The sequence below is a fragment of the Patella vulgata genome, chromosome 8 (assembly GCF_932274485.2).
Source record: "Patella vulgata chromosome 8, xgPatVulg1.2, whole genome shotgun sequence".
NCBI classification, from domain to species: Eukaryota; Metazoa; Mollusca; class Gastropoda; family Patellidae; genus Patella; species Patella vulgata.
Genome location: NC_065886.2, coordinates 48,670,881 through 48,959,238, shown reverse-complemented (window position 1 = coordinate 48,959,238; position 288,358 = coordinate 48,670,881). Strand labels below are relative to the sequence as shown.

The 288,358-nt window shown below is 36.5% G+C and overlaps 7 protein-coding genes across 14 annotated transcripts; 2 read left to right on the top strand and 5 right to left on the bottom strand.

Annotated features, from left to right (window-relative positions):
* Nucleotides 1-1,633: 1,633 nt before the first annotated feature.
* On the bottom strand, nt 1,634-19,957 carry LOC126829636 (monocarboxylate transporter 12-B). 3 transcript variants are annotated; one of them, XM_050559622.2, is made up of 7 exons: nt 19,779-19,953; nt 8,498-8,824; nt 7,033-7,176; nt 6,052-6,831; nt 4,748-5,017; nt 3,685-3,810; nt 1,634-2,896 (listed from the first exon to the last, which is right to left on the bottom strand). In XM_050559622.2, exons 2-7 carry the CDS (start codon nt 8,733-8,735, stop codon nt 2,733-2,735), a joined length of 1,722 nt encoding a protein of 573 aa, XP_050415579.1. In that variant the 5' UTR covers nt 8,736-8,824; nt 19,779-19,953; the 3' UTR covers nt 1,634-2,732. The 3 variants fall into 3 exon arrangements, with proteins under 3 accessions (XP_050415579.1, XP_050415582.1, XP_050415581.1); XM_050559625.2 differs by having other exon boundaries at nt 6,667-6,831; nt 19,779-19,950; XM_050559624.2 differs by lacking the exons at nt 1,634-2,896; nt 3,685-3,810 and adding an exon at nt 5,371-5,420 and having other exon boundaries at nt 4,880-5,017; nt 19,779-19,957.
* Nucleotides 19,958-23,996: 4,039 nt separating this feature from the next.
* On the bottom strand, nt 23,997-41,148 carry LOC126829634 (monocarboxylate transporter 12). The gene is made up of 7 exons (XM_050559617.2): nt 40,971-41,148; nt 37,770-38,022; nt 35,501-35,644; nt 33,663-34,457; nt 32,903-33,172; nt 25,467-25,592; nt 23,997-24,634 (listed from the first exon to the last, which is right to left on the bottom strand). Exons 2-7 carry the CDS (start codon nt 38,020-38,022, stop codon nt 24,444-24,446), a joined length of 1,779 nt encoding a protein of 592 aa, XP_050415574.1. The 5' UTR covers nt 40,971-41,148; the 3' UTR covers nt 23,997-24,443.
* A 14,023-nt stretch (nt 41,149-55,171) lies between these two features.
* On the bottom strand, nt 55,172-69,851 carry LOC126829631 (monocarboxylate transporter 2). 2 transcript variants are annotated; one of them, XM_050559614.2, is made up of 7 exons: nt 69,747-69,851; nt 62,637-62,989; nt 62,208-62,351; nt 59,149-60,126; nt 58,191-58,370; nt 57,455-57,580; nt 55,172-56,987 (listed from the first exon to the last, which is right to left on the bottom strand). In XM_050559614.2, exons 2-7 carry the CDS (start codon nt 62,905-62,907, stop codon nt 56,788-56,790), a joined length of 1,899 nt encoding a protein of 632 aa, XP_050415571.1. In that variant the 5' UTR covers nt 62,908-62,989; nt 69,747-69,851; the 3' UTR covers nt 55,172-56,787. The 2 variants fall into 2 exon arrangements, with proteins under 2 accessions (XP_050415571.1, XP_050415570.1); XM_050559613.2 differs by lacking the exon at nt 69,747-69,851 and adding an exon at nt 63,638-63,732.
* An 11,787-nt stretch (nt 69,852-81,638) lies between these two features.
* On the bottom strand, nt 81,639-101,299 carry LOC126829627 (monocarboxylate transporter 14). Its single transcript, XM_050559606.2, has 7 exons — nt 101,164-101,299; nt 89,481-89,841; nt 87,496-87,639; nt 84,618-86,003; nt 84,343-84,522; nt 83,651-83,776; nt 81,639-83,292 (listed from the first exon to the last, which is right to left on the bottom strand). The coding sequence occupies exons 2-7, from the start codon at nt 89,740-89,742 to the stop codon at nt 83,060-83,062; spliced, it is 2,331 nt and encodes a 776-aa protein (XP_050415563.1). The 5' UTR covers nt 89,743-89,841; nt 101,164-101,299; the 3' UTR covers nt 81,639-83,059.
* Nucleotides 101,300-104,426: 3,127 nt separating this feature from the next.
* On the bottom strand, nt 104,427-111,271 carry LOC126829643 (uncharacterized). Of its 5 annotated transcripts, none has more exons than XM_050559646.2 (3): nt 110,675-111,271; nt 107,616-107,715; nt 104,427-106,945 (listed from the first exon to the last, which is right to left on the bottom strand). In XM_050559646.2, exons 1-3 carry the CDS (start codon nt 110,745-110,747, stop codon nt 106,186-106,188), a joined length of 933 nt encoding a protein of 310 aa, XP_050415603.1. In that variant the 5' UTR covers nt 110,748-111,271; the 3' UTR covers nt 104,427-106,185. The 5 variants fall into 5 exon arrangements, with proteins under 5 accessions (XP_050415603.1, XP_050415605.1, XP_050415606.1 ...); XM_050559648.2 differs by lacking the exon at nt 110,675-111,271 and adding an exon at nt 110,292-110,414; XM_050559649.2 differs by lacking the exon at nt 107,616-107,715 and having other exon boundaries at nt 110,675-111,270.
* Nucleotides 111,272-111,756: 485 nt separating this feature from the next.
* Nucleotides 111,757-181,844, top strand: LOC126829628 (myotubularin-related protein 6). Its single transcript, XM_050559608.2, has 14 exons — nt 111,757-112,139; nt 113,342-113,458; nt 125,336-125,498; nt 141,878-142,032; nt 146,000-146,128; nt 147,047-147,181; nt 148,066-148,198; nt 149,580-149,689; nt 156,072-156,194; nt 157,364-157,617; nt 174,168-174,302; nt 174,750-174,876; nt 177,966-178,382; nt 181,054-181,844. The coding sequence occupies exons 1-14, from the start codon at nt 112,110-112,112 to the stop codon at nt 181,192-181,194; spliced, it is 2,169 nt and encodes a 722-aa protein (XP_050415565.2). The 5' UTR covers nt 111,757-112,109; the 3' UTR covers nt 181,195-181,844.
* Nucleotides 181,845-196,241: 14,397 nt separating this feature from the next.
* LOC126829635 (serine/threonine-protein phosphatase 2A 65 kDa regulatory subunit A alpha isoform) lies at nt 196,242-277,064 on the top strand. The gene is made up of 16 exons (XM_050559621.1): nt 196,242-196,378; nt 207,888-207,978; nt 219,423-219,523; nt 233,987-234,128; nt 235,849-235,939; nt 237,852-237,999; nt 241,978-242,133; nt 242,465-242,579; nt 248,320-248,476; nt 250,709-250,931; nt 251,556-251,616; nt 253,435-253,589; nt 255,738-255,880; nt 265,355-265,446; nt 269,198-269,223; nt 276,837-277,064. The coding sequence occupies exons 1-15, from the start codon at nt 196,298-196,300 to the stop codon at nt 269,215-269,217; spliced, it is 1,776 nt and encodes a 591-aa protein (XP_050415578.1). The 5' UTR covers nt 196,242-196,297; the 3' UTR covers nt 269,218-269,223; nt 276,837-277,064.
* The last annotated feature ends 11,294 nt before the right edge of the window (nt 277,065-288,358 follow it).

Below are 288,358 nucleotides of genomic sequence, written 5' to 3'. Positions count from 1 at the left end.
CATACTTATTAATAAATACCGAAAATACGAAAGCATTGCTTTAATAGTTTTACTGGTTACTTAAACTAAGGCAAAAGTACTAAATCCATCACCAGAAGGCGCCGTGCAGAGTATAATTGATAAACCTAATTGTCCATGGTTTAATGGTGAGGAAACAAAGATGCAAGGCAGAAAAATTGTGAAAGAAAATATTTAATGAAGAAAGCCAATTTCGAACCGCAATCTCCTAAAACAAAACTACAAACCCGTGGGTAATCTATGCTATGTCTCGAAGTTCCTAAAGGAGTGTGTTCTTCTTCAACTATACATCATCATAATATGTCGATCAACAGTCTAGAAAATATTTGAATCTTTGCATGATTTGATAATTTTTAGTTCGGAACTTTCTTTATTCGATCCCTCTTCGATTGCAATGCACTTTCACAAGACCGCCTCTTCTCTTTAGATTTGAATATATTTCTCAGATTGTGCTTTTTTGTTTAGTTATTAATACTGACCTAATGTTTCATTTACACAATTTCCTTTGAGTCTGGCTGTGTAATTGTCTTTGGTATAGATCTGTTTTTCGAATTTCCTTGTTTCGTTATCCACATTCCGCTACTATTTTCGTCTTGTAATTGTATATCAGTGAAAGATTGGGAGTAATTTATGGCGGGTGTTAACTATATCCTGCATTATAATCGTCTGCATTCGATGACGTATTTTCAATCTTTCGTGTATTTGTAAAATGGGCGGGTGTGTGTGGGGGGGGGGGGGGTAGATGGCCGAATGGTTAGCGCGCTGTATTATAAGGTCTGTCATTGAGTCAATGGGATGGTTTCGATTCCCCGGTTGTACGTGACAAGGAGTAGGGTCGCCTGTTGAACCTCGCGGATTTTCTCCGGGTCCACTGATAAAAGACCACTACGCGCAAGCAAATTATTGAAATAAAATTGAACCATATGTTAGTCCCGAAATGACCCCTCTCTCTTCTCTTATTTTTCTTTATTTCAAAACACGGTAAACCGCCCCTTTAAATTAACACGCGCTATCACTATATATTGCGATTCTCCGTGGCATAAGGGGAGTAACTCTAGTTAATTAAACGGATGCAGACCACCATTAATTTCCCCATTGACGTCAATGTTAATTCTAGCCTCTTTGCCCACCTCCAACTTTTTCCCAAATTTTTGTTGGGCTGAATGCTTTTCACTACAGACAGAGGAACAAATGGTCATATCTTTGCACTAAAATTTGTATGAGGTTGACAACCAAAATTTTGAGATACACAAACTTGAAGAAGCATACTACTGTAGTTGCCGTACATATCACCGTAGCCAACCTGATAACCCCGTTATCCTTCCGCCTCAAAATCATGAATATTTACCATGTGAATTCTGATAATCTGTGTATTTTGTAAAACGGTATCTGGTTGTGTTGGACAAGTGTCGACAAGTATGAAAACTGAACGTCTGACTGTGTATACATAGCTAATTGAAACGTGTTAGGGGACATAACCGGTGGCGTAAGAAGGATGATTGAGCCCAGGGGTTGACAGGTTGATCTGCTTGTTTGGACTCCCAGTGTTTTCAATTTCATTATGCTTTTTGTGACTTAGTGGGACGATAGTCAGTAAATAAATCATTTAACATAATAACAGAAATATCTTTTTTTATTAATTATGTAACTTTTTATATATGCATTGAACATCAACAATCATGGATAATTATTATGCGCTAAAACCGTAAGTACAGTCAACGGACCATTGCCCAAGCTGACTGATTGAATCACTTGGAACAGTTTGACCAAATTTGGTATATATCTGGAACAGAAAGTCAACGGGTTTTATCCTCCACGGTCCCAATGCTTCCCACCAAATTAGAAAATCATAAAAGGTTTGATCTCCGGCTGAAAATCAGTGGGGTTCTCCTTTCGTGACCCAAATGCTTTACACCAAATTTGAAAAATTCCGTTAAGAACTGAAGCCTCTTTTGCGTTCGCAGAGTTTTCCGATAAGGGGGCGTAATCGATAGGGTTCATCCCTTCATGATCTACGATAATATACGACCATATCAACATTCAAAGGAATGTTTTATGTTAACATAAAATCACAAACTGTCGCCATTTAAATATAATTATGCTCCTTGTAAAGTATTTAGAAACAAATTTGTACAAATATGAAAGTCATTTATGAACAATTATGAACATATATACACGATAAAATAATGAATAACTGATTTAATATGTGTTCAAATAAGCATGCCATTACACCCAAATCATGGTCAGTTGATTGTAAATAAAATATTTACTATGGAAAGTGAATAAAGTACATTGTAGAAAACTACAACATTGAGTTCACATTATTGTTCAAGAAAGATCACTTCTGGTTATGACATGGCTTTATTTCCTACAATTCTACTGTTACTAGTTATGACGGCGCATTATGTATATAAGCTTACTATGAACGTTTGGTGGCGTCAATAAAGTTCAGCCAAACCTGGTGTTGACTCAGCTTATCTGTTAACACGTACATTGTAAGCTCAAGCTACATTAATCACATGTTACACGTTGGTTAATCTGCATAGATCGTGAGTTATTCTATATGTCACAGAGAACCAACGAACATCTATTAATTCTTCACCAAATATAAAGTATGTAGCATTATCAAACGCAATAATGTATCACATGACCAAACGCAATAATTTATCACATGACCAAACGCAATAACAAACTTTCTACGATGAATGAACGTTTCAAATCCAATTCTCCTTCTCCTTATCTAATACGTTCTGGTGTTTTGTGTTTTTTTGTCTCTGAACAACAATAACAACTAAACACACTGTGGCACAGATGAAATATATATTAGCTACTAGAAAGAATGGCGACATGTAAGTACCAGTTACATCCATTAATTTACCTACAAAAAACAACAACATTTATACCTTACAACATGTGTAAACAAACCAACAGTGAGGTTGATAACGCATATTATTTTATTACACGTTTATCTTATTGTAAAGTACGAGCAAGCTAATGCTCATTCAATTTGAATCAAAGTTATCAACCAATCAAAAATGCAAATCATCGAAGTCAGTGAAGACATTCATCTAATGAACATCTATACCACCTTTGAGCAGTCTACAGTAGAGGTATTGTGTTCCAAAGTCTTGACCAATCAAATTGCTCATCGTTAATTAGCTTAAACAGAAAAAGATCATGATTGAAGTGTGTCAAGGTATTGACGTAATGAAACTGCACATCACTTTAAACCAAATTGTTTATCTCTGCTTCTACTTAAAAAAAAAATTCCACAAATAAACACCAATACCTGGCTCAATTAGAAGCAGGTTATTTTGTGACCAGCAAAAACTGGATGAGGGGGTGGGGGTGGGGGGTGGATGTTATAACATTACTAAGATCAGTTTTAAACCATTATAACCTACATTTGTAATGTGTGTGAATAGACTATACTTAATCAGTCTGGAAATAAGGCACCTGTCACAGACAATGTCAGGCACAGATTCAGGCTTTGTCAGGCACAAAACTTCTGGTGCCTGTCATTTTGTTCGGCACTGATTTGTCTTTTTCATTGATATTATTAATACATGTCCTGCACAAAGTTGAAAATGTCAGGTACATCTAAAACCGTTATTTCCAGGCCTGCCAGTCAGTTTAAATGAAATATAAAAATAAATCAATACATACCGGCTAAAGGCGGGCTTATAATAAATGCAACTCCCTGAAACAAAGCTATAATACCAAACGATTGCGTCAGACGTTCTATTTTCATTAGATCTGCTATAACTATAGATCTCATTGAAACCGCTACAGCTGTAAGAGAAATGATGGAAAATACATACATGTTTTAGCATTGCTTTTATATACTGTGGTTGAGGCTGTGGTGAGGAATCAAACTTTTTTCTGAATTCTAAAATCACACTGGGGATTAACTTACAGCGGAAAGTTCAACCTTGAAGTAGCTAAGTATCAACTTTGGTATCTACTTTATTAAATTTTGAATATAATCTACCATTTCAGAATACAACCCCATGGAGATTTGTATGCAAAGCTTTTCGGTTTTGTGCTATGACATAAAGTATTTATAATTTTAAATGTATTTTCTGCGTCTAGATCGTGCATCTAGAACGTGTTGCCATTTTTCAATGAAGTTTGGCCTGTTGAACTTTGCTTTTATCTGACTATCATAAATACCTTTTGAATTTATGTTATGAGGCTGGGTATTATGTCTTTAGCAAAACATGGAAACATCCCCCCACACAACAGCTTTGTCTGTATAAATCGATAGCTTTATACAACAGCTAATCCGAAAGACAATAATTGGATGTTAACAAAATTTGATAAGGTATACAAGGCTTTCAAGAAATCGTGTTCACACAAGCTTGTAAAGAATCCGTTAAAGACTCTATCCTCTATCGCGTTCTCAAGATTTTGGCAAAAGTGGGAATAACTCTGGAACGGATGGTCAGGGAATGTTGAAATTCGATAGGATTCTTCCAGTCATGACCCCAAATGCTTCACGACAAATTTGAAATAAAATAATCCGTTAAAAACTATTGCCTCTATCCGGTTCAAAGAGCTATTTGAAAAGGGAACATAACTCTTGAACGCTGAATATCGATAGGGTATGTTCTCTCATGAACCCCACTACTTTATTAACTTGAGCCTCTAATGCTTCAAATTAAATTTGTATAAAAAAAAACAAGAAAAAAATACGGAAGGTCGCGGAATGCTGAATGTTTATACTTACCCATACATAGACCGAATCCAGCTGTAGTGACGATTAATGTTGGAAAGGTTACACAAAATGGAAAAACAAAATTAACCACTGCACCAATACAGAACGCCACAAAATATAAAACTATGCTTTTTACGTTTAGAACGTCATTGGTAAAGCCTGCTACAACACGCCCGATGGTGTTTGAAATACCCACGATAGAAATGAGAAGAGCTGCATTAGAACGGCTTATTCCATGAGTGACAGCCAACCCTGGTAAATATGTTATTGGAATTGATTGAACTGAAATATTGTAAAAAGAAATAACGATTATAAGACTAGGAAACATTGTTGGAAAGAAAAGGGAAGAAAATCTGTGAAAAAAAAGAGAAATTAAACATTAGTGGGTTTTGTATCGAAGTTTTGTGCAGTGAATTGCCAGTTTTAAGTAAAGGAAAGCAAAACTGAAAAGAAACAAAGAACTGTCATAACTAATAATTGTTTTTATATTTAATCAACATTGCTGTCTGGATGTATTGTATTTATATTTTTTAAAGAAAGGCCTTTAATCACCGACAAAACGACGATACGTTACATCATAATATATAAATATACGATCAAAATAACAGTACTTAATGCCTTTAACCAATACATACACTACAAATCCACACATTGGTTCGGGTTCATTTCAGAGTCTTCAAAGGCCCTGAAAAAATGTTAAAAAGACCCGTAGAAAGTACAGGCAAGGGGTTGTTAGATTTTACAACCTGATACTATAGTGTGCATTTCACTATACGTTTTACGTCGATATTCAAAAATCTTGATTTCATTGTGTAAATCCCTCTACTAGATTTTGTTTGTTCATGGGTTTCTCGCAAGTTATTTATCATTAAATATTATTAATGTTCCCCTCCATTTTTGCCCAAATTTCTGAGAAAACCAATCTCCTGCGTTTAGCTGATGGTGTTTGTATGTCATACGTTACGCGTATACCACCTTTAAGATTTAATCGAACGGTCAGTAGAGAAGTGTAATAAAAGAAAAGTACATTAATATTATTCAAATACAAATTTATTTTAAACTGGAAATAAAAAGGTGAAGACAAAATGTTAGTGATATTCTACTTCAGTTAGAAGAATTACAATAAACCATCGTGTTTTAAAAGTAAATAATCCTATTAAAGTGATATAACCAGAAGTTCAAATCTTATTTCTCTGGTGTTCATAATATTCATGTACGTATTATACAAAAAAAGAATATAGTAATTCAAGTTAAGATTTTTTATAGTTATCTTTTCTAAACAAATTCTTGTAATTTTATTGTATCGGTTATCTTACCTGTCCAAAATGTGCAAACCATTAAAACGGCCCAAAATATTCTGTCTTTAAATAATGACAGATCGTAGAGCGATTTCAACCTGGATTTACTCTGTGAAATATGAGATTCACTACATTCACAGACAGATTGGTCTTGCGTCATTTTTGCTAGGAAAGAACTTAGGCTACCACCACAAGTATCGTAATCGGGTAAATGGTTGACGCTGCCGCTATAAAAAATGTCTTTCCTTAACATCGGATGTAGTAGACCAAAAGCTATCCGGTCTGTTTTTGTATCGGGGTTTAATTTACAAACAGCAACAGCGCTGACGTGAAGTCTTGGGTCAACTTGTTTTACACTCAGAAAGGACAAATCTTCCGCACTTTTAAATTTTAGACCACGAGGACGGTATTTGTCTTTATGCAACTTAATAGAAACATGGTTTGTTTCAGTATCCGAATCAGACTCGTGATCCAGATCATCTGGTTCTTCACTGGAACCTCCATATCCACTAGAACCAGAGCATGACATATCTTCAAACTGTTCTTCTTTGAAAGTGTGTGGTCTGATTGGTCGAAATAAAGCACCACATACTACACAGTTTAACATGAGTCCTGACAAAATGATAACTGTACCTTTCCAGTCGTAGACACCTAACAGATAATCAGTTAAATATCCATATACAAATACACCTACACCAGCACCGCTTGTAGCAATACCTGTAGCAATGGCTCTTTTCTTGGTAAAGTATAAACCAACTACTATGATAGATGTCAAATATACTAAACATATTCCTGCACCTAGAATAAGAAAGTTGTTTTATTAATGGTGGACACTGGCCTTAGTTTTGGTTATTTCAAAATTTAAAATAAATATACAATTTTTTAATCATTATTAATTTGATTAGGTATGTTTTCTGATGCAAGTTAAATTAGTTTATTATTTTCGTTTCGTTTTCGTAGAAGTTGTTTATTGTGTTATAATAAGTGATGAGTACATACCAGATAATACACCAAAGGTTAATATCATCAACTCAATATTAGGTGAAAAAATACTGACACCCATCCATACTGAGGCAATCAATCCACCAACAATAGTAACTTGTCTACATGTATATTTTTTCAGCAGCATACTAACAACTGGTCCTGTAATAATAATAATAATAATAAAATAATAATGTACGTAATAATATGCTCCAACAATTTGTTGGTTTAATTATTTCTTAAATCATTTATAATTCGATTTTATTTGTAAAGTAAACTATATTATAAATGAAATCGATTTAACTACTTTCATCAAAAACCTAATATCAGCACATCAAAATCCAGCACCTCTATCCCCTACGCCTTGCTACATAGCTTTAAAGTGTCGTTTCCAACACCTCTATCCCCCACACGCCTTGCTACATATATAGCTTTAAAGTGACCTTTCCGGCAACCCTATCTCTCACACGTTTGCTCTGGCGCTGGAAATGAAATGAAATGAAATGGGGTTCAACATCCTACTGTTCTGCTCCGAACTGGGTTATGAAGACGGTCATACCCCAAACAATGTGCTCTGAGGGAAATTATGCCCGGACAGCGGCACTACGGCCTACTCTTATATCAAATTCCAACTGTCAAGGGATCTTTTACGTGCACGCCAATGTGTACACGGGACCTCGGTTTTATGTCCCATCCGAACCACGCCGGAAAATCTGGATGAACTTTCTCGGCCAATGCAGGGATCGAGCACCCGACCTCTAGGCTAGCGAGCCACGTGATCCCCCCTGGCGCTGGATCTTAAAGACTAGGTGTGATTTCAACGTTATAGGAATCCTCGTGAACGTTGGATCTCTAATAAGGATATCAGTCCAAACATGGTTATTTCCTTTCAGTATTTACAACGATATGGCGAATTGAAAATTACATCGATCTATGCAGTTGCCTATGTAACGAGCCCACCTCCATCTTTAGTTGCCGTGAACCAAATTGGCGGGCCTGTGTAATCCGATTGAATTCAAGGCAGATAATCTTAATGAAATGTTAAATAATCAATCTGAGTACATATTAAGATATAAGCTTGGATTAAGCTATGGAAAATAAGATATTTTCCGAAAAATGCACACCAAGCATCTCTACTTTAATAATGTCTTTTAAAAATTAAATTTTGACACAAGATATATTTTTCTAAAAATATGTATGGAAAAGATACTGGCTGTTTATTATAATGAATTAATCAATATGTTTGCCTTAATGTATAACGTTAGATATCTATTACATATACTTGAACCTAAAACTTCAATGTTTAATATTCGCTGAATTTCGGTAAATTGTTTTGCTTTTTAATACACATATTAAGAACAGGTTTTGTCTTTACCATGTTCTACTCTAGATTATATACCCTTTTTAAAAACCTTACCCGAATGAAAGGTTGAGTGCATATGATTACTGATTTGGACAAAGGTACAACAAAATCATAACATACCCATCATCATGCTGAGTCCCAATTGACTGGATCCAACAATTGCAGTCTTGAATTTAGAATCTTTGAAGTAATCCAGAAGTTCCAGGAATAAAATTCCAAATGAAAACATTGTGCCATCTGCTATAAAGTTTATCATAAAGGCTCCAAAGCAAACCACCCAGCCCCAACCACCATCAGGAGCAAGGTCGACGGCATGATTCACCTGATTATTTTTTTTATTTTTGGTTGAACTATGCATTGCTTGTATTAAATTTAACTAATATGTTGACTACGTGTTATTGGCATATACAAATTACTAACACTACAGCTTGTTTACATCTTTGATACCTGAAACAATGAAATATGAAAATAAAATATACTGACATAATAGGCCATGTATAATATAATTACAATAAATAATTTGGCTTACAGATCACCAATTGTTTCTACATGGAAACTAAAAACACCGGCAAAAGCATTTATTTTGTCAATAGCGCCCAAAGTACTGCAAAAAGTGGTCGATAAGGAAAATTCTTCAAAATTTGAATGATTTCATAATGTTTACAAAGATGTGGATAATTGAAATTTTGAAAAAATTGTCCTCCGAATCACCAACAAGGGCGTTTGTTTGGGTTTTTGTCAATTTCACTTATCCATAATTTTGTCTATTTTTATTTTTGTGAAATCATCTAAATTTTGGATAACTTTTCTTGTCGGTCACATTTTGCAATACTTGGGGGATATTAACAAAATAACGCTCTTATCCGTGATTTGAAGAACCCACTAATGTACTAGTCATTTGCATAAATGTGACCTTTTATGTAATATGCTGGAATGAAACATTTCTTTACATTGATATAAGAGCATTTTAAAAACAGGTATTATCTGTATAGGTACACATATAACTACAATGTGAAAACGGATTTAGACAATCATGATTTTATGTTAAACAATCATAAATGCACAATTAAAAATAGATAAATAAAATTTAAAAATATCCCACCTCATCTTAAAACCCAGTATAGTATTCCCCGTTACACAGTAAAACAAATTCTATCTGTCCAAACTTATACACGCGACTCCAAACGAAACACCCGCACTACTAATACGAACAACAGTCAGGACTATTCTAACCCGTTCATCAGCTGAGAACCATATTATATTACACAGTGTGACCTATATGGCCACATGGGAAATATTAACACGTTTACCTAGCGTGGAACTTTTGCATTTTTTTTACGTATTACATTTGTACTATATCTTAAAAAGTATCGAATTATCATAGAAATCCAGGTACTTTTCCCTTCTTGTCGATGAACGGTAAATTTCCCCATAATGTAACTGTATTAACAGCACACTGATCCGCAGTGAATATTCGCTAGGCCGCTCCAATAGTAATTCTCTGTGAAACAGATTGTATTAACAGCTGTTGGAGATTTTTTCCATTCTAGAGACTCGATGTGAATCAGTAATTGTCTCGTATCTATACATAATATAACAATCGAATTCCCCTTATCCTTGAATATATTTAATAGGTTGCTATTTCATAAAGCGTAGCAAGGTTCTTCGCTACGCCATTAGATCAAGGCTGTAGATAAACACTAGTCATTCATGTATGAAATAATGTTTCTATGCGTGTGTAAGGCGAAGAACCTATAGTTCATTTTTTTGATGGCGACGTGTGTATTAAACATAGCCGTAGGAGGTGGTGGTGGGGAATGGGGGTCAATCTCAGTTGGGGATGGGCGGGTGGGGGGGGGATGAGGATATTTGCCCGAAAATTTTCTTTGTCACCCGAATTTTCAGAATGAATCAATCATTAACTAAAACGAGTTTTCCACAAAGCTCCACTTAGGTAATACAGTATTTAAAACGTAAACCGCGAGCGATTTCATTTTACAATTATACAATTACATTTCTATGATATTATATGGTCTCATTCTCTGATGGTTGTACCCGAATAAAAATGGACGGTTCGCCGAATCCAGGGAATATATGATAGTAAATAAAAAATAATGTTGTCTGACCCGTTGTTTAGCCTTCGGAATTATTATGATTACTGTTAAAGCACTATTTAAATATTAGGGAAGATTATGATTACTGTACGCGATATTTCGCAAACTAGGAAGTCACAGGTTCGATTCCGGTGTTGGGCGAGAAAGTTCGTCGGGATATTCCAAGGTGGTTTCCTCCGGTCAGTATGGTGCAGTACTGAGGGCCTTGCAAGGGACAGCGTGTAGTCGTTCGGATAGGATTAAAAACCGACATTTCATGTACATGTTGGCCCTCACGTTTTGCAATAATTTGGAAGCTGTTAACCCAAAAACGCTCTTGTCGGTCCTTGCCGGTGATTAGTAGGTCCTGCTAATTTAGATAGAGACTGATCCGAGATGTTTAGCGAGTTTTGGGTGGACGTTGCCCTGTCTGTACTGTGAGAGACTGATCCGAGATGTTTAGCGAGTTTTGGGTGGACGTTGCCCTGTCTGTGCTGTGAGAGACTGATCCGAGATGTTGAGCGAGTTTTGGATGGACGTTGCCCTGTCTGTACTGTGAGTAATTGATCTCTGAAATGGCGTGTCTTTAGCTGTCAAAGGTAATTGTGACAATCGCACTTGGCCATGAACAAAGTTCAAGTGTCAAAGTTATTTAATCTGATTTAGAAGTTATCTTATTTATGATTAACTAAATATGTGTAGACTTATAACAAACACTGTCTCGTGTTCAACTAACATCTTTAGTATAAGTACTGGCAGCCGCCAAGATATTAATATATAACAGATTTGATTACCTTGTACTTACAATTAATCTGAGAGATCGACTTTGGTCTACATTCAGCCAATATCCAGAGTTAGGTAATATATAGGTAAAGGTGGTTGATAGTATGTATTATATTATATTCTATAGTAAACTTATGTTGATAAGATAATCAGTGGTCAACGTTATTTTATGTACAGCTAACCTACATTATTTTATTACTGGCATAGTATCTCGGTCACCCAGAACCCCCTAGTCTCCAGAAAACCATTAGAATTTGTTTGGTTTTTATAAAGTTCTTCCCCATGCTAACGTTTTGTATACAAAACTTTTAATACTGTATCATGGATTTAGCTGTTCCAAGTCATAAAAAATCATTGAAAATCAATATACTTGTTCGTCTCAAGATCTTAAACTCTGTGTATCAATCTGAAGTCAATCGGATATTAACTTTGGCCTCTAGAGCGTCCACAAGATTTTTCAAATTGATCAAGGGCCATAACTTTGGCAGTAATTATCAGAAATCTTTGAATATCAATAGGGTTCTTCGCCTCGTGACCTCAAACACTGTATATAAATTTAAAGTCAATCAGATATTAACTTTAGCCTTTAGAGCATCCACAAGGTTTTTTGAAGTGATCAAGGGCCATAACTCTGGCAGTAATTATCGAAAATCACTGAAAATGAATAGACTTCTTCGTCTCATGACCTTAAACACTGTGTATAAATTTAAAGTCAATCGGATATTAACTTTGGCCTCTAGAGCGTCCACAAGATTTTTTGAAGTGATCAAGGGCCATAACTCTGGCAGTAATTATCGGAAATCGCTGAAAATCAATAGACTTCTTCGTCTCATGACCTTAAACACTGTGTATAAATTTAAAGTCAATCGGCTATTAACTTTGGCCTCTAGAGCGGACGGACGGACCGACGGACGGACGGGCGACGACAATATACGACCACATTTCAATGTGGGCGTATAAAAACTAAAGCGAAACCTGTTCTAATTAATAATAGGAACATTTAAAATTTATCTTTAGGTGGTCTTAGCACCGAACTTTTACTTTGGAACGTCGAAAATGATCTTGCATAACAGAACCAAAACGCTTCGGAGCCCGTTTCAAAAATACGTAAAATCTGTTAAATAAAAATCTCCCCGAATTAGTTTTACAACGAATGCTATACATAATGATACTAGTTGTCTGGAAAAAAAAACAATTAAATAGTTCCATGGCTAGACTCCAGCCTGCAGGCCGCGTCACAAAGCCTGCCAAAATTTTCCAATACGACATATAAATCCTGTGAACTACTATGTACAATGCATTCGTCGGTTTTATCTGCGTCCATGTTACAGTAAAATTCATAAAAACTCATAAAATATTTGCAAACTTTTAATCTCGTCGTCAGATACGTGTTTTCCCTTCACAGATTAACGTCGGTTTTCGTAGACTGGGATTCTCGGAAATCCACGGGGCCTGTAGGCTGGAGTCCAACTCTGAAACTATTCAATTGTTTTTCAGATAACTAGTATCATTATGTATAACAATCGTTGTGAAAATAAATAGAAGAGATTTCGATTTGACTGTTTTTACGTATTTTTGAAACATGTTTCAAAGTGTGTTGGTTCTGTTATGCAAGATCATTTTCGACGTTCCAAAGTAAAAGTTCGGTGCTAAGACCACCTAAAGATGAATTTTAAATGTTCCTATTATTAATTAGAACAGGTTTCGCTTTAGTTTTTATATTTTACGTTGACATTTTATTGCTTTAAATCTTCCTAGTGCAAAAACGGTAAATTTCACCTTTTGACCTCCATGGTCACTAAGACTAAAGATGAATTTAGCAAGTTTACATTTTTATTGAAAGTGTGATTACTTTCGATCATTTTCAGCTTTTTTTCATAATACAAGAATGAATGCGCATTCACTTTCAGTGCAAATGGACTCATCTGACCAATGACCCCGAATATCTCGAAAACGCCCCAACGGCGGACTGATTACCACTCGGCATCGTATTCTACGCAAAATTTTACTCTAGAAAAGTTGGGTCTGGTTTTGTGCCCATTTGATGGACACCCCCCGCCCCCCGCGCTGAGCCTCCGGTCTATAGCGTTTATCGCAGATATGGCGGGCGTTGTCTACTCCACTCAATATCTTAGTCATCCGATGATCTTAATAGTTGATTATTGGCTTTTCATTTAAAGTACTAATTTATATAAAACTTAAAGCCAGACAAACAAATTTAGCTCTCACAAAATGCCAGTAAAATCGTGTAATGTTTCGCTGTATATTCTGATGATTAGGCCATCAACTATAAATAACGGAGCAATTTTCGAAAGTTTTTTGATATTACTCTGTGAACTAAACGGTCGACGACATAAGCGCTATATTTGTATTGTGTGCCTATAGCTACCGTTCAGATTGTGTATCTAACCTTTATTGTTTCGAAATTGGGTCATTTTTTTTAGCATCGCCCCATATACTCTATCCAATCTCGGAGCCACGGTGGCTCAGTGGGTGAGACGTTAGCTTGCTAACCAGTAGGTCCGGTGTTCGATTCCTGCGTTGGCCGAGAAAGTTCATCGGGATTTTCCGGCGTGGTTTCCCCTTGTCAGTGGTGCAGGACGGAGAGCCTGACAAGGACAGCCGCCTAGTCGTTCGGGTGAGACAAGAAACCGAGGTCCCGTGTAGACATTGGCACGTACGTATAAAATCCCTTGGCAGTTGGAATTCGATATAAGAGTAGACCATAGCGCCAAGGCCTGGGCCCAGTCAGAGCAGAACAGTAGGACGTTAAACCCCATTTCATTTCATTCTCCTTTCTATGTAACTTGAATACGTCTTTAGAAGAGAAGTGGCTTGTAACGGCAATTAATTTGTTTTGATTTACATGCTATATTTTGCGTCGTATTATGTTATTATTCCCCAGCAGAAATAGTTAATGCATGGTTAGCATTAGGACAGAATAAGTAAGTTTTGGGAATAATGAGAACTAGAAGATAGGCAACGAAAAATACTTGAAAGTGAAACAAGGGTCATAACTCTAGAAGTAATTAATGTTTGAAATTCAACAGGATTCTATTGGATAATGGATCTAAATTTCATACAGATTGTTCCATAACCATGGCAGATAGAGCGTTTACAAGAATTTACAAAGAGAACCAAGGGCCATAACTCTAAAAGTAATTGGTGTAATTCGATAGGCTTCTTCGTTTCATATACACTTTTAAAAAGATGGGATGCTAATAAATGTAGTCAGCAGGTTGCACAAGAAATTGTGCGCGACAGGCGGACCAACAGATGGACGTAGTGACGGAGAGGCTACGACAATATACGACCATATAAAATGAGATAATGGTATATTCTCGCCAATATATATGCCCAGATTTCAGTGTGGCGTATTATGTCGTCACCTGTGTCCTTCGGGTCGTCAATAATTGACTCGTAAACACGATTAAACGATTTGGCGTCATGCATTGAGAACACTAGAGGACAAACCGTATCGATATTCAGCGTTCCGTGACCCCCTTCCGTTTTAGAATTATAACCTATACCCCCCCCCCCCCCCAACCCGCGCCTTTTAATACGCTCACACAGCAGCTATCGTTGGAATGCAGCTTCTCCAAAAAGTTGGATGTTGACCAAATCTGATACGGATCTAGGATTTCCATGGCACAGGCTAGCTAGGCCATGGCCCAGGGCAACACGTAATCATTCTGTTTCCTTAAACTCTCGCTTCGTTCAATGCACCCTCTCATTAATCTGCTGGTACAGTTGGGCCCTGGTATAAGAAACGGGTCGAGAGAAAGATTGAAACTGCTTATTAGTTATTTTATGGGTTTTCGTGGTAAATAAAGTGAAACTTAGTGAAACTTTTATATATAGTATGGAAGGTTAAATAGACCTATACTTTGCCGTGTTTCTTTTATTAAAGATACTTTAGTTAAGAGTTTAATAAAGAGTTGGTCATTCTTGCTATAATAAAGAAAAAAGAAAGACAAAAAAAGAAAATATTGAAAATTTCAGGTAAGTTACTTAATTTTGAGCCAAATTATCACTGTTTATTGTTTTGACAAGATGTGTGCATAGTGGTTACTAGCGCACTGGTATATTCGCGACATAGCCTCGCTTTCCCATTTTTAAATTAAATTTTTAAATGGCGAACCGTTCTAATCTAGTTAAAATCGCGAGTATCCGATGCCATCGGGAGTTGATTATGGTCTAATTTTGCTAATAAATGTGTAATTAATAGTTTAAATAACATTTCAGGCCTACAGAAAGACCTGCAATAGGCAGATTTACCTCTTGCATAATGTATGTTTAAGTAGAATTTACAGTACAGGAGTGTCATCAAGGCGGATGGGATTGCAGACTCTTTTCCTAATGTGGACATTGCTTTGCGGATTTATTTGACATTATCGGTAGCCAACAAAGAAGGTGAACGACCCTTTTCTGTGCTCAAACGTGTGAAGAACCAGCTTCGTTCAACTGTCGGACAAGAGACGTTAAATGTGACTTATCGCAGTTGCATTTGACTAAGACTTGACCAGGGCATAGACCTTGAAGTCATCATTACAAACTTCGCAAAGCTCAAATCTAGAAAAAGATAGGTTGCCAGAAAACGAAACATACGCCCACGTCAGCTAAATTGTCCCTCTGTCGATAAGGATTGACGCATATTTATTCTTTTGTAGGTAATTGGGGGCATTTACAAGACAATTTCATACAGATCAGATTATAATTTTCATTGTTTGAGGGTTTACAAGGTTCGACAAACTGAAACAAGGGCCTTAACTCTGGAAGTAATTTATTTACAGAAATTGTTGAAGTTTGACAGACTTTTTCCTTTTTTAAATTTTAATAATGCATTTAAATTTTTAAATTTCATACAGATCGGATGATAACTTGTTATTCGAACGTTCACAGGGTTCACAAATCAAACAAGAGCCATCAATCTAGAAGTAATTGACGGAAATTGCTGAAATTAAATAGGCTTCGTCGTGTCACGAATCTAAATGATGCATATAAATTTCATACAGATCGGATGATAATTTTTGATGTTAGAAATAACTCTAGACGTAATAAACGAAAATGGCTGAAATTCAATAGGTTTATTCGTTTCACTAATCTAAATAAAGCATATAAATTTCACAAAGATCGGATGATAACTTTTGGCGTTAGAAAGTTCACATGGTGCAACAAAGTGAAACAAGGGTCATGACTCTAGGCGTAATATACAAAAATTGCTGACATTCAACAGGACTCTTCTTTTTACTAATTTAAATGATGCATATATAAATTACATACAGATCGGCATATAACTTTTGATGTTAGAGCGTTCACGAGGTGCAACAAGTGAAACAAGGGCCATAACTCTCGAAATAATTAACGGAAATTGCTGAAATTCAATAAGCTTCTTCACTAATTTAAATAATGCATATAAATTTCACAAAGATCGGACGATAACTTTTAGCGTTTTAAGCGTTCACAATGTTCAATAAAGTGAAACGAGGGCCATAACATGTAATTAACGGAAATAGCTAAAAATTTAATAAGATTCTTGTTTTCACTAATTTAAATGACGCATATAAATTTCATACAGTAAGCTGTGAACCAATTCACAACACAGGGCTAATTGTTTACATCAAGTGGTTTGTTTGACACCCGGCAAGTGAGAGATATTTCGTCAGCTTGAATGTTTTTGTGCGTGCTGAGTCTGCAAACAGTGTTTGAATTTATTTCAACATTTCAACGGACTTTTGGAACCTATATGCACATAAATATATAAATTTCCAAAGTATGTAAACGTCAGACATCAACGTATAGCTTCTATAGGTCTACAGTAATGCTGTACAGATTTGAGCCCTGTCATTCTCAAGAGGAAATGGAAGAAAAAAAGGAAAAGCCGTTCACGTCGACATTATGTGCCAAAATGCACTATATTATATGTCTCACGTGCCCATAATTTTGGTCTGTTACTGTTAATGTTGAAAAAACACAGTCAGCAAGCACAAAAACATCGAAGCAGGCGAAATAAATGTCACTTGCAAGCTGTCAAACAAACCACGTGATGTAAGTAAACAATTAGCCATGGAGCCTGAATTGTGCCACAGCCTACTGTTCGGTATGATTAAATTAACGCGACGGCTTTGTGTACTAAACGTTAAAAAAGCATAAATTCGTGTTTATAATATCCTAATAAACAGCCCATTTTATCAGTTTTTTGGCCAAAGGACGATACATGAACAAAATACAGCAGTAAACGTGTGCTTACCACAGAGACCAGTGAACGTTTTGAACCAACTACATCACTTCCGCTTACAAAAAACATATTTGCTTGTTTAATAGAAGGGATTATATACGAATATATATTTAAGATTTATGGAAACCTTGTTGAAAATCGTTGGTCTTTCCCTTTAATTCTCGTCTCTTAGACCGGCTCCAACTTTTTCACAAATTTTCGTTGGGTATATCGCTTTCTACCAGATGGAGCAACCTGTGGCAACCTTTTGCCATAGAAAACATAAGATACACAAACTAGAAGTAAAGACTACTAAACATGCAATTTTCCGCCCTACATTTCAACCTAACCAACCTCTCAACGCTCCATGTGAGGCTATAAAAAAATGTCTCATTAATGTAAACACTGTAACACTGTATATCAATTTCAAATCAATGGGAAGATAACCATAGGCGTACGATCCCCGGGGGGGGGGGGCAGAGGGGGCAATCTGAATTTACCTGACTTTTCGGGCAGATGGGTAAGGTGAGAAAAAATAAAGTGTCTGATATCTATTAAAACACTAATTTTACTTTTCTTTTAATTGAATACAACGAATTTGTACTAAATTGACCATGGATTAAAACATTTTGTCTGGACCACTTTTCCACTGGACATTTTTCGGGCATCAATTATTATTTGTGAATTTAGCAGATTCGGTGGTTGGAATTCAAATCGGGATTTCGGTTGCAAAACGATTAGAAACTTTGAAGTTACTGCTATTCCACCCCCAATACCCCGCGACGATTGATTGTTTAGGATTCGGGTCAGCCACCTAAACTGGGCTGTATTTAAAGCCTGCAATAGCAGGAAATGCGTTTGCGGCACTTCAATTTCAAAATTTTCTCAAAATCAGCCACCTAACTTAGGCTATATTAGACAACTTGGAAGTTGCTGTATTTACGGACTAGAATCTGCAGGACAACGCGTTTGGGAGAGAGAGGGGTGGGGGTACACGGCAAGCTCCGCCCCTTCGCCTCTCGCAGACGACGGGCGCCGCCGTCGCGTTTGGGAGAGAGAGGGGTGGGGGTACACGGCAAGCTCCGCCCCTTCGCCTCTCGCAGACGACGGGCGCCGCCGTCGGTAGCCCGATTTTTTGTTTTTCGGTCATTTTAGATTCTGCATCCCTAACATTTATCGAGCTCGTACGCCTATGATGATAACTTTAAAATCAATCGGATATTAACTTTAGCCTCTTGAACGTCCACAGCCAATCGTGGACGGACGGACGGACGGACGGGGGTGACGACAATATGCGACCACATTTCAATGCGGGCGTATAAAAAGGAACAGATGTATAATATTATAGAATGTACAATCGTTGAGAGCTATTAATCATAGGAATAAACAGTTCACTGTCCTCCAGTGTTAATAATTGGCGTACGGATCATAACATCCATTTTGACCAAGTCAATCAGAACTCACTTTACATAAAACTCATTTTCTAGCCATATTGGTTTATAATTTGACCTTGTTGTAAATGTCGATGACCGTATCAATACCAAAACTGATAAGTAGGCTTATTCAGCACACTTCAAAGATATAGTATTGTAACACACGTAAAAATAGCCCATATTATTTCGATTATTTCATACAAGTTATCCGCCAAAATCTGGTTCTTACTGCTCTTACTGGTTTAAAACAAGATCCAGTCAGCACAGGAAAAAGTCACCGCTTTCAATTTAATTTGCGTCTTGTTTAACAAAGACCCATTTACATAGCCATATCCATTCATTTCTATGATGTATCTGTGACCGAGACTAAATAATTCATTATTTATGGGTTTAGTTGTTTTTTATACATGGAGTCATTGTGTATGTATAGATTTATTCATGCTGGACGTGTTTATTAGGGAAAAGACAAAACAACACCAAAATATTATATACAATGTGTAGTTTACTTGTGAGTGGTCCATTAATAATGACCTACGTACAGCTATGATTACTGTACATAAATATAAACACAAACCTACCTGCTACGATTAAAGCTAAAATCGATAATTAATATTTATATATGAAGATAAGCTGTTATTAATGTAGATTATAGATATGGTGGACACTGGTTATTTTCAATCAGAAATAATGATTTTACTGCCGAGTTAGAAAAGACGTGCTATATATGCTTTATACCGTCTTTGGTTGATTCTTCCTATGCATGTATATGGTTTATAAAAGGCAATAGTGCAAGACGATGGCTATACCGTGCTGGAAATGTCAAGTATATTCCAGAAACATTTTGATTTGTAGACCTTACCAAAAGAGACACTTACCTTAATATACATCGAAAAGGTATTCTGCACACAAATAAACGTCAATTGCGTTTATATATAAGATAAATTAAAATGGTGTTTTCTCCAGATTTAAATAGCTAACTCTATTTGGTGTGGATGTATAGCGTGATTCAAAACATCTGACTTGGAGCAGCAGACGACAAAACAATACGTATGGCACGCGCAGATGTGTGTCGTGACGTATAGATCCATGTGGGTTATTCGGGGTAGTAGAGAGTGGATCAATAAAGATACGAGTATGATACAGGACGGTGTTTATTTACGATCATTACGTAAAGGTGCTTCAAACTTGTGAATATTGAATTTACTGTAATATAACCATTTATAAAAGAAAGAAAAGTTGTGTACTCATGATACAAAAATCAAAGCTGTTAGCTACATGACGCGGCGCTATAACGTTTTGAAAAACAGGCAACAAAACATACGTAACTGATGAGTCCCATGCGCAAGGAGCCTAACCAAACCGAGACACTGAAAAACAGGAACACATTCTATCAAGGCTTAATATGCCCATTCCCTCCTTAGCACCTAATCCCCCTGTGAAAGCTGACCACAATCTATGTACAGCATAAACAGCAAGGGCATGATACGTCCACATTTCTGCTTTGTTTCTAATTGTAGTTTATTATGGACACCATGGGGGTGGGGTGGGTATTAAAAAGGCATTTGCAACAGCTTTGGTGTCGATATTCTATTATCTCTATGTGCCCGAGATGACACAGAGCAATAAACATTTGGTGTCGATATTCTATTAACTCTATGTGCCCGAGATGACAGAGAGCAATTAAAACAATAGATGAAAATCCCAATAAATGACTGAAATAAAATATTTAGGAAATAATGAAGCAAGACTGCATAGCTGCAATAGTTGTAGCCGTGATCATTCTTATTTACGGCTACAATTGATACACTATTCGAGGCTTTGGGCAAGTAAAATTATGTTCAATTGCAAAATTTTTAACACATATCATCACAGTATGCATGGAATTAAGTAATTATGTTACAAATAGTGAAGAGCGGAACACTGAAATCTTAATCTTATCTTACCGAACAGTTTTTTTTCTGTATTTTCGAATGACATAAAATCATGCGATACTTATTCCGGCCGCTATTTTAAAATGAAAAAAGATTTCGCATAGCAGTTGGGTTTATATAATATATAATCATATAATTATGCGGTAAGGTTCGCCTTTATTTAAATGGGAATCCGTTTATTATATGTTAAGTTATATATAGTACAGTTTGGAGTCGTCAGTGTTATTAGAAATTAAGGGAGTTATAGGCCAGTAACTTTTTTGTAGTCAAATGACTACAAAACTTGCTCAAATGAAGGCCTTAGGACGTCCCACTACTGTGGCTGGAGCAAGCTTTACGAATCAAAACACAAGAAAATCAAACTGGCCTAAAAGATGTCCAGATAAACAAAATCCACCCGCCAAGAAATATTATCACAATTGAGTTATAGGTTTTCCCAGTTTTTCCAATATTTTGTAAACAATAAGCAATTTTGTTTCATGGACTACTTTAACCGCAGATGTATGGTACACTACTTGGCTATTGAATTCTTCTCATGATGGGGGATACATCAAACAGCTAATTTGACTGAATTGTCACAATTTGACAACATTTTGTTATTTTTGATATGAAACAATTTCATACGCATTCGGTCAGAGATTAGCTAATTCTGGCCAACTTCGAAATTGTTGACATTTGGAGACCGAATCACACCTACCGAATGCTCTGCGGCAAATCGCAATAGTAGACGTCATGACCAATTACATGTCATAACAATTTATAAAAAATACTGAATTAATTTTTACTGATAAGTGTTACATAATATGTCACATAAAATAGCAAATTATAAACTTGACATAAATACTCGAACGCGGAGTAATGCCCGTAAAAGATGATGGTCGTTTAGATTGTTAGTGGATGTTTGAATCTAATCACTGATGAAAACAGAAATTCATTGGTTAGTCTTACAATTATATGTAAATAATTTATTTCACTTGATTTCTATTGCATCAGGATATTGGCGATTTTTCGTTCTTTAGTGAAACGTCAACCGAGGGTCCCTGGATTAGCGTTAGAAGTATTGTCACTCAAAAAGTTCAAATAATTCTCGTAGGTGTAGCCGCGTATGGTAGACATTTTGTAAAATTATCACCATGAATTTACACCCAAGTGATCGCAAGATGAGTTTAAAGGGACACCGGCAGTAATAAAATGAAATGGGGTTTAAAGTCCAACAGTTCTGCTCCGACTGGGTTAACGAAGACGGGCATATGCCATGCAGTGTGCTGTTTGGCCTACTACTATATCGAATTCCACCTCCCAAGGATATTTTATGTGCACGACAATATGTACACGGGACCTCGGTTTTTGGTACCATCCGAACGACTATACGTTGTCCCTTGTCAGACCTATTGTCCGGCACCACTGACAAAGGGGGAACCACGCCGGAAAATCCCGTTAAACTTTCAGGGATCGAACACGGGACCTCCAGGTTAGCTAGCCAACGTCTTTTTATCGAAGGGACATTATTCTGGGGTTTTGAAATATTGTTTCATCTTTTCAGGTGCTGTGACAAAATTGTGTCGCTTTACTTGGCCATAAAATGAAGATAATGAAATACGAAATGGTAGCAATGACTGTAATATGGCAACCGTGGGGGTCAAAAAAAACCAAAATCAATAAATCAATAGGCCCCATCCTCCATTTGAAATGAATATTCAAGTCCGTGTGAACAAAATCTGTTATTCGCATTTATTATTTCTTGCCTTCTTGTCTTTACGCTGTTATCTTATCGTGAAGCGATTTCACCTGATCAAAACAATGGTACCCCCACCCCCGCCTTGTGTAATCTCATAAATTATCTGCGCTGAAACATCAAGGTTTCGGTTTACTTTATTCTAGGTGCAACTTATCGAATGTCTGACCGATTTTAATCATTTTTTTATTTTCTTTAAGACCAGTATAATAACGTATATTTCTTTATTTCCCGGAGTGTGTTTTTAAAAAAACTTAATTTTCTCGGACGTTGCAAGGGAGACACATCGTGTAAGCAGCGTCAAAATTTGTATTAATTATCTCCCATGTAAGTGTCTCGAGCCGGTTGAATGTTTTTCTAAAAGTAAATTTTCAAATTTTTGACGGAGTTTAATTAAAGATACATTATGTAAGATTTAGATAAAGAACTAGCCATTCTTGCTATAATAGTTCGAAAGTAGATGATGTAAAATGGATAATTTGAAAATTTCATTCAAATTACTCTATTGCAAGCGAAGATCTTAGCCTTTGAAGGTTTGACAGACGTGTGCAATAATTTCAACCACCGTACTGGTTGATCGAAGCTAAGTCTCGATCCTCCATATTTGATTAAATCAAAGTATCGCTGAACCATTCTAATCTATTTAATATCGGAGAAATCTGATGCCATCGAGAGTTGATTAAGGCCTGGATCAGTTAATTAATGTCTAATTAATACTTTAGAAAACATTTCAGGCCTCAAGAAAGACCTGCAATAGGCAGATTTAGCTCTTGCATAATGCATGTTTAATAATTCCTTTTGCTTTAAGATTTTTGACAAAATTCTTCATTAATTCATCGGAAGTGACGATAAATATGAAATCTTTCATATCTGCATGGCAAATCTTTTTTTAAATTTATTTTCCTGTCTGTGATGGGCAGGGCATGATACTCTCCACCCTAATTTTTAATCCTCTGTTTTCAGTCAACATCAAAAGAATTTGACGCTGTATTTAAAGTTTTCTGTTCTAACCCTTAGACTTTAATCCAAATGATGTTTGAGATCGTAGTCTCTTCGCAAATAATGGCCGATATTAGAAAACCCATTGATTTGATAAATTTGGTGTGTTAAATCGGGGATGACGATAGTGTATATTATATCCATGTCTCTATGTAAGAATTTTGTTATTTCCCGCATTGTCTAGATGTGCAGTGCTTCATAATTACTGCAAATCAGGTCGACTTCGGATTTGTTAGATAGCACAGAACAAGCCCAGATCGATCTCTTTTTACGAACAAAACCAAATGAAACTAAATAATTTTTCTTTTATGTGCTTTAATATATATTTCTATAAACCTCTTAATGAACTAACGTATTGAGCGCACCTACGACTACCTTGAGTCGGCGCCTCGCTGAGGTAGCCAATACGTTTCGGTTATTTAGTCGCGTGGTACCCAGGGGGCGGTAACAAACATGGCTGACAAGTGCAATGAGGCCATTTTGAAGGTTATCACGTGTCAGTAATGTGATCAGCTGTGGCCCCGATTCTGCAATTGACACCAGGCGACATGAAGGCGCTTACGACTATGATTAATTGATTGCTTCGTGGTTGTGTCCAGTCGTGGATAAATTCAGTTGTAGCGACATCAGCTGTTAGTTGCTATGAGTCGCCGTCAGTTTTATCGCGTCGTTGGGTGACATAAGCTAGGCTTTAGCCTACTGTTCCAACTGTGCACACAGAAAATAATAATAACAAAAATATAGAGGGACGCCAAGGGGTTATAAATGAATGGAAGTATAATATAGAATATAATATAAAATATAATTCTGAGAATTCGTATTACATTTATGTTTACAAATTTACAAAATTCATTCGTAATAAAAAGTAAAATGTTTTAATCATTCAAACTGGTTTTTATCTCGGCATTTGATATCATGGGTGTAATTTCACCTTCACTGTACTTTTTCTCATCTTCCCATGAAGCAATTCTACGAAGTGGTAGACATATAATTCCAGCCATGGCAAGGACAGATCCCGCCATATAAAATGCCGCATCGTAATTGCCTGTAGAGTCGGATATTGCACCTTTTAACAAACATAAAACAACAAGTAAATATATAAAATCAATACATTTGGGATAAACCTCCATCAATATCCAATTATAATCACTTATCACATTTCGTTTTCGATTTTAAATGATAGGTGGCCTGACAACAAAACGTCTGAGGAGTTCACAAAGGATATAGCATATCTTTTATGGTTAATGGAAACGGATTAAGAGTAATTACAATCAATAATCAACACTTGATTTGGCCTCTAGTTCTTCCTAGTGCTAACATTTATTACACAAAGCAAGTATCCGTCATCAGATGGTAACCTTAGCTGTTAGGGTTATCGTTAATTGTTGAAAATCAATAGGATTCTTGGTCTCATGCTCATAGACTGTGTATAAATTTCTTATCAACCAGATAATCAATTTAACCACAAACGGGCCCACAAGATCTTAATAGTATCATCGGACCATAAACATGCAAACTGCGTTGAAATGTCAAGTAAATGAGATAATACCTTTAGCATCTAGAGCGTCCACATCATTTTTCAGCGTGATCAAGGGCCACCAAACAGCAATTATTGGAAATCAATGAAAATTGTTTTGTCTCATGAATTTCAAGACTTCGTTGACTCATGATCATATCAAAAGTACTTTGTGAAAATTGTAAGTCAATCGGATGATAATGTAAGCCTATAGAGCACCCACAAGCAATAATGGACGACGGGCGGACAGGAGCTACGACAGTATGCGACCACATTTTAAGGTAGGCGTATACAAAGATTAACAACAATGAAAACATAACTTAATATCCAAGTCGTCTGTGTGAAATTCTTGTGAAATGAAAAAATTTCGACCAATACTAACCAGCTATCGGAGCACCGATAAATGAAGAAAGACCTTGACACATTATTACCAGGCCAAACGCACTTGTGAGTTTCTCTAACCCCATCAATTCGACCATAATAATTGATCTTAATGACACAAAAACAGCTGAAAACAAAAGACATACATCCATTAATAATGATCAGATTCACTGTAAAGAACAATTATACTCCATCAACTTAAAAACCACACTAACTTCACTTTACTTCAACATACGCGTAGGTTACAGATGACTTATCTTAAACAATGATGTTTGAGGTCATAATAATTTGTGTAAATAGGAACCAAATCTCTATTCTTTGGAATTATAGACCAGTGAATTTATGATTTTACTCCGCAAAGATTGCAAGAAAAAGGGTTTTTTTTGCATTTGTGTAATATCCCAAAAGTTTATCAAATTTCGCTGATCGGAAAGCGGTAGAAATTGGTAAAATCCAAGAAGGCCGACATTCGCCTAATCAATATACAAGAAAATCCTAAACGGTTGGTTTAAGACCTTATAATATGTTTTATGTGATATCAAAATGACATATAAGGTCAACTCTTGACGACCGGCACATCTATGTTTTAAAATATTTTAAATTTTTGGCTTTAATCCCTATAAATGTATTTTGAGATTATCGGAACATGACATTGAAAGGTCTTTAGAGCATAAAACTTACTCCCAACATTACAATGACGCAATACGGTATGTTTATGCTGTACTATTACCCCATGTTTTTCTGTAAAATATTATCATGATAGTTTATGAAAACAGTTCCTTTGAGGACGAGAGGAAGATGCTTCTAGGGCATCATGATCATTCCCAACTACAAGATGGCGATCACAGAAAGACATAAACGATCTATATTGCTTATACTGTTATTATTACAGGATCTCCTTTAATAAGCTTTTGGAACATTGATTTTCATTTTCAATGCTACGGGTCCTGGATGTGCTATCATAGCTGGTAAACGCACGAAGAAACAAGATTTGGGAACATACTCTAGATCCTAGAAGTTTTTAGAGACAGTCTATATCATACACTTATTTGGCGCCCTGTTTGTCGGAACGAAAATAAAGTCTTTTTGCACGGGTGTTTACATTATATAGCAGCAGTATCAGAAGATCTGTGTCCTCCCCAATATCAACATCGTGGAATGCAACTCTACCACTTCAGTAGCGGCCTTTACTATGTCGACATCCGCATTAATAATAATTAATATATATAGCGCCGACAATTCAACTTACACAAGTACAACCTTTAAAAAAAAGCAAAAAAAGCACAACAATGATCAAACATTAATCCATAAACAAGAGCAAACACTACCGTTGCAATACACGTCCACGTTCATGCTTTGATTGATATGGTATGTTTTAAAATGAAGAGAATGAAGTATGAAATGGCTCCAACGACTGTAAAATGACAAGAGGCAAAGAAGGCTATGTGTTGTGTTTGTTTTGCCAAAATTTACAGACTAATTATTAACAAAAACGTGGGATCGGTGCATGTACCAAAATAAATAGTTACTGTTTTGACGGTATAAGGAATAAATATGCCAAGTTCCAAGATGATCCATTCAGAATTGCAGCCTGCAGACGATAAACACAAAAATTGGGCGTGGCTCTGCCCCTGGGGATTGGAGATGGAACAATATTAATAGGTACAACCTTGTTATTGAAATGATTGATATGCTGAATTTGAACAAAATCTGTATTTACAGACAAAAAATTAATAAAAAAAAAGTGTGACACAAACCCTGGGTGTTGGGACATGCACCAAAATAATAGTTTCTGTCTTTACGGTAAAGGAAATAATTATGCTAAGTTCCAAGATGATCCATTCAGAATTGGCCTGTATACGATAAACACAAACATTGGGCGTGGCTCTTCCCCTGGGAGTCGACACATGCACCAAAATCAATAGTTACCGCCCTTAGGCGATAAGGAATATAAACGCCAAGTTCCAAGACTCTCCATTAAGAATTGTGGCCTGTAGGCAGCACATAGACACACAAAGAAATATGGATAAGATGGATAAGGCTCTGCCCTAGAGTGTGTGGGGGGGGGGGGATTCACAAAAAAACAATAGGGATCATCCTTAGGGTATAAGGAATAAGTATGGTCAGAATTGCGACGGCTCTGTCCAAGGGGGTTGGGCATGCATCAAGAATAATAGAGGTCATCCTTTGGGTATAAGAGATAAGTATGAAAAGTTTTCAAGACGATCGATTAAGAATTGCGGCATGTAGGCAACACACAGACACACAGAAAGAAAATGGGCGTAAATCTGCCCCTTGATGATCCTTAGGCTATAAGGAAGAAGTATGCAAAGTTTCAAGTGGATCCGTTAAGAAATGCGGCCTGTAGACGGCAAACAAACAAATACAAAATAAATGGTCGTGGCTCTGCCCCTGGGGGTCGGGCATGCACCAAAAACAAAAGAGATCGTCCTTAGGGTATAAGGAATAAGTATTTAAAGTTTTAAGACGATCAGTTAGGAATTGCGGCCTGTAGACGACACATAGACACACACTCACATACATAGAGAGGTTGGATGGCAGAAAGGTTAGCGCGTGCGCGTTGTATCATAAAGTCAGTCATTGATTCAAATGGCGTGGTTTCGATTGCCCGGTTCTACATGACAAGGAGTAGGGTCGCGTGTCCAACCTCGCGGGTTTTTTCTCGGGTCCACCGGTTTCCTCCGACTGTTAAAGACCCCTACGCGCAAGTGAATTATTGAAATAAAATTGAGCCATATGCTAGTCCCTAAATGACCTAGTTTGTGTCAAGTGGACGTTAAACCCCATTTCTCTCTCACATACATACATACACACAGACAGGAACGACGGCAATATTCATAATGTGGACGTATAAAAAGACATGATAGTTAAAAACACAGAGAACATGATTTAGTACACGTGATAAACGTTTTACCCAAAGACAGCTAGAACCGTATTGAATCAGTTGTATATATGATTAAAAAGTTCGGTCTGGAGATACATTTTAAAATTTTTAAAAACTTTACCAAAGACGCTGTACAAGAGTACTCTAGCCACGCCCTAGCATGGGGCCAAGAATTCTTACGACAAGCGACTTCAGGATAGTGTGAAGGCAAAGACAGAGTACCACCGCCCCCTGTCCACTCTTCCTAAAGCTGTCACCCCTCCTCCCTCACCCATGCAAATCACACACAACCTTCTCTCCAGGACACACCAAAACGAAACACACAAGAGAACATTGTCACCTGGAGAAGACACATACATTAAAGCGAGAATTTCAAATTTTCTAAGAAAGTCAAAACATAATTATTTCTATGTCTTTTGCTCAATAGGTTATTAAATCACTATTATACGATCATGGGCATTATTTCCCACCCTTAAAAATCTATGACACAGGAAATAACAACACAATTACCTCCCCTGTTTTGCTATTGACAACATGGGGCAGCCATTTTCCAACGTTGGAATTTGAAGTTAAAAATGATATTTTTGCCAATTCCTCAGCTGGCAATAGCGAATTATAGGATTAATATGATTATTCTTTAACAAGGTAGGACTGTTTATGGATACCATCTATTTTAAGGCTTTATTTTAATACATTTTAAAAATATAACTTGAAAATTTGCAATTGCAACTTTAACACACCCCCGAGACGTGCAGCTAGGCCAACCAGTCCGCCCCAGGTTTTGTCTAGCTCACCTCCGTCCTCGGGTTCCATATCTTCACTGAACGTTCTCATTGACTGTCTGTCCCCTAGATCGCCCACCATTCCTATCCTTGAAACCACTTCCAAGCCTTCTACCAGCTGGAGACGATCAATTAGACTTTCAACGTAGAGACCATACAGCTACAAAGGTAAAGATGAGAAGTATTCTTTGTCGGAGGCTGGGAGATCCATAGCTATTCTGGAGCCAAGATCTGCCACATCAAACATACCCTACAGAAATAGATGGGACCTGAACACGAGGAAATGGTTATACACGTCGGACTCAACAACAGGGAGGAAGTTGGACCAAGGATACATGAGCAGATACTAGATCTGCCCGCGGTGGCTAGAGCAGTTTTCTCAACAGCCAAGATATTCATCACACAGATCCCCACTCCTTCCCGATTCCAACTAGACAGCCAGATCGCCTACCAAAACATCAACAGCTATAACCAATTGATCTCCGCTGTACCTTTACCAAACGCCACCACACTACCAAACATCAAGGTCAAATTAGAATTGAAAGGAAACGACGCCATCCATTGGAGCCCAGACACGACGAGGTTGATAATCAACTGCTGGATGGGGAATTTAAACTAGAATCAGAGAAAAGGAATGAGAAGCCGTCTTTAGGACAAACAGTTGTCAATTTGAGCGACAGACTTCTCAGCCTTCTAAAACTTAGCATACTTGATAAAAGCCTTAAGTTTATTCCAACCCCACGATAATATCAATAGACCCCATTTTCAGGCAATCATAAAACGTATCACAATATATAGACCATTACCCCTAGCATGCCAACACGCTTCCTACCTGAGCGTACCATCTTTATATCTATCGACGTACAGAGCATGTACACGAACATCGATAATAACACAAGAGTTGAAGCAGTTATGGAAGCATTTCTTAGGAACGTGCAAGCATCCAGACCGGACGAAGAAATCCTCAAATTACTCGACATCTGTCAGTGGAGGCATGACTTCATCTTCAACGACCAAGTATACTTCCAGTCTTCCGGAACTGCGATTGCAAATCTCTTCATGGCGGAGTGGGAAAGGGAAGTTCTGCCACTCTGCCCATTAAACCAGATTTCTATGGACGTTTTCTAGATGACGTTTTCATAGTCATAACAGCATAGATTTCCTTGACACCACCATTTTTAAAAGTAACAACATCAAAAACTGAAGTATTTTTCAAAGAAACCGACACATATCAATTACTGTTCAAAAGCTCCTTTCACCAAAAACATATCTTCTCTGGCATCATAAATAGAGGATATTTGTCGTTTTAGAGTGAATAACATATTTTATTTCATCGAGAAGCAAGAAAACTTATATTTTCACTGATAAAACGCGGTATTCCACTACTGATCATAAAATAAAATCTCATATTCTCCGTTTCCATAAGATATGTACTCAGACGGCCGACTTTGAGTCAGCATGTACGCCGGTATTTAGCAACCTAAGAGAAAGGAGATACTCCAAACGCTATCTCCGACGCGTAAAAGAAGCAAACAATATGCAATTAGCATTTAAAACCAAAACTTGTGACCATCCCAGATATTAAACATGCAAAATCATTAACATATCCGACCAGTTCCATTACAAAACATCTGGCACAAAATTCCCAATATTAGACCAACTTTCATGCAGCAGTTCAAACATAATTTATCTAATTTCATGTAGACAGACAATGTGACAAACAATAGGTAGGAGAGACCGAAAATGCACTTCGGGGAGAATTAACGGTCACCGATCAGACATAGTCACCAAAACAGACAAACTGGTCTGAAATCACTTCAAACAACCAAATCATGACATTTCTGATCTCGTTGTCACGCCAACAGAAAAGACCAAGAGCGACTTTGAAACTCCAGAAGGAATTAAACGTTTAGGCTAACAAGAGAAACATTATGGATTGACAAATTGAAAACAACAGCAGCCCACCCCTCCCCTCCCCCAGGTTTGAATATTCAAACACGTGTACACAATACACTTTTGTTACCAAAGAGTTATGCCCACTTCAATCACATTGCCAGAAATATTCAGCATAAACCTCGCGGACAGCATAAATCAGCATAAACCTCACGGACATCAGAATTTTCCAGAGGATTCATAGAACGATCGATCTTGACAAAATCGCTGATCAGTGGTCAGACTTGACTAAGTGCGAACGCTTGATGAAAATATGAGGATATAGTCATACCTTTGCTAATTTATGTATATTCACCACAACAATATATCGAAGATATAGGTCCGTGTAAATGATGTCTTTATTATCACTTTCATAAGTTGTCACAGATTCACAGTACTTTGTACTTTCTTGCAAAATTCCTAATAAATAACACGAATTCCCATGCGTAGTACTCGGTTTTACTCATGTGTTTTCTGACTATTAGAATTCTGCAACATCTTCCCCCAAAGTCCAGAAAATGGCATTTCAGAGAGTCTAGATTCCCAAGGACCCCCTCCCCCACCCCTACTTAGAAATCTCACATCTGTGGTGCTCTGCTCGTGGCAGCGTCACTCGTAATAGGGGTCTGTGCAACAGTAATTTCATTTTTACAAAACACCCCTCCAAGTAAAATCTATATGTACGGCCCTAGTCTGCAGTTCATCTTATAATATCTTCGTCTTCACATAAATTATCAGTGAGCTGAATGTCGTATGTTAGTTGTTCAAATCGTTATTACGGATCAAGTAAGGCAAGTTTATTTGGAAATGGAAATGAAATGAAATGGAGTTTAACGTCCTACTGTTTTGATCCGACTGGGCTAATGAAGACGGGCATACGCCATGCAGTGTACTATGAGGGGTCTTTTACATGCATGCCAATATATACACGGGCATGCCAATATATACACGGGACCTCGGTTTTTCGTCTCATGCGAATGACTAAACAGCAGTGATCGAACACGCGACATCCAGACTAGCGAGCCAGCGTCTTACCCACTTAGCCACCGTGGCTACGGGAAGGATTTTTGGATTAAATTATAGTTGGAATATTTAACCATTTGTATCACATGTAAAACATTGCCATTATGTTAAATATCAGTACTTATTAAAGGAGCTCAATCGCTAATATTTGGGACACGAATAATACTATAATAATGTAATATGAATGTATATAAACCGATTTACATTCAATCGTTTCTGTTTTTACTGTAATTTCTAATCAATTGTGTTCGGCGAAATACGCCAGAATCTCATTCGAATGGCAATTTCTAGCGTCTGGTTATTCCAGCCTACACTGAAAGTATTTATTGTGCATGCTCTCCAGATAAGAATATGCCGTCACTGCTTTGCCATGACTTGTGGAAATAACTAGCCTCGTTCTTCAAGTTCCTTGTTACAAACGGTGCTGAAACGCATTATGGTACACGATAAGATCACAACATCAATGTTGATTTAAACTGACCAATAATTTGTGTTTTCAATGTCGCGGACTTTGGATGATACTGAGTTACAGACTTAGCTACTTTAAGTACAGTTGGTCCTAACTCTTAGTCAAAATCCACCCCTTGTGTGGAGAGAAGTCGTGATGGCGCACTCTTAAGGCATTTCAGCAGTAAACCAGAAACTCATATTACTTTACTATATTCCCTTGCATGAATGCATTAAACCCTTGACTAACATGTAAAAGGTCGGGAATAAGATCTCCTTCACGAAACAGACGTTCAGTAGAATTTGTAAGAGAATCACGACGACAACTTATGAATGTATGGTACTCACCTATACTCAAACCAAATACACAGCAATACGCAGCAAGAATACCAAAATTAGTATAAAAAGGCACTAGAATGGTAGCAATTCCACCTATAATAAGGGCTATGTTATTTATTAGAAGACAATCAGCCCAGACTTGATCGGATATATAACCAGTTAGCACACGCCCTACTGTATTTACAATACCAATGATTGATATAAGGAAGGCGGCCTTCTGGGCTGATATACCTAGATCTTGTGCTAGGGGTGGTATATACATAAAAGGAACAAAAAAACCTGAAAAAATTAAAGAAAATACTATTAATGAGCTGTAATTTGACACGTTTTGTAGGCTTTACCTATATATGGGAACGTCATTTTCACGGAATTTTATGGTATTGTATGGGGTGGCTTTCTTGCTCAAATGAGTCAAACTGGCGCGGATTCAAAGGTGAGTGCGTTCGATTCCATTATGTCACCATTCTTCTACTCCTTTGTGATCTTTATTTCTCATCACTATCATATTAACGGTTATATAGTGAAGTGCCCAGTTAGTAGTACCACTAGTACGTGGGTCGTGGGGCGACAGACTGTACAAATGTTCTGTCCACTCTCACAAAACAAACAGAACTGGCAAGCAGATCTCGAGATTCTGCCCCTAGATTTGCCCCCCCCCCCCCATCTAGATCCGCTACTGAAGTCAAATGAACCATTACACTTTAATGGCGATGTCACACTATTGCTTATGAGAGAAAGGTATGAGTTAGGTTATAACAAAGGGTCTCACCTGCCATACATAAAAAACATGAAGTACCATACACTAAAAATTTGGGACTTGATAGTAGAGATAAGTCGACGTGTTTTTTAAGAAACCCACACGTTCCACGATCACCACCTTCGCTTTCATTTGAAAGCCTGCCTTTGGATTGTTCTTCATTTAATTTGTTAATATAATTCTGTGATAATTTAACATTTTGGTGCATTTTCAAGTTAGATATACTACCACTGTAAAATATATCCTTTCTCTGCAGTGGATTGTAATATTCCAATTTCACTTTTTTATCGGCAATGTCATGGTGACTGTGTGCCATTCGACTTATTTCCATATTTAAGCGATCGCTATCGTTATTAGCGATTTTTGTATTAATTGTTGGAATATCTACTGACTTACATCTATACACAGGGCTATTTGTTAGTTCCCAGGGGTGCATTCTGCATGCTTTAAGTGATTCCGCATCGGGATTCATCACAGGAAAACACTTTGCGTTAACGAGATAAAATTCATCAGTATCGCAAGTGTTTTCCGAGTTAACTCCCTTTCGCTCCAAAACGTCCTTGTTTAGATTACTAACCGGTCGGTAAAACGCGCTAAATATTAAACCATTTAACACAATAGCTGACAATATCCACGTGGCACCTTGCCAGTTATATTCTTCTAAAAGAAATTCACAAAGGGGAGCAAACACAAACGCTCCAATTCCTGAACCACAACAGGCTATACCAGTTGCTAAAGCTCTTCGTTTTTCGAAATAATATCCAACCATAACAATTGCTGGAAGATACATGAAACCAAGCCCAGTACCTGTAATGTAACAAAGCGGTAAAAAATTACCGATTCCTACACAACGTAATTTATAATTTTTAATACATACTACTTGTTATAATAAATAGTCCGATTGTTACCGATCCTTGGTGTTGGTTGGTTTAGTGATCTAACGCGTGCGATTTTTATCATAAGTTCAAGTGACGTAGTCTCGATTTCCAGCTCGTGCTGTCAAAGGGTCGGCTGTGAAACCTCGTAGGTTTTCTCCGTTTTCCTTCCACTACAAAAGAACCCTACGCGGAAACGAATTATTGAAATACAAGAGCATCGCTAACGCTGCAATATACGTCCACATTCCTGCTTTGATTGATATCGTACTTTTTAAAATGAGGAGAACGAAATATAAAATGGCTGTAATATGACAAGAGGCAAAAAGGCTAGGCGTTGAGTTTGTTTTGCCAAATTTACAAACAAAATATTAATTTTAAAAAATGGGTGTGACACTGCCCCAGTGGGTTGGGGCATGCACCAAAACCAATAAGGATCATCCTTAGGGTATAAGGAATTCATATGAAAAATGTTTTGAGACGATCGATTAAGAATTGTGGCCTGTATGCGACACACAAAAAGAAAATGGGCGTGGCTCTGTCCATGGGGGTTGGGCATGCACCCCAAACAGAATAAGTATGCAAAATTTAAAGATGATACGTTAAGAAATGCGGCCTGTAGACGACAAACAAACAAATACAAGAAATGGGCGTGGCTCTGCCCCTTGGGGTCGGGCATGCACCAAAAACAATAAGGATCATCCCTAGGGTATCAGGAATAAGTATGTAAAGTTTCAAGATGATCACTTAAGAATTGTGGCCTGTATGCGACACACAGACACAAACACACCCATATATACACAGACAGGGGCGACGGCAATATTCGTCCACATTATGAATGTGGACGTATAAAAATTGAACCATAGGTTAGTCCCAAAATGACCTAGTTTGTTTCGAGTAGGCATTAAACCCCATTTCTCTTTCTTCCACTATTATCGATCCGCTACTGTTATATGACAATAAATTAGTTATTACCTCCCATCAGACCATAGGTGACAGTAAGAACCTCAATGTTTGGTGAAAAGGAACTGATAAAGAATGAAGTAGCAGCAATTATAGCTCCAACCAAGGCCACGTTCCTACAACCAAATTTTGTTACTAAAGAACCGACAATAGGCCCTGAAAAAGACATAATAAATGATAAACATGTGTGTTCAGGTGACGAAACATATGCTGTATTCGTTACCGCTTGGAAATATCGTGTTTCACATTAGAAAATAGTAAATACCACACTTGTCGTGTTCGGGTGCACAACATGGCTGTCATTATCCCTTCAAGGATTCTTAAAACCTTTAACCAACATTTGTAAAATTTAAATCGCTAAAAGGAATATCAGTCCAAAGACGTTTCAGTTCGGTTCAGTATTTACAAAGATATGATAAATTGAAAATTTATCATCGTTCGGCATCTAATGCAAACGACATAAACAAGCCAGTATAACCCTTAAATATTGGTCAATCTTTTGATGGGCATCTTTTAAATCTAATTAAATTCAAGCTAGAAAACATCTACATATTCCGTTGGTCTATTTTGGTTTAGTTTTTTTTAATTAAATGTTAAATAATCAATCTAAGAACAATTTATCGTACATTAAGCCGTGAAAAATTAGATAAAGTCTATTGTCGATTAGCTTCACGATCAATTAGCTTAGCATATGCCTACTGGTAATATCTACGGTATGTAGACATTTTAAATTTCAAAGAAACGTAGTACGTTAATCCCGAAAAGACCTAGTTTGTGCCGATTGTGCGTTAAACCACAGTTACTGAAACTGTTGATATAGACCGTACCGTCCTAAAACCTGAACTGCCGTACGGCACAACAACAAGTTAGTACAAAATAGAATTTTTCCCGTTTTCTGTTTAATGTGTTTTTTGTCATTGTTCAGAAAATGTATCCCAATATGTAAAATTCTATAAATCACGTATTCAGATCGATATGCACATCCACAACAAACATATTATATAACTACAAAAATAGTAATTTACCGTTCAAAACTTTCAACTTTGTAATTTTGGCTGCCATCTTGTTACGTCATATGTCGTAAACTCGATATAATTTTAGCTACCCCAGTTCTCCAGTAGAAATCACGACTTCCGATCCAGTTTTCGTAGTTACGAACGCATTGCTGTTCTTTCACTGATAAGTGGACCATGACACTAAAAGTGATCATGAGCAGTAATCCATAAATCGTAACAATTTCATAGGCAATTTGCAAATGTAAACAACGCATATAAAATTCTACAAATAGCAGATGACAACTTCATCAGCTGGGCCGATTGTCAGAATTTTCAATGTAAACAAGGGCAATAATTCTGACAGTAATTATCGAAAATCAATTGACTTACTCATCTTATGAGCTAATGTGATCCAGGGCAATATTCCTGAACGGAAATCGGTAAAATTCAGTCATAACTTTAGTTCTTGGCATGTGTGATAATGAGTAATGAAAACTTATCATGCTCAATTGCGAACTTTAATCAGAAATGACATTGGAATTCTCGACGCACTCATTAAGATGATTAAGTGGCCAGTTGTTCATGAATCAGAAAGTCCTATATTTTAATGAGATAATAAAAACGAATGATCCTATGGGCGATCAGAAACTTATTACAAGTTGTCGTGCGCGTAAAACAATCATTGACAGTTGAAATCCGATAAAGAGTAACACATTGAATGGCGCATTGCGCACGTAACAATAGAAATAAATATGTTATTTTCTCATAATGGCGTTAATCAAACGTAAGTTAAACCCCTTTCAATTCTATTCCATGTTCCAAAGTGTGATGTTGCAAATTCAATATAAGGTGCACGAAATGGGACCCTTGACGCTTGTAATTCGAAGAAAAGTAGCGAATTATCGGTGTTTGAACTTTTAACTAAATAGTCGCGGTTGTCAAGTAACTCTGCTACGATATAAACCAAGTCTCGATTATTCATTTTTAGATTAAATTATTAAATAGCGATCGTCTTTTAATCCATTAAAAGTCACGGCCATCCGAAATACTAGTGAGTTGATTATGTGCTTGGCATGTGAATAAATGTCTAAAATCTATATACTATTTGAAGCCTCAAGGAAGATCTAAAACAGGCAGATTCAGCTCTTACATTATGCATCTTTAAATAATAATTTAATTATAAATATGCTTGCTATAATAAGTAGAGTTTGTGGGGGTAATCCGAGTTCCGGTTTACACATGGATACTGCATTTGGAAGATATAATTATTGAGAAGATATACTGACCCAGTACCAAGTAAGTTCCATTCAAAACGGATCCAACCCAAGATGTCTTCATTTTAGATTCTTGGAAATAGTCCATAAATTTCGTAAAAAATATTCCAAAACTGAAACACACGCCATCGACTAAAACGCTGACCATGAATGAGCTAAAAGTTACAACCCAACCCCAACCACCATCTGGTGGAACGGGAAATTCATCATCCACTGTGCTTTTCTGTACTCTTTTAGGGGAGTTCGTTTTCTTCGAGTCAGTCATCTGGAATGTAAATAAAATAATTCAAGTAATAACGTCAGTATTACTAACTTTAAAATTGATCAAATTCGGCCTGGGCTGCTAGAAATTAGTAAAAACACTAAACAGCATTAGCAAACAATGGTATACAGAATAGACCCCAAAGCAATGGTCGTGAAAGCGTAAAATGGAAATTCATCGATAGAAAAAAATCGGGTTTTTTTTAGCTTGTTCTCTGTCTATCCCTTACAAACTGTTAGCGTATCTTGCATGGCAATCGCTTGTTCAATTTATGCCAACTTCAGAATTGTTAGTATAACTATAGCATTTACTTGACAATTATGACGATTTTTCTTGGAAGTCTCTGATTTGTGTTCCTGGTGTTATAAGCTTTCTAAAATGTATTGTTTGTTTAGATGGGAGTTGCGAAATTGTGTTTCTAAGCAAGCTAGAAATTCTAGCTGCAGGCCTAAATGCTTCACAACTAATTTGAAAAATATCCATTAAAAACTGTAGTCTAAATTACTTTTACAAGCTTTTCGGAAAAGGGGGAGGAGAGGTATTATTGTTTGAATGACCCGTCCTTTGTCACACAAAGAAATTCGAGTAGGTCTTCCAGCGAATTTAAAAAAACCAAAACAAAACAAAATTAATTAACTTTCGACATACCCATCCCAAAAGCCTTCCAAATTTGACCAAATTTTAGTTGGAAGTAAAAAAATAGAATTTGTTTACATCGTTGCGAACGTAAACAGATGTCAACCATCTTGGATCAGCATTAACTATCAAATGGTTTGTTGACAAATTTTTTAAGGAATATTGTATCAACGGAATTCTGTAAAAGGTCACTGGGGTGAACTAGGGGTCAGTAGGGTCAACTAGTAGGGTACCGGGTAAAGTTCCAGTAGAGGTCAGTGAGATCACTAAAGGTCACTAAAGTCAAATAGAGGTAAAGTTAGAAAATATTGTATAAATGAAATCCTGAATGTCAAAGAAGGACATTGATATCAACTAGGAATAACTGTGGGGTCAGCTAGGTCAAGTTAGGAATTGTTGTAAAAAATGTTTTGAATGTTTTGGTGAGGTCAAAAATGTCTCCGAGGTCAAATAGGTGTCAAGTAAAATATGCTGCGTCAATGAAATCTTTTGGGTAAGGTCAGTGGGGTCAACTAGGGGTCATTCGGGCCAACTAGGGGTCAGTGGGGTCAACTAGACGTCAGTGGGGCCAACTAGGGGTCAAGTTAGAAATTTTTACAAAAGTTAGATTTGTGAGTTCCAAAAAGATCAACTAAATGTGGGTGACAAAGGAAATATTGCATAAGTGAAACCCTGAAAGTCAATGGGGGTCGTCAACTAGAGATCAATGGAGTCAACATTTGACTGAGTCTAGATAGGAACTGTTGCAACAAATAGGTCATTGGGATCCAATAGGTGGCCGGGGTCAAATATGGGCCAATAGGGGTAAATTAAGAAATGTTGCAAAAAAAAAAAAAAAAGGTTAGTAGGTGGGGGTGGGGGAATCTCGGAGATCAAACACGGGCCAAACAAAGACAAAGGCCAACGAGGAATCAATGGAGCAAAAAATGGGGACAGTTACGTCAAAAAGGTCATTAAGAACAAACAGTAATGACAAGATGCATGTAAAAAAATTTACATAGAAAAACAGGAACTGGGATCAACTAGGAATCACTGGGATCATGTTAGAAAATCTTGCAAAAAACTGCCAGTTGGGGCAATTAGTAAATTAAGGGTCATTTAAGGAAATGCTACATACATAACGTCCGTAAGTTCAAAAAAGGCCATTGGTAACGAAGGATTGAACTAGGGATCAGTCGAGCCATGTTCCGAAATACTGGAAGTGGTGACATATAAGATCTGGGAGGTCAGCTAAGGTAAGCGAAATTAGATTAACGAGGTCATGTAAACTAAGGATCAATTGTGTTTAAAATGTGCCAGTATGGTTAGGTAATGTTTATTCAGGCCAAGTAATTGACCTTGAGCTTAGCTAGATGTAAGTTATGCCATGTATCCAAAATGAAATCAGTACGGTTTCTGGATTTTCAACTCAGGTAGGAAGGGAGTAATTTCAAACTGCATTCACTGTGGTCTAGGATTCTTGAGTGTAAAATGAATTCACTGCTGTGAGTAGTTAGGGTGAGAACGGGGAGTGATATTAAACTGCGCATCCGGGTAGCTATGTTTATAGAGGAACTAAGGGAGACTGCTTGGTTACAAAAAGGGTCGAATTTTTTAACAGACGTATTTTCTCAGAAATTTGATAGTTTTTTTTTTTAATTCCGGAATTAAGGTTTGATTGACAGCCCAATCAAAGTTTTTTATGACTAAATACCAAATCTCTAGAAAATTGTTTGTTGTTAAACAAAGTCATGTTATGATGTCCACGGTCAACCAGATAAACACCACACAACAAAATTTGACATCACATTTAATGATTTGAGAAAGTCACAACAGGCTATATCAAGCCCGATATTTAAAAAACAAATTCACCGCAGCATAAAGACTCCCGGGTCTATATTATCTATGTTTATCAGAAGGTTAAAACTGATAGACGATAATAAAAGTAACACTGGATTTAAGTTACCAGGTAGCAATCAGTGCAGAAATGTCAATCGTATGGGTATCGAGGTGTGGATATCATCTTTGTTTTAATATTTGTGGTGCTGTACCATTTACAATAGTTTTGGTTGATTGCTGTTAGACATGACCCGAGTATATTTTCCAGCAAATAAATTGTTCTAGAATATTTGATTGGTAAATAATAAATTCAATCTCATGGAGGGGAGGGGGTCTACTTATACATTCTTCACTATTTGAGTATAACGTGGTAGCCATTGAAGTAATATATATGCTGTATACTATATTAAATGTCAACTTAACATATGTTTAAACATTATCTCTTTAGTTTAGAGTGTATCTATATAGTTCACTAATAAATTATCTTCATTTCTTACCTTCACAAAAGTCCAAAGTCACTTCTTCTACCAGTAAACTATATTTATAAAAGCATATCTTATAAAAGGATTATCGCGCCGTTTCATAATATTGAGTCTAAAATAAATTCATCCGAACAGTTAGAGGTTTGGTTTATGCGTTGACTGCCGCCTGAAAGTCATTTTAAATATGAATAATTACGAGTCATAATGTTCATATACTGATAGCCATATATGTGTATATGATATCAGCTGTTAATGGCATGGGCATAGGGGCTGGGTTCAAGGTTATTGACATATTATATATCAACATATAGACACAACCATGTACATACACCTACAATAATAAATGAGACATCATTAACTATAATAACCTCAATACATGTAATACACTGTAGGTTCAGCCTGTCGAATTGTTTCATAAATTATATTTCAATACGCACAACTGGAACTTAATGGTGTGCCTATAAAATTATATAAAGCACAATCTATCCATAATAAAGACCAATTACTCTTTAAAAAATATATGAATTCTTTGAAAATCATTGATAGGGTTCCTCTTGTTTGTCTTATCAATCTGAACAACATTATGCATATCAATATCAAGCAAAACGCATAACATAATCCTTATAAGACATATAGAGGTAGATTTCACAAATTAAAAACACCTATATGGATATACTACTTCTGAATTTATTAGCATGCTACGTTTCGATAAACATACAGATATCGTTATCAAGCAAATAATCATTTATAGCATCGTTCGTTCTTCAAAAATGTGGTGCAATATATAGTTAACAATTTGAACCCTGTAACAGATTAATCATTAATTAAGAATTAACAAGATGAGAGAAGTAAGAATATGGATAAACAATTACAAAGGATTAACAAATTAAAAGATTGTAATGTATTGATAACCATTAGAAATTATTTGAATTTAGCAGATCAAACTAATAATTATAAGAGATTAACAATTAAACTCTAATTAGCAGGTGAAACCATAACTACAAGATGAAAAGGGTTAACCGCACAGGCAAGAAATCGAAAATTAGGGGAACGAAGCCATAATGTATTGAAAACAATTAGAATTTATTTGAATTTAGCAGATCAAAGTAATAATTATAAGAGATTGACGAGATGAGAGATAATAATATATTGATAACAATTAAACACTAATTAGCAGGTGAAACCATAACTACAAGATGAAAAGGGTTAACCGCATAGGCAAGAAATCGAAAACTTGGCGAAGGAAAACATACAAAAAAAAACCACACATTAATCGGGATTAAATAAATCCACCCAAAGATTTGGGAGAAAATGTCCCGAGTCCCTATTAGATGACGCCCCAAATTAAAACCCCCAAGAACAAAAAAACCCTCAAAACCCCAGTAAACAAAACTCTTTGTTACTATTTTATATATTACCATATGATTCAAGTATAAATTATGCTATTTTCAAATAATTAATAAAAAAAATCTAAACTCACTTCATATTTAATGTAAAAAATATCTTTGTAGGCCTACAATTGATTAAAATGAGAGAGAGATAGAGAGAGAGAGAGAGATATGGGGTTTAACGTCCACTAGACACACACTAGGTCATTTCGGGTGTAACACATGGTTCAATTTTATTTGAATAATTCGCTTTCGTGTAGGGGTCTTTAGTAGTGGGAGGAACCGGAGAAAACACACGAGGTTAGACGGGCGACCCTACTCCCTGTCACGTACAACTGGACAATCGAAACCCCGTCAGTCCTATAATACTAGATACGCCATATCAAAGTATTAATTATGGTTTTGGGGTTATGATGATTTATATAGGAGCAAAGGGTATTTTTTTTGTGAAATAAGGAGTGTGGCACTTTGACATTTTCAAATTATTATTGAAAGGCTCCATGACACTGACATTTCAAAACTAGGCATCGGGACATTGGTTATTTCGTGTATTAGTTTAAAAGTTATTTAAAATTCGACAATACTTTAGTCTAGATTAATCGTTTGAGTCAGAAATATCACATGTTTGTGACCATTTCTCAATAGTTTCTGTTATCCAAAATACCATAAAACTACGAAATTCAAGCCATTTAGTTTATCGATACGCATTATTCCCATTGAAACCTGCGAGTAAATACAATGCCAATGTCACGAAAGCGACATCCAAGTTCAAGGCCAACCAACTGATTCATTTCAAAACAAATAACACGCAATAAACTTATTTATTTCATCTCTCTACGACTGTCTGGCCACGTGCAGGCACTGTTACAGCGTATGAAACTCTCCTCGTTGGTATTGTAACGGTTAGTTCAACCTGGTAACAGTTTTCAGTTTCGAAGCGTGTATGCTTACACCCTAAGTGCCCTCACTGGAATTGTGCACTCCGCGAGCGCAAGCAATTTTAACTAAAATCTATTAAAATTGCATTTTAAGTTACAATAGATCTTCGTGAAACGCATAAAATTTAAAATTTCAGTTTGATTTTAGTTAAAATCTATTTTAGTGATTTTAGTTCAAATCTATTTTAGTGATTTTAGTTCAAATCTATTTTAGTGATTTTAGTTCAAATCTATTTTAGTGATTTTAGTTTAAAGGAGCTAAATCGCTAATATTTTGGACCTAGAAATTGGCACAAATGGGTCGCAACACATATAATAATGTAATATGAATTTATATAAACTGTTTTACATTCAATCGTGTCCGTTTTACTGTGAATTGTAATCAGTTATGTTCGGCGAAATACGCCAGAAGTCTCAACCGCAAGTCAGTTTCTAGCGTCTGGTTATTCCAGTCAACACCGATATTATTTATTGCGCAATGCTCTCCAAATAAGAACATGATATCACCGTTTGACATGACTTGTGGAATATGTCTAACCCCATCCTTTGAGCACCTTGTTACAAATGGCGCTGAAACGCATTATGGTACACGATTCGTCTACCAATAGTAAAATGTTTATTTTGTCTTAAATATTGGATATCAGAAGCCCATCTTTTCCAGGTAAGATCACAACACCAATGCTGATTTAAATTGCAAAAAAAATCGTGTTTTCAATGTCGAAGATTTGGGATGATAATGAGTTACGGACTTAGCTACTTTAAGTTTTTGTGAAACAGGGCCCAGGTCGGCAAAAAGTGGGATTTCGGTTGCAAACCGACTGGAAGTGTTTTTGGGGAGCGCAAGGCCCCCATACCCAGCAGCAATTGATTGGTTGTTTGGGATTTGGGATTCAGGTAAGTCACTTAAGGTGGGCTATATTGGATGACATTGAACTTGCTGTATTCACGGGCTGGAATAACAGGGAAACGCGTTTGCGACAGTTAAATTTGGCTATATATTAGACCACTTTGAACTTGCTGTATTCGCGGTCTGGAATAGCAGGAAAACGCGTTTGCGTCCGTCAAATTTTCCAAATTCTCTTGGGGGGGGGGGGGGGGCGGGGGTCTTACACGATTTATCTTGGTAAGAGGGCGCCGGTGAAACATGTATAAATAATGAATTACACCAACCATATATTTTATATCATGTATTATTATTTGCATACTTATTCAACAAGGCAGTTACTCAAATATCTATTTTATTTTTACGCGTGTGATGGCAGTGAGGTGTTAAGTTATATTTAAAGCACGGCTTTCATGAGTTAACAAGTTCTCTATATGATTTCTACTAAAACTAGTGTAAACCAGCAAAAGAGTGCAATAACATTGAACATGTCTAGTTAATGCACGGTTAAGCTCCATCCAATCTACTTGAGGGAGAACAATCTGATTATACAACGAAAAGAACAAAGGAAGATTTCCCGTCCATGTTACAAGATAGAAATAGAATATATTTTACGTCCGTATTAATGCTAGCTGTTCCCGCTATCACGATTTGCGTCAGGGAAACGCGTTTCAGGGCGTCAAATTTTCTAAATTCCCTTTGGCGGTGGTGGTGGGGGGGGGGGGGGCTACACGGTAAGCTCCGCCGCTTCGGCTCTCACAGACTTCCGGCACGGCCGTCTGTAACCCGAATGTTTTAGGGCATTTCAGGTTCTGCCCACCTAACATTCATCAAGCTCGTGTATATGCTTATGTGCGCGTTGCATCATAAGGTCTGTCATTGAGTTAAGTGGCGTGGTTTCGATTCCCAGCTTGTACAGTACGTGACAAGGAATAGGGTCGCCTGTCCAACCTCGTGGGTTTTATCTGGGGCCTCCGGTTTCCTTCCACGCGCAAGCGAAATATTGAAATAAAATTGAACCATCAAATGCTTGTCACGAAATGACTGACCTGGTTTGTGCCGAGTGAACGTTAAGCTCATTTCTCTCTCTCCTTAGCCCAGTAGAGTGTTAAATCCCCATTCCATCCCCCCAGCTTTGTCCCCTTTTGCATGGCCATGTTTGTGGATTTTTGGTCTTGAATCGAAGAAGAGGGTTTGAATTTACATTTTTTGTCAGGTTTTGGTAAATATTCATGGTTAAAATACAGAAGGATAACAGAGTTAAGAAGGTACGGTGATATGAAAGGTGTACAGTTACATGGTTATAGTATGCTATTTCAAAAATTGTATAGTGATCAACCTCACACCAACTTTGGAAATTAGTGATGGTCTGCCTCATATGTGAAATGAGCCGAGCAGGAGATGAACAGGCCTACGTTGTGAGAAAATGGGACATATGACTTTCTGAATAAAAATGAAATGGTAAAACTTCAAAAACATTTTCCAAATGTGTGACGGAAAACTTTGGAGATTTAATTGAACCTATGTTTGCCCTAAATTAGCAGTAATTGGAATTTATGCTTGAATTAGCCTATCACCGGGAAGTTTATTTCGCACCTGTAACTACATGGAATCCTGTGACATTTCATCCTAGTCCACACCCCAAAATTGATGTGTTGTAGTTTTGGGTTTTTTTTTTCAGTTTGGTTTTCTACATGAAATGGTAAAACTTCAAAAACATTTTCCAAATGTGTGACGGAAAACTTTGGAGATTTAATTGAACCTATGTTTGCCCTAAATTAGCAGTAATTGGAATTTATGCTTGAATTAGCCTATCACCGGGAAGGTTATTTCGCACCTGTAACTACATAGAATCCTGTGACATTTCATCCTAGTCCACACCCCAAAATTGATGTGTTGTAGTTTTGGGGGTTTTTTTTCAGTTTGGTTTTCTACATTTTAGGTGTAAATCTGTTATTAGAGGTGTTTTTTTAATATGAGGCAGTTACAGAGCAATACCATATTAAACATGCATTATGCAAGAGCTAAATCGGCCTATTGCACGTCTTTCTTTAGGCCTGAAATGTTATATAAAATATTAATTAGACATTAATTAACTTACGAAGACCATAATCAACCCTTGATGCCATCCGATGCCTGGGATATTTAATAGATTTAAATACGTTTTGTGGTGGATGTGGTTACCGTAAAACTGGATAATCGAGATATTGTTTATTGTCGTAACAACGGTAGTAATGGCGATCAAGGCTAGCCTGTAGGCTAACATCTATAGGCGCATAGTAAAGTAATTTGACTGAAATTTTCAACATATTCTCTTTTCATTACCTATTTTTTAAACTATTATAGCGAGAACTGTCACCTCTTTATCTAATGCCCTTTTATTAATCTCCTTTTCATGTCCGTTTTATGCCGTGAACTCTGCCATAACCTCTTTTTTTCCAATTCATTTTGTCAATAAACTGGTGTAAAGTTTAAAACAAGGTGAAGGTGAATATCCATGGGGCTCGATCATCAGGAAGTAAACAGACAACCCTAATAAGTGCAGGAGACCGTACCAAACATAAGAGAGAAAGAGAGAGAAATGGGGTTTAACGTCCACTCGACACAAACTAGGTCATTTCGGGACTAACATATGGTTTAATTTTATTTCAATAATTCGCTTGCGCGTAGGGTCTTTAGCGGTGGGAGGAAACCGGAGGACCCGGAGAAAACCCACGAGGTTGGACAGACGACCCTACTGCTTGTCACGTAGAACCGGGGATTCGAAACCACGCCAGTTGACTCAATGGCAGGTCTTATGATACAGCACGCATGTGCTAACCATTCGGCCATCTACCCCCCAGTACCAAACATAAACAACAGAAACCAATACGAAATGAAATGAGGTTTAACGTCTTGCTGTTCTGCTGAAACCAAAAAGACACATAACACATGGATAGTGTAAGCTATAAACAACAAAAGTACTATCAAAGCAAGTAAATAGACTGCACCGTCCAGCGGTAGTCTACCCAATGACGTCATTCAATTAGAACGTCAAAAACCCTAGCTAGGTTAGCGATAATTAGGTTAGAATTTCAATTAGAACGTCAAAAACCCTAGTTAGTTTAGCGATAATGAGGTTAGAATTTCAGAAACACCTATAATGGTTATACTTAAAGATATATTATGGGAGATTAGACAAAGTTAAAAACTAGATCAAATTGATCCACTCTGAACCGAGAATTTAGCGATAGAATTTTAGATCTAGCCTCGATCATCATTACTAAAGTCGGTACGATGAAAAACATAGTCTTGATTATCCATAGTCTCGATTTAGCTCTTGCATAATGTATGTTTAACAATTAGGGAATCAAATTGAAAGGCAAAAAAAAAAGATTGTATTATTCAACCGCAGTTTGTCATTCTGTGGGTGACAACAACGGTTGCTCAGTGAGTAAGACGCTGACTCGCTAACCAGGAAATCTCAGGTTCGCTCCCAGTGTTGGCCGAGAAAGTTCCTCGGATTTTTCCGGTGCGGTGTTACCTTGTCAGTGGTGTAGGGCGGAGGGCCTCGCAAGGATAGTGTCTAGTCGTTCGGATGGGAAGAAAAATTCAAATTTTATGAATAATATACCTACCTGACATATGTACATATGGATTTCCTTTTTGTGCTATTTATAACTCGCACTTTCCGGTAATAGACTAAACAAGTCTACCGGAAGTTAAAAACGTGTGTACTACGTCATCATAATGTGACTTCCTGCATACGTGATATAATATGTCAATTTCAACGAGGCGCGTGTGAAAACGCCTGTGTTTAACTGATCTTGGTATATGGGGTAGGATGGGTGGGTTCGTACATATGTCAGGTAGGTATATATTATTCATAAAATTTGAATTTTTATCAAATTTTTGAATTTTATTTCATAAAAGCTACCTGACATATGTACATATGGATTAATCCTAGATTCCCCAAGCAGTACCATTAGATCAGTTCATTTACCTAAACTTTTAAGAACCATCTTATAGTTGTTCATACTAAATACAGCAGTTAAGAAAAAACATACCTTCCGGAAAAACTCGCCGGGAATTAAACAAATAACCATTCGACTTTAGCCGAAATTTCAGCCAAACACTTCACTAACCCGTTATTGTGTTTGTAAAAAATTTACATTAACATCATGTAAATAAAAATCAATAAACGTGGAGGCTTGAGTCCAATCCGCACTTTTCATGGATGCCCCTTTATACAGAGCCCAAGATGCTCCTACCGCTCTAGTTGAATGTCCCCGCACAACTGGCTCCACATCACCTGTGTAGGCCATTTAACCGTATTAACAATCCACCTAGACACTGTCTGTGCCGTTACCGGACGATGAGGTTTCTTAATACCCAAGAAGACGTTTGTTTGATCTTGCTCATTCTGTTGACAAAAATCTCTGTTTTCTTCAAATATATAGAAAAGGCTCTTTTTGGGTCCAATAATTTACAGCCTGAAAAACATGGAATAAAAATAGTTGGATTCATATGAAATGCTCTGTCCTGTTTCGAAAGACCTTGACGAATAAAAGTTACCCCACGTGAGTCTATATTAATATTACCTTCCCCTAATTTTAGAGACTGAAGATCTCCACACCTTCTGAAAGTTTAAATGGCAAACAAGAAAACTGTTTTCAAATTTACATATTTTAACTTAGATTTTCTCATTGGCTCAAAGGGTGCCTTTTTCAAAAGTTCCAAAACTCGTGGAAGATCCCATTCTGGCAAAAGTTTATGAACGGGTGGTCTAGAGTTGAACACACCCCGCAGCAAACGAATTATATATGGATGCTGTCCCACTGGTACCCCATTAATAGGTTGTAATGCTGTTAATAACATAGATCAATACCCAGTAATTGTTCTATATTTAAGACCGCTATCGTCGGATCCGACAAGAAATCAGCACAGTTGCTTAAAGTTGAAGCATAGTGATCAATTTCCCGTTCACTACACCAACCAACATATGGTCTGAATTTTGACGTATAATCTTTGTTCCCGACCGCCAGGAGGCTGCCAGTAATTTTCTAGTGTTCGCAGAAAATCCCTTTGTCTCGAGACGTTTGTCGACAACCTCCATGCAGTCAACTGAAACATTGTTGAGTTTGGGTGAAATATTTTTGGATTGCTCTGCTCCAGCAATATCTCTAAATTTGGCAGCTTCAGAGGAGGGGCTACAAGTAGTCGTAACAATTGAGGATACTATGGTGGCTGATTGGTATCATGTCGTAATGTCGTGATGTCGCCTTTCATAACGCGACAACCCGACATCACGACATTTCTACCCGACAACACGACAACCCGACATCACGACATTTCTACCCGACATCATGACATTTTTACCCGACATTACGACACTAAAAATGTCGTGATGTCGGGTAAAAATGTCGTGGTGTCGGCATCGCCCCCCCCCCCCCAAATATTTTCATGAAAAAAAATAGAAATCTGAAAAGAGCTCAGAATTGTGAGATCGGTCATTAGCCGAGGAGTTTTTGAAAATGGGGTGGGGGTCGGGGTATGCCCTTGTCGGGGAAGGCTATGGTCTAGTCGGGAATGAATGCTCAGTTTGTCGGGAAGGCTCGCGCCGTCTGTCGGGTTTTGAATATTTTTAATAATATGGAAGCGGAAAGAAAGCAGTCCAGTCAATGATGAACACGTACGCCATCTGAATAGAACTAGCACGTACACATGGCCTTTCTCAGTTCTTGAGTGCTGTGTTCCTGTATACTGGCATCCAACTCCATGCACCGGACGAGTCCAGTGATAGAAGTAAGCAGCTGAAAAGCAGTATAAACCCTCTGTTTATGCCTTCCCTGATAAAAAATGTGAAGTCTCATAAAATGAAAAATGTGGCCAAAGTAAATCGTTCGACTTGTTCTTTGTTTTCGTAGTAATAGAGCTTGTATTTTAAAGATGACTTTTTACCAGTTTTTATGCTGAAACTGACATAATTTACTACCCACTCCAAATTACTAGAAAGTATTCGAAATGCCTGGAAATCGCGTCTACGGCGTCTTAGCGCCTCCGTCGCTCGCGGGAAAATATGCTGCCCCCCCCCCCAAACTAGTTCGGCCACGTACGCCTATGACACTCATAGTGCAGTTTGAGTTGCATTCGTATTCATTTGTATACGTCCACATTCATAATGTGAACCGTCTTCATTAGCTCAGTCGGAGCAGAACAGTGGGACGTTAAACCCCATTTCATTTCATAATGTGAACATATTATGAAGCCGCCCTTGTCTGTGTGTCTGTCATTGAGTCAAGTGGTGTGGTTTCCAGCCCAAGCTTGTACATGACAAAGAGTAGGGTCGTCTGTCTAACCTCGTGGGTTTTCTCCGGGTCCTCCGATTTCCTCCCACTGCTGAAGAACCCTACGCGCAAGCGAATTATTGAAATAAAATTGAACCATATGTTAGTCCCGAAATGACCTTGTTTGTGTCGAGTGGACGTTAAACCTCAACTCTCTCTCTCTCTCTCTCTCTCTCTCTCTCTCTCTCTCTCATGATCAAACTCAGAATTAGCTAGAATCAAGGTTATTGTGTCCCAAAACATCGACCAATCAAATTGCTTATCTCAGCTTAGCCTTAGGAAAATCATAAATAAACAAGATTATGAACATGTTAACGATTGTATACAGAGTCAGTTAAAAGCCTGATTAAATAAATGTGTTTTAAGTTGTTTTTTAAACGAATATAGAGGTGTACAACATGGTCAAGATATAACGCGACAACCCGACATCAAGACAACCCGACAACCCGACATCACGACAACCCGACAACCCGACATCACGACAACCCGACAACCCGACACCACGACATTTTTAGTGTCGTAATGTCGGGTAAAAATGTCGTGATGTCGGGTAAAAATGTCGTGGTGTCGGGTTGTCGTGAGGTCGGGTGGAAATGTCGTGATGTCGGGTTGTCGGGTTGTCGCGTTATGAAAGGCGACATCACGACATTACGACATGATACCAATCAGCCACCATAGGATACCAAGGTTGTCGTGGCCAACACGTTGCTATCACTGACAATTTTGAATGTGTCGTAACACTAACGGAATCAAACTTATTGGTGGGTAAGCATACCCGAACATGTTTGTCCACGGAATGGACAGAGAATCTATTGCATGGGCCAGAGGATGCTGGATCCACGAACAAAAGATCAGAGTCTTGCGATTTTAGGCAGTCGCGAATAAATCTATGGTCGGATATCCCCACCTCCGAAAAATGATGTTGACTAATTCTTGATTCAGTGACCATTCTGTTGATAGAATTTTGCTAAAGTATTGTTTACCCCCGCTATATGAGCTGCCTGTATAGCCATGTTGGTCTTGAACACTAAATTCCACACTTCCATCATTTCCTGACAGAGTTGTGCAGATTTTGTTCCCCCTTGTTTGTTTAGATATTGCACCACTGTAGTGTTGTCTGAACGAACTAGTATATCTCTGTTCACAAGAACTGGAACAAAATGTTTGATTGTTAAGTATACTGCTTTCAATTCCAGAAAATTGATATGCCGTGTTCTCAGAGTTTTCGACCAAACTCCTTGAACAAAGAGATGGTTGACATGACCTCCCCAGCCGTTCAATGAGGCATCTGTGGTTATCGTTATTGAAGGGTGAATGTGACATAATGAGCGACCCTTCAAAATGTTTGCTTCCTGTAACCACCACTGCAGATGTGATCTTAGACTTGAGGAAACAGGCACCTTCAAATTTAAACTCATTGTTGCCGGTTTCCAAACACCTAAAAGGTGAAATTGAATAGGTCTCATTGCTAGTCTTGAATTTGGAATTAACTCTAAACAAGACGCTATTATTCCCAAGAGACGTAGATAATGCCTTGCTGTGCATTGATCTTTGAGTAGACTTTGAACAGATAAAAACAGATTTTTCACCCTCTCTGACGTGGGATAAACTAAGCCCTGGTCTAGACGAAACAGGGCGCCTATATAAACGATTTGTTGGGATGGTGCCAGTTGTGACTTTTTTAGATTGATTATAAAACCTAGTCGAATCAGATGATCTACAATCTTTTCTCGATTTATTAAAAGATTCTCCCTCTGACTGTCTATCAATAGAAGGTCGTCAAAGTAAAACGCCATTCTGATATTTTGAATGCGAAGATTTTCGGCTACAACCGACAGAAGTTTTGTAAAGACACGAGGTGCCGATGTTGGGCCGAAACATAACACTTTGAATTAATACACCTTGTTTCTACACAAAAACGAAGATATTTCCGGTGGTCTGGGAAAATAGGAATATGGAGGTATGCATCTTTTAAATCGATTGAGATTGCCCAATCGTTTGATTCGACTAAATTCAAAACTTTCCGTAGAGTATCCATTTTGAAATGAGTTTTCTTGAGATACCTGTTCAAGAGACGTAGGTTGATGACCGGTCTCAGCTCCCTGTTCTTTGTGGGAACCAAGAAAAGTGTACTGTAAAAACCTACATTTTCTCCCTCTCTGGAACAATCTCTATGGCATTCTTTTGCAAAAGAGAAGAAATTTCTTGTTTTATAAGTTTTAAATTGTCCACACCCATAATAGTGTGCTTTACTCCTAAGAAAGGAGGTAACTGAAGGAATTCCAGTTTGTAACCCTCTTTTATGGTTGATAAAACCCACTTGTCTGTAGTTATCTCTTGCCATTGTTCCAGAAAATGAGAAAGACGGCCCCCAACAGGTACTTCTGGGCACCTCATTAAAACACTCACCTCGTCATTGTTATGTTGTGCCTTTTCTATGAGAGCCGACCGTAAAGGAAGGTTTGCGGGTATTATGGTAGCCTTTGTTAGGATATGATCCCTTTCTTTCAAAAGGCCTACTTGTAAACTTCTGTGCTGGGGCGCGAAAAGACCCTGTATTAAATTGCATTTTCCTACTAGTAGATGGGTGGAAAGATGCGCTCCGTTTAGCTGGGAAAGACTCACTAACGAACGCCCCTTACGCTTTCGCTCTCGACGATGAACATCGGGTAACAGGTCTTGAACGGCTTTCTTTTGGTCCTTTTTCTCCGAACACACCATCTCCTGTAAGAGGCAAAATAGATACAATCTTTGAATTTTCAACTTCTAAAAGAGACGTGTTAGTCATGGCTACCGAACGTCTCATAATATGGTGGAAAGCCCCCACTCTACCTATCTGATCTAAAAATATTTTGCTGACATAGCAAAAAAATTCTGTATTTGCTGTACTAATTTCTCTTTTATAGAGTTCAGATCCTGACTTTCCAAAAATTGCTGCATGAGTTCACCCAAAGCCTGCTGGATATAAAGGTGAATACTGATATCCATAAAAGCTGCCTGCTGTCCCCTATATGCCACTTTCTCTACCGCTCTGTAAGGTTGTTTATATAATGAGCGACCAGATTTAGCAAAAGATGTATTCGGACCATGCTTTTGAATTAAGCAGGCTTCTATCATATCATCCATTGATGGAACTTGTAAAAATGTTCTTGTTTCCTCATCAATGGGAAACACTTCCAAATTTCCTTCGAGAGGCAGAAATGCTAGAAGGATTTACCGAAAACAAACTAAAGTTCACACAAAAAACATGGGCGATTTCCACGCGCCGAGAAAGGAAACTGACATATTATATTACGTGTGCAGAAAGTCACATTATGATGACGTAGTACACACGTTTTTAACTTCCGGTAGACTTGTTAAGTCCACTACCGGAAAGAGCAAGTTATAAATGGCGCAAAAAGGAAATCCAGATGTACATATGTCAGGTAGGTTTTATGACATAAAATCGGGGGCCTCCGTATACGTTGGCAAGCGCGTAAAAGAACCCTTGTCAGTTGAAATTTGAAATAAGTAGGCCGTAGCACCGCTGTCCGGGTAGAATTTGCCTCATAGCGTACACTGTATGGCGTATGACGGTCTTCATTAGCGCTATCCAAGTTGAATTTCCCTCATAGAACACTGTATGGTGATGACGTATCCCCGTCTTAATTAGCCCAGTCGGTCCATTAATGCTGTGGATTCGTCGGTTAACTAATGCAGTGGAGAGTTTACCATTATTGTCGAGATGTCATTCTGTGATTTCGTTGGTTAAATGGTGCAGCAGAGCGTTTACCATTAAAATCGGTGTCATTCTGTGGGATTGCTTCTTTTTAGCGGTAAAGGTAAATGTCGAAGAAATGCGTTATAGTGTCAATACATATTATTTCTTATTCAGTGTAGTACTTTTTTTTTATTTTGGTTTGAAATTCATAAAATATATATGTATCAGTTAGGTTCCGTATGGGTAATGCCAAATGAAAATTTATGTAGAAGTCCCATGAACAGTGAAAAAAGTTTAGTCGGTAGTTAGTTTAACCAGACAGATGAATGAACAGTTTGTGGAAACGGTGTAGTACGGGTAGAATTTCACCCATAGTACACTGTATGGCCGTTCTCATTACTCTGGTGGCAAAACACGACGCTAAAACCCCTTTAGTTTGATTTAAAATATAAAGTCTACCGTTTGATTTATAATATAAAGCCTGCCGTTTGGAGGTCCAAAAATGGTAGGAAACGGTCTTGAAAAGCGACCGATACATTAAAATTCTAATAAAAGCTTTTACTCCCTACATTTATACGCCCAGGGCAAAGTAAATAATGTGATTTTATTCAGCAGACTGGGCTTTACAATTTTGTCACATCGTCCAAAGAAGAACTCGAAATCGTTGCGCATGTAGTGGCGACACCAAACGACATGATAATGATTATTGATACGATGGAACTGTCAAAATTCTAAGGCTACAGTTTTTAACGGTCTGTTTTCAAGCTTGTGAACACGACTGAGATGCGATTGTTTGCAAGCAGTTTGGTCGATATCAACGTTTCCGAGAGGATAAGCTGTTGTCTTTTTAAGTATCAGGTTTTAAAATGACACACAGTCTGATCATGTTACTAAATTCATGTAAAAGCAATAAGTAATTCTGTATTTCCAGCATGTGCTACCATTTTGCACGATATCTTTTGTCGCAGTAATACAGATACATATAATATAGACTTTTATTAGAATATGATAGAAGACAATGGCAACATACTCTTCATTATACAGGGTCAATGTTATTATATACAAATATCTTCTTATATATAAAATCTCTTTGTGTTAAAATATGAAGAGAAGTAGAAAGTTTTAATTAATTGTCATCAATTTTATCACATCAAATAAATTCCCTTGAGACCGGCATTTAACAGATATCATGTCCTGAAACCTTAAAAATTATAACAATAAACAGAAAATAATAAAACATAAGATAGATATTCAATTTCTATTTTACAGTTTTTATAAATATCCATAAAAATATAGAATCATTACAATGTACAAAAGAAACAGTACAGTCTCATATAGTCCTTACATACTTAAACAGTTTAGCATTTAATAACATGTTACTGCATATAGCCAATAATACTGATTTACACGATCGGTGCAAAAACTACTTTTAATGTCATGATAAAATTTGGGTCTTGATAAAATAAAGCCAGGTGAGCTTACATTAATTTGAATACGTTTAAATATTAAATAAAATTCATGAGCTTAATCTTAATAACAAGTTGTCAGTCAACGTAACATACACCCACCAAAAAACAGGTGCCTATAAAGTCCCACGATACTTGAAAGTCGCAATATTCCAGACTCGGAGGCAATTATAGGATTTCGGGAAATGCACAATAAAGAATAGTTTTACTTTTAAAAATGACGAATCCTAACCTAAGTTATTGCCGTGTAAAGTTCACATTACTTTCTACTGATTTCAAGTCATTGTTATCGTCCTTGTCACGGCAGTGGAGTGCTGCATGCTAACTCATATCAGTCCGTGAACATCGAGCTCAATATGGCATCTTGGCCTGGTTTATGTCGCCCAAGTCACTTTTCGTTCTTTCTTTTTGTTAAATATAAATAAGGAAAATATTTTTGACCCGCTAACTTTGAAAAATAATGTTTAATGCGTAAGTTATTTTTGTTAAATTTAAACACGACAACAGTGAGCTTGACGTTGCCACTTTTAAACCCAAAATAAATACATGTAGATGAAACTCATTAATTGTACATTTATCTTTTTAGAAGGCATTGGTTTACTGTTACTCTGTTTAACCTCGGGATAAAAAATGGTATTGATGTTTCAAAACCTTGTTGGTGTTCCAAGTCTCAAAATGTTCATGAACAAAAACTTAGGCATGGTATTTATGCAACGATGAAAGCTTCGCCTTTTCCACCCAGTTAGAATCTAAGTTATGATGTTTCAAAATATCGACAAATCAAATAGCTTATCCCTGATTAGCCTAAACAGAAAATGGTCACCGTCAAAATCAGTCATGACATGAAGATCTACATCAAGTTTCAACATTCTACCTCATTTAGAAGCAGGGTTATCGTGTTCCAAAATTTTGAGAGTAGGGCAGACTGACGAACAGACGGACGAACGAATCATTTAAAATAGTTCTATGGGGTTTTTTTTCGAAAGACGGTGGACAACAACAGGCAAACCGAGATGAATCCACAATATATGGAAATTTTTGTAAATTCGCAGAATGTAAATAACACTATAATAATGGTTGAGCAAATAATATTATGTGTGCTTCATGTTAAAGTGCACAAAAAGAATGGAATTATGGAGATGTAAGATTTCGAGACTCTTCCTCGTCGCTGCCTATACCATTCACTTGATCTAATGCCATATCATTATCAGGAGTAAATCGCTTCATAAAAGGCAGCATTAGAATAAAATGAAACAAGGCCCCACCAACTATCATAGCTCCTCCTAGGAAAAACGATGGGTCAAAGCTTTTGGTACGATCATAAACAGCACCTGTAAGATACATAAGATATAAAATAAAACATAGTAATATGTGATTAACTCACATACATTATCGAGATTACAAATCTCCAATTGTTTGGGTGTACGTCATGTTTAGGATCTCCAACAGTTTGGTTGTACATCTCGTTTGGCATCATGTATCAATAGAATAGGTCGTGTTGGTAAAATAAGGCGTTTTGGTAGAAAAAGGCGTGTTGTGAGTAGTAGATAAGCTAGCTTAACTTCAGCATTTCAAGACTATTCACCAAAACTGGATGTAATTTTATTTTGCATGACCAAGGTGTGTCCAGTAGAATTATATTTACTTGTAGGTGTTACTGAAAAGAATTGCAGTAGGTTGTCACATTCAAAATAGAAAAGTCTCTTCAAACACAAACACTACGAGCAATTTGAAACTAACATATAGTAAGAGGTGAAATTGGCTTTTGGGGTAACATGTTAAACCAATCAATAGATACCTGCAATAGGCGGCCCTGCAGCAGACGACAAACCACGAGCTAATGTTAATAATCCAAAAGCACTGGTTAACTGTTCTAAACCCAGTAAATCACATAATATAATAGATGACAAAGATATATATACACCTGAAATTAAGAAATTAAAATAATTTACGTTACAGAATAAATATTTATGATAAAGTCCGGAATCTAGTATTCCCGAGTCTGAAGTAATATTTAGATTGTTGGTTGTTACAACACCACTAGAAACATCAATGCTGATTGGTTGATCAAATGTCTAACGTCATAAGGTCAAAGCCACTCGTATGACCTTTAACGCGATCTATTACTACAACCGGTCAGATCTTCATGTAGTGTAGGCCATCGAAAGTATATAAAAAAAACGAAACGAAATATAGATCTGTATTTTAATCAGATTGTCATATCTACTTGGTTTTCTAAGATTAAAAAACCTATGTTTCTCTCTAGCTGTACAGAATATAACCCCTAAAAATACTGTAAACACATTTATTGAAATTAAGGGATAAATTAAGCATGTATCCTTTATGTTCATACTAAATGTTTGCAGATGTATTCGACATTATTATAATACCATTTGTTTAATGTAAGAAATACTGGAAAGTGAGCAAATTTTTCTTTTTAGATGCAAAACATCCTTTTTGAATGCACTTGTTACTTCCCCACTTGATAGTTTCTATTGTTATATATCTATATATGTTGTAAACTGTGAACTCACCTACACACAGACCAAATACTGCTGTAAAAATACATAATGTAATATATGTATCACAGAATGGACATAACAGGGTAGAAATACCACACATCAGCATAAATACATTGTTGATTAATAAACTTCGACCTTTAGTAAAATCAGATAAAACACCAGCTAAAACTCTTCCGATTGTGTTAGTTATACCTGTTAAAAAAAATGAATTTTTACCATACCTGATTTGTTTTTATTACGTAAAGGAAGTGCTTTTAGGGCATTTATTTACAATAAAGTATTGCATATTTGGTATAGTAGAGACACCGCAATCTTACTAGAAAAATACTGGATTCCCTGAAAAACACCCATGAAGTGCACACAGGACAAAACTTGAATGGGTTCACTAACCGAGTCTGCTTGAATGAAGTAAGATGTGTTGGTCGAATGGCTAGAGGTTTTGCAGTGAGAGACTTAAACGTACTGCATACTTTGCGATTAAAGAAGTTGGCAGAGGGTAATACAAGAATTTACTTAGAATTCGATATTTATGGTAAATGGACCACAAGTCACGTGACAACACAAGATTGGTTAAAATACTTAAATAGACTTTACAGCTTGGATGTATGTTTTAAGAGGGAATAAAGCAAACCTTTAATAGATAAATTAGTTTGAATATATCATCACACTACACGGTTTGTGTGGGAGGGTGGTTGGACGAATGGTCTGTCAACTGGCGTGGTTTCGATTCCCCGGTTGTGCGTGACAAGGAGTAGAATCGCCTATCCAATCTCGTGGGTTTTCTCCAGGTCCTCTGGTTACCTCCCACAGCTAAAGACCCCTGCGCGTAAGCGAATTCTTGAAATAAAATTGAACCATATGTTAATCCCGAAATGACCTAGTTTGTGTCGAGTGGACGTAAAATCCCATTTCTCTCTCTCACACACACACAGGGCATCTTTAAATACTGTAAATATGATATTATACTAACCTATGATAGAAAGTAAAAACGAGGCCTTATGCGGCTCAATTCCAAGTCCAATGGCACGATCAACAACGTACACAAAAGGTACATAAAACCCAATCATCGCCATTATGTTGCCGAAACAAATTAACAGGAAAGGCACATTTTTCAAAATAGAGACATTTAACATTTGTTCCATGGCGTCTCGAGCCGATGGAGGGAGACATTTGCATAAGAAAAAATGGGACTCGGGTACCTCGCTCTCTACCATGTTTCCGGGAATACTGGTAACACTTTTAATATAAGTTTTCATATCATGTTGGGATCGACTATACTGGGGAATATTCATAATACTTCCACTATAGAAAATATCCTTTCTATACATAGGCCTCGCTAACTCGTCTTTAATTTTATGTATATTAGCATCAGAAATAAAAGTTCGATCGACATTTCGTCTTCTTAGATTTTCTTCTCTTATCTTATCTTCAACGTTGACACAAGCAACCGTTACCAATGGGGACTCTTCTGATTTCTTAGAGCTAGTGCCTTCGGCAACGGTCAAAATTTCTGGTACTTCTTTTTGAATATCCAGATCAGTGTTATCGGTCGTCTGATCAACACGTGTTATAACTATATTTGGGACTGAGGAATACGCTACCGCACCGACATCTTTTTTAGTCTCGATGCTCTTAAATAGGGCTTTTAATCGTTCCTCCTTACTTGTACCATTTGGTATCGAATTGGTGGTATTCAATTGTTTTTTTGTAACTTTCAGAGGACGCATTAACATACCACAAACACACCCATTTAAAACTATTCCCGATAACAACATTAATGCATTGCTCCAATCATATATATCCAGAAGAAATTTGGACAACGGTGCAAACACAAAGGTGCCCACACCAGATCCACATACAGCGATGCCTGTAGCCATTGCTCGTTTTCGATCAAAATAAAAACCAACACTAACAATAGCCGGCAAATACATCATTCCAAATCCAAAACCTATAAAATATAATTTCATGTAATTAAAACAGCCATAACATGATTGCTGCAATATAATGTGAATAATGATGGCCCTCAATTCACAATCAAATATAGGCTGCCTGGCAACGAAACATACGCCCACAGCAGCTAAGTCGTTGTCGAGTGGTCAGCTTCTTCGTCACATGACCTTAAACGCTGTGTATAAACTTTAAGTCAATTCTCTACAGCGCCCACAAGATTTTCAAAAGCGAGCAAGGGCCATAACTCTGGCCTAATTATCGGAAGTCGTTTAAAATCAATAGGAGTCTACGTCTCATGACCTTAAACACTGTTTATAAAGTAAGAGAAAATGGGATATTAACTTAGCCTCTAGTACTGGTGGACTACGGGCGATCACCGACAGTGTTAACGACAACATACGACCACATTTCAATGTGGGCGTATAAAAATTGTAGAGTACTGCATTATTGTAGTAAATGTCAAACCAAAAAGGGTAAATACCTTCACAAATTTCTATTGCAAAATATTTGACCGTGTTTTTGCTTAAAGTAAAACGAAATTTTGAACTATAAAAACGAGACGAAATAGGATCTGTGTTGTAATCAGATTGGTTGTCAGGCGACGAAACATAAACCCATCGAACCTTTGTCGTCCTGACTGTCATTAAATGCGTTGTAGGTAACTGGATCATTCAAATGATACTAAAGATAGGTTCCCAGGTAACGAAACATACGCCCAAAGCAGCTACGTCCTCCATGTTGCTGGCCAACAAATAAACTAAGCCAAGGGGCAAAAATTTTATAATGGCACATGGACATCAACATGGCACATAAATGTCAAGTTAAACGTGTGATAACTTTATACCTAGAACTACCACAAGCTCGGGACAGACGGGAGTGACGACAATATGACCATATTATTATTTCAATATGGGCGTATAAAAGTAACAGGTTAAGATTACTAATTTATAAAGAACAGTGTTGCTGTACATCAATTTTAGAAATGGTTAAACAGATTCCAAATATAATTTTAACATAGAAATCTTTGCCATTGTCATCCAACTATCTGAAGATTCCAAAACTATAAATATCGTTTAAAATGTGATGCACCTACAGTATCTGATTTGATGGCAATCTGTTTATTTGATGAATAGCTGATTTCAAACTGATATCTCCTCACAATATCATACAACAATGTTATATAACAAATCTTTGAGATGAATTATGGGTAACAACAAATGATTTCAATTTCGTGGGTTACTTCCGGGATCTTGATTACGGGTCAGTAATCTACGTTAAAATTGGTGGGAAGTTCAGGCAAGATGACAAAACTCACAAAATATGTAGTAGAAAGGTGGTTCATGCCTTTGCAAGCCGTTATCCCCCCCCCCCCCCGAGAAAAAGAATATCGTAGTATCCCCAATCTGGTTAAAACACAGATCCTATTTCGTTTCGTTTTTATAGTTTAAAATTTCGTTTTACTTGTCTTTACTACACTTGGATCTGGAAGAGTTGTTATTTAACCCGTGTTCTGAATGGTGTCAGGGATAAGCCAATGAAAAGGTCTGTCACGGCGAGCTTCAGGCGTGTTTTGCACTGAACTGTTGGTAATCCACTAGTAACATCAATGCTGATTGGTTAATCAAATGTCTGACATCATAGGGTCATAAATCGGTCTTTTGACCCCTGACGTGACCTATCGCTATAACTTGTCAGATCTTCATGTAGTGTAGGCCATCGAAAGTATAAAAAAACGAAACGAAATATAGATCTGTATTTTAGTCAGATTGTAGTATCCCTTGTATCTTCGCGGTTGTGTACATACACATAGGCGTACGGGGAAATTTTTGACTGGGGGGGGGCGGTTGTGGCTGGTGCCCAAAAAATGTAGTTAGGTTCTTAGTATGTTACATAATAATAATAAATTCGCTGTTAAATTGGACACATTCAAGAACACAATATTTTTTTATACAACTTTTACAAAGTACAAATGTGTGCCCAAATTTTCCCAGCATTTGGTGCCAAAAATGGGGGGGCGGGCGCCCCCCAGCTCGTGCGCCTATGTACATACAAATGCATGTTGTATATATATGTGCTTACCTCCTAGAAGACCATATGTACAAATAAGTATCTCAACGGAAGGTGATAGAGTGGCTAATAAAAATGCTATTGTTGCTATAATACTTCCAACTATTGTGACAGGCCTACATCCAAACCTGTTAGTAAGAGCACTTACAATAGGCCCTGAAAAACATTTCATTGTCGAAAATTAACACTCATAAAATATAGAATAAGTTTTAATTAAAGACACCTCAAACAAAGTGTATGACTGACAGTATGCAAAGCAATAATAATTGAATCGTGAAATGGCGACAAGCTGTGATAACAGACCATTCTTGTGTATCCCTTGAGTGGTTATCTAATACTGGGAGTCAAGAAGACTCAGTAAGTAGGACGCTGGATTGCCAACCAGGAGGTATTGGGTTCGCTTCCGGTGTTAGTCGAGATATGTGTGTTAAAGTTACTTACCTGCACAAAGATACATGCCCGCTTGCAGTGAACCAACAAGCGATATTTTACTTCTTGGTGCATTAAACGCTCGGGTAAACTCGAGTAAGAAAATACCAAACGTGTAGCAAATACCATCAACTATGAAATTGCTAATGAAAGAGGCAAAAACAATAACCCATCCCCATCCTCCATCAGGCGGTGTTGGTATATATCTACTAAGGTCTTCATCACTCGCTATATCGTCAGCCACTGGCCTTTTGATTTCTTTCTTGCTTGCTTTCCTACCCATGATAGACAATGTCCGTCTGTCGTCCAATCTGTATTAATAAATAGATTACACTAGATTTCTACAAACCATCATGCTGCTCGACCTAAATAAAAAAAATGAAAAAAAAAAAAATGATAAAATTAGTAAAATTGCAGGAAAGTGACACATGATGCAAGATTGTTAAGGACCGGTGAAGAATATTAGTGCCGATTGCTTTAACAATATAACTAATAAAAGGTACATAAAAGAAATGTACGGTACCGCTTACTTTAACTAAGTGAAATATGTCAGTTTGGCGTTGGTTCGACAGCCATAGGCACAAGCGTTGTCAATTGTTGGTACTATAACTTCTGATTCGGCTATAATAAAAGCATATGAGCGGCCGAATTGTTCTTACAGAGATTTTTGTAAACACTGATTCAACCTGGTGATATAACTAAACATCATCATATTAAATCAATATTTAAAAGCTAAATTGTTAGAGACAGAATCCTAAACCTTGGGTCACCATATATAGGACTCGCTCTGCTCTCTTAACGCTTTTAGTTATATGTCGGTCATGTCATAACAGGTTTACTACACGTTTTCATAATCGTTTAACTTCATTTCCATAAATTGATGAATATTTCAGTCGAAACACCCGACAATATGTCACGTGTCTGTTACAATTTTGCTAATATATTGAGACAATAATAACTTATCTTTTCTAGATAAGATACTAAATCTTTCTTATCTATATAATATTACTTACGCTGACTTATCAAACACGGCACGATATGATACAGACTATTCTCAGTTACATTTACAATATTGTAATATATTATAGCTTACGGCACAGATATACAATATCTCATACAAAGGATAATAGGTTAACATATTTACGACATATAAGCATACATACGAGTTTTACAACATTTTTCTGCCCAGTGTTGTTAAACTGACACTGAACAAGTATAGTGAACTTTAGCAGTCATACTTGACCGGTCATGCTAACCGACCTCTTTACATAATGAGAAGAAGAGAAATATATCGTAAACAAAAGTCTCAAGTCACTGATTGCAATTTCCATTTTTCGGTCAATGTTAAAATATATTTAGATTGATTCTTTAACATTTTATTAAGAAAATAATACAAAAACATCTCCTGGCTTTCACGTAATCTCATAAAACAGATTACAGTGACTGTTTTGGGTGATGCTAGCTGTTTTTGACCACATTCCACATCGTCTGCAGTTGATGCTGACCACATCCCACATCGTCTGCAGTTGATGCTGACCACATCCCATATCGTCTGCAGTTAATGCTGAATGTTGACGCATTTTGAATTCAACATAACTTTATAAATACTGAATGGAATTGAACCATGTTTGGACCAATATTAACTTCCACAATGTTGTAGATTGCAAGGGATTAGGGGATTAGAGGCTTTATGTTGACTTATTGATTTACATTTACGGGAAACGAATTCATATTCAGATCAAATTATAATCTGTTATCAGTACTGTCATGATTAAAGGCAGTAATTCATAGTTTTGCTGTTTGGGGTTTGTTTCTAAATGCAGATTAAAAACATTGTACAGTGTGGTAAAGGGTATAAATGTCCTGTGATTTTCTTGCATTAGAAAATGGATATCTTTGCAATACTGGGATACTGTAAGATACCACATGTTACTTGATTTTGCCGAATTCGTCCACAGGTCTTCACATTTTGACTACTGATTAAGATCAAATGTGCTTGACATATTTCGCTCAACGCAATATCCAAAGTACAAAGGCCTTATTGGTTTATAGCGGAAGGTTCAGTTCACAGTGTAGTTTTTAAATTGGACTTTTGGAGTATTTATTCTGGGAATATCCAAAAGGTCAATGAACAATACTTCGAATGGGTATATAAAACAATGTCGTTCAAACTTTCTTCATGGCCAGTTAGCAATGAAATGTGGTTTAACGTCCTACTATACACACATAGGTGTAGGTGGCCATTCTCAGTTTAAGGGGGGGGGGGTTATAGCGGGGCTGAGGCTATTTGCCCGAAACATTGTCATTTCACAATTATACAATTATATTTCCGTGATGGTCTCATTCTCTGGTGTGCCCGGAAAACGGAAATACATTGCCCGAAAAAAGTACGGTTCACCGAATCTGGCTCCTACACCTATGATAGGCCTACTGCAGCAACTGTGCTAATGAAGATGGGCATACGCCATGCAGTGTGATATGAGGAGATTTTAACCAGACAGCGGAACTATGGCCCATTCTTATTTCGAATTCCAAGCATCAGGGTTTGCGTTTACGAGCACGCAAACAAGTATACGGGACCTCGGTTTTCCGTCCCGTCCAGACGGCTAAACGCTCATCCCTACCAGGCACTCGAAACTTGCACCACTGAAACGGATAAACCACACCGGAAGATCCCGAGGAACTTTCTCGGATAACACCGGGAGCAAATTTGGAAAGCTCTCTGACTCACTAAAGCAAGAACAGTTGAACAAGCACAGGAAGTTTGAAAAATAATCACAAAAACTATGACGCACACTCGGACCTACGTACAAGAGTGGAGACAATTTAAAAGTACCGATTAAAATCACTTTTGCATCTACAGCGTCATCAAAATTATGTAAAGTCTCCAATGTTAGCAAATTATTCTTAAGATCGGTTACAATTCAATATTCTCTTTGGTTTCCACTAACGCCCATTGTTTCGACACCTATCAGTTAAACGCGCATAGGTTTCACCTCAGCGAATACACCATCATTTCCATTTTTTAAAAGGTGTACTTTTGGCCATGCCGTTTAATACAACACCCAATCTAATCAAAATAAAAAACCAATATTTCGTTTCGTTCCTTTTAATACTTTCGATGGCCTACACTACATGGAGATCTGACAAGTTGTACTGGAAGGTAGTGTCAGGGGTCGTACGGGCGGCTTTTGACCCTATGACGTCAAGCATTGATTAATCAATCGGCGTTGACGTTTCAGACCGTAACAGACCGTTTCATTGGCTAATCCCCCATTTCACCAAAACGCCGGTAATATAACCACTCTTCCAGATCCTAGTGTAGTGAAGACGGGTAAAACGAAATTTTGAACTATAAAAAACGAAACGAAACAGGATATGTCTTTTAATCAGATTGATACAGCACATTTAAAATGGTATACCAGCATTACTTCAAACTAAGTCTACATATTTCTAATAAGGTAACTTTTCTACTTTGACTATGTGTAAGTATTTCCACAAACTGTCCCTAGTTAGCATTCTCAATATAGAAAACGATTATAGTTATACAGACAAGGAATTACGTTCAGTGACTTTATTGAAAATTTAATTTATAAAATTTATTATCTTCCAAAGGAGCCATACATAATCTATAGTAACACCTAAAACCATCTATGTTGGGCAACAGCAATGCAAAACAATATACTGGAACACGAAACAAATTTTTACAATGGTTTGAAAACGGCGACATTATTTCAAATTACGTGTTAAAGTCACCCAATTGTCTATAGCGTGTCAAGTATGTAATACAATCCTAATAAGACACATTATATCAATTATCTCTGATAAACTCGTCTCATAGATAAAATTTGCAAAATTTTCAAGAGCTGTTGTCACACTGTACCGGTCTAGTCGTATCATTCCAAATACACAATTCTTTCTTTTCTTAATCATCTCCAAAATTCGTCTTTAAAGCGACAGTAGATCGTATCAAAGCTTTCCTCAACACACAGAGAGAGAGAGAGAGAGAGGGAGAGAGGGGTGTTTAACGTCCACTCGACACATACTAGGTCATTTCGGGACTAACATATGGTTTTATTTTAATTCAATAATTCGTTTGCGCGTAGGGGTCTTTAGAAGTGGGAGGAAACCGGAGGACCAGGAGAAAACCGACGAGGTTGGACAGGCAACCCTACTTCTTGTCACGTACACCGGGGATTTGAAACCACGACAGTTGACTTAATGACAGGCCTTATGATACAGCGCGCACATGCTAACCATTCGGTCATCCACCCGCCCCCCCCCCTCTTTCCTCAACAACATAGAATATCGTGCGAGGTTTGGTAGTCTGTACTTTGTGTTTTGCCATTTGTTGTAAAGTTGTTGGATGTCAGGTTGAATAATTGTCTATTAGACTGGACCAGTGATTAAAATGATTTGTTCATTCGCCACAGCTTACATTAATGAGCTACATATTTAATAATAAAGGTTGGATTGTGATCGATAGTTGACATCATATACAAAGTTATTATTATCACATGTATATTATCATCCGTGACTCATTATCACAAGATATTATATCTATGTTTTACGCTATAATTCAATGTCCGCTTTCAGTTCACATTGTGTTTTTAAATCTAAACAGCTAGGTAGGTGATTGCTGCTGGTCCCTTCACAGTTATCGGGCAACGTCGCCCCAAATAACTAAACATAGTTGCAAGTCTTGTAGTCGAGATAAGATAATGCTTGCTTTTTCTAGAACAACTGATACCACTTCTTATTTTATTTGGTATATTAACATTGCTGACAAATACTGTATAAGTCCTAAAGTCCCCAGTTCATAATTATTGCATAGTAAAGTTATAAAAATAATAAATAACTGATTGATCGAGTGCGCTGTACATTATACGATCTATATAAGCAAGTCATGGTTTCCATCCCAGCGCTGGTACGTGACAATTTGTAGGATCGCCTGCCTAACGCCCCGGTACTCGGGGTTATTCCCAGTTCTAAAGACCTCAATATAAATATTTAAACAAACCATACTTCATGTTGCTCCCAAAACGACCTAATTGCTGATGCAAAATAACCTGTTACAAAATTGCAAAACTGTCAGTAAGTTGAATGTTTATTTGAACACATTTCAAACCGACACATAATGTCTTCATTATTGATAACTTGTACGCATAGCTTGTGTTTGAGGTTATCTTATCTGGGCGATTATCGCGAATAACCTTACTGAAATGTGCTTAATGGCAGGTACGTTCTTACTTAGAAATTTCTATTCAAAGTGATTTTACAAAGAAAGGGAGGGTGACGGGGTGCATTCCAGTGTCTCTCCACGTCAGTTGAATCGATGATAAGACCTTGTTTTGCGCACTCCCTTATGAAATGACTCCTCGGAGAAAACATATCTGTCGGATACCAAGTCTATCTGTCAAATATCAAGTCTATCTATAATAGTCAAGGTCGCATCTCATTGATAAACTGCATGTTTATTAGAATAATTGAATTCACAATGACTGAATGAATGCCAAAAAATAGATAAACTGTAGTTCAATTGAAGATATGAATTTGTTTTTGTGTTTTAATAGTTGAAACCACTGCTAGAATGTGATAATGTGATACAATTGACAATGTGATACAATGACGCAAGATAATCTTACTTTTGATGGTAAGAAGACCGACAGGAATGGGGTGGCCTTTCTCTTTTGTTGAAATTAATTACTGAGGCGACCATATTTATTTTCAGATATGGTGCGCACATTTGTAGAAATACTGACGTCTGATATGCGACTTTTTATAACTACATTAGCCCTTTAATTTCGGGACTAACATATGCGCGTAGGGGTCTTTAGCAGTGGCAGGAAACCTAGAGAAAACCCACGAGGATGGACGGGGGAACCGAAACCACGCCAGTTGACTCATTGACAGGCCTTATGATACAACGCATTAACGCGCACGCGCTAACCATTCGGACACCCCTCCCCCCCAGCCGAACAAATAATTAAGGCCTTATCATCATCCCTTCAACACAAATCACGCTTTATTTGGTGTTTGTTTTTTGGTGGTTTTTTTCCTAGATGCCAGAGATAATGTTTTGTTTGAATATCATAAAAATACACAGGACACACATGTATGGAAAGTAATTATTGTTTATAATTGAGTTTCAACAAGGATTATCCAGACTTTTTCAATCCCGAAAACACGGGAATCCTGATCGTAACGTCGTTAAACAATAAAGATTTTGTTCTAAGTACACGTATTTCATATATTGACGGGAGGTCATTAGTATATTAGTCATAAGCTAGCTTAGATATACACAGCGTACGATCGATTGTCTTGATTGAAAATAAATTGAGAAACACGTGTATTTGACAGCGGTTGCTATGCACAGGTTATTAACCTCTATCTACTTCCATGATCACTGAAATGACTAATTACAGATTAAATCATATCAATAGAAAACCACCAGTAGCCTTACACGCCTCTTATGTCACAGTGTATAAGTTATAGAAATAGGACAAAGAAATGTGTTTTCAGTCTAGATGAATTACATGTACATATAAAGCCTGCTAAACCAAATCGTACAATCGCTTCAATAATAATAAACAATCATTCTATTTAAGGCACATATCAAGGCACCCTTCGTAGTTCAAGTTTGCAATGGTGCGTGGATCATAATTTCATATTACTTGTTTAGTAGTTTTCTGCTCAGTTGAATCATGGACCTCAAGGTCCATGGTTGAATGTACAGTTCAGATCCTATATATTATATATACAGCTACACACTATCTGCGTATGTAAGAAGTATCAGTTAATACTATATGCGTAATATACATAAAGTTCACCACCCTAGTTCTACCCTTATCTCTTCTTAGGGTATTTTAATTTTAGATGTCAAGGAGGTTGGGTGAGGTGTAGTCGGGGTTAGTAAAGGGAAGGGGTTTCGTTCCTTTTGTTATATGGTTATTGTGTTTGGACGATGTCAGAGGTCAGAGAAGCGAAAGCTATTATTCTTTTACACTCAGCACTGAATCATATGATACTGTTATTAATGCATAATCCTTTATTATCACTTGACAGACTGGAGTACGCCAACGTGTAACTGAAATACATTATAATTAGAAAATGTATACTCACAAGAACTACCTTCGTATCTCACTTCTCTCGTCAACATTCCTTACAATCAGCTGACGCGAGATATATGACCTAGTTTATAACACATCTCAGGTTCCCAGGGTAAATTTACGCATGCGCGAAACAAGATCGCTGTAAATGACCTGAAAATGAATTACGGGTCGAGTAGATATTGTCATATTTCTACAAACTTTCTGATGATAATAACACTACCAGGACACACAATGCTTTTTTAGTGTCATTCATACAAGGGTTTGTAAAATATAACATATCCTCGGAATCAATATTAATCGATGCATTTTTGTCATATACACTTCGAGTGTCTTATATTTATAAGCACTGAAAATAGTAAATAGCGGTTTCGTCCCTTGTAGCGTCCGAGTTGACGAGTCAACCAGTATATCGAAAATACCCACATTTTTTTATCATTATTATTTTTTCGAAGTGCTAGAAATTCTAAATCTGTAAAATAAAGTCGTATTAACACCAATTAATTGCACAGGAACACGCTTAGCTTGATAATAATAATAATAATAAGTCCATTTATATCGCGCTAATTCCACATATAGTCGTGCTCATAGCGCTCCAAAAAAAACCCCACACAATCACTCTTGCAAATATTTTTCAAAAAAGTATGTTTTCAATCTGGATTTAAAGGATTCTAATGATGGACTGGATCGAAGATTTTCAGGTAGCGAGTATCACATATTGGCAGCAACAACACTAAATGAGCGAGCTCCAAGGGGCTTAGCTTAATTTTGGGACGACAAAGGTTGTTTTTATTACCTGATCTTAGATTTTTCGATGGCATGTAAGGTACCACCAGTTCTTTCAGATAAGATGGCATTTCACATTAGGCCTATATGCATTGATATGTGAGAGACATCAATTTAAAGTCGATTCTTGCTTGCACTGGAAGCCAGTGGAGTGACCGTTAACGTCACCTAAATAATATTAGTAGCTGTTTCCCATTTAGTTTTTTTACTCTATCCAGTTAGGCTACTAAATGTCACTAAAAGATTTAACACGTTTTCATTAAACATACATTATGCAAGAACTAAATCTGATTATTGCAAGTCTTTATTTAGGCTTCAGATGTCATATAAATTATAAATTAGATCTTTATTTACACAAAAAGCACAAAATCAACTCTGTAGACCCACGGATGGCTTGGATTCAGCTTGGATTTAAACGGGATTTCGTTGACTGATTTAATTTTATATGGCGTCGTGAGCGGAGATTAACCGTTACGTTGACGTCATACTCCCGGATCGAGGCTAAATGATAGTGTGTACGAAGCGAGGCCGCTGTTGAGCGATGCCTTAACAAATGACATCTAAACTATTTAAAGTGCAATAAACTAAACACAGATAATGACAAATTATACAATTCCTGGTGACCGTGTGATGACTAATACAGACGGACAGGTCTTCTGTCTTAATAATATCAATAAAAATATTTTTATTTCCCCAATAGGCACGACGCCACTGGTGTTTACCTATAGATTTATCATAATTGTATTATAATATTATGTCCTATATTCAATTGATTTAATGCATGCCCAAAATACAAGTAAGAATGAAAATTTACCCTCTCACTCATTTTGTCCAATTGTTATAAAAATCCAAAAAGGTAAAACACAAATTCGGATATGATGATAGCAGAAAAAAGACAGCAGAGATTATGTAGGTGGAGTTAACGCCTGTCAATCAAACGATCGGCCATACTAAGAATCGGTGAAGATGGAATTCAATCCCATTTCTAGTCAAAAATTACACTGGTGATAACTATGTTCAGAATAAAGTAATTGGACTGAAATTTTCAATATATTCTTCTTTCATCGTCTATTTTTGAACTGTTATAGCAAGAATGGCTAACTACTTTTCTCTTTCCTACTGCCAGTATTATAATATTATGGCGGTTTAATTAAAGGATTATACTCGTCAAGGTCATGATTTAAATGCACTTAATGGTGAGGTTTTCATATCTTCCGGTAATTTTTTCCAAAGTCTATTGGTACATGGAAAGAAGCTATTTAAATACAGGTTTGGTTTACATTACGCAGATTATACTAGCAGTTTAAATTCTTTAAAGGAGGCCTTAGATTATTCTTTATTTCATACAAGCAAATTAATTTGTGTTTTGTTCTGCGATTATATCAGTGTTTCCAACCCAAGCTCTTTGAATATGTTTGTTTTACATTAATTTCTTCTAAGGCCAGTTATTATTATACCTGCTTAAGTGTCAATACTTTCGAACAGATCAGAATCTTTCACTGAACAATTATCTCATATATCAGCATATTCTAAAATCGGGCGAATAAAAGCAAGATAATATATTTTATTTGAATGAAATATGGTTTTATTTCAATATACACAAAATATTTAAGCGACCACAAGCTTTCTGATATATATTCGAAATGTGTTTTGACCATATTGCATCACAGTTAAGTGTTCATCCCAAACGACAATCCGTATTTACGTTTTCGACTTTTGTATTTCGGCGCCATGAATCCACTCGAATCTATGAGACTGGAAGTGATATCATGCAGTAATGAAGCTAGTATGGCTGTTAGCTTCATAGAAAAAAAAACGTATTTCAAAAATACGAGTTGGGTAAACCGAAGTACCTTCTGCCAACGTCTGGGGCTTTTGAGAAAAATGTCGTACGTGCTCAAATTCTTTGGAAATCCCGCTTTTGACCTGATCCACCTGCATGGGTTGCTATAGATTATTGGTGGATACGTGAACCTACCCCCTCACATTACCCTTGCTCACGGTGAAGTCCCCACGTAGAAAAGACGCTACTGTTAATCTGACTAACCTTGTGGAAACCAACAGTGCAGATGCTGTATATACATGTAGTAGCCACTTGTCATGCATGTTGGGGTTTCGTCGACTCCAATAATAAATACACAAAGAAGCTTGCTGATACTGAATATAACAAGGAAGATTAAAAGTGGCCCATTTACAGTACTGTTGAAAGATGTATTCAGTACAGTTTGCATATTTGGACAATTCAAATTAAAATTCAAGACTTAAATTGACCCCGTTGGTATTTTATATACACCAACTATGGGTTTATCTAGTAGCATGATGCGAGGATATATTGTAAAAGCCTGGCGAGATGTATGTAATAGTAGGCCACGGTGGCTAAGCGGGTAGGACGTTGGCTCACTAACCTGACGGTCCCGTGTTCGATCCCTGCGTTGACCGAGAAAGTTCATCGGGATTCTCGTATGTGGTTCCCCCTTGTCAGTGGTGCAAGACAGGGGGCCTGCCAAAGGACAACGTATAGTCGTTCGGGTGGGACGAAAAACCGCGGTTCCATGTACGCATCGGAGTGCACGTAAAAGATACCTTGGCAGTTGGAATTCGATATAAGAGTCGTAGTGCCGCTGTCAGGACACAATTTCCCCCATAACACACTGTATGGCGTATGCCCATCTTCATTAGCCGAGTCAGAGCAGAACAGCAGGACGTTAAACCCCATTTAATTTCATTTCATTTATGTAATGTGCATATCTTTTGCTGATAATCATATCAGAAATACATTTAATAGATGGATAAACTCTGATTACGTATATAGACAGTTATTCGGAACCATTATCCCCTGTGCTATGTAAGATATTGACCCCCAAAATAAGAAATTGTGTGATGGTGTCACCTAATTTATATATTCAGAACCTGTGAGTGATGTGACCATATCGTATTGCGTTCACATATCATAGAAACACAGGCACATACATCATGCATATTCACCTAGCTGTAGTCAATAAGCTGAATTCTGGTAATGGCGGACTTAATATTTTGCATATTCTGAAAATTGCTGGTATCACGCAGTTTCTGGTTTTACACATATCAAAGATATAGAAACTGCAAAATAAATAAATAAACCAAAAAAAACCTGTATAGGTACGCAACTGCAAGGCTCGACGCTTTCGCTGCCTTGCCACTATCATAATCAATCATTATCAGCTTTCTCTCATTTCGAAAACATTGTGAACATGATAAATGCTACAGTTTCTAATAAAATGTTTTTCGAATTGTGGTCATTGAGAGGACGAACCATATCGATATTCATAGTTGTGTGACATTCCGCCCAGCAAAATCTCTGTGTTAAAATTGTATTTGGAATGTGTTTAACCAGTTTTGTATTATTTGTTGACATCAACATTGTTATTATTTCATATACAACACATGGCTACTAATTCAGATAAATTACCAGTGCAACATGGCAATTCTAAATATTTGTTCTAAATCAAATAAATTATATTCAATCCTGTGAATATATAAAATATTAATGTCTTCTCTGAATTTTCGAAAGAGAAAAGAGAAAGATTTTTCAAGAATTAGTTGACATTTGTTTTTACAAATCACTTTTAGTAAAATGTCCTTGGAATAAAATTTGGCTCAGTGTGTAAGGCGCTGGCTCTCTAATCAGGTGGTCCGGGTTTCGATCTAAGTATTGGCTGAGAACATTCCCTGGTGCAGGGCGGAATGCCTTACAAGGACAGTGTTTAGCCGTTCGGATAATACGAAAAGCCGAGGTCCCATGCACAGTTGGAATTCGAAATAAGAGTATTTCCCTCACACTGCATGGACGCTCAACCTCATTTCATTTCATGTCATATGTAATTATTTCCAAGACCTTGGGAAAACTATGTTGGTAATTACTATCATATTATTTCGTCAATTCATACACATTTCATGGTGTTGTACTTCTTTATTTACCTAATAATTCATGACATTTACCCCCTCTTTTTTCAATTAATTTTTTAGTATTTTCTTTAACCAATTTCCATTGAAACAAGTCAACAGTGAGGCTGATGCCCCCCGCCGAAATGGCAAAATAAATAGATGACACATATTAATTAAGTTTCATCACTCTCTATAAGATAGAATCAAGATTATCTTGTCCCAAACCATCGACAAATGAAATCGATTAGCTCTGCTTAGTTTTAGCGCGAAATGTTAATTATTGAACTCCGTCAAGGCATTCGCCTAATAAACATCAACATCAAGTTTAAACATTCACCTAATAGACACCTACGCCAAGTTTGAACATTCTACCTCAATTAGAAGGAACGTTTTTGTGTTCCAAAGTCTCGACCAATCAAATTGCTTATCACTCTGCTTACCCTCAGCAGAAAATGCTCATTATCGAACTTAGTCAAGGTATTGATGTAATGAAACTATACACCAAGTTTCATCACTCTCACTTAATTAGAAGTAGAACTAAAGTTATCGTGTCCCAAAGCATCAACCAATCTAATTGCTTATCTCTGCTTACTCTAAGCAGAAAATGCTCATCTTCGAACTCCATCAAGGCATTGACCTAATAAACACCTACACCAAGTTTGAACATTCTAGCTCAATTAGAAAGAGAGTTATTGTGTTCCAAAGTCTCGGCCAATGAAATTGCTTATCGCTCTGCTTACCCTGAGCAGAAAATGCTCATTGTCGAACTTAGTCAAGGTATTGATTTAATAAAACTATACACCAATTTTCATCACTCTCCCTTAAATAGGGGATCACGTGGCTAAGTGGGTAAGACGCTGGCTCGCTGGCCTGGAGGTCGGGTGTTCGATCCCTGCATTGGCCGAGAAAGTTCATCCAGATTTTCCGGTGTGGTTACCCCTTGTCAGTGATGCAGGACGGAGGGCCTGACAAGGACAGCTGTCTAGTCCTTCGGGTGAGACGAAAACCCGAGGTCCCGTGTATACATTGGAATGCACGTAAAAGATCTCTTGGCAGTTGGAATTCGATATAAGAGTAGGCGATAGTGCCGCTGCCCGGGCAAAATTTCCCTCATAGCACACTGTATGGCGTATGCCCGTCTTCATTAGCCCATCATAGGAGCAGAACAGTAGGACGTTAAACCCCATTTCATTTCATTTCTCACTTTTAAAAATAGAACTAAGTTATCGTGTCCCAAAGCATCAACCAATCAAATTGCTTATCTCTGCTTACCCAAAGCAGAAAATGCTCATCTTCGAACTCCATCAAGGCATTGACCTAATAAACACCTACACAAAGTTTGAACATTCTAGCTCAATTAGAAGGTAAGTTATTGTGTCTCAAAGTCTCGGCCAATCGAATAGAAGTAAGTTATCGTGTCCCAAAGCATCAACCAATCAAATTGCTTATCTCTGCTTACCCTAAGCAGAAAATTCTCATCTTCGAACTCCATCAAGGCATTGACCTAATAAACACCTACACAAAGTTTGAACATTCTAGCTCAATGAGAAGGTAAGTTATTGTGTTCCAAAGTCTCGGCCAATCAAATTGCTTCATCGGATCTGCTTACCCTGAGCAGAAAATGCTCATTTTTGAACTTAGTCAAAGTATTGATGTAATGAAACTATACACCAAGTTTCATCACTCTCACTAAATTAGAATTAAAGTTATCGTGTCGTCCCAAAGCATCAACCAATCAAATTGGTTATATCTGCTTACCCTAAGCCAAAAATGCTCATCTTCGAACTCCATCAAGGCATTGGCCGAATAAACATTTTAGCTCAATTAGAAAGAGAGTTATTGTCTCCCAAAAAGTGTGACGGACAGACAGACGGGCGGACAGACAGACGGACGAACCCATTTTAATAGCCCCCTGCTTTCTTCGAAAGGCGAGGGACAATAAATGATATTTGAGTGATTTGATTATATCAATTAAAATTATTTTTATATATATAAGCCTCTGTGGCGTTCACAAGCCAATTGTTGACGGACCGACCCACGCTGAAATGTGGACGTATAAAAATATATTTGAGTGATTATATTATGTAAATATCACCGTACCAGAAAATGAACATAGTTTTCAGCTAATGGTATATAACGCGATATCTGGAATTTGGTACTAATACCCGTATTGTGAGTCTAAATACCCGCCCCGACCCACCAAATCCCATAATATAGTTTTAGTACTAATATCCCCTTCGATCTTTTTTTTTTAGGTACATGTAAATATAAATGTGCAGGAAAATTTATTACGTAGATGAAAATAGAACTGAACCATTTTTACAGTGGTATGTAACATGATATCTGGAATTTCGCATTAAGACCCGTCTTTTGACTTTAACTCTCCACCGCATCCCATCCCGTCAAATTCCACTTAAAATAGTTTAATATCAGTTAACTTTGATCTTTGTTAGTAAAATTTTGTTTTATACTAATTTATTACATAATGACCTTTGAGCTATATCTGTAGGAATTCATTGTATCCTTAATTTTACATCTTATGCGTTATAATGACAAACGATGGCCCCACAGTTGTCTAATTGCATGGTTTGTTTCTAAATATTTCCGCCGTCGTTTTAAGCTGACTCACCTGTATAGCGTCTTTTGGCGACACCAAACGTAATTCCAGATTTCACAGGACACCGTAAATAAAAGTTCATTTAAGTATGTACATCAAACAATAAAATGTGCCATTATATATAGTCTCTTTGCCTTATTTACTAAGTAAAACAAAATGGGTCGTTAAGAAGACAACAAAGCGAGTTCCATTTGTAATTATTGTCTCCTTTCATTATTTCCAGTGGATAACCAAATTTATATCAAACCAGAGGCTGTCATGCAACACACGAATCCATTTTACAAGAGGTGGATAGAGATGGAGCTAAAAAAGAAATGTGATTTTTTGTACGATCAGGGGCCATAATCCACGAAGTAACGGTCCGATATGCACGAATATCGCAAGGAACCGGGATCTTTTGGATATAAAAATATATTTTAAATTTCATCAAAATCGGATAAATATTGTGACTTCTAAAGGATCCACAACATTGGTATTACATAATTTTACACTATTTCAAACTATTTGGTACAGGGAAGAGCCATTTTGTCAGGCAGTCGCGGTCCGATCTTCTAACACCAACCATCATAGGGTGTAACGGTGATACATTGGAAAAATATTGTGACCGCTAGAGTGACCACAACCAGGGGCCATAATTCAGAAAGTTACGGTCTGATATGCGCGAATATCGACAGGAACCGAGATCTTTGGGTTATAAACATACAATTCAAGTTTCATCAAATCAGTTAAAAATTGTGACTTCTTGAGGGTTCACAACCTTGGTATTACATACTCTTACACTATTTGTTTACAAGGAGCGACCATTTTTTCGGGCAGTTTCGGTCGAATTTTCACGAGCGTGTAAAAGTGATATATTTAAACGGTTTTTAAAATTGAATACGAATTCTGACGTCTCGAGGGTCCTGGTCCACAAACTAAAAACGTGATTTTCGAACAATCAGGTGCCATAATCCAGGAATGGTCTGATATCGAAATATCGAAATTAACCAAGATCTTTAGATTATAAACATATATTTCAAGTTTCATCAAAATCGGATAAAAATTGTGACCTCTAGAGTGGCCACGCCACAAGCTAAAAACATGAATTTGCGTACAATCAGGGCCCACAATCCATGAAGTTACAGTCCAATACATGCCAATTTCGAAAGGTACCGAGGTCATTGGGAGATAAACCTAAATACGTCCGGACAGGGGCGACTACGATATACGTACACATGAAAATGTAGGCGTATAAAAATGACACATTACTCATGGACATCTTTACGTAAAATGTATTTTATTACATTAACAAAAGAAGTGGCAGTTTTTATCTGGTGAATTTAGCATATAGGCTTTAAAAATGTATAACATGTGTATGCAATCTAGAAATAGTGACATTAACTATTAAGAATATATTTTTTTTTCTGGAACAAATATATAACAATAACAAATATCTATATATATAAACTTGATCAGAATATAACAAAAAGATAGGTTGCCAGGCAACGAAACATACGCCACAGCAGTAAGTCGTCCGGACAGTCCATAAAGCTTTTCACATTTTATGCTTCTGTTGATATTGGGAGCATTTACAAGACACTGACAAACTAAGGAAAGATGGTTTTTTTTATAATCATCATCAAGTTGATGTTGATTTTGTTAGTAGTAAATCTAAAATGAGTGAGATTTAGACTGAAAAAGGGAGGAAATTGAGATTTGGTTTATTCGATGTTAATATGATTATTTTCTTGAATATCTCGCTGAAACGAAATTCATATTGGGTGTGTGTGTGGTGTGTGTGTGTGGGGGGGGGGCGTAGCGAGCCACAATGGGGTTCCGGGGATTGGTCCACAGGACAATTTATAAACTTATTTGGGTGATTGAAGCCCTGATATCTGTATTGATTTGGATGACTGATGCTCTGATATCTGTATTGATTGGGATGACTGAAACCCTGATATCTGTAATGGTGAAATGGAATGTTGTCATTCTTTTGTTTGGTGATTTGTGTGTGTGTGTGTATCTGTGGCGGAGGGGGGGGGGGGGGCACGGGGATATGTTTCTTGTCTCATGTCAATAAACATCATATATAACTGATCTGTAATTAATAAGCTTCTTCGTCAATCAGGCGATAACTTTAGGCTCTAGAGCATCCACAAGATTTTTCAAAGTGATCAAAGACCATTATCGGAAATCGCGGAAAATCAATAGGATTCTTTATCATATGACCATAAAAACTATGAATAAATTCAAAGTCAATTGGGTAATAATTTTAGCCCCTCCAGTGTCCACAAGATTTTTAGCATCTAAAGTATCCACAAGATTTTTCAGAGTAATTATCGGAAATCGCTGAAAATCAATAGGATTCTTCGGCTCATGACCATAAATACTATGTTGAAATTTAAAGTCAATTGGTTAATAAGTGTAGCCTCTAGAGCGCCCACAAGCAATTGTGGATGCCGGACACCGACGGACGAGGTTAACAACAATATAAGACCACATTTCAATGTGGGCGTATAAAAAATGGGTAACATTGGTATTGGTATCGCAAACAAAAAATATATATACCAGTAAATAAAAACATATAAATATTTCAAAAAATCAATTCCAATACATGTACAGACAGTAGGCAGGGCCGTCTTGAGAATATTTGAGGCCCCCAGATAAACTAATGAACTAATGTACTGTGGTCCCCAAAGCATCAAAAAATAATCTTTTTAGTTGGGAATTTTGCGGTATTTCATTGCAGAAAAGTGTGTTATAAATGGTTGAAAGTTGATCCAAGGTCAGTAAAAAAAATCTCCACTAGACCCGTCTCCGAACTTTATTACAGCACAGACGCAGCTAACCCTTTGTTGTATAGCCAAAACCTTACATAAAGATAGGCTGCCAGGCAACGAAACATACGCCCACAGCAGCTAAATCGTCCGATAGTCGACAAGGGTTGTCGCATATTTGTTCCTTTGTAGGTAATTGGGGGCCTTTACAAGACAGTTCCATACAGATCAGATTATAATTTTTGCCGTTTGAGGGTTCACAAGGTTCTACGAATTGAAACAAGGGTCTCAACTCTGGAAGTAATCTACAAAAATTGTTGCATATAAATTTCATACATATCGGATGATAACTTTCATCAATTGAGCATTAACAAGGTTGCACAAAGTGAAATAAGGGCAACTCTAGAAGTAATAAACGGAAATTGCTGAAATTCAATAGGATTCTTCTCCTTACTAATTTAAATGACGCATGTAAATTTCATACAGATCGGCAGATAACTTTTGATGTTAGAGCGTTCACAAAGTTCAATAAAGTGAAACAAGGGCCATAACTCTAGACGTAATAAACAGAAATTGCTGAAATTCAATAAGCTTCTTCGTTTCACTAATTTAAATAATGCATATAAATTTCAGAAAGATAGAATAACTTTTGGCAATAGAGCGTTCACAAGGTTTAATAAAGTGAAAAAAGGGCCATAACTCTAGACGTAATACACAGAAATTGCTGAAATTCAACAAGCTTCTTCCTTTCATTAATTTAAATAATGCATATAAATTTCAGAAAGATTGGACGATAACTTGTGGGGTTAGAGCGTTGAAAAGGTTAAACAGAGTGAAACAAGGGCCATAACTCTGAAGTAATAAACGGAAATTGCTGAAATGAACCAAAGCCATAACTCTAGACGTAATACACAGAAATTGCTGAAATTCAATAGGTTTCTTCATTTCACTAATCTAAATAATGCATATAATTTTCAGAAAGATAAGATAATAACTTTTGGGGTTAGAGCATTCAAAAGGTTAAATAAAGTGAAACAAGGGCCATAACTCTAGAAGTAATAAACGGAAATTGCTGAAATTCCATAGGCTTCTTTGTTTCCCTAATTTAAATATTGCATATAAATTTCACAAAGATCGGATGTTAACTTTTGGCATTAGAGCGTTCACAGGGTTCAACAATGTGAAACAAGGGCCATAACTCTAGCAGTAATAAACGGAAAATGCTGAAATTCGATAGGCTTCTTCGTTTCACTAATTTAAATAATGCATATAAATTTCAGAAAGATAGGATGATAACTTTTGGGGTTAGAGCGTTCACAAGGTTCAATAAAGTGAAACAAGGGCCATAACTCTAGATGTTAACAACGGAAATTATTGAAATTAAATAGGATTCTTCATCTCACTAATGTAAACAACATATATCAATTTTAAAACAATTGGATGATAACTTTTGGCGTTAGAGCGTTCACAAGAAATTTTGGACGATGGCCGGACGGACCGATGGACGGGGGCGACGGTAATATACGTCCACATTCCTATGTGGGCGTATAAAAATACAAATATACACTGAATTAAATAAATAAAAGTATAAATACTCTCACCTCTTCCCCCTTTAGTAAGAACTCCTATCCTTACCATCGATATCACGGAAATATGTATACTTATTAGTAGTTCACGTATTTGCATAATTTGACATTTTTCCAACAGCTGTTTTTAAACATGGAAACGCAATATGACAAATGATGATAAAGGGAACCATGCCAGCAATCAATATATATATATATATATATATATATATATATATATATATATATGGCATGGATTGATTTAATTTATGACTGGGGTATTGTTTATTACATATTTCATAAATTTTTATCATAGTTAATGTTGTCACCACCTGATTTATTCCTGCACTGGTTGCATGTTAAAAAGATGGCCACGCTAAGCTCACACTTCAGATAGTCATAGACAACATGTTTTTCGAAAGGAAAACCTGAATGTTGACCAAATTTGATAAAGATCCGAAAAGCTTGTGAACAGATAGAGGTCAGATTTCTTGAAGGTAAAAGGATCCATATCAAATGCGGTTAACATCCAAGTTTTACTTTCAGACAAACCACTATCTTGGCTATGCTTTTGTCCCAAACCCAATGCCTAATTAGTTCAAATCCTTCAAGTTGACTGGAATACAAAATGTACCAAGAAGGCCCAGTTACGTGTGTATCTTTTGGAAGGTACAAGCAGGCGGTTGTCCAGAGGGGAGTGGTCCGTTGGTTGCGGAGGGCATATTCTTTTCCTCCTGCATTTATCGAAATAATGCTGAACAAAAAAGCTTTACCGCTGTGTTGGCCTCACTCTAATCCTATACATGGATGTACTTAGATGGGCAGAAATATTCTAATACCTAACGCCAAACTTGACGTGCCTAGCAAACCTCTTTGCTCAAATTCCTGGACACGCCCCTGACAGGGATGGACAGTCAACTTTGTGTCCATAGAAACGTAAAATTATTAAATTCGAGAAAATTTCCAATTATATCCATAACGATATAACCTCCGGAAACGAAGCGATCATGAGGACGGGCGAACAGATGACCTATGACAGACAGATGACCTATGACGAACAGATGACCTATGACAGACAGATGACCTATGACGAACAGATGACCTACGACAGGCAGAAGCTATAGGTTAAAAGGACTAAGGTTAATCGTCTCTTATTATTATTATTACAGCATATTTATAGTGTAGCCTTTCATATAACGTGTTCAGGGCACTTTACAAAATGACAATGTAATCATATAACAAAACCCATAAAACAACAAAATTCAGTATACAGATTCAGTTAAACGCCTGTTTAAATAAATCATATAAAAATACACCCATAAAAGAACAAGCTTGAGTATACAGTCAGTTAAACGTCTGTTTAAATAAATGTGTTTTAAGCTGTTTTAAAAGAACATTGAGATATACAGCATCTTAAACTAAATGGTAGATTATTCCGCAAAACAGGTGCTTGATAACTAAAACTGACCAGAAGAGATTAGTTGAACGGTTTGGGGCTTTAAAAGGAGTTTACCTGTTGTACGTAATGTTAACCAGGTGTATAAAGTTCTAAAAGATCTGAGAGGTAAACAGGAGCGTAAAAATGTTTCAATATGTTAATTATTGATGTTATATTGTATGATGCTAATACTTGTGTGTGCACTATGTACAGAAAACTCCCACTACAAGACGTTGTAATCTATTGACAATTATTTGACACAGCATTAAATGTTTCAACCTTTTCTATTGTTAATGTCTCTGGTTGAGGTCCCTGGTCATTGAATGGAGTGATAGTTTGCTCAAACACATCTTGTTCACTAGTTCTGAAAAAGGGTGTATGTAGAAGCAAATGCAATATAGCCCCTACTGTTACCAAAGCTCCACCCATATAAAAGGATATATCATAACTTTTAGTTGTATCATACGTAAACCCTGAAAAACATAATACCAATTATATCATGTTTATATATTCAGGTTTAAAACTAATCAACGAAAAGTAAAAATAATGTAGAGACAATTTACAATAAGTGGACATGAGAAATGGAAACATATAAAACAAAACCAATGGCATAAGAAAACACCATGCTCTCTCTCTACTAAATATATTATTCCAAATTAATTTCTGCAAAGAGTAAAAACACAATATTTCTGTTTAAGACATGTACACGGTCGTTTACTTTGATTATGAAACAACACATTTCAAAGAAAACTATTACTAATAACGACCAAGACCCGTTCACCCGGTTAATATGTTATATAAGAACAGATTATTTAATAGCAAAATTGTTACCTGCTAAAGGAGGGCCTGCAATAGCTGCGATACCCCTAAACATTGTCATTAATCCAAAAGCATTGGTGAGTTTTTCTATTCCAAGGAGATCACAAATGATGATAGAGGACAGGGATATGAATGCACCTAGAAAATAGAGAAATGCTTATCCAGTAAATTTATGACATGTTCAGCGATGCAATTATCTATCGAGCATAGGTTGGGTGCCTTTTGACATATTCGTATGGACATTTAAATCAAAATTTCATCTAGTGGTTTTTTGGAGAAGATTTTTCAAAATGTTTAAATTTTTAAGATCCGTTTCAGTGCCTCATAAGCCCCCTGTGTTGGTGGTTCGATTGATTAATAATGTGTAAGGAAAATATTTCAGAATGTTTAGACAATTAAATGATAGAATAAAATATATTTATTGTAAGAGAATATGTAATTTAGTACATTCTCGGGATCTGTGTTGGAATATAAATCACTTTTGATTGCCATACAGTGTTTACTTATAGATGACGATATAGTGTCATATTCCATATTGTACATGTATGTGATAAATGATGTTAAAAAAGGAACATCTTAACTTTACGATAACTACCCTAACATAATTCTTCTATAAGTTGAAATGTCATAATAGTATCTTCGTCGTTACAGTATCGTGTGTGGTCAATTTATGAAGGCTATATGAAATATATAATAAGTATTACCTAGTGATAATCCAAAAATTGATGCAGCAATAGTGAGAGTAATATAATCATTACAAAATGGGAAGGCAGCTGTTGTTATACCAGTGATAAGTATAGACACATTATTTACCAATAGACTGCTAACATTGGGGCGATCAGCTAACCACCCAGATAAAAGTCTACCAAAACAGTTTGTAATACCTGTAACATAATAAAATACTGTAAACATCTTGTCAATTCATTGTACTAAATCAAATTATTACGAAAATTGAAAACAAGTAATTTTAATGGTTTACCTATTACAGATACAAGAAAGGCAGCTTTATTTTCTTCTATTCCGCTCAGTTGAGCTTTGTCTACTAAAAATACAAAAGGTACATAGAAGCCCATGAATACAAACACGTTACCAAGACACAACATCATAAAGCCAGCATCTTTCAATAATGATATATCCAGCATCTCTCGCATTGTATCTTTGGCAGATTTAGGTATAGGAAGTAACTTCCAGAAAACAGATTCATTATGTTGCTCTGTAGGTATGGTAGTAATACTCTGAATATAGCTACGCATGTCTACCTGAGAACGAAACTGCGGGATATTTAAAACACTTCCACTATAAAATATATCTTTTTTGTATAAGGGACGTTTGTAATCTTCTTTTGGAACATTTAAATTACGCTGAGAAAGTAAAGTACTTTTTTTGTCTTTTACAACAATACTCTTTGTTCCTCCTGTTGGTTGCATTTTCACCATGATATTTTTGGGATCTGATGCACTGAGTAAGGGTGAACATTCTTGTATCTTATGATGAATATTATTAGGAAGACTTCCATTTGAAAATTTAATAGGTTTGACTGAGGCGATTTGGATCTCAGGGTCACTTTTCCTTTGATTCCTCGGTCTCGAATTGACAGGAGGGTTCTGGTCTACAGGACTGTGGTCGTGTTCTGGAGAACTGGGTGAGCTTATGTCTTGAGGGGATGTTGGTGGGGTAAAGTATTCAGATTGTTCTGTGGTAACTGTTCCCTCAACTGTTGAGTCAGCGGCTATAGATAGCCGTGTAACACTGTCTGGCTTTGGCAAAGCATTATCCTGTACAGTTATCTTTGGGAGGCTTGGACTTTCTGGGAGGCTACTAATATCCCCTCTGTCTGAAGACATCGAGAGTTTATGAATACGAGCGTCTCGACTGTTTTGACGTCCACATCCCTTGACAAAAATGGTGCTTGGTAGAGACGCCAACTCTGATTCGTCGTCTTCTAGTCTTTGTTCTCGTTGCAACTTCGCTTCCATCACCCGCTCTAAGATTAAATTGGTGTGCTGGGGACTGTAAATGTAATTACTACATTCTGATTCAGATCTAAATCTTTTGGATTTTGTTTGCTCTTTAATTCTGTCAATCATGTTTTTGGCTCTTGGGCGTTTAAGCTTCGGTGTTGATGTCACTTCTAAAGGTCGCATAAGCATGCCACATATAGCCGCTTGTAGTATAATACCCGCCAATATCATTATGGCATTATTCCAGTCATAGACATCCAACAGAACTTTTGACAAAGGGGCAAACATGAACGTGCCTACCCCTGATCCACATACAGCTATACCCGTAGCCATTGCTCGTTTTGTTTCAAAGTAATATCCAACACTAACAATAGCCGGTAAGTAAATCATTCCAAAACCAAAACCTGTAAATGATAATGAAAACATTTTTCAGTTGGTATAAACTAGCTCAAAGATTAAAAATGTGATGTTGACTGAGATGGACCAGCTAATTCTATTCAATGAAACATGAAAGAGAGAGAGAAAATGAGGATTAACGTACACTTGACTTAAACTAGGGACTACAATGGTACAATGTCATTTTAATAAGTTGCATGAGCGTATGGTCCTGAGTTGTGGGAGGAAACCTGACTACACGGAGAAATCTACTCCATGTCACTTACAAGCATAGGATCAAACCCCCGCCACTCGACTTAACATCGATAACAGACCAGATGACCTAAAGTATTAGACCATTCGAACTTTCGGTTCTATAGCATTCCAATACGGTGCACCTATTTCGTGTAATCTTTTACCCCCATCACCTTAAAACAGCTTCATCCCTTGAATCTTTTAAAACAAAACTAAAAACTCATCTATTTACCAGTGCATTTCAACTAGAATGGATCGAGATATGTGTGTAAATAGTGACCATAGAGTATATAGTATGCGCCGAGAGTATGCATTTGTGGCTGGATTGGCGCTTTACATATATACATTATTATTATTATGTATTTATTTGTTGGTAATGGCAGGATTCAGAAGACATCAACAACTGATCAACTGTAACAGCCCAAGAAGGAATTATCAGAAATAATTAAAATTTGATTGTTTAACAAAGCGTTATAGTTTAAACATGTATAGGTAATCAGATGGTAACTTTAGCTGAAATCATCTCATGAATAACAACACTGCGTATAAATTCCAAGTCCTTCGGGTGATAACTTTAGCCTCTAGACTTACACAAGATTTTCAACTGATTAAAGGTGATAACGAAAATTGGCTTCTTGGTACAGTGAACATACACACTGTGTATAAATTTCAGATCAATCGGGTGCTAAGTTTGGCTTCTAGAGCGTGACCATACAATTGTCGAGACCGGAAGACGGGGTGGGTGACAACTATACGACCACATTTTAATTTGGGAGTATAAGAATTATTCAGATCTATTGATAATTGAGACTCCTGTGGTCTTACAGGTTTTGCAAAGAAGGGGAATAATTCTGGATATTATAGTAAAACGTCGTTGAATATCAATATCAATTCAGCAAAATAAAAGACCTATTGAAATTGGTAACAAGGTTTTGCATCCACGGGGGATAACTCTCGGAAATCGTCGAAAATAGCTGACGAATTGCTCAAGAGTGACAACAAATATTTATCTGTCTTTAAAGTGAAATCAAAAATAGATATAGAATAAAGAGTTTCCAAGTTCCTTAGAGAGAATAATTAAACAACGAAATTGCGATCAATTTGTAAAGCCTTGAATGAAAACATTCAGACCTGACAAACTTGTCTTTATATTTAGTTTAATTGACTTAATTATTTCGTTTCTAGTCTGTTTTCGGAGCCTCGAGGTGTGGGTGATTGGGGTGGGTGTCAACTGAGCATAATTTAATTTGTAATAAACATCCATACCGCCTATAACGCCATAGGTAAGAGTTAAGATTTCCACATTTGGCGAGAATGTACATAGAACAAAAGCTCCAGTGGACACCAGACTACCAATAACAGCTACTGGTCGACATCCATATCTGTTTACCATTCCGCTAACTATTGGTCCTGTAATCAACATACTATTTAATAAGATAATCACGCCCACAAAGCTGCTTTGTCTCGCAAAAACGACAGTAAAAATAACAGTTTATTCACAACTACATTTTCAAACACGAGTTTATGTATAGGCAGCGGCATATCAAAAAGGAATACTTGAATGTTGACCAAATTTGATAAGGAAGCTTTCAAGAAATCTGATGTCTATCGTGATCACAGGCTTGAAAAAAAACCGTTATAAACTGAAGCCTCTATCGCGTCGGAAGATAACTCTGGAACAGATGTTCGTGGAATGTTAAAATTCAAAATAATGCATTAAAAACTATAGCCACTACAGGATTTTCGGAAAGTTGCGGAACACTGAATATCAATAGGGTTAATCCTGTCCTGACACCAATGAATCACGCCTGATTTGAAATAAATCCATTAAAAAATATATAGCCTCTATCATGTGTACAAGCCAATTATTGACCGACGGACAAAGTGACGACACAATACGCCAACGCTATTGTAACAAGGGACTCGAAGAACGAGGCTTAGCATATCCCACACGTCATCTCAAACGGTGATGGGTTAGATCTATTTGATAAGGCCAACTTCACGAGATGTAAACAGGGCTAGCGCTAATCCCAACCCTAACCCTTTGAACAAACTTGAAGTTGACCTTATCAAATAGATCTAATCGTGACACCATATTCTTATTTGGAGAGCATGCGCAATAAATTTTACCGGTGTAGACTGGAATAATCAGACGCTAGAGATTGCCATTCGATTGAGACTTCTCGCGCATTTCGCCCAACATAACTGATTTGAAATTAAGAGTAAAAACGCAAACGATTTAGCGTAAATCGGTTTATATATACTCTTCAAAAAAAGTAGGGGACATTGAAATGCAAATACCTATGCAAGTAGTGATATGATAAATAGTCATGGACACTTGACATGCTTTGAGAGTATGTTCACAGATGAAGAACTTATCGGCCCCGACAGAACCACTGAGCTGCACATGCGACACACAATAGCGCCATACACGTGGGAGGGGTTCATTGTCAAATTTGACACTTCAAGGAAGGGTTGATGAAAACTGCCGCGTGATGATTTATCTATCCATATTTGCTTTCCTATCGGTTCTTGTATAAGATTTACTGTTTAGTGTGTTACGTTTAATTTGATCGGGGGACGTATTCGTCGACGTCAATGCCAACCGACAACACTGCAAGAATTGGCCGTGGCACTGCAAGAGAAGTGGGTCAGATTGCCCCAAATCGTGATTGGGCGGTTGATTAGGAGCATGCCACGACGAATTGCTGAATGTCTGAGGATTGGTGGAGCAATTACTCATTATTAAGACAAAAATCAAAAACGTCCATTTTCACTTTTGACGGTGTATCTCTTTGCGAGTGAAATGGGGCCGTCGGATAAGCCGCCCATATGAACTGTTTATGTTCATGTGTAGGCAATTGGCCTGTTATTAACATACTCTGGTTACCTCTAATAGAAACAGCAGTGCATTTCTGAATATCCCTTACTTTTTTTGAAGAGTATACATTCATATTACATTATTATATGCGTTGCAACTCATTTGTATCAATTTCTAGGTACCAAATAGTAGCCATTTCGCTCTTTTAATAAGATGATTACTGCGCATCAATGGGTTAGATTGGTGTTTCAAAGTAATAGGTAAGAATGATACGTCAGTGAACGTTTCAATATATTATCGATTAATCAGTCAACTGGATGTGATTTCAGATCTTTGTCGAGATAAATTTCGGTTCGGTCCTCAGTAGAATATGAAAATGATAAATCTCGATTATAAAACTTTAGTAAGTGTATTATACTGAAGAACTTACCTGCAAACAAATACATCCCAACCAAGAGGGACCCAACAAGAGATACCTTACTTTTCGGCTCCTTAAAAAAGTCTACAAATTCCACCAGAAAAACGCCAAAGGAGTATCCAATACCATCCACAATGACATTGCATACGAACGAACATGCGACAATAACCCATCCATAGCCACCATCAGGAGGAGTCGGGATATACTCGTCGCAGCTATCGTCAGATTGGCACGAATTTGTGGAAGGAATTCGATTAGTCTTTCTTGATGGCATAGTAATATATTTTTAGGTATCAGCTTTGGTGTTGGTGGCTCTCTTAGAGATGTGTTACCAGATCAGAACTATGCGATGCCAAACTTCAATCCATTTTACCTTAAAAAAAATAATTAAAAAACGCCGCTGAAGAATCATTCCCAATAAAACCTGAGTATTTACCGCGCAAGAAAAACAAATATCCTTCATCATAGAGGAATCGGCACATTCATCACATAACTTTTGTAATTTTAAAGAGAAATGGCATCCATATTATATACTCTTCAAAAAAGTAGGGGATATTCAGATGCAAATACCTATGCAGGTTGTGATATGATAAATAGTCATGGACACTTGACATGCTTTGAGAGTATGTTCATAGATGGATAACTTATCGCCCCAACAGAACCACTGAGCTGCACATGCGACACGCAATAGCGCCATACACGTGGTTCTTGCATAAGATTTACTGTTTAGCGTATCTTTGCTTTAGTATGTTACGTTTAATTTGCAGTGAGACGTCTTCAACACGATGAACGTCTACGTGCTATTGGCATGCCGCGTGCTGGTTTATCCTATCCATGTTTGCTTTCATATTGGTTCTTGCATAAGATTTACTGTTTAGCGTATCTTTGCTTTAGTGTGTTACGTTTAATTTGCAATGAGACGTCTTCAACATGATGGACGTCTACGTGCTTTTGGCATGCCGCGTGCTGGTTTATCCTATCCATGTTTGCTTTCCTATTGGTTCTTGCATAAGATTTACTGTTTAGCGTATCTTTGTTCTAGTGTGTTACGTTTAATTTGCAATGAGACGTTTTCAACATGATGAACGTCTACGTGCTATTGGCATGCTTCAAATGGGTTCTACACAGCGAGCAGTACCAACAAACACACAATGCTGATGATAGACCTCGTTCATGTCGTCCTAGAGCCACTACACAAGCTCAGGGTTGATACATTCGTACAAAGGTCCTGCGAAATCGAGGACAAACGGCCAATCAGCTTTTTGTAAACTTGTACCAAGTTACAGGAATTCGAGTTATACCCCAAACGATTAGAAATCGGCTACATGCAGCCCATTTCCATGCGCGACGACCGCGTGGTGTGCCTCCATTAACTCGCCAGCACATGGCAAACAGGCGTCAATGGTGTAGGCAGCATAGAAATTGGGGTAATCGTCGATGGGGCGTGTAATGTTCTCAGATGAGTCGAGATTTAATCTGGATTTCACCGATAGTCGTGCTTGCGTTTGGAGGCGTGTAAATGAGCGTCATGCTTACGTTAATTCAGACAGCGTGACAGATTCGCGCGTGGGTCTGTTATGGTGTGGGGAGGAATCACCATGACTGGCAGAACGGACTTGCATATTGTTCAAGGAACGGCCACTGGTGTGTACTAGCGTGACCACATCCTGGCACAGATAGTTCTGCCATTTGCTCAACGTGCAGGTCGACGTTTCATCCTTCAAGATGATAACGCCCGTGCCCACCGCGCTCTTGTCGTGAATGACTACCTCCAGCGTCACCATATTGTCCATATGCCTTGGCCAGCCATGAGTCCTGACCTTTCCCCTATAGAGCATGTCTGGGACATGATCCGGAGACGTGTTGGTCGACGTCAACGTCAAACGACAACACTGGAAGAATTGGCTGTGGCACTGCAAGAGGGGTGGTTCAGATTGCCCTAAATCTTGATTGGACGGTTGATTAGGAGCATGCCACGACGAATTGCTGAATGTCTGAGGATTGGTGGAGCAATTACTCATTATTAAGACAAAAATCAAAAACGTCCATTTTCACTTTTGACATTGTATCCATTGAAATGGTGCCGTCAGATAAGCCGTCCATATGAACTGTTTATGTTCATGTGTAGGCAATTGGCCCGTTATTAACATACACTGGATACCTCTAATAAAAACAGCAGTGCATTTTCGCAGTTTTGTATTTTTTCTGAATATCCCCTACTTTTTTTGAAGAGTATATAATAGAGAAACGTTGTTTGTGTTTGTACAGGAAACCAAACGGTTGAACCAATCAATTTGAAATAACTTCATAATAACAAGGTTTTTCTTACAACATATTTATTTTGTATCTGCGTGTAGTATTTATAGTGATGAATTGACCAATAATGATTATTAACAGTTTTGTCCGGGTACCAGGGTGTTTAATGAATAAATTTCATTTTGCAATAATGGGTCGTGGAAGTTATCCACCGAGAGTTATCGCCCTTCCACAAGATGTTTGCGACCCTGAGACGGATACAAAGCAACTTTAAAATAACCAGCTTTTTACAAGAAATTTTATTTTGTATTGGATCAAAGTAGTAACTGAATTATTATGAATGTTACAAAAATTAAGATTAATAATACCCGATCAACGCCGGGTAAAACATCTAGTAACTGATATTCTCTATTCATACGGAATAAGATATGGAATCATTACCTACCTTCTGTGTCAACCGGTCTCGAGATAACGTCTACCTCACATAAAAAGAAATACAGAAGAGTGGGCCGCCATAGTGCCGCTGCCCGGGCAAAATTTCCCTTCATTAGCCCAGTCGGAGCAGAACAGTAGGACGTTAAACCCCATTTCATTCCATTTTTATACACAGGCCCTCCAATTATCGGATTGATTTGATACACAGTATTTATGAAACGAGGAAGCCTGTTCCGTTAACTCGAACAGCTATATAGATGTACAATTAAATATCTAAAGTTTACATGTTTATTATTGAAAAACCTATAGTCCCTTCCAGTTTCACATGAAACAAATACAGCGCAACATTTTTTTTATTATTGTTATTATTATTATTTTTTACATACTATGATACTTTAAGTTGTATTCAGCTAAGTACGGGTTGTATATATTGTATGTAGTGTATCTACTGCTATTCATTATTAGTATATAATTTGTATTGCAAATAGGGATAGGGGTCTGACATGGGCATTTTGACTGTTCCCCAATTTGCCATTCATTTATAGTGAATAAAATATGTCTTAAAAAGATAAAAACATAAACACTGTCTAGAGTTGGAGGGCTAAAAGACTTTATCAAGGAAAATAACTCAGAAAGTAATTATAAATTTATTCATTTCTTAACAAAAACACTGTGTATACTGTTTAAATTGACTCAGTAACTATCACATCCTCGGTATCCCCAATGGTTTCATTCCGTTCTATTCCACTAACCCCTGGGTTAATCTGTAGGGGGGGGGGGTCAAGTTATCCGCCCTTGATGATTGTGCTATTTTCATCGACCAATCCCATAAATCGTTAATTGCAAAGGAAGTTGGTAAAGGGAAGTTACTCTCATCGGACAAGGTTAGGGGTTAGCCTAAATGAGAGAAGTCCAAATTATTCTAAATGCGTAAAGTTTACATATACATGTATGTAGGTTCAAGAATGTTATTGAGAATCGTTCGTTCGTTCGTTGTCCGGAGTTTTACGTCCACGTGATATCGTAGACAAGTTAGAGATACATTATGGGAGATTAGATAAAGAGCTCGTAGTTCTCACTATTATAGTTAAAAACTAAATAATGTAAAGGGAATTTGCATAAAATTTCAGTCAATTTGATCCACCCTGAACCGAGTATTTAGAGATTGAATTTTGGGCCTAGTCCGTACGAGCGTTGCTTATGGTCTGGAAAGGTTAATTAATGTCTAATTAATAATTTAGATAACATTCCAGATAAAGAAAGACCCGCAATTGACAGATTTACCGCTTGCATAATGCATGTTTGATGAGAATGTGTGTGAAATAGCTGTATTTAACGTGGCAAGTATAAGTTCAATTAGAAATATATACATTATTTAAACATGCATTATGCAAGAGCAAAATCTGCTTATTACAAGTCTTTCTTTAGGCCTGAAATGTTATCTAAATAATCAATTAGACATTAATTAACTTATCCAGACCATAATAAACTCTCGATGTCAAGGCTAGCCTTCGATGTTGGCTGGATTAGATTCCTATATGCCGCTAACGGCCAGTGATAATTAAATTTAGAAAAAGTGGATAATCGAGACTATGCTGTTTATATTAATGATTTTAGTAATGATGACCAAGACTATGCAAACATTTCACCCGCTTCTTTCTCGGCTCATAGTGGATCAATTTGACTGAAATTTTCAGCAAATTACCTTAACACTATCTAGTTTTTAACTATTATAGCGAGACCTGCCATCTCTTTATCTTATCTCCCATAATGTATCTTTAAATAAATCATTCATTTAAAGCGATAATTTCATATTTTCTAAGAAAGTCAAAACATAATTATTTCTATGTCTTTTGCTCAATAGGTTATCAACTCACTATTATACGATCATTGGCATTATTTCCCACCCTTAAAAATCATTGAAATGGGAAATAATAACACAATTACCTCCCTTGTTTTCCTATTACCTCCATGGAATAGCTATGTTCAAACGTTTGAATTTGAAGCTAAAAATGATATTTTTGCCAAATTCTCAGCTGGCAATAGTGAATTATAGGATTAAAAGGATTATTTTTTAACAAGATAGGACTGTTTATGGATACCCTCTATTTAAAGGCTTTATTTTAATAAATTTTAAAAATTTAACTTAAAAATATGAAATTGTAACTTTAATGGACATAAATATGGTTATCTACCCTTATAAAAACTGAGGCGAAACGACTGGGTTGTAAACTGTTTCTTGATTGGTTCGTAGGCTTTAGCTACAATCAAGGCCCCGCTAGATAATTTGAAATCCTGGAAACCCTATGGATTAACCCAGGGTAGAGTGGAGTAGAACGGAATGAGAACACATGGAATACCGAGGATGTAACTTCCCTACATCACTGACAATCAATAGGATTCTTCATCACATGACCTTAAACACTTAGTATAAATTTCTATCAATCAAGTCAATCGAATAATAATTTTTTTTTAAAACATAACTCTTGAAGTAATCTCATGAAAGTAAACACCGTGTATAAATATACAGTCAATCGAGTGGTTTTTTTTCTGTTTTTCTGTAAGTAATCAGATGCCATAACTCAGGCGCATGTCAAAGTGGGGGGGGGGGGGGGCTCTCACAGAAAATCTCTTCTTTTTTTGTCCTATAATCATCAATATAACGTCGAACAAACGTATAACTCTTAACAGTGATCATTGAAAATCAGTAGGCTTCTTCGTCTCATAACCTTAAACACTGTGTATAAATTTAGAGTCAATCGGATATTAACTTTATAGCGTCTAGCTAGAGCGTCCATAAGATTGTGGACACGGACGGACATTTTTGTCGGCGTATAAACAGGAACACGGGGAATATTACTGTGTAATGTCATTCCATGACCGGTGTTTGTACAAATTATGTTATAGTACATTCAAACTTATGTAAAACTTCAAAGTTATATGACTCTAGCATTTTGAAACTGCTATTCTATGATTCGATTTTGGTGTACTGGTTTTATATCTTCTAGTTAGACAATATTCTTCAAATTTGGGGATTTGGAAGAACTGTTTATGAAGATTAATAACCCTCCATCCAGGCCAGTAGCCAGCGGGTGGCAAGGGGGGGGGACTATGCCTGCCTCCATCAGATTTTCCGAACAAGTATTGTCGACTATGCATTTAGTGCCAAAAATCATTACTTGTGAGAAAAAAAAAATGATATTTCGAAACAATGCAGGAATTTTACTACAGTATACCGAAAATCAACAGTGTTCATCATCTCCGATGATTGTATTTCCATATAAACTGTGTTGTGTTTTTAATGTGTTCAATCGCTAAATGCCACTCAAGGATTAGATCCCAATGCTTAACGTCAAATTTGAAAGGTTCATTCCCACATATTCCTAATGCTTCACCCCAAATTGAAATAAACCCGTTAAAAGATGCAGTATCTACCACTAATTATCGATATTGTTTGTCCTCTTATGGCCCGAATGACTCACGCCAAATTTGAAAAAAATGTTAAAGATAGGCTTTAACCGCGCTGTCAACAAAAGTTGTCGACAATAGAAATATTTAGAACACACTAAAATCTAATTAAGAATGACAACCCATGAAGTAATTATCAGAAAATATTAGAATTTGTTTGGCTTCTAGTTCTGCCCCATGCTAATGTTTAATATACAAATCATGTAATATCATAAATTTACGTGTTATTTAACAGAAAGCGTTGAAAATCAAGGGCGATAACTCTGAAAATATTTACCAGAAACCACTGGAAATCAATAGGATTCTTGGTCTCATGACCTTAAATATTGCGTATCAATTTAAAGTTTACTGGATGATAAATTTGGTCTCTAGAGCGTTCACGGGACTTTTCAATGTGATCAAGAGCAATAACTCTGAAAATCAACGAGCTTCCTCGTCTCATGGCCCTTAAGGCTGTGGATAAATTTAAAGTCAATCAGATGATAACTTTGGTTTATAGAGCATTCACTAGATTTTTCTGAGGTCAAGAGCCATAACTCCGGTAGTAATTATAGGAAATCGATGAAAATCAATAGGCTGAAGCGAGGGCAATCAGATATTAACATTAATCTCTTGCGCGTCCACAGGATTTTTCAAAGTGATCAAGGGCCACAACTCAATGCGTGTCATTGTCACATAAAGTAACCAATGCGTATGAATTTGAAGTCAATCAGATATCGACTTTAGCCTCTGGAGCGTACACCAGATTTTTCAAAGTGATCAAGAGTCATACACCTGACAGTAATTATTGGAAATCTTTAAAAATCAGTAGGATTCTTCGTCTCATGACCTTAACCAATATGTATAAATTCAATCGGTTGATAACCTTGGCCTTCAGAGTGTTCACAAGATTTTTCAAAGTGATCAAGAGCCATAACTCTGGCAGTAATTATCAGACATCGCTGAAATCAATAAGCTTCTTTTTCTCATGGCCATAAACACTGTGTATAATAATAAATCGGATAATACTTTAGCCTCTACGGCGCCACAAGATTCAACAAACTTTATCACGAAACGTTGAATATCAACAGGGTTCGCGCTCTTATCAGAGCGAGCAACGGATGTCATTGTTTTATTTCTTCCCAAAATTATTATTGTGCAGGATCAGTTAAATTGAAAAGAAGTTACGTAATTCGATAATTCAAATGAATGTCTTGATAAAAAATGTTGTGAAAGAAGGTACATAACAGAAATCTTTTACTCTCAATTCAATAACCTTTGTAGGCAGCAATAATCTCTCTGGGCAACCTCTAAAACAACTAGGAAATTGGGTCCCCATAGGCGTTGCAGGATATCGATTACGTTATTCTTTAAATGAATAACAAAACAAAATACATATGATATAATCTTTAATGGATTGGTAATTAATAGTAAATGACATCCAATTGTAAAAACGCTTGATCTCACATTTATATTTAATGATAAAATTAATATTATTAACTGTACATCTAGAATTTTATATATACATATTTACGGAAAAAAACTCTTTCAAAAACCCACATCAGTAATTTATAATTATGTAGATATTATATGAAGTGGACTTTGGTAATGGGTTAATTGAAAAGTTGGGACTTTATTTACAATGATTTAATGTTGAACCAGGAACTAGACCCAAGCGTTACTTATCTTCTTGTTATTGTTGTTGTTCTTGGGGCTTAAGGTTTCGCTAATTCCAGTATTGTACAATGACGTCATAATTCCAAGACGTTGCGAAGTTATATAAGTATTTACTCATAGATTAATCCCGCTGCAGCATATGTAATAGTAGTGATATTGAATACATGGAACATTTATTTATATTATGTCATAGTATATGGACGAAGTAGCATCTATTTTATCCTCTTTTTTATTCATCCCGATAACTTTAGCAAAATAAAATAAAACCAAGTACGAACAATCCAACCCATTAGACAAAATTCGAAGTCCTAAAAAAACGGCCTAGGCAAAATGGTGTAACCAGCAAATGGACTATTCACTGTGTACAAAATACACGACAGTGGTAACAGGTGTCCGGAAGAGTAAGCTTACCCTGCCTGGTGCCACACCCGCCATAGCCGCATCCAAACCATTAGACGAAATCTCGGTAAAATAGCGTGATTGGCCAATGGACTATCCGTATGCAAAAGGCGCTAGATGAACAGTGTTAACGATGCAGTGGACATAATCAGGGAGATAGTATACGGGTCAATTAAATATATCTAGAATAATAGCCGAAGGGAGACATGTTATATTTACCAATCAAGTCAATATGACGGCCATAAAACTTTTTAAAGGTTTTTGTAAGTTTAGTGCGCAAGTATCCCCGTAGTTGAAGCTTAGATGACAAATGCCTCGATCTACTTAAAAAATCAGAATAAAAGGAACAAGCTCTCACATAACGAATTAGCTGAGACACAAACACTCCATAAGCTGGTGATATTGGAATGTTACTACAAATGAATGGAAAGGTAACAATCGGAAAGTCAAACTCATCACGTTTATCGAACAATTTAATACTCAATTTATGGCAATTGTCAAATTCGAGACGCAGATCCAGGTAGGAAGCGCAATTGTCACTGTTAGTAGTGTTTTTAATTTCGAGCTCATCGGGATATATGAATTCTAAATAATCACTAAATTTGGGATGATTCAGTGAAAGACACTTTCATAAATGGCTATTATTTAGCTATACATTTTCTGTATGTGTAAGAAAATTAATATCTTAAAGATTATATTAACCACTGTTCGTCTTCTTATTGTTAAGCGCAGTAATTTAGTCGCCAAAACTGTAATGTTCCAAAAAATATTAGAGAGGTTTCGCAGCTTAACAGTTACGCTTACACTTACATTAAGATAAGTGTAAGTGTAACTGCACATTATGACGTTTCGCTAAATTCACATTTACAGTTACACTTAGTAGGTGGCGACACTAAGAATAGCAGACGATAGGCACGAGAACATGAACGCTGACGAAATTTTAAGGTTAGCCTTGGAAAATGATGATGAAGAGACTTCAAACTTGGGTCCCCTCCCCAACATAGTGGGTTTTCTCCAAGTTCTTCGGTTTCCTTCCACTGCAAAAGAGAGTGTGAAGGATAACCAAGTCTTCCCAAGGTAGCCAAAGACTAGGCCAGGTCCATGATATCGATAGGCCTACATAGCACCATAGTCATGGGCAGTTCTAGAGCACATCACGGATAGATCGTTGAATTACTAAAGCACGCATGTTTTGTCTCGGCCTCTTCCTTTTTGTCTAGGAGAAGGTCTTCTCTGTGGATGTAGTTCGTGAAAACCACGATTCGGAGAACAATTATGGACTTGATCATGGAAATTAAACAAGGTTTAGCTAAGTGTTGTGAACTTACATTGGAGTCTGCTACACTCTTATGACGTGCGCTTTACGTCATACGTCATAAAAACCGATGACGTTTTACCGTCTAAATGTAAATGTAAGTGTAAATGTAAAGTTGCGAAACCTCTCTAGTATACAACCATGTTACACATTTAGACTAACTATTACAAAGACGCTTAAATGATATTACGTGTACTTCGTTACCCGCAATATACCGATGTATAAACATCTTCACTCCTAATTAGAAGAGCCGAGTAGAATTGTCCCTTTAGAGATATTCTATTACGTACTTAATTCCCTAATTTTAAAATATATATTTTTTTGTTTTCATTAAAATGATCCTGAAATATTTTCTAATACAAGAGCCTCACAATGGCAAATTTTAAGTCAGATTACCAACTCACTACAGGCACTGTTTAAAATGTATTAAGCTTAATTTAAAACCCTGTTATAATGTGTTGACATGACTTCATTGTAATATATTATGGTGGCTGTAAATATTCTTTCGTAAATAAACATTTATAAAAAAAAATGCCAGTAGCTGAATAACCAGAGGTCCCGGGTTCCATCCCGATGTTATAGTTCCTCGAGATGTTGCCAGTATGGTTTCTCCATTTTGTATATAGTGACATTACAAAAACCAAATGTTTTCAAATTTATTGCCACCCATTGAATTAAACAAACAAGTTATCAATGAAAGTGCATCGTCTAGATTAAACCAGATGAAACAAGTTTAAATTTAACCTACATATGTATATTAGTAATAGAAGCTATAGGGTTGCAAAGGTTAACACTGTGACAGTCTTGGACGGCCTAAATGACGTATATACTGGCCCATATAAAAATACAGTGCGAAAGCGAGTATAATGACTGGCGTTGTTAGCGAATTCGGTGCAATAAAATGAATTGAATAAAATATGACTTAACAGGGCCGGATCCGTGTGGCGGGCTTGTCATTCCTTCTTACCTCCCATCCACCCCACACTTTGCCCCACCCATTGATGTCTACACAAATTTTCAGTCATTTTGAGACTAGCATAATATGGTAATTATTTTTTGTTTGTATTCTATATGGTTTTATAACAAATGTTATTGGGGGAGGGGGGGGGGCGCTTTTGTCAAGACAATGGCGTTTCCGCTTAATCTTCTTCGATTTCCAACTGTCAGACCAAAGCAGAAGAAGGCAAATTTTTGATTTCCTGATACAATTAGATAACAAAATGACCTAAGAGCACTATCATTAGATGAATTTGAGAATTCTAGTACACTTCTTTTCTTGTGTTGTTGGTCAGTCATTTTTTTCATATCTTTTCTTTTTCCTGTCTCTGTCCTGTCCTCTCATTCCTTCTTTCTTTTCTCGCCCCCCCCTCTCCTTTCTTTCTCTATTCTTTTTTCTTTCTCTTTTTTCTTTATAGGCTTAGGCCCACTTTTTTTAATGAGCTTAGGCCCACCGGTTACGGACAGGTGGGCCCAGTCCGGTGGGAGGTATCCTGGGCAACCGGCGAAATAAAGGAGGTTGAAAGGTGACCATTACTCCTGGTCACGTATATGCGGGTATTGAAACTTACACCACCTGGGTCATCAAGTCCAGGGGCAGTAGCGCTACTAGTTTTAGAAGACCATTTCCGTTTATTCTGCGTAAAGAACTCGAAAGGCGTCCTTTCACAATAACACAAAAACTGCAAGCAAACGAGAAATGCTACACCCAAAAGCTTCATGAAAAATAAAGTGTCGAATTGCTCAGATTTTATGTAATTATCATGGGAATCGGGACATGGGGCTTTGAAAAATCAGTGGCTGGTTGAAAACTGGGCGAACAAGTTAACAACGCTGGCCTTTCAACAACCATTTGTATTGAAAATATACCATTGTTACATTGTGTTGACCATGAACAACGTCGAGTTAATTGGCTACATGTGTACGCATACATTACCACTAAGTGCATTGAATAATCGTGTAAACATCGTAAGGAAAAGACGAATTAAACGTTATATATCTCAGTTATTCTATAATAGTATAATTTCACGTTTAAGACTTCAAATTGTAACCGTTCGTACCGGTATGTCTACAGCTCAACAGCTGATCGGGGCTTCCGTTCATGACGGCGATTTTGACAGATGCCTGCTTTTAGTCTAAAATTATGATAAATAATAAAGATTTCTTTACCTTAATCCATCGTAGTCTGCAGCTAGTTGATTTGAACGACAGGTCAAATATTTCCCCCCAAATTTATACGTCGTTTATTTGTTAACAGTCGCAAACTGCAAACAATGAATCGGTATGCAAAAGACTGAAATCAGCTGTTAACCGCTAAAAATAGATAAGTGTCCGGATATCTCAAGAGAACCGAACGGCTCGACGCACAAAAGAAAACAAATTAACCATGGCATTCAAATACAAGGGTATCTGGCTAAATCGTTTGGGTTCAACAGATTTTGAAATATGTATTACTAGTTATCTTTCTATAGATAATTACAATTAGATTTATTCCAACGGTCCATAAGAAGAGCTGAATAGTCCGTTCGAACATCCAACGGGTTTCTAGTTATCACGTGATATGTGCGACCAAGATCGATCGCGATTCACAACCACTGCTCATCCTTGACAACCGTCCATAATCAATCATTGACAGGGGCGGATCAAGTGTGTGTGTGTGTGTGTGTGGGGCTGCTTGGGTACCCCCCCCCCCCGCTACATTTTTTTTTGTAAAACAACAGCTTTTATGAGAAAAGTGTCACGGACGTGTGCTTATCCTTTATCATTAGATGGTCGGATGGGATGTGCATTCAAATGTGATACAACAATCAATGGCAATGCTTTGCATTAATTAAAAATATCCACCCCGCTTATTCCCCCTATTATATTTGGAGTCATAATTGTGCAAAACTGTATTTTAGGCTCTTGTCAAGCTACATAGTTTATGTGATGAAATTTTTTGACATTTTAGTGTTTGACAGTCGGTTTTTGTTTTTCTACTTTGCTTCCTTAAAGTTTTCTGCCATAATTGTACAGAACTGATTTTATTGCATATCAGTTAAAGTAAACCGTAGGGTTGCAGGTACATGTATTTAGTATGTATGTACGTAAAATTCCAGTTTCTGTGTTTTGTCAGAGTGACCTAGCTCAGGGAAAAATGACGATATAGAGACCATGTATTTCTCAAAAATTTTCAATTCTGGAGGGAGAGCCCCCCCCCTCCCCCTGACCCCAAAAGATACATTGGCAAACACCATCACACTAAAATCACTGGACCCGCTCCTGATTGGCGACTATTATGAGATGACGCTGAATGCGAATAGATCTAACACGTCAAATACAACAACACCTATGTGTATGGAACCATGGTGGCTCATAGGGTACTGGATCGTCATTTTGAAGCCCTCAATATTGGCTGAGAAAGTTTCTCAGTTTTCTAGTGAGGATTTCCCTTGTCAGTGGTGCACTGGCCCGCAGGTAAAAGAACCCTTGGCACTTGGAATTAAACTGTCCGGTGCAAGAAATGTGGATGTTAAATCTCACTTCATTTTATTTCCCCCAGTGCACCCCACTCCCTTCACTCTCACAAAATAAACTAACCATTATGAAAACTAATACAGCATTTACGTTTAATTGGCAATATATTGCAATACTCGAAAAACATTAAAGATACATTATGTAAGATTTAAATCAAGAGCTGGCCTTCAAACATAGATAACGCAAAATGAATGTATTGAAAATTTCAATCAAACTACTTTATTCTGAGATAAGTAATCACTTTTTGAAGTTTTGACAAGATGTGGCAGATTGTTTATCACAAATATCGAAGGTAACCAAGATCTTTTGGTTATAAACATGCATTTCAAGTTTCATCAAAATAGGATCAATAATGTCACCTCTAGAGTGTCCACAAGCTAAAAACATGATTTTTTTGTACAATCAGGGGCCATAATCCACAAAGTTATGGTCCAATACATGGCAATATCGAAAGGAACCAAGATCTTTGGGATATAAATCTATAGTCTTAAGTTTCGCCTGATAAGTTTCGCACACAAACAAAATGTGGACAGGGCAAAAACAATATATGTCTACATTAAAAGTGGGCGTATCAAAATTGTGACCTCTAGAGTGTCCAGAAGCTAAAAACATGATTTTTTCGAACAATCAGAAGCCATAATCAATTAAGTTGTGCCAATATCGAAAGGAAACAAAATCTTTGGGATATAAATTTGTATTTTAAGTTTCATTAAAATAAAAATTGTGACCTCTAGAGGGTCCACAACTTTGGCAATATACGCGTTTACACTATTTGCGTAAAGGGGAGTGGCCATTTTGACGGAAAGTTTCTGTCATACACGTTTGCTTGAATGGTTGCTGTTGATGGCCTTCCCAGACGTGGTTCATCGTTAAGGCTCTCTGCACACTTAAATTCCGCAGTCCACTTCTTTAATGTGGAAAAGGAAGGGGCATCATCCCCTGCAGTGGAGACCATGTCAGCATTTATCTGTGTTGGGGTTAGTCCTTTCAGTTGCAGGTACTTGATATCTGCCCCATAGCCATTTTTATCCATTTCTGGTGATTTCAGTGGGTAGGTTCACTAGATGGTATGGTATGAAGACAATAATAACACTACAGTTGCAGTTCTTATGTCTATGATTCATTCAATGATTGTACTTCTTGGTGGCAAAAGTCTGTGACTCAGTGAGTAGGACGTTGGCTCGCTAACCGGGAGGTTCCGCGTTCGATCTCTGCGTTGGCCGAGAAAGTTCTTCCGGATTTTCCGGCGTGGTTCCCCCTTGTCAATAGTGTAGGATGGAGGACCTGGCAAGGGACAACATATTGTTTTTCGGATGGTACGAAAAACTGAGGTCCTGTTTACACATTGGCTTGCACGTAAAAGAACTCTTGACAGTTGGAATCAAAATAAAAGAGTAGGCCATAGTGCTGCTGTCCGGCAAAATTTTGTCAGTCAGTTTCGGTCTGATCTAAACGAAATTTGAACCAAAATGTAATTAGGATGTAACGGTGATATATTTAAACAGTTTTTTAAATCGGATAAAAATTGTGATCTTTAGAGCCAATAAGCTAAAAACACAATTTTTGGTACAATCAGGGGGTCATAATCCAGAAAGTTAAGATCCGATATGTGCTCAAATCGAAAGGAACCAAGATCTATGGGATATGAACTATATTTCAAGTTTCGTCACAATCACAATCGGATAAAAATTGTGAAATGTAGAGTGTCCACAACCTTCGTATTACATACTGTTCATTAATTAGTAATCAAATGCAGTGGAAATATGTCAGTGTGTAATAGAGATGTTTATCTAGGCACGAGGTGGCTGCTAGTCAAGACACATGTCTCAGATTCTACCAGAAAACTGGATATCGATATCAATGAGCCTCAGATATTTGCTTTGAACTAGAACAAAGGGTTGTACAAGGCTTCCATATAGAACTTTTGAGCTTTATTCAATAAAATATATCTGGTACTGCCCTTTTAAATAGCATATACATGGTTTTGCAAAACAAAATTAAGTCTCATCCCATTAATGGAATTAAGAACAATAATAAATTTATTAGTATTGGTCTGTAAGACCAGAAAAATACCGCAACTTCCAGGCAATCGTTTGAAAGTAACAAGCAGTTGCCAGGCAAGATTGCCCATATTCTGCAAGAGATGGATAGAGAACAAGCTAAAAAAGCAATCGGGGGCCATAAATCCAGGAAGTTATGGTCTGATATGCGCGAATATCAAAAGTAACCAAGATCTTTTGGCTATAAACATATCTTTCAGATTTCATCATAATCGGATGAAAAATGGTGACCTCTAGCGGGTCCACAACCTTGGTATTACAGTCTTTTGCGTACGAGGGGTGTCCATTTTGTCCGGCAGTTTTGGTCCGAACTCAACCAACAATAAGGTGTAATGTTTATATATTTGAACGTTTTTTTTTGTTTTTTTTAAATTGGATAAAAATTGTGACCTTATAGGGTACACAACTTTGGTGTAACATACTTTACACTTTATGCGTACTGGGGGCGGCTAGTTTGTCTGGCAGTTTTGGTCCGATTTTCACTAACTCAACCAACATTACGGTGTAACGGTGAAATACTGGGCGGTTAAACGGTTCAAATGTCGACTGCTAAAAAATAATACTATTAATAGCACTCGTCGTAGTCATACGGCAAAGTCAACAGACCTTGTTCTGACTTTTGCTATTGTTAATCCAATCTAAATACTTCTCGGCATTTCTAACTATATTCTACCTTGTTTATTATTTACTTCAAAACGTAACCACCATTCAAAATATAATCATAAAGGCTAGAAAATGACATTATACTAGATTCGTTATGACATTCAACACGTTTCATATCTCGTAATTTCTCGCAAGAATTCTACTTTGGTTTTTAGTTAAATTAACCAATCATAAAAATTCTACTTGCAAGCGAGGATTTATTTTTTTATTGTCCAATCAATAGACGCCTTCCAATTTACTTTATTCTATTCTTAGTAACATTGTGTAATCGTAATATTATCGCCATCTGTCACGTACGAAGGGAAATAGAGTATTGTTTTGTATATTATCGTTATATAGAATTAAAAAATGTTTCAAATGAACCAAGTTAACCAGGTAAATAAATAATTACGGCCTTAGATAGTTTAAATTTTCATTAAAGAATTGTACATGTCTGAAAAAATTCCTGACATTTTTGCGCGTGTAATGCCTTTTAGGCGAGTATAGCGTGTGCACAAGTAATGACTCGCACCTCCTGACAAGCTCTGTTTTATGTTTAAAATTGATACCATGCGGTTAACGGTTACTAACCGATTAATAGCTACGGCTATTCGAATAACAAAAAAGTCCTAACCGTAGGAGCACTACTCTTGAGCGTCCACAATCAATCGTGGACGATGGACGGACCGCAGCGGAGACGACATTATACAATCACATTTCATGGTGGGCGTATACATATTGTGACCCATAGAGTATCCACAAATAAATTGTGGACGGAAAGGGGCGACGACAATATACATCCACATAAAAATGTGGGTGTATAAAAAAGAATGCAAGTTTTTTATTATCACCTGGCAAATTTGTACCAGGTCATTATTTCATTTCTATTTCTATAAGTGCTGTGCATTATTTTTGATGAAAATCATTTGCACGTCAGGCTAAGTCAGTCTGCTGATCTCTGAACAAAAGTTGATCATTTCTTTAAACTGTCCTGAAATACTTTCAAGAATGATGAAAACATGTCCATTTTTTCTCGGTGCATTTTTTCAAGCCTATCTAGCTTGGCTTTATCTTGTCTTTTTCTTTCTTCATTAAACGATTTTATTATAGAGCTAAGTTCTTGTAGATCTGTTTTTGCTTGATTGTTTATGTATTTTTTTTTTCTGTCTGGTTCACATTTATCACAGTCTGATAAAAAGTTTGCATCTCTTTTTATGGTTTTAATTTGTATAATAGTTGGTGTCACCGCATTTGAAGCAGATGATATATTTGTACTTGTTGCAGGAGTGTACTCATATGCCTCAGAAAGTTCTTTATAAAAGGGGCATGTTCTTGGAATCATTTGAGCATTTTTATGGTTATAATTCACCACATCTCGATAGGTTTTTGTCAATGATTTCCATTTATTCTCTACTTGAACCCATGAATAGGAATAACCTAACTCTCTTAAGCGCCTTGCAATCATTTCCCAGACAGACTTCTTCTTGTACTCTGAGCTATGAAAAAAATCATCATGTTCTTGGTGCAGAGATATCAAATCTAAAATAGCCTGTTTAGTCCAGCTGATTGTCAGACTATTTGATGAGGTATAAGGATCCTTTTTTCCGTGGTCTATGGGTAGCTCAAGTATGTGAACAACATTTTGCGTTTTCTCACCAGGTTTATCTATATATGTCCATCTTGTTGAAGAGGCATCAACATGGCTGTCATCATTGTCCATGACTTCAATATTTCTAAAAAAAAAAAAAAAAATTATGGGATTTGATCAGCAAAACATACACATCATTCATTGTCCATGACTTCAATATTTCTTATCAGACTAAAAAAAAAAAAAAATTATGGGATTTGATCAGCAAAACATACACTACATCATTCATTCATTGACTCAACATCAACAAAGAAAAGTGTTTTCAAATCAAAAACATTTTTTATTTTCGAGATAGGTCTTTCATATTGACAAATTACCTAGTGAATAATCTTGCAGTTTTAATTGCACTTCCTGGTAGACCACTTCAGAGTCAAAACTTCCAGGATGAGAGAGTGTGAGAAATGGGGTGAACGTCCACAAACTGGGTCATTTCGTGACAAACATAGGCCATGGTAAAAAAATTGTTTCATAATTTGCTAGTGCATAGGGTTCTTTAGCAGTGAGAGGTAACCCATACTCCTTATCAAATACTAGATCTAAATAATGCCACTTGACTCAATGACAGACTTTATGATCTAAAGCATACAGGTTACCTCCCCTCCCCCCCCCCCCTCAAAACTAGGAATTTGCATCTTCAACTCACCCAATTTTACCACTGCATTTATTAACTAATAATTTTGTTTTAATGTGTTCTGACCAATAAAAGCAAAACTTTTCAATATGAATATGAAATGAAATGGAGTTAAACATCCTACTTTTCTGCAGCAACTGGGCCATGCGGTGTGCTATGAGAAAATTTTGTCAGGACAGAAATGCTGTTGATATAATTCATCTTCTCATGACCCCAATGTTTCACTGTAAGATTGAAAACAAGCCAACAGTGAGGCTGATGTCCGCCGCCGAAATCCCAAAATAAATAGATGACACATATTAATAAATCGCACATTTATTTTTTTCAAATATATCAAGCAATCAAACTGATTATCAACTATACACTAAGTTTCATCAATCTATCAGATAGAATCAAGACATTCACCTAATGAACATCAACATCAAGTTTAAACATTCTACCTCAATTAAAAGCAGAGTTGTTATGTTCCAAAGTCTTGACCAATCAAATTCCTTATCGATCCTTAGCCTAAGCAGAAAATTCTCATCATCAAACTTAGTCATGGTAATTATAAATGAATCTAAACACGGAGTTTCATCACTCTCACTTAATTAAAATCAAAGTTATTGGCCCCAAAGCATCAACCAATCTCTACTTACCATAAGCAGACGATGTTTATCATCGAACTCCATCAAGGCATTTGCCTATTAATAAACACCTACACCAAGTTTGAACCTTCTAGCTCAATTAGAAGGAGAGTTAATGTGTTCCATATTCTCGGCCAATCAAATTGCCTATCGCTCTAAGCAGAAAATGCTCATTATCGAATTTAGTCAAGGTAATGATGTAATGAAACTACGTGTATACACCAAGTTTCATCACTCTCACTTAATCAGAACTAAAGTTATCGTGTCCCAAAGCATCAACCAATCAAATTGCTTATCTCTGCTTACCCTAAGGAGAAAATGCTCATCTTCGAACTCCATCAAGGCATTGGCCTAATAAACATCAAGTTTAAACTCTCAATTAGAGAGTTATTGTGTCCCAAAAAGTGTGATGGACAGACAGACAGGCAGATGAACGAACTCATTTTAATAGTCCCCTGCTTTCTTCGAAAGGCGGGGGACAAAAATCTGTTAAATACTGTAGCCTCTTTCATGTTAAGGTTTTGGAAAGAGGGGTACCTCAAGGGAGGGGAACGTTGAATATCAATAAAGTTTGTCATCTCAAGACACCAATGCTTTACAGCAAATATGAAAAAAATAGCCATGCAATACTTGGAAATACGCCCACACAGCAGCTTTTTCTTGAAAATCATGATTTTCTGGCATGGTTCTCCCATGTCAGTGTCTGGCAAGCATGATTTTCTGGCATGGTTCTCCCATGTCAGTGTCTGGCAAGGGCAAAATTTCCCTCTTAGCACACTGCATAAAAGTAGGATGTTAAACCCCATTTTATCTCTTTTCATTTGTCTTGAATAAAACAACAGCTTTCAATCTGTCAGATTAAAACACAGATCCTATTTCGTTTTGTTTTTTATAGTTCAAAATTTCGTTTTACTTGTCTTTACTACACTAGGATTTGGAAGAATTATGTAACCAGCGTTATCATTGACATGTTCTGGATGATGGGAGGGATTAGCTAAAGAAACAGTCTGTTACGGCGAGTTTTAGGCGTGAGGTGCACTGAACTGTGGGTAGCCCACTAGAAACATCAATGCTGATTGGTTAATCAAATGTCTGATGTCATAGGGTCAAAAACCGCTTGTATGACCTCTGATGCGACCTTCTACTATAAAGTACAACTGGTCAGGACTTCATGTAGTGTATGTAAGCCAACAAAAATATAAAAAAACGAAACGAAATGTAGATCTGTATAGATTGAGCAGCTTTATGTCTTCAAGAAATCCAGGTTCTACTTCAGTCTAGCCAAAATACGCCAATATGGGGGTCCACCCACCACAAATTCCTGTAGGAGGTTTTTTGGTAACAAATGGTAGAGGACCTTTCCCTGTACATCATACTGAAAATCCACCGAAATCCATTAAGGGGTTTAGGAGTTATCAATGTGACAATTTACACCTTAAAATGCTGTGAATCCTCCTGAAAACCCTTGACCAGAAGCGGATATCATGGAGACTAGGATGTTAGAGGTTTATGACGTCACACTGTTCTCATTCTATAGACACCAAGTCCGATTCTTACAGGTGTCCTGTGTTCGTTTATTCATCCACTCCCCCCCCCACCAAAAAAAAACCAGAATGAAATTTCACAAACCAAGGGTACAAAAGCTGACATCATACTCGACAGGGAGCATAATATTAATATTTGAGCACATGGGCCTATTCAATAATGGAATTGATTAAAATCAATCACGTTTCAGCTACAGTCTTGATTTTTGACACAATGAAGAGTTCACATTCCCTTCAGTATCGAGAATAAGAACAACATGACACTCTTAACAATAAGTAGAAAAACCTTTTTTAAGATTGTTATTGCTGTCAGAGAAAATGTATCGAGATTTCTCTAGGTCAATTGTGAGTTAAGTTCTCCTGGAATATAGGGTAACTCAGAAATTTAGAACCTCTGCGATATGAGACAAAACGAAATTTAGGTAAACAGATACAATCTAATTTCTTCAAAAATTCCAATTCTGTTTCCCCTCTTTACCTAAACTTTGTCTTATTTTCTCACTAAAATGTTCATTTAAATTGTACAGGCGTTCACAGGGACTGACAGGCAACCGTTTCGCAGTAATCATTTGTGTGCTTAAAATAAACCAATGCCGACAGCGAGCGAAAAAATCATGATTGGTTACTTACAGTTGCAACAAGTGGTCAAAAATATTAAAACTTTATCACCTCATCTCATCACCAACAGTTTCATGTTTTGATGAACTTTGTCGCAAATACAAGCAAACAGGCTGATTTTTCATTAGAGAACTATGCGTAGGGATATCTAATTTTACCATCATCAATGAACTTTACTTTTCATTTTTCTGGACTGGACTACTGGAGGTTATTTCAAACAGTGCCATAATAAGAACTAGTTCTAAGTTAAATAGTGTTCATTATATACGGGACAAAATTAGTTTATTAATATTATTTATGATGAAGGCTCTGATCTTTCATAACTTTAAACTAGAAGAATGGAACTGGAAGTGGTGTTTGACTATGCCTACGTCATATCATGTTCTTTCACTTACTACGACCACCGCAGTAGGCCCACCTCTTCTTCTTAGTACAAAATGTACTTTGATGTTGATATAAGCGACTCATGCATTCGGAGTCCTTTGGTTGACCGAGTGTTAAAATATGTAAAATAGTTTCAATCAGTTTCACACTGACCACTAGTAAATATAATCAGCAGTGAATATTCGCTAGGCCACTACAATCACTGAGAGGGATGACATCGGTACGGCTGAATGCGCTCGCGTTATTAACTTTTTTCCATCTGCAAATTAAATTCTATAACATTTTTTTGAAGAAAAAAATATCTTTCCTTCCAGTGATTGTAGCCACCGGGTAGAATAATCACCTGTGTAACAGTGTGAGATGGTTCCTGGTGTGTAATTACAGTTTAGCGCATGGGCGGTTTTAATAGTCAGCTCACATCTCCTGATGTTAATACTGTAAATATTGGTAGATAATAGTGTGGAACCCAATTTGACCGTAAGATAATCTTAGGAGAAATCCTATCACGGGGAATCAAAGCACACCGCGTCTATAACGGTGTGTGCTGAATCCTACAACTGCGCAGGGACCATCTCACACTGTCAGTGTCACACCTGTGACCGGTGTGATAGTTTGAGTTGACTCCTGGTGTGTGTTTTCTCCTGGGCACTTGCGCATGTCTGAAACTGATGTTTGCCTTAACAACGAAACTATGTCTACTTCCTGCGGTGCGAGTTGGTTCCTTGCAGTACAGGAAAAAGTATATCATGTACTTGATTAGAGTTTTGTCATTAATAAACATACTTGTTATCGTGATTAGCTGTTGTTTTAGTGATGAGTAGTTACACGATCAACGGATCTAAGTTGATTGGCTTGAAATTGATACTTCTATCGTTCGTGATCGTCAATTTGCATCCTCTCGTGGTGGTAATACTGTAAATATCGGTACATAATTGTCTATATATTGATTTGACCGTAAGAATATCTTAGGGGAAATCCTATCACGAGGAGTCAATGCACACCGCGACTGTAACGGTGTGAGTTGACTCCTACAACTGCGCATGCGCCAAACGGTAATCACACACCAGGAACCATCTGAAACTGCCACACCGGTGTCTTCCCTTTCAATGATAGTAGCGGCCAAGCGAATGTTTACTACTGATCCACCGAGAAATATGTCGCTATATTACTAAAAATTTATTTTATTTATCGACGGCTAAGATAAGCCCATACTCAATAACGTCTATAATCCACATACGATCTATGGCCATACCAAGCACGTGATTTCACTGCAGTCACAGTCATCCAGCGAATTTTCTTATTGTATGACAGGTTGATTTCGGTGTCTTCGTCTAGTGACAATAGTGATCTAGAGAGCAGTCGACAGTGGATTTAAAACACGACAAATAAGGAAGGAGGAAGCCAACAGTCAAACTGAAAGAGAGACCCATCATCTCAACTCAAAATATGGAATACCGGTACATAAAAACCCCAAAGGTATATACTGTCACACTGTGACCTAGAGTTTGACGAGATTTTTTTTCCTTCTAATTCTCATTCTCAATAACATTGCCACTTCTATTCTATTATAATTGCCCTATCCAAAATGAAATAATAAAAGGTTTAACGTCCAACTTTTCTGCTCCCACTGGGCTAATGAAGACAGTTGTAGAGATAGACTGAGCTATGAGAGAGAAATTTTGTATCAAATTCCAACTGTTCAAGGTTCTTTTACGTGCATGCCATCTGTAGGTTACATGGGACATCGGTTTTCCGTCCCATCCATTATGTTTTCCCTTGCCAGATCCTCCGTCATGCATCACTGACAAAGGCAAACCACAACGAAAAACCCAGAGATGATCTTTCTTGGCCCACACAGATGGAACACTGCTGGGCTAGTGAGCCAACAATTCCTCATCATTTTTATACGCCCACATTTTCATGTGTACGTATATTGTTGTCGCCTCTGTCCAACCGTCCACAATTTGTTTGTGTACACTGTACAGTTTCACAATTTTTATCTGATTTTGACAAAACTTGAAATATAGGTTTATCTCCCAAAGATCTCAGTTAATGTTACTACTGATTTGTCAATATATTATATTATATATTACCGGTATATATAAAATGTTATAAAATTTCAAAAGGCACAATCAGCATGTCTGTTATTAATCTTTTAGAGGCATTTAATAACTGGATAAAGCAATAAATTATAACACATAGACTACTGATGGAAGAATAATTACTGATTTATTTAGGCGACGTTTCGAAGAGTACGGTACTTGCTTGAAAACGTTGAGAGAATACTTTTTGTAGCATCGCCTAAATAAATCAGTAATTGTTCTTCCATAAGTATGTGTTATAGTTTAATGTTCGTTATTATATAAAAACATAGATATATATTTGTATATCAAGGTTTAAAGAGCTACACGTAGAAAAAGATTATTTATTGGCTCGGTCCGCTCAAGGTTCTTTTTTTTTCTTGCATGTGTATCTCTGTAGGTGTTTGCAAATATCGGTATAAAAGCAAAACTGCTCTATGGAATTTCAAGTGGTATCAGAAGCTGCTCACATTTATTAAATACAAGAATTAAACAAATGTAGCTTTTTTTTTCTGGAGAATATTTTACATCTTGCAAATGTAACATGGCGAAAAACTTAAGGTGAAAGCTCTTTCTGCAGTATATGATGTGTTTCAGGTAGAAGGTGTAAAGCTTTTAGATAAATTCAATGTGAAAAAACCCACTACAGGTATTCTTTACTTGACCACCACACATCTTATATTTGTGGAAAAGGCAGGAAAGAGAGAAACTTGGGTAAGTATCTTATATTTTCATTGTACCGGGTAGTTAAGTATAATCTCAATGGTCATTTTCGACAAACAATCCACAAATATACAAAAAATGCGGCTATTGATAGGCACTTTAACAATCCTTTTGTTGTTGTTGTTCTTAAATTGTGAATTGATTAGATGTCAAAAACTTTCATAGTGGCATTATTTTTGTCAAGATCATTCTTGACTGAAGCATAAATACAATTTGGCTCTCCTTAATTCAAGAAAATGTAAAATTACTCTTGCAATATAATTAAGAAGAGTTTTTTGTGGGAGCTTTTTTCTCATTTTTATCCACCCACATGTATGTTTTCATTGTCCCTGTCCGTCCATCCACAATTTGTTTGTGGACAGTCTAAAGGTCACAATTTTTATCTAATTATGACGAAACTTGAGATGTGGGTTTGTCTCCCAAAGATCTTGGTTCCTTTCGAGTAGACTGTAGAATATTGATATTATAATCAACATAGTAAAGATGTATATTTTGATAATTGTTCATTGTCACCAATATGGACAAGTCCTTACAACTATACAATAGCCTTAACCAAGGGACAACATTTTTTTTTTAAACTGATCCTATGTCGGCATGTAAATGATTACAGTAAATCTCGAATCATTTTTTTAACCCTTTTTTTTTTTCAAATCCAATGTGAAGCATTGAGACAATTATTGGATGAGCCATTTTTTACAAAATGTAGGCGTAATCTTGCATGGCAACTGCTTTATCCAGTTAGGTGAGAAGCATTAGGTTCATGATTGTACAAAGTCTATTGATACTCTGCATTACGCAGTTGTCCGTTTTGGAGTTACCCCTCTCTCCCGATATTGGGTCATTCCATGTCAAGTGGACCAAATTCTCAAAAATTTGGAAGGTGACCCCCTCAGAAAATTATGAAAAAAATATATGTTATAGTACATGTACATACAGTCTTACATCAACTGCAAATTTATATGACTCTAGCATAAATATTGACTGAGATATGACCATTTGAATTGGGGTACCCTTTGAAACTACTGTTATGATTTGATTTTTGTGATCTGATTTTATTCCTTCTAGTAGGGGGGGGGGGTGTTATTCAACAAATATTCTGGAAGCCTAGGGTACGGCGCTTAAAATATGTGGAGGAGTAACAAAATCCATAATACAGAAAAAAATTTAACCCCTGACCCCCATGTACATACCCCCTGAAAATGGGGTACCTCAAATTAGAGAAAATATCAGTTTTTCTGTCATTTCACCACTAACAAATTTGTTTAGAATGCCTTTCACAGGTTCATATGTAGGTGATTAGACGTAGGACATGCAAAAGCGTCTGTATATCGAAGTAAGATATGCTCGAGATACAATCATATCAGTACCTTAACAAAGTGACAGATTCCGTTTATTAAAGGACCATAAAAAATCGCCAATTTGAAGGCCCATGTAAGCAATCTCAATTGTAAAGCAGATGTAACGATGAGTGATTTGAATTCACTCCGAGATAGCTTAACTTTGCCAAAATAATGATATTATGTAATCGTATTGATGAATATTTCACCACATGATAAATATGTTGTTAGTGGTTTCTTTTTTGTTTGAAATCACCACAAATTCAGATTCTATGCCCTCGAAAACATAGTAGTTGACATATTACAACACTATTTTTGTTCAAAAGGCAAAAAATACATATTTGCGGTGCCATTTTGGCCTTCATATTGGATTGCCGCTATATTGGATTGTCGCGGGTCATTTTAAATTTCACATTCAGACTTGCAGACCACAAAAACCTACATATGAACCTGTGAAAGGCATTCTAAATAAACTTGTTAGTGGTGAAATGACAGAAAAACTGCTATTTTGACTAATTTACGGGTACCCATATTCAGGGGGTATGTACATGGGGGTTAGGGGCGTCGGGGGTCCAAATTTTTTTTTTATTATTAATTTTGATACTTCTCCACAAGTTTTAAATAAACACTGTACCAAAGGAATCGACTATTAGCACAGACCCCTACTTCTAGTCAATTTATATTCTTGAAATTATGGGGTTTCTAACAGAATGTTATATAAATAAGAATTTACCATTACATTTTACAGAAAATGTACCGTCAACTGTGTATGGAGTGCCTGAAGTGCCAAAGTGATACTTGTGCAAAAACCTATCAATATTTTGATACAGTGTAGACATTTTACTACACTGTATTAGAAGTTGTTACTTATCACATGTATAATGTATCAAATGGGTATTGTGTGAACAGACATTATTAAAAGTTGTATCTTCGTTGGTTTCTTGTCAAATTAGCTTTGAAAATCGATTCACACAGGAAAATAGCTTAAATCATTCTTTTTCAAACGATAGCCATATAGAGGAGCCTTCCATGAAAAATATGAAACTTTGGGAAAATGTTGCATGTAAACGTGTCTATCAGTGATGAAAGGTCCATCTTTGATATTTTACTCTCTCATTTTTTTTTTTATTAAATTTGAACAGTAAATTGGGATTTTTTTCATTTTTTGCGGATTTGAATGGATTGCTTGTATACATGTAGTTCTAATTACCTGATCATCATGAAACAAAACCTTATAAGAACATTTTCTGCACACTTAACAATTATGCATCTACAGTAGAATCTGTATGAGCAGCCACTCCTATTCAGCGACATCTCCTTGTAAGCGGTCACGATAAATTCCCCCCGTAGAAATTCTGTTGTTTCATCTCTTTATTCAATGGTCACTCCTCTAACGCGGCCAACGGTCACTATTTTACTAATAAATTCAACAAAACATCGCCCATTCAACGGCCATTGTTGAATGATACCATCTTGTCGTTCTTTGTAACACCCCCGCTAATCCCGTGAGTAGTAGTTAATTAACTGGACCCCCACTGATCAGGTAAAAAGAAATGTAAACATAACAATCAACCCGGGATTATCTGTTAATTAATCTTTTGTTTTATTAAACGACTAACCTGATCATTGTTTTCACGCGTAACGACACATTATTTGATACTGATTGAATAAAATAAAAGTACCGAGTTTTGTCACGATCATCTAGTATCTCTCTTAGCGCCTCCTATAATATTACATACAGAGTTACACCCCTGTAAATAGGAGATAAAATTAGCGATGTTTTTTGTTCATGTGCTTTTTTGATAAAATAAAATGAATTCATCGATTTTCTTCACAAAAATGGATAAATATTATCGAATGCATCACAATGGTAGACAGTAGTATCGAAGGTTGGTACAAAATGACAAGTTTACAGAAGTTATGTCCGAGATTTGAGTAAAGAATTTTCGTCCGGCGCAAGATTCAGCGACGGCCAAATTTACCGCTTCCAATGCATCCAAGCGTAATATTTAATTTATGTCGGCACAAAAAGCAACGAGATTTTATTAAGAGGCCACTCCCGTTAAGTTATGTCCGAGATTTGAGTAAAGAATTTTCGTTTGGCGCAAGATTCAGCGTCGGCCAAATTTACCGCTTCCAATGCATCCAAGCGTAATATTTAATTTATGTCGACACAAAAAGCAACGAGATTTTATTAAGAGGCCACTCCCGTTAAGCGGTCAGTTGTGAAAATTCCCTTGGGTGGCTGCTTAATGCAGATTCTACTGTATATCACATTATCAGAACGGGGGAATACTATTATTTATGATTCAATATCAAAAACACAGAAATTTCAAGATTTTTAACATGTTAATATATTTCTATTAATGCTAGATATAAATTTGCATTTGTACTATAACATATATTTTTTTCATAATTTTCTGAGGGGGTCACTTTACAAGCATTTGTGCAGTTGACATGAAATGACCCTATTTTTTTTATGTGCACATATTTTCATATGGACGTATTATGCCGTCGCCACTGTCCGTCTGGAAGTCTGGACTTCCATCAGTCCACAATTTGTTAGTGGACACTCTGCAGATTACAATATTCAGTTTTGAAGAAACTTGAAGTATAGGTCTATCTACCAAAGATCTTGGTTCCTTTCGATATTGGCATGTATCGGACCATGACTTCATGGATTATGGCCCCTGATTGTACGAAAAATCACGTTTTTAGCTTGTGGACACTCTACAGGTCAAATTTTCATCAGATTTGATGAAACTTGAAGTGCATGTTTATAACCCAAAGATCTTGGTTCCTTTCGATATTTGCACATATCGGATCATAACTTCCTGAATTATGCTCCCTGATTGTACAAAAAATCAGGCTTTAGCTTGTGGTCCCTCTAGAGGACACAATTTTTATCCAATTTCAAAAACTGTTTGAATATATCACGGTCACACCCTAAAAACGGATGAGTTTGTGACAATCCGACCAAAACTGCCGGACAAAATGGCCGCCCCTCGTACGCAAATAATGTAATAAATATGTTATATCAAGGTTTTGGACCCTCTAGAGGCCACAATTTTGATCTGATTTTTATGAAACTTTAAATTTATGTTTATATCGCAAAGATCTTGGTTCCTTTCGTTAATCGTGCATATTCGAATGTAACTTCCTTGAATATGGCTCCTGATTGTTCGAAAAATCAAATTTTTTGCTTGATGTCAAAATCTGTATTCAATTTTTAAAAACGTTTAAATATATCACCGCTACATATCAATGAAGGTTAAGTTCGCATTTCGTAAAAATCTAACCGAATCTGCCGGACAAAATGGCCACTCCTTGTACACAAATAGTGTAAAAGTATGTAATACCAAGGTTGTTGACAGTCGTGAAGTCACAATTTTTATCCAATTTTGATGAAATTTGAAATGTTTGTTTATAATCCCCAAATCTTGGATCCTTTCGATATTTGCGCATGTCGGACCATAACTTCTGGATCATGGCCCCTGATTGTACGAAAAATCATGTTTTTAGCTTGTGGACCCTATAGAGGTCATAATTTTTATCCGATTTAATATAACGTTCAAATATATCACCGTTACACCGTAATTTTGGTTGAGTATGAATTTTGTGAAAATCAGACGAAAATTGCCGGACAAAATGGCCGCCCCTCGTACACAATTAGCCTAAACATCTGGTTGTGGACCCTCTCGAGGTCACAATTTGGATCTGATTTTGATGAAACTTGAAATGCATGTTTATAACCCAAAGATCTTGTATCCTTTTGATATTCGGGCGTAGCGGATGGTAACTTCCTGAATTATGGCCCCTGATTGTATGAAAAATCATGTTTTTAGCTTGTGGTCCCTCTAGAGGTCACAATTATTATCCGATTTAAAAAAAACGGTCGAATTATCACTGTTACACCGTAATGTTCATTGAGATTGAATTTCGTGAAAATCGAGCCAAAATTGCCAGACAAAATGGCCGGCCCTCGTACGCATATAGTGTATAACATCTGGTATATCAAGGTTGTGGACCCTCTAGAGGTCACAATTTTGATCCGATTTTAATGAAACTTGACATACATGTTTATAACCCAAAGATCTTAGTTTCTGTTGATATTTGCGTATGTTGGATCATAACTTCCTGAATTATGACCCCTGATTGTACGAAAAATCGTGTTTTTAGCTTGTGGTCCCTGTAGATATATCACTATTACACACTAAGATCTTGGTTCCTTTTGATAATCGCGCATATCAGAACGTAACTTCCTGGATTATGGCTCCTGATTGTTTGAAAAATCGCATTTTTAGCTTGCACAATTATTTTTTCCGATTTTAAAACCGTTTAAATATATCACCATTCCACCATAATGAAGGTTGAATTCAAATTTCGGGAAAATCGAAATGAAACTGCCTAACAAAATAGCCGCTCTTGGTATGCAAATTGTGTAAAAGTATGCAATATGAAGGTTGTGGACCCTCTAGAGGTCACAATTTTGATCTGATTTTGATGAAACTTATCTTTATATCCCAAAGATCTCTGTCCCTTTTGATATTTGCACATTTTTGGATTATTGCCCCTGATTGTACAAAAAATCCTGTTTGTTTTTAGCTTGTTCTCTATCCATCTCTTGCAAAATGTGGGCGTATCCTGACTGGCACCCGCTGGTTATCAGACTTTGATGAAACTTAAAAGATATGTTTATGTCCCCCAAATATCGGTTCCTGTTGCTATTTGGGCACATCAGACCATCACTTCCTCGATTATGGCCCCTGATTGTACAAAAAAAATCGTGATTTTAGCTTGTGGACCCTCTAGAAGTCTGATGATAGTTGAGACTAAGGTTGCCGCGAAACCCCGGGGATGGTGATATATCGCAATAATTAGGTCAGGTGATAAAATTATCGTCTGGAAATCTCAAATATCGCTTTATCACGATATATCGCGATAATTCTAAAAAATATCGCGATACTTTCATTTTTGATCAAAAGTCACGTTAAATCCGTTCAAAATACTCCAAAAATGAAAAAGAAATCAAATTGTAACAAATGCCAACACTAGATCTATTCCAAATTCCACAACAGACTTTGAGACATTAGTCTCATGTATCAAGTACATTTCACTGAATAATATTAATCGTTATCATACACGTGTTGGCTACGCTTTGATAAAGTCTGGTCCCAAACCCCCATGAAGAAGGCATCCACAATTTTTATTACAATTGATATTATACGGTAAGGATTTTAGGATACCCCTACTCGGAATGATGCAGTTAAACTGCACACGACAATATACGTCGCCATAGTCATGGAAGAGGTGGTTTATCGTTGATTACCCAGTCCGTTGAAAATTACATTGATATTTTACGTTGAAAAATCGTCTGGATAATATTTCTTTTATTCTTTGAATAAAATGGCTTCCGAGCTTGAAACTGTCAATGCCAATCAGAATATTTTTGATGACAGTTCGGCAGACTTCGAAAACACACTGCTGCTGACAGGAAAAAGAGCATTTCTTCTGTCACTCATATGGGGATATTTTAGTTTAAAAAGAACACCCGACAAGTCTGTTAACCAGATATTGAGTTAATGAGTATTTATTCGGTATTCCGGGCATTCCAGCTGATCAGAATAGAATAATCTGAGGTGACGATACCAACAGGAATAATCTTACCCCAGCATATATATAGGTCTCACTTCATCTGACATCTCGCATACATTGCTAAATACCAAATGGATACACCAGATACATTAATCCATTTATACACCTCAAGTTATATAAATTTTATATCAGTAATTATCACGATATTGAATTTTTGAAGCACGATAATTCTAATTATCGCGATAATTTACTCCAGACGATAATCCATGATATCGCGATAATTTATTTTACCAATATCATTAGATATCACGATATTTTTTTTCTGTATCGTTGCAACCTTAGTTGAGACCGGAACTGTCCATGGCTTGAACGCAAATAGTGTAAAAGTATGTAATAAGAAGGTTGTGTAGCCTCTAGAGGTCACATGGTACACCATAACTCTCCTTCTAATTGAGCTAGAATGTGCAAACGTGGTGTAGGTGTTTAACAGGTGAATCCATTGATGAAGTTCAAAGACGAGCATTTTCTGCTCAGGGTAGGCAGAGCAATAAGCAATATGACTGGTCGAAACTTTGGAGCTCGGTTACTTTGATTCTAATTGAATGAGAGTGGTGAAACTTTGTGTATAGTTTCATTACATCAATACCTTGAATACGTTTGATGATAATGCGAAAAAAACAAAATCTAGCGTAGAGAGGCCATTTTGTTCAAGGAAAAAAATCACATTGCACCGTTGTAATAAATTTGACTTGTCTTGTTTTAAATACCAATCGAGCAGATCCTATCTGCCTGTTTGAAATACACGCTCACTTGTTTTTGTCCAATTGTGAGCAAAACATGTGGGGGTTATAGCTTTTAAGAATGTGCAGCATCTATGCGAAACCTGTAGTCTCAATTTTCACGTCAGTTAGCTATCTCGTGTCAACAGTATGGGAGTTTTTAATAATAGTATGCTGTACCTGCCTATTCAGATCAGTAATCGAGACTCAAAGATGACATTTATATTCATTTATAATAACAAAAATTATAGACATTTTACCGAATTCACTATCAGTTCTGAGTCAACATAAGGGCTCTGAATTCAGTTACTGATATGATTGACATAAGCACACTTGCAACTGACCGCAACTAGTTGCTTTGAGTTGCAAAGTCGACATAAGCCCCCTATTCAATAGCCTTGGCCAGTTTTAAAACTGAGCCTTTGTCAGCATGTGTATGACAGACTAAATTATAATGGTAAATCTTGAATAACTGATTTTGATTGACAGTGAGAGGATGAGCCCTCTGATTTTCCCTGTTCTCTGTCCATCTATTGCAAAATGTGGGTGTATCTTGTGACAGATCTTTTCCAATTTAGTGTGAAGCATTGTTTTTCAGCTTTTTTGATTTTTCCGTTTTGGAAATTGCATTGCATTCAGGGCTAGAAATTCGTCATTTTTTGCGAGAATCTAAGAGGATTCTCATATATGGAATCTGCGCGAATCCTCCGACTCTTAATTAATAATACTGTCTAAAAAACAAAATTGTGTTTATTGTGATAATCTAAAACAATGATAAAAAAACCCAATCAGGTGGGATTTTGGTAAACACTTAAATTGTGTCAAAAGTAATATCCAGAAAATGCAGTAGTCAAATTAAGCTGATACAGCACCATGGCATTTCTTCATAGCACAATTTGTAGTCTTTTGTCCATCACGTAACTAGTCACGTAACTTGCAAAGGTTTTTATTCATTCGTCGATGATAGACAAACCGCACAATAATCACGTGACAACCATAACTGAAAATGCTATAAAATAAACTTCTGTACGACTATGATATAGCCTTCAATAATATTTTTAAAATAAAGTCTCTGTCAGCATTTATATGAAATAAAAAATCATAACGGTAAACGCTATTTAGAACTGGTTTATTGACCTAATTCCAATCGGTATGTCACTTGTCATTGGAATTCAACATTCAAGATTCTGTTGGGAAAATATCCACTGTTTCTCTCTCCGTGTATTCGGTATTCTATCAGGGAATTATATTCAATGAAGATTTAAATTTACCTAACAACTGGTCAGTGAATCCATCAATGTATGATCCAGTTATTATTTTAATATCTACCGAAACCTGGAATTCACACGGACGGAGCGCTGAAGATGCGCGATTTGCAAACCATGCTGAGATCATCTTCATTCACCACGTGGCGTATTTTACTGAACCTAGTATGAATTATCAGTTAGCTTGTTTTGTTTTTTTACCGGATTATCAAAATCACCGTATTCGCACTAAGGTATGACTGTTGTTGTAGCCGACACTTCTTCATTAACAAGTAATAATTAACACGTTGTAATATAAGCCAAAAGTAGATTGATTTATCATACCATGTGGCCGATTCATTGTTTTACCAATTGGTTAGATTAAACATCAAACGGCTAAATACCACAAAATACAGCCGATTAAGAAAACTGACCCTGGCTGACATTCAACAATTGGACTTGACAATTCTCCGAGATTTTTTTTTTTTTTTTTTTAAGAAAAATATTACGCGAAATTTCTAGCCCTGTGCATTGACATTGCATTTTTTCATTAACGTAATAGACAATAGTTTAAAGAATCTTTTTTAAAGAGTTAGGTTGATGAGAGGATGAATCATTGCTTGTGGACACTCTAGAGGCTAAAGGTTTAAGGTCATGAGACAAAGAAGCCCAGTGATTTTCAATGATTTCCGATAAATTTTTTTTTTTTTTTAAACTTTATTATAATAATTCAAAAACATTTCGTGATACATAAATTAAATATGTCTAAAAATACATGTGTAGACAATTACTGTTCAAAAAAAGTAGGGGATATTGAAATGCAAATACCTATGCAGGTTGTGATATGATAAATACATGTAGTAATGGACACTTGACATGCTTTGAGAGTATGTTCACAGATGAAGAACTTATCTCCCCAACAGAACCACTGAGCTGCACATGCGACACGCAATAGCGCCATACACATGGGAGAGGTTCATTGTCAAATTTGACACTTCAAGGAAGGGTTGATGAAAACTGCTGTGTGCTGGTTTATCCTATCCATGTTTGCTTTCCTATCGGTTCATGCATAAGATTTACTGTTTAGTGTATCTTTGCTTTAGTGTGTTTACGTTTAATTTGCAATGAGACGTCTTCAACACGATGAACTTTAATGTGCTTTTGGCATGCTTCAACTGGGTTCTACACAGCGAGCAGTAGCCAACATGCTTAATGTGTCACAGTCTGTGATCAGCAGACTGTGGAACCGGTACCAACAAACACACAATGCTGATGATAGAGCCACTACACAAGCCCAAGATCGATACATTCGTACACAGGTCCTGCGAAATCGAGGACAAACGGCCAATCAGCTTCCTGTAAACTTGTACCAAGTTACAGGAATTCGAGTTACACCCCAAACGATTAGAAATCGGCCACATGCAGCCCATTAGCATGCGCGGCAACCGCGTGTTGTGCCTCCATTAACTCGCCAGCACATGGCAAGCATGCGTCAATGGTGTAGGCAGCGTAGAAATTGGGGTAATCGTCAATGGGCGCGTGTAATGTTCTGAGATGAGTCCAGATTTACTCTGGATTTCACCGATAGGCGTGCTCGCGTTTGGAGGCGTGTAAGGTCTTGAGACGAACAAGTATCTTGATTTTCAATGAATTTTGATAACTTGAACAGCTAAATCCATGACATTAAATGTTTCGTATACTAAATGTTAGCATGGGGCAGAACTAAAAGTCGAACAATTTCTAATGATTTTCGAATAATTATTTAAGGAGTTGTTACTCTTTATCAGATTTTAGTGTATTATAAATGTTTCATTACCGACAATAGAAAAAATATACAACAACTCTTGTTGACTGCTCGGACGACTTAGCTGCTGTGGGCGTATGTTTCGTTGCCTGGCAACATATCTTTCTTTCTACATTTTACAACACAAATGTTCATTTTAGGTGTCGGTCAGTTTTTGGTTGTACTTATCCAGACATAATAAATGCATGGAAATATTGGTCATGCATCTGGAAAACGTGTCTTCACTCTTCACTCTAAATGCTTAGTCTGATCGTAATACTCATGATTTTTGATTTTAAATAACTTTTTTTACAATGATCAAAACAATGTTCAAAGTTTGACATATATTGCGTAATTCATCGAAAGCTGTCGCTTTGTAAAACTGAAAATTAGACATCACATGCTTACCGTGGTCTCGTATTCATTGCAACTTCTGCACGATACAATATAATTAAATACTATTGTGAATGTTCAGAACTGAATGAACAAATAGGGCTTTATTTACATGCATTTTCAATTAATTACATGTGATTTTAAGCTCATGTAGGCTATGTAACCAAGGTGGACAAAATTACAGCAAGGTAATTCAGATCACCGGACATCAACATGAAGTTAGAATTCGTTTAGCACACGTAAAGTATCATAAATTATTGGGGTTGAAAATATCATCCACAATACAATTCATGCCGTGCGAGATCAGTATCTTGCAAGTTATGCACAAAATATGAATACAAAACAAATAATATTTTCCAAAATGACTATAACCACCAAATTGGCAAAATTAAATAATCAGAGCTGGCTACCGTAATATAAAAGGGATATCAAGGCAAATAAAAAATAAACTGTTACATTTAATTAATATTGAGTATTAATGATAGATTGTAACTGCACCTCAAATGACCAAAACTGCTAATCAAAAGTTGATTTGATTAGCAAAAATTTATGAAAACTGTTTTGCACTGCTAACCAAATGTCGACAGTTATTTTGTTCCCTGGAATCAATGTGTGACAACCCTTGTGGACTATTTAGACAAAATTATCTACAAACGTAGAAAAACCTATATCCTTTATGTACTGCTTTATTGATGAATATGTTTCATTGATCCACAAAACTATCTTAATATTTTTAGTTGCTGTATATGCATATGGCTACTGTTGAAAAAATGGCTATAACAACTGCTGGCTCACCTCTTCAAATCCACTGCAAAAACTTTATGTGTTTAACATTTCTGATCCCAAGAGAACGAGATTGCCATGATGTTTACATAACTTTATCCGAGTTGTCAAAACCAGGTAATTACCATCATTATCTTTTATAAAGAGGCGGGAGGGGGAACAACAATACTCCCTTAAAAGATTTGCTGAGGCTGTACAGGCCGGTATATATCTGTGTTGTCCTCTATCAGTTAGAGGGTTGAACCTACTTACAGTTGTGTACCTTTAAAAATTTTTTGCAGTTTCTGTATCTTTGAGATGACACCCTGGCGCCTTTGAGCATTTTTCAGAATAAGTCTGCCATTACCAAATTCAGTTTTTCGACTATAGCTCAGTGATAACATAATAATATTGGCATCATGTGTTTCCATGATCTATGAAAACAATAAGCCCATTACACATGCGGTCATGTGAATATGCAAATTGGGTGCCACCAGTACACAATTTCTAATTTTGGGCAATAATTACATAAGAACTGGGACAATGACATTAAAAACCAACATATATAAATACTTTTAAATATATTTCTGATACATGGTTCTTAGCAAAATAAATATGTAAATTACATAAATCAGCTTTTACAGTATCTGTTCCCCAACACTACCTTATTTTGTATTGTGGCAGTTGTGAGGTGACAAATCAATTCGAAAACTCTGGAGTAACCATGGGACAACTTTGAATAATGGCAATACTCTACATCTTTATAACATGACGTCACAATATTACAGTTGCAACAAACAGTTTATAACATTTGAACCAAAATAGATCTGTAACAATTCAAAGTTGAAGCTACATGTATGTATGTACTAACAAAGCTGAAGTTGAGTTCCTATGATATGCATATGATATACAATATACTTTATAAGAGAGTGCCACAGATAAATTCCATCTATCATGTCAGTATAACAAAAGAAATATGACACGAGTCTGACAGATAAACACCTTGACATACTTCTACTACATAACCTAGATCTATACTATGCATATGAATCACTTATTAGCTTTGACAAAAGTAGCGGATATTGATATGCAAATACCTATGCAGGTTGTGATATGATAGATAGTCATGGACACTTGACATGCTTTGAGAGTATGTTCACAGATGAAGAACTTATCGCCCCAACAGAACCACTGAGCTGAACAAATTTGACACTTCAAGGAAGGGTTGATGAAAACTGCCGCTTGCTAGATTATCCTATCCATGTTTGCTTTCCTATCTGTTCTTGCATAATATTTACTGTTTAGTGTATCTTTGCTTTAGTGTGTTACATTTAATTTGATCGGGAGACGTGTTCGTCGACGTCAACCGACAACACTGCAAGAATTGGTCGTGGCACTGCAAGAGGAGTGGGTCAGATTGCCCAAATCGTGACTGGACGGTTGATTAGGAGCATGCCTCGACGAATTGCTGAATGTCTGAGGATTGGTGGAGCAATTACTCATTATTAAGACAAAAATCAAAAACGTCCATTTTCACTATTGAGAGTGTATCTCTTTGCAAGTGAAATGGGGCTGTCGGATAAGCCGCCCATATGAACTGTTTATGTTCATGTGTAGACAATTGGCCTGTTATTAACATACACTGGTTACCTCTAATAAAAACAGCAGTCCGTTTCCGCAGTTTTGTATTGTTTCTGAATATCCCCTACTTTTTTTGAAGAGTATATTAAACATACATTATGCAAGAGCTAAATCTGTCTATTGCAGGTCTTTCTTTAGGCCTGAAATTTTATCTAAATTATTAATTAGACATTAATTAACCTATCCAGACCTTAGTCAACTCTAGATGGCATCGCTAACCTGCGATCTTTAGTGGATTATGAACCGATTTACTGCATAACTTTCCTTCACAATTTAACGATTAAATGGATAATCAAGACTATGCTGTTTATCGTACTGACTTTAGTAATGATGATTGAGGCTAGACGGAAATTTCAATCGCTTAGTTCTCGGTTCTAAGTGGATCAATATGAATGAAATTTTCAGCAAATTGCCTTTACATTATCTAGTTTTTAACTATTATAGTGAAAACTGCCAACTCGTTATCAAATCTCCCATAATGTATCTTTAAAGATGTTAACAAAAACAACTGACAGAAATCTTAATACAATATCATACTGAAATATCAATTGGTTTCACGTTACCACTCAACTCTGTTGTACAGTAACCTAATATGCCATAGAAAAAAAGGGAGGGCAAACAGCAACACTCCCTTAAAACCATAAAAGAGTAACAGAGGCTTGACAGACTGGTAGATCGAAGGATGATTCCGGCTGAGAGAGTAGACATAAATAGATATATACTATTCAAAAAAAGTAGGGGATATTTGATTTTGGGGGCATAATACTAAAATATGCAAATGACTACGAAAAAAGTCACTATAGAACCTAACAGAAGAAACATTTCCAGTTACATGTGACGCCCAAACGCACCAATAGCTACCGCATGGAATGCAGGTGATGCTTGGGATCATCATGGGGGTCCAACCCAAGATTTGCACGACTCTGACTTTGAAAGTTACAGTCATTGTGGCATTGAATTCCAGGGTGGAAACATCAGTTTAATTGTTTTAGTGACCAGAAAACAAATTTTGATATGCGTCGGCTTACCCAAAATGAAAGGTTACGTGCCCTTGGCATGCTACAGATCGGCACAACACAGGCGGTTGTGGCGCGGACGATGAATGTTTCTCAGTCTGTCATAAGCAGGCTATGGTCCAGATACCGTGATACACAATCTGTACAGGACAGACCACGCTCAGGTCGACCAAGGGCGACAACTCAAGCCCAGGATCGATTTATCCGTACCTTGGCCTTGAGAAATCGTGTCATCACAGCAAATCAGATCAGCGCTCGTCTTCAAACAGGCACTGGTGTGAGAGTGAGTGGCCAGACGATTCGGAATCGACTGCATAGGGGTCACCTTCGCGCCCGACGTCCTCGCGTGATCCCTTGTTTGAGAGATCATCACATTCAGGCAAGACGTCGTTGGTGTAGGGATCGCCAACACTGGGATAATCGACGCTGGAGCAATGTGATGTTTTCAGATGAGTCAAGGTTCACTGTTGATTTTTTGGACAGACGTAGTAGGGTGTGGCGTCGTCGAAACGAGCGCTTCCAAGACGTTAACGTCCTCAGACATGATCGATTTGGGGGTGGTTCTGTTATGGTGTGGGGAGGCATCACTGTTGCTGGAAGAACGGCTTTACATGTTGTTGCAGGGCGTGTTACAGGCCAGTACTACCGGGACAACATCTTGGCAGTCCATGTTGTGCCGTTCGCACGACGTCATGGCCGCCGTTTCATCTTCCAGGATGACAACGCAAGATGTCACAGGGCCAGGATCGTTACAGGTTACCTCCAACAACAGAACATCACCACATTACCTTGGCCAGCACTGAGTCCCGACCTCTCCCCCATCGAGCATGTCTGGGACATGCTTGGACAGAGGTTACGTCAACGTCAACAACGTCCTGCCAATGTCCAAGAACTTGCTGCTGCGTTGCAACAGGAATGGGACAATCTGGACCAAAATGACCTTAGACGTCTCATTAGGAGTATGCCACGTCGGATCAATGCTTGTTTGGCAAACAGAGGAGGATTTACCCGTTACTGACTTGGTTGTGATGCTGTGGTAACTTTGCTGTTTGACCCCGGGTATCATTTTACCCTTATAATGGTCAGTCTGTGCCTTACTTAGTCTAACGATCATTTGGAATAAATCGATGAATGTGAACTTCATTTCATTTTGTCATTTGTTTCTTCGTCAGTTTCATTAGGTGACTTTAATAACACTTAAAAATCAAATATCCCCTACTTTTTTTGAATAGTATATAAAAATCCTGCTCAACAGTAGTACAGACAGATTTTAAGTAGAAATGAGAGATGGTTTATTTTTTATAATGTTTCGGGTGATAATGATGAATAATCCTGTGCCGTCTTTATACTAGTGGCGTCACAGGATTTTAAAATTTATATCATGTACAAATAACAGAAGATTATTAAAATAAACAGAATAAACCAATAGAGTAATTTGGATGTTTACAATTTTAGATTAGATTATAAATAATTGAATAAATTATAAACCAGTGGTTCCCAGGCAAGATACACTCACATTTTGCAAGAGATGAACAGAGAACACGCTTAAAATAAAAAGAGATTTAACGTAACGTCAGGGGTCATAATCCAGGAAGTTACGATACGATCCGATATGCGCATGGAGCCACGGTGGCTAGGTGGTTAAGACGCTGACTTGCTAGTCTGGAGGTCGGGTGTTCGACCCCTGCAATGGCCGAGAAAGTTCATCCCGATTTTCCGACGTGGTTTCCCCTTGTCAGTGGTGCAGAACGGAGGGCCTGACAAGGACAGCTGTCTAGTCCTTCGGATGATACAAAAAAACGAGGTCCCGTGTATACATTGGAATGCACGTAAAAGATCCCTTGGCAGTTGGAATTCGATATAAGAGTAGGCGATAGTGCCGCTGCCCGGGCAAAATTTCCCTCATAGCACACTGAATGGCGTATGCCCGTCTTCATTATCCCAGTATAGGAGCAGAACAGTAGGGCGTTAAACCCCATTTTATTTCATTTCCGATACACGCAATTATCAAAAGGAACCCAGTTCTTTGGGATATTAACATATATTTTAAATTTCATTGAAATCGGATAAAAAAGTGTGACTCTACAGAGTCCTCAACCTATTTGCGTACAGAGAGTGGCCATTTTGTCTGGCAGTTTTGGTCCGATTTTCATGAAATTCAAACTCAACTGTCATTATGGTCTAACGGAACAACAAGCTAAAATCATGATTTTTCGTACAATCAGGGACCATAATCCAGGAAGTTACGGTCCGATATGCGTAAATATATCGACAGGGACCAAAATCTTTGGAATATAAACATATATGTGAAGATTCATCAAAATCAGATGAAAATTGTGACCTGTAGAGCGTCCACAACCTTGATACTTTAACATAACTTTCGCACACTTTACAGGTCACAATTTTTCGTACAATCAGGAACCATAATCCTGGAAGTTACGATCCGATATGCGCAAATATCGAAAGGAACCATGATCTTTGGAATATAAATATATATTTGAAGTTTCATCAAAATCAAATAATAATAATAAAGGTAATAATCACCACTTTATTTCAAAAGGGTAGAAAATTAGGCCTGGGGCATTTCTTACATTTTGCCCTTTTAAGAGCGGATCCGCGAGAAAACCATGCAGAAGGTGCTAAGGCTTCAATCACAGATTTTGACCAAATTTGGTTTATAAGTTGGGATAGTCCAAAAACACATAAAACATTTTTCATATGGTGAAATTGCCCAAATCCTTTTTTTCTCAAATACCAACTTTGACAAGTCCTCACACCTTTACTATACGTAGCAAAAACCAAACTCACACAGTTTGCAGATAACCCAGTGCAGTTACCACAAAATTATATTTAGGCGATTCTGGCGAACAAGATCTGTATACAAACCTGATATCAAAGCCTATCTAAATTCCCCATTTTTCGTCACCCAAAGTTTGACGCCCTATAGCTACTTCTTTCATGGGGTGGGTTTCACAAATTTATGCTCAGGTGAACAAGCAACCTCCCGGAATCGACGTTACAAAAACTAGGTAAAGCAAACAATAACCCATGAAATTAACCTGTAATTTCCCCATTTTGGAGATACACATCTCCTTGTAAGCGGTCATGATAAATTCCCCCCGTAAAAATTCTATTGTTTCATCTCTTTATTCAACGGTCACTCCTCTAACGCGGCCAGCGGTCACTATTTTACTATTAAAAACAACAAAACATCGCCCATTCAACGGCCATTGTTGAATGATACCATCTTGTCGTTCATTGTAACACCCCCGCTAATCATCTAGTGTCTCTTTTCCATTGCCACTTTGTTGTAAAACAGACGTTTTAGCACCTCCTATAATATTACATACACAGTTACACCCCCTGTAAATAGGTGATAAAATCAGCGATGGTTTTTTGTTCATGTGCTTTTTTGATAAAATAAAATTTATTCATCGATTTTCTTCACAAAAATGGATAAATGTTATCGAATGCATCACAATGTTAAACAGTATTTTCGAAGGTTGGCACAAAATGACAAGTTTACAGAAGTTATGTCCGAGACGGGAGTAAAGAATTTTCGTTCGGGGCAAGATTCAGCGACGGTCAAATTTACAGATGCAAGTATTGATGTTCGCGTCCAATGCATCCAAGCGTAATATTTGATTACATTCGAGGCAAAACGCACCAAGATGTTATTAAGAGGTCACTCACTCCCTTTAAGCGGTCAGTAGTGAAAATTCCCTTGGGTGGCTGCTTAATGCAGATTCTACTGTAATTAACTGTAGTAGATAAAAAAAAAACTAACAATCTTTGTTACTTTTCATTCATATGGTGTTTACTACCAGCCCTAAAATACATTAGTATCTGTTTTTATACGCCCACATAGAAATGAGGACGTATATTGCCGTCACCCCGTCCGTTCGTCTGTAGGTCCGTTCTCAATTTCTTGTGAACGCTCAAACGCCAAAAGTTATCATCCAGTTGTTTTAAAATTGATATATGTTGAAGAAGCCTATTTAATTTCAATAATTTCCGTTTATTACATCTAGAGTTATGGCCCTTAATTCACTTTGTTGAACCTTGTGAACGCTTTAATGCCAAAGGTTAACATCTGATCTTTGTGAAATTTATATGCAATATTTAAATTAGGGAAACAAAGAAGCCTATTGAATTCCAGCAATTTCCGTTTATTACTTCTAGAGTTATGGCCCTTGTTTCACTTTGTTTAACCTTGTGAACGCTGTAACAACAGTTGTTTTAAAATGATATATGTTGTTTGCATTAGTGAGATAAAGAGTCCTATTTGATTTCAATAATTTCCGTTCATTACATCTAGAGTTATGGCCCTTGTTTCACTTTGTTGAATCTTGTGAATGCTTTAATGCCAAACGTTAACATCTGATCTTTGTGAAATTTATATGCAATATTTGAATTAGGGAAACAAAGAAGCCTATTGAATTCGAGCAATTTCAGTTTATTACTTCTAGAGTTATTGCCCTTGTTTCACTTTGTTTAACCTTGTGAATGCTGTAACAACAGTTGTTTTAAAATGATATATGTTGTTTGCATTAGTGAGATAAAGAGTCCTATTTGATTTCAATAATTTCCGTTCATTACATCTAGAGTTATGGCCCTTGTTTCACTTTATTGAACCTTGTGAACGCTGTAACGCCAAAAGTTATCACCCAATCTTTGTGAAATTTATATGCATGATTTTAATTAGTGAAACAAAGAAGGCTTTTTATTTTAAATAATTTCTGTTCATTACGTCTAGAGTTATGGACCTTGTTTCACTTTATTGAACCATGTGAACGATCTTATGCCAAAAGTTATCATCTGATCTTTCTGAAATTTATATGCATTATTTAAATTAGTGAAAGGAGGAATCCTATGGAATTTCAGCAATTTCTTTTTATTACATCTAGAGTTATGGCCCTTGTTTTACTTTATTGAACCTTGTGAAAGCTCTAACATCGAAAGTTATATGCCGATCTTTATGAAATTTGCATGCGTCATTTAAATTAGTAAAGAGAAGAATCCTATTGAATTTCAGCAATTTCCGTTTATTACTTCTAGAGTTATGGCCCTCGTTTAACTTTGTTCAACCTTGTTAATGCTCGATTGATGAAAGTTATCATCAGATATGTATGAAATTTATATGCATCATTTAAATTTGTGAAACAGAGGTCTATTGAATTTCAGCAATTTCCGTCAATAATTTCTAGAGTTATGGCGGTTGTGAACCTTGTGAACGTTTGAATGACAAAAGTGATCATCTGATCAGTATGAAATTTATATGCTTTATTTAAATTAGTAAAACGAAAAAGCCTGTCAAATTTCAACAATTACTTCCAAAGTTGACCCCCTTATTTCAGTTTGTAGGACGTTGTTAACCCTCAAACGGCAAAAATTATAATCTGATCTGTATGGAACTGTCTTGAAAAGGCCCCCAATTACCTACAAAGGAATAAATATGCGACAACACTTGTCAACCGCTCGGACGATTTACCTGCTGTGGGCGTATGTTTCGTTGCCTGGCAACCTATCTTATAAAAAATACTTTTAAAAAGGCTGTAATCGTTCATGGTTCATCTGGTGCCAACGAGAATTGGCTTCCGCAGTTGTCCACGAGCTTCCATTGGAGTATCGACGTGCTCAATGAAATGATCTTAACAAAACATATTCTTACTCTCAAATAAAATAATCAAAACAAAAATGAAAAATTCACCTAAAAGTGAGATTCGAACCATCAACCGCATGATTGCCCCCGACCCACCCCCTCACCGAGTTGCTTATCCCAGGTCCCAAAGGTCCATGTTGTGGGCCCTGTTCAGGGGGATTGCCTAGGGCCTCTCTTATTGTAAATCTGGCATTGAAGGTGTAGCTGACGGCGCTCGAGAGCCGTTGCTACCATGCTACACTGTTCAACGTCACCCACTTCGATGCAAGGCTGCGTTGCTGTTAAAATTTAAGCTTCCACATTTCTATATTGTAGAAATCAGTGGATTTGTCCAAAAATGAATAGTGAAAATGAATGCTCTGAAATTGAACATTTTGTAGCCATTTTCGATGACCTGTTGGAAAATGAAACCTTAAAGAGACAATACAACAAATATGTTAAAGGGACAATATGACAATACCAAATATACAATAAATACAAATATACACTTATATACAGTACCACATGGTACAAATGATGGATATGATGAAAACATATACAAGTCAAAAGATTTATTCCTCTAATTAAATTTGCAAAAAAATGTATCACAAAATTTTTAGCACTTTTCAATAAGCTCTATATTTTAAGTATGTTGCATTCCAGTCATTTTTTTTTACACCTATTGATACTTAAAAAGGGTGGTAAATACACATGTGAAAACCAAAATTTTACCCAGAAAAGGACTATTTCCAGTACAGTCCTTTATAGCGACATCAGGTTATAGCCACTTTAGCATGTCACTTCTTGCTCCTAGGGGGTGTCATACCATAAGTTTGATCAAAACCCCCCCATCTTAGCACCTTTTGCGATTTTTGCCTGGTCTTCTCGCTGATACACTCTTAACATCAAGCATGCATAAAATATAGAAGAAATGTTTTTCATAAGGATAATAAATATATTAGATGCGGCGGGACGATTTACCCAATACTACCCAATACTACCCAATACCACCTAATACCACCCTAATACAACCTCAATATCACCACATACTACCCAATATTACAACATAATGATGTAAAATGTGCATATCAATTGAATTTTTTTTCAAAAATAATTAGTTATAGCTCGGGAATTGTACTTTAAATGCGATTACCGATCTCTGGCTGTTCCATTTGCCTCCCTATATCAACCAAAACAAGCAAAAACTAACCCAATACTACCAAATACTACCACATACTACCCAATATTATCAATTAACAACCTAATATTGTCAAATAGCAGCATATTAGTATAATTACTGCAACGAATATTCTATAATTTGCAGAAAAATTAAATGTTTGCGCAGTTATCTCCCTTTACAACCGATAAAGAGATTTTAGATTATTCAGATTAATCATCTTCTTTTGCGTTGCAGTTGGTTTCCAAGTCGACGAAACTAAAATAAGAAAACCAAGTATTATATTGTGTATATTTTAATCTATTATATATAATTATATACTGTATTATTATATAAGATGGCCAGCGGTCTATAAATAACAATTTCAACCCTCCATGGGTATCGTCAGGAGGCACGTCCTTTAATAAAAAAAAATGCATATGTTTATATTTTTTCATGTCAACTATTAAGTCATTGCATAATTACTTTCATTTTAAAATGAACGAAATGGCACATGTTTATTGCAAATGTGTAATGCTCTACTCGTATATACATTCCACCTGACTTAACAATTAATCAACGGGTTAAGATTGTTGATTGGGTAATCACGTTCTGTTTTATTTATATTATCTCTCGATGAAACTGCTACCAAATAATAAACTTGAAGATATTCTTTTGTCAATATTGGTTTTAGCCTCTTTCTGTTGTTGTTTATTACAAATACGCCAGCTATGATTATCAATCCGTCTATATGCAGTGTTATCAATGTTAAACATATAGATAACGTCCACCAGTTAATTGTCATTTTGTAAAAGTTCGCTTAATTACTAAATACAGCTTTGATTGTATTAATCATCTAGTGTCAACACTATAATCGGCATGTTTCCGGATATACGATTTAACTCAAAGTCAGTGTATATTCACACATCTCTGGCATCCAATAGAAGTTCCAAAAGCACATTTCTTCACTCTTGTCTAACCTCACACTCTGTGTAAGCGTAGTCATAATTTTATCGAATATTAGTCGATATCACTATGGCCCGTGGTCAACAACAAAAACGGCATTGTGGTAAATGCGCTGTGAAGTGTAAAAATGGAATTATATTTTGTGACACGTGTTTGAAATGGTATCACATAGATTGTGAAGGCATTACTGATGTAGAAGTAAAAGCCCTTTCTGCCAGCCCAGAAACATATATTTGTGAAATATGCAGAAGTTCTGGTGACAAGTTTGATTATCTCCTGGGAATAACACGACTGGAAAAGGTTTGTTTGGTTTTTTTCATGTATCTTATTCAATTTAAAAAATTGCATAAAATATTTATATTTATTTTGTCCAAAATCGTGGATTTTCTCCGAGTGCTCCGGGTCCTCCGACTGCTAAAGACCCCTACGCGCCAGCGAATTATTGAAATAAAATTGAACCACCAGGTCAGTCCCGAAATGACCTAGTTTGTGTCGTGTGAAGGGTAAGCGCTTATTATTATTTTGATTCGCATATGTTTATATTTATTTTTTCATGTCAACTATTACGTTATTGCATATTTACGTAATGGATGATGGTTATTTATAAATTAAACATTAACGAAATTGCACATGTTTATTACAAATGTGTAATGCTCTACTCGTTAATACATTCCACCTGACTTATCACTTAATCAACGGAAATAAGATTAAAATTAAAAACACTTATATGGATATACTACTTCTGAATTTATTAACATGCTACGTTTCGATACACATACAGATATCGTTATCAAGCAAATTTTTATATGTGAAATCTACCTCTATATGTCTTATAAGGATTATGGAAATAAGATTGTTGATTGGCTAATCAAGTTTTGTTGTGCTTGATCATCAAAGAAACCGACAGAGCTGTAAGTGTTTAAGCAGATTAGTGAAAGTAAGGCTTTGTATTTTATTTTCAGGCCGCAAATCACAGTGTTGACAAACTGAGAAGTGTCGCAGAAAGAGAGATGCTAATTCACAAAGAGAGGCGTGTCGATTTATCCCCTACAATAGTACCAACAGAATTCCTGTTGACGAAGTAGCTGACAAATTATTGAGGCAGTATACCAAAGAAACCAATGTCAATGCAGTAAAATCTACGGGCGATGGGGATTGTCTCTTCAATGCAGTCTCAACGCTGCTGATAGGGTGCGAATCTCTTTCAGTAGAGTTGAGATATCGCACTTGTTTGGAGATGGTTCCGAACCACGCAAACATGGGTACCGCCTGACGATACCCATGGAGGGTTGAAATAGTTATTTATAGACTGACGGCCATCTTATATAATAATACAGTAGTTAACTATATATAATGATTAAAATATACACAACAAAATACCTGTTTTTCTTATTTTAACTTCGTCCTCTTGGAAACCCACTGCAAAGCAAAAGAAGATGATTAATCTGGATAGCAATTTATCAGTTGTAAAGGGAGATAACTGCGCAAACATTTCATTTTTCTGCAAATTATAGAATATTCGCTGCAGTAATTATACTAATGTGCTGCTATTTGAAAATATTAGGTTGTTAATTGATAAAATTGGGTAGTATGTGGTAGTATTTGGTAGTATTGGGTTAGTTTTTACTTGTTTTGGTTGATATAGGGAGGCAAATGGAACAGCCAGAGATTGGTAATCGCATTTAAAGTACAATTCCCGCGCTATAACTAATTATTTTTAAAAAAAATTCAATTGATATGCACAGTTTACATCATTATGTTGGAGTATTAGGTAGTATGTGGCTATATTGTAGTGGTATTGGGGTGGTATTGGGGTGGTATTGGGTAGTATTGGGTAAATAGTCCCACCCTATTAGATGTGCTGTTCGATAAATGTGAAAATTATTTACACTATGAGAGGTACATTGTATGAATAAATTATACATAAAAAATATGTATATATATATATATATAAAATATATATTATTATGAACTGTATTTGCTCGAAGATAGGTATGAATAGTATTATACAAAATATATGTACATGGATCAACAAGGAAGCTGATGACATAGATCTATAAAATATGGATGGATAAGAAACATTAAATTAGGAAGCACTTAAACATGCATTATGCAAGATGTAAATCTGGATATTGCAGGTCTTTCTTTAGGCCTGAAATCGTAAAAGATCCCTTGGCAGTTGGAATTCGATATAAGAGTAGGCCGTAGCGCCGCTGCCCGGGCAAAATTTCCCTCATAGCACACTGTATGGCGTATGCCCGTCTTCAATTAGCCCAGGTTAGGTGCAGAAGAGTAGGACGTTAAACCCCATTTCATTTCATTTCATTTTTAGGCCTGAAATGTTTTCTAAAGTATTAATTAGACATTAATTAACTGATCCAGGCCTTAATCAACTCTCAAGGGCATAAGATTTATCCGATATTAAATAGATTAGAATGGTTCAGCGATACTTTGATTTAATTGAATATGGAGGACTGAGACCTAGCTTCGATCAACCAGTACGGTGATTGAAATTATTGCACATGTCTGTCAAACCTTCAAAGGCTAATATCTTCGCTTGCAATAGAGTAATTTGAATGAAATTTTCAAATTATTCATTTTACATCATCTACTATTATAGCAAGAATGGCTAGTTCTTTAGCTAAATCTTACATAATGTATCTTGAAATATCTATAAATATGCTTACGAAACATGTTGATTGAGCTTATATTTTTAATATTATTTGGCAATGAATTCCATAACTGAGATCCACTGAATTTTATACTATTTTTAACAACAGAAAGCTGTGGTCTGAGAACAATTAGTCTGTTATTAATATTACTATAGGGTGTATTATAAAATGGAAGAACATTAGTTAAATACTCCGGGCAACGATGATAAATTATTTTGTGAAGGTAGGAGAACATATTTAATAAATGCCTTTCCTTAATTTTTAATAAGTTGAGATCCGCAATGCCAGGAGATAAATCTTTTGTGTGCTCTATATCTAGAATAAGTTTGAATGCTCGGTTTTGTTGTCGTTGGAGAGTATTAACAGATATAATATCGAAGTTTTCCCATATAGGTGAACAATATTGATCGGAATTTACATGGAATGAATTCTTTCAGTTTACGTAATTGAAATATTTTTTGATTGATAATTTGTTAAATATAATTTGCATGATCGTTCCATTGCAGATGATTATCGACCTGAACACCGAGCAATTTGAAAGTTGGAACATTTTCAATCGCACAGTTGTTAAGGTTTATCAATAAATCTGGTGTTAAGTCGTTTTCTTTTCTGCTTATTAGTTATTAGCATGCATTTAATTTTTAATTCGTTGACCATCATCGAGTTGAGTAAGATATCAGTATCACGTTGTAATTTAATTTGAAGATCATTTAAATTGGTAGCTGACGAATAGACTGTTGTATCATCCGCAAATTAATCACAGAATGACTCTAGATGGAGAGGAGATTTTTTATTAAAATATTAAATAACCCGTCTTTTTGACAGCTGCCAAAAACGAAAAATGGCTCTATTCATTTTCTTTGTTTTGTGGGATGAAGGGATGAAGATCTCATATTATTTTTCATAAACTACATTGACAGAAGCGGCAAAGTCTACTCATTGCTAATTCATAATATTTTGTCTATTTCTTTTACAAATCGCTTTACTGATTATACAAATACGTCTCGATTCGAAAGGACCTTTTTTGTACACCAAGGAAAACGATGAAAAAAATACAAGTTCTACTCAACCGATTTTAACAAACTTGACGTCAAATTGAAGCTTACATGTGGAGGAATATTTCTATGGGACAAATTGTAATTGTATGAAATAGATTTTATTTCAGACCAGTTTACATAACGACCTATCAAATATTTTTATTTTCTGGAATTCTGGCCTTATTATTGGCACCATGAAAAAATACTCCTGTAATTTTATTAGGCACTAGCTTAGCTATATTTGCATGCCAAAAATTATTTAATTCGGATGAGCCAAAACTGAGAACTTTTCAGATTTATGACGGAAATTGATCATTTTTAAGCTGATTTCAAAATTTTAAAATCACAAGAGATATGTGCCCAAACTATGACGTGAATTGCAGCTTCAGATGTCTATTTAAAGATCATACCAATTTATGTAGAGCAGAGTTTAATTATTAATATAAAATTAATTGCAAAGTTACCATAGGTTAGACATGGCAACACCCTTAAGAGATTTATTAACTTCATTAATAGTTATAAAAGGGTGATCAAATTCAGTTGTCACAGGCATATTTAAGTTGATAAGATTACGTAGAATGTTGTCAGTTTCAATATTATTATTTTGCTTATTAGTGTTGGACTTTCATAAATTATTGGCAATATTGGTAAAATATTCATTGAAAGTTTCAGAGTCAATTGGGTAAGATTGAGAAGAATAATTTGGATCATTTACGGAAGTTTTTATGGCAGACCAGATCTGTTTTGGATTACGGCTGTCAGTGACAAGGCTGTTTATATATGAACATTTAGATTTTCATATTAGACTTTTCACAAGATTCCGGTTGCTTTTCTTTTTGTAATAGTATCGATTTTGCATAGTTTTAAGTATTTCATTACTTAACCACGGTGGTTTAATAGCACATTTAACCCGTTTTGATCTCAGTGGAGCATGCTTGTTAATTATAGGGGTTATAATCTGATACCATATATCCAGAGATATATCAGGTTCATCAGAGCTTAAAATATTGTCAAATGGGGCCAACATTAGATCGTTCACATAGTCTGTATGGTTTGAGTGATCGATATTTGATAGATAAATATGTCTAGGTTTTGGAATCTTAATGACGTTTTTACGCCATGTAAAACAGGTTGAGATGAAGAAGCCTGTTGATTTTCAACGATTTCCAACAATTTCAGCACGCGTTTTGACCCTTGATCACTTTACAATATTTTGTGTGTGCTTTAGAGGCTAAAGATATCGATTCCTTTAGATATTGGCATGTATCAGACCATAACTTCATGAATTATGGCCCCTGATTTTACAAAAAACCACTTTATAGCTTGTGAACTCTTTAGAAATCACAATTTTTATCCGATTTTGATGAAACTTGATATCTATATTTATAACCCACCGATCTTGGTTTCTATCGGAACGTAACTTCCTGGAGTATGGCCCCTGATTGTGTGAAAATGGCAGACTCAATTTGCATATTTAGAAAAATGCTCATGGGTGCTCGGAATGCATCACATAGTTTCTGGTTCTACACATCTCGAAAATATAGAAACTGCAAAAATATTCTAATATGCAATTGAAAGGTTCTCCCAAAAATTGCCCTTTTACTAATGCTGCCTGAAGATAAGCTGATGCAGGTAGAGAGAGTAGACAAGAATAGATATTTTGAAATCCCCACTCATCAAATGTGCAAAGAGACTTGATGTAGTGGGTAATAAGATTAAATAACCCTGTACCGTCTTTATCGTAGATGATAGTTTCAGAATAAAACAGGATAATCGTCAATCTTTCTCTTTAATTGGCCTGGAATAGCAGAGTGTCACAAGTGTTATTTTTTGGGGGGCCACTGGAAGTCATCATACTGGTTCTCTAAATCACTAAGCAGGATTTATTATTCTCCACATCTGCTTCTGCTAAGATAATGAGGCATTTCAATTTGTTCTCATATGCCTTTGCCCCATCTTTACAAGAGTATGAATCGTTTATGATATATCCAGTTAAGAATTTACCTCCTAAGTTCATTCAGGAATGGGAAGCTATGGTGACTCAGTCAGTAATGAACTATTAATTTTCCCTGTTCTACATCCATCTATTGCAAAATGTAGGCCAAAACTTGCATGGCCAAAACTTGTATAATAAGGAAGTATTTGGTCATATATCATTTGTCTTGCGAGATCTGTACGATGCATTCTTTTGATTACATTTTGCTATCTGCCATACTCATTATGAAATAAATCTGGGCAGTGTGATATAGCTCTCAAGGTAATCACATTTACTGAATGAACAGGTACATTTCTGTGGACCACTCCACCATTCCTGTACATACTCCACCATTCCTGTACATACTCCACCATACTCATATTCTAGTATAATAAATCTTTCTTTATTGTCAGAGAACATAGAAGATCTCTATGCATTCCATTTCACAGCACCTGGAACTATTCTCAAATCATATGGTTGGAGTAATTTTGATTTACTATCAGAATATTTACGTATGGGAGCTCCAAATGAGCACTGGGTGTTATCTAATCTTAACACAAAATATGAGGTAAGTCAATGTCTACAATATCTACAAAGTTTTAAAGTAGCTAAATCTCTAACTCAATATCATCCAAAGTCTTCAACATTGAAAACGCAAATTATTTGTCAATTTAAATCAACATTGATGGTGTGCTCCTACTAGGAAAAGATGGGCTTCTGATATCCAATATTTAAGACAAAATATCTGGAGAGCATGTGCAATAAATACTATCGGTGTAGACAAGAATAACCAGATTTCTGGCGTATTTCGCCTAACATGACTGATTAGAAATTAAGAGTAAAAATGTAGCGATTGAATGTAAATCAATTTATATACATTCATACATGTATTACATTATTATATGCATTGTGACCCCCATTTGTGTCAATTTCTATGTCCCAAATAGTAACGATTTAGCTCCTTTAGATCTATACTAATATTTGTGACTGTCGTTTGTCTGTCTGTTCGGGGTTGGCGGCTACACTAGGTCTGCCCCGAGTCTGAAATTTGGGGTATAGGGGTAGCTCGGACCGGGGAGTAACATAGGCCAGGTGGCGTTAGTCTACCACTTCCAGTTTTGGAGTTATGACCCCCGAGCGAAGCCGGGCATTTTTCTAGTAACAATATAAAAGAGACTAGACTACAACTACAGTATCATGTTTCTTGTGTATGCTCTAATGCCAAAAGTTATCATCCAGTTGTTTTAAAATTGATATATGTTGTTTGCATTAGTGAGTTGAAGAAGCCTATTTAATTTCAACAATTTCCGTTTATTATGTCTAGAGTTATGGCCCTTGTTTCACTTTGTTGAACCTTGTTACCATCCGATCTTTCTGAAATTTATATGCATTATTTAGATAGGTGAAACGAAGAAGCCTATTGAATTTCAGCAATTTCCGTTTATTACATCTAGAGTTTGGCCGTTGTTTCACTTTGTTGAACCTTGTGAATGCTCTAAAGCCAAAAGTTTCCCTCGTTAAAACATCTAATCTTTGTGAAATTTATATGCAATATTTAAATTAGGGAAACGAAGAAGCCTATTGAATTTCGGCAATTTTCGTTTATTACTTCTAGAGTTATGGCCCTTGTTTCACTTTATTGAACCTTGTGAATGCTCTAACATCAAAAGTTATCTGCCGATCTGTATGAAATTTGCATGCATCATTTAAATTAGTAAAGAGAAGAATCCTGTTGAATTTCAGCAATTCCCAGTTATTACTTCTGGAGTTATGGCCCTTGTTTCACTTGGTTCTACCTTGTTAATGCTCGATTGATGAAAATTATCATCCAATATGTATGAAATTTATATGCATCATTTAAATTTGTGAAACAGGTCTATTGAATTTCAGCAATTTCTGTCAATAATTTCTAGAGTTATGGCGTTTGTGAACCTTGTGACAAAAGTGATTGTCTAATCTGTATGAAATTTATATCCATTATTTAAATTAGTAAAACTAAAAAGCCTGTTAAATTTCAACAATTTCTGTAGATCACTTCCAGAGTTGAGACCCTTTTTATACGCCCACATTGAAATGTGCTCGTAAATTGTCGTCGCCCCTGTCCGTCCGTCCGTCAGTCGGTCCAGCGTCCACAAGCAATTGTGGAGGCTCTAGAGGCTAAAGTTAATATGAGACGAAGAAGCCTATTGATTTTCAGCGATTTCCATAATGCCAGAGTTATGGCCCTTGATCACTTCAAAAAATCTTGTGGGCGCTCTAGAGGCCAAAGTTAATATCTGATTGACTTTAAATTTATACACAGTGTTTAAGGTCACGAGACGAAGAATCCTATTGATTTTCAAAGATTTCTGATAATTACTGCCCTTGAATGCCTTGATCACTTCAAAAAATCTTGTGGATGCTCTAGAGGTTAAAGTTAATATCCGATTGACTTTAAATTTATACACAGTGTTTGAGGTCATGAGGCAAAGAATCCTATTGATTTTCAACGATTTCCGATAATTACTGCCAAAGTTATGGAACTTGATCTCTTTGAAAAATCTTGTGATGCTCTAGAGGCGAAAGTTATCATCTGATTGACTTCAGATTGATAATTACTTCATGAGTTGTTACTCTTAATCAGATTTTAGTGTATTATAAATGTTTCATTACCAAAAAAAGTAAAAAATATGCGACAACACTTGTTGACTGCCCGGACGATTTGCCTGGCAACCTATCTTTAAATTATCCATAAAAAAGCTCTTCTAAAATTACAACAGCTGAAAATTCAGAACAATGTCCAAAAATAAAGTTTATGTATAATTTACCAAGGAAATTTGACAAAAGAAAACAATTTTGTCAAACAAAATGTTTATAAATATAATTTTTAGCGTAAATAAGGTGGGATGTGAGAAAGGAATTCCAAGGGACGCGATTGGTTGTTCTCTCTATTAATAATAGAATAGTGTTATTTACAGGTTTGATATTCAATTTTATACAGATATATTAGAACTTGAATTCTACACATTTCTTAACGACAGGGTCATTGGCCTTTATATTAAATTTAAAGCATGATATCTTACATATATTTTACTTGGAGAAATCCACGTCAATTTGGATTATGGGATTGCATGAATCTTTAGTTAAAGACCGAAAGCTCATTCGGCGATTCATGCAAACTTCTAATCCCGCTGATGTCGAAGAAATAAAACTGTTTTATACTACGATATTAATATGGATTAAAATAAGGACAAAAACAATTTAATCGTGTTTGTGTATTACATGGATATTGTGGGAACTAGAAAATTATAAGTTACAGGTTAATTGCTGAAGCGACATTTCGAGACCTATGTAAATTCTTTTTTTTTTTTTTTAAAAAAAACATTTAGAAAAAAACACACACACTCATTATGCTAGATAGAAAATCGCGTGAGAAGCTCAATACCACTACACACGTGATCAAGCGAAAGGTTTGAAAACTTTTCTGATTGGATATATTTTCTTTCTTTTTCTAAAAGCCCACATTGAAATGTTGTTGTATATTGTCGCCGTCCCAGTCCGACCATCATTCCGTCTGTCCATCATCCGTCTTGGGTCTGCAATTGCTTGTGGACGCTCTAGAGGCTAAAGTTAATATCTGATTGACTTTAAATTTATACACAGTGTTTAAGGTCATGAGACGAAGCCTATTGATATTTAGCGATTTCCGGTAATTACTGGCATAGTTATGACCCTTGATCAATTTGAAAACCTTGTGGACGCTCAAGAGGCTAAAGTTAATATTCAATTGACTTTAAATTTATACACAGTGTTTAGGGTCATGAGAGGAACAAGCCTATTGATTTTTAGCAATTTCCGATAATTACTGCCATGGTTATGGCGGATGGACCTTGATCACTTTAAAAATCTTGTGGATAATAGACATGTCATGTGACTTTATAATACATGTAATCAAAAAAGAAGCGAACGAAGGCATCCACTTTTCAATTGTCGATGATGCTGACAATAATGTAGTAATGCCTCTAGGGTGCTTCTTCTAAGGTATTCTCCATTTATTGATCATGTGAAAACTAAATTAACCATCAGTTGCTGATTTGATTGGATTTAAGCACACTTGCTACTGGTTGAAACAAGTTGTTCCCAGTTGCAAAGTTGACACAAGTCCCACTTAATATCATGTATATTCACTGTTAGTTTAAAATTTTGGATCAAAATCCCAGGGATAAAATGACCACACAAGGGTTCTTTTGAAAATAGTTTATTATCTTTACTAAGGCCAAAGTATAAACCTTGCAAATATACAAATAATACCATAAGTATAATGTATAAAAACAGAATAGATCATACACTATTTAAAAGAAATAATAATATCAAACAATGTGTAGAGTCTAACTTTACTCTTTGCACTTGCATGGTCTATGCTCTACTCCAAAAAGTATGAAATATAGTTATACTAAACTGTTAGTCTAACATGAAAACAAACTTTTTTAATTTGGAATTCATTTGCATTCAGTTGGCATTGCCCTAAATTTTACATCTCATATTCAATGTTTCAGCTTTGTGACACTTACTCAAAAAATGTGTATGTACCTGCAGTTGCTTCAACTCCAGTTCTTTTAGGCAGTTCAAAATTTAGGAGTCGTGGACGATTTCCAGTCTTGTCTTACTTGCACAGAGAAAATCAGGTAGATTCTTTCAGTCTATTTAAAGGGCCAATCTCGATTATATTTTGGAGAATAAAACTGCTTAATTTTGTGGTAAAAGGCCTTAAAAGCCTCTACCTTAGTTCCAAGTAACTAACTCAATATACGTGATACATTTTCAAATAACTTAACCTGTCAGTCTCCATCTGGAAATGGAGACCGGTGTCCCAAACTGAATTATATAGTGTCTGTATAAAACCAGACTTTTATTTTATAAAAATAACATGTAGGTGAAATTTACCTTTCGTTATCAAATACGGCACATGGGTCATGCACTGTATCCGCATCTAACAGAATGGCAATAGATTATCAGGTCAGCCAACAAAAAAATTGACCCAAAATCTATAAAAGGGTGACGTGTCCGGATAAGCGACTCAATATTTTGAGCTGAAATTTTGAGACAAGGTAAATACATCATTCCTCTATATTTTGGCGCTTTAATTTCATACGTACACAGACTTTTATTTCTGAGTCTCTGTTAAAATCAGGATGGTCCCTTTAAGGCGCAATCACCTTTTGGAGGTCCGTTAAGTTTGTGAAAAAAATATGTTCTATTTGAAGTGATTTATAGACCAATAAATCTAGATTTCTACTTGGAATGAATTTGCTTATATCATTACAGGCCCGGGACTATACAGTGCAGTGGCAGCTTATGGCTGATCCATCCACTTAAAGTTGATTTTGATACTTGTATTTTAGTTTATCTTGTCCACAATTTTCACTTATGGGTTATGTTTTGCGTGTAGTGCAGTCCTCCTGCACTTACTATTAAGATATAGGGGTTTTATGATAAAAAAAAAACGATACCTTTTTAAGATCAAACTACAAATGTAGCTATGTAGCAAAAATTAAATTTGATGGATTACTATAGATTCTCATGAAAATAACCAATGATTTCAGGCATCCATAACCAGGTGTAGCCAGCCTTTAGCTGGCTTTAGTGCTAGGTGTGTTGAAGATGAACAAATGTTGCAAGCTGTATTAAGATCCAACCCCAAATCACAGTTCATGTATGTCGTAGATACGCGACCAAAGGTAAGACATAATCAATATGAGCAAACAGTAGTATTAGTAAACAAAAATGTTAGGCAAAATTACTGAAATTTATATTAGCTCACCAAAGTGGGCATAAACTCTGGAACCGAAGTGGAAAGGATTCGTCCTCACATAACTCCAATATTTCACAAGCCAATTGTCGATTGATGGACTTGCTTATTCCACAAAATTATCCAATTTGGCAGTGCTCATGTTCTCTTCGCTAGTAGGATTTTCCATTTTGTATACACTCACATTGTGGGCGTATTATGTTGTCACACTGCAGTCTGTCTATCCTTCACCAATTGGCTTGTAAACACGATAGAGGCTACCGAGTTTGGTTTCATGTGAATACAAAACGGTCAAAACTTGTGTATGTGTTTATTAGGTAAATGCCTTGATGGAGTCTGATGAAGCGCATTTTCCACTAACGTTAACCAATTTGATTAGGTTGAGACTTTGGAACGAGAAAACTTTGATACAAATTGGGTGAGAGAGGTGAAACTCAAAGTATAGTTTCATGACATCAATGAGAATTTTCTGCTTAGGCTAAGTAGTGAAGGGATTTTAATTGAGATTGAATTTTGAAACTGGGTGTATAGATGCTCATTAGGTGAATATCTTGACTGAGCTAAGCAGAGCTAAGCAATTTCATTGGTCAATTATTGGATGAGCCATGGCAACCGCTTTATCCAATTAGGTGAGAAGCATTAGGTTCGTGATCGTACAAAGTCTATTGATACTCAGCGTTACGCAATTGTCCGTTCTGGAGTTACTCCTTTCTCCCGATAGAGGCTGCAGTTTTTATACACCCACCTTTTAATGTGGACGGTAAGATTGAAGGACAAGAATATTAAAATGTTTTAACTGTATCTTCATTTCAGATTAATGCTATGGCTAATAAAGCAGCAGGAAAAGGCTATGAAAATGAAAGCTTTTATTCCAATATGAAATTCCAATTTCTAGGTATAGAAAATATTCATGTTATGAGATCAAGCTTACAGAAACTTTTAGAAGGTAAGGAAATGATGTTTTATATGCCAACATTTCAGTATAGGTGTTTTATGTTCTCTGTCTATCTGTCAACAATTGGATGGTAAAAGTGATAGAGACAAGGTTTTCTATGCCCACATTGGAAATGTAATATATTGTTGTTGTACCTGTCCGTCCGTCATCCAGACTACACTCGACAGACGACATTTATCATCTGATCATTTTGAAATTTATTGTTTACATTACTGAGACGAAGCAGCCTATTTAATTTCACCAATTTCTGTTCATTTCTTCTAGAGTTATGGTCCTTGTTTCACTTTCTAGAACCTTGTGAAAACTCTAACAACTAAAGTTATCTTCAAATCTATATGGAATTTATGTGCATTATTATACTGTACCGTCTAAATGATTTTGTCTAGTGGGCTGCACGGACAAGTTAGTTTGTGGTCAGGCAACCTATTTTTTAAAAGATTTTGGGTTGTGTTCAAGAGAAGGTGAAACTATCGATTTTCAGCATTGTGCAGCATCCCTCGTTTCCACAAACCCTGTTAATGCAATAAAGGTTACAGTTATACACTCACATTTCAGTGTTGGCATATTATGTCGTCACCCATAATGAAGGTTGAATCCGAATTTCGGGAAAATCAAAACATAACTGCCCGACAAAATGTCCGGCCTCTGTATGCAAATTGTGTAAAAGTATGTAATACGAAGGTTGTGGACCCTCTAGAAGTAACAATTTTTATCCGATTTTGATGAAACTTAAAATTTATCTTTATATCCCAAAGATCTCACTTCCTTTCAATATTTGCGCATTTCAAACCATAACTTTCTGGATTATGGCCCCTGATTGTACGAAAAAACGCTTTTGTATTTAGGTTGTTCTCTATCCATCTCTTGCAAAATGTGGGCTTATCTTGCTTGGATACTGCTGGTTATCCAATTTTGATGAAACTTGAAATATAGGTTTATATCCCAAAGATATTGGTCCCTGTTGAGATTGTAACTTCATGGATTATGGACCCTGATTGTACGAATAATCACGTTTTTAGCTTGTGGACCCTATCCATCTCTTGCAAAATGTGGGCTTATCTTGCTTGGATACTGCTGGTTATCCAATTTTGATGAAACTTGAAATATAGGTTTATATCCCAAAGATATTGGTCCCTGTTGAGATTGTAACTTCATGGATTATGGACCCTGATTGTACGAATAATCACGTTTTTAGCTTGTGGACCCTCTAGAGGTCACAATTTTTATCCTATGTTGATGAAACTTAAAAAAATGTATGTTTATATCCCGAAGATCTTGGTTCTGTTTAATATTGGCGCCTATTGGATCCTATCATCCTGGATTACTAGAAATAGCCTACGAATAAATAATCATAAAATACAATTGTTTTCAGTATGTGAATTGAAAAATCCATCTATGAATGCCTTTCTTAGTGGTTTGGAGAATACTGGTTGGTTAAAACATATACGATCTGTATTAGAAACATCAGTATTTATAGCCCAGGTAAGACATTTTCCTTCCTAGTCTGGAGGGGTCAAATTTTGCTAATAGTACTTATGTACAACAGAGTACAAATGTAGATACCCCGGCCCCTATCAATCATTTATATCAGTTAGTTACCTTTTTATGTGGACGCAATAATATTGTCATCGCCCCTGTCCATCCGTCCACAATTTGTTTGTGGACACTCTACAGTTCCCAATTTTTATGTGCCCACATTTTCATTAATAGAATACAATATCAAAAAACCATCGTTTTATCCAACGTTTCGTCAGTAAAAATACTAACATCCCTGAAAAAAGTATTTTTATGCTGAAGAAGTAAGTATTTTTACTGACGAAACATTGAATAAAACAATGGTTTTTATACGCCCACATTGAAATGTGGTCGTATATTGTCGTCACCCCCGTCCGTCCGTCGTTCTGGCATCCACAATTGCTTGTGGAGGCTCTTGAGGCTAAAGTTAATATCCGATTCACTTTAAATTTATACACAGTATTTAAGGTCATGAGACAAAGAAGCCTATTGATTTTCAAGGTCGTGATGAAGAATGCTATTGATTTTCAACGATTTCCGATAATTACTGCCATAGTTATGGCCCTTGATCACTTCAAAAAGAGGCTAAAGTTAATATCTGATTGACTTAAAATTTATACACAGTGTTTAAGGTCATGAGACAAAGAAGTCTATTGATTTTCAGCGATTTCCAATAATTACTGCCAGAGTTATGGCCAGTGATCACTTTGACGCTATAGAGGCTTCTGTTATCATCCGATTGACTTCAGATTGATACACTGAGTTTAAGGTCTTGAAAGAACAAGTATATTGATTTTCAATGAATTTTGATAACTTGAGCAGCTAAATCCATGATATTAAATATTTTGTATAATAAACGTTAGCATGGGGCAGAAATTTATAAAAACCAAACAAATTCTAATGATTTTCTGATAATTACTTAATGAGTTGTTACTCTTAATCAGATTTTAGTGTATTATAAATGATTCATTACTGAAAAAGTAAAAATATGCGACAACTCTTGTTGACTGTCCGGATGATTTAGCTGCTGTGGGCGTATGTTTCGTTGCGTGGCAACCTATCTTTTGATATTGTATTCTATTAACTTATCTGAATATCAAAGGCATCATTTTGACTTAGTCAAAATTGATCCCATCAAACCGTTTGTAATTGGCATATAACTTCATTGATTATGGCTCCTAGAGGTCACAATGTTCATCTGATTTTGATGAAACTTGAAATGCATGTTTATAACTAAAAGATCTTGGTTCCTTTCAATATTTGCGCATATCGGATCGTAACTTCCTGAATTATGGCCCCGGATTGTACGAAAAATCACGGTTTTAGTTTGTGGTCCCTCTAGATGTCACAATTATTATCCAATTTATAAAACCTTTTGAATATATCACCATTACACTGTAATGATGCTTGAGTTTAAATTTCGTGAAAATCGGACCAAATCTGCCAGACAAAATGGTCACCCCTCGTACGCGATTGGTGTAAAAATATGGTATATCAAGGTTGTGGACCCTCTAGATGTCATAATTTTGATCGATTTTCATGAAACTTGAAATTCATGTTTATATCCCAAAGATCTTGGTTTCTTTCAAAATTTGCGCATATTGGATCGTAACTTCCTGAATTATGGCCCTTGATTGTACGAAAGATCATGTTTTTAGCTTGTGGTCACTCTAGAGGTAACAATTTTTATCCGATTTAAAAAAACGTTTGAATATATCACCGTTACACCCAAATGATGGTTGAATTCGAATTTCATGAACAAACGGACAAAAACTGCTGGACAAAATTGCCGCCCCTCGTACGCAAATAGTGTAAATATACATGTATGGTATATCAAGGTTGTGGACCATCTAGAGGCCACAATTTTTATCCGATTTTGATGAAACCTGAAATACATATTTATAACCCACAGATCTTGGTTCCTGTCGATATCTGCGCATATCAGATCGTAACTTCAGGAATTATGTCCCTTGATTATACGAAAAATCATGTTTTTAGCTTCTGGTCCCTCTAGAGATAACAATTTTTATTCGATTTAAAAAAACGTTTGAATATATCACCGCTTTACCCTAATGATGGTAAGAGTTCGAATTTCATGCAAAATCAGACAAAAACTGCCGGACATAATGGCCACCCCTCATACGCCAATGTATTTATGGTATATCAAGGCTGTGGACCCTCTAGAGACCACAATTTTGATCCAATTTGATGAAACTTAAAATACATGTTTATGACCCAAAGATCTTTTCATATTCATGCATATCGGATCTCTCAATTTTCAACGATTTCCAATGATTATGGCAATTGCTATTACTTGGAAATATTTGGTATGCTAAATATTAGAATAGGACACAACTACATGTAGAAGCCAAATGGGTTATTACTCGTAATCAGATTTGAGTGTGTTGTAAATGTTTTCTTTTCTGACAAAAGAAACAAATATGTGACAACCCTTGTCAACTCCACGGATGTTTTAGCTGCTGTGGGCGTATGTTTCATTGCCTGGCAACCTATCTTTATACGATTTATCACCGTTACACCACAATGACAGTTGAGTTCAAGTTTCATGAAAATCGGACTGAAACTGCCTGACAAAATGGCCGCTCAACGTACACAAATAGTGTAAAAGTATGTAATACCAGGTTGTGGACCCTCTTGAGGTCACAATTTTGTTCTGATTTTCATGAATCTTAAAATATATGTTTATATCCAAAAGATCTGGGTTCCTGTCGATACTTGTGGATATTGTACCTTAAAATTCCTGATATAATAACCCCTGATTGAATGAAAAATTGCTTCTTTTTTTTTTAGTTTGTTCTCTATCCATGTCTTGCAAAATGTTTGCGTATCTTGCATAGGAACCGCATGTTAAAAGGAATCATTGATTTTCTTATTTTAATAAACCAGAAAAATGAATAATGGCAACTATATTGAGAGTACCGATAAACTGATTATCAATGTGTCATCGCTATTTAACTTTACTAATGGACACGTTTTGAGACAACACTGATGTTTATAGTTTAATTTAGTGACCGTTTTAACTTGCCCCTTACGATTTTTACTGTTCTGGTGTAGGGGTTTCATTAATTATTACTGTAGGTGGGTAAAATATCAAAGTAAGTGTTCTTTTTCTATGAGCTGCGGTCGCTCAAATTGAGAGCCATGAACGTGAACTAACGATTTTATACCACTTTCAATATAAGGGTAACTTTGTCTTTCAATCTATCGGGTAAACGTAAAGGTAAAACTAGTGAAAAGGATTGAAAACTCAGCAACCGAGCGTGCAATTTAATGCAGGCGTGGAAAACGGATAGATCTAACTGTCAACGATCCCTTTACTTTGGTGTCAGCTAGCTTTGTTATTTTCGCTGACAAGAAATGATCATACTTCGCAGTTTAACGTCAAAGCGCCATCACCTAAATACGAGGAGTTATGCCTCCTCGTACCTTTTTTCAAAAGGAGATACAGAATACCGCCTTTTGCTTGATTGTCACATTATACTTTTTAACTTGTCTATTTTACAGGATACGTGATAAACAGAATTGTCTCCCTTTGAGTAGAAATCATGCTCCTCCATATTTCCTTGATATTTTATCTGAACATAGTATGCTAGTTTCCAGGGTTATCGCCCAGCTCTACATCCTTCTATTTATGTGTCTTTGTTGAATGAGTAGCTCCTTTCAACAAGAGAGGGTAAAAGTTTTTTAGCGAGAAAATATCTTTCGTCCAAGTGGTGGTTGACTGTCATATAATTAAACTGTTTGGTACTAACGCGAACCTAAATATATTAAACCCCTTGGGCGCAATGTTGAATTACACAGTATTAAACATTCCAAAACCCTACTACATCATGGAATCAACGACAAATCTAAACTTTGACACTCCAACCGGGTGTTACAACTTTGGAGTGTGTGAAATAGCTATATAAGAGATAAGTTCATGTGTCATTAGTTAACAAGTATCTTAAATATTTTTCACTTATCTTACATTCAAAATTTACTTATGAATCAATCAAATATATGGTTACTATTATTGTAATGATATTTATCACGCCAATTACAACACTCAAGTTTGTGTACGATTTATTTCTAAGATGAAAATACAGAAGAGTGGAACATCACAAAGGTGATCTAAGAATCAAACTGTTGACTGGAGTAAAAGTGCTAATGGCATCCTACAGTCTGAACCTTCCTATCTTTTAAACGGATTTCTTCGATTATGAACAAACTATGTAACTTTGGATATTATAAACTTACCTGTGTGTTTGAAGTCAACTCCGGTTAAATAAAATCCATTGCACAACTGAATATCCCAATGAATAAGAAAGTTCTCTCTTGAAAAATTTGACGTGTTTACTTATATTTTCGACTGAGTTCAAGACAACACTGCTTTCGTCACGTGTTGGGTGAAACCAATGAGTTTGTTGCGGGGGTGGTTTAACTTGACAGAGAGTTGGACAACCACGTGTTGCAATGAAAACAAACCGCGATTGTTTTGATCGTTTCAGTTTGGGCGACGAAAATTATCAATTGAAGGCAATTACATAGACGATTTATATTGAAACCATTGATGGCCAGTGTACCAAATTTTATTCACAATGAAAATATTAATGATGGCACGAATGCTCGTAAAAATAAAGTCATATATAAACTAAATCTTTCCTACAACATGGGTACAATTTTAAAGCCTGTTAAACGAATGTCATTATTTTTGTGCTCATTTGTGTTCAAAAGAAAATTCTCCCATCTGGCTAATCAAATAATTAAAACAAAATATTTCAAAAGAAAATCTATAAACAGGGATTTTACTAGAATGTAAAAAGATGGTAACAAAATAAAGGGATACGGACAGTTATATGTGTGAACGCCCAAACTCAATACCCAGCTGAGACTGATAGCTTATACCTTCAATTGTAAATGTACCGCAAACCGTTTCGATGTGGCACACTGTCACCCCTTTATACAAAATGATTACCCAATGTCAAAAGCTTGTGAGAGTTCAATTTTTCAAGAGAAATCTTTTTTATTCGTTCGGATATTTAATTGTGCAGTGGATTTTATTTAACAGGAGTTGATTTCAAACACACAGGTAAGTTTATGATAACCAAAGTTAAATATTTTGTGTAAGACTTTTGTAGAATATTTGCTCTTTAAATTAAGGATAGCATTATATTGTATTAATTAATATCTCTGGCAAGTTAGTAGTTTCACATATTTGTACTTAAATCAAGTTAGCGAATGATTGACAGATGGCTACATAAAAAAAAGTCATAATGTGGTAAACATTCAATTCTAGGTTGATAACAGATATCTCATGGGAAGTTTCTCCAGTTCATTTGCACTATCTATATAAGGGTGGGTTCCGACGTCATTTGGCTTAATTAACCAATCTATCTAATTATTTGACCAATTAGATAATTGAAGGTCCAAAACCCAAAGCTACAAAACTATCATACTTGTGAGAATTCATCAGACAGCAGACAGATTCTGGAAGAGAAAAGATGTAGCAATTTCCATCAGCAGAGTCGCCCAAGCGAATCTGGCTGGCTAGGGTTTGAGAATGACTTTAGTATTGTAATCTATACTATGCTTGTATCTATGTATTCAGCTATGATATATAAAATGTAAAAACGAACTGTTGCATTGTTATAATTAACTGGGAAAACAGTAAGAAGTAAATACACAACGTGAAGGGAAAGCAAAGACGATCACAAGGCTACTAAGATATGTATAAAGAAAGATGCATGGGTCGTACGTAGGAAATGGCAACTGGATTGGGTTCCCCGCTCTCCACGTCTGACAGAAGACACATAGTGCTACATTTGTTCATAATCAAAGAAATCCGTTTAAGAAAATAGGAAGGTTCAGACAGTAGCTAGTACAAATATGGACACTAGCACATCAATTTAATCGATCAGTTGTCAAATCTCTGTACAACCCTGGTAAGCGATCTACCGACCCCGCCAAAAGGCCGACCTTGGTAACCCCTCCAATTTGTAACCATTGAAATCCAGTTGGGGTTTCGGAATAGTATCAATAAAAGCCTGCCATGTGAGTCCAGTCAGCCTGAGGAGTTCAATATGAACAAAACTAGTCACTGACACCTCTGACAACCAGTTCTTCCTAGCCACTCTTATCTCTTAACACAATTTACAAAGCCGTGAACAATAACAATGTCTTGACTTACCAGAATGGGAGAGAATAAATGGGTGTTAACTTCCTACTTTTCTCATGGATAGAATAACATCATGTATATATTTTCTTCTGGCTTACACACTATTTATTGGAAAATTACAGTATGTACTATATAAACACAAGCATAAATATTTTTCTCATTCCTGTTTTGTAGGCTGTTCATAATGGAGTGAATGTTTTAGTACATTGTTCTGATGGGTGGGACAGAACAGCTCAGACTTGTTCATTAGCTGGTCTTATGCTGGATCCTTATTATAGAACTATTCAAGGGTTTCAGGTATGTTTAACATGAGAGCTGTGGATGTAGTATGGTGTCGCCCCTGTCCCTTCGGACGTCCTTTTAAAATGAACCCTCCATTTTATGCAAATAGTTGCAAAGCATGAAATACATACCATGGTTATATATAGTCCTAATCTAAAGGCCACAATTTTTGTCCGATTTAGATGAAAGTTAACATATTATGTTAAGGATGAAAAGATCTTGAAAGAGTTCAATTTTGGTCCCTGCATTTTACACAAAATTTGAAATATATACAATGTTTGTGGACCCTCTACAGAGCCAACAGTTTTGTCTGATCAAGATAAAACTTAAGATATATGTTAAAGGTGAGGTAAAGTATCACCATCTTGTTGCAAACTAGTCTCAACACCAACAAGGCTAAACATATTACTTTCCAACACAGAATAGCGACCCTTGGATACAAACGTCCATAATATAATATATTACTCACAATACATTTTTCTGTTGTTAATACCCTGTGTGTTATCATGTGAGCGAAAATTTCAATTTCATCACTTTCTTGCTCAATCAAATTGCGGTTACACCTACAGATAAAACGATAAAAAAGTTAATACTCTAAATCAATGTAATGCAGATTTTCGTTGTGCCTTCCTGTTTATATGCCCACATTGAAATGTGGTCGTACATTGTCGTAACCTCGGTCCGGTATCCACAAGCAAAAGTTAACATCCGATTGACTATAGATTTATACATACTGTTTAAGGTCATGAGATGAAGAAGCTTATTGATTTTCAACAATTTCAAATACTTACTGCCAGAGTTATGGCCCTTAATCGCTTTGAAAAATCTTGTGGACGCTCTAGAGGCTAAATTGAATATCCATTTGACTTGAAATTTATACAAAGTATTTAAGGTCATGAGACGAAGAAGCCTATTGATTTTCAGCGATTTCTAATTATTACCGCCAAAGTTATGGGCCCCTTCACTTTAAATTTATACACAGTGTTTAAGGCCATGAGAAGAGGAAGTTTTTTGATTTTCAGCGATTTCCGATAATTATGGCCCATGATATTAAATGTTTTGTATGCTAATGTTGGTATAGGGCAGAACCAAAAGCCAAATGGATTGTTACTCATAATTAGATTTTAGTGTGTTTTCATTACTGACAAATGTTACTAATTGGATTTAAATTTGTTATTTTGCAGGCATTGATCGAGAAAGAATGGCTTTCTTTTGGTCACAAATTTACAGATCGATGTGGATATCTGAATACTGTTGACAGCAAAGAGATATCTCCAGTTTTTACACAGTTTTTAGAGAGTGTATGGCAACTGTCTCAACAATACCCTTGTGCATTCCAATTTAATGAAAGATTTCTTATAGCTATCCATGATCATGTGTATTCATGTCAGTTTGGAACATTTATTGGCAACTGTGAAAAAGACAGAATAGATTTACGGTACAGTATTTTATTAGGCTTGTCCAAGTAATTAAAGATGCATTATATTATATTTAAAATACATAATGGAAAATGAAAATATTTAAAATTTCAATCAAATTACTTTATTTTGAACAAAGTTAAGAATATTTCAAGTTTGTACGAAAAATCATGTTTTTTTTTTTGTCCAATTTAGATGAAACTTAAAATTTCTGTTAAGAATCATAAGGTCTTGGATGAGTTTGATTTAATGTGCAGCTGACCATCCGTTCTGGGGCTTGCCCTTTGCCTTTTACTCAGAATGCAAAATATCCCCCCCCCCCCTTGTGAACACTCTACAGACTACATTTTAATTTCTTCTACTGTTATGGCCCTTGTTTCACTTTGTTCACACACGCACGCACGCACGCACACACACCCATACGTGTTTATGGTCCTTTTCGAGGACATCGGTATAAATATACCAAATTGAGGACAGCGTTTAAAACAATATTTCGATGAAATGGTTAACAATTTTAGAATATAAATTCAATTCTTTATCCATATTTGCTACACTATATCCCCTCCGACTGTTTTTAAGAATGAGAATTTTTCTTCTATAAGAGAGGACACACAAAGATGATTTTGCGCATGTCACACGTGACTCACGCTCGGAAACCGAGGACCCTTTATCAACACCGTCTATTGAGGACACACACTTGCATTAGATGTCGGCCCCCCTTATTGAGGACCTTTTGTCACACGTGACTCACACTCGGAAACCGAGGACCCTTTATCAACACCGTCTATTGAGGACACACACTTGCATTAGATGTCGGCCCCCCTTATCGAAGACCCTTTGTTTTAAGCATGTAATTTAAGACACCTGATTATGGTCTTCATAATGTAACAGAAACCGATATGTATTTGTTACTGACTATAAGAAACACCATGTACCAATCACTTACATTAACTGTCCTCGATTATGGGGGCCGACACTTAATGATAGTGTGTATGACCAGATAAGTATGAACCTATAAATCGAGGACTCGTGAAGGGAATTTGAATAACTGGTAATGTGAAAATCAATAAATGTTAACAAATATTCATAAATATGTCTATCATCAAACATCTGTATGTGTGAAAGGACCTCAATTGATAGGTGTATGTTTATATGACAGACCTTGATGACACACATGCATTAGGAGTCGGTCCCCATTATCGAGGACCTTTGAATTTAAGTACGTAATTTAAAACCTGATTATACGCTGTCGTCCTTAACAAAAACGGAAATATTTCTTAATGGTAATAAGAAACGCCTTGTATCAATCATTTAGGATAGAACGTGGCGCATACTTTACAGTAACTGTCCTCGATTTTGGGGACCGAAACTTGATGCAAATGTGTATGAGCATATAAGCCTGAGCGTATGAATCGAGGACCTAGACACACGTCTAATAATAGATTGTATTTTGGACATATGAACAAAGAGTTATCGTATGTTATTCAAAAATTTTGCGTAACTTATTGGTGTTTGTACTGTACATTCTAATTGAGTGCAACAATGCGTTGTCTCCCCTTAGACCACAGAATCCTCTCGTTTTGTTTACAAATTATACCAGAATGTTATAACTTAAAATGTAGGAACCAGTCAAATAGAGGACGTGTAAATGTATAATAGTATGTAATCGATGACTTCAAAATTATTTCAAAGAGGGGCATACCTAGGTATACTGTGCATCTGTTTATAAATATCGAAACATGTCTGCATCTGCTATTGACTGTAACTGTGACATGACATGTAACTGTTAAGAATTCTAAGATACTGCTGACAGCCGTTACTGACTGTAAGACCCGTATCTACTTTTGTAACAATTATGCCTTATAAAACAACACGTACCAAAAGTTATACATGTCATGCATCTGTTACTGATGGTACGATAACACATGTATATAATATGTTCCTGTAAGACACCACCACATGTATATGTTCTTGTAGGACACTACATGCATATGTTTCTGAAAGACACCACATGTATCTGTTACTGGCTTTGACGCAAAGCATCTAATGTGTATGCTGCTGATTGTAAGACCACCTGTGTATCTATGAATTACGATGCCCTATGTATCCTTTACTGTAAGCCACCATGTTATATGCTACTAACTTCAAGACACGGCATGTATATATTGATAAGACACCTTGCTTGTGTATCTGTTACTTAAAGACACACGTTTCTGTTACTGACAGTTATACACGATATGTATCTGATTTGTGACGCACCTTGTATCTTACTGTAAGACGCCGTGTGTAACAGTTGCTAACTTTAAAACGCAGTATCCTTCTATTATCAAAACCCAAAACATGTTTATGTTACTGAATGTAAGACACCCCCGTGTATCTGTTATTGACCGCTATAGACGATGTCTGTCTATTACTAGCAGTTATGCACGAGGTGTACATGTATCTATTACTGATCAAAGATACCCTGTGTATCTCTTACTGACAGCTATCTATACACAGGTGTATCTATTACTGATTAACGATCCTCAGTGTATCTGTTATCTATTACTGATTAAAGATATCCCGTGTGCCTGTTACTGACATTAATCTATACACGATGTGAATAAATTACTGATTATTTCAGTGCATCTGTTACTGGAATAGACTGTGTGTAACTGTTACAGACTGTAAGACAAACCGTATTGATAAGCTATCATGTGAGCCTGTTACACTATGTATACTTGTCATTGACACGGCATGTACCTGTTACTAATAATTGTAAGATGGTACCGGAGTTATATGATTGTAAGACACCCTGTGTACTTGTATCCGTTACTATCCATACAACACAACATGTATCTGTTAATAACAGTACGACACAATATGTATCTATTACTAAATGTACGACGCAGCATGCGTCCATTATTAAATGTACGGAATGGCATGATTCAAATCTAAATGTACGACACAACATGTATCTATTACTAAATGCATGACACTATATGTATCTATTACGAAATGTACAACGCAATATGCATCTATTACTAAATGTACAACAAGATATGTATATATTACTAAATGTACAATGCAATATGCATCTATTACTAAATGTACAACACGATATGTATCTATTACTAAATCTATGACATGACATGTATCTGTTACTAAGTGTATGACATGTATCTATTACTAAAAGTACGACATGATATGTATCTATTATTAAATGTATGACACGAAATGTATCCATTAATAAATGTACGAAACAACATGTTTATATCACTAAAGATACGAAACAACATTACATGGACGAAACAAAATGTGTCTGCTGCATTTACGACACATCGCATTTTACTGACTCTTGGACATGGCTAGTGTTTTATTGACTGTAATATGTGACAAATATTTCTAACTGTAAGACACGATTATCGTAACATGTATTTGTTACTGATCATAAGAGACTTTATCAATGAAGTATATTGGAACGTGACATAATGTCCTCGATTATGGGGACCGACACTTAATGCAAGTGTGAATGACCTGATAAGCACGAACCTTTGAATTGAGGACTCAAACACACGTCTATTAATATATTGTATTTTGAACAGTGAAGGGATATTTACCTCAACCAGTGGTGGACAAAGAAAGAAGTATATCTATAAATGTATTAGATAACTGGTATTATGAAATGCGATAAACATTAACAAATGATTTCAATTGCCTATCATTAAATTTATGTGTGTGTCAATGGACCTCGATTGATAGGTTTATGTGTATGAAATAGATCCGGATCACACACATGCATTAGTCGTCGGTCCCCATTATTGAGGACCATTGAATTCAGGTACGTAATTTACAACCGCTGATTATTTTCTATCTTCTATATCAAAAACAGAAATGTTTCTTAATGAGAATTAGATAAAAAGCCATGTATCAATCACTTAAAATGGAAAGTGGCATACACTTTACATTAACTGTCCTCGATTATGGGGACCGACACTTGATGCAAGTGTGTATGGTCATATAAGCCTGAACCTATTGGACCGAGGACGTGAACACACTTCTAATAATAGATTGTTTTTTGTAAAAGGGAGTCATGACATGTATTTGAAAACTTTCTAAAGTTATTGATGTTGGTACTGTACATTCTAATTGAGTGCAACAATGCATTGTCTCCCCTTAGACCACATAATTCTCTCATTTTGTTCACAAATTATATCGGAATGTTATAACTTAAATTGTAGGAATCTGTCAAATAGAGGACGTGTAAATGTATAATAGTATGTAATTGATGACTTAAAATGTATGAACCTGTCAAACAGATGAGGTTTAATTTTATAAAAGCATATATTCGACGACTTCAAAATTCTTTTAAAGAGGTCTATTTTGAATCTATATATTCTTTTAAAGAGGTCTATTTTGAATCTATATATTCGATGACTTCAAAATTCTTTTAAAGAGGTATATTTTGAATCTATTTTGAATTCTTTTAAAGGGGTATACTTTGCATCTTATAAGCCACCGCATGTATCAAAGGATGGTTTGTTTCTGACTTTTAGACAAAACATGCATCTATTACTAAGACCCAAAGCATATATATGTTAGGGATTGTAAGACATAAAGTGTATATGTTACTGACTGTAAGATAATTACACAGGACATGTGTCTATTACTGATTAAGACGTACAGTGTGTCCATTATTCTAAGACGTCGTCTTTATCTGTTACCGACTATAAGACACAGCATGTATCTATTGATAAGACACCCGCGTCTTTGTTATTGACTTTCAGACACGACCCAACACAGCTGTTACTGAATGTAAGACACGGCAGTGTCTATTGATAAAACTTATTGCTGGGTTGAATCTGTTACTGACTTTAAGTCACGCATATGGTTGTTTCTAACACCCATATCCAATACAGTCGACTTAAGCCCCTTTGAAATGTGTATGAGCATGCATCTAGATTGTGATCACCTTAACACGCACATGCATTGAGTATAGGCCCCAAGTATAGACGACATATGAATTTAACTAAACAACGAACAGTGTTTACAGGTTGTTCTTTTAAAATTTATTTTTCAAGTAACCATGATTGATATAATACATTGCATAGGCTATCGTTACTCTAAATAAATCTTGTCTAAACACATTAAGTAATAGTTGGTCATTCACTTATCACTGACTGGTGAGCTACTCTTAGATAATAGCTTTCTGTAAACTAAAAGTTAATTTTTCTATGAACTAAAAGTTAGTCTTTCTATAAACTAAAAGTCAAGTTGTCACTAAATGGTTAAAGTTCACTTATCACTAATTGGTGACCTATTGTGAGATAATAGCTTTCTGTAAACTAAAGTCAAGTTATCACTAATTGAAGATCTACTAACTAAAAGTCAAGTTATCACTTACTGGCGAACAACTGTGAGATAATAGTATTTCTGTAAACTAAGGCCAAGGTATCACTAATTGGTGATCTACGAACTAAAAGTCAAGTTATCACAAACTGGCGAACTACTTGAGATACTGGCTAAGTTCTGTCTTAGCTGTCACAGATGAACATTATTATCGTCCTTTCAAGATCTTAGTTTTGTTGTTTCTACAATAATCTTTAATATTCCTCCAAGATCTCCTCTTCAGTACCGGGTGTCTTTTTTGAACCTCTTCTATGTCCTTCGTCCCTGGTATACGAAGATGTAGGATATTTTTTAAGGAATTAATAGCAATAATTTCATCCTCAGACCAAACTGTTTTCTTGATCGGAAATTTCGATGTTTTAGCAATAGTTCCATTCCCGGGTATTTTAGGTTTCTTGGTCGTAGTGTTTGCTTGATTGGTAGAAGTTTTAGTCTGTAGGATGTCTACATCATTATCGGATTCTTCATCTGAACTAATAATATCATGTTCCTCTATGTCGACGGTGTCGTCTATTTCAAGCTCATCAAGCGATCGCCCTTGATATTTTTCGAGCGTACCCTGTTCCATCGCAATAAACAAACGCGAATTCTTGGTAACACGCAAAACATTGTCTGGGAGTTGATAATATTCACGATGAACTCTCACATCATGGCCCATGTAATTAGCGAGCAGTTCAATCTGGTTTTCTTTTAATGCCAGCATCTGTGCCACAGTTGCTACTTGCTTACGTAACTTAGTTGATCTCATGGTTTCGGGGTTCTTAACTTCAGCCAACAGGGCATGCTTTCTCATAGCGTCACTGCCCCTTATGTGTCCAAGGCTTTGATAACTGGATCGAGGAAACAAAAACTTGTTTTCTGCGGGAATTTCAAGTTCAGATCTTTTATCCAACAGAAGAGATATCCGTTCTATCATCTGAGTCGTTAATAAAACAGGAACTGTTCCACCTCGTTTCCCAACTACTTCCACAACTTCAAACATCTTGCACAAATGCTTTTCAATTTCACTTAAGTGGATGGTATCCCCAATGTTGGTGATCTGTTTTTTATGGAAATCCTCAGTCTTCATCTTGGATACCTCCCCTTGTCTTCTGCGATTAAAAAGTATTATTTGACAGATAGTTATTTCGTTCAGAAGATCCCATGACATCTTTATGTCTTTGTTTTCGGATGAATTATTTAGGCGAGCTTTCTGGTCGTCTCCTGCGGTATCCAAATATTGAGACAGTATAACCACATCCGTACTTGAAGGTAGCACATCAGGATTGTTTCTTTTAGCTTGATAAAGAGTTCTGTGGGCATGTGTCGAAATCTCTATCTCCCATTTCATTTCACATAACTTGTAAAAATTGTCCGCAGTTTCCGCCATATCTTTGTCATTCTTTTCTAGTGCATTAGCTTTAACAATCAATGCACATTTTTTTATAGTGTGTCCAAGTTTTAAAGCCAATGAGGGAATTTTGAAATCATGTGATTCAAAGTCAAAACCAGCAAGATCGTGAACTGATTTTACTATAGTACTGAATTTCTCAGGATCAATGAAGTTTTGTAAACAAACATCGGGCTTTAAAGTGTTCTTTCTCAGCTGCCATAGTAGTCGACCAAGTTCTCGTAGCTTTGATCGAATATAGTTGTGTTGGTCTTCATCGTGGCCGGCTTTCATAAACTCCCGCTTTGCAACTTCTAGAATAAGATCATCACTTTTTACAATCCTACTAATCTCATCGGATTTCATGGGAGCAAGAATTTGATTTAAAGATGCTAAAACACCACATGGCGCAGGTTTTAACAAGATACTCTTAGAAGCCATTCGTTCACGAATCCTTGGGCATTCGCAGTCTATCTTCTTGGTTGTATTTACGTTTTTGAGGTTTTAATGGGCATAGGATTAACACTTCGTTTTGATGGGCGGTATCCGACGATCAATTGTCCACTATTTTTTCGAATGACGTCACAATTGTGTTTGTGGTTGCCCAGATTTCTTAATTTGCATAGCATATTACTCCGTGTTTTAAGGTTTGTTTCTGCTTTAAGTTTAACAACTTCTGGTTCATCTGAGTGGTTTGACATTAAGTGACGTGGTAACTTTGATTGACCCTTCGAGCAAAAGTAACAGTAGTACTTTTTGTCCCATTTACGGACATTACCATCATTATTTGTTGACATAACCGTTATTCTATTAATAAATGCACTGTCACATCCTGTCGTGGAGGAAGGGGTTTGTTCTGCTATTGTTTCGTTTTGATGGATTATTGGGGATTTAGATCTGAAGTTTGACATGGGAACGAGAAGTGATTTCACTGAATTATCGGAATCAGACACAAAATTCTCGTCATCATTTGGATCGTACTCACTTCCCGAAGAAAATTCGCCATCATCAGAATTATCGCATTCATCATTGTCGTAGCTTGAAGAGCTAATGGTTACCGTATTGTCTAAAGAAGCAATTTCTTTATCTAAACGGGGTCTTAGATGTGGCCTATTGACTTGTGCTGACATACGTCCAGGTACAGAAATATCCTCATAATCGTTAGCAAAAGAAGTATCTGGTGAAGGATATTGTATATTATGCCTTTGATAGTCGAAGATGGAGCTGTATCTGTAACGATGTCAATAAATGACAATGGAGCTGGCAATTCGAGTGACAACGGGGTATCGTTAATCCTTGGTGCTGTATTTGTCACTATGTCAAGAGCAGTGGAAGGTGGAGCTGCATCTGTACATATGTCCCTTATAACTGACGATTGAGCTGGCGGCAAATCGACTGGCAACCAGGTATCTTTCTTCGTTGGAGATGTGTCTACCCCCCTGTCAATAGCAGTGGAAGATGGAACTGTATCTGTAAATATGTCGCTAATAACTGACAATGGGGCTGGTGGCATATGGACTAACACCAGGGTATCTTTAATCGTTGGCGATGTATCTGTCAACATGTCAATAGCAGTGGAAGATGAAGCTGTATCTGTAAATATGTCGCTAATAACTGACGATGGAGCTGGTGACATATGGACTAACACCGGGGTATCTTTAATCGTTGGAGATGTGTCTGCCCCCCTGTCAATAGCAGTGGAAGATGGAGCTGTATCTGTAAATATGTCGCTAATAACTGACGATGGAGCTGGTGGCATATGGACTAACACCGGGGTATCTTTAATCGTTGGCGATGTATCTGTTAACATGTCAATAGCAGTGGAAGATGGGGCTGTATCTGTAAATATGTCGCTAATAACTGACGATTGAGCTGGTGACATATCGACTGGCAACGAGGTATCTTTAATCGTTGGCGATGTATCTGTCAACATGTCAATTGCAGCCGAAGATGGAGCTGTATGTGTTAATATGTTGCTAATAACTTGCGATGGAGCTGTAGTAATATCGGGTGTTGTGTTCTCTGGTTTTATTTGATGAGCCAGTAATTTCATTTTGATGTTGTCAACGGTGTACTTCACTGTGTACGTGCACTTATTAACTCTAATTATTTCTGCGTCATACCATATACCATCTTGGGGCCAGATCGCCATTACCGGGTCGCCAATTTTATATACTGTGGATTTTGACTTGTTTAACCTTTTTGTTTTCATTTTATAAAGTTGGCTGTGGTTCTTCACCGTCTGTTATATAAAGACAGCACACAAGAAAACAAAGGAAAATAATGTCTACCATGAAGGTTACAAATAGAAAAAGTTTATAAACTTGTGTAAAATAGCTTGCCAATATTCTGAATGTTAGCGAACATAAAAAGTAAACGATTAGAAAAATATTCTTGTCCATAGCATTTTGACCTGAAAAGACAATAAATATACATTATCTTAACGATCATTGCAAATATGACACCACTCGCCATTAAAAATAATCAAATGAAATAACCTTGCAGATATTATTTATGATGTGAATTTTATTCATAATCATATAGTAATATTATCACATGCCGAGTTTGGGTTTTTATCAAACACAACTATCCATATTCGAGGATATAAATACAATTCAACGCAGGGTTCCATGACATTAAACAGAAATTAGAAACTATCTCCATCCTACAACAATTTGTATTACCGGTATAATGCAGGCCTCGTTGAATTTAGAGACGTACTAGTTATGAGGAACCAAACTATATATGACATAAAAAGAAAGGACATATAGCCAAATGTTTGGATTCAAAATAAGGAGTATTAATTGGCATTGGTGCTTCCTGGTTTAGGAGAAGATCGTTTGAAACAAGGATGGATTTGTGTTAGTTATGTTGATATTGTTTGAGGACGTCCACGTGATGATTAATTTAAATTCGATTTCCTTCGTAATTCATAATTAAATATCACAACCGCAAATAAATTATATGCCCCGTGTCACTGTACAACACATGCGTATACTACAAACTCTAAAATATGATGCATGTTTTCAGAAATAGAACAAAAATACTTTATTTTAACTTACTGTTCAAAATGGAGTTAGCCGCTTTCTTGATTGACTATCACGTGACAATATGTGTGTGCGGTCCATAACAATTAACCGAGGGCATCAAAGTAGGCCTTAACACACGATTTTGTGCCATGAAAGTCACCTTTATAATGTCGGTCCTCTTTGAATTTAAGCACATAATTTAAGACAGATGATCATGTTCTATCTGTAACCAAAACCTGCTTCCAAATTAATATACATATCTGTTACTGATTATATGAAACACCATGTATGAATCAATCATAAGATATACTCTGCGGTAACTGTCCTCGATTATGGGGACCGACACTCAATGCAAGTGTGTATGGCCACATACGTATAACGAGAGATTGCATATTCGATACGTGAATAAAAAGGGAAAGGCGGTAATATAAATATATGAAGAAACTTAATAATGCATATTTGTACTATCCATTCTAATTGCGTGCAATAAGACGTTATCTACCCTTAAGCCACAAAATCCCGTTTTTGTTTATAAATTATACCGGTATGTAAAATCTTAAAATAAAATTTATAAAGACCATGCTCGAAATATGTCTGCATATGTTACTGACTGAAAGACGTGGCATTTTAAACATCCTAGAATACTGTTGGTAACTGACTGTAAGACCTGTATCCGTTACAAATCATATGTCGCGACGTGTAACTATTATGCATTATTATACAACACATGTATCTGTTGCTGACTGCGATACACGACATGTTTATGTTACTCCGTTTATATGTTACTTACTGACGTATCTATTACTAAGACACACCGTGTTCCTGATACGGATTGTAAAACAACTCGTGTATCTGTTGCTGTAAGACAACATGTTTATCTGTTACTGTTAAACACGGCATGTATATATTTATAAGTCACTTCGTGAAAATGTGTCTGTTACTGACTGTAAGACACAGTATTTATTACTAGGAACCAATACATGTATCTGTTGCTGATGTTAAGACACCACATACCACGAATATATCAGTTATTATGTAGTATTCGTTTTCACTTACTATTCAAAGCGGCGTTCGTCACTCTGAGAATTGACTGTCACGTGACCGTGTGTGTGTGGGTGCGTTTGTGGATGGTCCTTATCGAGGACACACATAAGGATTTAAACCTTCTATTTGCGGACATGACCCGAATCGAGGACGTCCTCGATTTGATCGAGGACGTCCTCGATTAGAACTGGCTATCCTGCCATGCTCAGTGGCCCCAACATAGATATATCTGTAAAAATCACTTGATTATAATTCATACCTCGATAAAGCGATTCTGTACCGTTGGGGTGTATCGGTGTGTTTAGCGTTTTTTATCAAGAAAAATTGTCATGTGTATCGGCTAAATTTAAGATGTCCTCGTTTATGCCAATTAATACAAGGTCCTCGGTTAATGGTGACACAACACACACACACACCCACACGCACACGCACACATATTGTGAATGCGATACCGGTAGAGCCTACAGTTTTTATACGCCCATGTGAAATTATGGTGGTATATTGTCGACCAAGTCCGTCCGTACGCCCTGCTGTCGTCCACAATTTCTTGTGAACACTCTACAAACTACATTTTAATTTCTTCTACAGTTATGGCCCTTGTTTCACTTTGTTGACACCCCACCCCGTTAATTACTTCTAGAGTTATGGCCCTTGTTTCACTTATTTGAACCTTTGATATTCGCACATATTGGACCTTAACTTCCTGGATTATGGACCCTGATTGTATAAAAAAATCACATTTTTACCTTGTGGTCCCTCTAGAGGTCACAATTTTTGTCTGATTTGAAAGACCGTTCGATTATACCACCGTTACACCACAATGATGGTTGAGTTTGTATTTCCTGAAAATCGGACCGAAACTGCCAGACAAAACATCCGTTTGCTATATGCAAATAGTGTTAAAGTATGTAATATAAAGGTTGTGGACCATCTGTTACAATTTTGATCTGATTTTGATGAAACTTAAAATTTATGTTTATATCCCAAAGATCCGAGTTCCTTTCAATATTCATGCATTTCAGACCATAACTTCCTGGATTATGGTCCCCGATTGTACGAAAAATCACATTTTTTTAAAGCTTATTCTCTATTCATTTCTTGCAAAATGTGGGCGTATCTTGCATGGCAACTGCTAGTTCTGATTTTCACAAAACTTGAAACAGGTAACCAGACATCTAGACCAACGACCAGTGGAACCAACGGGAAGACCACTCAGACCAAGACAGAAGACCACTCGGACCAAGGTTAGAAGTCCAATTGAACCAAGACATGTTCCGAGACAGAAGACCACTTGGACCAAATAAAAATAAAAGACTACTCAAGATATTGTTATTTATTTTTTTTAAAAGACCACTGGGACTATGACAGGTCCCAAGACAGAAGACCTCTAAGACCAAATTTAAATAAAAAAACTACTCAACATATTGTTATTTATTTATTTCTTTATTGATCATTAAATCACATAAACTTATAGGACCACTTGGACCAATATTTTGGTTAACAATTATTCTCTTTATTATATTTTACGGGTAAATATTTTTGCGTTTTTGAAATAAAAAAATAGCCTATTTGAAATAGGCCAACTCAAGACATATAAGAAATTATTAACATGAAACATGGTTATTAAACCATTAGTGGCACTTATGGTTCTTTGATAATCATAGATTGCCATAGAAGTCATATATTAGAAAAGGAATAATATCCTGATGAATTGATTTAAATGATGAAACGTATACTGAGCTTTGACATGCATTTCACGACAATCTTGCAATAGAAGGCAGTACAAATTGATAAATATAGTACGCACAGAGAATAGTATACCAATTAATAACTACTCAGTTGTTGATGATTTGTGAATTGAGTTTTTATACGCCCACATTGAAATGTGGTTGTATATTTTCGTCCCCGTCCATCCGTCGGTCCAGCGTCCACAATTGCTTGTGGACACTCTATAGGCTAAAGTTAATATCCGATTGACTTTAAATTTATATACAGTGTTTAAGGCCGTGAAACGAAGAAGCCTATTTTTTTTCAGCGATTTCCGATAATTACTGCCAGAGTTATGGCCCTTGATCACTTCAAAAAATCTTGTGAACGCTCTAGAGGCCAAAGTTAATATCCGATTGACTTTGAATTTATACACAGTGCTTAAGGTCATGAGACAAAGAGCCTATTGATTTTCAGCGATTTCAGATAATTACTGCCAGAGTTATGGCCCTTGATCACTTTCAAAAATCTTGTGGACACTCTAGAGGCTAAAGTTAATATCCGATTGACTTTAAATTTATACAGTTTTTAAGGTCATGAGACGATGAAGCCTATTCATTTTCAGTGATTTTTGGTATTTACTGCCAGAGTTATGGCCCTTGATCACTTTGAAAAATCTTGTGGACGCTCTAGAGGCCAAAGTTAATATCCGATTGACTTTGAATTTATACACAGTGCTTAAGGTCATGAGACAAAGAGCCTATTTATTTTCAGCGATTTCAGATAATTACTGCCAGAGTTATGGCCCTTGATCACTTTCAAAAATCTTGTGGACACTCTAGAGGCTAAAGTTAATATCCGATTGACTTTAAATTTATACAGTTTTTAAGGTCATGAGACGATGAAGCCTATTCATTTTCAGTGATTTTTGGTATTTACTGCCAGAGTTATGGCCCTTGATCACTTTGAAAAATCTTGTGGACGCTCTAGAGGCCAAAGTTAATATCCGATTGACTTTGAATTTATACACAGTGCTTAAGGTCATGAGACAAAGAGCCTATTGATTTTCAGCGATTTCAGATAATTACTGCCAGAGTTATGGCCCTTGATCACTTTCAAAAATCTTGTGGACACTCTAGAGGCTAAAGTTAATATCCGATTGACTTTAAATTTATACAGTGTTTAAGGTCATGAGACGATGAAGCCTATTCATTTTCAGTGATTTTTGGTATTTACTGCCAGAGTTATGGCCCTTGATCACTTTGAAAAATCTTGTGGACACTCTAGAGGCTAAAGTCAATATCCAATTGACTTTAAATTTATACACAGTGTTTAAGGTCATGAGACAAAGAAGTCTATTCATTTTGAGTGATTTTCGATAATTACTGTCTCAGTTATGGCCCTTGATCACTTTGAAAAATCTTGTGACGCTCTAAACGCTAAAGTTATCATCCGATTGATACACAGAGTTTAGGAGCTTGAGACGAACAAGTATATTGATTTTCAATGAATTTTTATGACTTGAACAGCTAATTCCATGATATTAAAAGTTTTGTATACTAAATGTTAGCATGGGGCAGAACTTTATAAAAACCAAACAAATTCTAATGGTTTTCTGATAATAACTTCATGAGTTGTTACTCTTAATCAGATTTTAGTGTATTATAAATGTTTCATTACCGAAAGAAGTAAAAATATGCGACAACACTTGTTGACTGCCCGGACGATTTAGCTGCTGTGGGCATATGTTTTGTTGCCTGGCAACCTATCTTTTTTTCTGTGTTTAATGATGAAATAGTAACACGGTATTAAACAAAGACAACAATTTATTAAAACAACAGTTTATTATTACAAAAACATTGGTCCGAGTGGTATATCAACTGGTTGACTGATCTTTGTCCAAGTTGTCATGCATTCTTGAAATATACATTTATATCCCAAAAATCTGTCTCTTTCGATATTTTCATGTATTGGATCGTAACTTTATGGATTATGCCCCCTGATTGTCGGAAAAATCATGTCATTAGCTTGTGGACAATTTTTTATCTCGGTTCCTTTTGATATTGATATGTCGGACAATGACATCCTGGATTATGGCCACTTACTGTATGCTTTTTGTCCCCCACCTTTTGAAGAAAGCAGAAGACTATTGAAATGGGTCAGTCTGTCTGTCTGTCCATCCGTCTGTCTGTCTGTCCCACTTTTTGGGGCACAATAACTCTCCTAATTAATGAAATGAAATGGGGTTTAACTTCCAATTGTTCTGCTCCTATACTGGGCTAACGAAGATGGGCATACGCCATACAGTGTGCTATGAGGGAAATTTTGCCTGGGCAGCGGCACTATCGCCTACTCTTGTATCAAATTCCAACTGCCAGGGGATCTTTTACGTGCATTCCAACATATACACGGGACCTCTGTTTTTCGTCTCATCCGAAGGACTAGACAGCTGTCCTTGTCAGGCCCTCCATCCAGCATCACTGACAAGTGGAAACCACGCCGGAAAATCTGGATGAACTTTCTCGGCCAATGCAGGCATCGAACACCCGACCTCCAGGCTAGCAAGCCAGCGTCTTACCCACTTAGCCACGTGATCCCTCTCCTAATTAAGCTAGAATGTTCAAACTTGGTGTAGGTATTTATTAGGTGAATGCATTGATGGAGTTCAAAGATGAGCATTTTCTGCTTAGGGTAAGCAGAGATAAGCAATTTGATTCGTTGATGCTTTGGGACACTATAACTTTGGTTCTAATTAAGTGAGAGTGATGAAACTTGGTGTATAGTTTCATTACATCAATACCTTGACAAAGTTCGATAATGAGCATTTTCTGCTCAGGTAAGCAGAGCGATAAGCAATTTGATTGGTCAAGACTTTAGAGTTTTATAACTTTGATTCTAATTGAGAGAGAGTGGTGAAACTTTGTGTATAGTTTAATTACATCAATACCGTGTCTAAGTTTGTTGATGAACAATTTCTGCTTAGGCTAAGTAGAGACTTCAATCTGATTGGTCGAGACTTTGGAACACAATAACTTCTAATTGAGGTAGAATGTTGTGGGTGCTTATTAGTTGAATGCTAATTTGATAAGCAATTTGATTTGTTGAGACTTTGGAACATGATAACTTTGGTTCTAATCGGGTGAGAGTGATGAAACTCGAAGTACATATTCATTATACCAACACCATGACTAAGTTTGATGAAGAGAATTTTCTGCTGTAGGGATATGCAATTTGATTGGTCAAGACTTTGGAAGATAACAACTATGTTGTTCAATCCAATTCAGTTTATTGAATAAAATATTGTTTACACTAAAACTCTGCTTTTAATTGTGGTAGAATGGTTAAACTTGGTGTAGATGTTCATTAGGTGAATGTCTTGATTGAGTTCAATTATTAACATTTTCGGTTAAATCACTTTCATCGGTCGATGCTTTGGGATAGATAACTTTGATTTTAACTGATGGAGAGTGATGAAACTTAGTGAATAGCTTCAATACCAGGTGCTTCAAAACCTTGACTGAGTTCGATTGTGAACATTTTATGCTTAGACTTAAGTATAGATAATCAATTTGATCGCTTGATTCTGTTCAAAAAGATAAATATGCAATTAATTAATATGTCTCATCTATTTATTATGGGATGTTTCAGGGCACATCAGCTTGTTTAGCTTGTTCTCTGTCCATCTCTTGCAAAATGTAGGCAAATCTTGCGTGGCAACCGCTTGTTGACGTTTTTATATGCACAATTTTTCATGTGGAAGTATAATGCAGTGGCACCTCCCACTCATTTGTTTGTCGACTCCATCCAATTCTAATGCGACATGTAAATCAATGTTCTGTTTACTTTATTTGCTTCAAAAGATGGTCGTGTTGGTAACCTACCAATGCTAACATTATTTTCGTCCAGTGAGGACTTGGAGAAGAAACATTTGGTTAGAATAAAAAAAAAATAGGTTTGAACTAATCAATGTAGAAATCAACTGTGAATTTGGGCTGACCATTCATCTTTATATTGATATGTTTCTATATTTTAGGTTGTCAGAAAGAACATTTTCTCTGTGGGGATACTTAGCTCAAAACATCAATGAATTCACAAATCCTTTATTTAAAAAAGAATATGAAATAACTCATTCTGTATTGATACCTCAAACAAATCCACAGTTTTTCAAGTAAGACTTTTCTATTTATATATGTCAACATTTTACTTTCGAGTATATGGTTATTTACCATGTCTGTTTGTCTGTTCAACCACAATTTTTAACCCACAGATCTTGTTTCCTTTCAATATTGGCACATATACTTCTGTAACTTCCTTTATTATGGCAGTTGCTCAGATTTTTCTGTGTGTATGTTGTTTGGGTAGCAGTTGTTTAGAATTTGTATGTGTATGTTGCTTGGGAAGCGGTTGTTCAGATTTTATAGGGGGTATGTTACTTGGGTAGTGATTGTTCAGATTTGTGAAGTTGACCAGTCCCATAAAACAAAGTCATAATTTGTGGGACTTATGTAGGCCTTGCAAACAATCCAACCCTATATGGACAACCTTTCTGTGCAGCGTAGATGCCTTAGCCACTAGTATGTTTCACAATAACTTTTCTATTATTTTGGGAGAACAGGTTTTGGAGAGGACTTTATAACCGTTTTGAAAATGGTATTCATCCAAGAGAAAATGATATAGACCTATTGTCAGTCTACAGACAGCACAGTTATTCAATAGAAGATCACATTGCTTTATTAGAAAAGGTAAGTTGACTGATACTTCAGAAGACTTATGGGCTACATCAATCAGTTTTTATTACGCATACATCAACAAAAATTTGTTTCTCATCACCAATGTCTTTCTGTCCGTCCATCTGTCATATGTAAAGGTATCGTTGCCAATATTAAATGCTCTGCTCAAATGTCTTTTCTAGTGATAAAATGTAAAAAGTGAAATGCAAAAAGTCCTAGTACCGATAATGATAATGTCAAAATACCTCCAATAACAAAGTCATATGTACTAGGTCGAATGTAATATGGATAATATATCATTTGATACATTTAACATTTGCGCTTTGTGACATCCCATTTGTCTTTCTCCTAGCAGTTTCTACACAGCATCTTTCTCATAGCAGTAACTTTGATACTTAAAGATACATTATAGATAAAGATTTAGATAAAGAACTAGCCATTCTTGCTATAATAGTTCGAAAGTAGATGATGTAAAATGAATAATTTGAAAATTTCATTCAAATTACTCTATTTCAAGCAAAGATATTAGCCTTTGAAGGTTTGACAGACGTGTGCAATAATTTCAACCACCGTACTGGTTGATTGAAGCTAAGTCTCGGTCCTCCATATTTGATTAAATCAAAGTATCGCTGAACCATTCTAATCTATTTAATATCGGAGAAATCTCATGCCATCGAGAGTTGATTAAGGCCTGGATCACTTAATTAATGTCTAATTAATACTTTAGAAAATATTTCAGGCCTAAAGAAAGACCTGCAATAGGCAGATTTAGCTCTTGCATAATGCATGTTTAATACATATGATTGTCATTTTAGGTATTTTGACATTATCTTTACAGGTCTTAGGTCTTTGTACAATTTAATGTTTAAATTTGCTTACTGGAAAAGACATTTTAGCAGAGTATTTAATATTGGAAGTGATACTCTTCCATACCATCATCCACTATTTCAATATGTTACAGTGTATAAGTTGAGGTGGACTATATAAGATTTTGGAGCCATGGTGACTCAGTGAGAAGGACGTTGGCTCGCTAACCTTAAGATCCTGTACGTGTTCGATCCCGGGTTTTAGGGCGAAGTTCCCCCTTGTCAGTGGTGCAGGACAAAGGACCTGGCTAGGAACGATGTAAAGTCGTTTGGATGAGAGGAAAACCGAGGTCCTGTGTACACATTGTTGTGCACGTCAAAGATCACTTGGCAGTTGGAATTCAATATCAATTTGATTGAAAAATGTCATAAAATTCCAGTAAGAAGTTTCAATAAAATTATTTTTGACAAAAATCTGAGTACGGACCATGAGATGTTGACAGAGGTTTAATTTTAAAAATAGTGTCCTTATTATTGAAGGCTATGGCATAGTTGTATGAAATCTTTCTATATGGCTGTCATGTGATCATGACTGTTGAACAATTTCAGTACATATAGTATAGCTACGGCATTTGGTGCCGTAGTAGAAAATCCTAATTTTGCGGACTGATGTAAGTTTTGCTTTATTCATCAGATGAATGAAAATGGTCTTTATTCAGGATATTATTGCCTTGAACTTGGCCGGTTTGTGAATTAAATATGGAAAGTCTCAATTTTTTATAGTTTATTTTATTAAATTAAAACCATTCCAAGCCTTATCTTGTATGTATTTAAGTTTTCATTTCGGATGAGCTGCTGTCTTTATTGTCCCCCGCCTTTCGAAGAAAGCAGGGGACTATTAAAATGGGTTCGTCCGTCCGTCAGTCTGTCTGTCCGTCACACTTTTTGGGACACAATAACTCTCCTTCTAATTGAGCTAGAATGTTCAAACTTGGTGTATGTGTTTATTAGGGCAATGCCTTGATGGAGTTCGAAGATGAGCATTTTCTGCTTAGGTAAGCAGAGATAAGCATTTTGATTGGTTGATGCTTTGGGACACGATAACTTTAGTTCTAATTAAGATAGAGTGATAAAATTTTGTGTATAGTTTTATTACATCAATACCTTGACTAAGTTCGATAATGAGCATTTTCTGCTCAGGGTAAGCAATTTGATTGGTCGAGACTTTCGAACACAATAACTCTCCTTCTAATTGAGCTAGAACGTTCAATCTTGGTGTAGGTGTTCATTAGGTAAATGCCTTGATGGAGTTGGGAGTTAGAAGATGAAAATTTTCTGCTTAGTGTAAGCAGAGATAAGCAATTTGATTGGTTGATGCTTTGGGACACGATAACTTTAGGTCTGTGATGACACTTGGTGTATAGTTTTATCACATCAATACCTTGACTAAGTTCGATAATGAGCATTTTCTGCTCAGGGTAAGCAATTTGATTGGTCGAGACTTTCGAACACAATAACTCTCATTCTTATTGAGCTAGAATGTTCGCACTTGGCGTAGGGGTTTATTAGGTGAATGCCTTGATGGAGTTGGGAGTTAGAAGATGAAAATTTTCTGCTTAGTGTAAGCAGAGATAAGCAATTTGATTGGTTGATGCTTTGGGACACGATAACTTTAGGTCTGTGATGACACTTGGTGTATAGTTTTATCACATCAATACCATGACTAAGTTCCATATTAAGCATTTTCTGCTTAGGGTAAGCAGAGTGATAACCAATTTGATTGGTCGAGACTTTGGAACACAATAACTCTTCTTCTAGTTGAGGTAAAATGTTCAAACTTGGTGTAGGTGTTTATTAGGTGAATGCCTTGATGGAGTTCGATGATAAACATTGTCTGCTTACGGTAAGCAGAGATAAGGAATCTGATTGGTTGATGCTTTGGGGCCAATAACTTTGGTTTAAATTAAGTGAGAGTGACGAAGCTCTGAGTATAGATTCATTATATCATTACCTTGGAACAAGATAACTTTAATTCTATCTGATAGAGAGTGATGAAACTTATTGTATAGTTGATAATCAGTTTATTGATTGCTTGATACTTTTGAACAAAAATAAATGTGCGATTAATTAATATGTGTCATCTATTTATTTTTTGATTTCAGCGGGGGACATCAGCCTCACTGTTGGCTTGTTTTAATATATAGTTGCTGTGTGGGCATATTTCCACCCATATTTCATCATACTTTCATTGCAGTATTTTGATATTCTTTTATGATGACGCCTCTTGTTTTTCAGAGGGTAATGCAAATTTGTAAATTGTTGGGAAAACCTGATGAAATAATTCAGCTTAAACTGCAAGGCTTCCTGTCAGTTGATTCTCTGGATGGAATATTAGCCGACCATATTGAGAGTAATGAAAATGAATTTCATCACAATGCAGGAATTCTTGATGAGGCTGCTGGTTTTGATTCAATAAGTAATGGTCACATAACAGATACCATAAAACATTCCCACATTGGATGTGATATTGGACCAAGAATTAAGCCCAGGATGGATGAATTAGAGAATTTAGATAATATGATTCTTGATTCTGACTTACTCACCTTAGATCAACTTGTGTCAGAGTTAAGAACAGTGGCCCTGGACTGGAGATCATTCCGTCGAGTATACAATTGCAACTGTTTGACACCATTTGATCACCATGTTAAAAAGGTAATTGTTATTAAGGGTGTTGAGTAGTATAAGATATGCACCAATCTTATTACAACTCTGCATACTTGTTCTATGTGTAAAATAATTTAGAGGACACATAACAGTCTGACAGTTTGATGTGTAATAATGGAGATACAAGCGGAAAGAAAAACAACAATTTATAGTAAACAAGGTTTCCCTTGTCTAGATCAGTTGCAGTTGTATCCCAATTAAGTCACGTGACCAGAAGGAATTCTCCTTATGACGCCATTATCCACATCTACCATCTGGAACTTCGTTGAATTTCTCTTTTTATACGCCCACATTTTCATGTGGACGTATATTGTCGTCGCCCATGTCCGTCCGTCCACAATTGTTTGTGAACAGTCTACAGGTCACAGTTTTTACCCGATTTCAATGAAACTTGAAATATAGGTTTATCATCCTAAGATCTCGGTTCCTTTCGATATTAGCATCTATCGGACCGTAACTTCATGGATTATGGCCCCTGATTGTACGAAAAATCACGTTTTTGGCTTGTGAACACTGTAGAGGTCACAATTTTTATCCGATTTTGTTGAAACTGAAATGTAAGTTTATAACCCAAAGATCTCGGTTCCTTTCGATATTCGTGCATATCCAACTGTAACTTCCTGAATTATGGCCCCTGATTGGACCCTATAGAGGTCATAATTTTTATCCAATTTAAAAATCCGTGTTAATATATCACCATTACACCCTAAGGACGGCTGAGTTCGAATTTCGTGAAAATCGGCCCAAAACTGACAGACAAAATGGCCGCCCTTCGTTCTCAAATAGCGTAAAAATATGGTTGTGGACCCTATAGAGGTCACAATTTTTATCCGATTTTGTTGAATCTTGAAATATAAGTTTATAACCCAAAGATCTTGGTTCCTTTTGATATTCGCGCATATCGGACCGAAACTTCCTGAATTATGGCTCCTGATTGTACGAAAAATCACGTTTTTTGGCTTGTGAACCCTATAGATGTCATAATTTTTACCCGATTTAAAAAAACGTATTATTATATCACCGTTAAACCCTAAGGACGGTTGAGTTCGAAATTCGTGAAAATTGGCCCAAAACTGACAGACAAAATGGCCGCCGTTCGTTCTCAAATAGCGTAAAAATATGGTATATCAAGGTTGTGGACCCTATAGAGGTCATAATTTTTATCCGATTTTGTTGAAACTTGAAATGTGAGTTTATAACCCAAAGATCTCGGTTCCTTTCGATATTCGCACATATCGGACGATAACTTCCTGAATTATGGCCCCTGATTGTACGGAAAATCGCGTTTTTAGCTTGTGGACTCTATAGAGGTCATAATTTTTATCCGATTTAAAAAAACGTATTATTATATCACCGTTACACCCTAAGGACGGACGGCTAAGTTTGAATTTCGTGAAAATCGGCCCAAAACTGACAGACAAAATGGCCGCCCCTCATTCTCAAATAGCTTAAAAATATGGTATATCAAGTTTGTGGACCCTATAGAGGTCACAATTTGTAGGAAAAATCACTTTCTTTTTAGCTTGTTCTCTATCCATCTCTCGAAAATGTGGGCGTATTCTGCCTGGCAGCCGCTGGTTATCCGATTTTGTTGAAACTTGAAATGTAAGTTTATAACCCAAAGATCTTGGTTCCTTTCGATATTTGCGCATATCGAATTGTAATTTCCTGAATTATGGCCCTTGATTGTAGGAAAAATCACTTTCGTTTTAGCTTGTTTTCTATCCATCTCTCGTAAATGTGGGCGTATCCTGCCTGGCAGCCGCTGGTTAATGGTCTGGCGTGGTTTCAATTCCCTGGTTGTACGTGACAAGGAGTAGGGTCGCCTGTCCAACCTCGTGGTTTTCTCCAGGTCCTCCGGTTTCCTCCCACTGCTAAAGACCCCTACACGCAAGCGAATTATTGAAATAAAATTGTACCATATGTTAGTCCTGAAATGACCTGGTTTGTGTCGAGTGGACGTTAAACCCCATTTCTTTCTCTCTTTTTTTTTGATGGTCAAAGACTACCATTTTGTTGGAAGAAAATGGTTTTAAGTGTGGCGGAATAGTTCACTGAAGTAAATATTTACTTTTTATACGCCCCTTTCCATCCACAATTTGTTTTTGGGCACTCTACAGATTACAGTTTTTATCTGATTTTGACAAAACTTGATATATAGGTTTATCCCCCAAAGATCTTGGTTCCCGGAATATGACCCGATTGTACGAAAAATCTTGTTTTTAGCTTGTGGACACTCTATAGGTCTCAATTTTTATCAGATTTATTAAACCGTTCAAGTATATCACCATTATAACATAATGCAGTTGAATTCGAATTTTATGAAAATGGGACCAAAACTGCCGGACAAAATGGGCACTACCCATACACAGATAATGTAAAAGTATGTAATACCAAGCTTATGGACCCTCTAGAGGGTCACAATATTTATTTGCGTATGTGGAGTAAAGTTTTGAATGTGTTTTTCTTTTTTATCAAATTTAGTGTGAAGCATTGACTTGATAAGAGGATGGACACTATCGATATTCAACGTTCCTCAAACATCCGTTCTGGAGTTAACCCCTCCTCAATTTTTAAAGGAATGTTTTTCAAGCTAGTGAACACAATAGAGATCATTTTCTATTTTCACACTTTGCATGGTTATCTTTGTTATTTTCAGTTTCACTGTTGGAAATGTGGTGATGTGTTTTGTAATCGGTGTACCTCACAGACTATTTCATTACAAGGTCATCTTTCCAGTCAACAAGTACCTGTATGTACATCATGTTTCCAGTATGTTCAACAATCACGTAGCAGATAATCATCGACTACCTGTTTCTTACACGATTTTAGATTTGAAAGAAAACAGATTAAATATGAATTTTGTAAGATTTAGATAAAAAAAACTGACATTTCTCAATATATTAGTTTAAAAATAGTTAATAAAAAAGGAATATAATGAAAATTTCAGTCAAATTACTTTATTCTGTCTCGGTTATCCATATTAAGATTAAATTATTAAAATGGCAATCGTGTTTCAATCTGTTAAAAATCACGACCATCCGATGATCTAGAGTATTTATTATATGCTTGTCATGTGAATAAATGTCTGATTAATGATTAATAATTTATGTAACATTTGAGGCCAAAAGAAAGACCTGCAAAATTGGCAGATTTAGCTCTTACATAATGCATGTTTAATGAAGTTGTTTTTACTTGACTTCTTTTGGGAGACATGTATTTTGGATGACTCAGAAGTACACCATATAATGTGCAATAATTTAAATAGTATTCTATGTATATCATTAACATTTCACATGTTGTAAAATATAGGTTTTTGACAACCTCACTCCAGATTTCAGGTCCATAGCTCAAGTATTATTAACACAGTATGAGTTTTAAAAAAGAATGTCAAATCAAGGTTTGGAGTGAGAAGTTAGACATTTTATATAAATAAATGGTCAATATATCCTCTGAGTTGCTCATGGACAAAAGCGCATTTTCCACCCATAAATCAAAGAAGTTTATTGTGTTTACGGTGTTAGTTGGAGGGGCTAACAGACATTCACTTGATTGCTACTAAGACAATCAAGGTTGACTCAAAAATGAATTTGCTTCAAAATAGATTGTTAGTCATTTGATGAAGACTCATTCCAAACAATGACCATGTATTCCAGCAAGATGGGGTGGGAAGAAGGCCAACTCAGACTTTAACCAGAGGCTGCCAGGCAGGATACGCCCACATTTTGCAAGAGATCAAAACAAGCACAATTTTTTGTACAATCAGGGGCTATAATCCAGAAAGTTATGATCTTTGGGATATAAAGATATGCTTTAAGTTTCATCAAAATCCGATAAAAAATTTGACCTCTAGAGAGTCCACAACCTTTATATTACATACTTTTACACAATTTACGTACAAAGAGCGTCCATTTTGTTGGGCAGTTTCATTTCGATTTTCCCAAAATTCAAATTCGACCTTCATTATGGTGGAATGGTGATATATTTAAATGGTTTTTTAAAATCTTAAAAAAAATTGTGACCTCTAGAGAATCCGCAGGCTAAAAATGTGATTTTTCGAACAATCAGGGGCCATAATCCAGGAAGTTAATTTCGGATATGCGAGATTATCAAAAAGAACCAAGATCTTAGTGTGTAACGGTGATATATTCACAGGGACCACAAGCTAAAAACATGATTTTTTGTACAATCAAAGGCCATAATTCAGGAAGTTACGATCCCACATGCACGAATATCGACAAGAACCAGGATCGTTGGGTTATAAACATGCATTTCAAGTTTAATCAAAATCGGATCAAAATTGTGACCTCTAGAGAGTCCACAACTTTGATATACTAGATGTTTACACTATTTGTGTACGAGGGGCGGCCATTTTGTCCGGCAGTTTTGGTCCGATTTTCACGAAATTCGAACTTATACAAAATTACGGTGTAACAGTGATATATTCCTAAATAGACCACAAGCTAATCCATGACCTTATGGTCTGATACATGCCAATATCGAAAGGAACCGCGATCTTTAGGAGATAGACCTATATTTTAAGTATTGTCAAAATCGGATCAAAACTGTGACCTGTAGAGTGTCTACAAACAAATTGTGGACGGACGGACAGGGGCGACGGTATAATACATCCACATGAAAATATGGGCGTATTAGTCCGGTGGCTGAAAGGGGGGGGGGGGGATCGCAAACCCGAGCTGTGAATTTATGAGACCAAGTTTATCTAGACCAGTTTTTTTGCGTAGATTCCGAATCTGGGTGGTGATCAGGCGTTTTCGAGATATAGGGCGTCCAATGTCTACATTGGGAGGCAATGTCATTATGTTGACATAAATGATTATCATGTTATATATTAATAAAACATAAGTTTCTAGGGATGTCCATCTTGATTTGTGGGGAGGTGGGGTGGGGGTAGCAAGTGAGCGTGTATGGAGGGTGGGGGGTAAAATTGGCGGGAAATGATGATTTTCTTAGAGCTTGGTAAAAACATTACTTTTTAATTCCGCTGCACACCTCTATATATTATTATAGCAGCATATTTATAGTGCACCCTTTCATATAACATGTTCAGGGTCACTTTACAAAGTGACAATGTAATCATAAATAAACAAAAAGATTATGGACATGTTAAAAGCCTGATTAAATAAATGTGTTTTAAGTTGTTTTTTTAAAAGAATATAGATATGTTTAACATCTTAAACTAAATGGTAGATTATTCCATTAAACAGGTGCTTGATAACTAAAAGAGCGCTGACCATAAGAGACTTGTTGAACAGTTTTGGACTTTAAAAGTAGTTTATCTGATGTACGCAATGTTCGGCCAGGTGTATAAAGTTGTAATAGATCTGAGAGGTAAACAGGAGCTAAATTATTTAAACATTTAAAAGTAAGTAATAAAATCTTAAAATCAATTCGATATTTAACAGGTAACCCGTGTAAATTATATAAAACAGGATTTATGTGGCCACATTTCTTAGTTAAAGTATTCTGTACTTTTTGTAATTTATCTATAAGCTTTAAAGGTAAACCAACTAAAAGCGATTAAAGTTATCTAATCGAGAAGTGACCAGAGAATTAACAAGTGACTTAGTGGCATCTACAGTTACACATTTACGTATTTTACCTATATTTCTGATATTAAATAGCACAATTTACAAATATTATTTACTTGAGCTCCCATAAGCATAAAACTATCAAAGATTGCGCCAATATTACGAGCAGAATAAGATGAAAATATATCACAATTACCAATTACAACAGGGGGGTTATCATGTGCAAATTTACTTAATTGATGCCTTGAGCCTAATAACAAATATTCGGTTTTATCATCATTCAAGTTTAGAAAGTTCTTTGACATCCATTTTCTAATTTCACTAACACAGTTCTCAAGTTGCAATTTTGATAAATTGAAAGAAGATGGACAATTAGGTGTAAATGAAATAAATAATTGAGTATTATCGGCATAAAAATGAAAGCTGAGACCATATTTTCTTACAATATCACCTAATGGTGACGTATAGAGGGTAAATAAAATCGGACCAAGAACAGAACTTTGGGGAACCCCAGATGACAAAACAGATTCAGACGACGATTTACAATTAACTAAAATACACTGTTTTCTACCCACAAGATAGCTTTCTAAAAGATTTAATGCAGAGCCACCAATACCGAATTTAAATTGAAGTCTACGTAGAAGAATGGAAGGGTCCAGCGTGTCGTAAGCAGCAGATAAATCTAATAGAATTAAAAATGTACATGTTCTATTATCAATTTCCATTTAAAATATCATTTGAAACCCGGGTTAAAGCTGTTTCGTACTGTGAAATTGTTTATAAGCACTTTGAAATGGTTCATACAAGCAGTTATCATCTAGATGGGCCTTTATCTGAGAAGCAATACATTTCTCCAATATTTTAGAAATAAAACTTAAGTAATTTTTAAAAACATTAGGATCCAGTGTAGACTTTTTAATTAAAGGGGTAACAAGAGCTTGTTTGAAAACGTTGGGAATAGTAGAGGATGATATACAAGAATTAATAATATTGGTAAAAACTGGAATAACTTCGTCTAGACAGTCCTTAAGAACAGGAGTCGGAACAGGATCTAATGAACAAGATTTAGGAGCAGACGATTTAATGAGCTTTAAAACAAAAGATTCACTAACCAAGTTAAAATTTTCTAAATAAACAGAATTTTCGAACGTATCAAAATCATGAGCGTTAAAGTCAATAGTTTTATTGATATCATCAAGTTCGGTTTGTATTTTCTGTATTTTTATTTGAAAGAAATCAGAGAACAAATTCGCAAGTTTAGTGTCATTATCATTGTCCGGGAGAATAGTCCGCTCAGCATTATGCTCCAAAAGGGAATTCACAACTTTATACAGGTCTTTTTGTCTGTTTTCACCATTTTCTATTTTATCAGAGTAAAATTTAATTTTAGCGTCTTCAATTAATTTATTCACATTGTTTTTTTTTAAAGATTTATAAATCTGTTTATGGACATGTAGATTTGTTTTCCGCCACAGATGTTCAGCCTGATTAGGTCCCTTTTGGCTTCTAAAATAGAATCATTAAACCCCTGCGTATTGGGACGAATAGTAAATGTTTTTCGTTTGAAGAGGCACAAGTGTAAGATTCCCATTGTATGGGGAGGGGGGGGGGGTGTAATTTTGGGGACAGAAAACACTTGGTTCAAAATTAGCCAATGAAGCGGTCTGTTACGGCGAGTTCTTGGAGTGCTCTGCACGGAACTGGGTAAACCTCCAGAAACGTCAACGCTGATTGATTAATCAATGTCTGACGTCATAGGGTCAAAAGTCGCTCGTATGACTCCTGACGCGACCTCCCAGTACAACTGATCAGATCTTCATGTAATGTAGGCCATCGAAAGTATAAGAAAAACCAAACGAAATATACATTTGTATTTTAACCGGTTTGCTTTTTCGTTCAGTACGAATTTCGTTATTCCAAATATTAAATTATAATTGTACTTTTCAAGAGATCTGGAAATGTACATAAAAACACAGTAAATCAGAGACATGTTTAGATATTAGTTTATTCTTAATCTTCATCAGAAGATTCAAAATCAAAGTTTATAATAGGAGCGGGATAAATATCTTCTGGATGGCTAATCAACAGCTCGCATATATCCTTTGGATATGCTTCAGATACCCATTCACATTGTAAATCTTCATTCCAGCCTTGTATCGCAGAATCATCTTGTTCAATCATTGGTTTTGCAGCCTGTCTCCATATTGTTGCGTTTAATGTGCAGCAAAAGACTACTCAGGCAAGATGGTAATAAAGAAAGAAAGGTTTGATATTTTTCATCACAATTAAAATTCCTCCAGAAAATCTTTCTTCTTGTGTCATCTGCTGACGTAAGTCACCTTTCGGCGTACATGGTACAAATATTTGTTTCTAAACCAGCAATTACGTCACCAGAAACATCATTTGTCTGTCCCAGCTGTTTAAAATTGTTAAAAAGTTGGAAAAAGAAAGACAGATAGTCATTACCACTGAAAGCATGTAGGCCAAGATATTCTTGACACTTCAATACTAATCTTGATTAGATAAAAAAAATATATCAAGATTATTATTGAAAGTGTCAAGAATATCCTAGAACTGACAACAAACCATGAGGACACCAAAATAGCTTAACTACTCCTCTTCACATTGCAAATTAATGGAGGCGCTGAAACAAATTGTATTTTGCGTTCTTGCTTGGGCGAAATAGACATCCCAATCATTCTCCTCGCAAACAATGATCCAAATATACACATTCTGGTCCATAATGAAACGGTCAAAGGTTGACAATATCGGCGACATACATCAGTAGATGACACTAGAAGAAAGATTTTCGGCGTGAAAAAAATAACAGACCTTTCTTTATTACCACCTTGCCGTAGTGGCCTTTTGCTGCATGGCTGAAATGAAGATTTATAATGTGAATTGGTATCTGAAGCATATGCAAAGGATATATGCGAGCTGTTGGTCAGCAAGAAGATATTTATCCCGCTCATATTATGACCCCTGATTTTGAATCTTCTGATGAAGTCTAAGAATGAACTAATATCTAAACATGTCTCTGATTTACTGTGTTTTTTATTTACATTTCCAGATCTCTTGAGAAGTACCTTTATATTTCAATATATTGAATGACGAAATAGGTACGGAACGAAAAGGCTAACGAGAAACCACTTTTAAACTTGTAAGGTCAATTTTGAACCAAACGATTTCTGTCCACAAAAACACATGTTGCCCCCTCCCCCTTCGGGCACCCACCCGGCGCCTAACCCCACACACTGGGAATCTTATAAACATATTTACAGATGTTTCATCATTTAAATCGACGTGAGCTCATTTCCCGCCAATTTTACCCCCCGCCCTCCTCACACGCAAACAGCACTTCGCCACAAATCAAGGCGCTATTGCACTTTCGTACCTCTACCAGTTCCCGTGGTCGTAGGCACTTGAAATTTTCAGAGGATGTTAAGGGGGGCTAGCAATGACCACACACAGATAAAGTTCTCTCTCGTTAGAAATTAAAAGGTCGGTAAAATAAAAAGTTATTGATCGATTCCTCTAATAATTTCAAGTTCCTACGACCACAGGAACTGGTAGAGGTACGAAAGTGCAATAGCGCCCAAATGAAAACGGTTGTCCAGGGGCATCATACACACTTCTTTAGAGAATAGATGGACAGTACTAGAAATTTATGTTTTATTAATATATAACATGATAATCATTTATGTCAAAATAATGACATAAATGATTGTAGACATTGGACCCCCATATATCTCGAAAACGCCACCAGATTCTATAAAAAAAATAGATTACTGCCCGTCACGGTCCCAGAACCAGAATCCATTGGATTACTTCATCTGGAACAGTCTCTTTGAAAAGGTTTATGAAGAAAGCGCTTACCGAAAATGAACTAAAGGATACAATTTGGTCGAAATGGGCAGAAATATACTGAGAAGAAGTACGAAATTCTATTTCAGGATGGAAAAGGAGCTTATATCTAAAAGAAAGAAAGAGGAAATATTGACCAAAGCTGTTTATATAAACAGGGAGGTCCTATGTTCGATCCCGGTGTCGGTTGTGCAGGACAGAGTGCCTGTCAAGGGACAATGTATAGTTGTTGTTGGGATGGGACATTGGTGTGCACGTAAAAGAGCCTTGGCAGTTGGAATTTGATATAAAAGTAGGTAAGAGCGCTCCTGTGCAGGTAAAGTTTTTCTCATAGCGCACTGTATGGCGTATGCTTGCTTGTTTGCATTAGCCAAGTCGAAGCAGAACAGTAGGATGTTAAACCCCCTTTCATTTCATGCATTTTGTATAATTCCACTTTATATAGAGAGAAGAACAAAGTTATTTAAATTCTTCAAGAATACTAAGTCAACATATCTTGCAACATCCTTGTCAGTATGGTCACACCCCAACACTTGTAGGTAGCCGATTGGCTAACGCTCTCGCTAATCAGAGCATGGCCAATCCTCGAATGCAGACTATCCAAGTAGGCCACCCTGCGTGAGCGTGGGGGCAGACTTTTGGTCTGGACATCTGACAAGGGCCTAAGGGTTGAAAAGAAGGGATCAGGACGATAGTTAGAGAGTCAGTAAGTTAAGTTGGGGGCAAGGTCCCAAGTTAAGAAGACCAGAACATGAGGGGCCTGTTTCACGAAATTGTAACTAAGATAAAATCCAAATTTTAGTAATTTGATTGGATAATGTTGGATTGATTTTAGTGGTTAGCCAATAGAAATTGAAGTATCTACTAAAATTTGGATTTTATCTTTAGTTAAGATTTTGAGAAACAGGGCCCTCGCCAGAGCACCAGGGTTCCCTCAAGACAAGCTAACTAAGAAGTCATCAACTAAGGAAACATTAACTAAGGAGTCTTGTACATTATATGGTTGGAAGAATAATAAAAATATTTTTTGAAGTTATACCAGTGTTGTCATCAAGAACTTAAGAACCTATAGTGTAACAGTGGACATCTGTACAATTTTAATACATTCCATTTAGTACTAAGCAAGGATGATTTGAACTGGACACAAACTAGATCATTAACATATATGGTGACACATATGTCTGCATATCTTTACAAAAATAATATATTCCATTCAGTTATTGGCAAGGATGATTTTGACTTGTGGTTTAAGGTCCATTTAACACAAACTAGGTCATTTGGGGACTAACATGTTACAATTTTATTTCAATAATTTGCTTGCCCAAAAAGAGAACATCCACGAGGTTGGACAGACAACACTACACCATGTTACGTACAAGGCTAGGTTAGGATGGAAACCACGTCACTTAACTCAGTGATAGACCTTACGATCTAAAACGCATATGTTAAACCACTTTTGACGTACCATGGGACAGGTTTCATGAAGGTACAGTGCAATTTACAATTAATAAATCTTATATGAATGTGATATAGTAATGTAACGTGAAGTATGATACAGATTCCGAGTAAGCATATTTCACCTCTCAGGTAAATGATCACTACACTGTTAATAGCTGCGGGAGATTCGCAGCAGCATCTCCAATACGTTCTCTTCGCTGGAACTGTTCTATAGAGAACCAGAAAATCGAACCGTGATCACTCACTAGTAGTAGAGAAGCATTACATGTGTTACTTTGCCCGTGACTTGAAGACTTGAAGTGTTTTTGAGATATGTACATGTTCGCTCCTGTAACAGGTTTTCAGGGCGAGGGTATTGTAGATGATCCAGGGTATTGTAGATGATCCAGTGATATTGAGTCGTAGTCGGCAAGGTGACTACACAGCAAGCATAGGATTGGTATGGGTTCGCGTGCCCATCAGCACCAGGGAACCGGCCCGGGCTCCCGTGTCGGAGCGGCCCCTTTTACTAACCGCGGAGCCAGGGCGGGGTGTCCGGGTTGCTCTTCCACGGAAAAATTTTGAAAAATGAACCCCAAATATGCGATTGTTTGCGCTATACAAATTCTGTGTTGATTGATTGATTGATTGATATCTGATTATTATCTGTCAAATAATATATCTCATAAATCGATTAATTTAGGCCAAAACCCCAACCTACAAGTAATTTACAACCATCAACCTGTGAAATTATCATATCGTCATATTATTAATTAACGTATTATCATTGTATCGTCAAGAGTCAAGAGTCAAGAGAATTTAACTGGTTAAAAAATGGGACTAGTTGGGAAAATTTTGACCATTTGATTAACCAGTTGACGGGGTGGGAGCGGACATGTATAGGTGTACGGGACACAATTCATTTTTGAATTTTCGGAAATGGGAGGCCATTTCCCGCAATTTGAGACCATTCCCAACATCCCAATTCTGTAATTTCATGTCTGAAAATAACGAATTAATAAAAATGTCAAGGATTGTTTAACACCAGCCTCAGGAAATCGTTTCGCACTCATATTCAGCCAGCAGACCAGCAATCATCAAATTTTGCTGAGGCCTTAAAATTGAATATTGTTTTGGAGTTACGAACCATCGGCAGACGTTTTCTGGCGTATCCCCACAAACAGGGTGCAGGTGACTTAATAATTAGTAAATTAGCGGGCGACAGCGTCGGGTGAATCCGATGACATTTTCGGATGAAATTCGGAATCTCAATTGCAGGATTCCGAATTCCGGCCCGCACCAAGCACACCCGGCCCTAAAAGTCTATTATACCAGCCCATTCCAGACTCCAGTAATGGCGTGGCGGCCCTTTAAAGCCACCGGCCACATCGCCGGTCCAATACTCCCCCCCCCCATATAATGTTCAACAGAAAAAGGTTTTTTAGACGAATTGGACAAAATTATTTTTTTCATTTTATGTCCGACCGATCCGCCCCTGATCCGCACAATGTCATCTGCCAAAATTGATTGGCCAATTGATCTTTCAAATTAACAATGGATGGAATGTTCATATTTGAGAAAAAACCCATTAAAATTCAATTTTTGGCTAGTACTTTCATCGCGTTAAAACGAATCATCGGGCCGCTGTGGGTGGCTTGAACGTTCCTCGTGCCAATTATATAGGTTATTTTGGACAAAAATATTTTAGGAATCGGACCGCGCGTATTCCCAGCTGTATTTAGGAGCCGATCATCGTACAGTACAATTTGGAAGTGTTCATGGAGAGGCATTGAAAATCAGGAGGCTACTATCATACATTCCATATTGAAATCCCTAAATGAGAAGAGAAGATGACATAGGCCAAAAACAACACCACATAAATGACCTTTGACGGTGGCACCAAAACTGAGGACATAGGAAGGCGGGTCAGAGAATACACTTCTGCTCGAACCTAGGTATATGTAGGTGGTTGGCATGTGCAGTCAGCATTATACTGGAGTGCCATACTGTACATCCTGTTGTGATTTATATGCCATCTTCCCAATCTGAACTTGGACACCGCCAGAGTTGTATGTCTATCCATAAAAACTTCTAAATGTTTCTTCTCGTGGTTCTTTTTAAAGGTGCATGTGGACAATAAATATATCATGCTGTTTAATACAGATCTTAATAACCGTGGTCTCATCCCTGCAAAACTACACACGATTTATAACCCGATTCTCTTCGGCTACCAAGCGATTGTTAAAGTACGATTTTGTCACAAAAATGTTATGATTATTAACCAAAATCACATATTTGGCATGAGACACGTTCAGATAACGAAACATATAGCAGTAATGGTGATGGTCAGTGGTCATTTGAAGATAATCGTTGGTCATTGGTGAAAAGGCGCTGCTTTGGTTGTATTCTGCTGATTTGCAAGCTTGCCATGCCAGCCCATACATTTATACATGTTCCTTCTACTAACTACTGAACAAAGGCGTACGGGCTCGATTACAGTTAGGGGGGCAGAACCCGAAATGCCCGAAAAAATTTCGGGTGTACAGACAGCGGCGCAGATCTTCCTCGAGAGGCGAAGAAGCAGAGCTCCCCTTGTATTGTATCCCCCCCCCTCCCCCCCAAGAAAATTCGTGAATATTTGACGGCTGCAAACATAATTTCCTGCTATTTCGGCCCGTCAACAAAGCAACTTCAAAGTGATCTAATATAGCCTAATTAAGATGGCTGACTCGAATTCCAATCAAAAGATCAATCGTTTACAGTCCACTGAGACGGGACCGTTAGGAGAAAATTTTGAAAATTTAACAGCCGCATACGCGTTTTCCTGCTATTCCAGTCTCTGAATACAGCAACTTCAATTTGGTCCAATATAGCCTACCTGGCTGACCCGAATTTCAAACAACCAATCAATCGTCGCGGGGTATGGGGAGCCTCACCCTCGGGGCCTCACCCTCCCGGAGAACATTTTGAAAATCTAACCACCGCAAATGCGTTTTCGGCTATTCTAGCTCGTGTAAGCAACTCCAAAAGTAGTCAATGGTTTTGTAATCGAAATCCCATTCTAAATTCCAACCATCCAATCAGACTGTTGCAGCTGCATTCACAAATAATAATCGATGCTCGAAAAATGTCGCACAAAGTAGAGTGGCTCCAGAAAAAATGTTTTAATTCATAGTCAAATCAGTACAAATTTGTGGTATTCAATTAAAAGAAAAGTAAAATTAGTGTTTTATTAGGGCTCAATGACAGGGAAGAAAAACTAGAAATGCCCGAAAAAATTTCAGGTTTACAGACAACGGCGCCAGTTTTCTTCGAGAGGTGAAGAAGCAGAACTGACCTTATATGGACCCCCGAAGAAAATTTTGGAATATTTGACGGCCGCAAACGCGTTTTACTGCTATTCCAGCCCGTAAAATTAGTGTTTTATTAGATCTCGGGCACTTTATTTTGCCAAGTAGATGAAATAAAAAATTTTTTTCACTTTACCCTTCTGCCCGAAAAGTCAGCTTGCCCGAAAGTTAGGGGGGCAGCTGCCCCCCCCCCCGCCCCCCTGGCTCGTACGCCTATGCTACTGAATACAGATGAGAATAATCATGGACTGATCCTGCAAAATTATACACCAGTGTTGTCCCCTACAATGACCGTCAACATTATAATTTATCATTTATGTTCAGCTGAATATCCAAAAACTAGAGTTGCTCAGTGGCGCTTTACAAACTCAGTTTGTAGAATAGAAAAAACTAAAATTGACAAATTATATAAGTAATAAAATACACAGGCACTCCGGAAAAGAACGGTTTTATGTCTATTTTGTTTATTTTGAAACGTAGTCTCTATATCATCCAGAACACCAATACCTTGACTAAGGGTAAGCAGAGCGATAAACAATTTGATTGGTCGAGACTTTGGAACACAATAACTCTCCTTCTAATTGAAGTAGGGTGTTCAAACTTGGTGCCTTGATGGAGTTCGATTATAAGCATTGTCTGCTTAAGGTAAGCAGAGATAAGCAATCTGAATGACTGATGCTTTGGGGCACGATAACTTTGGTTATAATTAAGCGAGAGTGATGAAACTTCTTCGAGTATAGATTCATTATACCATTACCTTTACTAAGTTCGATGACGAGAATTTTCTGCTTAGGCCAAGGAGTGATAAGCAATTTGATTGGTCAAGACTTTGGAACATAACAACTCTGCTTTTAATTGAGGTAGAATGTTTAAACTTGATGTAGATGCAGTGTTCATTAGGTGAAATGTCTTGACTGAGTTCAGTGATTAATATTTCGAGCTACTAAGCAGAACTAAGTAATGCCATTGGTCAATGCTTTCGGACAAGATAACTTTGATTCTATCTGATAGAGAGTGATGACACTTTGTGTATAGTTGATAATCAGTTTGATTGCTTGATACTTTTGAAAAAAATAAATGTGCGATTAATTTGGTTGACCCAAAACATTAGCTTTTAGCCTATAGGCCTATAGTGTAGCAACTATTACGTACGCTTATAAAAGCTGGCTGCATCATTTATTAATCCGTTTTCCATTCTTTTTATTGTTTATACATGTCGGAAGATAATAAATACATCCTAATCTGCGAAAACTATCTATCTTTTATTTAGACGAATATTGACTTTGATAATGAATGATGATATAATGATCGTCGCCCGTTACTGCGTTGGTCTTACGTATCCAATTTCTAGTTAGTGTAGGCCTACTAGTAGTTCTACCATTGTAGTACTGATATCCCATTTCTATACTGATTCCCACACCATTGTAGACCCGTAGCGCCATGGAAAACGCATCACTTTTTTTCCCAAATATTTTATTACTAGGTGGTTTTGTATGTATAATATTATGCAATACTATGAACTATTGTTTCACACAATGCTCCCAAACGCAAAAAATATCGGCCCGTGTGCACACAAAAAATTGCACGAGATGCACATGAAAAACCCAATATTCACGTGCAGCATTATGTGTGAGCCCTTTAAAAGCATGTTTTCAACTTAATGTGCAGTACATGAACTGTGAAACGTCAATCTGTCGTAATTTGTTATTGGACGTGTGAAGGAATCGAGCTAGAGATGCCGAGACTTACTGAAAATCAACGGAATGAAGCCATGGGAATGTCCAGGGCTGGCATGTCTACAAGTGCTATTGCCAGTCACTTCAATTGTCACCAGTCCACTATTGTAAGGTTGGTGGAACGTGTTCGAGTTACTGGATCAACACGTGACCTTCAACGTCCTGGACCACAACGCGTTACAATCCAGGCTCAGGACCGCTACATCCGGGTCACTCATCTGCGTGACAGATTCCGCCCAGCGACTCGAACTGGTGCAGCAGTCGTCGGAAGACAAGGACCAGTAAGTGCCATGTGCCAACACCGTAAGACGTCGTCTAAGAGAAGTAGAACTCCGTGCACGACGACCTTACGTTGGAGCTATCCTCAGGGATCATCACCGTCAGCGGCGTTTGATATGGGCTCAATGACATCAGACATGGAGAAAAGTAGACTGGCAAAGTGTGCTCTTCAGTGATGAGAGTCGCTTTCATCTTTATCACGCTGATGGCCGTCAACGTGTGTGGAGACGTCTTGGGGAACGTCTTGCAGACTACTGCGTCTTCGCAACGAATCGATGGAGTGGGGGAAGTGTAATGGTGTGGGGAGGCTTCACATTTCATCACCGTACCGCCCTACACATTTGCAGGGGTCGCGTTAATGCTTTAGCCTACCGCGATGATGTCTTGCAACCAATTGTTGTTCCGATGTTACGAGCGCACCCACAACTTCAGCACTTCCAACAGGATAATGCATATCGCCCGTTTTAGTATGGACTACCTGGCTGCTAACAACATCAATGTCTTGGACTGGCCATCCATGTCTCCGGACATGGCACCGATAGAACATGTCTGGGATGAGATTGGACGCCGTCTGTATCGGAGACCACAGATGCACATCATTGCTGCTTAAGAAGCTGCTCTTGTCCAAGAATGGAACAATTTGCCCAAGGCCCTCTTTCAAACATTGGTAAATTCCATGCGACGTCGCTGCACAGCGTGCGTAAGAGCCCGTGGAGGACACACGCACTACTGACATCTGTGTCGTACTTTTGGCTTTGACCCCTCTGACTTTGTACCGTTGATTACAGATTAAACATCCATAAGTGTACAAATGTGTTGTTATTGATGTGTTCCCATTTGAATTTGTTCACAATAAGAAGCAAAATAAATAAGATATGTTTACAGGATCATTTTGTTATACGAAAAACTAAGTGATGCGTTTTCTTTGGGGCCCAGTATACATGTACTTACTTACTTAAATTAATCTTTTAATTGATTTGTATATATTTTCTTTCCTCTGTTGTAAATTATTGTGATGTGTTGTTTAATTTATTAGCTACATCGTTTGTATTATATTTTCTATGAAGGGCAGGATGTTATAGAAAGGCTATCATAACTTATAATCTTCAACCCTTCTTAAATAAAGTCATTGCCGGTCTTTCGTACAGGACAGTTTGCTGTATATAGGACACAGCACATGAATGTAGGGCGAAAGTTATTTTTAGTCTTTCTCTCCTTTTTCCTTTTCCCCCCCCTTTTTCATGGCGATTTTTGTTGACTTTTTGGTGTAGAATCGAAGAAAAGGGTTTGAAAATATATTTTCTGCCAGGTTTTGGTGAATATTCATGATTTTGAGGCGGAAGGATACAAGAGTTGAGAGGTTGGTTAGGTTGAAATGTAGAGTCCAAAATTGCATGTTTAATTGTCTCTACTTCCAGATTGTGTATCTCAAGTTTCCCATGGTGAACCTTATACGTGCTTTTGGGCAAGAGGTTGCCACATGTTGTTTCATCTATGGTCGAAAGTGTTCTACCCAACGAAAATTTGGGAAAAAGTTAGAGCCGGTCTAAGAGACGAGAATTAACATTATTTATAAAGTCAATGGGGAAAACATCAGTGATCTGTGGCCAAATGACTGACAGTCTTCGCTAATCCAGGCATGCGTACTAGTTAAATTTCCGGTTGAATGTCGAAATTCATTCAAAATGGCGTCGTCTGATACTGGTGATGATTCTCTGTACCCAATTGCAGTGTTAATTGACGAATTAAGAAATGAAGATGTGCAGGTATACATGATATTAATAATTTCACAACGAACTGATCAACCAAAAAATCTCAGTTTAATGAACCGGTTATGACGACAACATCCGAATCTGTCATTAGTCTGAGCCGTCAGGCTATTTATTTAGTCATATTATCATTATCATTATCAAGTCATTTCCCGAATGTCATATTGGTATTTATTTATTAGACCTATACAATTACTAAAATGATTTCTTCCGATCAGGCTGAGTATTCACAGAATACTTAATTATTAATAAATATTTGTGTCCATGTGATGAATTAGACATTACATTTGTGGCCAATTTTGTGGGCGATACGATGTGATGTAGCCTAGCTCTCTGATCAAAACGTAATGAAAGATATTTTCTTAATCTTAGTTAATCTCAAGAGAAGGTTCAGAGCTTTATTATGCTGTATAAGATTAGGAAGACGAAATCTGCATGAAGAATCAAGTAAAACAATGTCATATTTTCTGTATTCCAACAAGTTAGATAAGATGTTACTCTTTGATATTCTGATAATGATATCATAACTGTATAACATCCAAACAATCCAAAGCTCAGACGGCTCAGTGTAAAATTTGATAGCTATCCTACGGGGGTGCGGATGTGGACCCTATAGGGGTCACAATTTTTATCCGATTTTGTTGAAACTTGAAATGAAAGTTTATAACCCAAAGATCTCGGTTCCTTTCGATATTTGTGCATATCGGACCGTAACTTCCTGAATTATGGCCCCTGATTGTACGAAAAATCACGTTTTTAGCTTGTGGACCCTATAGAAGTCATAATTTTTATCCGATTTAAAAAAACGTTCTATTATATCACCGTTACACCCTAAGGATGTGCATAGTGGACCGTAACTTCCTGAATTATGACCCCTGATTGTGCGAAAAATCACGTTTTTAGCTTGTGGACCCTATAGAAGTCATAATTTTTACCCGATTTAAAAAAACGTATTATTATATGACCGTTACACCCTAGGGACGACTGAATTCGAATTTCGTGAAAATCGGCCCAAAATTGACAGACAAAATGGCCGCCGTTCGTTCTCAAATAGCGTAAGAAAATGGTATATCAAGGTTGTGGACCCGACCGATTTTGTTGAAACTTGAAATGTAAGTCTATAACCCAAAGATCTCGGTTCCTTTCAATATTCGCGCATATCGGACCGTAATTTCCTGAATTATGGCCCCTGATTGTACGAAAAATCGCATTTTTAGCTTGTGGACCCTATAGAGGTCATAATTTTTATCTGATTTAAAAAAACGTATTATTATATCACCGTTACACCCTAAGGACGACTGAGTTTGAATTTCATAAAAATCGGCCCAAAATTGACAGACAAAATGGCCGCCGTTCATTCTCAAATAGCGTAAAAATATGGTATATCAAGGTTGTGGACCCTATAGAGGTCACAATTTTTATCCGATTTTGTTGAAACTTGAAATATAAGTTTATAACCCAAAGATCTCGGTTCCTTTCAATATTTGCCCATATCGGACCGTAGCTTCCTGATTTATGGCCCCTGATTGTACGAAAAATCATGTTTTTAGCTTGTGGACCCATTAGAGGTCATAATTTTTATCTGATTTAAAAAAACGTATTATTATATTACCTTTCCACATTAAGGACAGTTGAGTTCGAATTTCGGGAAAATCGGCCCAAAACTGACAGACAAAATGGCCGCCCTTCGTTCTCAAATAGCGTAAAAATATTGTATATCAAGGTTGTGGACCCTATAGAGGTCACAATTTTTATCCGATTTTGTTGAAACTTGAAATATGTTATTTATAAAACAAAGATCTCAGTTCCTTTCGATATTCGCGCATATCGGACCGTGACTTCCTGAATTATGGCCCCTGATTTTACGAAAAATCGCGTTTTTAGCTTGTGGACCCTATAGAGGTCATAATTTTTAACCGATTTAAAAAAAACGTTCTATTATATCACCATTACACCCTAAGGATAGTTGACTTCGAATTTCGTAAATATCGGACTAAAACTGACAGACAAAATGGCCGCCCCTCGTACTCAAATAGTGTATTATTATATCACCGTTACACCCTAAGTATGGCTGTGTTCGAATTTCGTGAAAATCAGCCCAAAACTGACAGACAAAATGGCCGCCTTTCATTCTCAAATTGCGTAAAAATATGGTATATCAAGGTTGTGGACCCTATAGAGGTCACAATTTTTATACGCCCACATTTTCATGTGGACGTATTATGCCGTCGCCCCCGTCCGTCCACAATTGTTTGTGGACTCTCTACAGGTCACAATTCTTATCCGATTTCGACGAAACTTGAAATATAGGTTTATCCCCAAAAGATCTCGGCTGCTTTCGATATTGGCATGTATCGGATCGAAACTTCATGGATTATGACCCCTGTTTGTACGAAAAATCACGTTTTTAGCTTGTGGACCCTATAGAGGTCACAATTTTTATCCGATTTTGTTGAAACTTGAAATGTAAGTCTATAACCCAAAGATCTCGGTTCCTTTCGATATTCGCACATATCGGACCGTAATTTCCTGAATTATGGCCCCTGATTGTACGAAAAATCGCATTTTTAGCTTGTGGACCCTATAGAGGTCATAATTTTTATCTGATTTAAAAAAACGTATTATTATATCACCGTTACACCCTAAGGATGACTGAGTTTGATTTTCATAAAAATCGGCCCAAAATTGACAGACAAAATGGCCGCCGTTCATTCTCAAATAGCGTAAAAATATGGTATATCAAGGTTGTGGACCCTATAGAGGTCACAATTTTTATCCGATTTTGTTGAAACTTGAAATATAAGTTTATAACCCAAAGATCTCGGTTCCTTTCAATATTTGCCCATATCAGACCGTAACTTACTGAATTATGGCCCCTGATTGTACGAAAAATCATGTTTATAGCTTGTGGACCCATTAGAGGTCATAATTTTTATCCGATTTAAAAAACAGTATTATTATATTACCGTTCCACCCTAAGGACAGTTGAGTTTGAATTTTGTGAAAATCGCCCCAAAAATGACAGACAAAATGGCCGCCGTTTGTTCTCAAATAGCGTAAAAATATGGTATATCAAGGTTGTGGACCCTATAGAGGTCACAATTTTTATCCGATTTTGTTGAAACTTGAAATGTAAGTTTATAACACAAAGATCTCAGTTCCTTTCGATATATGCGCATATCGAATTGTAATTTCCTGAATTATGGCCCTTGATTGTAGGAAAAATCACTTTCTTGTTAGCTTGTTCTCTATCCATCTCTCGAAAATGTGGGCGTATCCTGCCTGGCAGCCGCTGGTTATCCAATTTTGTTGAAACTTGAAAAGTAAGTTTATAACCCAAAGATCTCGGTTCCTTTCGATATTTGTGCATATCGAATTGTAATTTCCTGAATTATGGCTCTTGATTGTAGGAAAAATCACTTTCGTTTAAGCTTGTTTTCTATCCATTTCTCGAAAATGTGGGCGTATCCTGCCTGGCAGCCTCTGGTTACTTATTGTTAAATAACTGTTAAACACTTACTTATTGATAAATAAACAACAATGTATAGAATAAATAAGTTTTACTCGTCAATTTTTGTTGATTACCAATCACGACCAAGATTAGTTTGCTGTATATTCGTATTGTTTGTTAATTGCAGTTATGATTTTAGATTTTAGGTCAGTTCACCGATGTTTTTGTAGTAAAGCAAAATTCCATCAAAATATAATCTATTTCTTTCAGAATTATTCTCATTGGAAATTTTCATGTGCCATCTCTCGTAATTTCTCACGTCCCGCGAGAGTTCTACTTTTCATTTCAGTTAACTTAACCAATGGTGAATAGGCGCCATCTATTTTTAGCAACATATTCATCGGAATTTTATTACCCGATCACATTATACTAATCGAATACACAAAATAAATGTTCACAATGACAGCATGGTGGCGAGTCTTTCACACCCTTTTGGCAGCTTAATCACTTGCCAAAATGCATCATGGACTCTACGTATTACCCAATAATCAACTAAATTGCGCAGGAGCCCCTTTTAAATAAGACAAATTAGATTGATATTATTTCGAAACCAACCATAATTAATTTTAAAACTCGTTGATTTAATTTCTGTACATGAAATGAAACTAAACAACTCCAAATATAAGAATTCCGAATAGGATCAATTTAGAATACCAAAATGCGAATTGTAACACATTGTGGTGTAAACTGTGTGATAAACTATCAAATAAATCGTAAATCAATGGAACCTGTTGTAAGGTGGACACTGCATGCTTTCTTTTAACATTGGGTTATTTGAGTACCAGGTAATCTGAACAGCTGAAGATAACACGTGTCGAAATAATGGCTACGTGCAATTTTATTCTTTGATCTGCTCTATCACGGGCAATCCTGTTCTAGTGAAACCAACATGCATGAAAATGACTATATTACAAGATGAAAGTTTTGCTATGAGCAATGCTCGAGGACAGCTGTCTAGTCGCTCGGATGGGACGAAAAACCGAGGTCCCGTGTACATATTGGCATGCACGTAAAAGATCCCTTGGCAAAATTTCCCTCATAGCACACTGTATGGCGTATGCCCGTCTTCATTACCCCAGTTTAGGAGCAGAACAGTAGGACGTTAAACCCCATTTCATTTCGATTGTAAGTGATGTAATTTTAGTGAAATTGGTGTGGATTCGGAAAATAAGTTAAAACGTATGCAAAGGAAGAAGTGGGACACTATTCATGTTAAAATTGCATTGACATATTTTATAAATAAAATAATCGGAAAATAAGCTAAACGTATGCAAAGGAAGAATTTGGACACTATTCATGATAAAATTGCATTGGCATATTGTCATTGGTATTAATGTATAAATAAAATATTAAAAATTCATGTAATACCTGTTTTTAAATTTGTGGGATGAAAGGACCCAATATAAGTGGGATGAAAGGACCCAGGTAAATTTGGGATGAAACAGCCCGAGATGAACCGGTAGTGGGTTGAACCGGTAGTGGGATGAAACGACCTGCTCCCATCCTACAGCTACTGTCTGAACTGTCATAAATTTTAAACAGATTTCTTCAATTGTGAACTACTGGTACTTAATTTTATGGTTATAAAAAAACTTGCCTACATGTATGTGTTTGAAATCAACTCCTGTACAATGAAATATCCCAACGAATAAAAAAGTTCTCTCTTGAAAAGTCAATGTTTTTGCTTGTATTTCAACAGAGTTCATCACATCAGGGCTTGCCACGAGACGCGAGCAACTGCTCGCGTAAATCTACATTTACGCGAGCGGTTCGTTGCTCGCGCAAAATTTTAAGAAAACCCTGTAAAAATAATCAAAATATTGACAAGTTTATTGCCGAAACTAACCCAAACAATGTCAATAACGTCATAAATTCGTCTGTCAAACTGAGATTCACCCAGCTGCACGCGGCATTTCCTCCTGAAATTTGATTGGCTAATAAAGTTACTCGCAACTTGTGTTACTAAAAATACACTTTAGACCTGAACGTCATGTCTGGTTTTCCTACGAACACCAGTAACAAACACGTGATAATCGAGTCTAAAGTAAAGAATGTTAACATCCGGCATTTGGCATTCACGCTAAATGAACACGTTTCAAACTAATATTTATCGTTATTTCCTATTTTATCAGAACTTCGGTTTTTATTCCATTGTGCAGTCGTATAATTTTCAATCTAAGCGTAATAATGGCCAAAGGCAACCTGATTGCCCTATCCACATTTATTTCGTGGGGTGAAGAAATCCATACGGAAATTGGTTTTAATAAAGAAGAGTACGTATGACTGTCAAAAACAGAAAGCGATGGTCACACATGTTTACTGCAAACTTTGTGCCAGGAATAGCAATTTTCTTATGATTTTAAATTGAAACAGTGTTACAAAATGTGTGCTCACGCAAACAACATTTTGCGTGAGCAATTTTTATTGCTCGCCTTGCTCGCCCAAACCTAAATTTGCGGGAGCAGTCATCTGCTCGCCATCAATTTATTCGTGGCCAGCCCTGCACATGATAAGTGAAACCATCCTAAGATATTGAAGGGTGGATAAAAGTTAGTTGACAAATTTTGACAACCACATGTGTTGCAATCAAAACAAAGCGCAATCTTTTCGATCGTTTGAGTTTGTGCAATAGAAATATCAGCTGAAGACTATTACATTGGAGATAATTCTTAAACAATTGATTGTCAGTCTACTAAATTTTATTCACACTGTATATATCACCAATTACACAGATACTCGTAAATATAATAATGTTTATCCCATCATCACACCAATATTGTAAATACCCTGTATATTATATATTTTTAAAAATGACTTTAGATTACAGTCAATTAGGATGTAGGTCGATAATTTCCATGTTTAATTCACTTACAAAGTTCATGTTAGTTACAGTAAACTTCGCATAAGTCGGATCTACATGTAAGTGGACTGACCAATTTCATCCGAGTTAGCCAAAGACCGAAATTAAATCTTAGCTCGATTAGAAATAAACTGCAAGAGTCGGATAATAATTGTTTGTATGTGCGAGTAGATAACTTCCATTTTGTCGCCATCTTTGAAAAATGTCCTTAATTTTCCCGGAAAGTGTCTCGTACAGCAGACAGAGTGTTTCAAATTTTCCGGGAAAATTATAGAGGAAAGTATTTTGGGGCTCTGTCCATGGAATACCTTACCGCGTTTAAGACCATCAGGACGTAACTGACAGTGAAATATTGAACATACTACCGATCCGACTTAGGTGAAGAAAACCAGCGGCTGCCAGGCAGGATACGCCCACATTTTGCAAGAGATGGATAGAGAACAAAAAGCGATTTTTCTAACAATCAAGGGCCATAATTCAGGAAGTTACGATCCGATATGCACGAATATCGACAGGAACCAAAATCTTTGGGTTATAAAGATATATTTCAAGTTTCATCAAAATCAGCACAAAATTCTGACCTCCAGAGGGTCCACAACCTTGATATACCAGATGTCTACCCATTAGCTAACAAGCGGCGGCCAATTTGTCTGGCAGTTTTGGTCTGATTTTCACGAAATTCGAACTCGACCAACCTTATGATGTAACAGTGATATATTTGAACATAGAAGGACCACAAGCTAAAAACGTGATTTTTCATACAATCAGGGGCCGTAATTCAGGAAGTTACGATCCGATATGCACGAATATCAAAAGCAATCAAGATCTTTGGGTTATAAACATGCATTCAAGTTTCATCAAAATCGGATTAAAATTGTGACCTCTACGGGGTCCACAACCTTGATGTACCATATTTTTACACTATTAGCTAACAAGCGGCGGCCAATTTGTCTGGCAGTTTTTTCCGATTTTCACGAAATTCGAACTCAACCTTCATTATGGTGTAACAGAGATTCATATATCCTGATGAGCTCGGAGTTGAAAACACTGCTGACAGTGACAGTTGCGCTTCCTGCTTGGATCTGCGTCTCGGTTGTGACAATTGCCATAAACTTGGTGTTGGATTGTACGATGGACGTGATGACTTTGACTTTCCGATTGTTGACTTTCCGTTTGTTAGTAGTAGCATTCCAGTGTCGCCAGCTTGTGGAGTGTTTGTGTCTCAGCTAATTCGTTACGTGAGGGCTTGTTCATTTTATTCTGATTTTTTAAGTAGAACGAGGCATTTGTCATCTAGGCTTCGGCTGCAGGGATACTTGCGAACTTAACTTATTAAAACCTTTAAAAAGTTTTATGGCCGTCATATTGACTTGATTGGTAAATGTAACATGCCTCTCTCGGCTATTGTTCTAGATATATTTAATTGACGTGTATAATTTAATTGACGCGTATGCTGTATCCCTGATAATGTCTGTCTGCTGCATCGTTGGCGCTGTTCATCGCGTGTGTTTTGCGTGCTGGTAGTCTGTTGGCTGATCACGCTATTTTACTGAGGTTTCGCCTAGTGGTTTGGATGCATGTGTGGCACCGGGCGGGGTAAGCTTACTCTTCCAGACACCTGTTGCCACTGTTTGTCGTGTGTTTTGTACACGGTTAACAGTCCATATGCTGATTACACTTTTTTGCCTATACCGTTTTTTTAGGACTTTGAATTTCATCTAATGGTTTAGATTGTTCATACTTGGTTTTATTTTATTTAAACAGCTTTTTAATCGGATAATAATTGTGACCTCCAGAGGGACCACAAGCTAAACCAGCTGCTGCCAGGCTGGATACGCCCACATTTTGCAAGAGATGGATAGAGAACAAGCTAAAAACAAACAGGATTTTTTGTACAAACAGGGGCAATAATCCAGAAAGTTATGGTCTGAAATGCGCATATATCAAAAGGGACTGAGATCTTTGGGGTATAAAGATATCATTTAAGTTTCATCAGAATCGATCGGACAAAAATTGTGACCTCTAGAGGGTTGACAACCTTCGTATTGCATACTTTTACATAATTTGCGAACAAAGAGCGGCCATTTTGTTGGGCAGTTTCATTTTGGTTTTCCTGAAATTCGAATTCAACCTTCATTATGGTGGAATGGTGAAATATTTAAACGGTTTTTAAAATCGGAAAAAAATAAAATTGTGATCTCTAGAGAATCCGCAAGCTAAAAATGCCATTTTTCGAACAATCAGGGGTCATAATCCAGGAAGTTAAGTTCGGGTATCCGCGATTATCAGAAGGATCCATGCTCTTAGTGTGTAATGGTGATATATTCACACATTTTTTTTAAATCAGATAAAAATTGTGACCTCTACAAGGACCACAAGCTAAAAAACGCGATTTTTCATACAATCAAGGGTCATAATTCAGGAAGTTACTATCCGATATGCTGAATATCGAAAGGAACCAAGATCTTTGGGTTATTAACTTACATTTCAAGTTTCATAAAAATCAAAAGGGATTGTGACCTCTAGAGGGTCCACAACATTGATATACCATATTTTTACACTATTTGAGTACAAGGGGCGGCCATTTTGTCTGTCAGTTTTAGTCCGATATTTACGAAATTCGAAGTCAACTATCCTTAGGGTGTAATGGTGATATATTCAAACGTTTTTTTTAAATCGTTTAAAACCTCTATGACCTCTATATAGGGTCCACAAGCTAAAAACGTGATTTTTCGTACAATCAGGGGCCATAATTCAGGAAGTTACGGTCAGATATGCGCGAATATCGAAAGGAACCGAGATCTTAGGGTTATAAACTTACATTTCAAGTTTCATTAAAATTGTGACCTCTATAGGGTCCACAAGCTAAAAACGTGATTTTTCGTACAAACAGGGGTCATAATCCATGAAGTTTTGATCCGATACATGCCAATATCGAAAGCAGCTGAGATCTTTCGGAGATAAACCTATATTTCAAGTTTCGTCAAAATCGGATAAGAACTGTGACCTGTAGAGAGTCCACAAACAATTGTGGACGGGCGGACAGGGGCGATGACAATATACATCCACATGAAAATGTTGGCATATAAAAAGCGGGAATTAGATCAAATGCACCGAACATTTTGATCCGAGTTTAGCGCGAAGATCCGAGTTGAGCAAAGATCCGACTTAGGAAATCCGACTTATGCGAGGTTTACTGTATTTGAATTTAATAATATTCCTGAATAAATTACATATATATTGTTGTCGCCCCCCTCCGTCCGTCCGTCTGTCTGGCGTCCACAATTGCTTGTGGACGCTCTATAGGCTAAAGTTAATATCCGATTGACTTTAAATTTATACACAGTGTTTAAGGTCATGAGACGAAGAAGCCTGTTGATTTTCAGCGATTTTCGATAATTACTGTTAGAGTTATGGCCCTTGATCACTTCAAAAAATCTTGTGGACGCTCTAGAGGTCAAAGTTAATATCTGATTGACATTAAATTTATACACAGTGTTTAAGGTCATGAGACGAAGAAGCCTATTGATTTTCAACGATTTCCGATAATTACTGCTAGAGTTATGGCCCTTGATCACTTCAAAAAATCTTGTGGGTGCTCTAGAGGCTAATGTTAATATCCGATTGACCTTAAATTTATACACAGTGTTTACGGTCATGAGACGAAGAAGCCTATTGATTTTCAGCAATTTCTGATAATTACTGCCAGAGTTATGGCCCATGATCACTTTGAAAAATCTTGTGGACGCTCTAGGGGCTAAAAGATAATATCTGATTGACTTTAAATTGATACACAGTGTTTAAGGTCATGAGACGAAGAATCCTATTGATTTTCAGTGATTTCCAAAAATGTTTGCCAGAGTTATGCCCCTTGCTCACTTTGAAATATCTTGTGGACGCTCTAGAGGCTAAAGTTTATATCCGATTGACTTTAAATTTATACACAGTGTTTAAGGTCATGAGACGAAGAAGCCTATTGATTTTCAGCAATTTCCGATAATTACTGCCAGAGTTATGGCCCATGATCACTTTGAAAAATCTTGTGGACGCTCTAGGGGCTAAAAGATAATATCTGATTGACTTTAAATTGATACACAGTGTTTAAGGTCATGAGACGAAGAATCCTATTGATTTTCAGTGATTTCCAAAAATGTTTGCCAGAGTTATGCCCCTTGCTCACTTTGAAATATCTTGTGGACGCTCTAGAGGCTAAAGTTTATATCCGATTGACTTTAAATTTATACACAGTGTTTAAGGTCATGAGACGAAGAAGCCTATTGATTTTCAGCGATTTCCAATAATTACTGCCAGAGTTATGGCCCTTGATCACTTTGAAAAATCTTGTGGACGCTCTAGAGGCTAAATCCATGATGTTAAAAGATTCGTTTACTAAACATTAGCATGGGGCCGAACTTATAAAAACCAAACAAATTCTAATGGTTTTCTGATAATAAATTAATGAGTTGTTACTCTTAATCAGATTTTAATGTATTATAAATGTTTCATTACTAAATCCATGATGTTAAAAGTTTTGTATACTAAACGTTAGCATGGGGCCGAACTTTATAAAAACCAAACAAATTATAATGGTTTTCTGATAATTAATTACGATTTAGCTGATGAGTGACGTAATTAGCTTCCATTTTTTATTTCTCGATGTCAAATACAAGTGTTTAATTCCTTGATGATTGTTCAAAAATAAACAACACAACTGATTATTGATGTATAATGATTAATTCCTGAACAGTGGTCTGGAAATTATTAATTAAATGCTTGTAAATTGGACACTCATGAAAATTGAATGATTTACAGCTTTAAACTGGACATAAGTGCAGATTAGATGATCTTTGGTGATTTTAAATGATTTTTATCGATTTTTAAACAAAGTATTGATGTTGAATGAATGAATGAAAGTACTTTATATTTAAAATGATACCCGGGTTACAGTGTAACCAAGTCATTTTGTCAAAATCAGCAGTAGCTTGCACTGTTATAGTGTTACAAAATATTCAGTTGATAAAGTACTGAGTCGCAAGATAGAAAACCTGAGGGTGGCATGTGATAGTCAGGACACAAATACATGTAGGCATATGTACATAAGGTTACCACTCTTCTTGTTCATTTTGTCATTTCAGTTGAGATTGAATAGCATTAAAAAACTATCTACAATTGCTTTGGCATTGGGAGTTGACAGGACCAGAAGTGAACTCATACCCTTTCTTACAGGTAAGTTTTCTTGGAGTATCAAACAGTTTTTATACGCCCACATTTTATACGTCCATCCGTCCACAATTTGATTGTGGATACTCTACAGATCACAATTTCTATTTGATTTTGATGAAACTGAAAATATAGTTCTATCTTCTAAAGATCTTGGTTCCTTTCAATATTGACATAAATCGGACCATAACTTCTTGGATTATGGCACCAGATTGTACGAAAAATCACGTTTTTAGCTTGTGGACACTCTAGAGGTCACAATTTTCATCTGATTTTGATGAAAGTTGAAATGCATGTTTATAACCAAAAGATCTTGGTTCCTTTCGATATTTGCGCATATCAGATCGTAACTTCCCTGAATTATGGCCCGTGATTGTACGAAAAATCACGTTTTTAGCTTGTGGTCTCTCTAGAGGTCACAATTATTATCCGATTTAAAAAAACTTTTGAATATATCACCGCTACACCCTAAAAACGGCTGAGTTCGAATTTCGTGAAAATCTGATCAAAACTGCAAGACAAAATAGCAGACCCTCGTACGCAAATTGTGTAAATATATGGTACATGTAAATCAAGGTTGTGGACCCTCTAGATGTCACATGTTTATAACCCAAAGATCTTCGTTCCTTTCAATATTCATGCATATCAGATCATAACTTTCTGAATTATGGCCCTTGATTGTACAAAAAATCACTTCTTTTTTTAAGCTTCTTCTCTGTCCATCTCTTGCAAAATGTGGGCGTATCTTGCATAGCAACCGCTTGTTGATATTCGCGCAGATCGATCCAAACTTCTTGAATTATGGCCCTCGATTTTACGAAAAATCAGGTTTGAATACATCACCGTTACACCCTAATGACGGCTGAGTTTGAATTTCGTGAAAATCACATCAAAACTGCCAGACAAAATAGCCGACCCTTGTATGCAAATTGTGTAAATATATGGTACATGTATATCAAGGCTGTGGACCCTCTAGAGGCCACAATTTTGATCTGATTTTGATGAAATTTGAAATACATGTTTATAACCCAAAGATCTTTGTTCTTTTTGATAGTCATACATATTGGATCATAACTTCCAGAATTATGGCCATTGATTGTACGGAAAATCGCCTTTTTAGCTTGTGGTTCATCTGGAGGTCACAATTATTATTCGATTTAAAAAAACATTTGAATAATATATCACCGTTACACCCTAATAATGAATGAGTTCGAATTGTCGTGAAAATGGGACCAAAACCGCGGGTCAAATGGCCGCCTTTCGTACGCAAATAGTGTAAATATTTGGTATATAAATGGTATATCAAGGTTGTGGACCCTCTAGAGAAGTCACAATTTTGATCCGATTTTCATTAAACTTGAAGTCTATCATCATTTGATCTGTTTCGCCTGTCCAACCTCGTGGGTTTTCTCCGGGTCCTCCGGTTTCCTCCCACTGCTAAATAAAATTAAACCATTCTCTCTCATTTGATCTGTATGAAATTTATATGCATCATTTAAATTAGTGAAATTTGAATTTCCGTTAATTAGTTCTAGAGTTATGGCCCTTGTTTTACTTTGTTGAACCTTATAAATGGTCTTAACAACAAAAGTTATCATCCAATATGTATGAAGTTTATATGCATTATTCAAATTAGTAAAACGAAAAAGCCTGTCAAATTTCAACAATTTCTGTAAACTACTTCCAAAGTTGAGACCCTTGATTCAGTTTGTAGAACTTTGTGAACCCTCAATCGACAAAATTATAATCTCATCTGTATGGAACTGTCTTGTAAAGGCCCCCAATTACCTACACTGTACAAAGGAATAAATATGCAACAACCCTTGTCTACTGCTCGGACGATTAAGCTGCCGTGGCGTATGTTTCGTTGCCTGGCAACCTATCTTCCAATTTCAGGAGAGTTTTTTTTGGACTCTCCAGGAATTTATTCACGTGAAGACCTGCTGCGTGTCTAGTACATTTTGAAGGACACATACCATATGCATAAGACTGCATTGTATACTGAGCGCCATGGAAAACGCATCACTTTTTTTCCCAAATATTTTATTACTAGGTGGTTTTGTATGTATAATATTATGCAATACTATGAACTATTGTTTCACACAATGCTCCCAAACGCAAAAAATATCGGCCCGTGTGTGTGAGCCCTTTAAAAGCATGTTTTCAACTTAATGTGCAGTACATGGACTGTGAAACGTCAATTTGTCGTAATTTGTTGTTGGACGTGTGAAGGAATCGAGCTAGAAATGCCGAGACTTACTGAAAATCAACGGAATGAAGCCATGGGAATGTCCAGGGCTGGTATGTCTACACGTTCTATTGCCAGACACTTTAATTGTCATCAGTCCACTATTGTAAGGTTGGTGGAACGTGTTCGAGTTACTGGATCAACACATGACCGTCAACGTCCTGGTCCACAACGCGTTACAACCCAGGCTCAAGACCGCTACATCCGGGTCACTCATCACCGTCAGCGGTGTTTGATATGGGGTCAAGGACACCAGACATGGAGAAGAGTAGACTGGCAAAGTGTGCTCTTCAGTGATGATAGTCGCTTTCATCTTTAACACGCTGATGGCCGTCAACGTGTTTGGAGACGTCTTGGGGAACGTCTTGCAGACTGGTGCGTCTTCGAAACGAATCGATGGGGTGGGGGAAGTGTAATGGTGTGGGGAGGCTTCACATTTCATCACCGGACCGCCCTACACATTTGCAGGGGTCGCGTTAATGCTGTAGCCTACCGTGATGATGTCTTGCAACCAATTGTTGTTCCGATGTTTCGAGCGCACCCACAACTTCAGCACTTCCAACAGGATAATGCACGTCCGCATACCGCCCGTTTTAGTGTGGACTACCTGGCTGCTAACAACATCAATGTCTCCGGACATGGCACCGATAGAACATGTCTGGGATGAGATTGGATGCCGTCTGTATCGCAGACCACAGATGCACACCATTGCTGCTTTAGAAGCTGCTCTTGTCCAAGAATGGAACAATTTGCCCCAGGCCTTCTTTCAAACATTGGTAAATTCCATGCGACGTTGCTGCACAGTGTGTGTAAGAGCCTGTGGAGGACACACGCGCTACTGACATCTGTGTCGTACTTTTGGTTTTGACCCCTCTGACTTTGTACCGTTGATTACAGATTAAACATCCATAAGTGTACAAATGTGTTGTTATTGATGTGTTCCCATTTGAATATTGTTCACAATAAGAAGCAAAATAAATAAGACATGTTTACAGGATCATTTTGTTATACGAAAAACTAAGTGATGCGTTTTCCATGGCGCTCAGTATACATTGTATATTACACAGTTTAAATATGTATGCTGCGTTCAAAATGTTTGTATTTTATTTGCTGTACATGTATTAAGAGTGTATGGTTAAGATTCAGGAATATACTTTCAAATTGCAAACTATAAAGCTATTTTGGTTATTGGTCTTACAAATAGAAATAGGATATAAATAAAACTTGCTGCAGGATTTGAAAGTTCTTTCAAGTCAGACATAAGCTTGTACTTACCGTAAAAATGAAATGAGCGCAACAAAAGTCGCTGATGTAAGAAAATGTTAATGAATTGTAACCGCTATCAAATCTGCACAAAAATCCAAAACTGGAAAACACTAATTTTATTTTGGAAAAAAAAAATTGTATTTCGGTCGAAGAGCTTATTCTTCTAGAGAGCAGGGGCGTAAAAAAAATTTTGAATCCACTAGCCCAGGTCTAGTAGTCTACTGTCAGGCACTTGCCCGGCATTAATATCCACTAGTCCATAGTTTGACAAGGTACAAGATTTAATCTTCAATATTTGGGCATATGTTTTGTTGAATGCCAACCTATCATTTTTAATAAAGATTGTAGACTTGATTGCCAAATAATTAAGGATGTATACGGCTACTCGGTTAACCGGTCACTCTTCGGTTGCACTGGTGAAACGGTTAAAACAAACTACAAACCGATATTCGTTTTCATATCATATCTGACCTTCAAAACCAGGAATGGTAGCCACAACAATGTTTTCTTTCACTAAACACCATATGTAAATACTTCATATAGCACATGTCATTTATAATATATCACAGTAAATTAACGTCCTTTAATTCCAGCTCGAAGATTTGTATACATTACGTATTTTGACAAATTAATTGTTTTAATGTATTTATATACCTGGTCACTCTATAATAAACAGTCTCAAATTGAAACAAATCAGTTTAATGTGCTGATATAATATTAAAATAGACAGGATAGTAAAATTGTTTATATTATCACTCGAGTGCCATGCTGTGTGCAGATAGGGTCAAAGTTGATGACACACGGGTCACTGGAACCATTCATCATGGCGTGTGTGTAATGAACACGTGTAGTAAATTCTTTTGAAATGCCTGACATGTTAAATAATCAAAATTATCTTGTATTTAAAAATACAAAGGTAAGCTTTCAAATATTTATGTCAGAACTAATCTCTATATTTATTTGTGACTGTCGTTTGTCTGTCTGTCTGTCTGTTCGGGGTTGGCGGCTACACTAGGTCTGCCCCGAGTCTGAAATTTGAGGTATAGGGTTAGCTCGGACCGGGGAGTAACATAGGCCAGGTGGCATTAGTCTACCACTTCCGGTTTCGGAGTTATGACTCCCGAGTGAAGCCGGTCTGTTCGGGGTTGGTGGCTACACTAGGTCTGCCCCGAGTCTGAAATTTGGGGTATAGGGGTAGCTCGGACAGGAAAGTAGCATAGGCCAGGTGGCGTTAGTCTACCACTTCCGGTTTCGGAGTTATGACCCCCGAGCGAAGTCTGTCTGTTCGGGGTTGGCGGCTACATCTGCCCCGAGTCTGAAATTTGGGGTATAGGGGTAGCTCGGACCGGGGAGTAACATACATGTAGGTCAGGTGGCGTTAGTCTACCACTTCCGGTTTCGGAGTTATGACCCCTGAGCAAAGCCGGTCTGTTTCGGGGTTGGCGGCTACACTAGGTCTGACCCGAGTCTGAAATTTGGGGTATAGGGGTAGCTCGGACCGGGGAGTAACATAGGGCAGGTGGCGTTAGTCTACCACTTCCGGTTTCGGAGTTATTACCCCTGAGCGAAGTCTGTCTGTTTGGGGTTGGCGGCTACACTAGGTCTGCCCCGAGTCTGAAATTTGGGGTATAGGGGTAGCTCGGACCGGGGAGTAACATAGGCCAGGTGGCGTTAGTCTACCACTTCCGGTTTCGGAGTTATGACCCCCGAGCGAAGCCGGGTATCCTGCTAGTCTAATATAAAGTATAAGTGAGTCTTTTGTTTTTAAATCAACCTGATTTCAATTGGTTTATACATGACCCTATACATGACCCTTCAAAGCGTGCAAGATGGAGAAATGAAATGTCAATTATGAATGAATAAAAGGGAATAGAAGGGGTACAGTAAATACTACAGAAAATCTATTCTTATGATTGAATTTTCCTTGGAATATGAGGAATAAATGTGGGATATTTTACAGTTTATTTATCTATATCGTCATTAGTTTGAGTCACAAACCAATGAAAGGGCACTAGCCCAGGACTAGTACAGCTAAATAGATCACTAGCCCGTAAGTTATTTTTGGTAGCCCCGGGCGTCGGGCTAGTGGATTTTTACAACCCTGCTAGAGAGGTTCTTTGCCTCAAGTACATGTATGTTACTTCTAAAAAAAAAATAACCTTCTCTTGTCAGTATGAAAACTATTAAGTCATGGGGTCGCACGTGTGCTACAGACAGCAAACATTTGCCCAAAATAGACATTCATGTGACAATATTCACTCACTTATTTGTCAGTGAAGCCATATAAATCTTTTTTTCTTTATGCGTTGGAATTTTAAAATTAGATAGTTATGCACTTCATGAAAAATTAGGCTAAAACTCTGCGATTTTATTTCTGATTTAGTTTATTGTAAAAAATGACCTATATTTACATGTATTGTAACGGTTCTCCTGTAGTTTCATCCTTTTTGTCCCCAGCCTTTCGAAGAAAGCAGGGGACTATTAAAATGGGTTCGTTCATTCGTCCGTCCGTCTGTCCTATGGCGGGGTATATGGTTCAAAATGCGATCTGCAGTAGAAAGTAAAAAATAAAAAGCAAAAGAGAAAATTCTTATCCAAACTGGACATTTTCGTGTGGGAAACATATACCTCTCGTGCTTTTCAACCTAATACGTCCACCTTTTCAACTTTAAGTCATAAATATTGTACTTTCAACAACCGAATTTCTACTTTCAACAACAGAATTTCTACTTTCAATAATCAACTTTTGACATTCGACTTTCAACTTCAGATTTTCTGCTCGAGATTTTCTCCATGCATATTACGGAAATAAATTTGATCACGTGACTATTTCTGCATGTCATTAAAATACGATATTTTCCTAAATCCCCAGACACACTTACTGAAAGTGTTGAATTTGCAAGTCTTTGAGAAGACTGTGAGTCTAAAACGTTTTTACACTTAATCAAATAGTCTATACAAGACGAAAAGTTGAAGTCTTCATTAATATCTAATATCATTATTTCTGATAAAAGGCTGTAAATGGCATCAATGCAATGCTGTATTTCTAAAAAGTCACAGAACTGAAGACTCTCTAACATAATTAACTCACTCTTGCGACAACTTACTGACACTGCAGCAGGGATGTAGCCACACCGGGCGGCGCCGGGCGCTTGTTCCTGGCACTATTTTTGGCCGCCCAAAACAAAGAAAAAATCGAAGAAAGCCGCTCAGTTGTATTTAAATCCCTTCATCCTTCTCTGAACACAAACTCAGCGCTCGAAATTTACCACGGCAAACGGCAAAGCCATGGTAAAAGCCGACACAAACCATGTCTGCCACGGCATAATTTATTTTTGTGTGCCGTATGGGCCCAATCATCCCAAATTAGTTTAAAGAAAGAAGTATTGGTATTTTGTTTATTTATATTTAGAAGTTGTGTAGGTCCATTCATTTTTATACGCCCACATTGAAATGTGGTCGTATATTGTCGTCGCATCTGTCCGTTAGTCCGTCCGGTGGTCCGTCGGTCCGGCGTCCACAATTGCTTGTGGACTCTCTAGAGGCTCTAGAGGCTAAAGTTAATATCTGATTGACTTTAAATTTATACACAGTGTTTAAGGTCTTGAGACGAAGAAGCCTATTGATTTTCAGCGATTTCCGATAATTACTGCCAGAGTTATGGCCCTTGATCACTTTGAAAAATCTTGTGGACGCTCTAGAGGCCAAAGTTAATATCCAATTGACCTTAAAATTATACACAGTGTTTGAGGTCATGAGACGAAGAAGCCTATTGATTTTCAACGATTTCCGATAATTACTGCCAGAGTTATGGCCCTTGATCACTTTGAAAAATCTTGTGGACGCTCTAGAGGCCAAAGTTAATATCCAATTGACCTTAAAATTATACACAGTGTTTGAGGTCATGAGACGAAGAAGCCTATTGATTTTCAACGATTTCCAATAATTACTGCCAGAGTTATGGCCCTTGATCACTTCAAAAAATCTTGTGGAAGCTCTAAAGGCCAAAGTTAATATCCGATTGACTTTAAATTTATACACAGTGTTTAAGGTCATGAGACGAAGAAGCCTATTGATTTTCAGCGATTTCCGATAATTACTGCCAGAGTTATGGCCTTTGATCACTTCAAAAAATTTTGTGGATGCTCTAAGTCCAAAGTTAATATCCGATTGACTTTAAATTTATACACAGTGTTTAAGGTCATGAGACGAAGAAGCCTATTGATTTTCAGCGATTTCCAATATTTGCTGCCAGAGTTATGGCCCTTGATCACTTTGAAAAATCTTGTGGATGCTCTAGAGGCCAAAGTTAATACCCGATTGACTTTCAATTTATACACAGTGTTTAAGGTCATGAGACGAAGAAGCCTATTGATTTTCAGCGATTTCCGATAATTACTGCCAGAGTTATGGCCCTTGATCACTTCAAAGAATCTTGTGGATGTTCTAGAGGCTAAAGTTAATATCCGATTGAGTTTAAATTTATACACAGTGTTTGAGGTCATGAGACGAAGATTCCTATTGATTTTCAACGATTCCCGATAATTACTGCCAAAGTTATGGCCCTTGATCACTTTGCAAAATCTTGTGATGCTCTCTAAAGGCTAAAGTTATAATCCGATTGACTTCAGATTGATACACAGAGTTTAAGATCTTGAGACGAACAAGTATATTGATTTTCAATTAATTATTATGACTTAAACAGTTAAATCCATGATATTAAAAGCTTTGCATACAAAACGTTAGCATGGGGCAGTACTTTATAAAAACCAAACAAATTCTAATAGTTTTCTGATAATTACTTCGTGAGTTGTTGCTCTTAATCAGATTTTAGTGTATTATAAATGTTTCATTACCGAAAAAAGTAAAAATATGCGACAACCCTTGTTGACTGCCCGGACGATTTAGTTGCTGTGGGCGTATGTTTCGTTGCCTGGCAACCTATCTTACAATTCTACGTTCTTTAAATTTGTATAATTGCCGTAAATAGGTCACCCAGACTAATTTATGACACTCCAATGTTAAAGGTTTGGATGTCGTAATTCGTCAGACAAGTCAAATAAAACGTGTTTTAATTATCAATATCTACCTGTTGTCATAATTGGTTGTTTTGCAAATATAACACAAACACCGTTTTAAGAATCGTTTTAATTTTTAATCTCAAAGAAATACAGTAATATTTGAAAAAAAAACACCAAAAACTGAGAAATAGAGTGGGGTGGGGCAATGTTATGCTCGGTCGGTTGGTGTCAAAAAGTTTTTAGATCCCTGGCAGAGTCTCTGTATCATTGATGAAATTTAAGTGAATTTGGTAAAAATTTGAATATATAAATGGAAATTTGATTTGCACTGAAGCAAATACAAAAGGCAGCTTATGCTCTGAAAATACACCCAAGAAGAGTTCAATTTTCATAAAAGACCACGCCCCCCTCCAAAAATTTTTTTATGCCACTCAGCAAATCCTTCCTACATCCCTGCTGCAGGACAGTGAAATTTACTTTTATTTAACCATAAAACCCTGTGGTTAGTTGCCGCCTTGGTGAGTTTAGAAGTTGCGTTATTGCTAGCTCTAAATACGCAGAAAATATTTGAGACCGGTTGGGCTGACCTTAAAAATATCTTTGTTTCACCAAACCCGACCCACAATCGAGGACAAGGGTCGGTAGGTCGTTTTTTTTTTCAGATTTTTTTTTTTAAAGTTAGAGAAATCAATACAGAAAACTTATTAGCTGTATACTACAGATTCATTAATTTTGTTTAATGAATTTGGGGTCTGACATAAAAAGTAACGAACTGAAAGTCTTTTTATTAAACTTAAGAGCTAATTTGACAGCTTAATATAGAGCGAAGCTCTAAAGCACCGCGCTTTGCGCGGTCCTTGAGCAAAGCTCTTTTCCGGTAACACAGGAGCGTAATTGAAAATGTCACCCACAGACTTTTGATTAAAAAAAAATTCAGCCGGAACCGGATACACTGGGCAAAACAGGCAATGCGCATGTCAACTTACCAAATCTCGTCCAAGCGAGATCACGTAACTAACAAAAATAATTCTATCCACCAAATCTCGCCCAAGCGAGATTACGCGCCTCATAGAACTATTTCTATGACGCGTCTAATCAATGACGTCACATATTTTTTACGTCAATGAAAATAATTCTCACACTTTTTTGTTCTTTTTTTAAAAACAAAATTAATGTATAAAATTTAGATCTCAATAAAAACTAAATTATTTAATATTTTTTGTATCACTTGAGAAAATTAATTATGAATGAAGGTTTTATATTTGACAATAATCAGCTTCGCTCTACTCAGGCAATGCCTGTTACATATTAATTTTCCGGGTGGAAACATTCGTCTTCTTTATTCAATTGGCAAAAAAATCAATGACATTGCACACGATTTGCCACAAACTTGAAGTGTGAAACTCCTTCAACATGTTTTTAAAGATAGTGCGGGTTGTGCCTTCATTTTTCTCGAAAACGGATATTGAAAATATCGTCGTTATGTTTAAAACTACGCACCACAGACATAGAAGCAGAATCATTTCATGGGAATGGACGTGTATTCGTCTGCAACCATTTTGTTGAGAAGCGACACCTATGACGCTTTCATCTTGATCAACCAGTTTCAATAATGAATCAAACCATAGCCATAGTAAAGGGAAATAACTCTCGTGATATATTTCAGGTTGACACACAAAATAAAATAAAAAGATCGTGGAAAAGTGCAATAAAATAATTTAAGTCGGGGGTGGTTTTAGTTAGTCGGTCGCGTTAGGCGAAACAAAGATATTTTTAAGGTCAGCCTTGGTTAACCAATTAAAATACACCCAAGAAGAGTTCAATTTTCATAAAAGACCACGCCCCCCTCCAAAAAATTTTTTATGCCACTCAGCAAATCCTTCCTACATCCCTGCTGCAGGACAGTGAAATTTACTTTTATTTAACCATAAAACCCTATGGTTAGTTGCCGCCTTGGTGAGTTCAGAAGTTGCGTTATTGCTAGCTCTAAATACGCAGAAAATATTTGAGACCGGTTAGTTAACCGATTAAAATTTATTTTCAGTAGTCTTGATTAACCAGATGTGTATGATTAAATTAAAATTACGGTGTCGGTCACAGCTCTCGAATTCTAATCTGTTTAGGGTGTGTCGTGTGCTCTGTTTTGGATGTGTATTTTCTAATATTTTTCTGTGATAGTTATTTGAAACATAATAGGATTATTATAAAGGATATTTAACATGTACATGTACAATATGAGTACGGTAAGTACTTTCTGCATATTGGTTTTAACTATGGTCTAGTTCATGTAAACGTTTTAAAAAAATCAACCGAAATGTAACTGATAAATACACAAAATATTTTTTTTACTTTAAGCAGTTTGACTTGTTAATTCAACATGCAAGCTGTTTATCGTATTCAAGCAATAGACGTCAAAAATCCTAATAATTGATAAAACCGTTCGTTTGGTGCATGGTACATGTACTATTTAAGGAATGAAGTTTGTGCCCAATATAATAAAATAATGACCACCTGATGAATAACAAATGTGTTTAAAAGGTGCACTGGTGTAAGGAATAATTTATTGGCAGACATTCTGCATGCCTCAACCTTCAAGTCTGTACCGATTCAAAAAAACTGAATAATCACTCATATCCACATTCCTAAAAACATAAAAGTTTTACTGTAAAACAGTAATCACAATTCCTCATTACTTATTGGTACCTGTATTACATGTACATGTATTACATGTACATGTATTTGTGTGTGTGGGGAGGGGAGGGGAGGGGGGTCCTATTCATCATAAGCCGTTCTTAATTTAGCCATTACAATGATACCTACTTTGTGTGAAAACCCAGCCAGATACTAACAACTTGGTGAAATCACGACTTTGTAGATAGTCATATATAATGGTGGCATACATTTTTTTTTTTTAGACACTATCTATGATGAAGATGAAGTTTTATTAGCCCTGGCAGAGCAACTTGGAAATTTCACACCTTTAGTTGGCGGACCCGAAAGTGTTCATTGTCTTTTGGTATGTTGAAATAATCAAAATAAATGAATTTTTATACGCCCACATTGAAATGTGGTTGCATATTGTTGTCGCCTCCATCCGTCCGGCGTCCACAATTGCTTGTGGACACTCTAGAGGCTCAAGTTAATATCCAATTGACTTTAAATTTATACACAGTGTTTAAGGTCATGAGACGAAGAAGCCTAATGATTTTCAGCGATTTCCGATAATTACTGCCAGAGTTATGGCCCTTGATCACTTCAAAAAATCTTGTGGACGCTCTAGAGGTCAAAGTTAATATCTGATTGACTTTAAATTTATACACAGTGTTTAAGGTCATGAGACGAAGAAGCATATTGATTTTCAGCGATTTCCGATAAATACTGCCTGAGTTATGGCCCTTGATCACTTCAAAAAATCTTGTGGGTGCTCTAGAGGCTAATGTTAATATCCGATTGACCTTAAATTTATACACAGTGTTTACGGTCATGAGATGAAGAAGCCTATTGATTTTCAGCAATTTCTGATAATTACTGCCAGAGTTAGGGCCCTTGATTACTTGGAAATATCTTTTGGATATGCATAAAATGTTCTTAGAAGGTTTTGTTTCATGATGATCAGACAATTTAAAGTATTATAATCAATCCATTCGAATCGGCATAAAATGAAAAAAATCATAATTTACAGTTCAAATTTAATGAAAATAAAAAAAATGAAGGAGCAAAATATCAGTGATTTCTTAGTGTTCTTTTATACGCCCACATTTTCATGTTTACGTATTATGCCTTCGCCCCTGTTTGTCCGTCCACAATTTGTTTGTGGACACGCTATAGGTCGCAATTTTTATCTGATTTCAACGAAACTTGAATATAGGTTTATCTCCCTTAAATCTCGGTTCCTTTTGATATCGGACCGTATGGCTCCTGAATGTACGAAAAATCACGTTTTTGGCTTGTGGTCCCTCCAGAGGTCACAATTTTTATCCGATTTAAAAAAAAGTTTTAGTATATCACCGTTACACCGTAATGAAGGTTGAGTTCGAATTTTGTGAAAATTGGACCAAAACTGCCAGACAAAATAGCCGCCACTTGTACGCGAATAGTGTAAAATATGGTATATCAATGTTGTTGACCCTGTAGAGGTCACAATTTTAATCCTATTTTGATGAAACTTGAAATGCATGTTTGTAACCCAAAGATCTTGAATCCTTTCAATATTTGTGCATATTGAATCGTTACTTCCTGAATTATGGCCCCTGATTGTAAGAAAAATCGCCTTTTTATACGCCCGCATTTTCATAATTTTTATCCGATTTAAAAAACCGTATTATTATATCACCGTTATAATAAATCGGCCCAAAATTGACAGACAAAATGGCCGCCGTTCGTTCTTGAATAGCATAAGAATATGTTATATCAAGGTTGTGGACCCTATAGAGGTAACAATTTTTATCCGATTTTGTTGAAACTTGAAATGTAAGTTTATAACCCAAAGATCTTGGTTCCTTTCGATATTCGCACATATCGGACCGTAACTTCCTGAATTATGGCCCCTGATTGTACGAAAAATTGCGTTTTTAGCTTGTGGATCCTATGGAGGTCATAATTTTTATCCGATTTAAAAAACCGTATTATTATATCACCGTTACACCCTGAGGACGACTGAGTTCGAATTTCATGAAAATCGGCCCAAAATTGACAGACAAAATGGCTGCCGTTCGTTCAGTTCCTTTCGATATATATGCGCATATCGAATTGTAATTTCCTGAATTATGGCCCTTGATTGTAGGAAAAATCACTTTCTTGTTAGCTTGTTCTCTATCCATCTCTTGAAAATGTGGGCGTATCCTGCCTGGCAGCCGCTGGTTAGCTTGTGGACTCTATAGTGGTCATAATTTTGATGAAACTTGAAATCTTGGTTCGTTTCGATATTCGCACATATCAGATAGTAACTTCCTGAATTATGGCACCTGATTGTACGAAAAATCACGTTTTTAGCTTGAGGTCCCTCTAGATGTCACATTTATTATCCGATTTAAAAAGAACATGTGAATATATCACCATTGGTTTCTTTTGATGATCGCGTATATCCGAAGTAACTTCCTGGATTATGGCTCCTGATTGTTCGAAAAATCGCATTTTTAGTTTGCAGAGTCTCTAGAGGTCACAATTTTTTTTTTCTGATTTTAAAAACCGTTTAAATATTTCACCATTCCACCATAATGAAGGTTGAATTCGAATTTCGGGGAAATTGAAATGAAACTGCCGGACAAAATGGCCGCTCTTTGTACACAAATTGTGTTAAAGTATGCAATACGAAGGTTGTCAACCCTCTAGAGGTCACAATTTTTACCCGATTCTGATGAAACTTAAAATACATGTATATCTTTATACCCCAAAGATCTCAGTCCCTTTTGATATTTGCACATTTTAGACCATAACTTTCTGGATTATTGCCCCTGATTGTACAAAAAATCCCGTTTGTTTTTAGCTTGTTCTCTATCCATCTCTTGCAAAATGTGGGCGTATCCTGCCTGGCAGCCGCTGGTTTAGCTTGTGGTCCCTCTGGAGGTCACAATTGTTATCCGATTTAATTTTACAAGAAACTGACAAAGACGTGCTTTTATTTAATAGAGCTAAATCGCTAATATTTGAGACCTAGAAATTGACACAAATGCGTCGCAACTAGTGTTGAAACTACTATTTGGATATTTGTTAACGGATACAAAATAAGGGTTATCAGAATCATTTTACTATCCGTCTACTATTCGTTACAATATATTCTGACATTCCGTATACTCTATATTTAGCCATTTTTACATCTGATTACTTTGAAATTTTCCCCAATGCAATTGATCACGTACGCAGCCCTGAGCATAAATGTCAACATTATGCGTATTAGTAACTTAACAAAATTATTAATGCAGTGCAACGAAAACAGTAGTCTAAATAAAAAAAATATTCATTCATTTTTTTCTTCGCGGCTCAAACAATTTGCAAAGCGAAAGTACGATTTCATACTAGGCATACACAGACACTCATAAACATTGAAACAAGTAAGAAATTATGAGTATATGAACTTTTGATGTAATTTTGTTCAAGAATTTCACGTCTCCGAATTATCCGAATAGTATTCGGATCACAAATCTCGATCCGATTTTCAACACTAGTTGCAACGCACATAATAATGTAATGTGAATGTATATAATAAACCGATTTACATTCAATCATGTCTGTTTTTATACGCCCACATTGAAATGTGGTCCTATATTGTCGTCGCCCCCGGTCGGCCGTCCGTCCGTCCGTCCGGCGTCCACAATTGCTTATGGATGCTCTAGAGACTAAAGTTAATATCCGATTGACTTTAAATTTATACACAGTGTTTAAGGTCATGAGACGAAGAAGCCTATTGATTTTCAGTGAATTCTGATAATTACTGCCAGAGTTATGGCCCTTGATCACTTAAACAAATCTTGTGGACGCTCTAGAGGTCAAATTTAATATCCGATTGACTTTAAATTTATACACAGTGTTTAAGGTCATGAGATAAAGAATCCTATTGATTTTCAACGATTTCTGATAATTACTGCCAAAGTTATGGCCCTTGATCACTTAAAGAAATCATTTAGGCGCTCTAGAGGTCAAGGTTAATATCCGATTAACTTTAAATTTATACACAGTGTTTAAGGTCATGAGACTAAGAATCCTATTGATTTTCAATGATTTCTGATAATTACTGCCAGAGTTATGGCCCTTGATCACTTTAAAAAAATCTTGTGGACGCTCTAGAGGTCAAAGTTAATATATGATTGACTTTAAATTTATACACAGTGTTTAATGTCATGAAACGAAGAAACTTGTTGATTTTCAGCGATTTCCGATAATTACTGCTAGAGTAATAGCCCTTGATCACTTCAAAAAATCTTGTGAACGCTCTAGAGGCCAAAGTTAATATTCGATTGACTTTAAATGTATACACAGTGTTTAAGGTCATGAGACGAAGAAGCCTATTGATTTTCAGCGATTTCCGATAATTACTGCCAGAGTTATGGCCCTTGATCACTTTGAAAAATCTTGTAGGCTAAAGTTAATATCTGATTGACTTTAAATTTATACACAGTGTTCAAGGTCATGAGACGAGGAAGTCTATTCATTTTCAGCGATTTTCTATAATTTATGCTAGAGTTATAGTCCTTGATCACTTCAAAAAATCTTGTGGACACTCTAGAGGTCAAAGTTAATATCCGATTGACTTTAAATTTATACACAGTGTTTAAGGTCATAAGACGAAGAAGCCTATTGATTTTCAGCGATTTCCAATATTTGCTGCCAGAGTTATGGCCCTTGATCACTTTGAAAAATCTTGTGGACGCTCTAGAGGCCAAAGTTAATATCCGATTGTTACAAATAGCATTGAAATGCATTATGGTACACGATTCGTGTACCAATGGTAAATTGTTTATTTTATCTTAAACATTGGATATCAGAAGCCCATCTTTTTCCGGTAAGATCGCAACATCAATGTTGATTTAAATTGACAAATAATTTGTGTTTTCAATGTCGAAGACTTTGGATGATATTGAGTTAAAGACTTATAGCCCGTTCAGACGCTTATTTTTAAACCAGTTCATAATCGCTGGGGTTTTTAACACAGCATCTTGTTGCATTCACACGTACTATAAGCCAAACTAGTTTAACTATTCTGACCTCTTCGGTCGGAGGTTAGAGTTAATTGCGCATGGGTAGCTTCATATTCTTTATTCGGTTCTCGCACGCTTTAGATAACATTGGCACAGTCTGACCCCGATATTTTCACAGGAATGTAACTTACTGCGTACTGCGCATGCTCAAAGCAGGCTGGAGCTGGGGTTTTTAAGCCAACCCGTTCAGACGGCTAAGATGAACCGGTTTAAAATAAAAAGCCTTCTCGAAGACAGGTCGCGAGCTGGGGTTTTTAAACTGGTTTATTTGCCCCACATGTGCGTTCAGACGCTTAAGTTAAACTGGTTTAACGATCCCCGGGGTTTTTAAACCAGTTCAACTTAAGCGTCTGAACAGGCTAATACATGTAGCTACTTTAATAATGTTTGTTCAAACAATACCCATTGATACATTATGTATGTGATAAGTATCAACTTCTAATATAGTGTAATAACATTTCTACACTGTATCTACATATTGATTTATTTTGCACAAGTATCAATTTTTGGCACTGTAACAATAAGGCACTCCATATACAGTTGACGGTACTTTTTCTGTAAAATGTGATGGTAAATTCTTATCAATATAACATTTTCTTACAAACCCCATAATTTCAAGAACATAAACTGACTAGAAGGAATAAAATAAGCTCACAAAAATAGTTTCAAAACTTGCCAGTAAACCGATTCAAATGGTCATATCTCAGTTAATATTAATGCTAGAGTCATATAACTTTGCAGTTTTACACAAGACTGTATGTACATAATTTTTTTTTTCATATTTCTCTGAGGGGGTGACTTTACAAACACTGGTCCACTTGACATGGAATGACCCAGTAGGTTGAACATTTATGCTTTGTTTGGCTATCTTTAAAATTTTAATAAAAATTGCCTCACCCATAACTGGGTGGTGGGCATGTTTTGTTCCTTGGCGACCTATTTTAGATTTAGTAAGGATGCAGACATGGCTACAGCTGATTGGGCCTCACAGGCCACCCACCCTCTTCTGTGTTTGATAAGAGTAGGGTGTGACTGATGGCATTGATTTAAATACACATATATATTGGGCAAAGATTTATTGGCACGACAATGTATTGTTATCTTTAGTATGATTAAGTGAAGCTCAGAATAAGTGTATTGATTTCTTTTATGAGGTGTTGATCGGTTGGGTGGCCACACCTATAATCCTGGACAGACGTACAGTATATAATCATTATACATTTTTTTCATATACCCTATTTGATTGACTGTAGTTATACCTGTCATATATTGACCATTTATTGTGATAGAAATTTCCATTGTTAGAATTTTGTTGTTGTTGGACTACTGTATACACAAATGTGGCAGGATCCTCAGTATGTGGTCAATAAGAATTACAAACCATTGCAATATTTACTACAGCCCTTTGATGGACCTTTGACTATTACACCGAATGATGTGAACAGCACACGTATACATACATACAACAAAGCAAGCCCAAGATGCAGAACGTGTGAATATTCAAGGGAACCAAACCACTTGAAAAACTTTACGTCTTCTAATCTTTTTGAAAATAGAAACATTATGTCAAACAAAGAATATGCCAAGGAACTAGATGTGTTACAAAATATTTGTAAGCAATGGAGAAGGTTGGGAACACCAACACACTGTTCCTCAGAAATACCTCATCATAGAAACAAGTTTAATAGTTGTTTGTACCAACAGGTACCCAAACCAATAAAATCTTCTTTTGTTGAACTACCTTTAGACCAGAAATGTAGTAGTAATAATAATATAATGAAACCAGCAACCATAAAAAGATATGTACCAGCCTGGGATATAAAAGAGAATGTGAGTAAGAATCAAGTGGATGTTGCAGTTTCAAAGATACTAACATTATGTCGTGGGAAGTTGAGAAAGAGGAGTGATTTTTTGAAAGAGTGTTCCAAATTGCTAAATGTGTCTTCAGAAGTAGGTCATCAGTTGAAATTTCAGATAATGTTTTAAATAACTAAATGTCCCAATGTCCTAAAAGGTTTTCAGCAACTGCTTAATGTCCAGCCCCACTCGGATTATAATGTCATCAGTAACTATTTGAGAATAATACATTATATTTATAACGTGGTATATTGCCATAACCACCTCTGTCTGTCTCTTGGTCATGAGGAAGAACCCCTGGTCATATTTGACTTTTTAATTGTGCAAATTATTGGACAAAGTGGACAAAGAGACAGTGTTGTACACCCATCGATTGTCATCATTGTCTCTCATTCCGTCAACGCTTTCTTGTTAATGCTAAGGGAGGCTAGAGTCATTTATGGCATTTATTCATATTTAGTTTAAAGCATTGGCAGTTTGGCACCCTGTCTTATCAGTGTTCCGTCCATCCAGCAGCCTTCTTGTCAACAATTTTTAGCTTTTTTTGTGCATGCATTCATCTGTTAACCCTTTAACCGCCAGACATTCCATATTGAACGTTTCCTGAGGCCATTTTGCAGGTCATGACCTATAAGTAAAAATGACAAATATTTTTAAGTAAAAATAAAATGACAAATGTTAAATATTTTATGTCACTAAATAGAGTAATTCAAGACCTTTCCAAAAACATATACAGTTGTATGATTTATTCTTAAATTTAAAGAGTTACAGGATATGCTTTTCCTAGTGGAAACCCCAAAACAATCCGACGGTTAAAGGGGATAAATAAGGTGAAAACACCAAAGGATTGTTTCAAATTATAGCTGCCATGTTGGCGTATTTCAATGTGGTCATGTCTGTAGTCAATAATTGGCTTGTTAACATGATAGAGGCTACAGTTTTTAATAAAAAAATTTCAAATTTGTTGTGAAACTTGGGCTGGTTTGGGGTCACTAGAAGATAGCCCTATCGAAATTCAGTGGGTCACAACCTTTCATACAACAGTTACGCCCCCTTTGCTGATAACCTCGTGAAAGCTATAACTTTGAACAGATTCATTTGAAATTTAATTGGGAAGCATTTGGGTCATGAAAAGATGAACCCTATCAATATTTAGAGGTTTCAAGACCTCCCGTTCCAGAGTTATTTCCCCTTTCCGTAAACTTTATAAATGTTTTTATTTTTAACACATTTTTCAAGTTTGGTGTGAAGAATTGGAGTCACGACAAGAGGATGAACCCTAGCGATATTTGGCGTTCCAGTTTTACTCCCCCTTTTTTTTCCCTTAACTCTTCACTACGAAATATTTGTACACATTTGGACAGAATAATTTTGAGAAATTCAGTTTTTCAACTCTTCTCCAGGAAAATAGGCCCTGGTCATAAGCCATAAAATTTTGACATTTGATGCGCAAATGTATTGGCATTCTCCTAAAGATATTTACACTTTAACATTGGTATCGTTTAATCTCGCGTAAATAGTGTTAATTTCTGTCTTGTGTCTAAATATTCATAACTATAGTTGAATTTCGGCTAATAGTGTTCAATTTGTACTTGTATCTAATTTAAATCTCAGTGTTTAATTTTGATTAAGATTAGGAACTAATCAATTTGAGGTACAAATCTGGTTCGTTATATTCATTTTCTTTCAACTGATTTCAACAATATAGGAAAAGGTACGAATCAATTTGAGGTACAAAGTGAAGTACGAAACGGCTCATGTGAGGTACAAATGAGCTAAGTACGAAACAGCCTGCACCCTTGTACAAGCGTTCTGTTTTTATTGCCCCAGGTAATCACTCTACCCTTCAATCCAAAATGCTTTCTATAGATCCCTTATCATGTAATATATGATTGATGCAATACCCATGCTGCTAGTCTTAATTGCGAAGACATTTAAATAAAAGGATTTAATCAGGGCATGGAGTCGACGTGTACACATGTAAATCAGATGTGCAAGACTTATCATTCGTGGATGTGTTATGTCAGTGTGGGAAATACTGTTTTAAATGGATATGGGTCATTCCATGAAGTTGGCACCTAAAGTGTGACATGGGCATTAAAATTTCAAAATGTATTTGGAGAGTAAATAACACATTGTTTGTTTTGTTTTGAATGTTTCCTGATGTACCAATGTGGTAAAAATATAAAAACTTTACAATTTTCTGTAAAAATGCTGACATACTAAAATGAATGCGTGTAACATTGACAAAAATTGTCCTCTTTTTCTTCTTGTTAAGATAAATAAATCATAGTCAAAGGCAACTGAGTACTCAAGACTAAAGTATCTATTATTTGGTGGTATCAAAATGTAAAAAGATGTAATTTATTTTACAACATCTCTCAAAATGAGTCTGCGGGTAACAATGACCAAAAACACGCGTTAAAGATCTATAAAACAATACTCATAAAAAAAATGAGAAATCAATTCCTAATAGTGTACATCTATTTGCCTTTTACAGTTTTTGACCTGTTGATTGTACCATCTAATAAAACAAAGAATTAGATATCCTGGGTAAAAAGAGTTGGTAACATTGACCACATCAAATTCCTTTGGAAATTAATTCCTAATATTGTACATCTACTTGCCTTGTACAGTTTTTGACCTGTTGATTGTACCGTCTAATAAAAAAAAATATATTACATATCCTGGGTAAAAAGATTTGGTAACATTGACCACATCAAATTCCCATGGAATCGTGATATATTGTTAAGTAATCAGGGATAAAAAATTGCTTTAACCATCCCAAGGAGCTATCACCTTTAAATACAAATGATAATGTGGATGTTAGTCATGTATGTGACAAGCACAAGGGTCACCTGTCTAACCTTGTGAGTTTTGCCAAGGACTATCATTTACCCCCACTGCTAAAGCCCTATGCACAAGCCAATTATTGAAATAACCTAGAGTCGAGTGACCGCTAAAGTCCACCTCTCTCAAACAACCATCATTAAATAAGTTACGACTTTGGAAATATGATTTATTATTCAACATGTAACACAGGGCAACCATTTGTTTTGCGGACAAAAAGTTTGAATAAAAGTATTCTATAATTATGTAAATAAAGAAAAGGAACATTCATATTGATTTAAGTATTCATATATTGTTCGTAACTTGACACATGCGATTCAAATGTACGTAACTAATTGACAAATCCCATTTTCCTTACCAAATTCCATATTTTCCACTTCTTTTCCCGCCATGATGCCATTAACAAGTCGTCTATGCTGTAAATGAGTTGTATCGTGTCGTTAAATTCTCGATCGCTCTTGACGGCGTAAAAAGAGAAGGAATATTGACCGACAAGCAACACTTTTCGTAATGACTACAGTTTTAAACATTTCAAAAGTATAGCCGATAAACATTTTGCCTTTTCTAAGATGAAATAAGAGTGGTTACATTTTACGACATTATTTAAGTAGGTCACACGATAGCGCTCCGTCTAATCGTGTCATTAGCGGATGTAACAAAGTTGACCGACACAGTTACGATGTTTTCTTTATTTTTGGGTGACGATATCTTAACAAATAGCCAAATCGATGCTCTTGTTGTGCAGTATTTGAAAAATTGAACATTAAATCTTTGCAACTGCACCTCGAATAGTTGATTTAAACACATAGGATAAAGTGGGGATCAAATCAAAGTTCAGGAGTATGAAAATGTCACATTTTTGGTGCATGTCAAACTGCAGAAAATGCATTTGACACATCTTTTTTTTCAAGTGAATTTTTTTTATTTCACAAAATGACATTTTAATATTATCTTTACATCAGACCCCAAAAATAATTATCAACAATTCATTTATTGAATTCTATTTCTTGAGTATTTTATCATCACACTGATAATCGTGGGTAACAAAGTGTCAACTTCATGAAATGACCCATATATAGATACACTTTTTATACGCCCACATTTTCATGTGGACGTATATTGTCGTCACCCCTGTCCGTCCGTCCACAATTGTTTGTGAACAGTCTACAGATCACAATTTTTATCCGATTTCAATGAAACTTGAAATATAGGTTTATCACCCTAAGATCTCGGTTCCTTTCAATATTGGCATGTATCGGACTGTAACTTCATGGATTATGGCCAGGGCTGCCGACAACCAGTATCGCAGCGCAATTTGCGATACATATTTTGTCCGTTGCTAATCAAAAATTAAAATCTAACGTTTTTGATTCGCAGTAACTGCGAATCATTAATATGCCTGTCATTTTGGATATTGACACAAAGATTTATCCACATTTCTCAACACTTTCAACGTGTATAAAATATCAAATAAATTTTATAAACAAAACGGAATTCTCCGTGTGACATTTTCTTCTCGAACTACCCAGACTCAATTCATGATACTATATAATACAGGGACATAACTCTATGAATCGGGACTATTAAACCGGAAATAGGGAATCAAGTAGTACCACTCACGTTGCGAGACATGTCAATTTCGAGTAATTATATCAGTATTCAATTTGAAAAAAAATAAATTCAGTGTATCCCCCACGTATTGTAAATAAAATATAAAAATAAATACGTGTAAACATATTGTAAAGTGAGAAATCAAAGTAAGAATTCCCGTAAACTATTATTGTTTATATCGCGTGTGACTAGTTAATCGAGATTATTCGTAAAATACCGCGCGCTTCCGATTGAACAAAAATAATAACACACGATAAAAAGCAGACGAAATTGTTTTCTAACGAAGAAATAAGAAGCCACTGCCAAGAATTGGCTTCAGACATAAGGCCTAACAAAAGTCTACATTCATTCAGAAATGTTCACAGCTAGCTTTAGAAGTGCTAAAATTCTAAAAAATCTTAAGAATGAAATCTAATCATTTGCTATCAATTAAAAGTAAAATAATTTTGTTATTTAGGTGTTTTATGTTGATTTGAAACTGAAAAACTGCTAATCAATTTTTAAATTTGCTAATCAAATTTGGCAAAATTGGACTTTTTGATTAGCAGTGCTGCTAATCATCTGTGAAAAATTACCGGCAGCCCTGATTATGTCCCCTGATTGTACGAAAAATCACGTTTTTATCTTATGAACACTGTAGAGGTCACAATTTTTATCCGATTTGGTTTAAACTTGAAATGTATGCTTATAACTCAAAGATCTCGGTTCCTTTCGATATTCACGCATATCGGAACGTAACTTCCTGAATTATGGCCCCTGATAGTACGAAAAATCACGTTTTTAGCTTGTGGACCCTATAGAGGTCATAATTTTTATCTGATTTAAAAAAACGTATTATTATATCACCGTTACACCCTAAGAATGGCTGAGTTCGAATTTCGCGAAAATGGGCCCAAAACTGACAGACAAAATGGCCGCCGTTCGTTCTCAATAGCGTAAAAATATGGTATATCAAGGTGGACCCTATAGAGGTCTCAATTTTTATCCGATTTTGTTGAAAATTGAAATGTAAGTTTATAACCCAAAGATCTTGGTTCCTTTTGATCAATGCACATATCGGACCGTAACTTCCTGAATTATGGCCCCTGATTGTACCAAAAATTGCGTTTTTAGCTTGTGGACCCTATAGAGGTCATAATTTTTATCTGATTTAAAAAAACGTATTATTATATCACCGTTACAGCCTAAGGATGGCTGAGTTTGAATTTCGTGAAAACCGGCCCAAAACTGACAGACAAAATGGCCGCCCCTCGTTCTGAAATAGCGTATAAATATGGTATATCAAGGTTGTGGACCCTAAAGAGGTCACAATTTTTATCCGATTTTGTTGAAACTTGAAATTTTAGTTTATAACCCAAAGCTCTTGGTTCCTTTCGATATTTCCGCATATCGAATTCTAATTTCCTGAATTATGGCCCTTGATTGTAGGAAAAATCACTTTCTTTTTAGCTTGTTCTCTATCCATCTCTCGAAATGTGGGCGTATCCTGCCTGGCAGCCACTGGTTATGATTGTGGACGAAACGTTATGTGCATCTCAAGAAAGCTTTGCCTCAGAACCGTCCCGTCGCCATTAAACATCCAACATCTGTTTCACTGTAGTGATCTTGAAAAAAAATCCCCGGACAATGACAGGCATCCTGAAAAATATTTCACCATATCGCAACAGGTCAGAACTAAAACTAACACTTATTAAGTATTTAAATACCGTTCAGCGAATCTAATATTGTGCGGTAAAATAAACATTCGGCGGCAAAACTGAACGATGACCCACAACTAAACACATCATAATATCTGAACATCATACGTGAAATTGGATGTTTGACAACAAAATTGAACACCTTGCGTAATTGTACACCTTGACTAATTTTAAAGATACAATTTCATATTTTCTAAGAAAGTCAAAACATAATTATTTCTATGTCTTTTGCTCAGTAGGTTGTCAACTCACTATTAGGTGTCATTCTCACACTTAAAACTCATTTACACCAGAAATAATAACACAATTACCTCCCTTGTTTTCTATTCTCCACCATGGAGTAGTTATCTTCAAACGTTGGAATTTGAAGATGAAAATGACATTTTTGCCAATTTCTCAACTGGCAATAGTGAATTATAGCATTAATAGGATTATTCTTTAACAAGGTAGGACTGTTTATAGATATCATCTATTTTAAGGCTTTATTTTAATCAATTTTAAAAATATAACTTAAAAATATGATATTGCAACTTTAATCACGGCTCGGGAAATTGAACGGTCCAACTAATTATTGAACAGTCGTGATAATTAAGCGTGACGCTTATAATTAAACACGTGTCGACAAACTAAACACTAGTTAATTAGACGCTTGGTAATCAAAATTAAACACTGAGATTTAAATTGGATACAAGTATAAGTTGACCACTATTAGCCGAAATTCAACTATAGTTATGAATATTTAGACAAAAGACAGAAAGTACCGCTATTTATGCGAGATTAAACGATACCAATTTTCTGGTATTAAAACGTGTGAAAAAAGTAAATACTGACCAATCAGATAAGAGAATTACCCCCTACGTAACATTACAAAGGATTCCCTTTGTAACTCAATCAGTAAACAATGTCATGGGCACGGAAAAATTCCACATAAAATACATAATTTGGTTAGTCAGATGATTATACTAGCAACAGTTGTAGTTGATTAAAACAGCTACATGTAAAGTTATCATCGTTACCAGTACATGTTTTGTATAATAAGTATATTGAAGAACTAGAAGGAAATCAATGAATAAGCAACAATCCTGGTGGACTGCTCAGATGACTTAGCTGCTGTGGGCATATGTTACGTTGCTGGCAACCTGTCTTTAGCAAATATTTTCAAACGTTTGAACACATAAAGAATCCTTATCAAGTTCAATCAATATCTAAATTTTCTCTGTGGAGATATAGTTGCTGTGTGGGTGTATTTGTAGAAATATTAGGTACACGATTTGAATATTTCAAACTAAGATTAATGATAATTAGTTTGAGAAGAGCTGATATATAAAAAATTATGACATATATACCGTTCATTCAGAAATGGGAATCACGTGGCTAAGTGGGTAAGACGCTAGCTCGCTAGCCTGGAGGTCGGGTGTTCGATCCCTGCATTGGCCGAGAAAGTTCATCCAGATTTTCCGGCGTGGTTCTCCCTTGTCAGTGATGTAGGACGGAGGGGCTGACAAGGAAAGCTGTCTAGTCGTTCGGATGGGACGAAAAACCGAGGTCCCGTGTACACATTGGCGTGCACGTAAAAGATCCCTTGGCAGTTGGAATTCGATATAAGAGTAGGCCGTAGTGCCGCTGTCCGGGAAAAATTTCCCTCATTGCACACTGTATGGCGTATGCTCGTCTTCATTAGCCCAGGTTAGGAGCAGAACAGTAGGACGTTAAACTCCATTTCATTTCATTTCATTTCATTTTTCATTCAGAAATATAATTTTATTTTAGCCACCACTGGAATCACTGGCAACAGTCGAAGAAACTGTAGTGCGTGACAAAGCAGTTGACTCTTTACGCTTGATAGCAGCTCAGCATTCTCAAGCTGATCTGGAAAATCATTTTGTTCCTTTGGTAAAGCGGTTATCTGGAGGTAAGTTGGACTTAAATTTTCCGGTTTGCCTTGCAGACTAATTCATTTCAGTGATGTTAAGTCTGACTAGCAAATGGATGTCATTTTGTGTGGAATGTAACACAGAGCTGGCAGAGTGGGGTGTAGGTAGGTAATTCAAGCATCCATCTTTATACTCCTACATGTACATTGGATGCTCTAAATGGTAAAGTAACAGGTAATCATCCGATTAAGTAATAAAGTGTTGGCTGATGTCAAATGTAATCAGACAATATTTATGACATTTTCCATTCATTGGGCAACAAAATATTCTGTATACATAAAATGTATCCATCCTGAGCTGTTTTAAAGATACATTATGTAAGAGCTAAATCTGCCTATTGCAGGTTTTTCTTTTGGCTTCAAATGTTATATAAACTATTATTTAGACATGTATTCACATGACAAACCGGTAATCTACTCTCTAGAACATCTGATGACAGAGATTTGAATGGATTATAATGCCCACCAGATAAAACTGAGTTGTTTGTCCAGTATCTTTGCTACGATAGTAAACAACACTTATATCTTTGCTAAGTCAAAAGTAATTTGAATGAAATTTTCAATATATTCATTTTTCATTATCTTCCTCTATATCTTACATAATGCATCTTTAATAAACACCATTTATTTTTGGTAACAAACTACTCTTGAAATTTTGAAATAATGGCTACCGTGACTAATTCCAACTACCTCACATGGAAATCATGGCATATCATATATAGGGTATTGCTTACTGCAGAACTAATAAACTGGTTCAAGTCTCATGTGCAAATAACATATCTGATAATACATGTATGCAGAAGTTAGCGGATGTAATTTAAAAATATCGTTTAATAAGGAAGACAACAGATCTTTATGATAGGTAATTATTGGGAATATAACTCACAGTCACATTAATATGAAGCCAGTACAGGAATCAGATATGAAAAATAGTGAGGTGAACAAAGACGTCTGGTTACCAAATTCTGACCTCTCCTCCATTAACCCCAACTAAAAATGTCTGATGCACAAAATTTTAAAAAGTTGTCCATGGTACCGAGTAATGTTTATTTGACAAAATGTTCTTCAAATAAGAAAGTTTATCATTACCTTAATAAAACCTTTATGGCGATTTATTAATGTAAAAAATCTGATCAAAATACAGATCTATATTTTTCGCTTCGTTTTTTATACTTTCGATGGCCTACACTACATGAAGTTCTGACCAGTTGTTTGGGGGGTCACGTCAGAGGTCATATGAGCGGTTTTTGACCCTATGATGTCAGATATTTGATTAACCAATCAGCATTGATGTTTCTAGTGGATTACCCACAATTTCTTGCAGCTCGCGCTTAAAGCTCGTCTAACAGACCGTTTCATTGGCTAATCCCACACATCATCCAGAACACGTCAATGATAACCACCCTACCAGATCCTAGTGTAGTAAAGACAAGTAAAACAAAATTTTGAACCATAAAAAACGAAACGAAATAGAATCTGTGTTTTAATCAGATTGAAATAAAATATTTTGAAACAATTCAAACACTACACCTACTGTTATTGTGTGAAAACACTTGATTAATGGTTTAGGTTGTTCAGCACGAAAGAAGTTGGACTATTATGTACAGTATAAACCTTTTCAGTCATCGATAGATATATATATTTTGAAATACTTAGCATGTTCTGTATTATCAGTGTGGGTGAAATGACTATGTTCTAGGCGACTGGTTTACCTCAAGAACTTCAGCATGTGGATTATTTGCAGTATGCTATTCAAGAGTATCCAACAATGTTAAAGCTGAGCTTCGACAGTAAGTGATATTTTTGTACACCATATTTCCCAATTCCGTCATCTATTGCCACACCAAAAGTGGGCATATACGTTTGTCTCAGTTATCATACATTCATTGTTTTAAAAATCAAATTTCTTCTGGCAGTAAAATACTATCATCCTATGCAGCATTCTGCACATTATTGTTTATATCAATTTTCAAATCAATAACAGACGGTTATGGTATACTGAAATGCTTTAATATCACCCTGAATGCTTTTTATACGCCCACATTTTCATGTGGACGTATTATGCTGTCCGCCCTGACGTCCGTCCGTCCACAATTTGTTTGTGGACACTCTACAGGTCACAATTTTTATCCGATTTTGTTGAAACTTAAAATATAGGTCTATCTCCCAAAGATCTTGGTTGTTTTCGATATATTTGCATGTATCAGACCATAACTTCATGGATTATGGCCCCCGATTGTACGAAACATGTTTTTATGAAAATTTAAATTGTTCTGGGAATTTAATCCATAGGGTTATGGCATTGTTGTAAAGAACCTGATATTTAATAGAACAAATTGTACCTCTAACACCATTCACTATACATATTGGTTGCTTGATTTCCTGAAATATCCTGAATTTGTGAATCGAATCTCAAAGCACGTATATATGTTACAGTCAATTTGTGTAATTAGTTATTTCAGTTATTATGTGAAATGCCTGTGGGCAAAAGGCAATACGTGCAATAACTGAAAATTCCAGTCATTACATGAAATCACTTAAAATCATGGGCAGACATTACGCGAAATGACTGAAGCACTGTCAAACCACAAAAATTCACTGTAAAACATTTTTTGACTTCACATCCAATGTTAAAGCATACATTGCAGAATATTAATTATTTTGAGGCGGAAGGATAACAGAGTTATCAGGTTGGCTACGGTGATATGTACGGCAACTAGTTACATGTTTTTAGTATGCTTCTTCAAGTTTGTTTATCTCAAAACTTTGGTGGTCAACCTCATACAAATTTTAGTGCAAAGACATGACCATTTGTTCCTCTGTCTGTAGTGAAAAGCATTCAGCCCAACGAAAATTTGGGGAAAAGTTGGAGATGGGCAAAGAGGCCAATTTTTCCCTTAATTTTTTTCTCCCCTCTTCCTGCATTTTTGGGTTGACTTTTTGGTCTAGAATTGGAGAAAAGGGATCAAATTTGCAATTTCATAGCAGTGTTGGGTAATACTGATGATATTAGAGCGGTGGGATAGGGGGTGTAAAGTGTCTTTCTGCAGAGCAATCATTGTGTCGGAAGTGATATTTTCACCCCAGTCAACATCAAATCCCCTTAGCAAAAAATCTAAATGGTCAACGCCCTACAAATTTATGATGAGGACATTGCCAAATGTGGTCCCAATTGAGCCTATAAAGATTGGAACCAACGGAATGTTGAGCAAAAAGCTACAGCCTGTGATGTTACAGCCATTTCACATTGAAATAATTGCTAGTCTGAGTCCATGTGCAACAAAGATTGAAAGCGGAAGTGCGGTTAAGAGTTATCTTTCTATGGGATCGTTTATTTTTCCGGGAAAATACCGTATTTTAATGACATGCAGAAATAGTCACGTGATCAAATTTATTTCCGTAATATGCATGGAGAAAATCTCGAGTGGAAAATCTGAAGTTGAAAGTCGAATGTCAAAAGTTGATTATTGAAAGTAGAAATTCTGTTGTTGAAAGTAGAAATTCTGTTGTTGAGAGTAGAATATTTACGATTGAGCGGTATATGTTTCCCACACGAAAATGTCCATTTTGGATAAGAATTTTCTCTTTTGCTTTTTATTTTCTACTTTCTACTGCAGATCGCATTTTGAACCTGATACCCTGCCATACTTTGTATGTATGTTTTATTGCAGGAAAACTTATCTTTACCTTTACTTTTATTAGGCATTTCCGCAATTTGTGTGGAGATGACACACCAATGGTGCGAAGAGCAGCTGCCGGTAAATTAGGGGAATTCGCAAAGGTGGTGGAAGTGGATTTCTTAAAATCGGATCTTATTCCTTTATTTAATGCATTAGCTCAAGATGAACAGGTATTTAAGTTTTTATAGGCCAACAATTGTTGTGTTTTGGTATATTATGCCATCATCCCATCCCTTGGTCTGTCCGTCAACAATTAGCTTGTGAACACAATAGAGGCTACAGTTTTTAACAGATCTTTCAAATTTTGTGTACAGCATTGGGACCATGAAAGAGACAAGCCCATTCGATATAAGCTAATTGTAAGCTACATTGTAACCTTTACACAGTTCATGATCGAAGTAATTATTACCAACGTTAAATTTGATAATCCCGTAAATATACAAGCTCGATAGTTATTCACAAAACAATAATTTTTATCTGTAGCCATTTCCCTTCGTAAGAATTGACCATGTTTTTGGGGTTTTTTTTATGTATAAGCTTATTGTTTAACAATTAATAACATACAGCAGCTGATTGAGGTAGGCAAAGGTTGTTGAGCAAACCTTACAGGTCACAATTTTTATCAGATTTCAATGAAACTTAAAAAATTGGTTTATCTCCCTAAGATCTCGGTTCCTTTCGATATTGGCATGTATCGGACTTTAACTTCATGGATTATGGCCCCTGATTGTACGAAAAATCACGTTTTTAGCTTGTGGACCCTATAGAGGTCACAATTTTTATCTGATTTTGTTGAAATTTGAAATGTAAGTTTATAACCCAAAGATCTTGGTTCCTTTCGATATTCGCGTATATCGAATTGTAACTTCCTGAATTATGGCCCCTGATTGTACGTAAAATCATGTTTTTTAGCTTGTGGAGGTCACAATTTTATTCCGATTTGAAAAACATTTGAATATATCACCATTACACCTTAATTATGGTCTAGTTCGAATTTTGTGAAAATCGGACCAAAACTGCCAGACGAAATGGCCACCCCTTGAGAGGAAACAGTGTAAAATTATGGTATATCAAGGTTGTGGACCCTCTAGAGCTCAGAATTTTGATCTGATTTTGATGAAACTTGTAATACATGTTCATAACCCAAAGATCTTGGTTCCTTTCGATATTTGCAAATATCGGATCATAACTTTCTGAATTATGGCCCTTGACTGTACGAAAGATCATGTTTTTAGCTTGTGGTCCCTCTATACGTCACAGTTATTTTCCGATTTTAAAAAAATGTGTGAATATATAACCGTACACCGTATTGTTGGTTAAGTTCGAATTTCATGAAAATCTGACCAAATCTGCCAGACAAAATGGCCGTCTGTCTACGCAAATAGTGTAAACATCTGGTATATCAAGGTTGTGGATCTTTTAGCGCTCACAGTTTTGATCCTATTTTGATGAAACTTAAAATGCATGTTTATAACCCAAAGATCTTGGTTGCTGTCGATATTTGCGCATGTCGGCTCGTAACTACCTGAATTATGGCACCTGATTGTACGAAAAATCCTGTTTTTAGCTTGTCGTCCCTAGAGGTCACAATTATTATCTGATTTACACCGTATTGTTGGTTAAGTTCGAATTTCATGAAAATCGGACGAAAACTGCCAGACAAACTGGCCGCCCCTCTACGCAAATAGTGTAAACATCTGGTATATCAAGGTTGTGGACCCTCTAGAGGTCACAATTTTGATCCGGTTTTAATGAAACTTGAAATGCATGTTTATAACCCAAAGATCTTGGTTCCTGTCGATATTCGCACAGATCTAATTGTATCTTCCTGAATTATGGCCCTTGATGTTGAGAAAAATCGCTTTTTGTTTAGCTTGTTCTCCATCTATCTCTTGGAAAATGTGGGCATATCCTGCCTGGCAGCCGCTGTTTTTTTTTTGTTTTAGCTTGTTCTCTGTCTATCTTTTGCAAAATGTGGGCGTATCTTGTATCGCAACCGCTTATTTTGTATTCAGATCAAGATATGCTATGTGACATACACATACACACATAAACATTAGTCATATGTACCGGTAGAAATTATGGCCTTTATAGGTCAGTCAGTAAATACCATGAAAATTTATGTATTTGCTATTGAATCAAGAGGAACTGCTTATCAATTTTCAGATTGATTAGCACTTTTTTTGTTTAAACATCCTATAGTTGCTAAACAGTACTTTTTTTATGATATTAGACCGGGAGCCCAGGGGGGTCAACCTAGCTGAAAAGTGTACCAATTTTCTCCTATATGGTATCAATGTATGTATATCTGGTATCATCAGAATGTAAGTCTGCCGGGTTTCTGGTGGTGGGTGTGGTATTCCACGCCCTAAATGCCATGACCCCCAACTAGGCTAGATTAGCTCAAAAGTGTACCAAATGAAAATCGTACAGCAGGGATACTCCATCACTACAAATGTCTGGCAATTACATAGCTTTGTCAGGGGTATCCCACCACTAGAAATGTCTGGCGGGGTGTTTTTGTAACATCTGAAGATGTGCGGTACCTTGCTGTGCGATTTTCATGTGGTACACTTTTGAGCTAATCAGGGATAGAACTTTATTTGAAAATACACAAGCAAAATTTTGCTTGTTGATTTCAAATGTACAAGCAAAAATAGTATTTTGAAGAAATTCAAGGGGCAATTTTTTTCTTTAATGAAAAAACATAAAAAAAAGTTTGTGTTCATTCGGCCGTACATATATTTATAGCTACCCTTGAAAACTCATTTTTTTCTCATTCAAGCGTATACCTTCTTGAGGATGCATTATATATAATTAAACTATAAAACATAAGTACTATGTCAAAAAGTGTCCATTGATTTAGCAATTTTTCGGATCACGGACAGCTGTGCATGACACGTACGTCCGACGCTGAAGTGAATGATAATTAAATCAGTCTACCGGAACTCTCGGCATTATTTATATTTCTGTTTTATTAATATTTATTTCAATCTGAAAATCAATGATTCCTTTAGAAAACCAAAGTATTGGTATAAACAATTTGTCAAGATTTATAGAAATTGAAAAGAAACGGATAATGCTAACGGGTGGAAAAGTGAGCGAGAAGTCACGTGACGTAAACAAAGCTCCTTATATTATGGTATTTATTCATCATTAAGCAAAAAAATGTCGTAAATAACATCAAAAGGTAAACATTTTTTCAATATTTGTGTTAAATATCATCCAGAAAAATCAAAACCACGATATATCCCCGTGGCGGTACGTGTTTTTTTACTATTATTAATAAACTGTTTGTGTCCGTGAAAGCAACGTATATTTTTGACCAATGTCAGAATTTGTTTGATGGAATATAACGACAATAATGAAAGGACAGAGAGTCGAACACTAAAAGAGGTCATTTATGATATGTGTGTATTGTTTTTAGCCGATAAAATATAAGATTTTTACCCCGATCAGTTCGGGGGAAAAAAACGCATGCGCAGATGTCACAAAACGCCCGATATAGACATCGCTTTATTTACATTTTGCAAGGAACTTAGGACGGAAAATAATCTATAGAATTTCCTTTTTTTGTCATAATTATCGTCTTGATTTTGCGTAAAAGAAGAAATCATGTTATTCAGTAACAATAAGCGAAAAAATGTTACACGCATTTTTTTTCGTGTGACATATTTTGTGACACGCAGTCTACAAAATCAACACTCATTTTGCGTGTTTGCGTCCGTCAAATTCGATCCCTGGAGCTAATCTAGACTAGTTGGGGGGCATGGCATTTTGGGCGTGGAATACCACACCCACCACCAGAAACCCGGCAGACTTACATTCTGATGATACCAGATATACATACATTGATACCATATAGGAGAAAATTTGTACACTTTTCACCTAGGTTAACCCCCTGGGCTCCCGCTCTATATGCCCTGCTAGATGTCATTTTGTTATTAAACTTGTAGTTCAGTGATAAGGGTATTATGTTTTTAAAAGAAAACCTTATATTTTAGATGTTGCACAGAACTGGTTGTGACCATAATGCTTCATTGCCCAGCAACCTGTGTTTCTAAATATTTAAATCTCTTTTAAAGATAACACTTACTAGGTACAGTACAATATTTAGGACACAATATAACAACTTCCTTTTATTTTAGGATTCTGTCAGATTATTAGCTGTTGAAGCTTGTGTCAGTATTGCTTCCCTACTTCAGTCGGAAGATGTAGATCTACTTGTTATGCCTACCTTGCGTCAAGCAGCTGAAGACAAATCATGGAGAGTTCGTTATATGGTAGCTGACAAATTCACTGATGTAAGAACAACATATTTATTATGATTTAAGTGGAACTATAATTATATTGTCTGTGCTGTCCGATCTAAAATACATGTTCAAATTATCTCATATTGATTTAAAAGACAATTGATTAACAATTGACTGGGCATGTGTAATAGATCGGAAGGGTTGGACAACATGAAAAATTTACAAAGCTTAGAAAACTTTTCGTGACAAAAAAACCCTCTAGCCATGTACTGGAAAAAAGAATCGCCACAATGAAAAAGCTACCTGCATTTCATGCTGAAGTTATTAATGATAGTCAACTGAAACTGGATTGTAGACTATTAATTTATTTTAAATGTTTCAGTTGCAAAAAGCTGTTGGTCCAGAAATTACTAAAAATGATTTAGTTCAGGCTTTTCAAAATTTGTTAAAGGACTGTGAGGCTGAGGTTAGAGCTGCTTCTGCTCACAAAATCAAAGGTAAGGTTTTCATTGTCATAATCCATGCTCCAGGTGTGCTTTGCAAACCATTCTCATTTTCTTTGCGTATCGTTTTTATACGCCCACATTTTCATGTGGACATCTTATACCATCACTCCTATCAGTTCCGTCCGTTCTTTCGATATTGGCGGGGAGTCACGGTGGATAAGTGGGTAAGATGCTGGCTGACTAGTCTGGAGGTCGCGTGTTTGGTCCCTGCATTGGCCAAGAAAGTTCATCAGGATTTTATTTTTGGCGTGGTTTCCCCTTGTCAGCTGTCTAGTCGTTTGGATGATCTGAAAACCAAGGTCCTGTGTACACATTGGCATGCACGTAAAAGATCCCTTGGCAGTTGGAATTTGGTAGAAGAGTAGTCCATAGTGCCGCCGTCTGGGCAAAATTTCCTTCATAGCACACTATATGGCGTATGCCCGTCTTCATTAGCCCAGTCGGAGGAGAATAGTAGAATGTTAAACCACATTTCATTTCGATATTGGCATGTATTGAACCGTAAATTCATGGACTATGGTCCCTGATTGTATGGAAAAATTGTGTTTTGTGCTCGTGAACATTCTAGAGATCACATTTTTTATCTGATTTTGATGAAACTTGAAATGTATGTTTATATCCCAAAGATCTTGGTTACTTTTGCTATTGGATCTTAACTTCCTGGATTATGGCCCTGATTGTTCGAAAAGTCGCATTTTTAGAAGTCACAATTTGTTTTCAGTTTTAAAAACTGTTTGAATATATCACTGTTAAACCCTAATAATGGTTGAGTTCGACTTTCGTGAAAATCCTACCGAAACTGCTTGACGAAATGGACACTCCTTGTACACAAATAATGTGGACTCTCTAGAATTCACAATTTTTTTTATCCGATTTTGATGAAACTTGAAATGTATCTTTATAACCCCATGATCTAGCCCATATACCAGGCTAACTTTTGCAAAAAACGTGAAATATGTACAAACTCCAGAAAATATACAATTACGCAAATTTTTTTTGGGGGGGTCCAAGTAGCATGCGAACCCTTGTAGTACCATAGATCGTCTGTCAGACGTGGAGAGCGGACGCGTGTAACCTAGGCTTGGGCGATAATGAAAAATAAATATCGTGATAATAATTTATCTAATATCACGATAAACGATATTATCGTGATAATTTTTACGTGTGTCTATAGAAGTCTAATTTTGAATTCTTGTGACGGTCTTGACCCCTGTCTTGTGTGCATACTGTATCAAATACTAATAAAGAAAAAGGTATGTTGTATTTATCAGGGTATGAAATAAGCCTCTTATATGGTAACCTCAAAATAGGTTACGCTAATCTGCATCAAATTTGAACTGGTAACCTATAGGTTACGATGCCATATTTGTTTAGAGCCGCCCTCGAATTAGCCTAGGGGGATTTGGGGCCTATTAAAAGATTAGCCAGCTACCCCTAAGCTTATTAAATCAGCAGGGCCCATATCCCTAAGCGAATTAGTGGATTATTGTTAATACTAAAACTCTCTACAAAATTGCAAATAACTAAATAAAAAAATTTTTTATACAAAAATGTACAGATTGTCGTGTTCTTTCCAATGATATAAAATTCAATTGTACAAACTAACAATTACCGGTATATTACTATAAATAATATTGAAAAGTCAGTTCCACTAAAATTATGACTTTTCTCTGTCATAATAAACGTGAACATGTATCTCCTAAGATTTTATTTAAAAAAAAAGAACAGTGTTCAAAGTAAATATAAATATATAACTTTTAGAAAGAAATATCGCCCCAAATGACCGTCACTTCATCGCTATGTGACATTTCTGCCTTTGTTGGATATATGGTGGGAATTGTCGTCTTCTTTGCTTCATAGCATCGAAAATAAAAATATATAGTTGCAATGTAATATTCCTCTATGTAGCTTGTATTAAATCCTAAAAGTTTTGATTCAATTTAGCTTTCCAAACTCTAGAATTATTATCCGTAAGTTTTGTGGTATCGTCTGTCTGGAAACGTATCCAAGATATGGCGGCCGACACGCTTGATCTCGGCTGCTTCGCATCATTCATAACGTCCCCCAAAAATAACAAATAGTTGATTTCTTCGACATTATCATGTTCTACGATATGCCTGGCAGTAAATCATAAAAAATCTTATTCCATTTCACTTTCCATGTCATAAAATTATTAGCCGTGAGTGACAACGTGAAAATATTGGAATAATGCCAAAGTCATTGACACGGTGTGAATTTTCACCTCTGACCTATTACGTAAATACCGGAAGATCCATTGTTGAAAAGTATGTTTTTTATTTGATAATTTGCGAATATAACATTCCTTTTCATTGGGTGTTTTATTTTTATTACTCAATCACCATTAATTTAAGAAATAAAAACAATAGAAATCAGTTGATTGATCTGGCGCTTTCGTTCGCTAAAGAGGCAAATGAGTATGTCGTTGCCAGGTATGATGGGTCCGCGAGTTGATTTGCTACCGCCAAAATGACAGGTGCGAACTTAACGATCTTTCAGACATTTATTTATAATTGTAAAATGTTTTAATGTAGTAGTGGAGGGAATATTTTAACTGAAACCTTTAGTTTATAAATTATAGCTCGGTGGTCGAGAACGGAAGTCCATTCGCGTGTTTCCAGGTCATGGTAACCGATGCGTAACCTGAACGACCGTTCGCGTGTTATTTCGTACCCTGTTTATTATTTTATTAATATCAACCCTGGCAATCCCGTATAAATAAAAGCTTTTGTACTGACTTGGGTGTCGTGTTCGCAAATGATGATATAGGTTGGTTGTGTTGCCACCTTTAGCCATTACTGGATTTGTGCAAACTTTGCAGAATATTGTGGCCTGGTCTACGTCGTTTGGCTTAAACCCAAAGAAAGTCCAAACGGGACTGGAGGAATTTTTTTTAGGCAGCAAATCGTCGGTTGTTGTCACTTTTTTACTGTTGCTAGACGCCATGATGGATATTTACCCTTGACCCGCCGGTACTTAATATGCTATATTTTATACTTGTAGACGAATTTAATTCTATCAATAGAATGACATACTAGTTAGTCGAAGCAGAATATTAAGTTTTAATATAACGATAATATGTAACCAGAACTAGCAGGGTTCTAAAATCTACTTGTCTGAAAATCAGAACAGTGACAGTTGCGACTGGGGTAAATACTCTCCAACCTTGACCTTGCCAAACACATTTTCCTCGCTTACTAGTCCAAGCGACGATGTATTATCATCAATATTGGGACATGATAATTATCATAATCGCGATAATTTTTTTAAGTCACGATAAACCGGTTTTTCGATATTTTTAAGTAAGTCCGATATGATAAAATCGCCGATGATTTTATCACGGTATACCGAAATACCGGTATATCGCCCAACCCTAGTGTAACCCATGCATCATTTCTTACTACATATTTTGGAACAGACCTTGATCGTCTAGTATTGTCTCTGGCCGCATTTGTTTCTTATTTTCTTCTTAGATCTCCACTTTAAATATTGTGTATTTATTCTGCCACTTATTCAGTTGATGGTTACACACAGTAACAACAATACCACATTTCGTTTCTACGTTTTATATTAAGCACTGCTACATATAGGTTACATAGTAACAAGTATAAATTACAACAAAGTCATTCTCCACTCCCTCGACCCCACCATTCCGTAGAACGAGTTTACTGATGGATCCCAACACTGGAGATACGGTATCTTATTTTCTTCTTAGATCTCCACTTTAAATATTGTGTATTTATTCTGCCACTTTTTCAGTTGATGGTTACCTACAGTAACAACAATACCACATTTCGTTTCTACGTTTTATATTAAGCACTGCTACATATAGGTTACATAGTAACAAGTATAAATTACAACAAAGTCATTCTCCACTCTCTCGACCCCACCATTCCGTAGAACGAGTTTACTGACGGATCCCAACACTGGAGATACGGTATCGTTTAGAATGGGGTTTTTGGCACTGGAAAGTATGCATATAGTTTACTTTTAAAACATTGTTCGATAATGATAAAAATCGTTTAAGAATTACAAAAATGGTTTAGTTAGTACTATGGCTTAGTTTAATGGTAACAAATTTAGTTTCTCCGAGAGGCGTTTATAAATGGACGACCTGTTCACTTATCTACAGCGTTTACTTATTAAACGAGCCGTTTACTTTCCCGAGATAGGTTGTTTGTGGACACTCTACAGGTCACAATTTTTATACGCCCACATTTTCATGTGGACGTATATTGTCGTCGCCTCTGTCTGTCCGTCCGTCCGTCCACAATTGTTTGTAAACACTCTAGAAGGTCACAATTTTTATCCAATTTTGTTGAAACTTGAAATGTAAATTTATAACCCAAAGATCTCGGTTCTTTTCGATATTCGTGCATATCGAATTGTAACTTCTTGAATTATGGCCCCATGATTGTACGGAAAATCCTGTTTTTAGCTTGGGGTCGCTCTAGAGGTCACAATTATTATCCGATTAAAATAAACCTTTGAATATATCACCGTTATACCCTAAGGATGGTTGAGTTCGAATTTTGTAAAAATCGACCAAAACTGACAGACAAAATGGCCACGCCTCGTACTCAAATAGCGTAAAAATATAGTATATCAATGTTGTGGACCCTGTAGAGGTCACAATTTTTATCCGATTTTCATGAAACTTGAAATGCATGTTTATAACCCAAAGATCTTGGTTGCTTTCGATATTCGTGCATATCGGATTGTAACTTCTTGAATAATGGTCCTTGATTGTTCGAAAAATGGTGTTTTTAGCTTGGGGTCGATCTAGAGATCACAATTATTATCCGATTTAAAACACTGTTTGAATATATCACCGTTACACCGTAATTTAGGTTGAGTTCAAATTTCGTGAAAATCACACCAAAACTGCCATATAAAATGGCCGCCCCTCGTACGCAAATATTGTAAATATATGGTATATCAAGGTTTTGGACCCTCTAGAGATAGGACACAATTTTGATCTGATTTTGATGAAACTTGAAATACATGTTTATAACCCAAAGATCTTGGTTTCTTTCAATATTCATGCATATCGGATCTTAACTTCCTTAATTATGGTCCTTTATTGTACGAAAAATCACTTCTTTTTTTGAGCTTGTTCTCTGTCCATCTCTTGCAAAATGTGGGCGTATCTTGCATGGCAACCGCTTGTTATTATCTGATGTTAACATAACTTAAAATATAGGTTTATATCTCAAAGATCTCGTTTCTTTTTGATATTGGCATGTATCGAACCCTAACTTCATGGATTATGGCCCCTGATTGTAAATGCGTTTTTTTAGCTTGTTCTGTCTATCTGGGCGTATCTTGCATGGCAACTGCTTGTTTTAAATTTGCTTGGAAGCAATGGGGTCATAAGAGGATGAACCCCAGAGATTAGATTTCATAGATCCTTATCAAAATAGCTCAACATTGATGTTTTGATTTCTGATAAGCAGCATTTGGGACAAAGCTGCTGTGTGTGCGTATTCCACGCTTTGTGTGGCTATCTCTTGTCAAATTTGTGAAGAACTGGGACCGTGACAGGATGAATCCTATTGATATTCTCTGTTCTCCGTCCACTATTTGAAAATGTGGGCATGACTTTCATGGCAACTGCTTGTCAACTATCACATAATTCTGCTAACATTAGCACTTGCAAGAAATATTTCTTAATCCGAAATTTTAATTTTGATCACTTCTATCTCTCTTACAGACTTTTGTCAGAATTTATCTCCAGATGTGCGAGAAAACATCATCATGACCAACATTCTCCCCTGTGTGAAAGATTTGGTAGCAGATGCCAATCAACATGTCAAGTCAGCTTTAGCATCTGTCATAATGGGTCTTTCTCCTATTTTGGGAAAAGATAAGTAAGTATTTTGTTTAAAGTATAAATTGGCTATAAATATGAAGAATGTGGGGACCCTTCATCACTAAATCTTATGAAATTCTACAGCCATTCGTTGTGTGAATCGATTTTGATTTAAAGGACAATATAGGTGCCAGTCATTATCACATATGTTTACACTTGGTGTAGGGGTTTATTAGATCAATACCTTGATGGAGTCTAAAGATGAGCATTTTCTGCTTTGGGTAAGCAGAGGTAAGTAATTTGATTGGTTGATGCTTTGGGACACGATAACTTTAGTTCTAATTAAGTGAGAGTGATGAAACTTGGTGTATAGTTTCATTACATCAATACCTTGACTAAGTTTGCTAATGAGCATGTTCTGCTCCGGATAAGCAGAGCGATAAGCAATTTGATTGGTCGAGACTTTGTAACACAATAACTCGCATTCTAATTGAGTAAGAAAATTCACACTTGGCGTAGGTGTCTATTAGGTGAATGCCTTGATGGAGTTCGAAGATGAGAATTTTCTGCTTAGGGTAAGCAGAGATAAGCAATTTGATTGGTTGATGCTTTGGGACACAATAACTTTAGTTCTAATAGTAAGTGCAGGGGGACTGCACCACACAAAATTTACACAAAAACAAATACACGGACAGGACATCATACTTAGGAAAACACAAATATACAGACAATTCTAATCATGTGAGAATGAGAACACTTGGTGTATAGCTTTATTACATCAATACCTTGACTAAGTAAAGTTCGATAGTGAACATTTTCTGCAGAGGGTAAGCAGAGCGATAAGCAATTTGATTGGTCGAGACTTTGGAAGATAATAACTCTTCCTTCTAATTGAGGTAGAAAGTTCAAACTTGGTGTAGGTGTTCATTGGGCGAATGCCTTGATGGAGTTCGATGATGAACATTGTCTGCTTACAGTAGGCAGATATAAGCAATCTGATTGGTTGATGCTTTGGGGCACGATAACTTTAGTTATAATGAAGTGAGAGCGATGAAACTCTGAATATAGATTCATTATAACATTACCTTGACTAAGTTCGATGTTGCGAATTTTCTGCTTAGGCTAAGGAGCGATAAGCAACTTGATTGGTCAAGACTTTGGAACATAACAACTCTGCTTTTAATTGAGGTAAAATGTTTAAACTTGATGTAGATGATCATTAGGTAAATGTCTTGACTGATTAACATTTGGAACTAAAGTTAAGCAGAGCTAATCAATTTCATTGGTCGATGCTTTGGGACAAGATAATCTTGATTCTATCTGATAGAGAGCAATGATCCTTAAAGGAGCTAAATCTCTAATATTTGGGACCTACAAATTGACACAAATGGGTCACAGCGTATATAATAATGTAAAATGAATGTAAATAAACTGATTTACATTCAGTCGTTTCCATTTTTACTCTAATTTCAAAGCAGTTATGTTCGGCAAAATACACCAGAAGTCTCAATCCAATGGTAATCTCTAGCGTCTGGTTATTCCAATCTACACCGATAGTATTTATTGTGCTTTCTCTCCAGATAAGAATATGGGGTCAACGTTTGACATGACTTGTGGAATATGTCTAGCCTCGTTCTTCGAGTCGCTTGTTACAAATTGCGCTGAAATTTACCACTTGTAAATTTTTTATTTTGTCTTAAATATTGGCTATCAGAAGCCCATTTTTTCCAGTAAGATCACAACACCAATGTTGATTAAAATTGACAATGATTCGTGTTTTCATTGTCGAAGGTTTTGGATGATATTGAGTTAGAGACTTAGCTACTTTAATGTATAGTTTGATTGCTCGATACTGTTGACAGAAAATAAATGTGCGATTAAGTAATATGTGTCATCTATTTATTTTGGGATTTCGGCAAGGAACATCAGCCTCACTGTTGGCTTGTTTCTCTTTTTTGCGGAGAGTGTACGGCATGGACTATTTCCGAATAGGATAATAGATGCTATTTCTCTTGAGAGAACTTACTAAATTGAACAATAGTGGGTTCATAATCTGTTATATAAATGATCGAATTTCGTTTTGGCGAGGTAAAAATAGTTTTCAATCGGATTTGAGCGTACCTATATTTATAAGGCGTAGGACCAGAATATTTTTTCGGTCTTTACGATGATGGGGATCTATTTGGAAATAGAAATGACTGTAAACCCACCTTCACAAAACTGCTTTTGTTGATATAGTTAGTAACTGGGAATGATAGACTCCTTTAAAGATTTTATACTCTTCTTTCAGTACAATAGAGCACTTGCTTCCACTATTTTTATCACAACTAAAAGATGAATGCCCGGAAGTACGACTTAATATAATTTCCAATTTGGATTGTGTAAATGAAGTTATTGGAATTAAGCAGCTGTCACAAAGTTTATTACCAGCGATTGTGGATCTTGCAGAAGACACTAAATGGAGAGTCAGATTGGCAATAATTGAATACATGCCTCTTTTAGCTGGGCAGTTGGTATGTATACTTTACTTTTGTTATGTTTTCTCCCTGAGATTTCAGCTCAGATGGTGAGCTTACACTTGGTGTTAATGATGTATGGTATTCTCCTACAGAACTCTATTATCATATAAGGCCCCATAAGCCTACCATGTAAGTCACAGCATACTACAAAAATGCAGTAAAAGTTTTACTTTGGTGCGAAATACTTGACACTAAAAATGTCTGACAATCAAAAGTATTAAACAGAAACCCTAGTCTAAAGTCTTTGCTATTTGACTCTTTTCTCTGAATCAAATACTTATAAACCATTTTCTTCAGTGTACTGACATTGACATTTCTTGTAAACATATAGCCAATCACGACTTAAACTGGAATAATACATATGGGAAATATAATCCCTTGTGAGTTGAATGAAGCTTGTATCACTATGGCTAGAGAATGTAGTGGACACTTACAACTGATCCCCAGATCCATTTATTGAATATTTTTGTTGTTTATTACTTGTAATGTGTGTGTCTTGTCAGTGTTTATTTTTGTGTGGTGCACACACTAATAATATTAAGCTTTTCTGAAAGAGTTAATTGTTGTCTTATGTATGTGAGGTAAAGTTTGTTTATTTAGGATTGTTTAAATTTTTAGGGAAATGAATTTTTTGATGAGAAACTGAATGCATTATGTATGACTTGGTTAGTTGATCATGGTAAGTAAATTTTTATACGCCCACATTTTCATGCGGACATATATTGTCGTCGCCCCTGTTTGTCCGTCCACAATTTGTTTGTGGACACTCAACAAGTCACAATTTTTATCCGATTTCGACGAAACTTGAAATATAGGTTTATCTCCCTAAGATCTTGGTTCCTTTTGATATTGGCATGTATCGGACCATAACTTCATGGATTATGGCCCCTGATTGTACGAAAAATCGCGTTTTTAGCTTGTGGACCCTATAGAGGTCACAATTTTGATCTGATTTTGATGAAAAACTTGAAATGCATGTATATAACACAAAGATCTTGGTTCCTTTTGATATTCGCGCATATCGGATCGTAACTTCCTGAATTATGGCCCCTGATTGTGGTCTCTCCAGAGGTCACAATTTTTATCCGATTTAAAAAAACGTTTGAATATATCACCGTTACACCCTAAGAATGGCTGAGTTCGAATTTCGTGAAAATCGGCCCGTGCATATTGGATCGTAACTTCCTGAATTATGGCCATTGATTGTACGAACAGTCGCGTTTTTAGGATGTGATCCCTCTAGATGTAACAATTTTTATCCGGTTTAAAAAAAAATGTTTGAATATATCACTATTACACCTTTATGATGGTTGAGTCTGAATTTCGTACAAATCAGACCAAAACTGCCGGACAAAATGGCAAATATTGTAAATATATGGTATTATCAAGGTTTTGGACCCTCTATAGAGAGGAGGGGGGTTGGATGGCTGAATGGTTAGCGTGCGCGCGCTGTATCATAAAGTCTGTCATTGAGTCGACTGGCGTGGTTTCGAATCCCCGGTTGTACGTGACAAGGAGTAGGATCGACTGTCCAACCTCATGGGTTTTCTCCGGGTCCTCCGGTTTCCTCCCACTGCTAAAGACCCCTACGCGCAAGCGATTTATGTAAATAAAATTAAACTATATGTTAGTCCCGAAATGACCTAGTTTGTGTCGAGTGGACGTTAAACCCCATTTCTCTCTCTCTCTAGAGAGAGGACACAATTTTGATCCAATTTTGATGAAACTTGAAATTCATGTTTATAACCCAAAGATCTTGGTTCCTTTCAATATTCATGCATATCGGATCGTAACTTCCTGAATTATGGCCCTTGATTGTACGAAAAATCACTACTTTTTTTGAGCTTGTTCTCTGTCCATCTCTTGCAAAATGTTGGCGTATCTTGCATGGCAACCGCTTGTTGTCCAATTTAGATGAAACTTGAATGACATGTTAAAGGCTCAATACCACTCTTGTTGTACTTGAATAATATGTCCCAATCTTTATTCTGGTCAACAAATTGTACTATTTTACAATATTCCAATTAATTGATGATACAAATTTCATCTTAACACACCTAATTTAAAAAAATTGGAAAAATTCAACTAAATGATTTGAAAAGTCTAACGTAAACCTTTTCAAGTATGACTTGGATTTCAAAATATTTTCAATCCCTATGGACAAGTAAAATAGGATGTAATGGATAATTTACACAACAGGTAGGACACTTAAACATCTAATACTTAGAATAAGGCTATTATTTATTTTCTGGGGCTGTCAAGGCAGCAAGAGTGTTATTGTCCCTTTAATGATCAAAAGATCTTGATAGAGTTTGAATTTGGTGCACATCAAAACTGACAATAATTCAATGTGAAGTACTGGGGAAATGAGAGGATGATTTTCCCTGTCCCTGTCCATCTCTTGCAAAATGTGGGCATATCTTGCATGACAACCGCTTGTTAGATCCTTAATATATTAGTATTAATTATACATACAATTATGAATAATTTATTACAGTTTATGCTATTAGGGAAGCTGCTACTTTAAATCTAAAGAAACTAGTAGAGAAATTTGGAGTGGAATGGGCTCAACAGATTGTCATTCCCAAAGTAGTACAGATGTCCCGTGATACAAATTATCTTCATAGAATGACTTGCTTATTCTGTGTAAATGTAAGTACAATATGATACATTCTGAAAACCTGAATAATAACTCTCACTACAGTGGATTGATAAATTGTGTAATACTGACCAGTAATGATTTTTATACGCCCACATTGAAATGTGGTCGTATATTGTCGTTGCCCCCGGCCGGCCGGCCGGCGTCCACAAGTGCTTGTGGACGCTCTAGAGGCTAAAGTTAATATCCGATTGACTTTAAATTTATATACAGTGTTTAAGGCCATGAGACGAAGAAGTCTATTCATTTTCAGTGATTTTCGATAATTACTGCCAGAGTTATGGCCCTTGATCACTTCAAAAAACCTTGTGGATGCTCTAAAGGCTAAAGTTAATATCTGATTGACTTTAAATTTATACACAGTGTATGAGGTCACTAGGCGAATAAACTTATTGATTTTCAAAGATTTCTGATAATTACTGCCAAAGTTATGGCCCTTGATCACTTTGAAAAATCTTGTGGACGCTCTAGAGGCCAAAGTTAATATCAGATTGACTTCAGATTGATACACAGAGTTTAAGATCTTGAGACGAACAAGTATATTGATTTTCAATGAATTTTTATGACTTGGAACAGCTAAATCCATGATACAGTATTAAAAGTTTTGTATACAAAACGTTAGCATGGGGCAGAACTTTATAAAAACCAAACAAATTCTAATGGTTTTCTGAGTTGTTGCTCTTAATCAGATTTTAGTGTATTATAAATGTTTCATTACCGAAAAAAGTAAAAATATGCGACAACTCTTGTTGACTGCCAGGACAATTTAGCTGCTGTGGGCGTATGTTTCATTGCCTGGCAACCTATCTTTGTCGGTTTTAAAAGGATTTCAGCTTTATAGTTGTCCACAGCTCATGTGAATTTAGAATAAAAGAAATGGGAGGGGAGGGGGACAGGGCTGTCGGTAATTTTTCACGGTTGATTAGCAGCACTGCTAATCAAAAAGTCCAATTTTGCCAAATTTGATTAGCAAATTTAAAAATTGATTAGCAGTTTTTCAGTTTCAACATAAAACACCTAAATAACAAGATATTACTTTAGTTCATAACAAATATGATTAGATTCCATTCTTACTAATCTTAGATTTTTTTAGGACTGCCACAAGTACTTGTGACAGTTTGTGAATGTGATGTAGACATTTAGTTTGTGAATGTGATGTAGACATTTAGTTAGGTCTTATGTCTGAAGCCAATTCTTAACAGTGACTTCCGAAGCCCCAATCATTTTAATTGTTATTTTTTGTACGTTAGAAATCTTCGTTAGAAAACAATTTCGTCTGCTTTTTATCGTGTATTGCTTTTTTTGTTCAATCGGGCGCACCTCGATTGACTAGACACACGTGATATTTTACGGGAATTTTTACTTTGATTTATCATTTTACAATACGTTAACATTTATTATTTTATATTTTATTTACAATACGTAGAGGATACACTGGATTTATTTCTTTCAAAATATCATATAATTACTTGATGTCTCGCAACGTGAGTGGTACTACTTGATTCCCTGTTTCCAGTTTAATAGTCCCTATTCATAGAGTTATGTCCCTGTATTATATAGTACCGTATAATGAATTGTGTCTGGGTAGTTCGAGAAGAAAATGTCACACGGAGAATTCAGTTTTGTTTATAAAATTTTATTCAACATTTTATACTCGTTGAAATTGTTGAGAAAGCTTTCTAGTCTTCAAATGTGGATTATCCTTGTGTCAATATCCAAAATGACAGGCATATTAATGATTCGCAGTTACTGCGAATCAAAAACTTTAGATTTTAATTTTTGATTAGCAACGGACAAAATATGTATCGCAAATTGCGCTGCGATACTGGTTGTCGGCAGCCCTGGGAAGAGGAGGGATAGTTGTTGCCAGTTGAATAGGAACTCGGGTCTTCATTTCGGGAAAAATTTATCCAATGAAACAATGCTAAAAGTAAACACATTTTACTGAATTATAGATCTTTTGTCCGTTATTGACATCATGTATAATTAAACACTTAGAATTACATAGTTAAGACTAAATTGACAATATATCAATAGGCATTAAAAATACCACACTTAATGATAAAAATGATTTTTATTTGCCAGAAAGATGACCTAACTATTTTATTTCTGTTATATAATTTGACAATGATTGATTTCAGTTGTTGGCAGAAGCTTGTGGTTCTGACCTAACAGGTAGACTATTGTTGCCCATGATAACTGGAATGGCTGGAGATGCTGTAGCCAATGTTAGATTTAATGTAGCAAAAACACTGCAGAAATTAGGTCCTCTCTTGGATCAGTCGTAAGTACAGTATATGCCTTCATTTATGTTTTTTATCTCCTCAGATCTTTATATGCCACCATGCAAATGTATATTGTCGTCGGCCTCTCTCTCTATCCGTTGTCTTGTGGCGAAATTCATGATCTGATTGACATTGTTCATAGACAAAGAAGCAAGGATTCTATTTTGTCCAATGTGAATATGCACAATTGGACATCAAGATATGTTGAATCAAACTAGAAATTCCAATAGAATGATTATTGTTGATAATATTAATCGACACGATTAAGAATTGAGTTTGCGAGAGAACCATGCAAAATTTAAAAAAAAAAGGCACAAGCTGTGTCAGGCGATTTTGACCAAACTTTGCAGATTTGGTCATTGGGTATCCTGTATACCCCACATGAAATATGAAGGTCACCAACCCTGTAGTTATGGAGAACCAGCTATAGCCATTTTAGAGTAAAAAAAACCCGTCATTTTTAAGAAAATAATCCCAAAATTCAAATATTTCCCATAAATTGCCCATTGATTATTTATTTTTTTAAATTATTTTTTATGAATGATCTTGTCTTCTACTTCAATATATATGACTATTAAATTTTTTGGAAACCATTTGAGGCTATGATTAATTTATTTCATGATGTTATATCTCACCCACTTCGGGGCTGAGGACAATTCTATTAATAATGGATGTTGAGGACTACTAATACTAATATTTGGTTTTGACAACACGACTGGCACAGATTTCTTTCATATTAAATTTAATGGTCGAACTTGAAGAAAATGACTTCATTTCTGACATCTTTTTCCAATAAAATCATTCATTGCCTGGATTATAAGGCCTGATAATGCTCTATGGAATCTCCTTCCAGCAACCCTGTGTAGGGCCGGTACAGATGATTCAGGAGTTACATAAGGATCAGTCCTTGGACCTGTCCTTTCTGTAATGTATACTAAGAATTTAGGACGAACTAATTGATAATCATGGTTTCTAGGAAGACATTCTTATACAGCTGATCGCAAATTACTCCCTTTCAAAAACTGTTCCATCCCCAAATTATTCTGACATCAAATTGTGTACACATGAAATTAAAGATAGGATGACAAAAAATATGTTGAAATTAAATGTAATTGAATTAAGTAAATCTGAATGTATTGTATTTGGTCCAAGTACACATCTGAAAAATACAAGTTCAAATGATGTGGTTGTACGAGATGCAAAACTTGTACCGTGCCACACTGTGAAGAACTTAGGTGTCCTCTTAGGGTCCAATTTAAGCATGAACAGTCACATTAGTGAAATTTATTGAAAGTGTTATCTTCAGTGTATAAAATTCGTCAAGAAAAGTTGTAGGCCAATAGGACCCACTGGTAGACGCCATTCATGAAAGTTGTAGGTCCTAACATTAAGTTGTGGGCCCAATAAATATTAACAAAACACACGTACACTACCCCACCCCACCCCAAATGCCTTTATTTCTAAGTTCTAGCCATTTGGGACAGGTTTAAAAGTTAAAATATGTATTCAATATTGATTGACTGTACACATTACAATTTTAACTTTTGAAGGATTTAATGTTAATACTTCGTGTATAGAAAGATAAAAATCATTCCACCCCTATTTTACCCCAGACTTGATATTTATTTTTTCTGTAATAAATAAATATTTACTTGTAGTTGTAATAATCTTAATGATTATATATAGGTCTACTTGTACTGACAATATAATATCTAGAAATTCTATTCACATAGAAATCTGAAGATTACGGATTAAAATGGCACTTTACACTCTCCGAAAATTAACAGAAAATATTGTTCATTTAAATGAAATGAAATAAAACTGGCATCCAGGTCTTACCAGACATAAATTAATGTCTTACATTTCAATAAACATGTTATATCGACTGGGCCGACGGACCAACGTAAATTTTAAACACTAGTGCCAATATTAAAAAAAAATGTACAAAATACTGCAGCTTGAATTGTTACCAGATCATCAAAATACTCCCATACTACTCCTATTCTGAAATCACTCTATTAGCTGCCAATAAATGAAAGAATCATCTTCAAAAGTCTGTCTTTGACGTATCAGTGTGTGAATGGCTTACCTCAAATATACTTATCTACTTACCTCCATCAGTTGTGTTGCTCAAGGTGGAAATTAAAATCATTTGGATACAGATCATTCTCAGTGAATGCAATTAATCTGTGGTACAATCTTCTAGAGATCATTAAATCACCTCAAACTCTTTCTTGTTTTAAATCAAGACTTAAAACCCATCTTGTTATCAGGATTAATTAAATTAGATTAATTGTATGTGCAACGAACATGCCTCCGTGCATGGGGTATGTGCGCTATATAAATATACATATTATTATTATTCGTCAGACCGAAGTTAGGTTTGTACTCCAGCATTCAAGATGGCGGTTTGAAATCAGCTGTTCATTTTCCCGTCTTTTTCCACAAATAAAATGCGGTTAACTAGCCAGTTATCCGAAAGAAACTACAATAGCATATTCCTGAAACAATGGCCTGAAAAATACCTCTGTAGCCATTGCTGGATTGTCTTCTGATACTTGAGTTTTTGAGGGAGTGTGTCTATTCTTCCCGTTCAATCAAATCTTCCCTAAGTACAGCAACGTGACACCCTTCGTTTAATCTGGAATCTTCCCTAAAACTTTGGACAGTGATTTAAGGTATTAAAAATGATGAAAGTATTGTTCGTCTCTAAACAGTATTGTTTACATTGTAACCGTTTTGATAGCCTCGTTTGTCACGCACTTATTTTTCTTGCAATATTGTGCTATGCACTGGTTAATTGGGCGTAATAAATTTTGTGAATCATGACGTAACATTATGTAAACGTATTCGGAGCTCAGTTTAAACCCGAATGATATTTTTACGCAGTTGGGTATTGGTTGTTAATCGGACTATTGACCAGTCATAATTTGGAACAGAAATTTGCTTTCATTACGGCAGTGTTGAGTGTGATTAGGTCTAGTCAAACGAAACACTGCGATGATTATGCTACAATAGTGACCTTACACGCATATACTAGACTACATTTATCAACCGATTGTTTTGAAATTGATATATGTTGTTTGCATTAGTGAGATGAAGAAGCCTTTTTAATTTCAATAACTTCCGTTAATTTCTTCTGGAGTTATGGCCCTTGTTTCACTTTGTTGCACCTTGTGAACGCTCTAACGACATAAGTTATCAACCGATCTCTATGAAATTTATATGCATCATTTAAATTAGTAAAGCAAAGAAACCTATTGAATTTCAGCAATTTCCGTTAATTACATCTAGAGTTATGGCCCTTGTTTCACTTTGTTGAATCTTGTGAACGCTCTAATGACAAAAGTTATCAACCGATCTGTATGAAATTGATATGCATCATTTAAATTAGTAAAGCAAAGAAGCCTATTGAATTTCAGCAATTTCCGTTAATTACATCTAGAGTTATGGCCCTTGTTTCACTTTGTTGAATCTTGTGAACGCTCTAATGACAAAAGTTATCAACCGATCTGTTTGAAATTGATATGCATCATTTAAATTAGTGAAATGAAGAAGCGTATTGAATTTCAGCAATTTCCGTTAATTACGCCGAGAGTTATGGCCCTTGTTTCACTTTGTTTTACCTTATGAATGCTCTAACGACAAAAGTTATTATCCGATCTGTATGAAATTTATATGTATCATTTAAATTAGTAAAACGAACAAGCCTATTGAGTTTCAGCAAATTTATGTTAATTACATCTTGATTTACTTTGTTGAACTTGGTGAATGTTCGAACGACAAAAGTTATCATCCGATCTGTATGAAATTTATATGCATTATTTGAATTAGTAAAACAGAAAAGCCTGTCGAATTTGAACAATTTCTGTAGATTACTTCCAGAGTTATGGCCCTAATTACCTACAAAAGAATAAATATGTGACAACCCTTGTCGACTGCTCGGACGAGTTAGCTGCTGTGGGCGTATGTTTAGTTGCCTGCAACCTATCTTTGTCTTTTTGAAATATCACTTGATTCTAAAAATAAACACACTTGTATGGATATACTACTTCTGAATTTTATTAACATGCTACGTTTCAATACACATACTGGTATCGTTATCAAGCAAATAATGATTAATTAACAAAAACGTGGTGCAATATATAGATGAACACTTTGGAAGCCATATAGCAGATAAAACAGTAACAACAAATTGATTAACAAGATGAAAGATATAATATATAGACAACAGGTAGAAACCATTTAACAGATAACACAATAACAACAATTGATTAACCAGATCAAAGATAACAATTAGAAATCATTTTGAAGATAAACCAATGACCACAATTGATTATAACAAATATATAGATAACAAGTAGAAAAAGGTAGAAATCATTTAACAGATAACACAATAACAACAATTGATTAACCAGATCAAAGATAACAATTAGAAATCATTTTTAAGATAAACCAATGACCACAATTGATTATAACAAATATATAGATAACAAGTAGAAACTATTTTAGCAGGTAAAAGAAAAAAGAACAGAAATTTCTTGGTGGATAGCCTAGATAGATTAATTATATTTACCAAGAACAGCTCTTTTGGCATTTACAGTAAATTAAGCTTTTCAAACTTCATCATTTAAAAATTTTAATGGTGTAATTGTGAGCTCAGTTTTCATGATAGATAGATAGTACATGTAGATAGCAAAGTAGAGCGATATTTTGTTTAATTTGAAATACTTATTGGTAATAAGTATTTGTAGTTTTGATAAAGGAACATTTTTTAAAACGTGAATTATTTGATGAAAGTATATAATGCGTTTATATTTATTTGTTTATTTCTATTTATATTAACGGCTTGTTCTTAATGGAACCGGAACCCACATTAATTTGGTTCCCAGTGTTTTTTTCGTCATTTTTGACAAATCGTTTTTTTTGGCGCTTATCGGACCATAACTTTATAGATTATGGCCCCTGATTGTACAAAAAATTGCATTTAAACCCTTGGCGGGCCATATCTGGCCTATGGGCCGCAATTTGACATCCCTGCTCTAGAATGTAAAGTTACTAACCGATAAGACTTTAAAATTTCTACACAGTATTTACAATCATGAGACAAAGAAACCTATTGATTTTCAACAATTTCCAATCATTACTGCCAGAGTTATGCCCCTTGATCACTTGATAAATCTTGTTGAGACACTAGTAGTCTGGAGGCTCAATAGCGAACCCAACCTCTCTATAGTAAAATTTGGCGTAGAATACAATGCCAAGTGATAATCAGTCCACTATATGTTAGTCCTGAAATGACCTAGTTTGTGTCGAGTGGACGTTAAACCCCATTTCCCTCTCTCTCTCTCTCTCTCATAATTATTTTATAAAACATTACAAATCAGACTCATTTGAATAAAACATTGGTTTCGAAGGCTAAAAATACAGTTTTTGCCCAAATGACATCATTTCCAGTGACCATGTAAATGTTAAAATGGTTTGACCTAGTCCAAATTGGCATTAGGCATCAAATGGTAAAAAAATTTGCAAATCGAATGATAGTTGACTCTTACAGGTAAAATAACGTGACTCATGCAAAATTGCCTATTTCTCGGCAATTGTGCATATTACAAATTAAATTTCACATACATTCTCTTCGTATGGGTTATTGCTACGAGTTTATGTGGACTCTCTACAGGTCACAATTCTTGACCGATTTTGACGAAACTTGAAATATAGGTTTATCCCCAAAAGATCTCGGCTGCTTTCGATATTGGCATGTATCGAATCGAAACTTCATGGATTATGGCCCCTGTTTGTACGAAAAATCACGTTTTTAGCTTGTGGACCCTATAGAGGTCACAATTTTTATCCGATTTTGTTGAAACTTGAAATGTAGGTTTATAACCCAAAAATCTCAGTTCCTTTGGATATTTGCACATATCGGACCGTAACTTCCTGAATTATGGCCCCCGATTGTACGAAAAATCGCGTTTTAAGCTTGTGGACCCTATAGAGGTCATAATTTTTATCCGATTTAAAAAAACATATTATTATATCACCGTTACACCCTAAGGACGATTGAGTTCGAATTTCCTGAAAATGGGCCCAAAATTGACAGACAAAATGGCCTCCGTTCGTTTTCAAATAACGTAAAAATATGGTATATCAAGGTTGTGGACCCTATAGAGGTCACAATTTTTATCCGATTTTGTTGAAACTTAAAATGTAAGTTTATTACACAAAGATCTCAGTTCCTTTTGATATTCGCGCATATCAGACCCTAACTTTCTGAATTATGGCCCCTGATTGTACGAAAAATCACGTTTTTAGCTTGTGGACCCTATAGAGGTCATAATTTTTATCCAATTTAAAAAAACGTATTATTATATCACTGTTGCACCCTAAGGATGACCGAGTTCGAATTTCATGAAAATCGGTCCAAAATTGACAGACAAAATGGCCACCGTTCGTTCTCAAATAGCGTAAAAATATGGTATATCAAGGTTGTGGACCCTATAGAGATCACAATTTTTATCTGATTTTGTTACACGCAGAAAATCGGCCCAAAACTGACAGACAAAATGGCTGCCCTTCGTTCTCAAATAGCGTAAAAATATGGTATATCAAGGTTGTGGACCCTATAGAGGTCACAATTTTTATCTGATTTGGTTGAAACTTGAAATGTACGTTTATAACCAAAAGATCTTGGTTCCTTTCGATATTCGCGCATATCGAATTTTAATTTCCTGAATTATGGCCCTTGATTGTAGGAAAAATCTCTTTCTTCTGAGCTTGTTCTCTATCCATCTCTCGAAAATGTGGGCGTATCCTGCCTGGCAGCCGCTGGTTCACCTTTTAATCGAAATAGCCCAAAAACAAAATCGAGATTAAAACAACTGAGCCCGCTGTTTTCTGCGTGTTTACAGGGCACACCCTTTCAGTCATATCAGATTTGAAAAAAAATAATATTTGCTTTCAAAAAGTGGTACTAAACTGTCAAAATTGTAGTTTTTGCTAAATGTACGTCACTTCCGTTGCTGAAAGGTAACTTTACCGGTAATAAAAAAAATGACATTTTGGACCACGGAGCATATGAACTTTGTTTTATACAAATCGAACAATAAATAATTAATCCAGGACTGAAAAACTGAATTAACCATTGGCGGCCAAGGAATGTTATGGTGACAAAACATGTTGCCATTTTTGGTCAAATCAAATGACTCTTTAACCCTGGGTAAAATACCACATAAAAATATTCATAAATAAAAAAGTTTTTTTGTAAAAATTTAAATTTTCAAAATTTGGCGAAAATCAAAAATCTAAAGAACCGTAGCTATGTGCCTTGTCTCTGGCTATGTCAAAATGTATCTAATGTTAATATTACGGCAATATTTCAAAAACGACGATTTCAGACATTTTGAATTGTCCCAGAATGTTCGAAATAGCTTTAATTTCTAAGTCATACTCACTTTTCCAGTAAAACCGAAGACATCGAATCAATCCGACAAGTAGTTTCTGAGATATGCTCAAGTGGAAAAAAAAAAATGATAATATACTATTCAAAAAAAGTAGGGGATATTTGATTTTTAAGTGTTATTAAAGTCACCTAATGAAACTGACGAAGAAACAAATGACAAAATGAAATGAAGTTCACATTCATCGATTTATTCCAAATGATCGTTAGACTAAGTAAGGCACAGACTGACCATTATAAGGGTAAAATGATACCCGGGGTCAAACAGCAAAGTTACCACAGCATCACAACCAAGTCAGTAACGGGTAAATCCTCCTCTGTTTGCCAAACAAGCATTGATCCGACGTGGCATACTCCTAATGAGACGTCTAAGGTCATTTTGGTCCAGATTGTCCCATTCCTGTTGCAACGCAGCAGCAAGTTCTTGGACATTGGCAGGACGTTGTTGACGTTGACGTAACCTCTGTCCAAGCATGTCCCAGACATGCTCGATGGGGGAGAGGTCGGGACTCAGTGCTGGCCAAGGTAATGTGGTGATGTTCTGTTGTTGGAGGTAACCTGTAACGATCCTGGCCCTGTGACATCTTGCGTTTTCATCCTGGAAGATGAAACGGCGGCCATGACGTCGTGCGAATGGCACAACATGGACTGCCAAGATGTTGTCCCGGTAGTACTGGCCTGTAACACGCCCTGCAACAACATGTAAAGCCGTTCTTCCAGCAACAGTGATGCCTCCCCACACCATAACAGAACCACCCCCAAATCGATCATGTCTGATGACGTTAACGTCTTGGAAGCGCTCGTTTCGACGACGCCACACCCTCCTACGTCTGTCCAAAAAATCAACAGTGAACCTTGACTCATCTGAAAACATCACATTGCTCCAGCGTCGATTATCCCAGTGTTGACGATCCCTACACCAACGACTTCTTGCCTGAATGTGATGATCTCTCAAACAAGGGATCACGCGAGGACGTCGGGCGCGAAGGTGACCCCTATGCAGTCGATTCCGAATCGTCTGGCCACTCACTCTCACACCAGTGTCTGTTTGAAGACGAGCGCTGATCTGATTTGCTGTGATGACACGATTTCTCAAGGCCAAGGTACGGATAAATCGATCCTGGGCTTGAGTTGTCGCCCTTGGTCGACCTGAGCGTGGTCTGTCCTGTACAGATTGTGTATCACGGTATCTGGACCATAGCCTGCTTATGACAGACTGAGAAACATTCATCGTTCGCACCACAACCGCCTGTGTTGTGCCGATCTGTAGCATGCCAAGGGCACGTAACCTTTCATTTTGGGTAAGCCGACGCATATCAAAATTTGTTTTCTGGTCACTAAAACAATTAAACTGATGTTTCCACCCTGGAATTCAATGCCACAATGACTGTAACATTCAAAGTCAGAGTCGTGCAAATCTTGGGTTGGACCCCCATGATGATCCCAAGCATCATCTGCATTCCATGCGGTAGCTATTGGTGCGTTTGAGCGTCACATGTAACTGGAAATGTTTCTTCTGTTAGGTTCTATAGTGACTTTTTTCGTAGTCATTTGCATATTTTAGTATTATGCCCCCAAAATCAAATATCCCCTACTTTTTTTTAATAGTATAATAAGAATAATTTTAACAAAAACAATAGTGTTTCACACAAGTGAAACCCTAATGATTTGTGATAATTACTTCATGGGTTGTTACTTATAATAGGATTTTTGTGTGTTGTAAATGTTTTTGTTATTGACAAAAGAAAAAATATGCTACAATTCTTATTGACTGCCGAGATGACTTAGCTGCTGTAGGCGTATCTTTCGTTACCTGGCAACCTGTCTTTGTTCTTGTTCTCTGTCCCACTCTTGCAAAATGTGAGCTTATTTTGCATGGCAACCGCTTGTATTATGATTGAACCCTCCTAAATCCTTCACCATGACTATCTAGCAGAGCTTTTTACATTATTGATGTTATTAGAAGTTAGAAATATGTGGACTTATTATTAAAAAATATGTTTCTGTTTTTCAGACTCATTCAGCAACAAATCAAGCCATGTTTAGAACAACTTAAACAGGATCCAGATATAGACGTACAATATTTTGCTATTGAAGCAATGGACAGTAAGTCATATATGATTTTTGTCCCCCGCCTTTCGAAGAAAGCAGGGGACTATTAAAATGGGTTCGTCCGTCTGTCTGTCTGTCTGTCTGTCTGTCCGTCTGTCTGTCCGTCACACTTTTTGGGACACAATAACTCTCTTCCTAATTGAGCTAGAATGTTCAAACTTGGTGTATGTGTTTATTAGGTCAATGCCTTGATGGAGTTCGAAGATGAGCATTTTCCGCTTAGGGTAAGCAGAGATAAGCAATTTGATTGGTTGATGCTTTGGGACACGATAACTCTCTTCCTAATTGGGCTAGAATGTTCAAACTTGGTGTATGTGTTGATTAGGTCAATGCCTTGATGGAGTTCGAAGATGAGCATTTTCCGCTTAGGGTAAGCAGAGATAAGCAATTTGATTGGTTGATGCTTTGGGACACGATAACTTTTAATTGAGCTAGAATGTTCAAACTTGGTGTATGTGTTTATTAGGTCAATGCCTTGATGGAGTTCGAAGATGAGCATTTTCCGCTTAGGGTAAGCAGAGATAAGCAATTTGATTGGTTGATACTTTGGGGCACGATAACTCTCTTCCTAATTGAGCTAGAATGTTCAAACTTGGTGTATGTGTTGATTAGGTCAATGCCTTGATGGAGTTCGAAGATGAGCATTTTCCGCTTAGGGTAAGCAGAGATAAGCAATTTGATTGGTTGATGCTTTGGGACACGATAACTTTAGTTCTAATTAAGTGAGATTGATGAAACTTGGTGTATAGTTTCATTACAGTAATACCTTGTTATCTAAATTATCCCCCTTTGGTGATACAGTTTTTAGCATATAAACTAGATAATAATTATTCGGTTGACACACAATCAACGGCATAGAATACACGATGGCACAAGCTATAATAATTATTGATATAAAATATTATTTTATCGCAATTTAGCTGATATATAACTGGATAGCCCTCATAAATAAGTAGTGGAAGGAGGGAATCGATTTTCATATTCCGTTTTCCTGCAAATGTTATTTAACTTCTTTATTATATAATATTTGTATTTTTGTCCCCCGCCTTTCGAAGAAAGCTGGGGACTATTAAAATCGGTGTGTCTGTCCGTCCGTCACACTTTTTGGGACACAATAACTCTCTCTAACTGAGCCAGAATGTTCAAACTTGGTGTAGGTGTTAATTAGGTCAATGTCTTGATGGAGTTCGAACATGAGCATTTTGTGCTTAGGTTAAGCAGAGATAAGCAATTTGATTGGTCAAGATTTTGGAACACAATAACTCTCATTCTAGTTGAGTTAGAATGTTCACACTTGGCGTAGGTGTCTGATAGGTGAATGCCTTGATGGAGATTGAAGATGAGAATTTTCTGCTTAGGGTAAGCAGGGATAAGCAATTTGATTGGTTGATGCTTTGGGACACGATAACTTTAGTTCGAATTAAGTGAGAGTGAGGACACTTGGTGTATAGCTTTATTACATCAATACCTTGACTTAGTTCGATAATGAATATTCTCTGCTGTCATGTCATGGCTGAGTTCAATGATTTACATTAGTCGATGCTTTGGGACAAGATAACTTTGATTCTATCTGATGGAGAGTGCTGAAACTTAGTGTATAGTTTGATTGCTCGATACTTTTGAAAAAAATAAATGTGCGATTAATAAATATGTGTCATCTATTTATTTTTGGATTTCAGCGGGGGACATCAGCCTCACTGTTGGCTTGTCTTTTGAAGATTGAGTTTGGGTGAGACATTGAGACAAGTTTCGATCCCTGCAAGCTGGTAAGGTTACCCAACCTTGTCTGTTTCTGCTTCTCCCACTGTTAACGACCCCTCCTATGCGTGTGTTATTGAAATCAAAGTGTACCATATTTTAGTCAAGAAATGACCTAGTTTGTGTCCAGTGGATGTTAAACTCTCTCTTTCTCTGTTGGCGGTATAGTGGGCGTATTTAGTCGTGGTTAACGCGATAGAAGCATTGTGGTCGTGAGAGGATGAACCCTATCGATTTTCACATTCCGTGATTTTTATACACCCACATGGAAATGTGGTCGTATATTGCCGTCGCCCCTGTCCGTCTGTCCATCGTCCAAAATTTTTTGTGAACACTCTACAGACTACATTTATCAACCAATTGTTTTGAAATTGATATATGTTGTTTGCATTAGTGAGATGAAGAATCCTATTTAATTTCAATAACTTCCGTTAATTTCTTCTGGAGTTATGGCCCTTGTTTCACTTTGTTGCACCTTGTGAACGCTCTAACCTCAAAAGTTATCAACCGATCTGTATGAAATTTATATGCATCATTTAAATTAGTAAAACAAAGAAGCCTATTGAATTTCAGCAATTTCCGTTAATTACATCTAGAGTTATGGCCCTTGTTTCACTTTGTTGAATCTTGTGAACACTCTAATGACAAAAGTTATCAACCGATCTGTATGAAATTGATATGCATCATTTAAATTAGTGAAATGAAGAAGCCTATTGAATTTCAGCAATTTCCGTTAATTACGCCGTGAGTTATGGCCCTTGTTTCACTTTGTTGTACCTTGTAAATGCTCTAACGACAAAAGTTATTATCCGATCTGTATGAAATTTATATGTATCATTTAAATTAGTAAAACAAACAAGCCTATTGAGTTTCAGTACCTAAATTAGTGAAATGAAGACGAACAAGCCTATTGAATGTCAGCAATTTCCGTCAATTACATCTAGAGTTATGGCCCTTGATTTACTTTTTTGAACTTTGTGAACTTACGAACAACAAAAGTTATCATCCGATCTGTTTGAAATTTATATGCATTATTTGAATTAGTAAAACGAAAAAAGCCTGTCGAATTGGAACAATTTCTGTAGATTGCTTCCAGAGTTACGGCCCTTGTTTTATTTTTTAGAACCTTGTGAACCTTCAAACAACGAAAATTATAATGTCATCTGTATGAAATTGTCTATTAAATTCCCCTAATTATCTACAAAAGAATAAATATGTGACAACCCTTGTCGACTGCTCGGACGATTTAGCTGCTGTGGGCGTATGTTTTGTTGCCTGACAACCTATCTTTCTTTCTGGAGATATATCCCCAATGGCGCTTTGATTTGGTATTGACTAATGAGAGGGTGCGAATTGGTTCGCTATCGGGTTAAGTAACTACTGACAACCCTAATGAGAATATTTTAGCATTTATTACCACTTATTACCACTTATTCCTGTCTAAAATAATGACCTGCTAATACAAGCTCCAGGATCAAAAGTCAAAACTAATGATTTTACAGTGTCATTATTATAAAATGGCTCCAAAAAAACCAACTCATTAAACATGAACAAGTAAATGTATTGATTCAAAATAAATCCTGCAAGATTTTGGGATTGGGGTGATTTTGTTTTGTTGTGAATGCTTACATTACTAACAAAAGAATAAATATATGACAACCTTTGTAGTCTGCACTGACAACTTAGCTTATGTGGGTGAATCCTTGAGTGGCATTTAGTGATTGAGAAGATTAAAAAACACAACACAATTTATGGAATACAATCACAGGTTTATACGACGTTTCGACAAGTATTCTCTTATCGTTATCAAGTACAAATGGTCTATAAACCAGTGATTGTATTCCATATAAATTGTGTTGTGTTTTTTGGGTTGATTTTTTTACCTTATTACACATACAAAAATTAATAATATCAGATAAAAATAGTCAGTTTTTGTAGATGATTACGTGTTAAATAATTTAATACGCATTGATCTCTTTACTTTCAGCTTTAAAGATCACTGCTTGAACATGGGTAAGTTAATTTTTATATGCATACATTTCAGTGTGAAGGGTATCACAAAACCATCTTCTATAGCATCTAACATTTCGTAAGGTTAAAAACTTTAGATGCTATAAAAGATGGTTTTATCATACCATTTCCATTTCGTTTTCATACGCCCACATGGAAATATGGTCATATATTGCTGATTGCTGTCGCCTTCATCCATCATCCGCAATTCTTTGTGAAAACTCTACAGGCTCATTTATTATCAGATCGTTGTAATGTTGTATACATTAGTGAGATGAAGTATCCTATTTATTTTCAACAATGTCCTTTAATTACTTCTAGAGTTATGGTCCTTGTTTCACTTTGTAGAACCTTGTGAACACTCTAACAACTAAAGTTATCATCCAATCTGTATTAAATTTATATGCTTTAATTTAGATTAGTAAAATGAAGAAGCCTGTTGAATCTCAGCACTTTCCATTAATTAGTTCTAGAGTTAATGCTCCAACGACAAAAAAATTATCATAAACCTGATTTGTATTAAGTTTAGATTAGTAAAACAAAGAAGCCAGGTGAATTTCAGCAATTTCTGTTAAACACTTCTACAGTTATGGCCCTTGTTTCACTTTGTTGAACATTGTGAAGGCTCTAAGTTATCATATAAAATTGATATCAGCGTCTTGTAAATTCTCCCATTACCTTGGAAGATTTAGCTGCTGTAGGCGTACGCATTGTTGCCTGGCAACCTATCTTTCACCAATACTACTGTTCGTGTCACTGTATCCAGTGACTTGGATCCCATCAAAGTTTATGTTATTCAAATGGTTGTGGATTCATCTCTCTCTAGTTTTATTTAGATCACATTTAAGTGTGGGCGTAATTATTATGGAGTAAACCTGTCTGTTGCTTAATCCTTCCATCAACAGTTGACTTCTGAATGCGATAGAGAATACAGTTTTTATATGCCCATGTTTTCATATGTCTCAGGTGACAAGTAGAAATATTTTTTACTTGTCACTTGTCACCATTGATTTTTGTTTTTGATTAAAAAAAATTAACTTATTATATTTCAATTTCATTTATAAGAGATGCTTACATGTACAATCAGACTTAGTGTTCACTTTAACACATTTTGACGGAGGTAATGAAACAAATGACAGACCGTTGTTCTTCCATTTCCGACCCATGGTGATATAATAATTTAACATAATATACAATTAGGCATGCTTGTATATTCCATGCCAAAAGAAGCCACAGTAAATGGAATTCAACTATCAAAATATTTAATTCTCTTCGGAAAGAATATTCGGCCATATTTCTTTTTATTTTTTATACGCCCACATTGAAATGTGGTCGTATATTGTTGTCGCCCCTGTCCGTCCGGCGTCCACAATGGCTTGTGGATGCTCTAGGGAGTCTAGAGGCTAAAGTTAATATCCGATTGACTTTATAAATTTATACACAGTGTTTAAGGTCATGAGACGAAGAAGCCTATTGATTTTCAGTGATTTCCGATAATTACTGCCAGAGTTATGGTCCTTGATCACTTCAAAAAATCTTGTGGACACCCTAGAGGTCAAAGTTAATATCCGATTGACTTTAAATTTATACACAGTGGTTAAGGTCATGAGACGAAGAAGCCTATTGATTTTCAACGATTTTCGATAATTACTGCCTGAGTTATGGCCCTTGATCACCTCAAAAAATCTTGTGGACGCTCTAGAGGTCAAAGTTAATATCCGATTGACTTTAAATTTATACACAGTGTTTAAAGTCATGAGACGAAGAAGCCTATTGATTTTCAGCGATTCCCAATAAATACTGCCTGAGTTATGGCCCTTGATCCCTTTGAAAAATATTGTGGATGCTCTAGAGACTAAAGTTAAACTTCTACACAGTGTTTAAGGTCATGAGACGAAGAAGCCTATTGATTTTCAGCGGTTTCCGATAATTACTGCCAGAGTTATGGCCCTTGATCACTTTGAAAAATCTTTTGGACGCTCTAGAGGCTAAAGTTATCATCCGATTGACTTTAAATTTATACACAAATTTATACACAAAAAATCTTGTTTATGCTCTAGAGGCTAAAGTTAATATCCATTGACTTTAAATTGATACACAGTGTTTAAGGTCATGAGACGAAGAATCCTGTTGATTTTCAGCGATTTCTAATAATTTTTGCCAGAGTTATGGCCCTTGATCACTTTGAAAAATCTTGTGGACGCTCTAGAGGCTAAAGTTAATATTCGATTGACTTCAGATTGATACACAGAGTTTAAGGTCTTGAGATAAACAAGTATATTGATTTTCAATGAATCTTTAGGACTTGAACAGCTAAAGTTTTGTATACTAAACATTAGCATGTGGCAGAATTCTAATGGTTTTCTGATAATTACTTAAGGAGTTGTTACTCTTAATCAGATTTTAATGTATTATAAATGTTTCATTACCGAAAAAAGTAAAAATATGCGACAACTCTTGTTGACTGCCCGGACGATATATAGCTGCTGTGGGCATATGTTTCGTTGCCTGGCAACCTATTTTTAAGACAAAACGAAACCTCAAATAATAGGCTTTATATAGATCGTTGGCAATTATCAATCCACTATAATCATTAATTGAAGACAAATGATCAGTATTGTATTATTCAATGACGCGATCCAGATCATCAGCTAATTACTAAAAGTTATTAGTTGATGTATGCTGCCTGTTCGCCACGTGGGGGGTTTATTCCAGTCAATTTACCAAGAAAAACACTCAACCTAGAACAAATTGCAAAAGAAATGGTTTTAATTCTATCAACAACTTTGAAGGTCTTAGAATAAAAAATGTAGAAAAATTCAATAAGTGGAACATTTTCATTTTTCATGATGAATACACCCTATGACGTGTGTTTGAGATCCCAAATATTGCAATTTTAAGGAATGTTAAGGACATATTGCGAGACAACTGCGTCATTTGAGCACATATCAATACATTCTGTTGTTGATAATGGAAGTAAATTATGTGTAGCAATACAAATTATTGGAGACATTTAATTGGCTGATACTAACCCGTTTATCCATACTATAAGTCTGAATAATTGAAATCATCAGACAATTCCAAATTTTCCCAATTATGTCCAAATTTGTGATAGTTTAAAGTCAGTTATATCTACAAAGATACATTTTGTGTATGTACACTGCGTTTGCCTGTATATTCCACTAATACTGGTCACAAATAATGAACTGTTCATCAGTCAGGTTACACATGGCGTTACTGCACGCTACACCCCTGCATTGTCCACATGCCACTGAGCATTCAAGACCATGTCTTCTGCAGGTGCACCTTCTGCTGTCACACTCTGTCTTACAGTTGCAGCGGATTACTCTCAGAAGTGTGTCTGGAGCTGGAGGTTTATCTGTTGTGCGTGGTTCAAGTTTGTCCGCCACTTTCATCCACCCCCAGTCTTCGGGGTCCAGGGAGCCACCATCTCCCATCCATTCCCTGACCTGGAGATAAACACGAGCACTATGGTAGCGTGCTGCTGCTGATGTGGGAGGCAGTGTGTGAACCTGGACATAGGAAGAACTAGTTGCAACTTTTTCAGAGAAGCGCCGATACCGCAGACTATCTAGACTTTCACCCGGTAGTCCATTGTACAGGCAGACAATGATTGCTTCTCCAGCTGACATGATATTTTCTGTTGGTTGGTCGGTACAGAACTGATGAACTTGTTCCCTGAAATAGCTGTCCTTCAGGAGTTTCTTCAGGACAACCCCCTTTCCTATCCCGAATAGGCGTGATGTGGTGTCACATCCTCCAGCTGCATGCACATGGGGCAAGTAGTAACAAATGTCACTGCCTAAGTTCATCTTCAGTTCAGTTATGTTCCACACCCTCTGTTTCTTCGCCATCTGTTTTCCCTCAGACATGAAGTAGAGTCCCGGAGATGTTGGTTCAGCATGAAAACACAACAGAACAAGGAGATCTGTGTCCTCACCTATGACTGTGGTTGGGCAGCTAGATGCACTCTCCACTGCAGTCTGCACAATGAGAAGGTCGGCATCACCTCTGGCGTGAACGGTCTTACAACCCTTTTCTTCAAGTTTCTTGCTGAGCATGTTGATGAATCTCTGCTTGTTTGAGGAATTGGCCAGGAAATGATCCTTCCGTTTTGCAAGTGGCATGTCTTCAACAAAGATTACCTCTGGAGCTACCATACCTCTTGAGCGCCACATGTGAGCTCATGGGTATTTCCGTGATACATGGTCAACGTACATGTTAAAGATTGTGGCAAATGTGACATTTCTTGGCCACAGGATTTTCTGAAGGAGAGATCCACCATCCAGGACATGAACCATATTATGCTCTTGTGATACTGACATTTCACTTCCCTTTCCTGATATCCGTAATGCCTCAGCCAAGGCAGGTTTGTTTGCTGCTCTCATAAGTCCAGATGGCTCAAAAAGACAAGAAGGAAGAGTACTGATTTTATACTTGAAGATTTCAGAAATGTCCTCTGCATTCCTCTGTGCTGCTGTCTAATCGCTGGAAAAATAACTGGGAATCCACATTGATTACATCACCATCAACCTTCGCTGAAGACTTGATATCCATTTTAATGACCTGCTCTTTCTTCTTGAAGGAATACTCAAAGACTTGTTTACCCACCATTGACTGTAGGATATGGTTTCCAACTTTCAGTCCTCTGTCAGCATTAACAGTGTTACCTGCTGTTACACCTGTGGTAATGTTGCGAAGTGAGGTATCAGAGGTGAATGGATCACGTTCTTGCAGGAAAGCCAAGAGTTTGTATGTGTCTTTGTCATCACGTTTCTGTCTGGCAACTGTCATGTCTTTGTGTTGTTCGTTGGTAATGTAGTCTGTATCAGTGAACTCCTGCATTGCATCGCTGATGTCAGCACAAGCTGGCATCGAAAGTAACCACTGTGTGTCAGTCCACCACTGGTTTTCATGTTTCTCATCAGTGTTTGCTCTATGACTAGGTCTGATGACAAACCAACCCAATATCTGTCACTGCGTCGAATGACATGGAAGCCAGATGTAAACATAGCATATACCACTGGGTGCCTTTCCTCAAGGTGCATCATTTCTTGTTAATAGATGTGTACAGATTTAGCATTCAAGTTGTGTCCTGTGGCAGCGAAGAATGGCAGAGATAAAGAAGCCAGTGTCCTGTTCTTTCTGCTTTGATGAACATGCGTAGCAAATCCACCATCTCAATGTACTGTATCCACAAAGTTGCTGTCTGAGAAGGAGCTAGAGACGCCGTCACTATTTGAAGTTTCCTCTGTACACTATTGAGAGCTTCATCCTGGCACACAGCATCACAAGACACTTCACCATACAGTAGTTGGTCAAAAAGGTTGTTCTGAGCGAAGTGTTGGATGACAGATTGATGAGTCATTTAACTTGCATTCTTTCTTCAGATCTTTAACAATGACATTTTTGTTACAATATTGCTGACGGCAATCAAGATGAACAGACTGTCCTGGTTTGGTAGAAATACTGTCCTTTCTCAAGATACTGGCACTATTTATTCCACAACTTCCCTTCTCTCGTAGTACAACCGTCTTCTGCCCATTTGTAAGTGGTGTATTGCAGATGACACAAACATCCATGATGGCTCAACTGAAAAAGACAAGAAACGAATTTTAAGTGAATTGTGAAATAAGAGCTCTTATTTGGTTATATTATCAAAATAATGAATAAAAATATAAACAAAACGGTAAACAAAAGGGTATTTGAGGATAAAAGCTTTTAATTTATCGTCTTTGGGACGCTACATAGATTTTTTTACGCAAAAAACCTCAAAAACCGGGAAATGAAAATGACCCAAAAACGTTTCCATACTTTTTTAATCCCGTGAAATGAGGGGCTAGTAAATATGTTTTTCTCCTGGTATAAACTCATAATTAAACTCGTTATTTTGAAAATATTGATGTTGTTGAATCTTTCACAACATAAACACATGATAAGGTTACCTGATAATTTATAGAATTGGATAAAATTGTCTGAATAGCGGTAAATGATGACGTCATTCGGACGTCTCCACAGATTCTAAATATTTTGTGATATTAACATTTTCATCGTGTTTTGGTTATTGCATACGCTCATTTTATGTTTAGACATGTAAATAGGCATATACTTACTTTGCAAATGATTCCATTTTGATGAACTCTGTTTGTTTTTCAATTTGCCGTGAACAGCGTCAACGTCTTTCTTTGTTGTTGGTATTGCGAGTTGTCTCCCTTTGCGCCTACAGAGGTCTTTATGGGACACCATCTTCGCGGTTTTTGATAGCGAGTTTAAAGTTTTAAAAAAACAATGTTGCACCACCTACATTTTTCTACATTTTTGATATGTTATTTTACTGATACTAATCCTTCATTTCCAACAAAAAACGTTTCTTTTGCAATTTGTTCTAGGTAAAACTAGAGATTGACTGGACTAGTTGGATGGCTGAATGGTTAGTGTGTGCGCGCGCTGTATCTTAAAGTCTGTCATAGAGTCAACTGGCGTGGTTTCGAATCCCCGGTTGTACGTGGCAAGGAGTTGTGTCGCCTGTCCAACCTCGTGGGTTTTCTCAGGGTCCTCCGGGTTCCTCCCACTGCTAAAGACCCCTACGCGCAAGCGAATTATGTAAATAAAATTAAACCATATGTTAGTCCCAAAATGACCTAGTTTGTGTCGAGTGGATGTTAAACCCCATTTCTCTCTCTCTCTCTCTCTGTTCGCCACGTGGTACTGGTTGTGATACTGTCCGATATGCACAAATATCGAAAGGAACTGAGATCTTTGGGTTATAAACTTACATTTCAAGTTTCAACAAAATCGGATAAAAATTGTGACCTCTATAGGGTCCACAAGCTAAAAACGTGATTTTTCGTACAAACAGGGGCCATAATTCATGAAGTTTCGATCCGATACATGCCAATATTGAAAGCAGCCGAGATCTTTTGGGGATAAACCTATATTTCAAGTTTCATCAAAATCGGATAAGAATTGTGACCTGTAGAGAGTCCACAAACAATTGTGGACGGACGTCCGGACGGACAGGGGCGACGGCATAATACGTCCACATGAAAATGTGGGCGTATAAAAATGTTTTAATATATATCTCTGCTATACCATAGTCACAGTTCATTTCGAAACTGCCGGACAAAATAACCATTCCCTGTCCTCAAATAATGTTAAAGTATTAATATCAAGGTTGTGGACCCTTTAAAAGTCACAGTTTTCATCAGATTTTGATGAAACTTAAAATCTCAGTCCCTTTCAATATTCGTGCATTTCAGACCAAAACTTCCTTGATTGTACGAAAAATCACGTTTTTGTTTTAGCTTGTTCTCTATCCATCTCTTGCAAAATGTGGGCGTATCTTGTCTGGCAACTGCTGGTTTATTATACGATAATCATGTACATAGCTTGTTGACCCTCTAGAGGTAACAATTTTTATTTTGATTTAAGCTCAAACTCGTATCTTTGTTCAAATTTGAATGTTGTGTGACATAGCAGTCATTGTCAAATTTGTGAAAGATTATGTCTGAAATTAATGATAATGAAAAAAAAAAAATACATATTAAATGTCTAATTACAATACATTCAAAAGGTTTTTTCTTTCTTTTTTGCAGTTGTAATCGGCAGTGACATGTGGATATTTTTAAGTCAGGTGTATTTTGATATAACATGTAGATTCACAACTTAATAGTTTTCTTCATTTGTGACTAGGTTATGTCTGTTGTAATTTGGATACATGTATGGTCAAGATCATGGATGTGCACAGATCATCCTGACCTTGACCAAGACAATAATTTGCCAAGTGTAACTTTCTGATATGTAAATAAAAAGTGAAATATTGATCCTGTTTAATCTTCTGTCAAAATTTTTGAATGGTTCCAGTCTGAATTTTCTGTACAGGTGCGACTTCAAAATCTGTGCACATATACCTTTGCAGTCCTGTCAAATATCATTGATATAAATTTATTGATTCCAAATTTATAGTCATGGGGCAGTTAGATCAAAACTCAATTATTTGAACAATTAAAGACAAAAAAATAACTGTGGAATTTCCTACAGAAAACACTATAAAAAAATCTATAGAATACTATAGTATTTTCCTATAGAAATTTTAGCATAAATCTGTAGGACAAATTATAGGATTTGCACTACAGAAACTGTAACATTTTTTTGGGCTGTTATTTCCTACAGGCCCCAAAATTCTGGAGAATTTCATCCGATAGAAAATGTGATAGCCCCCCCCCCACACACACACACACACACCCACACACACACACACACACACGCTAGAATATTCTGTAGAAAACTACACTGGTAATCTATAGGAAAGTTATGCCATCATTAAAAAGATAACGAAGCCCTACACCTTTGTTAAACATACATTATGCAAGAGCTAAATCTGCCTATTGCAGGTCTTTCTTTAGGCCTGAAATGTTTTCTAAATTATTAATTAGATGTTAATTAATTTATCCAGATCATAATCAACTCTCGATGGCATCGCTAGCCTGCGATATTTACTGGATTTGGATCTGATATGCAGCTCAACTTTCATTCATGATTAAATCATGAAATGGATAATCGAGACTAGGTTTTTTATAGTGCCGACTTTAGTAATGGTGATCGAGGCTCGGCCGAAAATTCAAATGCTAAATTCTCGGTTGAGAGTGGATCAATTTGACTGAAATTTTAAACAAATTCCCTTTACATTATCTAGTTTTTATACGCCCACATTGAAATGTGGTCGTATATTGTCGTCGCCTCCGTCCGTTCGTCGTCCACAATTGCTTGTGGACACTCTAGAGGCGAAAGTTAATATCCGATTGACTTTAAATTTATACACAGTGGATGCTCTAGAGGCTAAAGTTAATATCCGATTGACTTTAAAATTATACACAGTGTTTAAGGTCATGAGACGAAGAAGCCTATTGATTTTTAGTGATTTCCGATAATTACTGCAGAGTTATGGCCCTTGATCACTTTGAAAAATCTTATGGACACTCTAGAGGCTAAAGTTAATATCCGATTGACTTTAAATTTACACACAGTGTTTAAGGTCACGAGACGAAGAAGTCTATTCATTTTCAGTTAGGCCCTTGATCACTTCAAAAATTCTTGTGGACGCGCTAGAGGCCAAAGTTACCATCCGATTGACTTTAAATTTATACACGCTGTTTAAGGTCATGAGACGAAGAATCATATTGATTTTCAACGATTTCCGATAATTACTGCCAAAATTATGGCCCTTGATCACTTTGAATGATCTTGTTGCGCTCTAGAGGCTAAAGTTATCATCCAATTGACTTCAGATTGATACACCGAGTTTAAGGTCTTGAGACGAACAAGTATATTGATTTTCAATGAATTTTTATACGCCCACATTTTCATGTAAGTTGATATAAAATAATTAATAGAATACAATATCAAAAAAACATCGTTTTTAAGGAGTCTAACGTGAGCGCGAGTCACGGGGAAAAACACTCCAGAATTATGGCCCCTGATTGTACGAAAAATCGTGTTTTTAGCTTGTGGACCCTATAGAGGTCATAATTTTTATCCGATTTAAAAAAAAAACGTATTATTATAGCACCGTTACATCTAAGGACGGCTGAGTTCGAATTTCGTGAAAATCGGCCCAAAACTGACAGACAAAATGGCCGCCCCTCGTTCTCAAATAGCGTAAAAATATGGTATATCAAGGTTGTGGGACCCTATAGAGGTCACAATTTTTATCCGATTTTGTTGAAACTTGAAATGTAAGTTTATAACCCAAAGATCTCGATTCCTTCCGATACTTGCGCATATCGCATTGTAATTTCCTGAATTATGGCCCTTGATTGTACGAAAAATCGTGGTTTTAGCTTGTGGACCCTATAGAGGTCATAATTTTTATCCAATTTAAAAAAACCGTATTATTATATCACCATTACATCCTAAGGACGGCTGAGTTCGAATTTCGTGAAACTCGGCCCAAAACTGACAGACTAAATGGCCACCCTTCGTTCTCAAATAGCGTAAAAATATGGTATATCAAGGTTGTGGACACTATAGAGGTCACAATTTTAATCCTATTTTGATGAAACTTGAAATGTAAGTTTATAACCCAAAGATCACGGTTCCTTTCGATATTCGCGCATTTCGAATGTAACTTCCTGAATTATGGCACCTGATTGTACTAAAAATCGCGATTTTAGCGTGTTCTCTATCCATCTCTCAAAAATGTGGGCGTATCCTGCATGCCTGGCAGCCGCTGGTTTATTATAAGTAACTTCTTTTTTATTATTAAAAATGAATTATTTTTATTTAATTGACTTTGATGGAAACACTGGGTCAATATAATGGACATTGCAATGGTTGAATTGCTGTCAAAAAATGAGGTATTACTACGCCGTAATCAGGGGCGGATTGGGGCCGGGAACTGGCCAGGGCTCCTGTGTCGGAGCGGCCCCTTTTACTGACCGCGGGGGCTCTCCCCTGGGAAAATTTTGAAAAATGAACCCAAAATATGCGATTTGGTGGCATCTGATTATAATCCCTGTCAAATAATATATCTGATAAATCGTTTAATTTAGGCCAAAACCCCGACCTGCAAGTAATTTACAACTATCAACCTGTGAAATTATCATATCATAATATTATTAATTAACGTATTATCATTGTATCGCCAAGAGTCAAGAGAATTTAACTGGTTCCAAAATGGGGCTAGTTGAGAAAATGTTGACCATTTGATTAACCAGTTAGGAATATTGAATAAGTAGGAATATTTTCATTGAATAATGTCCCAATTTTCTTGCCGGGAGCGCTAGTTGATTCGTCCTGTGATGGAAGGCCACAAGACACATTGGTACAGAGTGACGAAAGTGAAATTCATGAAAGCTGCTTTTTGAATCTTGGATTTGTTCGGATGAAATTCGGAATCCCCATTGCAGGATTCCGAATTCCGGCCCACACCCAGGACACCCGACCCAGAAAGTTTATTATACCAGCCCATACCAGACTCCAGTATACAACATGATTATTTTTTTCATTTTTTAAGCCCTTCGGGCGATCGCCCAATGGCCCAATCCGCCCCTGGCAAAGAATTATATTTATTTATTTGTGCATGTAAGAAGGGAATGTGTGATAAATAAAATCTCCTACTCGTCTTTTTGGATATCAAAAAATATCAACACTCGTCGATAAAGTAAAAAAAGCTCGCAGATCTTAGGGGTTTTTTTTTTTTACTTTATCGACTTGTGTTCATATTTTTTGATTTCAAAAAAGACTCCTAGGAGATTCTCTATATAAATGTTTCATTACCGAAAAAGTAAAAATATGCGACAACTCTTGTTGACTGCCAGCTTTTTATCAAATCTCCCATAATGTATCATCAAATATAACGACAAGTTAAGGACATGTGAAAGCTAACAGGGCTTCCAGCAACAGACTTACAGTACTTTTACTCCGTTAAAAGATACCCAATACCACCACGTACTACAACCTAATGAGAACGGTAATTGGCTGATTGGGACCATGGCTGATTGGGACCCGGCTGACTGGGACCAGATTTGTGGCTGACTGGGACCAGATTCTTGGCTGACTGGGACCAGATTTATGGATGATTTATGGATGATTGGTACCACGACAAGGCTCATTCGGACCATTACTTAAATGACGCGAGTATTTAAAATATGTTTGCATATTTTTATAATAAGACAACTATGACAATAAATAGAGTAATTAGTCACAAATAATAGTGTAATTAGTGAATGACGGCTTCAATACAAATGAGCTAAATCACAGAGAAGATGCTTCACATTCTTGGCTGATTGGGACCAGATTTCTTGGCTGATTTGGACCATGATCAGGTGGTCCGAATCAGCCTAGTGGTGGTCCCAATCAGCCTGGAATGTGGTCCCAATCAGCCTGGAATGTGGTCCCAATCAGCTTTGACTTTTGGCCCAATCAGCCATGGTCCCAATCAGCTTGGTTCCATGATGCAATAATGTGCTAGGCCGTGGACTGGGCAAGATTATCTGGCTTAGATCTTTACTCTCGTTAAAACGTCTGGGGCTGCCTTTCCCATTTTTTAAATTGATAGATACAGCAAAAATGGTGTTTTAACTAACACACTTCACATGTCGCCGAAAGTGTGTATAATATTTATAACATTATCTGAATAAGAATTATATTTTTTCTCGCCACAACACAAAGTTGCTACAATAATTGTTGGGGAAGGCCTAGGGACATATGGCTCAGAGCTATAAAACATTATTTATCTAACTTGTTTTTTTCACTCAGCTGAAAATTCATTCAATTTCAACGGCTTTATTCATTCAATTTCAACGCCTTTTTACTAGCTTGAATCTGAATATTGGAGAAAACTTAACTGAGTAATTCCTTGATGCTACACTAAATTTGACTAAACTCTTAGCTGAGTAAAAAAAAAAAATTTGGGCTAGGAGAGGGGTCAAATGAACCTGTGAGTCACCAAACTCATTTTCCATCAGGCCATAATTACATTAGGCCTCTATACTAAAATTTAATTTCTCATCATTTTGCAAAATAAGTTGGGGCAGAATTTTCGATCAACCACTGGTTATTGCTCGTGTCTAAGATTGACAAGCAAAACAATGCTATATGTAGGTGAAAAGAGTATAGCAATTGACATCCCCTAAAGGCAATGCACAAAATAAGACCAAGCATATTGTTAATTCTAGAAAAACAGTCATAACAATGCATACTGTAATAGTATGTTTGAAAGATCTCAAATTATTTGCAAAATCCAATTAAGAACTCATTTGTTCAAAAAAATCTTATGTAGACTAAAACTGAATAGACATATATATATAGTTTATTGCTCTTAAAAGCACTTTTAGCATGCTTATGGGTGATTTGGCGCTCAAGAACTGGACATTTATTATTATTGCATGTTCATATTGTTCAATCAGGAAGCTAATGATCAATAGTCATCAATATCATCATCTGATAAATCATCAGCATCAATTTCTGTTGTCGTAACCATAGTATTATTACAGTCCCTACATCCACAAAAATTGGTGCGGGAGAGATTTTCAAGTCTACATGAACATCTTTTAGAGTCACTGGATCAATTGCCATCCATTTTATTGAAATGTCATGATCAGCTATATTCCACCCATGCTCTGACGGGAGTGGAGGGGAAATAACATTTTTCATAGAATGCCTATGGATTGAAGCCTGATAGTTACATCTTTTAACATGTAACACCAAGGCATCTTTAGGTGTGTGTGTGGGGGGGGGGGGGGCTTTGTTCAGAAGAATTTTTTTACGCAGAATAATTTATATCTGGCACTGTCCACACTTTTACCTTTCTGTATATACAAATCACAAACAAATTCTTCTAAAGCAATATGAGGGTTTTATCCTTGGAAGCAGCTTTTTGAATCACAGCCAGTGAATGTATGAAGTCTAACCAAGGCTAATGAAATTTCACGACCAAGTGACTGAAACACTTTTAGTAAGGGAAATTAAAATGATCGCCACATTTGTATGAGGGCTTTTGATAAATATATCTGTTAACATCGGAGTAGGCCATTTTGTCTGTCAGTTTTGGGCCGGTTTTCACGAAATTCGAACTCAGCCATTCCTAGGGTGAAACGGTGATATAATAATACGTTTTTTTAAATCGGATGAAAAGTATGGCCTCTATAAGGTCCACAAGCTAAAAACGCGGTTTTTCGTACAATCAGGGGCCATAATTCAGGAAGTTACGTTCCGATATGCACGAATATCGAAAGGAACCGAGATCTTTGGGTTATAAGCATACATTTCAAGTTTAAACCAAACCGGATAAAAATTGTGACCTCTACGTTGTTCACAAGCTAAAAACGTGGTTTTTCGTACAATCAGGGACCATAATCCATGAAGTTACAGACCGATACGGACTCAGACTAGCAATTATTTGCACATTGACTTCAATGTTAAATGGCTGTAACATCACAGGCTGTAGCTATTTGCTCAACATTCCGTTGGTTTCAATTTTTATAGGCACAATGGGGACCACATTTGGCAATATCCTCATCATAAATTTGTAGGGGGTTGACCATTTAGATTTTTTGCTACGGGGATTTGATGTTGACAGGGGTGAAAATCTCACTTCCGACACAATGATTGCTCTGCAGAAAGACACTTTACACCCCCTATCCCACACTGATCCGCAGTGAATATTTGCTACGCCGCTACAATCACTGATAAGGATGACATCGATGCGGCTTAATGAGCCAGAAATATTAACTTTTTTCCTGCGACAAATTAAATTCTAAAACATTTTTTTATGTATTGGAAAAATAAATAAAGGCGTTTGACGTATTTGAAGGTAAAAATTATTTCCTATTTAGTGTAAATGGGTATTAAAATGACTAAAATGCAGCATTCTCTCCGAAGCAGTAACGTCTTATGTAAACAATGCACGCGCCATTCAGCCAATGATTGACGCCGCGTGCTGTGACAGCACGTGTTAAGGCAGTCATCTTTGACAGAGATATATCACTAGACTCGTAATTCTCTGTGAAACAGATTGCCCCTATCCCTCCGCTGTAATATCATCAGTATTACCCAAAACTGCTATGAAATTGCAATTCTAGACAAAAAAGTCAACCCAAAAATGAAGGAAGAGAGGAGAAAAAAATTAAGGGAAAAATTGTATCATGAAATAAGGGGAAATAATTACTAGTCTTAATCCATACATGCCAATATCGAAAGGAACCGAGATCTTAGGGTGATAAACCTATATTTCAAGTTTCATTGAAATCAGATAAAAATTGTGACCCGTAGACTGTTCACAAACAATTGTGGGCGGACGGACAGGGGCGACGACAATATACTTGAAAATGTGGGCGTATAAATAAGGATATTTAGGTTTTTATATATATGTACAGAAGACAATAAATAACAGGACGTGACGTGATATAACAGGTGCAAAAATAAAGAAGTGCCAGTAGAGACGATCACAGACATTGACAGACGAATTTGTGACAAAACAGACATGAATATGGACGAACATTTAGACAAGCATAGACATTTACATACGGACATTTTGACAAAACAGACACGAATGTTTACAAACATTTAAACATAGTGACATAGTATGTACATATATATACATAAATAAAACAAAAAAATCCGTCCAAATAAAAAATTCTCCACTTTACTTCATTCTGACATACATTAAATATTAATAATGTATACAAAATATTACAAATACGATACATATATACATTCTTAGAATAATAGATTTCCATGACAATGGATTATAAATAATATTAGATAACGTACAACAAAAGGGTTAAAAGTATATAATACATAACATGGCATAAATCTACATAGTCTTCCTGGTATAGTTTGACAATGACCAATATAGGAACAATGAGATGAAATAAAGGTTCATAGACCAATTATGTAATCTGGCTATAATAAAACTTAACCTTTCATTAATTTACATAATCTTCCTGGTATAATTTGGCAATAGAACCATACAGAAGTAAAGAGATTAATTAAATGTCAATAGATCAATTAGGCTGTACATTTATTTATATCCATCTTATTCTCTAATACACCGATTATAGAGAAATAAAGGTATACAGGGTTTTAAAATCCCCTTAAATAGTGTTGAAGTAAAAAGTGTAAAAATATATATTAAGATTATATTTAAATATTATTAGAATATTATATATATATATATATATATTAGAATCGTTAATTAAAGCTGCTCTTTGGTAATATATAATTGAAATTAAAGATGGCAAAATAAAACTACATTTTTATGCTAACGTTTTCACCGCGATAGCGGCTCTTCGGTGCAACTCTTCCTCGGGTCTGTTTGTGAGTGTATGGCCTTGTCCATTCTCCCTTCCCTTTGGTTTTTATACGCCCACATTTTCATGTGGACGTATATTGTCGTCGCCCCCGTCCGTCCGTCCACAATTGTTTGTGAACAGTCTACAGGTCACAATTTTTATCCGATTTCAATGAAACTTGAAATATAGGTTTATCACCCTAAGATCGCGGTTCCTTTCGATATTGGCATGTATCGGACTGTAACTTCATGGATTATGGCCCCTGATTGTACGAAAAATCACGTTTTTAGCTTGTGAACACTGTAGAGGTCACAATTTTTATCCGATTTGGTTTAAACTTGAAATGTATGCTTATAACCCAAAGATCTCGGTTCCTTTCGATATTCGCACATATCGGGACCTAACTTCCTGAATTATGGCCCCTGATTTTAGCTTGTGGACCCTATAGAGGTCATAATTTTTATCCGATTTCAAAAACCGTATTATTATATCACCATTAAACCCTAAGGAATGCGGAGTTCGAATTTTGTGAAAATCGGCCCAAAACTGACAGACAAAATGGCCGTCCATCGTTCTCAAATAGCGTAAAAATATGGTATATCTAGGTTGTGGACCCTATAGAGGTCACAATTTTTATCCGATTTTGTTGAAACTTGAAATGTAAGTTTATAACCCAAAGGTCTTGGTTCCTTTCGATATTTGTGCATTTCGTAAAATCGGTCCAAAACTGACAGACAAAATGGCTGCCGTTCGCTCTCAAATAGCGTAAAAATAAGGTACATGTATATCAAGGTTGTGGATCCTATAGGGATCCCAATTTTTATCCGATTTTGTTGAAACTTGAAATGTAAGTTTATAACCCAAAGATCTCGGTTCTTGTCGATATTCGCGTATATTGGAACGTAACCTCCTGAATTATGGCTCCTGATTGTACGAAAAATTGCGTTTTTAGCTCGTGGACCCTATAGAGGTCATAATTTTTATCCGATTTAAAAAAAAAACGTATTGTTATATCACCGTTACACCCTAAGATCTCGGTTCCTTTCGATATTCGCGCATGTCGGACCGTAACTTCCTGAATTATGGCCCCTGATTGTACGAAAAATTGCGTATTAGCTTGTGGACCCGATAGAGGTCATAATTTTTATCCGATTTAAAAAAAACGTATTATTATATCACCGTTACACCCTAAGGACGGCTGGGTTCGAATTTCGTGAAAATCGGCCCAAAACTGACAGACAAAATGGCCGCCCTTCGTTCTCAAATAGCGTAAAAATATGGTATATCAAGGTTGTGGAACCTATAGAGGTCACAATTTTTTTCCGATTTTCTTGAAACTTGAAATGTAAGTTTATAACCCAAAGATCTCGGTTCCTTTCGATATTTGCACATATCGAATTGTAATTTCCTGCATTATGGCCCTTGATTGTAGGAAAAATCACTTTTTAGCTTGTTCTCTATCCATCTCTCGAAAATGTGGGCGTATCCTGCCTGACAGCCGCTGGTTTTGTCGGGTATGGTGGCTGATTTCGTATTGAGTTTGTTATTCGTTCCTTTTGTTTATTGGTTCTCTGAAGGAAGAATCCAGCACCTGAAAAGAAAGAAAAGAAGAAAGAGCGTATCTGGTCTTATAGTGGTTATGTTTCGTCTAGTAAGGATTTCGGTATGGGTGGGGGACGGGGGAGGAGGTAGAAACTAATAATAAAGTAATTAGGTAGATAAATAATGAATAGAATCTGCGTACAGATCTAAACATGGTACGGAAACTGCCCTAAATTGTGTAATAAATAACCTGATCACATGTGTCGATGGAGGGGAAATATTCTTCCTAGTTCTTTTGGATTTGTCGGCCGCATTTGACACCATCGACCACTCTCGACTCCTGGAACGACTGCAAACCGCATTTGGTATAACCGGAATTTGCTTAAATTGGTTCGCTCCATACTAGTCACATAGAACTCCAACAGTTATCATCAAATCTGTGCCCTCGTGTGAGACTGTATTACAGTGCGGCGTTCCCCAAGGGTCTGTTCTCGGTCCCTTGCTGTTTACCATGTACATGAAGCAGCTTGGACATCTTCTCAAATCTCTATCAATACAACATCACTTCTACGCTGACGACTCACAACTTTTTCACTCATTTGTTCCGGAAATAAATCAGACAGAAATACAATGTAAAATGACATCTTGCATACAGAATGTAAAATTATGGATGAACATAAACAAGCTAAAATTAAATGAAGAAAAAACGGAAATATACTTGTCATAGGCCCCAAACCACGACTCAAGAAAATAACTGACAAATCGCTTTCAATCAACGATGTCATCTTCCCTTTTTCCCCAGTTGCTAAAAACCTTGGCGTATTTATTGACTCTCAGTTAAACATGGACAACTATATTAATGATCTGTGCAAAAAATGTTATTTTCACCTCAAAGGTATTGGTTCCATTCGAAATCTCATCACTGAAGACGCAGCCGCAGCTCTAGTTAGATCTCTCATTTTTTCTAGACTTGACTATTGCAACAGTCTACTTGTCGGAATACCAAAGTACCAAATGGAACGTCTTCAACGCATCCAAAATACAGCTGCTCGCATTGTGATTAGGTCATATCACTCCTGTGCTGAAAAAACTTCATTGGTTGCCTGTCCAAGCCAGGATCGATTTCAAGATATTGTCTCTTGCCTATCAGTATAAAGATGATGGCCTAGGTATCACAAGACCGCCCTCAAGACAGGTAGAACGAATGAAGAAAGACCTTTGATCTATATTTCACAAACACGGCTTAAATTTAACAATCGAAGCAAACAAAAGCATCGTTAATTTCCTTGATGTTACGCTCAACCTTACAAATGGTAAATACGCCCCGTTCAACAAACCGAACAATTCACCGCTGTATAAAAAAAGTCCAACCACCCACCGAGTATACTCAAAAACATTCCAGATGCCTTTAACAAACGTCTAAATGAAATATCGAGTGACAAAGAAACATTCGACAAGGCTGAGCCCCTATATCAAACGGCATTGAATAACAGCAGATACGATCATCAACTCGCCTATTCCCAAGCATACCAGAAAACTACAACAACAGACCCCGTAAACGACAAAAAAATGTAATTTGGTTCAATCCACCATACAGCCGAAACGTACAGACAAATGTTGGTAAAACTTTCCTTAAAATATTAGACGAGGAATTCCCAATCACAAATAAACTTCACAAAATATTCAACTGAAATACCGTCAAAATTAGCTACTGTACAATGAATAATATTCAACAGAGCATCAACAATCACAATAAATCATTCCTGGCTAAAAGTGATTCA

Excerpts from the sequence above, each read along its gene's own strand:
- LOC126829631 (XM_050559614.2), bottom strand. The coding sequence starts at position 62,907 with ATGGGTAGGAAAGCAAGCAAGAAAGAAATCAAAAGGCCAGTGGCTGAC. Across the intron at positions 60,127-62,207 it reads TACATATGGTCTTCTAGGAG|GTTTTGGATTTGGAATGATG; the intron begins GTAAGCACATAT and ends TATATTTTATAG. Across the intron at positions 56,988-57,454 it reads TGCAGGGCCGCCTATTGCAG|GTGCTGTTTATGATCGTACC; the intron begins GTATCTATTGAT and ends TGTATCTTACAG.
- LOC126829635 (XM_050559621.1), top strand. The coding sequence starts at position 196,298 with ATGGCGTCGTCTGATACTGGTGATGATTCTCTGTACCCAATTGCAGTG. Across the intron at positions 242,580-248,319 it reads TTCTGCTCACAAAATCAAAG|ACTTTTGTCAGAATTTATCT; the intron begins GTAAGGTTTTCA and ends TCTCTCTTACAG. Across the intron at positions 250,932-251,555 it reads CTCTTTTAGCTGGGCAGTTG|GGAAATGAATTTTTTGATGA; the intron begins GTATGTATACTT and ends TTAAATTTTTAG.
- LOC126829636 (XM_050559622.2), bottom strand. The coding sequence starts at position 8,735 with ATGCATAGTTCAACCAAAAATAAAAAAAATAATCAGGTGAATCATGCC. Across the intron at positions 5,018-6,051 it reads GGTTTGCACATTTTGGACAG|TTCAATCAATTCCAATAACA; the intron begins GTAAGATAACCG and ends ACAATATTTCAG. Across the intron at positions 3,811-4,747 it reads TGGATTCGGTCTATGTATGG|CTGTAGCGGTTTCAATGAGA; the intron begins GTAAGTATAAAC and ends TTTCTCTTACAG.
- LOC126829643 (XM_050559646.2), bottom strand. The coding sequence starts at position 110,747 with ATGAGTCGCTTATATCAACATCAAAGTACATTTTGTACTAAGAAGAAG. Across the intron at positions 107,716-110,674 it reads GGCCTACTGCGGTGGTCGTA|TGAAACATTGGGGTCATGAG; the intron begins GTAAGTGAAAGA and ends TCAATCTTACAG. Across the intron at positions 106,946-107,615 it reads GGCCCAGTTGCTGCAGAAAA|AAATATTGAAGTCATGGACA; the intron begins GTAGGATGTTTA and ends TTTTTTTTTTAG.
- LOC126829628 (XM_050559608.2), top strand. The coding sequence starts at position 112,110 with ATGGAATACCGGTACATAAAAACCCCAAAG. Across the intron at positions 142,033-145,999 it reads ATCTTAACACAAAATATGAG|CTTTGTGACACTTACTCAAA; the intron begins GTAAGTCAATGT and ends TCAATGTTTCAG. Across the intron at positions 148,199-149,579 it reads CTTACAGAAACTTTTAGAAG|TATGTGAATTGAAAAATCCA; the intron begins GTAAGGAAATGA and ends AATTGTTTTCAG.
- LOC126829627 (XM_050559606.2), bottom strand. The coding sequence starts at position 89,742 with ATGCCATCAAGAAAGACTAATCGAATTCCTTCCACAAATTCGTGCCAA. Across the intron at positions 84,523-84,617 it reads CTTTCTTGTATCTGTAATAG|GTATTACAAACTGTTTTGGT; the intron begins GTAAACCATTAA and ends ATTATGTTACAG. Across the intron at positions 83,293-83,650 it reads TGCAGGCCCTCCTTTAGCAG|GGTTTACGTATGATACAACT; the intron begins GTAACAATTTTG and ends TATGTTTTTCAG.
- LOC126829634 (XM_050559617.2), bottom strand. The coding sequence starts at position 38,022 with ATGACTGACTCGAAGAAAACGAACTCCCCTAAAAGAGTACAGAAAAGC. Across the intron at positions 34,458-35,500 it reads CACCTATGGTCTGATGGGAG|GTACTGGGCTTGGTTTCATG; the intron begins GTAATAACTAAT and ends GTTACATTACAG. Across the intron at positions 25,593-32,902 it reads TGTATTTGGTTTGAGTATAG|CTGTTTTTGTGTCATTAAGA; the intron begins GTGAGTACCATA and ends TTTTGTTTTCAG.